Source organism: Ctenopharyngodon idella, chromosome 10 (assembly GCF_019924925.1).
Source record: "Ctenopharyngodon idella isolate HZGC_01 chromosome 10, HZGC01, whole genome shotgun sequence".
NCBI classification, from domain to species: Eukaryota; Metazoa; Chordata; class Actinopteri; order Cypriniformes; family Xenocyprididae; genus Ctenopharyngodon; species Ctenopharyngodon idella.
In genome coordinates this window covers 33,819,303-34,022,500 of record NC_067229.1, presented here as the reverse complement: position 1 = coordinate 34,022,500, position 203,198 = coordinate 33,819,303, and the positions used below count along the sequence as shown (strand labels likewise).

The 203,198-nt window shown below is 37.4% G+C and overlaps 6 protein-coding genes, 1 long non-coding RNA gene and 1 other non-coding gene across 13 annotated transcripts; 5 read left to right on the top strand and 3 right to left on the bottom strand.

Annotated features, from left to right (window-relative positions):
* The first annotated feature begins 1,857 nt into the window (after positions 1-1,857).
* LOC127520397 (uncharacterized) lies at positions 1,858-8,311 on the top strand. Its single transcript, XR_007932102.1, has 2 exons — positions 1,858-5,624; positions 5,953-8,311. It is a non-coding gene; the product is annotated as an uncharacterized LOC127520397 (long non-coding RNA).
* Positions 8,312-8,742: 431 nt separating this feature from the next.
* efnb3a (ephrin-B3a) lies at positions 8,743-51,524 on the bottom strand. 2 transcript variants are annotated; one of them, XM_051908432.1, is made up of 6 exons: positions 51,125-51,524; positions 49,295-49,472; positions 35,218-35,513; positions 11,920-12,012; positions 11,672-11,734; positions 8,743-10,745 (listed from the first exon to the last, which is right to left on the bottom strand). In XM_051908432.1, exons 2-6 carry the CDS (start codon positions 49,441-49,443, stop codon positions 10,315-10,317), a joined length of 1,032 nt encoding a protein of 343 aa, XP_051764392.1. In that variant the 5' UTR covers positions 49,444-49,472; positions 51,125-51,524; the 3' UTR covers positions 8,743-10,314. The 2 variants fall into 2 exon arrangements, with proteins under 2 accessions (XP_051764392.1, XP_051764391.1); XM_051908431.1 differs by lacking the exon at positions 51,125-51,524 and having other exon boundaries at positions 49,295-50,402.
* A 217-nt stretch (positions 51,525-51,741) lies between these two features.
* gigyf1b (GRB10 interacting GYF protein 1b) lies at positions 51,742-69,039 on the bottom strand. Of its 2 annotated transcripts, none has more exons than XM_051908430.1 (26): positions 68,760-69,039; positions 66,104-66,581; positions 65,927-65,990; positions 65,104-65,233; positions 64,871-64,966; positions 64,353-64,467; positions 62,084-62,186; positions 61,689-61,882; positions 60,458-60,675; positions 60,213-60,318; positions 59,878-60,033; positions 59,637-59,764; positions 59,325-59,556; positions 59,070-59,236; positions 58,522-58,619; positions 58,335-58,432; positions 58,158-58,231; positions 56,941-57,072; positions 56,657-56,857; positions 56,370-56,545; positions 56,122-56,279; positions 55,865-56,028; positions 55,728-55,772; positions 55,465-55,576; positions 52,622-55,112; positions 51,742-52,544 (listed from the first exon to the last, which is right to left on the bottom strand). In XM_051908430.1, the coding sequence occupies exons 3-25, from the start codon at positions 65,959-65,961 to the stop codon at positions 55,063-55,065; spliced, it is 2,988 nt and encodes a 995-aa protein (XP_051764390.1). In that variant the 5' UTR covers positions 65,962-65,990; positions 66,104-66,581; positions 68,760-69,039; the 3' UTR covers positions 51,742-52,544; positions 52,622-55,062. The 2 variants fall into 2 exon arrangements, with proteins under 2 accessions (XP_051764390.1, XP_051764389.1); XM_051908429.1 differs by having other exon boundaries at positions 56,657-56,860; positions 68,760-69,038.
* A 498-nt stretch (positions 69,040-69,537) lies between these two features.
* zgc:172339 (uncharacterized protein LOC564384 homolog) lies at positions 69,538-72,541 on the top strand. The gene is made up of 2 exons (XM_051909468.1): positions 69,538-70,123; positions 70,699-72,541. Exons 1-2 carry the CDS (start codon positions 69,806-69,808, stop codon positions 71,293-71,295), a joined length of 915 nt encoding a protein of 304 aa, XP_051765428.1. The 5' UTR covers positions 69,538-69,805; the 3' UTR covers positions 71,296-72,541.
* Positions 72,542-75,252: 2,711 nt separating this feature from the next.
* LOC127520950 (endonuclease domain-containing 1 protein) lies at positions 75,253-77,803 on the top strand. Its single transcript, XM_051909710.1, has 2 exons — positions 75,253-75,677; positions 76,507-77,803. Exons 1-2 carry the CDS (start codon positions 75,372-75,374, stop codon positions 77,113-77,115), a joined length of 915 nt encoding a protein of 304 aa, XP_051765670.1. The 5' UTR covers positions 75,253-75,371; the 3' UTR covers positions 77,116-77,803.
* A 1,650-nt stretch (positions 77,804-79,453) lies between these two features.
* On the top strand, positions 79,454-85,421 carry epob (erythropoietin b). 2 transcript variants are annotated; one of them, XM_051910634.1, is made up of 5 exons: positions 79,454-79,643; positions 81,116-81,243; positions 81,318-81,404; positions 81,700-81,864; positions 84,571-85,421. In XM_051910634.1, the coding sequence occupies exons 1-5, from the start codon at positions 79,628-79,630 to the stop codon at positions 84,730-84,732; spliced, it is 558 nt and encodes a 185-aa protein (XP_051766594.1). In that variant the 5' UTR covers positions 79,454-79,627; the 3' UTR covers positions 84,733-85,421. The 2 variants fall into 2 exon arrangements, with proteins under 2 accessions (XP_051766594.1, XP_051766593.1); XM_051910633.1 differs by having other exon boundaries at positions 84,568-85,421.
* On the top strand, positions 80,855-80,936 carry trnal-uag (transfer RNA leucine (anticodon UAG)). Its single transcript has one exon. It is a non-coding gene; the product is annotated as a tRNA-Leu (tRNA).
* Positions 85,422-85,481: 60 nt separating the features above from the next.
* Positions 85,482-172,406, bottom strand: nlgn2b (neuroligin 2b). 3 transcript variants are annotated; one of them, XM_051910629.1, is made up of 9 exons: positions 171,650-172,406; positions 146,232-146,948; positions 124,602-124,655; positions 112,068-112,217; positions 95,862-96,047; positions 91,388-91,665; positions 91,121-91,274; positions 89,717-90,083; positions 85,482-89,601 (listed from the first exon to the last, which is right to left on the bottom strand). In XM_051910629.1, exons 2-9 carry the CDS (start codon positions 146,716-146,718, stop codon positions 88,680-88,682), a joined length of 2,598 nt encoding a protein of 865 aa, XP_051766589.1. In that variant the 5' UTR covers positions 146,719-146,948; positions 171,650-172,406; the 3' UTR covers positions 85,482-88,679. The 3 variants fall into 3 exon arrangements, with proteins under 3 accessions (XP_051766589.1, XP_051766590.1, XP_051766591.1); XM_051910630.1 differs by having other exon boundaries at positions 91,388-91,653; XM_051910631.1 differs by lacking the exons at positions 146,232-146,948; positions 171,650-172,406 and adding an exon at positions 135,867-136,567.
* Between the last annotated feature and the right edge of the window lie 30,792 nt (positions 172,407-203,198).

Genomic DNA, 203,198 nt, shown 5'->3' with positions numbered 1-203,198 from the left:
ATTTCCAGGGCTAAAATGTTTTACAGTGGAAAAAGCTCTAAAATTATTATTTTTTAGGCATCAGGCGTCGTGTTCATATGTGCAATCTTTGAGAGTAATATAGTGAAAATTTGGTTTGTTGTCTAAAATGGACGAACTCATGCACACGACTCATTGGGAATATAGTCACGGGTGAGACTTCACAATATAGCACCTCTCAAACCTTAAATAAGAAATAGCTGTGCTATATATGTGGAGGTGATGAACACACTGCAGAGAGGCAAGAACTTCAAAAAAGACTGCGAAAACAGACGCAGGGCATGTTGAGGAGACGGCAGACTGCAGAAAGACAGGGGAAGCAGAGACACAAGAGACAACACAGAGATAGGGAACTCCAGAGGGACATTCAGCCTGGACCAATAATACATGCAAACAGGGTTAATGTCACACAGGGCATGATTGGTACTCTGTGCTTATGGGAAACACTGACCTTTTAGAGAGAATGAGAGAAAGAAACGAGGGAAAGAGAAAGAGTGTGTGTGTGGAACTCTGAAGTCAGTCAATGACAGCTGGGGTTCCTTTGAACAGCTCAGATTCAAGAGTCAGCAAATATGCGAGTCTATGTGTCCAATGAGTATGTCTAGAGGGTTTGAATTACACCACATCTCTTTTGCTGGGTGGGGAAGGGTGAGTGTGTTTAGGGTATCTGCCCTAGTGTGCTATTGCTGTTTGTGCCACATTGCAAACCTCCCAACCTTTAAATGAGTAGTTTCCCCAAAAATTTAAATTCTTTCATCAGTTATTTATCATCATAACAATCCAAACCAAAATGAGTTGCTTTGTTTCTTTGAACATATAATGAGATGTTAGGCACTGGGCAGAATATTTATACAATTGTGAGTAAAAGAGGACATACTTATGGAAGCTTGTTTCTGCCACTAAATAAAAAATAAAAAAGGTAATTGCAACTTATCTCACAATTCTGACTTTTTCTCACAATTGCAAGTTTACATCTCGCAATTCTGACTTCTCAGAATTCCATGATATAAACTTGCAATTGCATGTTATAAAGTCTGACTTTTTTCCTCAGAATTGGACTTTATAAATCGCAATTGCTAGTTTATATCTCACAATTCTGAGAAAAGAAGCAAGAAAAAAAGAATTTGGGGGTATAAACTCGCAATTGCAAGAAAAAAAGTCAGAATTGTCAGAATTTTTATCTCGCAATTCTGACTTTATTTCTCGCAATTCTGAAAAGTCAGAATTGTGAGATTAAAATAAATAAATAAATAAAAAATCGAAATGATCTTTTACTTATTTTTTATTCCATGGCGGAAACAAGCTTCCGCACATCCTGCAGGTAAATGTACATATGCTGTCAAAAAGTTACATGTGTCCAAAAAAGGAGAAAAAAAAGCATCATAAAAGTATTTAATGACACATGCATGTTCAAAATCTTTTGAAGCAATATGATAACTTTTGTGATGAACAGACCAAAATTAAAATTGTTATTCGCTGAAAAAGTCTCAACTTTATTATTTATTTTATTTTTATTTATTTATAAAATAATCGACCAATAACTGTTATGATAACTGATATGGTTAATATCGACCATTAACTGTTATGATACCAATATATTGTGTATTTTAGTAATTTTATGATAAAACTGGTACTTTTTTTGTCATATTTAAAGCTTGACACCCCTTTCGCTGTCATTGGATGGAAAAGAGCATAAGCATTCAGCCTAACATCTTTTGTTTTCTAAGAACGAAAGAAAGTTATATGGGTTTGGAATGATGGTAAGTAATGGTTTTCATTTCTGGGTGAAATAACCCTTTAACCAGATCTACATTTAAATCCTAATCCACTTTTCAACTTCAGCTGCCCTCAGCGACATTTTATAATCCTAAGTTTACGTTCCTACTCAGGCTTCAGAAAACACGGGGCGTGAGACACTAAGGAAGTCAGAGTCTGTGTTTTTATGTGTGCGAGGAGAGAGTTATGCAAGTTCATTGGTCATTAACAGTTTCTTCACCTCCAAAAGCCTCTCTACACTCCTCCAAATCTAAACACGCACAACTATTACCTTCATAAATCCCTGCTCTTTCTGCCACAAACCCTCTTTCAAAAACAAATGTTCTCTCTCACTGTCACACACACACACATGGCCATGGTTCACTGGCTCTGTGCACAGTCTTCCCTGTATCTTTTTGTCTGTGGGCCACAAGGCTTTGTTTTGTGAAGAGAAATAACAAAAAGCGACCCCCTATTCCCTGACCCGCACCGCCTCTCGGCTGCTCTAAACCCCTCACACACATTCCACACAGTGCCCGGGTCAAAGGCCACGACAAGCACAATAACGAGTTAAAAAGGAAAGGGACGGACCGGGTGAAGTTCATTCACATCTCAAATCCAGCTCAGAAGAGAAAGAGGGATAGAGAGAGAGAGAGTTTGAGGAAAAAATGCGCTTTAGGGACTGTATTCTTTGTCTAAGTGAGCTGAGGGTATACTAATCACATGTATATGAGGAGAATTCACCCGACCTTTGGAGTTGAGCATCTACAACAATGGTATCAGCAAAAGCTGATTGTGAGGCTGCCTGGTTCTGGAAGTATTTTTCAACATTTAAAAAACCTTGAACCAAATCACCCACTATCAAGTTTGTGTGCTTAACAGGGAACAGATGCAAATTATCAAACCCTATTTTACCAAGATGTGGGAGTATCATGCAAACATCATGCAAACATGGTGACATTCAAAAAAACACAAAATTATCTTCTCTATCTTCTTTATATAGCGCTTTTTACAATGTAGATTGTGTCAAAGCAGCTTTACATTGATAACTGGTACATTGTTTGGCTGCACAGCAGCTCTTAAAGAATAGTGTCAATGCAGGCAGATCAAAGCACTGTTGAATATCAAATGTCAAGTCAAGTGTCCCCAACTAAGCAAGCCAGAGGCGACAGCGGCAAGGAACCCAAACTCCATCAGGTGACATTAGGTGGCAGACAAGTGGCAAATTGGTGTTAAAATGGAGAAAAAAACCTTGGGAGAAACCAGGCTTAGTCGGGGTGCCAGTTCTCCTCTGGCCAACAGTGTTGACAAATCTGGTCAAGTATGAAAAATGACAAATGTTAAATTAGTGTACAACTTACCATGTTTTGAACATGGCTCCTCTAAAGACTGAAATGATGTCACTTCCTCTTGATCATATATTTTAAAGAGACAGTTCACTTTTATTTTGAGATTGGTGTTTTTGAAGTTTATTTTGAGTAATTGGTGTTGTGGACATAAATGTTATATAAATGTTATTGATCTAGCGTACACATTTTATCAGTAATGTTTTTTGTCCTTCATTGTTTCTTAACAGTCAACATTACTTAACTAGCCTGCAACTCACCACAAATCTTCTTGCTGCAATTCTCATTTCCAAGCTAACAGCAACTTCTTTGACTTGTAGATCACTCTTCAGCTATGTGGGTACTGAAGTACTTCACTGGGAATTCAGCACCAGGATTTTAAAGTTGAAATTGCACGGCCTGTTGGCTTTACAGAAGCATATATCATCCAACGACCTCTCTGTGCTCATTGTAGGTCTGTTTTGAAAAGTTTTTACGTTAAATCAATTTCGCTATGGAGACTTTAAATGGGATTTTTACCTCCGGAAGCAGTCTGTTGTGCTCTATTGTTTGTATTGTGTGTGAGGGCACAATCATAAGGGCACTTGTGTGAGAGACAGTGTGTACTTGTTGAAATGAGTGTGTGGGAGAAAGTAAGATAATTAAAAGCTGTTGTGGTCTCTGCACAGAGCGTGTCTCTAGAGGAAGATGCTAATCTTTACGAGCGTGTGTGTGACCTGTGTCTCTTAGGGAGGATGTCTGTTCTGATGGAATGCTGACCTAGAAACCAGAGCATGGATAATCCTGACAAGATCACAAATCTCATTCTGTCACCAAATGGATGATGTGTGTGAGCATATTTGCGGTTGTGTGGAACGATAATGAAAATTACATTTTATTGCTCTGTTCCAAAAACTAGAGAGCCATCTATGGGGACAGCATTTTTACATAGTTACACTCCTGACAGGAATGCTCTAGGTAACTTAGTTATACTGCCTTGTAAAATATTCCTAAAACGTACCTTTATTCTAAAGCAGCACTGCATGTCTTCTTTGTGAAGGCAATCACAGAATGCACTATGGCAAGCTGAATGGTAAAAAAAAAAAAATCAAGATGGCAGATGATGTTGATTATAAATAAACATAATTAAATTCAATACTTAAGAGAAAAAATAGCTAAAATATCAAATCGTTGAACATTGAAGAATGTTGGTCCCTAGAATGTTCTTGGAACACATACATATAGGCTAAAAAAAGTGTTTTTTTTTTTTTTTTTTTTTTTTTTAAAGAAAATAAAACAATCACATTAAATGTTTTAAAAAAATGTTCTGGGAACATTAAGTGGTTCCCAACAAAAAATAACCAAATGAGAACCATACACTAGTTTACGGAGCCCCTAAAGGAACATGGTGATAGAAAAAATATGAGATGGGAGGGAAAAATAATAAGTCAATGCTTTTGCATTCTCACGCAAATGTTTTGCGTTCCCCCGAGAAACTTTGCATTCACTCGCAAAACCTTTTGCGTTCCCCCGCAAAACTTTGCGTTCACTCGGAAAAACCTTTTGAGTTCTTTGCAAGCGAATGCAAAGTTTATCAGTGGAACGCAAAGTTTCTTTGAGGAACGCAAAACATTGTGAGAGAACTCAAAAGTATTGACAAATAAATTTTTCTCAAAGGGACATGGTGGTGGAAATAAATGAGATGGGAAGGAAAATAATAAGTCAGTGCTTTTGTGTTCTCTCGCAAATGTTTTGCGTTCCCGCGAGAAACTTGAGCTCCTTGCGAGCGAATGCAAAGTTTCTCAGGGGAATGCAAAAGCATTGAAATAATTTTCCCCCTCCCATTTCATATTTTTCTTTAGGGGCTCCTAGCTATTTGTATGGTGTACAAAGTTGCTGCACATGTAAAGCATTTTTAATATCACTCACTTAGTGATGAGGTTTCATGACGGCTAGAATGTTGCCTTAAAAAAAGCAGTTGCCTATGTTGGCAGCAGTCTGCAAGGAAACTTACTATATTTAGGATCAGAGTTTGTGTTGCAAAATCACCCCCCATTGCCCAGTATTATGAACAATATTAAGTGTATGCTAGCATATGCACACGTGTGTATGTGATGCATTGATGATACACAGATGGTGTGAAATCTGTTCATGTGTTTAAAAAAAACAGATACTCCTGGTATGTGTCAGAATATCAATAGAACTTTACAGCAATGTGCGTGTTGACGGTTATGCAAATGTTGATAGGGAGCCTCGTGTGTAACATTCGAGTTAGTGATTAATGTAAGACTAGCTCCAGTGTATGTAAGGGTCAATAAACAGAAGAATTTGAAGGGCGCACACCATACATGCACACGAAAAGATTCAATACTAACCTCTAGCCTCTAGCCAACCCCCTTTAATTCACTGGCGAGCTCTCCGCACACACAAACAGACGAATGAAAACAAACACGGGTGCACACAGTTTCGCTATCTATGAGGCCCAGACGGACCTTCTCCCCTCAGGCGGCCATTAGCAGAGTGAAGGTGAGTTTCAGAGGAAGAGGAGTACACACCGTATGATATGACCTGTCAATCATGCACACACACACAGCCTCAGAGAAGTATGCGAAACATTTTCTGCATTTAAATTTGAGTATAATGTCATATTGTGCGGGTACTGCTTTAATAACGCAGCGGTTTTGGGCCAAAGTGTCTGTCGGTGGAGACAGGTATGGCTTTTGATTAAATATTTGAATCGAAGGAATACTTTTAATCTCCGAGTGAATGAACCCAAAGAAAATGAATGATATCGAAACTGATAAAATGTTACAATATCTTGAATCAAAGCATGTGTGTCCATCTGTCTTAACAGCTTCATCTCTGACAGCCTGTCAATGGCCTTCTGGCGTGGATATTATTGGACTGAAAAACAACTCTATCACACTCTGCTAGAGTCTGTTTCAAGAACAAACAGACGCTCAAACGCAGCAGCCGTCGGTCCTTATGACTGTACTGTGAAGGGTCATGCGAGGTTTTGGTAGTGAGGGGTTTTTACGGCGCCTGTCAAAGTGCCTATTTGATTTAGTGCCCTGACTTGACGGGGGCAACACATCAAACACTGATATAGAGATGAACCAAGAAGGAACTTAAAGGAAGACAGAATGAACGAAACCAGGAGGGGAAGGGAGTGATTGTGCCATTAAAATGCCAGTGATGTCATCCAGCACTTATTACAAGCCAGCAGCAAACCACATCGACTCAATGGACAAACAGAGTAACAACAGAGGTGGAATGTGGGAAGATATTACGAGATCAAGTGAGCGAGATGGAATAAGTAAAGAGGGAAATCTAACAATGCAAGGTCAAAAACTGCATAAAACAACAAAAAGTGTTAAAAACGCCCTCTGGGAGATTTGAGACCATACTAAAGGTGAATGATAGCCATGATAAACTAGCAACTTTTCAGTTTTATCATTGAGTTTTACTGCATGGAATGCAATCTTTATTTGATATAGGGTTGGAAAGAGAGAGAAAAGGGAGTTAAAAGAGAGGTCTGGTAAAGGAACAGGTGCACACACTGTTTCCCCAATGTCTTATCTCAACATCTTTTTAAACATTAACATTTATTTAACATTGCCTCAATGTTTTTATAACATCTCAACAAATCCAAACATCAAGTCCCGTCCAGTCCAACTGGACTTCTAAAACACTGAAAGTCTTCTTGCCTCCTGAAATCAGCATTGTTTATAGAAATACTGTTAAGAGTTAAACAGTCTTTCACTTTCAAGGCATTTCAAGTTATATTAAGTTAGTTGATAATATTTCAGTGTAAACAAATAAATCTAACAGCCATTATTAAATGAGTGTGTAAAATGCTGAAACAGGGTTTGGTGTTCTTGTGTGGTCGCTATTGGAATTTTTTGGTTAGGTTTTGAAATGCTTTGGGTGGCTTATAGGTCAATGCTAATCAGGCCAGATGGCTTGCCTTCGCTCAACAGAGAAGCTGGACAAAGAAAAAAAAAATCCTGCCTAACCCGTGGCATGGCTATCCGAGGAAGTGCTTTACGTCTTAGGATTCAGGCAGTCGAGTATATCACATAATGCTGGTTTAAAGGAGAATTTATACATGGCTAAAGACACTAAAAGAAGTATGCATAGGCTTGACAATGGTTCCTCCAGGTCTGTAGGGGGCAGTAGTAGGAAATACATCCCTATTGAATACCACAATAATAGACTTCTGTATGAAAACTGCTTTAAATAATGACAACAGTCTCTGTGAATGGCTGTACATCAGAAAACTTTGTAAAAATAAAATAATAATAATAAAAAATCTTAAAATCTTCTGCCCATTCAAATAAGTACTGATTTCGAAGACATAACTCAAAAAACAAAGCAGAATAAAGTTCTGCTTCTAGATATTTAGTTTACTTGCTAATAAGTGTCTTAAATAAAACTTTATATCTTTTTTAAAGATTTTATGTCTTTAGTGATTTAAACACAGCGTAGTCTGATTCCCAAACAAATGACTCTGAATGTTCCCTATTAGTGAATAATAATAATAAAAAAAGAGACTCACTTACTGAAAAGTTATTATTTTCATCATAAGGCTTGTGGGGCTTAAATCAGTGTATTTCCTGGCTTAACGTTCATATGACAATGTGCAGATAAAGATACACATTTTTTTTTGTTTGTAATGTGTCATTTTATAAAAATGAATTAATGTTAATATGAAAATAGGAAATCTTACCAATTTTTTGACTTTAGTCTTTTTATTTAATACATAGTTAGGATTAATTATTGGATTGCATTTATGCCACCATTAAAAAGTCTGTGAAAAGTCAAACTCCATTTAGCATTAGACTGATGAGGATAGTAAATGCAATAAAAAAAAATTGCATTTCTTTTTCCCCCCAAATATATTTTCCTCTGAAGCACTAAAAAAAAAATCATCAATGGAACTGTTAAGGGGAATCAGAACCACAATTGTTAAATTCTTTATGGTTCCCATTGCTAGTTACCATGGCCACGAGTAGGGTAGGTTCCTTCATTTAGACTATTCTCATTTGCTCAATCTACAAATGAATCAACACTGTGGAAAGCAAAAAATTGTGAAAGAACAAAAACATGAAAAACATCCCATAGCAAAAAAAATCCCATAGCAAAATGATAAAGGTGCCATTTCTGGTTTCTAGCCATTTGACAACAAGAAATCCAATAAATCAACACACAGAGAGAAGTCTGAACCAGGAAGCTCAGGTCACTCCGGCCTGTAACATACGGTCTCTTCTTACATCTCCTGATGATGTCATGTCTCTTCCAATGAAATAACTCAGGTGAACTGTGGACCTGAAGCCTCAAGCTGGCACAGGGTGATGTCAGAGATGGCCTGAAAAACATCACCCGAAATGTGAAAATGAGAGTCGAAACGAGATTGTAACCAAGCAACGGGTATGTGTAACACTCAAGAGGATGTGGAGAGTTTGTGACTGAGTTAATTTAGACGCACAGTTGCGTTGTCCGTCTTAGTCCTGCTGTTTTCAGTCTGAATCACAATCACAAAGCTTTGAAAAACATACAAATGCACAGCTGGAGTCCATCTGTGGGGGTTAACACATGAAACTGCTGTAATGTGAATGTGCGTGTTAAGTGTGTATAAGTTTAGTATTGTGTGTCTACGGTAAGCAAGCAGTTCATCATGGCATACACAGTACTTCAAAAGCCCGGGCAGAAAACGAGAAGCCCTCAAATCATCATATAGTGACGGACTCCCGCACAGCTCTGAGGGTTTTTTCTTCGAACGCTTAACTTTGACCTCCAACCTCTCGGAAATCTCAGAAGAGTCTCCATCTGAAGTAGTCGATCATCCATCTACACCTCCTCCACATGCGATTCCTGCTCCTCACATAAAAATGTTTAAAAAACCTCAAAAACAAACACCCAGGCGCTGAGGAGTTGTGATAGGAAGCTGATGAAGTGGAAGGAATGAAAAACTGCTTCTTTGATGCACAATAAATAAATCAGACAGAGGTCTGAGTTCAGAAAAGACAAACATTTACAATCAGATGAAATGAGAAAAGGAAAATAAAGAGGGGTGAATTCACTAAACGGTTGCGTGCGGAACACTCTGCGTCTCATTCACTAATCATCCACAATCCAGTTTAACAAGCCACAATCTGCACTGGAATAGTATTTAAAATATTTCGATACGTTTTTTTTTTCACTTTTTTTTTTTCTTTTTAGCACAAACATGCCTCCTTTTTATGCAAATTAGCCTTATTGTAGAATGCACAAAAACATTTTGTAATACTGTAGATCCTGCCGACTACGCCAAAAATGTTAAATCCTTCCAAAGCGCAAGGAAAACTGGATCCAGTTTCTTCACCAGATCCCATCAGGATGACATCTGATTTGAGTGGTATCGAAAACTGACAAAAAATGCAATTAGCATTGTGCTAATATTTAGATGTTTTGTACATTTTCTAGTGATAATGGCAGCAGAAATTCATCAAATGATTATCAAGTTATGGAGAAACTGAACCATATTAAGATGCACAATGGAGTGTGAAAATATTTTTGGCATTTTAAAAAGTCTGGATCTTAGTGATGGTGTACAGTCTTAGCAAAGTATGGCAGATTGTGCTAGGCTGCAATTCAGCCTGCAAGATAGGGAACTACTGTGGTGTAAAAATTGTGTTCAGATCTCTTGCTTTAGTGAATGGGGTGCTAAAACAATGCAGACAGCATGTGCAAATAAACCACACAATCAATGCAACGCAATTAGTGGATTTCCCCCCAAAGTTTAAAACCGTATTAAGTGTTTATATTATTTATACAGGTATTTTTTTTCTAAAAGTATGAATCACTTAAAAGTCTCACTCTCTACTGTTTGGTTTTCAGGATAAGCACAATAATTCAGTTCCGACCATCAGAACGGACGTATAAACTCGTCTCAAACAGGCATGTGAAGTACATTCACTTGCACCTGAGCCCATGTGAAATCCGTGATCTGCCCGCCTCACGTCGCACACAGAAACACACACGTGTAAATAACCGCAAACACGCTGCTATGACATAAAAGCTGTATTTACCGCTTTTCTAGACGGTACGATCAACTCAACTTCAGGTCCACGTTCTAGTAACGCATATAGGCTCTTACATATAGAGTCACTTGAACATAGCGAACGTGTGTGAGGTTCGATAAAGTCAGGATGGGTTGTCTTTGTGTTCGCTGATCTCATACTTTATAGTAAATATTGGCTGGACTCTGAGGGGGCATCTCTTGAACGATGTAAACGGGGTGTCCGTAATCGCCGCTGACTTTTTCGTAATGGGGGCAGTATGCAGAGTCAGAGGTCCGCAGGGGAATGATGATATCACTAGGCTCGGAGCCGTTATTGTTGCCCCCGCCAGCCCCAGTTGCCGCCCCGCAGGAGCTGCCTCTCTTTGGGGTAAGAGAGGACAGTGTAAGGGCAGGGTGGTGAGTTTCAGAGTGCTTGGCCTTCCGTCGGCGGTAACACACCACAGCAATCACTACAGCAATCAGGAGGACAAAGGCTCCCCCTGCACCACCGGCGATTAGGGCGATGTTAGAGACGGATACGGCGCCGCTGTCTCCCCTCTCACCAGCCTCACCTCCATCACCCCCTTTAGATCCACTTTCTGTATCTGAAATAGAAAAGATCAGATAAATCAATGCTCGCATGGACCAGACATCCACGTGCAGGACTTTTGAAGTTCACTTCCTATTCGGCTTTATCTTCTACAACAAACATCCTGATAGTATTTAGATTAGATTCGATTTAATCCATAACTAGCTTTGATTTCAGCCGGCTTGAGTTCAAAAATGCCTCATGTTTGGCTTCAACACTGCTGGTTTCTTAAATGTTTACCTTATGGAGATCAACCAGTGCAGTCTAAGCCTCTAAGAAATTAAAAAAAGCAATTCAAAGAACACTAGACAGTGTGTTAACATGACAACAGATGCATATGCAGATGGTATCAAGGTTAATACATAAATGTAGTTGAAAGCAGATTTCAGTGGGATTTTCACCATTAAAATTGTTTACTTGACATCTTTCTGAGCTCTGGGATAGCGTAATCCTGGGTTAATGTTGCTCCATGTTTCACACTGTACATTTTTAAACCCGGGTTAACATTCTATGTCAGGGGTTTTAGTATTATTTATATGCTATAGTATTTATTAATATTTTGAATTAGCAATTATTTTTATATTTTTAATTTTAGTTTTAGTAATTTTATGTGCTTTTGCTTTCATTTTTTAGTTTTTGCTTTTTAAAAATACTTCAGTTTAGCTTTAATTTACAACTTGAACTTGAACTATTTCAGTTAGGCCCCAAGGCAAGATTTCTTATTTTTGTTAAAGTTTTTCCATCTAATATTTATATTTTATTTTACATTTATTTAACTTAACAAACACGATTTTCAATAGTTTTAGTTAACACTAACAACACTGTTCATATTTGCCTATTTATGAGATTTAAACATCAATAGAAACACCAACACATAAATCCACCACAGTTGTCAAAATTCACCTAAAATAAAATACTACAAAAATAAAGACAAAAAATTACCTGGGGTTCTGCTGTTAGGTCGGCCCGGATCAGGTTTGGGCTTTGGGGGAAGGCCATATGCAGCTATGAAAGCAAAAAAATTACATGATGTGAAACAAGCACATTTTGATGCATGGTTCAATCACTTCAATTATGTGAGCGAGTGTGCTGGTATCGACACAACATTTATTGAATTTTGTCTGGAACTCTCCCTCAGTGCATACTGTAGGTTGATTCATTGATGTGCTTTTGGAGGTGATGATACTCACTCTGTCCCACTTTGAGAATCAACTTCATCCCTCGTGTCACGCAGACGCCTCCTCTCATGCTGTCGATCCCTTCTTTTGTACCGTCAGAGGTAGCTTTGGGAAGAGGTTGAAAAAACCAGAACAATATTAACGTCAAGGATTTTATTTTATTTTTTCAGCATTTCAGATGTTGTGCAACGAAGGCTGACTGGAACCCTGTGGCTTAGCAATAAAACACTGGTTTATGACTCTCCATTACTTCACAGCAATGTGCAGCCACTCGCTCATGTAAAGCAGTGTTTCTCAACTGGTGGGTCGCAACTCAAAAGTGGGTTCCGAGTGGGTCGCTGAGTATGCAGTCAAAGAAACAACTTTTATTTTTAAAGAAGTGCGTGAAAGCTGTTGAATCTTCTGTCAGACTCAGTTTAAGTAAAGAGTGTTGAGAAATTGTTCAGATGAGATGTTTTCAGGTAATATGTCAGTGTCATTATTATGTTATTTTTGTAATTTGTTATGAAATAAAAAAAGTTTCCCACCCCAGAAAAATGAACTTTCCTGCCCTGTCAGAAGGAGACGCACACTGTATATCACTTCTCTATATATAAAGAGCAAAATAAATTACGAGCATATAACGTCGTAGTTACATAGTTAATTTACATAGTTAATAGTAAATTATGAAATTATCAAAAAGTACCAATAAATTATATAACTTGTACTTCGTATTTTAGCTGGGAAGGATTTGCATGCACGTATGATGCACATTCTATTCATCAGAAGCAGATTCCATGTTTTATTAACAGTTTATGTTAGTATTGTGTATTTACCATGGTAACAGTTGTTTAAAATTTATAAAAAAATTGGCTCACGGCCTAATGACCATGGGAAAATGTGATGTAAATGACTAACAAGCATAACTGGCACTTTCTACGAATACAGTACAATTTGGTGTAGAAATACTTTTTTTTATTTTTCTATTAATCATCAGAGGCACAAATCATGTTTTTTGTTGATAACAATGAGATATGTTTAATAAACTAACATAAACTAGCATTAAAAGTAGCAGGTTTTAAACAAATCACGTCTGTATCCCCCTTTAAAACTGTGAATTTGGCCTGTTTTAAATAGCAAACAATTAAGTTGATATAACCTGTTGAATTGACATTTTATTCATTGTAGTTGTTATTTGTTATTTGTACAGCGATTTAAACAATACACAGTTTCAAATCAGCTTTTCAGACTGGATTGCTACGTATATTGTGATATGTATCATTATTGTGATAGAAAATTACCTTCAAATAACCCACCATTCTGCTAGAAAGTTACTCCAGTCCATAATTTTTAATAAAAATCATTTTAATAACTAAAAACAACATTTATCTAGGTTCCATATTTTGCACCCAATCCTGATAACACAAGGTTTTCCCTCATTACAACTCTAATTTTAATGTTTATTTAATGCCTAAATAAATAAATTCTTACAAAACAGTAAGGTCACATTTTTTTTTTGTAAGAGTGTTTCGCCAAATTCACAAACCTCATAAAACGAACTAAAATAAACAACTCATGTAATATTTAGTTTGACCTCCTGAGGAGTTCAGCATTGTTTTCACTGACAATTTGATGGAATTTGAAAAAGGAAAAAAGAAAAGAAAAAAAAAACAACAACAACAACTTCATGAAATTAATGTCATGCCCTATTTTGTATTGAGTTGTTTATTTTCCAATTAATGTCAGTTTAATGAAGTTCAAATTAATGAGTTTAATTTAGTCAATATCAAGCCATACAGAATACATATAAACATTATTGCTGTCAATTAATTAAAAAGTGTTGACAATTTATTGCATGAAATGCTGATGAATAAATCAAATCATTCAAGTAAATTAAGTTAAAAATCAACTGATGAAATCAAATCAACATATCAATGTTTGCTGACATAAATGTTGCTTTAGAAGTCAATATGTTTGTTTTATTTCCATGTAATTAAACATATTGATTTAAATTTGCCATAGTGACTGTGGTGGCCATCCACATGTGATGTGTTCCTGTATGCCAGCGTGCTTGGTGGGTTTCTTAGTTGCTTCTTGCCTATTTAGTACTTGCTTGTCTCCAGGCTGCTTTGTATATAGGAAACTGTCTCTCAGGAATAACAGAGACTCGACCGCAACTATGTTGCCTTTTAACCATGTATACAATCATCCCTCAACACACACACACTCACACAGTCTCTAAAACACACAGTCATCGCATCTTCCAGCCTTCACATTACTAAATATTTCATAGGTGAGGCGCCTCTCTGAAAAACTTGGTACTTTATCCATGTAAGTCTGAGTAACTCAGCATCCAGGCACTGAATACTGCATTCAAACAATGTTCAAGCTCCCTCCCCATGGTACAAAGAGCTTCATCTTCAAACTTATTTTCCTTTCCAAATATAAAGCCTGCTCATGAGGGCGATATTGAATTCTTCATTGCACAAACACTTTGCATTTGAACCATTCAATATTTTATTGAACCTCCGAATGACACACGGTAGCTAATCTGCAGCGCTCGAAAACCACGGTGCTTGTGTACAAAGACTCTTCCCATCCAAAATATCTCTTCATTATTATGCTCTTAGAAAAAAATTACAGCAGGCGGTCGAGGAGCACATGCCGACGAGGAGTGCCAGTAAACATTCAATAGCTTTTCTGCTTGAGGGTAACAGTTTTGTTATAAAGGAACCGAGACTAAGGTGGCCTCTGTATTTGCCGGTTGACAAATTAATTTGAAGTTTGTTTTTTAAGGCACTTGCGTCAGATTTAGGATTTGTGAGGAATGGTCTGGATTCAATACAAATTAAACAGCATCTGTGACATGCTTTCAATCACTACAGAAATTCATTCCGACAATTCGACAATGCACATGGGAAGTCTAAGGCATTCGAGAGGGTTTATTAGCAGAAAGCTCATATTTGTGTTAAAACAATTAATTCTTCTGAACAAAAATGTGTTTTATTTGAGTAATAAAGTGTCTAAATTACTATTTTCATTGGAAGGACAACCGTTCAAGGCAGATGAATTTCTGGTTATGTGTGACACACTACTATTCAATAGTCAAATGTACAAAAGGGGTCAGTAAGATTTTTAAAAATGTATTTTATGCTCAGCAAGGCTGCATTTATTTGAAAATACAGTAAAAACAGTAATATATATTACAACAAAACATTACATTCTTAGATAAAAGAACAGCATTTACTCGAAATAGAATTCTTTTGTAACATCACAAATGTTATTACCGTCAGTTTGGACCAATTTAATGTGTCGCTGCTGAATAGAAGTATTAATTTAAACATGAATAAATAAATAATTACTGGCCCTAAACTTTTGAATGGTAATGTACTTCTCGTCTATGTATACACTGCCTTTATGGTATCATTGTGTATACAAGTATACAAAAGAGGAACATTTTTATTTAACTTGAACAGACACAGTCCCCCAGTTTCACAGAAGAGGTTTAAGCTAGTCCTGGACTAAAATGCATGTTTGAGCTGTTTTAACTGAAAGCAACTTGTACTGACATATCTTAATATATGTCAGTGCTATTGTTTTGTCTTAAGATGCACACTGGTAAAGTTTTTTTTTTCTAGGGTACGTTTATAAAAGCTACTTAAATACCCTAATTGAACTAAGGCCTAATCCTGGCTTAGTCTATGGCTAAGCCCTGTCTGTGAAACCGGGCCAGTAAGTATTTAACATATATAAATGATCAAATCTTGTGGATATATGATCAAAATTGTGCATTTTAACTTTATAAAAATATAATCTATTCTAGTAGAATGTTTTGAATCACAGACCTCCATTATAAGTGCACTACTGTAAACACAATGATTTTCTGTGGTAATCGACAGCATGTCACAGGTGCGGTCCATGGAGCTCAACTTGAATTAAACCCAGAAAATTTCTTTAAAATTCATGAACTCCAAAACTTCTCAATTCGCCCCCAAAAGGTCAAAAACATTACAAAAATGTACGTGTCAAAATCAAGAACAACAAAAACCCTTGGATTTCATCCAAAGAGCCTCTTAGTATAAAGCCAAATATTACATTCACCCAAAACTGACTTAAATAAAGAATAATCTTTAGAGAATAGACACAATGTATAAAAGATTCACCCCCTCACATGTAAACACACAGAAATGCACACAAACACACACTCATGGATTGAATCCAAAAACATGACCTTTTTTGTGCTCATGGCAGTCATTAGTCAACACACTGGAGGTGTAGAAAAAAAAGTGATTCATCACCTAATGGCTCTCATTGTGTTCTTCAACTCTCTCGCTCTCTCTTTTCTCCCTGTGGGGATGCAGAGATGCTCAGTAAAGGTGTAAATGCTGAACTTGATCAGCAGATAGAGGAACAGAGTTAAAGAACCTTGTCACAGTACCAAAATGTCAGTAATAGCAATACCACTGAATTTTCTTAATGCCAATTTTGATACCACATAAAAAACTAATATGCTAATGAACCAAACTTTATTTAGAAAAACAAATATATAACATTAAAATATTAACAACTAAACAAGGGCATGCAAAAATTAGGTAAACACTGATTCATTTTCTCAAGCAATTATTCAAGAAAAATAAACTGAACAAAGAAACAAATTACAAGTATTATCAGCAGTGTCAAGTTTAAATATCTAGAAATGACTAAAATATATTTTAAAAAAAGTACTAAAAATGAAAATAAAAATGATTGGCATAGTCTTCACTGCATTAGATATTAGGAATAGCCCACAATGGTCAAACAACTAGTTTAAGTCAACTAGTTTATCTCTCTCTTTCTACAAACAGACAGAGCACACCTTGATCCACCGGTAACCCATTAGTGTCCTTTTTGTAGATAACAAATAACTGTCTTTTATTTTAAATTCTGAAAGATTGTTCCCACTTTTTAATAAAGATTGTGTCAGACTAGGACAAATGTTTACACCAATGGTTTAATTTTCAATCTAAAAAAAAAACAAAAAAACTTTTTCTTATTAATTTGTTCAAATGAAATCTCCAATATTGTCACGAAAAAGAAAACTGAATCAAATGATGGTATCACGATTTTAACCAGAATAATTAAATCTTGCGTAAAGATTGAGTTTACATATTATATTGTAAATGACTGATTGGTGGATATAGAGATGTTTACATTTAAGTGGGGGATTAATTGTATTTGTGAGGTTACTTTCATGATCCCAGCGTGTGTTCCCCTGTCTTGTGTGGGGACATTTGTGTTACTTCCTGTTTCTAGTGCCATGTTGTAGTCACTTTGTAGTACTATTGTTGGTCCCCTTGATTGCATTCTCAGGTATGTCTTGTTACCTTGATAGCATCTCTGTGTATAAATAGCCCAGTGTTTTAGTCAGTGGTTGTCTCTGTGAGGATGTAGTGTATGTTTCGCATTAGACCACCCCTTTAAGGCTTTGTTGGATCTGTTGTCTTTTATTTTTTAAGAAAAATGTTTCTCTTCATGATTCAATACATTATTTATTGCTAATTAAAGAAAAACTTAAGTCAAAAAACTCTCTCTCTATATATATTTAATAAATGTATAAATTTTCTCAGTGCTTTATTTCACAAAAACGTGAGCATTTGAAAGCAGCTGCCTGCCGCAGTCTATGAAAACACTGAGTCTGTAGATTATCATTGAGTTGTTACCGAAGTACCTGTACTTTTGACATTGCTACAAGGAACTATAAGAAGAAATAGGAAGAGGGTGAGCGGAAAGGTGAGTGGGCGTAGAAAAACAGTAGTCTGGAAGGTTCTGATGATGGTTGTGGAAGACAAGAGGCCGTGGGTTTAAACAGAAGATGAAAAGCAGACATGACACACACTGCAGTGCAGACTTTACAGTCTACATGTTCTCTCGAGCAGTCTAAAAATCATAGACAAGAAAGAACAACGGATGAGTTTGGTAATTGAGATGATGATCTGCGGTGATGTAGAGAAAGGCATGTCTGGAACTGAAATGAAAAAAAAAAAAAAAAAAAAAACTGGCCAAAGAACATTTTGAAACGACCCACATACTGACCCACTCCACCCTCTCCCAAAATTCCCCTGCCCCCTACACAACCCCCACTTGAGAAATGGGGATTGACCCATGATGACCAGCGATTGGAGCAACAACAGCTCGAAAAGATGGTTTTTACCCCCGACAAATAAGGCTAACGGCCAAGTCAACCTTTTCAGCCCACTAGGAATTAGCACAATCTGTTTGGGCTGCACAAACCCAGAGTAATTTTCCCTAAGTAAGCCCAAGTTCCTGCTGGCAAGAGGGCCTCCATGACCTCATTATCTTGCAGCTGTGCCAGGGCAGGCCTAAAGGGGGCAGCACGCAATATGAGACACATTGTGTGTGTGTGTGTGTGAGAGATTATCTGAGAATACATTCCAACATACAGAACAGGCCTTTCACTGAAAGAAAATATCTCTGATAAAAACACACTAAGATGGGATTGTCCAGCGACACCTCAGGAAATGTCTTAAAGGGTGTGTTCACACTTGTAAGAGAACTTAAGTTCTCTTGGTACTTTTGGACTGGGCGAAAAAAGAAAATCCTACACTTAGCCCTGCTTCGCTTAGCATTCACACTGTCATTTTTAACACCCCGAACCCAAAGATACAAAACAAAAGGCACAAGGAAAAGGTCACAACCTGATTGGAAGCTTTCATGAGGTATATTTAGCGACAGAACTTACCGAACATCCAAAACAATGCTGTGTGCTGGGCTAAATGTGCTCGTTTTATGCATTTACATATGGTGGTATTTTTACCAGCTGAGAACTCATGTAGAGCTTATAAAATGTGTAAAGAAGTCAAAACAGCAGCAGGAATTCCTCCGTCGCACACACAAACAAAGATCTGCTGCAAGAAGAAGCAGTTCCGAAGCCTGTACTGAACTGTAATGGAACACTGTAACCTTGATGGAACATAAGAAAAGTACTGTAAAGTACTAAAAAGTTTGGGAATCTCATTATGAACAGCTTGGATTAAGAATATTAATTAGGTGATGTAATATTCGCCTTATTTGCTGAAAGGCAGGTAAGTGAACACTACATATATTACCACTTACTGCTTGTTCGTCAAACAGCTTTTAGTGTGTCCTGAAGCTGGAAGATGTGAACTTAAACACTTTTCCAGAAGTCAATCCCTTATTGAACCTAAAACAACACCTTTTGACTGTGGGAATGCAATGAACTTTGCAATAGCGTTCAGATGTTTTGGTTTTTGTGCCTGCTGCTGTGATCTGTAACACATAAAGTCTTGTCATGCAGTGGATTGTGGTTAAACAAGTCTCTTTCATCTGCTGCTACGCAGATGTGATGCACTAAGTGAGCGTGTTTATGAGGAACAGTTGTTCTGCTGCTTCACTCAGCTGTGTAGTGATTGGATGAATGGCTTCAAGAGATGGTACACCCAAAATGGAGATTCTGTCATCATTTTCTCACCCTCATGTTGTTCCAAACCTTTCTTTCTTCTGTGGAACACAAAAGAAGATATTTTGATATATAAAAGAATCACTTTTGCCCATAAAATAAAAGTCTAAAGTACAAAATAACACTGAACCCTATTGACTTTTTATTGAGAAGAAAAAATACATTTTTTACACTTTTGTATTCTGCAGAAGAAATAAAGTCAAACAGGTTTGAAACAACATGAGGGTGAATAAATGAGGACAATTTTCATTTTCCAATTTTTTTTGTCAAATCACATGCCCCGTAGAAAGAGAACTATCCTTCTCCTAATACCACAGACAAGCAAATATGATAAAGATATTGGATATTTCTTAAATATGTCCCACCCCAACTTCCTTTTTGAATAGGGAATGTCAAAAACAAAAACAAATCAAACCAAAACAAACAAACTGCACTTGTCAAGCAATTTCATGGGCTATTTAATTATGACCAATACCAATTTTCTTCTTCTGTGATTCTTTAATTAGCGCCTTTAATTCTGAAAGTCTAAGCTCAAAGAAAATCCCAAGTATCTCCAATGGTAATAACAACATTGTGACAACATCCATCTCGTAAATACAATCATTCTGCAGCATGTGACTGCCTGACACAGAGTGAGTGACAGGAGGACCAATCCCTATGGAAACAGGGCTGAAATCCTACAGCCGTAATCTTAAATGTCATCTTTGGTGAGCAATTGACAGGTATTAACCGCTAATCCTGTCTGACATCCTCTCCACTTAGACACACACACACACACGCACACACACACACTGGGTTTTCCTGTTTTAATGACTGACCCGTCCAGCAGCTCAGTAGAGAAACGTCCAGACAGCGCACAAAGATGTGACCCCTGCAGTGCACAGAATGGCAACATAGGCATAATTCAGACACTTCTACGAACAACAACATACCAAACTATTACTTTAACAAGGTCATAAATTCACAGCCAGAGTAATAAGTCCAGCCACAACTAATGAAACAAGACATTACTCCTTCCTAGTTAACTGGGCTGTCCAGGCCTCCTGCTCCCTGCAGCTCAAACAAAAGTCTCTTATGTGGCAGAGATTCTGAAAAGGGTCTTGTAAGCATGGTTAAATAATTACAGGAACTAGTCAAATATTCAAGTGAATCCCTGTGTTTTGTACTTTCGGGGCTGCTTTTAATGGACATTTTCATGAGGGCAACATTAAGAATTAATGATCTAAATCGGGCACGGATAATAAGAGAGAAAGGGCATGAGATGAGATGAGTAAAAGATAGAACAGCATGGGGGAGTGAAGGACAGGGGATGAGAAAGGTGAGAGGCCACAGTCTAATTTAAGAGAGTTTAATATAAGGCAAAAGAAGAGAGAGAGAGACCGAGAGAGAGAGACAGGTGGGTGAAACATGTCCTGGTCATAATTCACCCTAATAATAAAAAGAAAAAAGTGGGAAAAAAAGAAGAAAAGAAATTACATTCTGAATAAAGAAATTGAAGTCTGTTTTTAGGAATATTAAGATTCCCAAATTCTCATCACCATAATCAGTGTTGGGGTAATGCATTACAAGTAACAAGTTACTTTGTTTTCCCATGTATTGACTGACAGCTCTCCTGTTGCCATGTTGAGAGAAATTGAGATTAAGTGCAGAGGCATTGTGTGTAAACATGACGGTTACTGTAGTTCTAGACTAAATGTGAGAATTTACTGCACAAACCTGCAATAATCAAATATATTAAATTAAACAAATACAGTGGCATGCGAAAGTTTGGGAACCCCTTGCAGAATCTGTGAAAATGTGAATAATTTTAACAAAATAAGAGAAATCATACAAAATGCATGTTATTTTTTATTTAGTACTGTCCTGAGTAAGATATTTTACATAAAAGATGTTTACCCGGGGGTGAAAACTTTTTGAATTTAAAGATCAAGGTAAATTGTACTTAATGTGTCTTCCGGGAAACATGCAAGTATCTTCTGTTGCTTCCGAAGGGCAGTACTAAATGAAAAAAAAGAAAAAAAAAAAAAAAAGATATTTCAACAAGATAAGAAAAATTTGGATGACATCATCCTGTTCAAAAGCTTTCACCCCCCGGGGCTCTTAATGCATCGTGTTTCCTTCTGGAGCATCAGTGAATGTTTGAACCTTTTTTAATCGTTGTGTTTGAGTCCCTCAATTGTCCTCAATGTGAAAAGACGGATCTCAAAATCATACAGTCACTGCTAGAAAGTGTTCAAATATGCAAAAGATGCTGGCAAACTGAAGAATCTGCAGGACCTGGAGGATTTTTCTGAAGAACAGAGCTCAGTTTAACTGCTCAGAACAAACAAGGGACTCAAGAACAACCACAAAACAAAAAACAGTCGTAGATCATCCAGGTAACCACACACAGTATTAAGAATCAGTGGTTCCCAAACTTTTGAACAGGGTTATTTTAATAAATTCAGCAATTTTTTTTTGTCTTGTGGACTACATGTAAACATCTTTTATGTAAAATATCTTACTCAGGACAGTACTAAATAAAAAACAACATGCATTTTGTATGATCTCTCTTATTTTGTTAAAATGATTCACATTTTCTGCAAGTGGTTCCCAAACTTTCTCATGCCACTGTACATACTTTATGTATTTAATCTCACTTTATTAACCAATGTCTTTGCTGCTGACCTTCGATGATCCAATTCAACCATACTAATAAGCAAAAATTACTTTGTGATAAACATCACTTTTTTCGGGAGTAACGCAATATTGTAATGCATTACTTTTAAAAGTAACTTTCCCCAACACTGACCATAATGCATCCAGATGTTTTATGCTTTTTTTAAAAGGAGGATTATTCTGATTAAATTGTCATTACAATAACACAGATTTTTGAGCCATCTTCAATGCAATAAAGTGGGAAGCAATAAAACATACATCTCTTGTATGTTAATATTAATTAATGCTAATATTAATATGTATTTAATAAATAATAATAATAATAATAATAATAAAGAAATCAATACAAAAAAAATAATAAATCGAATTACTTTCTTGGGTGATTCTCACTAAATGTGTTGCAAAAATCTGAGCAAATTTCATTCAAATAAAAATAAGAAACTACATTTTTTCTTTAAAAAAAAACAAACAAAAAAAGCCTATTTTTCTTTTTTTTTGGATTATGACATTTTCATGATAATTAAGCATAAAGTCTTGTTACACACACAAAATAGTAAAAAATAAATAGATAATTAATTAATTAATAATAAATAAATAAAGATTCTTGTTCTCAGATTCTCATTGTAACAAGAAAAAATATTGTTTACATTTTGAAGTATTTACTGAATTCATTTCTCATTTTCATTTTTTTTTCCACAATGCAAAATATCTTACTGGTCTAAAATGTAGCATTTTTATGCAAAATATATTCCTTACAACTTTCTGTTTTATTTCGGGGTGGCCTGACATGACCTGGACATATTCTTGACAAGTTTCATAAGATTCACCCAGGTAGAGAGAAGTGGAGCGCGAGCAGGAATGACTCCGAGGAACAATCTGAGCGAAACAAGAGTGAGATTGTAAAGGTTTTTCACTAGGTCATGTTCATGTCAGTAATGTTTGGAGGAGATGGAGAGACGAGGACGAGGAGAGTAAAGCCTACTGTTGCACTTTTAACAGCTTTTAAAGAGCAAGCGCACCTGTCAATCAGACGACAACAGCAGAAACCCACACACACCACCTGCCTAACATGAATACAGCATTTACACACACACACATACCCTCACAATTTAAAAAAAAAAAAACAAACAAAAAAAAACCACACAGCAAATCCAAACTGCACATTCAGCACTGTGAAATATCTGTCCTCATGTTAAAGGTGAGTATATGATGCATGTTTGAAGAGGTGTGGAAAGGCATTAACAAAACGAGAACACATTATTGCTTGGCGATGCCTCCTCCCTCATCCGAATCCCAAAGCGGCCTCACCACCAAAACCCCGTGCCACAAAGAGCCCAGATAAAGACACATTATTGAGAATCAGCCTGCTGAAATAACGCGCTCTGACATCTGAGTCAGCCCGCAGCCAGCAGCGTGGAGGTGGGGACGCAGGGGAACAGTTAAAGAGGAGAGAGATAGAGATGGGAGAAGGAGAGAGAGAAACTCTATGAACTCTGTGCTGATGAGGTACCGCAGTAGACATCGCAGATCTCCATGGATCTGCTCACAGCTTGATGCGGACTAAAGTGCTATACATTAACGTCATGAAATATGCATATTTTAGACAGCAGCAGTCCTAATTCATCAGCAACTGTCAGAAAACATGGTTCTGAAAGTGTATTCATAATTAATGAAAGCATCATCCCTATTGGCAAAAACCTTTTTTCAAGGTTGATCTTTCCTCTAGATCTGGCTGATGTGTGGAAATTATTTTAAGCATCACAAACCTGAGGAAAACCTCTAATCTCCTTGGGGAAAAAAAGTGATTATGGTGATAATTTATTCCATTTTTTAGGCATTCAACTCAATTTGTGCATTATAAAATATGTAATATGAGGCATTTCAAAGACAAACCTTGAAACTTTTCCATGTGCACAATAAAACAACCCGTGACAGTGTTCATACTTTACTTTGTTTAGAAAAGTGTGAGCGTGTCTATGTCCAATCAGATCATTAAGCACTTCAGCTCTGAATTAATTACAGTGCTTCCCCACAAACATCTGAGATCAATTCAGCTTAAATCTGCTTAAAAAATAAAAAGTTGGAATGGAGCTAGTATGTTATTTATTATTTTTTTAATTTTAGCTTTGGGTATGTCTTCTATTTTTGGGTCAAATATTAAAAGGAAGAAATTAATACTTTTATTTTGCAAGGATGCATTAAATTGATCAAAAGTGACAGTAAGGACTTTTACATTGCTACTAAAAGATTTCTGTTTCAAATAAATGCTCTTTTGAACTTTCTATTCATCAAACAATCCTGAAAAAAAAAAAATGTATTAAACATATGATTAATATGAAGCAGCACAACGGTTTTCAACATTGATAAGAAATATTTCTTGAGCATCAAATCAGCATATTAGAATGATTTCTGAAGGATCATGTGACACTGAAGACCTAAGCAATTCAATTTAATTCAAGTTTATTTGTATAGCGCTTTTCACAGTACATCAAAGCAGCTTATTTGTATAGCGCTTTTCAAAGCAGCTTTACAAAAATGCTTGTTTCAGTGTTACAATTTAGGAAGTATTCTGTTATCATTGTGTATAAGTAATGTCCATATGGCAGTAATATACTCTATCCAGCTATAATATAATATGATATGCATTTAAGTAATGGCTGCTGAAAATTCAGCTTTGCATCACAGGAAAAAAATTATATATTCAAATACAAAACAGCTATTTTAAATTGTAATCATATTTCCTAATATTACTGTTTTACTGTATGTTTAATAATAAACAAATGGAGACTTGGTAAACAAACATAAGACACTTCTTTCTTGACATTTAAAATTCCTACCAAACCAAAACGGTAGTGTACATAATTTACATCATTTGCAGAAGGATTGCACCAACTAGTTGAGTAGTTTGGCTACGGGTTTTTGTCAACTAGTATAACTTGTATCACTGAGGCAGACACTGGCCTCCAAACAAGGATATTTTCAGAGTAAAAAAAAAAAATATATATAGTAAGAAAGTTCAAAAAACACAATTTTAAGATACACACTTGCATATACCAGAAAAACTCACAATTGTAAAAAAGAAAACAGTTACAACTGTGACATGTAAAGTCACAATAAGAATATGAAGTCATATTGATATAAAATTCAATTAGAAGAAATAAAAGATGCAAATGTGAGAAAAAAAGAGTCACAATTAGGAGATATAAAGTTGCAATTGTGAGATAAAGTCACATTGTGAGAAATAAAGAGTCATTTAGATCAGGTAAACAATGACCTGCCAACCAGCTGACTACTTTTCTGAGAGACTAGTCGAATAATAAAAATAACAGACTTCACTGAAGTTTTTGCATAATGAATTGCTATTGGTCTTCTTTGTTGTATCTATAGATGCCTTAACACTCTGCAATACATGCATTTTATTGATTCCTTGTGCACAAAAAAACATTCTGAATGCCAAAGCAGCTCTGATGTGGAATTAAATTTATGCCTTGAAAGCACTGTTATTTCCTTCTGGAAATGCAAACCTAGTTATTTTAATGTCACATTGTTGTATAATACAAAAAGTCTTAAAAAGAAACAATGGAGATATCTTTATTTGCATACATACTCCATCTTCCCATATCAAGATTACATAGAGCCTCCATCTCGAAGCATACGTTTTTCAGCACCGACTCAGGTTCACCTGCAGTGTTTTCCTGTATTTTGGCACAATGCGGTCTTCACTCCATTTTAACAAGATGCCCAATCCCTGCTGGTCAAAAATGGCCCACAGCATGATGCTACACAAGCATACTTCACTGCAGGTATGGTGTTTTAAGGTGTAGGCAGCGTGAGATATGCACCTTTGAATTCTGTTCAAAAGCTCTACCTTGGTCTCATCTGACCACACAATCTTTTCTAGGTCTGCATTATGCTTTCCCCCCCACATGGTTCTTTCGAAGTAATGGCTTCTTTTGTATCACCACCCCATGTAGGCCAGAGCTCTTGATATGACTGACCTTACATTTTATTCTCAGCTACTGAACTCAAAGTGATTGTTGGCCTCTCGCAAGTCTCCTTCTTCAGAGTTTCGAAGAACAAGCTTTCTACTCAGTGTCTTGTTGGTTTGATGTAGCTTGTACTTTTTGATAACTGAACGAAAAATGCCTACTGGGATATCCAAATACCCAGACATTGTTTTGTACAATTTGTTATTCAGTATGATGTGAATTTGGATAATATAGTAGTGGCCCAACTTGTGCACTATATGCAAAGAATTCTTCTACCTTACAAACCATTATATGGCTTCGGAAGACTTTGAACATAGTGCATAAATCATATGTACTACATTTATGATGGTATTTGGAGCACTGGCCACTGTCTATCATTATCCATTTCATTTTGATTTCAATAAAGAATAAAATTTAAATGGATTGGATCCACGAATACAAATACAAATGCGCTGTATGTCGAAGGAAGGCTGTCTCTTACTCTGTCTCATTTCCTCTGAGGTAATTATCTTAATAGGTTGACTAATAGCACCTCTCAGAAGTGTGTCAATGGTCTGGGAGGGATGAAGCAGATGGGATGTGGTAACAGAAACTGACAACACACAGGACCCTGCAAACCACAGAACCTACATCAAGCAACAGTCCAGATAAGGTCAAAATGCTAATGCTAACGCTAATAATGTAATTCAATTTCACCTTGTGTTAAGACCACAACAAAATATCCTAAAGACTAACCTTGTATTTGCATAATACATTGCATGAAAGCAAGACGATTCAAAGTCTGGAAATAATGCTTCTCGAGGGCTGTTCCAGTCATTTTTTTTAAGTAGGTGGTGAAAATAATGCTGAGTTTCAAGCTGTGTGGAACGTAGCTATAAACATGTTTAAATCATCTGCCAGTGCAGTACATTTTCTAGAAAAACAAGTCTTAATATCCTATTCACTGTTGCTTTTGAAGTAAATTTATCTTGTTTTAACTTTGTAAATTTTAGAGCTGCCCCAGACTAAAGATTTATGATAGTTTATGATATTAATTTAATTATATTAATTATATTACTTATATTAATTACTTAATATATACTGGGGGGTGGCGTCGGTAAATGGTTTGAGTTTCAGGGGTGAGAAAGAATATTATATGTGTAACATTGCTAGCATTGTTCTACGTTACAGAGAAATACCAAACCATAATATAAAATATAAATTAAGCACTGTCAGAACATTTTAATAATTTATTAATACACCAGTGATTTCTGAGTCAGTGTCGGCTGCAAAGACATATGACAATGCTGACTCGTCATCTTTGCAGTATAGTGGGCGCACCTGTAGAGAGAAATGCATGTTTCATATACAGTAGATTACATAATCAGAGAATATTTGTTTTCGACTTGAATTGGTTAATTTATAAGTAGACAATTCAATATTTCTTTAGGCATATTTCTCATGTCTGTAAGGTAAGTACACACTTGACATTTGACTTGACATTTGATATTCAACAGTGCTTTGATCTGCCTGCATTGACACTATTCTTTTAAGAGCTGCTGTGCAGCCAAATAATGTACCAGTTATCAATGTAAAGCTGCTTTGAAACAATCTACATTGTAAAAAGCGCTATATAAATAAAGGTGACTTGACATGACACTGAGTTTCAGTTCATTTTTATGATGCACACCAGAACATGGAGACCGAGACAGCAGAAAGAGTTGAACCCTGTTTGTTTTCTTTATTTTACAAAAGCACAAACATTTGTGAGTTTACACAAATGAAAGCAGCCCTTTACAGTTTTGAATGTTGTCTTACTCTTATCTGTATGATCAAAAATGATGAACTTAAAGGAACACTCCACTTTTTTTGAAAATAGGCTCATTTTCCAACTCCCCAACTACCACTTTTAGCATAGCTTAGCATAGTTTATTGAATCTGATCAGACCGTTAGCATCTCGTTAAAAAATGACCAAAGAGTTTCAGTATTTTTCCTATTTAAAACTTGACTCTTCTGTAGTTACATCGTGTACTAAGACCGACGGAAAATGAAAAGTTGGAATTTTCTAGGCCGATATGGCTAGGAACTATACTGTCATTCCGGCGTAATAATCAAGGAACTTTGCTGCCGTACCATGGCTGCAGCAGGCGCAATGATATTACGCAGCGCCTGTGACCCCCTGCTTGCACAGGGAGCGTGCCTTGCAACCATGGAGACATTTGTGAGAGACGCTGTGTAATATCACATGCGCCTGCTGCAGCCATGGTACGGCAGCAAAGTTCCTTGATCATTACGCCGGAATGACAGTATAGGTCCTAGTCATATTGGCCTAGAAAATTGCAACTTTTAATTTTAACTACAGAAGAGTCAAGTTTTAAATAGGAAAAATATTGAAACTCTTTGGTCATTTTTTAACAAGATGCTAACGGTCTAATCAGATTCAATGAACTATGCTAAGCTATGCTAAAAGTGCTACCGCCAGACCCGGAGATCGGCTGAATGGATTCGAAAACGGTAAAACTTAACTGTTTAACTCTAGGGGAGTTGGAAAATGAGCCTATTTTCAAAAAAGTGGAGTGTTCCTTTAAGTATTTTAAGTTCTTTTTTACTGTTATCAGGAAAAAATGCAAGTGATTGCGCTGACGCCGTTAGTGTGCACAAACACTTGGATATGCACCAATAATAGGGCACATAGAGCGAGCAGCCATGTAAAGTGGCAAACGTTAGGCTACTACTTACATGTTTCAAATGTTAAGCCATAGTTAGGTTGATAAATGATAGGAGAACATTTGGATTTCCTGCCGACATACTGTAATTACCACATGGACCAGCCATGTTACGTCACATACTGCATGACTTCGCCACTTCCTGTGGAGTTTTTTTTTTCTGCAACTAACCGACTAATTAAAATGACTAATCTTCTCATCAACTAACATTTGTCAACTATTAGGGGGCAGCTCTAGTAAATACGTTTATATTTATACTGTTTTGTACTGACAAAATGTACTTACTAATAGGTGTGACTCTAAATTAACCTGTTAATTTAACACAACATCTTACAAAAGTGAATTTAATACTCTCTGTATGAACAAATAACCGATGTCAATATTTTCTGTTTCCATCTCTAATGATTGATGTAAATTGCTTGTAACCATAGTGACTGAAGTAAATATCAAAGATGGCGACTTGTAAACCATTTTTTTTTTTTGTAACCATTTAGTTACATAATCTTGTTTTTACTAATTTGTCAAAATAGTGTGAATGTACACTGATGTTCAAAAGTATGGGTTAGTCCATTTTTAAAAGAATTCATTTTTTTCAGCAAGGAAACATTAAATTTATCAAAAAATAAATAAAAAAAATTGACATTGTTATAAAAGATTTTGGTTTTAAATAAATGTTGTTCTTTTGAACTTTCTATTCATCAAAGAATGCTTAAAAAACTATATCACTGTTTCCATAAAATATGAAGCATCACAACTGTTGTCAACATTGATAATAATAAGAAATGTTTCTTGAGCACCAAATCACAGAATCACAGAGAAACGATGCTGAAAATTCAGCTTTGCCATCACAGGAATAAATTAAACATCTTACAATCAATTAAATTTCAAACAGTAATTAATATTTCTCAATATTTAATGTTTTTAGTGTATTTTTGATTAAATAAATGCAGCCTTGATGACCATAAGAGACTTTCAAAAACATTTAAAAAAAAAAATCTCACTGACCTAAAACTTTAGAACGATAGTATAACTTCATTTTAAACAGGACTGACAACTGCATGCTGCAGCTGAGTGTAGCCAATGTGTATGTGTGTGTGTTTGTGTGTGTTTATGTTCAATAATATTTCCATTTCTACTCCTCAGAGCCTTCACCTACATAACCATCCGAATTCTCTATTCTCTTTCCCTCACACCATTCTCTCCATCCATCATTCTATCCCTTCATCTTCCTTCACCCTGTCTCTAGTGAACAGCTGGTGAGGAGAATTCCCACAATCCCTCACACCGTAATCTCCCTCCCTCTGCTCACACGTCCATCCATCAAAAGAGCCTTTATTCACCCCTGCTGCTGCTGCATGTGTGTGTGTGTGCTGGGTTATGTCTGATGTCACTGTGAGCATTATAGTTAGCTGTGCGGAAAGTTTAGTAACGTACAATCAAATTAAATCTTCATGTGATGAAATAAACACACCAGCCACAGCGTCCGTAATGCATTTATGAAGATCATATGTTAGCAAGACTCGCTTTGAATGGTTCTACATTTACACAAGGCCAGGTGTGTGTATGTTTGTGTGTTTTTATGTATACGTGTGTGTTTTTGTGTGCTTAATGACTTTAAGCGCAGTTGCGGATGCCAGGAGGTTAATGAATCACTGTGTTAAACCGTCTATATCCCATTAACCTGAGACCTACAGGATGATTTTTATCAGGAGAATATAAGCACACACACAAACACGCACAAAGATCTCTCAGATCAAACCGACACATGCAGAAATCGAAATAGAGCTGGAAATTCAAACGGACATATTCATAGGGATAAACACAGACTTTACGCTGTGACACACAGTACACACACACACACACACACGCACGTTTACACACCAACCATAGTGTGGTGTGGGGCTCTGATTGCTGACCTAGTTTGGGAGGGACCTGTCACTACTCATAGCCATCAGATGGCAAACTCACTGGCTCAGCATGGCAGACACACACAAACATGCACACAAACACACATCCACAAACGCTGAACTTTGGAACTCAGAGAGAAGTGCGGCATCTGTGTGAAATTAAATAGTACGGTTTTAATTTTGACATGGCTTCAAACTGTGCAGCAAGGTATGCTAAACGTTACCGCTAAAATACATAAATGAAATGGCATGCTATAAAGTGTGTGGTCGAGCTGGAAAAACCTCTCACGTTTCTACACTGCAAGCAAGTACGGGGTTCCAAATGTGAAATAGAGTGTTGCAAAAAGGTGACCCAGTTTTAACAAAAACTGCCTAATTTTACCACACTGAAAAAACATTGATGTAGACAATTTCCACTCAGAAACTGCAAGTTAATTTAACAAATAATTACAAAGACATGGCAAGTAACACATTGAATTAAACCTGAAATTTTGAAGTAGAGAAAGACTGAATTTTCTTATAAAACATACTCCAATAATCTTTGTTTTATTTTTTTTACAGTGCAGTTTAAACAAAAAATAATTTTCAATGGTAAAAAATTGTGAATCATTTTATATTAAAATGATTATATCACTATAAATTGTAATTTTATTATCAAAACATATTATTAAATATTAATGAAATACATTTAAGTGGTGAAACCACAAAAAGACTTTAGAAAAATATTAATCTAAATCTTAAATTAAAAGTAAACTAAATGTAATCTAAATCTTAAAAATAAATCTAAATCATAAATTTAAATGCAAATTTTAAATCTAAATCTTAAATCAGTATCTTGTGTTAAATCTAAATTTAACATATTAAATCTAAATCTTAAATAAGTACAAATCTAAGCGAAATCCAAGTCTTAATAAGAAATCTAAATCATAAAACTAAATGCAATTTTAAAATGTGAATCTTAAAATCAAAATTTGTCAAAAAAAGTGTTAAATCTAAATGTAAAATATTAAAATGCAAGTTCAAATCTAAATGTAATTTAAATCTTAAAAAAAAAAAAAAAAAATCAAATTTAAATGTAAAGTTTAAATTGGAATCTCAAATAAAAATCATGTTAAATCTAAATGTAAAATTTTAAATCTTGAAAAAAAAAAAAAAAAGTACTAAATCTTCAGTTAAAAAAACCCCTCTAAAATCTAAATCTAAATGACGTCGCTTACTTGCAGACAATGTAGTTTCATTTATTATAACTCATTTTGCTGTATCGCATCACTCGCTCACACTGGGAGGTTATATATTTGTGTACACACACCGGGTAGGGTCGGAGTAGGGTTCATCTCTAATATTTCAGCTTAACCTTGATAAATAAACCAACAAGACCTTTTCAATAATTAACAACCCCTCACCACAAGTCTAATCCAGTGTGACAAAAACAAACACACACACACACACACACACACACACAGATTCTCCAGAGCTGAAATCTCAACGAGTAGCTGTAGGATGGGCAAACAAAGCCGTACATGTAAGACCACAGTAATACACTTTTTAATCTAATACCGTTAACATGGTCAGCAATGCAACTAGTGTGAATTATCGACTATGTGATTATGTGCTTGGCAGAACAGGATGGTAAAGGGGAGGTTTTGGAGAGGGATTCTAATGCATTGGGTTTTTTGAATGCTTTTTTAGGGTAAAGTGCTCCCCTGGGAACTCGGTTAGCGTCCAGTGATCAAAGTTTTGACAAAAGAGCTCGGAGCGTTTGATACACTCTGATACACACTCAGCAGGGAGAAGATCTCAGCTTCAAACAGTGCAGATCACAGGGGAAACAAGCACCAGCTAAAAGCATCACTCGCAGCCACACACACCAGGACGGAACCGCAAAAACCTACACTAATAAGCCGTGCTTTTATCTTATATTAAAACACAAATAGTTTACATCCGTGATTTATAACAGCACAGACACCAAACATGGTGAAACACACAGTGCGTGTGTGTTTTACCATTGGTCGGGCTGATGTGTCTAGCTGCTCTTAAATGCCCTTGAGTCTCACAGGCCCATTACAGCCAATTAAGATCCACATAATCACAAGCGTGTGCAAAACCGCAGCACCCGACGCTCTGTCTTTCTCTTTCTCATTATGGGCATATTGTAGAAATTAACAACTGCCAACATAGGTTAATTAAAAGTGATTTCCTTAGGGAACAAACAGTAACACGCACACATTTTCTGTGTTTTATCGATGAATTCATCTATTGGTGGAGCAACTATGAGGTAAATTTGACGGGACAGAACCCCTGCGGCTGATGCGTGTTACTATTGCACTTGGGTAATTAGCAAATATTCCCTAAAATGTTTGTCCATTCAAATTATTATTATTATTTTTTTTTTTTAATAGAAGAAATGATTTGAAAATCTTGTTTCTGGGCTTTAACCTTTTTTATATTTAATTTTAAATCAGGGCTCTCAAATTCATATTAAATGGCAGTCAACTAGAATCATTTGAGTAGCTGCAACAAATGCAAGTGTTTATACCTTGAATTTTAACTATAAAAGAACAGTTATCATACAGCTAAGCACACAACCATCACAAAACTTTTTTTAATGGATGTGAATAATAAATAAATAATAAAAATAAATAAATAAATATTTACATCCACTGAAAATGTTTGAGAAAGATTGTGTGCTAAAAAACCTACAAAACTACAAGATAACATGACGTGGAAGAAAAAAAATTATATATATATATTTTTTTTATAATATTATTGTGGCCACAAATTAAGAATTTTTTCACATGACTTATTAATGGCCATGTCTTATTTATTCCTTCCCTCGTTTTAGTTAATTTGTGACCACATTGTACGATTTCCTTGTGGCTACATTGTAGTAATTTGTTCTCTTATTTTAATTTTGTTAAATCATGGCCACAATTTAACTAAAATGAGGGAATGAATTAAGTAGTGGAAACGAATTCTTAATTCGTGACCATGATATCTTGTTATTTTCTCCCTGCATGTTATGTGTAGGATTCTAAACATTAAAGGCGCAATAGGTGATTCTTTTTGTGAACATGGTGAACATTTGTTGTTATACTTGTTGTAAGTCTCTTCATATCCTGATAGCAATCATTATGTTAAATGGTATAAATGTATTTTTATAAATATATGTCATCTGTGGAAGGCGTAGGACCATAAAAGGTTCATCCAATTATTATATTCAGTCCAAATGAAATAATACAATGTCCTACCTGCCTGTCAACGCATGTTTTTACATACCCTCGCGCAGACATCATCAGCGCGTTTCATGCTATGCAGAGTTTATACAGACAGACCTCAGTCACGGAGCACCGCAAACAAACAGCAGCCACCTTTAACAGTTCCTACCGAATCAAAACAACAGGCTTATTCTTCGTTCACGCCATAACTACCGTATGCAACCAGTGACGTTCTAACTGGAGCTGTTCAGTCAGACTCGGAATTATGCGGATCCATGTCAACAGTATCAACACCAAAATGAATCTGCAGCAGTCAGGTACAAGCTCTCTAAGTTGTTTACATTCATTATTATTGTAATGTTATGTGCTTTGAGACATGAGGTAGTTTAATGTCATCTCTTGTGACACTTTGCAGAGAGCAGCTGTGTGAGTGTGCTTTCATGTGTTTTGGAGGAGGCGTGGCTTTGGACGGCAATTTGCAGGGAGGGTGGGATCGTATTCTTTCAATGCTAGCAGGCTAACGTTAGCATTTCCCAGATCACCTACTGCACCTTTAGAACCAAAATGCAGTTAAAAATTGATTTGTAGGTCAGATGAGAGAATAAATTACTCCTAACATTTGAGGAGGGCACAAGATGATTTGATATGTGGGCCTAATTTGGATTGTAGGCTGATAGTTTAATAAAAGTTACAATAGAGGGTGACAAAAGAAAATTACATGACAAGACAAACTGTGATACCAACACCAAGGAACGATATGCCTGGAATACGTGTGCCTAATTACTGCACTGCAACCTCAAAATAAATGATGGCTAAATGAAAAAAAATAAAATAAAATGGAGGCACAGTATCTCACAGTATCTTTTACAAATGCTTAATCCCCTTCTGTACACACATCATATGTATGGTTATGGATGGTGCTTCTGACTTCTGCAAGTAAATGTAGCTGTCACTCCCAAAACTGCACTCTTGGTTTCTTGTCATTACGATATTAACACACACACACACACACACACACACACACACACACACACACACACACACACACACACACACACACACACACACACACACACACACACACACACGCGTATATGTGGTTTACGGGGACTCTCCATAGACGTAATGGTTTTTATACTGTACAAACTGTACATTCGATCCCCCCACACTACCCCTACCCCTAAAACTACCCATCACAGAAAACTGTCTGCATTTTTGGAATTTCAAAAAAACAGTTTAGTATGTTTTTTAAGCCATTTGGTTTACGAGGACACAGGAAGTGTCTTCGTAAACCATGTTTACGTTGTAATACCCATGTTATTATACACATTTGTGTCCTCATAAACCATGTATACAAGAACACACACACACACACTTACCTATAATGTAGTAGTCTCGTAAGTTTTTGAACTCGTGACCCCACAGGTTGGGCGAATACTCCTGGAACTTGATGGTAAACCTCATATCGCTGTTGGGTTTGTCGCAGGTAAGCAACAGGTTGGGGGCGCCCATCACCTCACACCTGTCGGCCTGCTCTCGTGACGACACCAGGTACAGTTTATAATACTCATACTCAGGGGGAGAGTTTGGCCCCAAGGGACTTGTGGCAGGACACACAAGGTCCAAACGATCCCCTATTTGAGGGTAGATTATATAGCCCCTCTCATCTCCAAACCTGCAGAAAGAGAGAGAGATAAAAAGTGAGTGACAGACAAATAAGTAATGATCATCTCCATGGAAACTGAGATTGACAGTCTGATATTTGCTTGCATGTACGTGCATGTGAAACTGCAAGGCCTGTTTGATGCCGGAACTGCCCTTTTGTTCATACATTTTTTTACTCAAAATGTAAACATACATGCCCTTTGCTTCTGGAGAGTGTGTGAGAGGGCATATGTGTGGCTTTGCTTGCCAATGTGATGAAAATGAGCATGTGTAGAGGTCACGTTTGCCTACAAAGATAAAACCTGAAATCACTTAGATTGTGAGGAGCAGCCAATGGCTTAAAGGGAAAGTTTAAACAAAAATGAATATTTTGGTCATCATTTACTAACCCTCATGTCTTTGCAAACCTGTATGACTTTCGTCTGTGGAACATAAAGATATTTTGAAGAATTGTACTGGTCGCTCTTTTCAATGCAATTATGAAGAAATGGGGACTTCCAAGCTTCAAAAAGGATTTAAAAGCACCATAAAAGCATTATAAAAGTAGTCCATAAAACTTGTGCGAGAAACAGAATTTAATTTAGCTATTATTTAGCAATTATCTTCCCCTTCCCCGGAGATGTTGACTGCTGTATCCGGATCACTGAGTAAATGAGTTAACAGAGAACTCGATCAGTTTGATTCCTGAATGAATCATTTAGACCAGGGGGTGGATTCACTATTTTTTTTTTAAGAAGTTCATAAAAATGTTCCTAAGTGCATATCTAAACAAATTCTTACAAGGGATAGTTCACCCAAAAATGAAAATTTGATGTTTATCTGCTTACCCCCAGGGCATCCAAGATGTAGGTGACTTTGTTTCTTCAGTAGAACACAAATGATGATTTTTAACTCCAACAGACCGTCTGTCAGTCGTATAATGCTTGTCAATGGTAATTCCATTTATAAGAGTCATCCGGTTGGTGAGGTCTGAAAACACGTTCGGATGACGGAAGTGATGTCTCGCACTTATACTTCAATGAGTGCGAGACATCACTTCCGTTGTCAGAGCACGTTCAGACCTCACCAACCGGATGCGCAAGGCAGTTGGACATAGTGGTGTTTTAGAGGTAAAAAATTATATAAATACTGTTCGGTTTCTCGCACAAACTGATCGTTTCATGTCTTAGGACATCAGTGTGTCGTCACGAGCCGCAGGGTTTAATTTGGATTTGTCTGTGCATGTTTTTTTTACTCTTATAGATGGAGTTCCCATTGACGAGCATTATACGACTGACAGACCGCAACGGTTGGAGACAAAAATCATCATTTGTGTTCTACTGAAGAAACAAAGTCACCTACATCTTGGATGCCCTGGGGGTAAGCAGATAAACATCAAATTTTCATTTTTGGGTGAACTATCCCTATAAGTTTTCAGATATTTTCCTCAGAACATTTTTTTTTTCTTAAAGGGGACCTATTACGCCTTTGTTTTTGGGGTCTACCAGAACACATTTTTATGCTTGAATGTTCAAAACCATTATTTTTCACATATTTTACATTATTGCAGCACCTCTCTTCCCAGTCTGTTTAGTTCCTGTCTCAATGAAGTCCCTCCTTATGAAAAGCGCAGTTTGCTCTGATTGGTCGGCTAGACCAGTGATTGCGATTGGTCAACCGCTAAGAGCGTTCTTCTGAAAAGTCACGGCCCTTATCATCAACACAGTACCAACTCAACTCCCCCCCCAGTGACTGTGTTTGTAACTTTGCATACCTTTTTTATACGCAAAACAGCAAGCATAAGACCCCTTTAAGAAGAAAATTACAGGCTTTGGGGTGTTTTTCTTTTAGTTGTTCAGTGTGTCTTCGGCATAAACCACCATACATTCAGATAACACCAAAGGCTGTATTTTTGTGCTGCCTGCATTACAGTAATAATCGTAATAAACGTGCACACTACTTTTTGTTGCAACTGGCATGTTAGGAACTCAGTGCTATGTGTCACTTTTTAAATGAGCCATGTATTTTAAAGTTATTTTTAAAGAACCTGTCTCAAGATAAAGACCGTCGCAAGATGGCCCGGATGCTGCCGAAAAATTATATTTAATTTTATAATTACTACATAAGACCTCTATTTGGTCCCTATAGAGTTGTTACTGAATTTCCCTGTAGAGTTGTTACCGAATTATGTGCGATGTCACATGAAGAAAACTCAAAAGAACAATGCCACTTCTCTCATGAACATAGCAAAGACAGTTGTGGAGAATGTTTATGGTACTTTATTATTTTGGAGCTTGACAACCCCAGTCCTCATGTTATGAAAGAGTGTTAATTTTTGGGTGTACTAAAGGGTTTGAGAATTCATTAGCTTGGCATAAAAATGATATAGAGTCTATCAATGAAATGAAAAAAAGTGTGTATATGACAAGATCATATCCAAATATATGAACACTGTCATAAAAACAGCTTTGAGCACAACAAACAATTATTCATTATTTTATAGTACATTCTCAGTCAAACCAAGGCCAAAAGCTGAGACACAGCACTTAAAAGCTCCTATACTTCCATTCTATTGAGGAAAAACTGTGGCATTTACCAGACTGACATTTTTGCTCTATTCAGAGACTGAGTCTTGTTCTGAAGTTGAAAATTTACCTCACAAATAACCCCACTGCAGATAAAGGCATTTTGCAGGCCCCTCACTCCTCGCGCTAAGTGTATAAAGCTTGACATTTCCATCAGGCTGAGACATCCAAGCAAAACTCCAATTAACCACACCGCAGTTTAAAGACACCATTGCACAGAGAGACAGATAGATCCAAAAAAAAAATAAAAAAATGCTCCTAGTCAGCCAGATGAGGGGAAAAAAGTTAAAATCATGTGAAAGCAAAGCACCTGATCTGTGTATCAACACATATCCATTAACACACAGAGTTTTGGCCTCAATCAGTGGTCTGTCACACCAAATAGACGTGACCAAGATGCAACGAAAGCCATTGTGATCTTGGTCTATTCATTAGCTACTAACATAAGGGATCAGACAGAGGGCAAAATCATTATCTAATAATCAGACGCTTTATATTATCAAATGAAAACTCAGAACACCACTGTTTGGAGCAAAACACGCACTAGGATTTCAGTGTTTACATTGTGCTGCTCATTGAACCAAGAAATTTACCAAAGGCTTTGAATTATGATGACTACACTCACAAACACTCTGACCATTTAAGATGAACTGGGTTCATTTGACTGTCTGTATGTTTAGTTATTTATAGAGACTTGTTTAATCCTTTTGTCTGTGTGATATATTTACCTAATTGAGTGCGATAGAAGACACAGGGGAGCAACCTGGCATTCTTTACTGGTTAACTAGATTGCGATTGGTTAGTGAACTCACCCCACACTGTTTAGATAAAGGTTAAAGGTGGTTGGCCTGATTACATGCTGTCACTTTTGGGAGGCGTTGTGGGTTTCTGTGCTGGTTTGATGCTTCTCATTGGAATGTTTGAATCCCAGGGCTCCTTTACACTTGCACTGAAGAGATGGAGTGACTTTGGGCCGCCCTTGAGTTTCTAAGGCCGTCGGAAGCTTTGAATCCAGACTCTGTTTTTCCCCTTTCACTCATAAACAAACCTTCACTTCACTCACACCAACACAACATTTTCCCATGAGCCAATGCTGGACTTCCCAAAGATTGCTTTCAGCAAGATAATGCGACAGAATGAAAAGGAAGTGAAAATCATAATTGTAATAATTCCAAATTCATGCATAATCTTTGTTGTTTGACAAAAGCAGGTGGGGGCATTCACCGTATATAATCATCAAAATTAGGTTTCTAGCTGCTGCAAACCACGGTCAGTGTTAAAAGGGTCAGAGAGAGGGTAGAAAATTATTACAAAATACTAAATTAGGACATTCTATGTAGTCAAAAGTGTAGAGTATGGCTCCTTTAATTTCGCAACAGAGGACAATGGCGCATTTCATCTTTCTTGTGTTTTCCTTACGCTCAAGCAAATGGATACGTTAACCTCAAATCCTGCCACCCTGCAGATCCCAACTGTTTTCCTTCAGTCCAAACGGAAGACATTTCTATCAGAGAGCTGTCAGACCCCTGCTGAGGCATACGAAGCACGGCGACCATTACCAAGACCACCCCAGAATAACAAAGGACAAAAATCAAATCTCAGCATAATACACTTTACTGATGGAGGCAAATGTAACATGCTGCATCTGTTTCTGACTACACTACACTGATTTTTCAAAGGCTTTTAAACATGTCAAAATTTCTCTGTGATGTGATCACCAGTTGACGAGCTGAATGCATTTCTCTTCCCTCTACACAGGAAAAAACAGCTTTGCTTGTTGAAGAAACTGACAGTCTTTGTCTGTTCACGGTTCAAGCGAATTGCAGAAATATTGTGCGTTCTTTGCAGTGGTTATCAGGCCTGATGATGCAAAATTTTCTCTAGGGTTGGTTGATTTTGCAAACATATTTATTCATGGAAAAGGTGATTTTTGGTGTAAATCTGAGTTGAATCAAACCTTCTTTTGCACTGAAGTAAACAGACAATCAAAGTGATAAATGACTACATATGTATTGGAAACACTCCTTCTGTGATCTCCATGAACTCTCCATGATTTTAATATAATGCCATCTGAGACTGATCTTTTTATGTATGAAATATGCAGCATGAAATGTCAATGTTTATCTTCATTTACATGGAAATTTAAGAAACACATTCTTACATAGGAAAAATAACTCTTCAGCATTGAAAAAAACCCTCTCAAATCAGTGATTAAGTACTTGTCAATGGATCAGAATTTGCAAAGTTTATACTCATTATCGATTCACCACTGCAGAATCACAAATACAAAAGTTTCCTCATGCCACACAAGGCAACAAAAGGTTGATGGAGCTGAAACTCAAACAAACCCATGTAGTAAACCACTGATTACACTTCACCTCACTGCAGCAATGTGGAAAATTACCTCTATTTTGAGTTTATATAATGACACTATTTTATAATTTTTGTAATTGCACAAAACTAGGGATATTTCCCTTCCTCTGGTTCTCTAAGAATGTGTTTGTGTGCGCGTAGATCCCCTGATGTCACAAACCAGATTGTCTTTAAAAGTAAAACTTATAAATAATGCAGTAAATAAAGTAAACTTTTTTCCACCATTTTAAAAATGCAGAAAGTTTTTTTTTTTTTTTTTTTTAGGGTTAGGATTAGTCTATACCAAGACCAGACTGACTCTCAGAACTTTATTATTTTCTCCACTGATTTTGCGGTAAAATTGTGCAAATGTGAACATATTTAAATATGGTAAATGGTGTTCAGGATTTGGACCCACCCCCATGTCATCCAAGATGTTTATGTCTTTCTTTCTTCAGTCGAAAAGAAATTAAGGTTTTTGAGGAAAACATTCCAGGATTTTTTTCCATATAGTGGTCTTCACTGGGTTACAATGGTTTGAAAGTCCAAATTGCAGTTTCAGTGCAGCTTCAAAAGGCTCTACACGATCCCAGCCAAGGAATAAGGGATTTATCTAGTTAAACCAGTGTTTCTCAAACTTTTTCTGCCATTCCCCACTTTGGAGGTAGGGAAGGGTTCCGAGGCTCACCTGTCCCCAATCACCCCAACAAAATGTTAATAAACTAGGCTTTAAGTTTAACTGTCAAAATGTATTAAAATTTATTTTAACATAACATTTTAAAAACATAAAATCAAATAACAGCATTAAAATCTTTCAAATAGAGAAAATAAAAGTGCAATTATAATCACTTTGCATTATAATTATATATATAAATTATAAATTAAATATTTTTCTGAGTTTTTTTTTTTTTTTTACGCGACCATTTTAGAATGTTTCCCCTTGTTTCCATGGCGACGCGTCATGCTCACGTCACGTCACACACCGCAGCCACAATAACACTGTATGACAGATGTAACTCTTTTATTTCGTTTCTCCTTATTTTATTCAAATATTCACAAACTTGCTTACCATGTCATCAACTGATCTGATATTCCAATTCTCAAATATGTGTAAGTGAGTGTGTTTTGTCGTTTAAAAAAACGTAATAAATTATCTTGATCTATAACGCGAGATGCATGGGCGCCGCCATGTTTGTTTGCGCAGCTGTTCAGAGAGTCCTGTCAGTCGGATTTACAGTGAGTCCGAAATCCATGTAAGTGGCCGGTGATTTGGGAGAAAAATAGAGTAAACTTTATAGTTACTTACACTATGTATCTGATATGAATAAAACACATCAGCAAATTATATTTGAATTGATTGTTATTGCTGCTTCCATAGACATCATTGTGTATTTTTATACAAACTCTAAATGTATTGTTTTACTAGTACTTATGTATATTTAAATGTCTGAAACCTAAAATAAACATTATGTTCTTGAAAACACTGCATAGTTGTGAGATAGCCAGCCAAAGCGTGAAAGCACAGTTTGAATCTGGCAGTTAAGTGACGTCACTGAACGTTCTAAATCCCATATTTGGGACCGTACCGCTCAAAAGGTTAATAGAGATGGGCACAAAAATGACCAAATCTGCTCTCGTTTGTCACGCCCCACTTGTCATGTCTCTATTCCCCACCAGTTTGAGAAACGCTGAGTTAAACGATTGGTTATTTTCTAAAAAAAAAAAAAAAAAAAATGACTGCGATCCGTCACGCATTACGTAATCACGTTGGAAAGGTCACGCATGAGTACAAATAAAGGTGGCCATTACAAAAAAAGGTAAAACTACTATGTCGGACGATTTTGAAGTTGGAGGAGAAAATGAGATGGAGTTTTTCGCCCTACCGCGGTACTTCTCACTATGCAATTTTGACCTTCAACCCATTGTACCCCAGTAAAGTCCACTATATGGTGAAAAATCCTGGAATATTTTCCTCAAAAACCTTGATTTCTTTTCAACTGAAGAAAGAAAGACATGAACATCTTGGATGACATGGGGGTGAGTAAACTATCAGGTAATTTTAATTCTGAAGTGAACTAATCCTTTACACTGAACTAGGAGTAAACTTATCAGTAGCTGAAGCAAAGAGTAAGAATAAAATATTGAATAAACTAACACAAAACAAATCTGATTCCATGTGGGTCTAGACTGCAGTAACTCATATTGAGCTTTGTTAAAAAAAAAAAAAAAAGGTATGTAGTCATTTAAACGCGCACACACGTGTGCTTGTGGGTGGGTGTGGAGTTAATGGTCGTCAAGACCTGTTGAGTGCACCCAGATTATCTCAAGGGCTCGGAGAGTGTTGTTTCATGTTCTTATCAGTGCTATTTAATTAGCTAAGGGCTGGAGATAACTTACACATTCCTGAACTCTGACGGACTGAAACTCACTTACCACGTGGTTGAGAACCACATGCCACAAACGCAAAGTGACTCACATTTGCAAAAACAAACACAAAAGTCTAAAACTAGGGATGCAAAGATATGGAACTTCTGGGCACGATAACGGTAATCAATCAACAGCCTGCTGTGACCGATGCGATAACCGTCATTTTACTTTTCGCATTTTAACCCATTCAACTGTAGCATCTACCTAAAAACAAACAAACAAACAAAAAAAACTTGAAAGCTTCTGATCTGCATTAATGCAATCCGGACGACTCTTAAACACTGCTTTTTAATGTGCTACAGGTGTTATGTTTCATAATAAATAAAATATGATCAAATCACAGGAATCTGTAAAATATCACACAGATTAGTTAGTTACACGTCTTACTGTTGGAAAGGTCTTAGTAGAATGCAAGTATACAATACTGAGCATTTGTACACCAGCGTTTTTGAAAAGTTACTAGGCTGTGTTTATTTGATCAAAAATACAATAAAAACAGTAATATTGTCAATTATTAATTACATTATCAATGTTAAAAACACTTCTTTATTATTTTTGTAGAAACCGTAATACATTCTTTGATGAATATAAAGTTTAAAGCAACAGCATTTAGCATCCTTGCTGAATAAAATCTAACTTTTGAAGAGTGGTGTAAATGAAAGCCCTCAGATGCACATGTAAAGAGATGCACATGTGATCTTTGTGATCAAATATAGCTAGACAGTTCAAGATAGTTCAACAAAATAGTATCAAATAAATTGTAGAGCTTACAAGACCCCATTTTACAAAACTGAACTACTTTTCACTGATGCATATTACAACAAAAAAATGGTGCAATACTGAAAATAATAATGTAATATTGCAGTTTATTGGCAAATAATACGATTGGCCAACAACATATTGCGCACCTCTACACAAAACATATCTGGGTGGTCTTCTGTTCTGGTCAGGTTGAGGAGCTTCAAGGAGCTGACGGGCCCAGAGGCCGCTGACTCCTCAGCCCAACATGAAAAGACTCATCAAGCTCCAAACACTCAGATGATTAAAAATGAACGTCACTAAAAATAACCTTCCCTTTGTTTGGAAGAGAGGGAGGGGAGGGCACAGGGAGAGAGGATAACTCCCAACTCACTTTTCATCTGTTCTCTCGCTTTCTCTCAACTCTCCGTTTTCATGTTCGAAACCGAGCCATGGGGGAATTAACCAAATCTGATTCTTTTTAAAGATTGTGGATAAAATGTTCAGCGGCCTGTTTAGTATACCGACATCTTTGCAGACTGGAAGTGTGTGGGTCCACCGTTTTCACATTAAATCCATTCCGCAGAATTCCACAGAGGAAGTCTGAAGACTCCGTCTGGGCCTACTAATGAGACATCAGCTAAAAACATGATGACCATGATGCATCTAGTCTATAAAAACAAATGCATGTTCTCATTGCTGTCTGTTTACTTTTCTTCATTGAGTTTCTAGACAATTTATTGTTCACGATTCACTTATAAGGCTAGCCAATTACCTACATTTTTCCTTTACAAACAATAAATGTTCATCCGACCTTCATAAGAATGGCAAACAAGGGGAAAAAAAAGAGAGGAAAAGAGGAGGAGGAACGAGTTTTTCCAATAAATTGGATAACATCAGAACTCAATCCTGTGTACTCTCAATCCACAGATGACATACAGCAAAAGTGAACAACAGCGAAAGATACAATCACTGTCATCATCATAAACGTTGTGTTTTACAAGGGGTGCCGATGTTAACAGATGACGTGTAGTGCAATTCTTGTGTCTGCAAGTCCACTGTAATACCACCCCCACCCCCCTCGGTTCAGAACCATCATCGGGGTAATCTTAAAACTGTAATTACGCTTTCCACACACAGCGCAGTATCATGCCAGGGCTTTGAAGGCATGCCAGAGACGCACCTTTGAAACCGAAAATTAAATATGAGTGAAACAAGAGAGGGAGGTTTTCATCGCGAAGATGGCAGGTCCAGCTAAATGACACTGAAATTGAGCGCTCAAAAAGTCAAACTATAAAGTTTCAAGGGTTGCTGGTATAAATCAAATGCCTTTATGAGAAACAATGGGGGGGGGGGGATTCTTCAATAAAAAAAATAAAAAAAATAATAATAAATACATAACGTAAACAGAAAATTCTACTTAAATCTCGTTTGTCAAATGCTTATCCTGCGAAAATGATTCAAGGATTGTTAAGCGTTTATAGCGTTTCACCAAAGATCTCAACAAGGTCTCCAACTGTGCTCAGATTCCACCTGATCACATTAACATAATTGTAGGTGTTCATACATAATGTTTTGTATGGATATAGAGAGAAACGCACAATATGTACTGACAGCATCTACACTGTAAACCCTAATGCTCAAAATACTTAAAAAGAGAGAGATGATTCTAAAATTAAGTGTTATATAATGTTTTTTTGCACAAGATTAATGGTAAGGTAGATTTAGCAGTGATTAATGTTTTGTTATGCTAATTTAGAGTTTCTGTTAATGTGGGTTTTTGGAGAGTTACCATCATGTTGACAAGTAGTGCATGCGGCTTGTTTTGAGAGCAGGTAAGTTACATGTTTTAAGTTGCTGTACTCATTCAGTAAGCACTATACCATGCAATTGTTAACATGTTAGCAAATTAGCAAGTTGGCATTTTCTGTATTTTCTTAGTGTTTACAGTGAAGTAAATAACTCATTTGATTTGCAAGAAATCCGAACACTTTAAATTATAAATGTATTTGTATAGTTACATTTTACTATTATGATTCAATGATAATCATTTTCATTGATTTTACCATTTTAATGGGAAAAGTGATGGAACTCTTCAAGTTGAAAATGGCACATAAAGCCATTATAATGTCTAATTAGTCAAATGCATTAAATAAATGAGATTGAACCATTTAACTATTTAAAAATCAATGTATTAAATCCATCAATTCAATAATCTAGGAACCTAAAATGATTTATAAACATTTGTATGTCTCTAAAGTTGTTTAAACATAGAATTCTTACTGTCTACTACATGCTGTCAATATGTTAATGTATGTTTCAGGGTCTATGCAAATGTATGTGCGCTAGACTTTGTGAGCGAATACCTATGATTACTAATGAGACTCAAGTTGTCAGATTTGCCTACCCACAAGTCTGGAGGTTTCAGAACATTTCAAAATATCTTGACTAAGCGATCCATATTAATCTCCTTGCTGTACACCAATAATGATCTAATTTGGATTTCCCCAAAGAAATTGTAGAAGAAATATCTGAGATAAAGTTGATACTATGAGCTATGAAAGAGCAACCTCTGAGCAATAAAATTATCCTTTGGGAAAGAGAGAGCGAGCGCATTGACACAAAAGAATGAGGTAATGAATGAGGAGCGAAAAAAATAAGAAGATGAATAGGTGAAGGGAATGTGACAGAAAGGGAGAAAGACATTAACCCCGGAAAGAAAAAGTGCAAGAGAGAAAGTGTGTATAGAGGTAGTAATCCCTTCACAGATGGCTTTGTTGCCTGTCTGATGATGGAGCAGTCCATATGATGAACTAATGGAGGGGTGTAGTGTAGAGGATTATCCTCCCACTCTCACACCCCTGGAAACTGAGGTCAAGTGGTACAATTCCATTTTCAGTCCATTTAATGCCACAATCACAATCTCTCTTTTAACAATGTAACATTTTCCATGAGGTCTTATCTCTTCTAAAAAACACTCTCTCACACACAAATGGCTAGGAGATGTGGGAGGGACTTGCACCGTGAAGCACATTTATGAATCCTAAAACCATTCTTTCACTAACAATGTTTAATCTCGCTCTGCTCTCGGTCCCTAGAAAGGCTCTATACAAGATCTTTCAGCAAAGGAGAAGCAATCAATCACAGATTTGCCAGAGAAAAAAAACTACTGCACCACAGTAGAACGGTCAAAAGTCTGAAGATCTGATGTAGGCTCGGTGTGCTCTGCCTGTCAGTTTTCTAAAGTATCTTTTCCTACACTTAAAATGTTTTAATTTGAAACGCTTAACCCAGTTAAGAAAGCTTTTATCTGGCTCCAATTAGCAGCTGATTCATTAAATATTGAGGGAGCTATGAAGGATTAAATTTTTAATGTTCATTTTAGGCAGAGAGTTGTACAACAACTTCCCCTGGAGCGATGCATGGAGACAGTCTGTGCTCACCATTGATTACACTCATTGAGGGGCCGAAATCCACTCCTCTCCTCCCACGCACCCCTCCATCCCATAACCTGTCTGACCTGTTTTAACGTCATTTTTTCTATCAGCATAGACTCTATGGAGATACTATAATGGTTTTCTCCAGACATCAGGTGCATGACTCATGACCTTTTAGAGTTTGCTGTCAGGTTAAAATTAACACTGTTAAGTTAAAATTGACCCCATTTACATTTTAATGCACATTTGTGGTCTTGCTGTGAATTATGCATCTTTGCAAGTTATTCCAAAAACTGTAGGTCTTTGTAATCTTTAATAAAATTACTAAGTTGGTTTTCCTCTGAAATAAATCTTTTTTGCTGACATGACTTTTTTTTCAAAACCCAAAATATAACAATATCATCTTCCTAAAATATAACAGCAGCTAGGCTATATTTATGTACAAAAGACCCATTTATACTGTTTATGACATTATGAAAAAAAATATTGCTTGCAAAATTAAATTGGATTTTATATTACTAACTGTACTTTACGTTACTGTACTGGTCAAAGCAAATGATAAAAAATATCTGGAAAATATTTACTTTGTATTAAGTTCAGTGTACTTTTGTTTTTCATTTCAAATTTATTTGTAAAGCACTTTTTAAAATAAATATTGTATTTTTTTTTATTTTATTTTGTTAAATATATTTAATAAATATTTCAAGTCAACATTAACAGCCCTAAAAAAAAATTAAAATGGTATGCACCCCCCTGCATGGACCCCCGTTTGAAAACTCCCGACTTGTGGTCTATTAGGTAATATTAACCGATTACCAAATTGTTTCAGCAAACTTGCATTCAGTCTTGTTCTCCAATCATGTCATGATCCAATCAATCAATAAATCAATAAAATAAACCAAGTCCCACAATACCTTTTTGCCTATTCAGTTTCAAGTGAGAAATGTCACATTACGAAAGCAAAATATGCTATTCATGATAAAAAAAAAAAATTATATTATTAATATTCTGGACTGGTGTGACTGTGTCTTGTGTGCATACATGTTAATAAATGTGTGAGAGAGAGAGAATGAGGAGAGAGGAGGAGTGAAAGAAAAGAGAGCGAGATGACCTGAGAGGGATGTGACTGGTGGGGTGTGAGTAAACACGTTGACCTTTTCAGATATCAGAGGAACATTTCTTTCATATGGATGAGTGACTTTCTCCATCTCTTTTTATATATGACTTTATCTGCCCAAACCCTCAATTTCCTTCTCTTTACACAAATTGGAAGTTTTTTTTTGCTCAACCTTATTTTTTCCTCTCTTTTAGTTTATCTTTTCTGTCTCTCTGATCTGTTTGTCTTCTCTAATTATATTTCTCGACCATCTGTCTGTCAGAGTGAAGCTCAATGTATGGATCTCTCTGTTCTCAAAGGTTCTCTGTTATGGTGTACTAACCAGAACTTTTTCTTCCACTTATTTAATCATCTCCTTCTCAGGGTTGAGGGAATCCCTGATTCTGCCTCTCACTCAAGATATACACTCTTCTTAATGTGGCTTCTCCTTTCCTCTTGTCTAGAGAGCAACCTCAGCACGGACAAAATTTAGAGGATCTTTGCGTGGGTTTGCAGATTGTGTCACTTTGGGTGAAGCATGACTGCCTTATCTAGGGAGGGCATGCACGCGACCCATAATCGGGAAGCAGCCAGCCGGAAAATGCCCCCTGTCTCTCTAAGTCGATGGTGTCTGTCTAAACCGTTTACTAGACTGGCCAAATTCACCCCTGTCCCAACTAGGGTTAAATTTTTGTGTACAAATTTCTCACTTTCTGACTTATATCCATGAGTTTTCCATCACTTTTCAAAGTCGACTGAATAATGACTCTAAAAAAAAAAATAATTTTATAGAAATCGCATTCAGAAAAAAAAATCTATCCAAAGAAAAACTTCAGAACATGGAGCACAAAAGTATATTGACTATAGAACTTTTGAAATTCCCCGACATTTTTTGGTTTTCCAGGACCCCTGTATGTGGTTTACAATTAACTAAAATATCCTTTAATGATAAAAAAAAAAAAAAGTACATTAATAAAATGGCAAGAATCATCTTTCTATGGTACAACATTCTGTTCCAACTAGAAATATGCGCATGAATGTGAATTGACAAATATTGCAATTTATTTTGAATTGTATTTTTCATACTATAGAGGCATTTGACTCTCAAATCCATAGTCTGAGCTTGTTGCAAAACTTGTATCTGGGTGCATGAGTTTTCAATCAACGACCAACGTACCTTCGGTTTAAAGAGTTCCAGTAGACTGGCTCCAAGTTGGTCGCATCCACTGCTAAACTCATCATCAGGAAGATTAAGAGAAATCCCAATCCACTGACCCAGTCCGAGAACGCCATAGCCACCCAGGCTCCCCTCGTCTGGACTCCCATGTTCCTCCTACAAGACAAATGAACGGGACCTAACAGAGACAAAAGACTGGTGGGGGGCTGAACTTCACTAGATCCCCCTGTACTTGAGGAGATGGTGTGACCGCAACATCCACATCTGAAAGACTCGGAGCACAAATCTCTGAATGTTTGTATGAAAAAAGCAGATTCAGAAACATCAACCTCCTTTTGTTCCATTCAAAGGAGGCAATGACCTCAACTGAAAGTCTTAAGTATTGTCAGATTTGAGAAGGCAAAGCCATATGGTCAATTTATGAATCTGATTTGGGATGAATTTACAACAATATTATGATTGTGGTGAAGTTAAATGATTTGAAGTGCAGGCAGATTGATGCGGGGCGCCAGGTCCACTGCGGGCGCTTTTTTTTTTTATTTATTTTTTTTTTTAGAAATGGTTCTCCATAAACCGCAACATTAGTATTTGTCAATGTATTTAAGTTGTATTTTTACTCATGCTGAAAAAATGAACATCCACCCGGTACAAATAATTCAGTCCTTCGGCAGACAAAAGTCGTGTTGTACTTCCCCGCTGGAGCAGAAAACCCTTCTGCAGGTTCAAAACGTAACTTTTCGCTCATCTAACATCCAAGATATTATGATGTCCAGTCCTGAAACAACGGTGATGATGTCCGCCAACACTTAACTTGCCCAATGAATTACAGTCCGACAAGAAAAACAAGAGGCAAAACCGGTTTAGGGCATTAAAAGGAACTAAAGTGGCAGTAATCGGTAAGGGTCGATTGCAACAAACGTAGAAACGAAGGGAACAAGAAACGAGATATTCCTGTAGTCCATGGAAACAACGCGTGTTGTTCGCTCCGTCCGATTCACTGCTGCTCTGCAAAGTCTCGCGCTTTGACTCGCGCGCCGGCGGCATTGTTGCCAGATCTCAGGAGAAACAGGCAACATGCTCTGATAAATAAGCCTAACCAAAATAGATTACCCCTGTTTTTCGTTTATAAAGGTTTAGGGGTTATGAATTATGGGGAAAGTATTACTGCTTTTTCATTGATCATGACAGAAACACATTAAATAAAGTCTAGATTAAGGACAGCTAAATTACAAACTTTAGCAAAAATAATAATTTGTTAAATAGTAATTTTTAACTTTTAACTATTTCAATAATTTAGATAATAAAAGGTTATTTATTTACTTATAAAACACGGACATGGCAACATCTGCTGGAGGTGCGCGCGCGTGTTGGTGACTGACGGGGAGGAGAGTTTGTGTATGTGTCTTGAGAAGAGCACTGCTCTGAGGTATTTTTTAATACTATCAAATGTAAAAGTAACTACAGCTCGCCGACCAACAAATCAAACGAACTATACTATGAATTGTGAGGTTGGAAGGGCTCGAGTCGACTTCAATTAATTGTAAATCAATGAGACGTGCTGTTTTGTCCAACTGCCTCAACCTTAGTCAAATAGCTCGAGGCGTATCAGGAGAGGGGTTGTGTACTTAAACCTTATGCCCCGTGTCTGATCTAAAAACTGTCCTAAGCGGTACAAAAGGGTGATGCTGGGTTTCTTTGAATCAAATGGTGGAATTAGGTTTACGCGGTGTAAAGATTCAGAAGAACCTAGAATTTTCTCCCAAAGCTAACAAATGACTAAAAGTACGTTGATTTTTTTTTTTTTTTTTATCTTTTAACAATTTTATTTACCTTAAAATCAAACGTTTGAGACCCAATCATTACTGAATCTTCTGCAATGCAACTTATGATACTCTGTGAGGGTTTTGAAGCAGAAGTGTGATACTGCCTCATAGTGGAGAACAGCCGCAAAGCAGGAGTAAAATCTGACTAAATTTGTACAAGACCAAAAACAACTATGGTTTAAACCAGGGGTGTCAAATTCAGTTCCTGGAGGGCCACAGCTCTGCATAATTTAGCTTCAACTCTAATCGAACACACCTCATTCAGCTAATCAAGTATTTCAGGCTTATTTGAAAACCACAAATAAGTTTGTATTAGAGCAGGGTTGAAGCTCAAATCTGTAGGGCTGTGCCCCTCCAGGAATTGAGTTTGACAACCCTGGTCTAAACCATGGGCTTTCAACTCTGGCCCTCGAGGTCCACTTTCCTGCAGAGTTTAGCTCCAAACATGATCAAACGCACCTGCCTGCAACTTTCTAGTAAGCCTGAAGACCTTGATTAGCTTGTTCAGGTGTGTTAGATTAGAGTTAGGGAGCTAAACTCTGTAGGAATGTGGCCCTCAAGGGCCAGAGTTAAGAATCCCTGGTCTAAACTGACAGCAATGGCAAAATAATTACAGAAAACCAGTTCAACATTTAAAAATTTTATTTTCCGTTTAACATATTTTGATCTTCTCAAAGAAAAACTAACCTCCATGTTCTGTACGTACCCACCTAATTTAAAACAAAAAAAAATTCAATGCTGAATTGACAGAGGAAGGCAAACTACCTCTTTTTTTTTTTTCTTTTTTTTTTTACACTTTTACAATTATTTTTTCAGATTTCAGCATGTACCAATGTTCATCATCAACCTTTATCTGTACATGTCAATAATAGCAGTTATTCACTTGAACATTAACATACCAATAATACATAAACACTGTGGAAACATCCCACAGACTGGTATGATGAATAAAGTCAATGTGGGGGAAACATCCTCAGCCAGGCTCAGATTCCTTTAGATGACTGAGTGGTGTAGATATAGCCTGTGCTGTTTTTTCCTAATAAGTGTTACATTAATATCAACCAGGGCAGTTCTATTTTGTACAATTAAGGCATGTGAAACACTCAAAATGATGGACAGAACTCAAACAGGGACCAAAATCATTTACATTATTTACAGGGCATCCAGTCCACATCTCACCCGCGAGCAAGACGGAAGAATGTACGAGTGTCTTTCTACAGACACATAAAAAGTCTCTCCACACGCATGTACACACCTAGTCTGTCTGTGGGTCCCATTCTACGTTGTCAGGACGAAAGAGAGGAAGCTAAAGAGAATAAAGAAGAGAAAGAGTGGCAGTCTCTTGCTTAATTCCAGTTCGACGACATCAGAAGATGTGTACTGGTGCGTGTGATGGTCCAAGTAGGGTTACTTCCATCCTTGAAGAACTGAAAAACAAAAAGCAGGATTAAATCACAAGCACAACGAGTGGCATAGTTTGCAATCTCGGGCTGTCGCATCTCACCTGCTTCGCTGCAGTTCAGTTGTTTCAACTTGCATCCATGAACTCATCATGTCAACAATTGCTGTAATAGTCTCAATTTCTCATTGTATTAACAGGCAATCATGACAAGTCTGTGTCCTTGAGATTTAGTTCAAGTGAAGAAATGAGGAGAGTTTGCTTTCAGTCCGTCTCCTCCTCTCCAAACATTCATCACATCTAGACTCCTCAACCCTCAGCAGGGAAGGGAGTTTTTGAAGAAATGATTGATAGACGTGAGAATCTGCGGTTTCTCCGCACAGTAATCTTCTCAAAAAGGCATAAAGGCTTTTTTTTTTAAAATCAAACATTCAAAAATGAACACTTTTTTTTTTTTTCAAATGCTATAGGACTTTCCTTCATTTGATAGTGTTGCAGAGAGCAGTAGGGATTGCAGCTCAAAGGATGCAGAAAACTCCATTCCTTTGGTGTGTGGATAAAACGGATCCACACTTATTCCCTCTGTCTCGCTCTCCGAGTAGCACTAAATGCAGCTGGTTGCCACTCCTTTCCGTACTCCAGGATGGCATTTGAGTTAGTGCTGATATCCTCTCCGTGCTTGTTTTTAGTCTTTATCTTTTGCAATGTTTTTTTTTACAAAAATATAATCCAGTCAGAATAGAGTGAAATACGTTTAAAGCAGGAATCTTTTCTACAGATGAAGTACCACAATCTCCTCTGTTCTGATCCTCAAGTCTCTTCTTATTCAGGTGAATAAACATTTGATGCAAAACATCACATATTTCGATCCCAAAACCCATGTATTGGGGGAGGGGGGGGGGGGGGGAATAGATTTAGTCTTTTAAAGAAAAAAAAAAAATTACTGCTACACACTGCGGATCCTTGGCTCTCAATGGCCCTGTATCAAGAGCGCCAGTAACAAGACGGAAAACGACAGTTCCATCAAGATGTCGGGAGACAAACTTAATCTCCGGGTGATGTGAGAGTTCTGGAAGAGCACCAGCCGGAGACCGTAAGCTCAGTACAGGCCATGCGCTTTCCAGAATCTGACCTCAGATAATAGGCATATTCCGAATGGTGAGGCGTGTCCCATTTCGCTCCGAGACACTCAAGCCTTGTTGTTAGATGCACTGTTATACATAGTTTGTTTTGGAATACATTCATTCATAATACAACATCCTCATGAGGCAAATAAAAAAAAAAAAACCTAACAAATAAAAACATTATTCAAAAAATACAAGGTAGCAGCCTAGAAAGTGCTCCAACTGATAAAGTTCAAATACTTTGTATAGAATAAAAAAATAAATCATTCATCCTTTTTCAACAGCAACGAAAAAGTAACACAACTGACATACAGGATCACAGCGCCCTCATGACTGTGTCAAAACACCAGCCAGCAGAATCCACACACACACACACACACACACACACACACACACACACACACACTTTCTGGACAGAAGGCAATAGTTCACATCGTGGACAAAGAATGAGTGATGGGGGAAGAGATGTAATGTAAGTATAGTTTGTAGACAGACAACAGAGGAGCTACATTTATACACAAAACAAACCCAGAGACCACGGTTGCCCTCTTACAACAGAGCCAAACGGGCCAAACAGCACCTCAGTCACGCTTTGAAACACTGGAGGGTAAAAACGCAATGCTCAACTGTCCTATCGGTCTCTTTAAGAGCCTATGTACACAAAAAAAAAAAAAGCACAAATGTCTTCTGTCCGTCCACGCACACACACTTTAGCACACATGCTCAATGAAGTACAAAAATTGTGTTGAACAAAATAAAAGCATGGCATTTGTTTTATACAGGTTGGTAAGCAATAAAATTTGTGCAGACTTCATCTCTCTTAAGCTCGTGCACACACTCACAAAAAACCTCATAACCTATCCTAACTTTTTTTGTCTTTTTCTTTTTTGTTAAACAAGTGCAAATCTTCAAGTTTTCAAATTCATATTTTTATAGCTTTACCACGAACATAAAAATACAACAGTGTTTGTCTGTTAGGAGAGATGCTCGACTCTAATCTCCCCTAAGAACGTTTCTCAACCTCCGTGTTCGATGCGGCGGAAACCACTCCGTTCCTACCTCTCGTATGTATACTCATACAAATATTCTACACATAATATATGCAACAATATATTCACACATTTTGCATTGTAAAAAAAGGACAAAACTCCATTTCAAATATGAAAACATTAAAGTGCAATGGTTTAGGTAAGGTGCTTTACTAAAGGGAGGCAGAAGAGGAACTCCTCTTCACGTCAAACCTCCCAACGACCTCCTTCTGCTCCTCTCACAGTGCAGAATGAGAGAAAGAGGGAGAAAGAGAGAGAGAGAGGGAGCGTGGACAAATATTGCCCCACCCCTTCCCTCACTGAGCAGTGCACATTCCTCTGCTGATTTGCTCCAGGTTTAAGGCCTCAGGTAAACTCAAGTAGACGGGTTGGGTCAGTAATCCTCCACCTGCTCCAGCTCACCTCCCCCCAGGAATGAGTAGCCTGCGGAGGTGGGAAACATGGGAACAGAGGTTGAGAGGTCTGAGGGTTCACTTTCTACAAGAAATTTCCCATCTGGGAATATACTAATGACTAATTCATAAACATTCCTTGTACTTTTTTCCCTTGAAGCAGGGTAGAAAACGCTTTCAATAAGCACATCAGTAAACAGATCCTCTTCTCTAGATGAAGATCTCACTATGACCCAGACAGCAAGAATTTGACTAGGAGCCAGAGCGCAGATTAAAACAACAGTAGTTCCAAGGGTTATTCTGGGTAATGTATGCATGCTGATGGGTAAAGCTGAATGTAACCCAGCAGGGGTGCGTGAGTGTATGCGAGCATGCATGCTAACCGAGGATACTGGGGTCAGAGGGGAGCATCATGCTAGGCTTTTTCTTCGCTTTTCCTCCCTGAGTGTCATACACACTGCCGCCCTTATTAATGTGAGCTGCCTGGAACATTGACTGTAAGGAGAAAAACCAGAAGACTTTAAAATACAGCAATGGACACGCAAAAAAGGCAAGTTATACATACAGATGTATGAAAATTATTACTGATATCATATCATCTTAATATGGAAAATAATTTAATGCCATGTCTTTTTAAAAATTCTACCTGCAGGGGGAAGTTCATGTTCAATCCAGAGACTTCCTTGGACAGCTGTGGAAAGTTTCAGTACATTAAGATTGTGTCCATAAAAAAAAATGTATTCAAGAATGAGAGACACAAAAGAAAAATTGACATTCAAAAACCTGCTGCTGTTGTCTCTGGTGGTTTGCTTTCTGTTTGGCACGGCGCTCCAGGAACTGCTTGGCAAACTCTTTGGCTTCAATGGTGTCGCCCAGATAAATGCGGATAAAGTCATGAACTTCATACGGAGACTCCACCTCCTTCAGATATGCCACAATGGTGGGCACTACAGAGAGAAATATAAGCATCAGAACTCTAATTTGAGTTCCTTTTGGAGTAGAGAGCAGGAAGAGAAGTAAACAACAAATGTGACAGTTACCATCTAGTGAAGAGGAGTTATTTGCAGAGGTGTTGAGAGCGTGGAGCATCTGTTCACACCAAGTGGTGAAACCATCTTGAGGTTTCATGCCCTGAAGAAGCTTCAGAAGCCTCTCCTCATCATCAGTACGCTTGCGCCGATTCAGCATGTACTGATCACTGAGAACATAGACACTTTTGGGGTGAACACTGCGTGAAAAAACACTGGTTTAAAAGGAGAGGTAAAATTGTGTGTGTAAATTTGCGTACCTGAGAGAGGGACTGCTGCGGCTGTTCTTCAGGCCAATGTTGCGATGGCTGGCTTGGTTCTTCATGGCCTCGTCCCACATGCCCATAGCAGGGTTTCCGACTTTGCCTTCCATACTAGCTCCTGACCACATCCCAGCTGGCCCATCATTCCAATGGCCCATTGTCAAACCTCCATGCTGATCAAAACACACATGAAAAGTTAAAGTAGAAGAAACATAATTTCCTTCTAACTGCAAGTGGATAATGAATGATTTCAGCTTCTCATGTGGATGTCAAGATGTTTTTACCCTTTGCTGCTGCTGTGCTCTCTGCTGCTGCTGTTTGTGAAGTCTCTCTGCCTCCAGCTCCAGGAGTCCCATGCTCTTTCCGGTAGCTTTGCCCAGAGACAGAGCTCCTGCCTGGCTTCCGCTCCACCCTGCGCCCCCAGACACGCTCTGCTGCTGGCTCTGCTGCAGAAACTTCATGATCAACTCCTGCTGCTGACGGCACTGCTGTAAAACACAAACATGTTAGACATCTTAAACATTTCATAGTGCAACAGTCGTGGCCCAGCATGTGAGAGGGTGCTCACCTGTTTTCGTCTATAAAGCTCCTCCTCCTCTCTCCTCTTCTGTTCCTCCTGCTGCCGGCGCTTTTCCTCCCTCCGTTTCCTCTCCTCTTCTTCACGCTTCACCCTGAGTTCAGCTTCACGCCTCTCCTGGATCTAACACATGGGTGGCAAACGCTCAATTAACAAGAGAATTATGACTGAAGTTTACATATTCTACATGAAATGTATGTGATCACCTAGATGAGAGAGTAATGTGTGAAGTCACAGTCCTGCTTAAGCCCAAAGCATTCTTCGGGTTTTTATGTCAATGCTAGGGTATGTATACAGTAAGTTTTGAAGCATGAAAAAAAAAAAAAAAAAAAAAATTCCATCGATCATAAAAAATAATCCATATGGCTCCAGGGGGTTAATAAAGGCCTTCTGAAATGAAGCGACAGATTTTTATAAGAATAATATCCATATTTAAACTTTATGAAGTAAAATAACTAGCAAAACAGGCCCCCTGTTAACTACCATTATAAAGCTTGGTAGAGCCAGGATATTTTTAAATATATCTCCAATTGTGTTCGTCTGAAAGAAGATATACACCTAGGATGGCTTGAGGGTGAGTAAATCATGGAATAATTTTCATTTTTGTGTGAACTATCCCTTTACATTAAAAGTTGTTATATTTTTTAAAGCCTAACAAATGTTAAAATGGATGATAAATAAATTAAGCTATAATTAATGGCTAAAATTGAGAAAAAAACTAATTATTTCAGAGACATCAGTAGCAGTATTGGTATCAGTGATACTGGCCTTCATTCATAAAAAGATTCCATTAAATATTTAAAATATATTTTTATTTTATTTCTACAATAATTTAGAGATTAAATGTGAAATTATTACAATATAAAAATATATTAAAAAACATTAATGTTAGGTGCAATTAATCACAGAAAAATGCGATTGGTTAGTTAATTTTTTTTTTTTTTTTTTTTTTTTTTTTAAATTGACAGCACTAATACAAAGATATTTTATCAGTCATAACTTCTGAAGAGAAACAGACACTGGATAAGGTCCAGGCTATGTGCTTGGTTGTATGGACTTTCTAAGCGTTCAAAACTGAAGTAATACTTTGGGCTTTAGTCTCCATTGAACCTTTGATCAAGACAAGATCAGTAAGCTTTAGCAGGACTGTCTGCTTTACTATAGCATATGAATGGCAATTTAATTTGAAGATTACATAAGTTGCCTACTTTCTGCAAATGTTCAAGAGTTGGACCCTGAGCGGAGTTACTCATGGTTAAGTCCCACAGACTGGTCTCACCGCCTAAAAAAAACAAAACAAAACAAAACAAAAAAAAAAACGGTAAAGCCAGTGATATGAACAATAGGACTTCACAAAATAAAGTGGCTATTACAAAGCAAATTACCTGACTGCTGAGAGACTGAGGTAGGCATGTCCCACAAGGGCCCGGTGTCTGGCACTGACATGGACCTGTTCATCGCAGGCATCCCAGTCTCCCCACACCTGAGACGCAAACGCAAACACATCACTCACAAACCAAAACACAAGTATATACCTGGTCGGCTGATACATTAATCACAAGGGGTTGATACCTGTTTATGTGCTGAAATCTCATCTGAAGTTGTTGGTACAGGGCTGCAGTGGCAGCTTGTTCTAATTGTTTCTTCAACAGCTCCTGGTCCATGTTCCCCTAAAGCAACAGAAAACAGACTAAAAAGTTGTACTTCTATCCAACTTTACCATTTTAAACTATTTGTTTAGAATTAGATAGTGGAGAACAGTAAAGCATTGATGGAGAAGAACAGGAGGACATCATGATATGTCAGAGCACTGCCCACAAATATTGACATTGATAACTATAACTTCTGGACATTTTTACTCAATATGGATTATAATCTAACAGCCTATCATACAGTACATATCATAATTCAGCTTACTGTCTCATAATTAATACACAAATTTCTAGGGCAATAGATTATCAAATTATACATTTATGGCAAATAAAAGGGCTTTCAGTATTATTCTAAAAACCTTCAGGTATATGGTTAAAATTGTAAAATCTTTGTAACACAAAGCTTATTGCTAATACATGACACAAAGTTTCATGAAACCCTTTTCTGAATAATTCACTGTTCCTCACCAGAAGCGGAGGAGGGGAGGGGCCAGGAGAGAAAGGCACACGTCCCCACATCTTTATAACTTCACCCAAGGGCTGAAATCCCTCATCACAGCCACGTTTGACCAGCAGGTTCATGGTGAAATACCCAGCTTGAAACCACTCACACATCTCCACTGTAGTGAATGGACCTGAAAGAGAGACAACTCAACATTTTAGGCTGTAATGAAAAAATACAAAACCTCCACTTATGAACATTGTTGTGGTAGTGAGCATTACCTTGAATCTCCCCTTGAGGGTCTTTGTAGAACCACTTCATTGCAGACTCGTGGGAAAGGGGCAGGGCACTAGCGGAGTGTGGAAGAGTGTGTGGGGTGGAGTGAGAGAGTGTGTGCGTATTCGGGTGTGTGTGAGTGTGTGCCACGTTGATGTGGCTCTCCTGAAGAGCTTGAGTGAAACATTCCTCTTCAAGGGACGTGTCTTGCAGAGATGCCACCATCTTCTCAGCCTCCTTTAAAAGACAGATCTTTTTTACTTTGCGCTTCTATTATAAGAACGTAGAGCAACAAAAATAAGCAAACACACACTGACCTGCTGAAGGTGCTTCATGCCATCTTCCTCCTCAGTGTCTCCCCCTGCTGTTGGAAGGTCATTACCAGAGGTTGACGGAGGAGAGGAGCTCTGCGTCTGAAGTGTGGTGCCAACTGCTGGAGCTGAATCTATAAGAACAAATGCAGTCTTAATCTGGAGTGTGTTGCAATGCAAATTCTTGAAACAGATATGAAAAAGGCTTAAAGTGAAAAAGAGTGAAAGCAAGAGAAGGAAAGAGTACCTTCAGCTGGCTGGGGTACAGGTTTGGAGGGGGGAGGGACTATGGGTTTGGGAGTCTCTTGCTCTGAAGGGTGCACAGGAGCAGGAGCAGACACAGCATGAGGAGATGATGACTTCCTGTCTCCATCACACACAGCTGTTGCCTCACACTCTTCCACTAAAATAAGAAGAGATAAATTTAGAAAACTGTTTAAAAAAAAAAGTGAGAAAACATTTCAGCATGAGAAATAGAAGACGCTAATGGTTTAATGTTAAGGGCAACAGCCACTTCCTGTTAAATGTACCAGATAGAGAATCAAATCAAATGAGCTTCTGAAATACTACAAGTTCTCTTACATTTATCAGCAGGGCTGTCTGTCTTTTCCTGACCACCCTCCTCTTCCTCCTCCAGAGCCTCAAATTCCAGTTCCTGGTCTTCGGGGATTGCATCTCTGGAGCTTTTCTGAATAGTCACACAAACCTCATTTAATCTATTTGTTTTACTGATTTAACAGGAAGTTACTTTACAATCATGTGCAAAAATGCATCTTAAATTTAACTTAAAATAATATTTGAATAGTCGCCCTGAAACACAAGCGAACCTTGATGCACATGAAGGCTCCAGAAGAATCAAAGGTTCCCATCTCTCCCTCTTCTTCATCAGTGCACCATTCAGGCAGGCCATCTCGCTCTTCCTCTCCTCCCTCACTTCCAGCCCTTCTTCGTCCACCTTCTCCATCTCGGAAGTCAAAGTCAAACTTCCTTCGACGGCCTTCCCCACTGCTATGATCCCGCCAACCTGCTGAACGAGGACCCCCATCTAGATGAGAGAAAATACAAGTTTAAATATAGCTGCGAGCAGCAATTATCATGGTTCAAGCGCTTTAAGGCATTTATTTCTTCTATTCAGTAGGGGTCTAGGCCAACCCCACATAAAATAAAAAAGCCACAATGCGTAATGCACAGATGTAGGGCTAAAACAATAACATGTCCACAAAAACACGATGGCACCACATGGTGGTCGATTTCTTTCACATTTCTCATGGGCCTCTAGGGCAGTAAGTCAAACAGGCCGTGAGTTTTGTTCCGATCTGCATCCGTTAACCTTGTCCAATAGATGCTCAAACTTCATTGGCCGACGGCGGCAGTGTTTTTCAAGATACACGAATGTCCTAACAATCACGGCACCTTGGACCAAGACACTGCATGCCAGTTTTCAATCGGACTGACTGTTGCCTAGCTATAGCTGTTTTAGTGTTTTTGTTTGTTGCGCCACCAAGTGGCCAGTAGCAGCGTCTTTTTTCAGGTGACCACAGCGAGTTTGGTGAAATTCTCTCATTCCGTTCAAGACAGCAGTTTTAGTAAAACTGGCCACACCTACTTCGAGCGTCTTGGTGTCCCGTTGCGGACGTAAATTGAAATTTCAACTTTTTTAAATTATTATTAAAAATCATATTCCAGAGAATCTTTATGAACTGGTTTGGTTCTGATTTTTACCACTTGCTTGAGCCAAGGATTCCAATGATATGACACTTGAGCCTGCGACTAATGGTTTAGGAATTATGAGCAATTTTGTACTTTTGATCGCTGTAGCTTCACCATCTGGTCCATTGGGGTGACGTTGTAGACAGGGTGGGTACTACCATCCCTCAAAGTTTCAAGTCTCTACAACTTACAGTTTGGTCTGCCTGATCACTTTTAAAAATCCTAACAATTACAATAAGGTTTCAGCACTACATGCTTAAATCCCTAAAAAAAAAAAAAAAAAAAAAAAAATAATAATAATAATAATTTCAATATTTACATAAAAAGGAAAAAAACAAAGGAATGTACCCTCACGACGACTTCCAGCAATCCTCCAGCTTCCACCAGGTTCTGCCCCATCATCGTCCTCCTGCTCCTCTCTGAGCGTACGCCAGTTATCGCTGTCTGAGCGTGTATACTCTTTCCTCCCTCCTGCTCCGCCCTCCTCAAATCCACCACGCCCACCTTCACGCCTCAAGGGCTTCTCAAAGCGCCTCTCACCTCTGAAACAGCAAATATATTAATGATCAGCACAAGAGAACATGAACATCTCACACTTATACTTAAAGAGTTATTCTACATTCTGCACCAACATATTGATGGATTCAAATTACACAAATGCATGTTACAAGCATTCTGATATTCAAATAGATATGTGAATTGTATATTTTACTTACAAATGCACAAATTACTGTAAAACGCACCTGTCATCCCAGCTCTGGCTGCGGTGCATCTCTCGTCCTCGGCCAAACCCGACCTCTTCATCCACACTTCTTTGGTAGAATCCGCCTTCTCCTCTGCCTCTCCCTATAGACAGACAAACAAAGATTTATTTAAAAAGAATTTTTAATAAATAAAAAATATTTTTATTAATAATAATAATAATAATAATAATTGTTATTATTATATAATATAATATAATATATATACATATACACACACACACACATACATACATACAGGTGCTGGTCATATAATTAGATTATTATCAAAAAGTTGATTTATTTCACTAATTCCATTCAAAAAGTGAAACTTGTATATTATATTCATTCATTACACACAGACTGATATATTTCAAATGTTTATTTCTTTTAATTTTGATGATTATAACTGACAACTAAGGAAAATCCCAAATCCAGTATCTCAGAAAATTAGAATATTACTTAAGACCAATACAAAGAAAGGATTTTTAGAAATCTTGGCCAACTGAAAAGTATGAACATGAAAAGTATGAGCATGTACAGCACTCAATACTTAGTTGGGGCTCCTTTTGCCTGAATTACTGCAGCAATGCGGCGTGGCATGGAGTCGATCAGTCTGTGGCACTGCTCAGGTGTTATAAGAGCCCAGGTTGCTCTGATAGTGGCCTTCAGCTCTTCTGCATTGTTGGGTCTGGCATATCGCATCTTCCTCTTCACAATACACCATAGATTTTCTATGGGGTTAAGGTCAGGCGAGTTTGCTGGCCAATTAAGAACAGGGATACCATGGTCCTTAAACCAGGTACTGGTAGCTTTGGCACTGTGTGCAGGTGCCAAGTCCTGTTGGAAAATGAAATCTGCATCTCCATAAAGTTGGTCAGCAGCAGGAAGCATGAAGTGCTCTAAAACTTCCTGGTATACGGCTGCGTTGACCTTGGACCTCAGAAAACACAGTGGACCAACACCAGCAGATGACATGGCACCCCAAACCATCACTGACTGTGGAAACTTTACACTGGACCTCAAGCAACGTTGATTGTGTGCCTCTCCTCTCTTCCTCCAGACTCTGGGACCCTGATTTCCAAAGGAAATGCAAAATTTACTTTCATCGGAGAACATAACTTTGGACCACTCAGCAGCAGTCCAGTCCTTTTTGTCTTTAGCCCAGGCGAGACGCTTCTGACGCTGTCTGTTGTTCAAGAGTGGCTTGACACAAGGAATGCGACAGCTGAAACCCATGTCTTGCATACGTCTGTGCGTAGTGGTTCTTGAAGCACTGACTCCAGCTGCAGTCCACTCTTTGTGAATCTCCCCCACATTTTTGAATGGGTTTTGTTTCACAATCCTCTCCAGGGTGCGGTTATCCCTATTGCTTGTACACTTTTTTCTACCACATCTTTTCCTTCCCTTCGCCTCTCTATTAATGTGCTTGGACACAGAGCTCTGTGAACAGCCAGCCTCTTTTGCAATGACCTTTTGTGTCTTGCCCTACTTGTGCAAGGTGTCAATGGTCGTCTTTTGGACAACTGTCAAGTCAGCAGTCTTCTCCATGATTGTGTAGCCTACAGAACTAGACTGAGAGACCATTTAAAGGCCTTTGCAGGTGTTTTGAGTGTGGCACCAGGTGTCTTCAATATTGAACCTTTTCACAATATTCTAATTTTCTGAGATACTGAATTTGGGATTTTCCTTAGTTGTCAGTTATAATCATCAAAATTAAAAGAAAAACATCTGAAATATATCAGTCTGTGTGTAATGAATGAATATAATATACAAGTTTCACTTTTTGAATGGAATTAGTGAAATAAATCAACTTTTTGATGATATTCTAATTATATGACCAGCACCTGTATGTGTATGTGTATGTATGTGTGTGTGTATGTATGTGTATATATATATATATATATATATATATATATATATATATATATATATATATATATTTATTAAATATTATATAATTTTTTTGGGAAGAGATGGAATGTGACCTTGACATTTCTTTGTAATTCTTTAATTATTTAAAAAAAAAAGAAAAAAAAAAAAGATGAAACTTATGTAGCTGGAAAGACGATCTTCACTGTGGTCTCACACACACACACACACACACACACACACACACACACCTAATTCATTTCACACTCATGTCCGTACACTCATGTCCAGAATTGGAAAAACAATCACCATTTTCAACCAGGTTTTTCTAACCACTCACTCGCCCCATCAGCTAAACAGATAGTCCTGCTCCAAATCCACACCAATGGTCACAACCCACCTCGACCTCCTCGAGTGCTTCCACGCCCTCTAGCTACACCTGTTGGTACAGCACCACCTCCTTTACCCATAAGCCTTAGCACAGCCACACTGTTCACAGACATGGAGAAGTTTCTCTGAAAGGTGAGAGAAATTAAATGAAAAAGATGACTGATATGTTACAAATTTACAACAAACAACATTATAACTAATTATAACTCATTTTATCCAAAAAATCAAATGGATGAAATTAGAGTTGTCAAAATTACTGACTTCGGTACCAAAACTTTAAAAATGTGATACTTTGAGCGCTGTTGAGCGGATTCATAAATACCTCTGATTGGCCATTGTGTTGACACGCTCATTGGATATGTTTGTGATTGGCTATAATGATCAGCGCACGGAAGTGTTTGAATGTGAAAGCGGGACCGTTTGAAAGCAGGCGTCTATCAGCGGACTGGTTTTGACAACTCTAGATGAAATTAGCTTCTTGTGATCACTACAAGATGCATCAGGGAAGGCAGAGAAGTGAAGACTCACCTGCTCCTCCTCAGTCAGGGGCACCAAGGCCAACGGCTGTTGAGGTTCATCCTGCAGGATAGCAGCAAACTCCTTATCCTGCATGTCCTCAGGGATCTTAAACAAAAAATCTCAGTTAAGTATGTAATGGAGAAACACTTATTGACTCTTACTGACTACTATAATGAACAGAATAGGCGGCCTGTGCGGTTTAATTGATTTGACTTTTACTGCAGGTGCCGTGAATCCCTCACCTTGTTATCTTTGACATAAAGTGCTAACATCTCCTCGCGGCCATAGCGGTAGTCGGCCAACTTGGACTTTGGCATTGCAGGGGAAGGGGGAGGGGACGTCACACTCCCCCCTCTGGATAGTGCACGGAGCCTGAAGAAAGCAGACGCCATCGTGATTATTTACATCACGCATTTATAAAAATAATAATCATTCTGGATTTAATATTGTGTACAAGCAGAAAACAAGAGGAGAGATTGATCTTTTATTTAATAAAAAATTATTTAAATTAAAAAAAAAATAAAAATCACAAATTACACAAAAAGGGGAAACATCTGTTTCCTCCTGCTGACACTTATAGGGGAAGTAAGCCAGAAAAAAAATTTCACCCACAACAGAATGTGGCAGTTCATAAATTTATAGCACACTAAATAATCCTCACAAAGGATAACAATAAGAAGGCAAATCAGATTATCCAACATATTTTTAAATGTGTTTAACAGGGCAAAACAATTGTAACTTTATGTACCTCAGTAATGTTTTTAGCTGTACTGCTTTAGTTAGAAATCAGAGCAGATCAATGGAAGAAAAATGTGTTCCTCCAACATACTGCCAAAAAATCAAAATCCTTTATCTCTCAATCATCAAAGTGGATAAAAGTGCATATGTTTGAAGTGCAAAAACACTCTGCAAGTGCCAAATGCAAGTAAACATTGATTTTGGCGAGAGTTACTGGCCAGAGGGCTGATAACTGTTTCTTTAGGTAAGAGTTTATTTCCATAAATGGACACCTGCAAGATAAAGCACATTAATTTTAATTCATACCATCTGAAATACATATATTACCATTCTGGACCGAAGTTAAGTGTCTCAGCAGTCATATTCTGGGTGTCCAGAGGGCTCAAGGTTTCTGTTATTAAATGACAAGTCAAAGTCTCATTTATCAATCAGCATACACACATCGAAATATGAGACATTATTAATATAAAACAATACAACAAGAACATCATGGGGGTTGCTTACCTTGTCCAAAGAACAGGACCAGGATGAAAGGAGGGGGACAGGAATGAGGTGGTTCTGTCAGAGCCTGTACGGTGGTTCTGTGTGCTGAGGTGGACTTGGTAATTCTAAACTCTGTATGAATATTCTAATAGCTGCCAGTTTCAGGGAGATAAAGGCTGATGAATATCTAGCCAGATATAAGAGCTCCAAAAGATGGCACACCACCCTAATGTGCCAGTAACTTCAGATCTTTTAAAAAAGATTCAGTAAATTGAAAACACTTCAGAGAGAAAAACACACTATGATTAAGAATTTGTGGCAGCATAAATAACAGCAACTGCTGTTGGACAAAAACTTTCAGGGCAGTTTGCAATGCCGTAACTAACTATTGCTGGGTAACTCTCTTCTCGATTCTTCAGCTCTTTTATTTATATTCAGATTTTTTTTTTTTGTGAATTCTTTTTAAATAGACAAGCCTTCAGCTCCCAACTCCTCACACCTGCAGAGAAATAAAACAGAGTAAAACTGACTGCTAATAGAGAAAAATTTAAATCATGCAATGCATATTACATGCTTGCTTAAAAAGACAGATAGTTATATTCAAATTTATCAAATTAAGTTTTTGGTAGTTTACAGTTTACAGTGAACTGCTGTACATCATATTAAACCATTTTCAATAACATTTTTCATTTTTGTAATTGCTATACAAAGTTTTTATGGCCGCATGTTAATGAACAGACTACATGGAATATTTTTACATTTAAAAAGTAATTTAAATCACCACAGGCAGTGTTTAGTATTATGTTTACTAATACTATAATAGTACTTAACATTTTAAATTAGCATTTATTTTTTTAAAAATTCTTCTATTCATCTTTTTTTTTTTTTTTTTCAGTTTTAGTCAGTACTTATTTTCAGTTCAAAATTTTTAATTTTCATTTAAGTTTTTCCATCTAATATATTTAGATATTTCAGATTTATTTAAATTATTTTAATAGTTTTAGTTAAAATAACAACACTGATCACAGAATTAAAAATATACAGCAAAAACATTTTGTACACTTACTGGTTTTTAAAGAGATTTGAAAAATATATAGTGTGTATGTGTTGTGTATATAATTATATATAACTAATTATTAATTTTAAAATTTGAATTAAACCTACTGTATTTAACCACTTAATCCCAATTTTTCCCATCTAAAGGAGCACATATAAACAACAGCAGTTTCTCAAAAAGATTTACTAGTTGCAAACAATAAAGTAACAATTTAATAATTCACCGACAGGCAGTTTTGGGGGCAATGACACAAATGCATATTTTACTCTTCTTTTTTTTTTTTTTTTCCCAAAAACAAACAGTCTTTATTAACAAAACAAACACAGGGATTGAACAAAGGAAACCAAAGACACAGCTGAAGCTGATGGGTATAGAAACAAACAATGACAATCCATAGCCAAAGAAACTTTCCCATATAAAACTTGTATACTTAAATGTTTATCTCTTTATGAGATTTTTTTTTTATAAATGAATGGGTTAAAATGTTTCAAGAACCAAAGCCATTGAAAAAAGGAGTATGATGACTGTTGCTCTCTCTCTCTCTGTTTTTTTTTTTTTTTTTTTTTTATAAATTATTCTGCTAAACAAAATCTGATCTTATAGGGGATATATACTCAATTCAATCTTTCCATAGTACTGAAAACAAATGAGACTTAAGTCTTAAAGCATAGGTTAGCTTCTCCATTGTAAAAATATCATGTACTATGTCCACCCAGTCATCTAGAGTAGGCAAAGTTGGTTGCAACCACTTTCTTGTAATTGCTTTCTTACTTGCTATGGTTATATATTTTACTTTTTATTTAATTTAAAAGTACAAAATCTACAATATTAAAATGTGTATCAAAGAATTACTGATTTTTCCTCACAGATATGACCATTGACAAGTATTGTTACCATGACTTATTTGAACTTATTAGAAACTTTAGTAGTAGACACTACAAATATTATTATGCACCAAATAAGGTGGTTTTAGCTGTATTATGTGCATGCATTAATGGACACGTTTAAGAAAAGCAACAGGAATGAAACAGCTCTGGACGTGAAATTATTTAGACAAAACGTGTAAAAATGTGCACATCAAATCAAGTCAGTCTGCATTTCCATTATAGCTGAAAACTGTAAAAACGTCAAGAACTTTTACTGGTGGGATTAAATGAATTAAATAACATTTATTATAAGCCAAAAAAGGACTAAACAGAACGCATGTTATATCTTAACATCCAAAAACCTTTCGTGACAACTTTCCAAACTACATTCATAACTCCACAAGCAGCAGTCCAGCTCAACGCGAGAAAACACTCGCCGCGCCGTTATGCAACACGGTTGAGACCGAGATACGCTTTCTAATGAAGGTTAATAAGTAATCTAATTATAATCAGCGAAATAAGTCTGAGACGTTTTAAGACCAAGAGCAGGAAACGCAGCTGTAACGTCTCAAATATGCTCGCGTTGCGTCCTCGCTGCAGGCCTTCACTACTCCACTACAAGCCCTTGAAGCATCTGATACAGTGCGATTAGCTCTAACCACACAGATGTGCGATTACCACTAAAATGTGATTTCACCTACCAATGCACAAAGCACGCTACCCATTGATAATTTGAAAATGATTTGGCACGCACCTTTTCTGCAAGCCTGCTGGCCAGCTAGGCTAAACTAGCCAGCCACTGTTTTCTCCAGAGTTGGATCTTCTTTAAAGAACTCACTCCTTTTGCACGTACGTGCTGCGCAGTAACAGATAATTTGAACTGGTATGTCTCCGTTTTGATCACTTGTCTTGTGTGATTTTCGATGTTGTATTGAATATCTATTTTTTCCCGTATCTGCAACGGTCGCAATGAGTTTTTCTGTCTCGCTCGTCGTCTTGTTGTTTGTGTTTTACAAAAATGGCTGTTGGACATGAACCACATGAGAAATTCATCCAATGAACCGCGAAGCTCTTCTTCTTCTTTTTCATCGACGGAGGATAGAGAACTAAAGTAGTGCATTACTGCCATCCACTGCTAGCGGGCTGCAAAATCACTGGATTATATGTTCATTTTTTTCGTTTTGTTTACATAAAAATAATAATAATAATAATAATAATAAATGATTATTATTCATTTTTATTATTATTGCATTTTTATCATTAGTACTATTATTATTTTTGTCATGGCTTTTGCTGGTATGTTGTATGACTTTTTTTTTATTTGCAAAAAAAATTTTATTTGCAAGACTACGATTAGGATAAAAAAATACAACATTTGAGAACAACAAGTTGAGGATTATATAAAGGGAAATACATTAATTTAAAAAAAAAATGTGTGATGTTTTTAAAGCATTTTTAAGATTTTTTTTAAAGTGATGATAGAATTTAAATTTAAGCTGTTTTGCTGTATGGGACTTTTTAAATACCTGCTGAATTCGGAACTGCTTACTAGCATACTGCTCTTACAATTTTTTTCTATTTATTTATTTATTTTTTACCATATTTCTGCGGCTGCCATTTAATGAATATGGCAATTAGTTGCAAGATCTTTGAAGCAGCGCCACGCGCTGCTGAGAAAGTGCAACTGCATGAATGGAGAGTCAGTCAGGTGAGCGGCGAGCAGTTATTTGACTATCGTTGCAGTATGGAAAATGAGCACGACTGGACACTTTCTAAGGGGTTATTCAAAGTTTCGTTCTAATGAGAGCGGCGTTTCTTTTCAATGTAATGGATCACCGGACTATTTTGCAGGTGTTTCTCTACTTTCTGCTCGTGACTGTGCGCGCAGAAGTGCAGAAAGATTTTTCAGAAGAATGCCGTGAATTCATGTATATGGGCACTGCCCCACGGGGTCTGGAGAACCGGTCACTTAAAAAGATCTGTCAGCGTTATAACGGTAAGCCTCGGTATGTCACTCTGTACGATGTGGTGGATCACATCCCGGTGTATTCTGCGTACACTTTCAAACGCTCCGACGGCTTCAAGAAGGTTGACGTTCCATGGATGTACGAGCCTCAGGTAATCAACAGTTGGGTTCCCAACTTTTAGTTTTAATCTCATCTTCTTTAGTTCAAGTTTTAATCACTGCAATCAATAGCTTTGTAGTCTCTATGCATAAAAAAGGCACAATGTAGATTTTGAGCAATTCAACTTAACACCCTGCTGAAATAAACGTAAACCAGCCTAAACTGGTTCTTCTTATCTGGTCTCCCAGCCTGGTCTGTTGGCTGGTTTTAGAAGAGCTTTGGGTACTATTCCGGTGGTCAGACTGCCAAACAGCTAAATCGGCTGAATACCATCTTAGCCAAGGTGTAAGACCAATTTCAACCAGCCTTAGATGGTTACTAGTTTTAGCTGGTTTAAACTGGTCTCACTCACACCTCAGCTAAGATGGTTTTCAGCTGATTTAGCTGTTTGTACCAGTAGGATAAGATGATTCTTAGCTAGTTTAAGATGGTCTCCCAGCCTGACCATATGAAAAGTAACCAAAACTTCAAACACCAATCAAACAATCTTAGGCTGGTTGCAGATATTTTTAAATACATTATTTGTTCTTCTACATATATATTCACTTGTTTCTCTAACTCACACAGCTCTCCACAACAGCAGACTCTGGTGAGATGCAGCCATTCCCTCAAAATGTCCACGGCAGTTTTTCAGACGCCCAGGCTGTTCTGGAAGACTACTCGGACACTGTTGAATTCGAGCGAGGCCATTTGAACCCCGACGAGCACCAGGCTCACCCTGATGACAAGGCGGCCACATACACCCTCACCAATGTGGTCCCACAGGTTCGCGAGTTCAACATTGGCCACTGGAAACGGCACGAGCACGTCATCCGCCGTCGACTCAACAACTACTGCCGAGGTACGGCATACATAGTCACGGGTGTCACCACATCTGGTAGGATGATCCGTAGATACAACATCGACCGAGTGGCCGTTCCTACCTACCTGTGGTCGGCATACTGCTGCGTAGACTACGATCACAATGCCCCGTTTGACGAACGATCCAAATTCCCGGCGTTCGCATCCCATGGCCTCAACGAGAAAGAAGGAGCGGAGGTCATAGAGATGTCTGTGCAGCAACTGGAAGATTTTTTGAAGAGGAACACATTTGTGGACAAGAGGTTTCAGATTTTCTTTGAGAATTGTGAGCCTAACAATGTCATTATGAAAGGCCAGACTTAGGAGTCTTCATCTCACTTGTCTATCCTATTGATATCTAAATTCATAAACACATTTTCACGTCTTTCAACTGCTTGAATTGTGTTCTGTAGAATAAATATTCTGCCATACACTCTTAAATTAAAAATTCCAATTAGAATTAGAATAGCGGTTTTACAACCTAATTCCACAGAAAAACATTCTTAGTTCTTTAGAAAAGCACTGATGCATCTACAGTACAATACCATTCAAATGTTTGGGGTCAGTAAGATTTTTGAAAGAAGTCTATTATGTGCACCAAGGCTGCATTTATTTGATCAAAAATACAGTAAACACCGGTACACAGTACCGTCATTTCTATATTTTAATCTATAGCGTACCCTCACTTTTTCTTGTGTACCACCACATCTCACATGTTGCCAGTACTCTGACCCCAAACTTTTGGATGGTAGTGTTTGTGCTAGAAACCAATACACTGATATGAAGGACCCATAATGTAGCTTGAAGAAATCTGGTGTTTCAAAGAACGACTGAAGAACCTTAAGTCTGTCCTATAGAAAACTTAAGCATCAAGCCCTGAAAAATATGGTCTTAGATGCATTTTACTTAACTGTGTATGATTGCAGGCAAAAAAAAAAAAAAAAAAAACATTGGATATAACACTACTTTTCATCCTTTTTTTTTTTTTTTTCATTTAAAGGGTAAAATCTGTATCCATTTCTTTTAGCCTTGACTGGTAGAATCAAGAATTCAGTTTCATAAATATTTTCAAACTAAGAATATTTATCCACGAGAGGACAGAAAACACATGATAAAATAAGTGAGATTTAATGACTATAATCATCTGAGTCCTCAGGAGTTTTATTAGGTCCATTAACTTCTTTATGAAACTGTAACAACTAATCTTTTCTCACTTGGTAAGCATATTTATGGCAATTTATCTGAATACTGTAACTCTTCTAAAATAAAAATCGACCACTTAATCTTCTCTCTGTGCCTGCAGTCTGTCAATAACCAATATAAAAACATGAAAAACATGAGTCCACAACATAAAAGGCTCTAGGTGTTCTGGATAATTATTTTCAAAATCAAACAACAAATAAAGCTGATATCAAACTCCTATTGCTTGATCAATTTAATATGTACACTGTCTACTGATTCTATTCAAAGTAAAAAGTTGCTTTTGTGTGTGCATGTAAGATAAACAATGGTATGAATATGAGATATCTTGTGTAATATCAGATAAACAAATAAAAGGAGGTGAACAGAGCCCTATTTCTTCCTAATTCCTTGTTCACACAGGACAGAGACTCCATACAGACAGGCTTATCTCTATTCCTTTTTCTTTCATCACCTCTTCACACTTTATTGAGGACTGTTTGTTCTCTCACGATGGGGACTGTAAAAGAACCTGATTTACATTTTATAAGACAGTCATACAAGTCAACCATAAAGACGATTAGCTCTACAGAAAAGAGGACCTGGCTATATATTGTTCTGGGAATATGTGATAAGGTTTTTGCACAGTATTTGCCTGAACCATCATGTCTATCCCTTTTTTAATGATTACTCCTTCCAAAGAAAGCTGCTGGTTAATAAAAGAGGATGACTATTACTTTTACAATTACTATTACAGGTGCTATAGTAATTTATAGTAAATAATATAGTGTTTTTGAACCATACTATAGTAAATTGTAGTACACTGTATATATTATAGTATTTACAACACTTTATTAATGAATGCTACAGCATACTGTAGTACTATTAACTATAGTGAACTGATAAACTGTAATAAATACTGTAGTATACTTTAGTTTTTACTACAGTAAACTGTAGTTTATTGTAGTATAACATACTCTATCGTTGTAGAAAACTTAGTACAGTATTGGGTAAAGTAATTTGTTTATATTACTATAGTTGCTACATTACCACAGCAATTATAGAATTACCACAACAAATTAATTCAGGTACTTTACTATAGTACAGTTCAAAAACACTATAGTATTTCCTACTATGAATTACTTTAGTATTTTAAAGCTAAGGAAGTACACTTTAAAAAATTTAATGATATTTACCCATCCATATTGGTCACAATAGCTGCACTTTCTGTGATTCTGAAATTGAAGCAACAGTACATTTGTTTTTTGACTGTTTAGAGAGGTTTAGTCTGACATATACGAGTGGCTTAAATTGACAATTAATTAGATTTCTTCATTTTCTAAAAATGACAACTTTTGGTAAATTGAAGATGTATACATTCAATTTCTACTGAACAATATTTTTATTTTGGGAAAATATTATATTCATAACTATAAGTGCCTTAAAACAAAGCCATTGTTTTCTGTTTTTCAGAAAGAATTTTGGATTTACTCTAAATCTTTAAAAATGTTCAAATTAAAAAGTGGAAGAAGACCACTTGGTTCATTGAAGTAATTTAAACCATTAGAAGACCCAGTTGTATAATTTTTTCCCCCTATATTTTTGTTTCCTTTCTATAAAGTTGCGCTCGGTTATTTAGTGAGTTTATGTGATTTTTGTTTATATTATAAAAATAAAAACCACAAGACATAATAATAACTGAACTTACACAAAAGATCCCGTTCAAAGTTTACATATGCTTGATTATTAATTCTTAATAGTGTGTGTTGTCACCTGGATGAGCAACAGCTGCAAACATTCACTGATGCCTAAGGCAACACAACACATTAAGAGAGCCAGTGGCTGTAAATCTTTGAACAGCATGATTGGAAATTGTTATTATTTTATTTAAAGATGTATATATATTTTTAGTACTGCCCTACAAAAGCTACATAAAATACTTCCCAGAAGACAAAATAAATGATGGATGATGGAGGGGCACAAGAAGAATCTTATATAGAATCTTATTATAATATTCAAATTATTAATGGATTATATTTAGCCAAGAAAGCATGCAAAGAGCTCTCCCCTTATAATCACTAAAAACTCACTTCAGTTCATCGCAATCTCACAAAGTTACATTATAATCAGTTACACTCTCTACATTGCACAGTGAATCTCTTATTTACATTGTGTCTACGCTTTGTTTATTATAATGAGAGGGTTCACGAGCATGCAGAACTGAAAAAAAAAAAAAAACTGTGAGCAGCGAGTGGATTCTGACTAAATTAAACACCTCTGATTGGCCATTGCGTTCAAGAAATCAACAGACATGTCTGTGATTGGCTACATCTCTCAGCGCTGCAAAAACATGCTGAAATAGAAACTTTGACGCTCTTCAGAGTGCAAATACGCACTGGAGCGTTCGCCAAATATGTTTCTGCAAAATCAGATGGGGCCCCATGATTGCTTACCTCGTTTATTGGTTAAGTCCGCCTATGTGGAAGAGTGGGGGAACATCTCACAGCAAGAACTGCCAAATCTGGCTCAGTTCATGAGGATGAGATGAACTGCTAGTACTTAAAGGGGTGGTCACTTTTTCAACTTTAGTTAGTGTGTAATGTTGCTGTTAGAGCATAAGCAACATCTGCAAAGTTATGACACTCAAAGTTCAATGCAAAGGGAGATATTTTCTTTTAAAAGGATTCGCTGTTTAAGGACTACAACAAAGGGGCATTTTTGGTCCCCTTTAAAGCAGCTGGTGCCACACCAGATACTGACTGCTGCTTACTGACAGCTACTTTTGATTTTTTTGTTTAGGGACTCATTATTCTATTTCTGTTTGTCAAATGTCTGTGAAATTTGTATAGTTTATGTCTCAGTTGTGAAATCTTTTTGTGTTCATACAAATATTTACACATTAAGACACTTGCTGGGGAAAAAACAGTTGAAAGTGAGAGGATGTTTATATTATTTTATTGAGTTTTTATTATTTTCCTTGAGCTGAAAAAAAAAAAAGCAACATGAAACTGGGTCAAAATGTTACAATGTTGTATACTAGATCCTGTACAACTTCACCTGGAAGACAGGCGTGAAGCTTCTCTCTTAGGCAAAGTCTCACCAGTTCTGTTTTGCTTATCTAATCAAAGATATTCAAAGGAACCAGCTTCAATTTCCTCTCACTTGCTCATTCTATCAAAGAAACACTCAAGTAAGACAGTCGAGAAGTTCCTTTGACTAAAATGCATCCCTCTGTCATCTTTCTGGGCCTTGCCATTACAATGTTGCTCTCCGAACACTGGGGAACTGCAACTGTGGTTGAAGACTTCAACCATGTTGAGAGATGCAAGGACTCACTGTATATGGGCACCCCTCCACGCGGCTTCAAAAGTGACAAGCTCAAGAAGATCTGCCAGCGCTACGCTGACAAACCCAGATACGTGACTCTGTACGACTCCCAAAACCGCATCCCAGTTTACTCTGCATACACCTTCAAGAAAACAGAGGGCGATCGGCGTGTGGACTACCCCTGGATGTATGAACCTCAGGTATGAAACTATTCACTTTCAGAAAAAAAAGGTCCACACAAAGCTGTCACTGGGGCAGTACTCTTTTGAAAGGTACTAATATGCAGTGCAGGGTAGATTACTTACAAATTGTAGTCCATTACAGAATAAAACTTGAAAATTGAAAAAGTTAGTAATGTAATCTATTGCATTACACATTAGGTAATATAATCAGACTACTTTTTAATTACTTTTGACTTAACTTGTTTATCACATTGATTTGAATAGGATAATCTTGTACCATATAGATATAAAAATACAAAAAACAATCAAAATAAAACACTTACTAAAAAGATGAAATATTTGATTTGTTTATCCTGTGTGGCCTCTTAATTTTCAGTGTAATTATAACCACCTGACTAGTGGCTGGTCTGTGTGTGCAATTCCACAAAAGTGGAAGTTTTTTTTCCGAACATATATAAGCAATAGGCTTTTTTAGAAAGGAACATTTAAAAGATAAAAAAGAATTAGGGAGAATCTATAAATTATGAATAATTTACTGCCATTTTGTGAATATTTTTTTACAAAATAATAATAATATATTCAAACTACAAGTATTTAATTTTTGGAATCTGATTACGTAATCCAGATTACATGTAATCGGTTACTAGCAGCATGTACCATTTAGGTATGTACATTTTAGTACTAATATGTTCCTTTATAGTATAATATGCACCCTTTAGGGGTAAATAAGGTACAAAGGTGTACCTTTTGAAAGGGTACTGTCCCAGTGACACCTTTTCATTCTTAAGAGTGTGAGGAATGGCTTTCTTTTTTTATGATTTTAATGATGTGGTGACCTACTTCCCAGCTTGCAGAGCTTGATGGGAATGGGAACATGTTGCCGTTCCCCACTGGATACTTACACATGAAGTTTGAGGACAGCCAGGCGGTTTTGGATGACTACTCCGACGTGGTTCTGTACGAGCGAGGCCATCTGAATCCAGACCAGCACCAGTCAGACCCCCAGGACCGAGCGGCTACCTACACGCTCACCAACGTCGTGCCAGAAATCCGCGAGTTCAACATCGGTCCATGGCGCCAACATGAAGAGCGCATCCGCGTGCGCCTCAACAACTTCTGCCGGGGCACAGCCTACATCGTAACTGGGGTTACCACTACCGGAAACATGATCCGACGCAACAACCAGGACCGCGTTGCCATTCCCGAAGATGTGTGGTCTGCCTACTGCTGCACCGAGTACGACCGGAACGCGCCACACAACGTGCGAATCCGTTTCCCTACCCAAGCGGCCCTCGCCAAGAACGCGAAGGAGGGGAACACAGTCCAAGAGCTCTCAGTGCTGGATCTGGAGAGCTACCTGACAAATAGAATGGCCGTAGACAAGAACTTCCAGCTGTTCTATGATAACTGCGTCTCACCTTCACCTCTTCCTCCCTACCTTCATCATGCCAAATGATCCGACCTGCCTTCTGCTTATAGCTGTTTCTTTTTTCTTGCTTTCTACTTTCCTGTAGCTTCTCTGTGTATTTCTTTATAGAAAATGATTTGAAATAGCAACTAAATGTAACAATCTGCAGAATGTTTGGTTCGCATTATTATACACTACCGTTCAAAAGTAAGATTTTTTTTTTTTTTTTTTTAAGAAATTAATAAGGATGCGTTAAATTGGTCAAAAGTGTCAGTAAATACATTTGATTTATTTATGATATATATATATATATATATATATATATATATATATATATATATATACCAGCCCCTAACTTTTGAACGGTATAGTGTATAGGCCTATAAAATATTTGTAATCATATTTCTGAGAATACTTAAGGAAAATTAGTCATGTTATGGTGTGAAATGATTGTGTAACATTTTTTTTTCTCCTGTCAGCTCTCTGCTTTAACTATTTTATTGCTTTTATCTTAACATTAATCATTCTATATGCACAGAGTAATTGTGACAAAGTACCTCAGTTTGCATATACATGCTACATAGTTCACTGACACCACCTGAAGTTCTAGTTTGTCTTTATGGGTGATTTAAGATAATGTGTAAAAACAAAAAAGCTGACATGTCACATTTTTCCAACCTTGTTGTTTCAATATATCATGACTGATACAAACCAATAAAACCTAAGGACAATTCTAGTTGAGTTTCATCATTACCCCCACTTGATCACAATTTTATATGATTAACAGGAATAATTTTCAGTAACAGACACTGTATCAAATCAATATAACATTGTGAGAAACACAGGGAGAGAAAGAGTTATGAACAGAATTAAAGTCTCATTATGATCTCTTTAAATCAGATATTCAAAACACTGAGTGTCTCTGTTTCTCCTTCAGCAAGTTTCAGTTGATCAGTTTATCATTTTAGGACTAAAAAACTGCATTTTGTCAGTTCTAGACAGTCCAAACTTTTGGTCATCATTCTAAGGACGAAAAGAAAAAAATGGCATGGTAAAAGATGTGAAAAATAGATGAATTTGGAAGATACAGTTGTTGCAGTGACAGTGGCCTTGAAACCTAGAAATGGTCATACAAGAACATCTGCCCACATCTTGCTGTTATTCTATATGACCTAACAATTCCACGGTGATATATTCTGCCTAAAAAACTCTCTATGAACCATCCAAATTTTCCCTTTAAAGTAGCATAAACGACTTCTTAAAGAAATGGGACTGTAAGGAATACAGCTATGAAAGTGCACATTAATTCATACTGCAGGTCACAAATAGGACAAGTCTTCAATGATTGACCACTGAAAACCGATACCATATGAGTGAGATTAGCAAATTTGTGGGATATTCCTTTCATTTCTTAAGGCTGTAATCTAATCTCAGAGAGACACAAATGAGGAAGGATATGCAAATGAAGCAAATAAGGCTGAAAAAGCCTTAACTCTCTCTCTCTCTCTAACACATATTCTCCATTGTATTCCCTTCTGTAAATTGTCTTTGGTTAATATTATTACTGGCAGTTGTAATTTTGCGTCTATTCATAGTGCCAGCAATGGTGAATGAACTCAAGGGAATAAAAAATATGATTATTTCTTTCTTTGCTGCTGGTTTCTGTGCACGATGGAAGTACTATGGAGTCTTTTCCTGTTCTGGAAGCACATGTGGCCCAATGTAAATAATCAATTAGTCCCCTGATCCCAGGTCAGCAAAAACACTGACAAATCAGATGCCTTCTATCTCCCTAACTATTACAGAGCCTCCGGCCAGGGAGTTTAACACGTCCCTCAGTCTAAAATCAACACGGGGTCCAAATATACAACATCCAAGCTGCAATAAGGTGTTCAGAAGGCACTAGTGTTAAGGAGGGCCCCAGGGCCCGACCCATAATCTATGCGAGCAACCTGAGCAGGGTAACTCTACAGCTGTGACCAAACGATGCATGGCTGGTTTTAATTCAGTAGCCTATTTATACACTAGATGGTGCTGCTGTCAAAAAAACAAAAACCTAATCTTGACATTCTTCCAGTTAGAAGAAGCACTCCTGAATAAATCTTGGATTATAAGAGTTTTGATACGTACATACATTTGAAAACCCCAAAACATATTAAATAATCGTACAGAGTAGCTGGTTTAAGCTGGTCTGCAGCTTTTTGCCTCTTAACAATACGTATGATGTAATATTTGTTTATAATTTTATTTATTTATACAGTCACCAAATATAAGTGCTTCTGGGAAAGTTTAACAAGTTTGCCCTCAAACGTGAGTCCACTGTCGTCACAGGACTGTACACTGAAAGTTTATTGAGCAACACAGTGACTGCCAAACAGCGTAGACAGAACACGCTGGAATACTATCAAGGACGCACGAGGAACGGGGTCATGAAGGAGTCATATATAGCGCACTACGTGTTGTGCTGAAATCTGCACACATTGCAGTCTGCAGATTGTGTAAAAAGGAACATAAAAGTCGGATTTAAGAACATTATGCATCTTAAAAATGCAGCTTGCGGATGCAAACGTTTTCAGGTAAGATTTTTTTTTATTTTTTATATAGGCTATATCTAAGGTGGAGCTAAATTAAAACAAAAAACTTATGTGATGTATATCACGTTTGTATCCGTGCAATTCTCTTTGCATTTAAGTATTAGTCCCCTGTTGTAGGCTAGTTAAGAATTATTTTAGCCTATTTAATAGCTAGATTATAATAGGCCTATAAACTATTTTATTTTATATTTTTGCTTATTTTTTTGTGGAAACGTGATACTTTAAAAGTTTGGGGTATGTATGATTTTAAATGAGAGAAATTCATATTTTTATTCAACAAAAGGTTCCTTTTCATGTAAATGCTGTTCTTTTGACCTTCCTATTCAACAAAAAAACTTGAAAAAATGTATCACTGTTTCCACAAAAATATTAAGCAGCAGCAAAAATTGTTTTCCACACTTATAATAATGGGGCTGTGAATGAACTGGTTGAACCTACTGGTTGAACGATTCCATTCCCTGAGTCAGTGTTTTGAGTCTGTCTGAACTGTAAATTAAACGAACAAGGCATCTTTTGTTTGTGAAAGATCTGAACGTGCTGCTGACTGACCATCATATTCACTTAAAATGTCATATCACACAAAGTAATTAGGTGTGTTCGACTTGATGCGGCGCAGCGCAAACCGATCATTATGACATCAAAGTACCGCGAGAGCGATTCGAAAACATACGTCTCCTTCTGCTCTCGCGGTACTTTGCGCAGTACACAGACCGGTCTGCGCAGTTTCACTTAAAGTCGAACACACCTATTCACTTGCCAGTTGCCACCACCTACTGTAACCAACCACGCAATCCGGAAGGAAGTAATTCAATGAATGAATCTTTTTAGCAGGCCTATACCGATTCTAAAGATTAAAGTTACTGGGGTGAATTAAAACCTATCAACACTACACTGGACAGCATTCCCCATGCAGCTATAATGCTTAAAAAGTAGCTGCGTCATGCTATTTTAGAGCTGTGACCCCAGTATTAACAGTGTCAGTAGTGACACAGAATGATGAATCAGATAACTACATTCAGAAGATTTTATCCTGGAGATAAAGAAACGAAGACTAGACAAAGGTGCTACAATACACTAATGAATCCTGGGAAATGTAGTATTTGACCTGAACTGTGTGAAACGGTGTAACGTATTTGGCTTCGTCAATTTATTAATTATATGAATAAGTCACTTGTTTCGAAGGGATTTCCGTGGGTAGCGTGGCCGAGCGGTCTAAGGCGCTGGATTTAGGCTCCAGTCTCTCTGGAGGCGTGGGTTCGAATCCCACCGCTGCCATAACTTTAAAATTCTGATGTTTCACAAAAGTCTCTTTAGCATTAAATATTGTGCTGTATGTGAATGAATACCAGTTACAAATTAAGAATGAAATTGTGAAGTTGCTTTGAATATGGGTCCATTTTTCATCTAGTCTAGTTGGTCTGGTTGCAGTAACAGTGTCCCTCTTGTTTGTTCAGGTCTGGTGTCAGTTTTGATAGTGTTTGTGTGGCTGGGTGGAAACCAGGTCTCGCCCCTCCGACCCATCTGCGACCTGAGGGTTCTGGACCACTTTGTTCAAGAAGCTCGAGATTCTGAAATCATCATGGTGAGGTTTCTGTGATTCACACAGAATGACGTTATTTTCAGAAACATCACTTCATCTGTCTCTTGTTCTATCAGCGAGGTTGCAGAGGAGGCTGTGGAGTGATGAAATCCTACTTTGTTCCTCTGACTAGAGTAGACTTCGCTGTTTGGGAACATATAGACGTGAGTCATAATGTCTATGTTTAAAATGACCAAATACAGTGGTGTAAAAGCAATATTATATTATATTATATATTTATTTATTTTTCATTTTTGTAATTTTTATATATTATTGTGATAAAGCAGCATAAAACTAACATTATGCAAAACAATAATACAACATAATACACAAACATCAATATCCATTCTGCACAAACTCATACATTGATCAGTTAAAGGTGCTTTAACTCTATTTTAAAGACTATTAAAGCAAGTGTTTTCTATTGAAAGCATTGACAGTGTAAATCTATGTGTCCAGGTTCAGAGTCAGGCTGTGGAAGTCCAGACTGGACTGTCTCTGCTGGTTCAAGCCCTGAGTACAGCGAAGAAAACAGTGAGCAACTCTCCTCTGGCCAGCACTCTGGATAACAACATCAGCAACATCCACAGCCTCGGCCAGATCCTGCACAGTCTTGATTTACAGGTATAGTAACCGCTGATGTCTGTCAGAAGTCTTGTTTCTTCTTTATGATTCTGACATCAACATCCAGCATGAACCTCTTTACTAATTTGGCATTCTAGGAAATTGTGTAAACGTGCAGGTTTAATCAGGCTGCCCTTTAATTCCTCTCTCTCATGTTGGCTGCAGTCAAAGTGGCGGCGTGATTCTGGGAAGTGTGTTTTGTTTCCCCAAAGCTTGATAGTTCAGTGACTGTGAGGTGAAGTGTAGTGCTGTGCTGTGGAGCTGCATGTCTGTGTGTTTGCAGGCATGTCATAATAGCTGTCCGTGAGTGGAGGATGTTGCAATAGTAGGATACTAACCTTTTAGGGAACTTCATATTTTAACCTACTTCTGTCATGAAAGTGCAAAATGATTTTTAGACATGACTCTAAACTGCAGCGATAGCAATATATTAATGCTCAGGCAAAAGTTTGGAATAATTAAGATTTTTTAAAATCTTAGACACGATCCTTCAGAAATTTTTTTCTAAAATGCTGATTTGGTGCTCAAGAATAATTTCTTACTATCAATGTTGAAAACTGCTTTGCTACTTAATTTTTTTTGCGGAAAACTTGATACATTTTTTTCAGGATTATTGAATAAAAAGCTAAAAATAACAGTTTTTATTTGAAATAGAAAACTTTTATATATTTTTTTTTATAATTATTATTTTAATCTTACTTACCCCAAACGTTTAAAAATGGTTTTTAACACTGACAATAAGAAATGTGTTTTGGGCACCAAATCGGCTGAAAATTCAGCTTTGCCATCACAGGAATAAATTACATATATATATGTGTGTGTGTGTGTGTACAAAAACATTTTTTTTTTGGCTTTTTTTGGGTCATTCAATTTATATATATAGTATCATTGACGAATAAGGTTTTTAAAAGTGTAAAAAAAAACATAATGGAGATATAAAGAATGGAGAATTAATTTTGATGTTTCATTAAGTGTTAACAATGAGATTATGTGGTTTTTATAATCAATTAACACTGCTTTTGTCATTTTTTACAAGATGGACAAAATTTGTCACCAAAAAAGTCATTCGGTTTAACCAAAATTTTGGTTTTACCAAATGACACTTGGTTATACCGAATGACGATATTTTCAAACAGTGCTAACAGTCTGATATCTAGCTATATATTATAGGACAATCAAACATTAGGACAATGTTTGATTGTCCTAACTTGCTAGCTAGCTAGATATCAGACTGTTAGCATTGTTTGAAAATATCGTCATTCGGTATAACCAAAATTTCGGTTTTACCAAATGACACTTTTGGTTATACCGAATGACGATATTTTCACATCAAACATTTTAAATTTAGTTTTGAAGTTTTCAAAATATTACAACATTTTCCATGTTTTATAGCGGTTGTACCGAATGACCTGATGTTTCAGGACATGCGTATGAACAAGTGAAAACCTGAATTTTTCAAATAGTTAAGAGAGAGTTAGTTACTTTGCTTCATGACCATGTGGTCCTTTGCAGGTGTCTGAAAGATGTCACATCCTGTCACATGATACTGACCACATGACTTGATCCAAAATGGTCCCTTTTTACTGGTTACTCCGAATGACATCAATGAAATTCATTTTTTCAGGCATTCTTTCTCATAACAAAGCACAACTTCTACACATAATTTTAATACCATTTTGCACTATGTTGATGTATGATGTTATAAAATTATGCCAGAAAAAAAAAAAAAAAAACATTTATTACATTTTAAGATATTTTAATCACAAATGAAATGGCTGCATTGGCCTCAAACCAAATGACCTTTTGACACTTCAAAATCTTTAAAATACCTTGTGTAGCAAAATATAATTAAGGTCAAGGTCAAGGTGACCTTGATAATTAAAACATTTTGGATTCAATAAAAGAGATCTAGTTGTACTACCTTGCATACTTTGGATTGACCCATATATATATATATATATATATATACACACACACTGTCACTTTGATCAATTTAATAATCAATTTAATACAGTATGTGTGTGTGTGTGTGTGTGTGTATATATATATATATATAAATATATATATATATATATATATATATATATATATATATATATATATATATATATTTATTGCTTTTTCTGAATTGGCTTTTTTTTTGGGGGGGTCATGTGCATATATATATATATATATATATATATAAATTGAATGACCAAAAAAAAAAAGCAGATTCAGAAAAAGCAATAAATAAATAAATAAATAAAACGATTGAATAGACAATAGAGATGCATAAATAATTGTATGTCTGGAGCTGACTTTGCTGATTTTATTGCAGTTAAAATAAGTAATTCAGTCTAATGGGATTTGCACCATAGTAAACACAGCCCCAATATATGATTCATTGCTGCCTGTAACTATGAGAATGAATTAAAGGCTGCATCAAAATATATCAATCATCATCAGTGAACCATTCACACAGTGCTAAAATATAATCAATCACGCTTAAAATATAACACTAGAGTACAAAACATGAAATGGGATGGGTAACTAGCTTAGTAGCCAAAGCCATTACTAGCAGTCGATTTAACAGTAGAAAACTGTCTTGGTTTGTTTTACTTGTTGTGACTATTTTACAAGGCTGATTTTAGAGCTGCAGTCTATCCATTTTATAAATTTTTGGGATGATCAATTTTCCCTAATGAGTCCGTTCTGTTTCCGCAGCAGGCCAGGTCCACAGTTCTTCCAGATGATTCAGCTCCTGCCAGCTCACAGATGCAGGAGGTCTCCTCTCTCCCAGAACTTCTGCAGGTGCAGAGCAGTTTCCTGCGAGGGAAAGTCAGACTCCTGCTTTCAGCTGCACCAGCCTGCCAACGGCAAAACAGCTGATTCGGGCTCGGAGGAGCTCAGGAACTGTTTACAACAGTCAAGCACACACACACACAAACCCGGACAAAAACGCTTGATTGTGACTCGTTCCTCAATCTTAAAGAGCTTATACTGTCCGGGTGTCGCTCTTTAAATGATCTATTGCATTCAAAAGCCTGCAGTCATGTTTCTAGAGTATGCATCGTGTGCAGAGTGAAGCAAAACGGTAGTGACACCTTGACTTATTCAACAAGGTGAACATGGCAGAAGAACCTGCGGAGGAACAGATCAGAGCCCACGAGTGGACTCGTTGCAGGACTCATAGCGGTTTGGCGAACAGCTTGTCTGGATGTATAAGGCCACCTGGACTATAGTACACATGAGACACTTTTATTTAATTATCTTTGTATGTTCAGTTTTTCTACACATCCATGAAATGTGCTGCTATTTGTTTGTTTTTTTAGTAAGCAATGTCACTTCTGGGTATGCATACTACAGGACACGTTCCTCTTTGTGAGATGTGTACATTTAACGGCAGGACCAAAGGTCTGTTTAGGGTTCAGCAGGGTTTGCCATATGGACACAACACTGCGAGGCTGCATAATGTGGTATGAAGTATGCTTCCACCTAGAGGACAAAATAACAAGTTTAAATGAAACTGTACAGTAAGTATACATAAATAAAACAAGCAAATAAAATGGTTCATATTACTTTTGAACGTAAACATAATTTAGGACAACAACATACAAAGAAGGAGACAGGCCTGTCTGTATGTTTAATAACCTTTTTAATGTTGTCCAGTTCAGATACACAACATACAGTGTGTAGTAGCCTGTATAGGAAATAGAAATATGAATTTCATTCTTTAGACCCGTTGCGGTCATACAGTCCCCTCATCAAGCCTTTTTTTTTTTACGTTGCTGTAATTCAACAAAATGAAACTCAACAGGTGCAAGTCTTTTTTTTTTTTTCTTTTTTTTTGGCGACCAAGCATTAATACTCAACAGTTGTGTTTTTTTTCTTTTTCTTTAAATCCTCTATAATACATAGGCAACCCAGACAAAAAGTATCACCATGTATGTCTGGTGAAAGTGTGCTTTATATGTCTGTCAGTTGCCAGTAGAATCATCTCTATCCCTTTATTTTGTAGAAAAATATGAACTGTTTAAATTCTCTACTTTGAAATATATGCAGCTCAAATTCACAACAAAGAGATAAGCCAGAACTCTGTGAAATCCCACCCTTACTCCAACAAATCTCCAATGGTTTGGGTAACATTAAATTTCTAAGAACTTACAACCAGGTAAGAGAAAACAAACACCCCACAGTGTCATTTAGTCCACTGAAGCGTAATGAAGAACACCCAGGAGAATGACTCAAACAGCAGGCCTCCCGCAAAAAAAAAAAAAAAAAAAAAAAAAAAAAAAAACAGGGCTGACTCGAGCGTTTTGCATCCTACGGCCATGTACGAGGAAATAAAACGAGCTTCTCCATATAAACTTTCTCATTTAACTCTCTCCAACAAAATATTCTGATTAGGGCCTGATCGGTTCCACCCTCTGTTTTTCAAACGAAACAGAATCAGATGCAGCCAGCGATTCTTTTGTCCGCCGCATTGTCGGGTCTTGCAGCAAATTTGAATTCCAAATGCAATTATTCTCATCAAATGCGCTCATTCTTGACTCAATATATCCTCTAATGTGGATTCGCTTCATTCCCGCTTCCCTCAACATTCATTACGATTTAATGTCTTTTGTCAAAAAGAAGCTTTAATATCTGTAAACCTTCAAATGAAAATCTAATAAGGGTCTTCAGAATCGTGGGTGGAGGGATGTGATTGGCTGAATGAGCTTGCACCTGTTTTTACAGTGGATACGATAGGCCGTGAACCCAACAATAAACAAAATATTTACAAAGACCATGTCATCTCTTACACTTATAAAAATGTACAGTTTGCATCTTGTGTTTTTCGTCATGGCATGACAGAAAGTGGTCTTGTGTGTTTTTCATCCACCCACCGACAAGAAACTCCAAAAACAAGACGACGAGAGAACAAAAAAATGGATGGAGATGAGATCGGTGTGCACAGTTGCTTGTGTTATGGATCATAAAAGTATATTTAAGTGGCGTGAGGGGTGATGCCTCGTCCACTGTAGTGTAGTATGCCTCTTCAGGCTGCGTTACGGTAGTGCATTTAGTTTCTGACCGCCACCGTGGCTCAAACCTGATGTACGAAGCTTCTAGAGTCAGTATCCAGAGCTCATTTAGAGGCCACATCCGTCCTGTTCCTCATACACACGCACTTACACGCGCACACGCGAATGCAAACGGCCCGTCTCCCACTTCCTCTCGGCCAGATCGTTCTCGGCACCCTGAAAGAGAGATTTCGGAAAAACGCATTGAGAAGTGAGAGGTTGAATCAAAAGGTCTTATGGGGACTTGTGACAGGGCATATAACAAGATGTCCGCCTGATGACAAGTGAGCTCAAACTGAGATAATCACTCAAAGGTCAGTGTCAGTGAGGGGGAAGAATGTTCGGGACACGTCATGAGCTCTCTTGGGCTCTGGATAAAAGAGAGAGACGGAGAGACTCCAGCTGTGCGGGGACAGGCGCAGGTGTTGATCCCGTCGCTCTGGACGTCCAACTCAGCAGAGTCCGAGTCTTTACGGAGAAACGGAGAGAAAGAGCGTGAATGTTCCTTAACTCAATGTGGCGTAATGCGCGGGTTACTACAGAGGACTATACGAGCGGAGAGAGATAAAAGGGATAAAAAAGGAGAGGATCGTGGATCTGATCAGTCCTTCTCTCTGAGATGAGCTTTGTCGTACAGCTTCCGTAATTATAAATGAAAAAAGAAGGGAACTATTTATCCTCTTTATTATCGTCAAGAATCAGTTTCATTTCCGGATATGACCATGTATCTACAGAGGGAAAAGAATCTCCAAATGAAGTGCACAAAATATAGCTGATGTAAAAAAAGAAAAAAAAAAGAAAAAAGAGAGAGACAGAGAAAGGAAGAGAGAGAAGACTATTGCAGAAAAAGACAACAACAATAAAAAGACAAATAATGAAGAGTCTTGAATCTCAAAACGCGGAACAAATTCTCCTCAAGATGTCCATTTTCCTCATAAAAAATAAATCATGCAAATTTCCCAAAGCGCAATCAAGGTATAAATTTAATTATTCTATATCTTTACTTTTTGTATAGATATTTGTAGTAGTTGTATCTAGTTGTTCATTTCTCCCCATAGGCAAATAACAGTGACAGTGCAAAACAAAAAGCAAAAACAAACATAAAAACGAGAAAGATACCAAAGAAAACAAAAACAAATTTGGCACTTTTTTTCTCAATTCTGCAAATTCCTTGAATAAATCCAGTTCAGGCGATTCTCTCCACGTCCGTCCACAAGACTGCGTCTGATTGGACGATGATCACAGTACTTGGCACAAGAATGCTGGTAAAAATTAGATAGTAGAATCTTTTTTTTCATTCATAGCCTTATAAGGTTATCAATAATACATATTTTACACGTATGTTTTCTTGATTTATAAAACAGTCCGAAGTAGGAAAAACTGTTCTTTTTTGGGGGACTAGAAACAGCTACAGAAGAGCAGAAGAAGACTGTCGGGGAGAAGAAAAGAAAAAAAGAAAGAGAAAGACGGCAATGGAACGTGAGTAAAAAAAAAATCAGGAGAAAAATAAAACAGGAGGGGATAGCTGCTGTACTGAGTGGGGAAAATGGCTGACGTTTCTCCACCCAAAACCTTCTCCGCTACTCAATCCAAGAACAAAAGGAGCAGGAAGAGTAAAACAAGAAAGAACGAGAGAGAAATAGTGTGTGCTGGGAGTGGATTTAAAAAGGAGAGGAGCGGTGGGTTGGACAGTATCCGTGTAGAGCACCACTCTTAGTACCGGAGGTCTGTGTTCCTATGCGTTTGGGGGGCCTGGTCCCCTCCGAGGGGTTACTATACTCGCGTGGTGGAGTGCTGGTGGGGCAGGGCGTTGTTACTGTGCCCAGCACTTGGTGCAGGGGCAGGGGGGTAAGTGTTGAAGGCATGGAGGGGCTGCATGCCAGTGATGGTGCTGGGGATCATGGAAAGTGTGTTAGACGTCATGAGTGGCACGTCCTCGGGGGCCCGCCGTAGCGCCAGAGTGTAGTCTGGCGGGCACACGGGTGGTCTCAGGGGCTCCAGGTCGCCGTGGAGACCACGTGGCGGAAGGGGCGTGCCGTGGTCGAGCTCCACCCTCTGCTGCTTCATCTGCAAGGACATTAGCTCCTCCTCCTGGCTCAGTGCCAGGTCGTTATGGGGCGGAGCACCCACAATGCCGACACCCGGCCCCGCCCCACGTTGGGGCGAGAGGCGGCGATGGCGCCGTTGCAGCAGCTCGTGCCTTTTGTCACGCTTGTAGTACAATGCAGCAAAGGCCAGTACGTTGAGGAAGAGCAGCGACGCACCCACTGCTACCGTCACACTGAGCTCCGTCGAATAGTCCCTCGTGTCGCTCGGGAACGGGAAGCGTTCAGGAGGGTGTTCGGAACCTTCGAGGTCCGGGTCGGGCGGGTAAGTCGAAACCGTCGGGTGGCGAGTAGAGCGTGTGCCTGGACTCTGGGGCGTGCCCTTCCAGCCAGGCCGGTGCGGGCCACCAGGCGGCAGTCGTGTGGTTATGGAGCTGATGATCTCCTCATGCAGGGTGTGGAGATGAGGAACCAGCTCAAGCCAGAAGGCAACTTTGTTGGCACGGTAATTGTCCCGGATGCGAGGCTTCAACCCGATGTGGAGGTACTGCTTGTCTTTAGAGCTGAACTTGGTCCAGATAACTTCTTCAAAGCGATTGGGCTTAGTATGGATGAACTTGGTATCCTGCGGCACTGGAATGTTCGGATCACTGGAAAAAAAAAGTTGAAACAAAGTCAGAAGAAAATAAAAGGACAGAAGAAGAAAATGGCATTTGTATTCTGGTCTCATTGAATGAACAATTTTTCAACAGATCGAACTCTCACCCCGTCTTGGCAAAGTTGGTCCAGTACGTCATCACTACAGCACTGAGCATGACATCATTCTTGGAAAAGTTGCAGGGAAATAGATCTGTGGCACCCACCATGGGAACACCGAACACATAGGGGATCTCATCACCGTGTGCTGCGTCTGCCCACTCGGGTCGTGCCTCCGTCTGGCAGTGGTGGTGGAAGGTATAAAAATAAACGGGGGACTGGAACTCGGCATGCAGCTTAGCTGTGGCCACTGCTGGCGCCACCCACTGGTGGTCGGTGAAAAGTGCAAGTAGAGTTTTACGCCGCATGTCACCGTTGTCACGGTCAGCCCAATCTGTGTACATGAACTTTATAGTCTCCCGCAATATGTCTTTACCTAAGAAGGGACAGAGAGAGACAAAGAGAGAAAAAGATGGATGTTGGGTGTTGAAAGACAGAGTTGGTTGTCACACAAAGCAGGGCACCTTGACCCAATATAGGAGACAATGAGACAGAAGCACCCAAGGTGAGGGGTAAAATTAGACTGATTACCTTGAACAACCGCAAAAAGAATGTGTAGACATGTATGTCAGTGTTTTCTGCAGAAATCTGTGGGACCGTCCTGAATGGCACATTTGATGTGCATGTATTATGTGTTCTCAAAATTTTTGCTGAAGACATGTGCAAGATTGTTTTCATCCTGCATAATCTTCTTTCGACCACAAAGCAAATATTTTAACTGAAATAACTTTTAATAGATACTCACTTCAGTGCCTGATTAAAAATCCTCCAAAATCATTTTATTTACATTTTATTAGCAATAAATGGTCCTGCAAGTTTAGCATACAACTAACAGATGAGCCAGCTAAATTAGCATACCGTCCTCTAATTAGCTTTCAGTGCTGGATAGTAACTGATTATGTAATCTGGATTATGTAATCATATTTCAAAAAATAGGGGGCAGTCGAGGCCTAATTGTTAGAGAGTCAGACTGTAACCAGGAGGTTGTGGGTTCGAGTCTCAATACCAGCAGGAAATGACTGAGGTGGCCTTGAGCAAGGCACCTAACCCCCAATCGCTCCCTGGGTGCCACAGCAAAAATAGCTGCCCACTGCTCTGGGTGTGTGTGTGTGTGTGTGTGTGTGTGTTCACTACTCACTTCCCTTAATGTGTGTGCACTAACTGGATGGGTTAAATATAGAGGACAAATTCTGAGTTTGGGTTATTATTACTTTGCAGGTTCTCTTAAATCATCAAATTATTACATTTATTTTTAAAATAATTTTTTTTAATTCTGCATACATACAATAGTGAATCAATAGTATAATTTCTTTTGCTGTTGCACTGTTGATCCAGTGGCGTCAATGACACTGCAAACACTGGTCTACAGTATGTTACAGTGCAAATGTGTATGCTTGTGTCAGTGAAACTCACCATCTGGGTATCCATATAGGTTGTCCACAAAGTTGGATATGGTGTAGTCAAAGGAAGCAGCTGAAATTCCATCCTCACCTTCACTGTCATCTACAAATTTCAGCCCTTCACCCTGGTTCACCCCCAATAGGATGTCGTAGTTCAGGAACTCCCCCTGAGGACATTACACAAATGTCACCCACAGTACCCACTTTCGCTAATTAACTGTCATGATTAGACTCTGGGATCATTCTAAACTCTGGGACCTCGCAGTGTCCAAAATCACACCTGCTGCATGAGGATCTCAGGGTCATCGGGTACCACATCGCCGTCCACCACTGGTCCGAATGCGATGTGGTAACGGGCAGGCTGGATATCCTGATCCACCAGCTCCCTGAAGCTCTTCCTTCGCAGACAATCCACCAGATCTGCAGTGTCACTGTAGCTGCAGCCCACCTTTTTGGCCAGGATCTTGGTGTACATCAGGGGCCGGTAGTTCACTGACCAGCTGGATATGGCGGAGCCACTCTGAGCAATGGCCCTCTGGAACAAACCTGAAACCAGGGCTAGATATAAGCAATGACTAAGAAAAGTCAGAGAGCAGATTATAATGTGAGTGAGTCAATGTGGACACTGAGTGTCCCATGACCATGAGCAAGAAAAAGCCACTGAATATCTTTATCATCACACAAGGACAGCCAGTGGAACTTGTTTCCATCACAATAAATGTACAGTTAAATTTTTTTGCACTTGAGTGAAATCGATATAAAAAAAAAATACAATTTCCGTACTTTCTTCTCTTAGGTGAATATATCTGTTGTGTTTGTTGCAAAAAGAAGTTATCACATTCACATCTCTCAACTGTCATTCTGACTGTCATCTGACAACTGGAGTTCTTGTTCGGAGATATTTAACTCAGTGAAGAAAGTACATGGATACTTTTTTGGGAGTTGTATTACATGTCACGTTTTTATTAATCTTGATTTCTCACAACCTGTGTGCTTTTTCTGGGTGAGTTGGAAAAAACTCAGGCACAAAAGACCAAAGGCCAAGGTCAGGATTTTTTTTGTTAAATAATGCATTAAACTTTAGTTTGTTTTTCACTAAACACTATTGTATACCCCCAGAACACTTGGAATATATGACACGTGTTGCATGGGACCATTCTGTGATACTTCTGCATCTTTTTTAAAAGCTTGATGCTGGTCGCTATTCACTGCCATTATATGGATGAGCGCAAGCGAGACATTTTTTTTTAGTAAATAATGACTTAATTTTCATTTTAAGGTGAACTACCCCTTTAACTTCAGAAGAGAATAGAACAGATTCTTAGACTAACAGACCTGTAGCTGTCAAGTATGTATAAATGTTAATCAGATTACAATTGGCCTCTGCGTTAGGAAGGAAGATGCCATGTGATGTGTATTTAATTATTTAATCCTTCAAAATATTTGATTTCACAATGTCTCATGCAGATTTACATTTTTTGGAACTGTGCTACTGTGCTATATGAACTGTGCTACAAATCTAAATTTAAACTCCTGAACCTAGTTTTAATGGTCAGAGAAATAAGCTGAAGCGCTAACATGGTCTTCAACAGGGTGTAACCAATAGCTACAGAAAAACGAGAATTAAGGGGCTTGTTTTAATGTGATGTAAATAGGGCAGGTAGAAACTCTGATTCATTACTTGAGTGAAAGTGAGACAAAGTGAACTCAGCAGTGTTCGAAAACGCTCTGGATAAGCATGAGGAAACCATCTTGGATTTCAGAACCCTGCTGCACCGTTATGTAAAGTGTCCCACAGTTTTCATCTGCAGATTCTGTTATTAATTATTAAAATGTTTCCCCCACCCCCCAGTCACACACACACACACACACACACACACACACACACACACACACACACACACACACACACACACACACACACACACACACAATACTCTATTGCAAGACCCCCCAGCTCCAGTTCCCTATGAAATCAATTAAGAATCAGCTCAGCTGCAGTCCAACACTTCTGCATCACACACACACACACATAGTTGTACATGCTGCTCATTATAAATTTGTCTCACATCTCTCCATTTTTATCACACAGCACTCATTATAAACTGGCATCAAATGCAGATGCACGTGTGATCTTGAGATAACAGTATAAATCAGTCTCACACACACAAACTCACACATACACAACCGCAAGGCAGTGCCAAAAATCAGTCTCACTTTCACACAGCCGCACAATATATCAGTGTATTAAAAAATTCAGAATATAGAATAGCATATTATAAAAACATATAGCATAAAAAAGGTTTAAAGACTTTAAAGGGTTAGATCACCCAAAAATGAAAATTTTGTCATTATTTACTCATCCTCATGTCGTTCCAAACCCGTAAGACTTTTGTTCATCTTCGGAACACAAATGAAGATATTTTTAATGAACTCTGAGAGATTTCTGTCACTCCATTGATAAGCTACGCAAATACCATTTAAAATTTAATATAGAAATCAAAAAATCATAGAAGAGGTGTATTCTAAACTTTATACACTACCATTCAAAAGTTTGGGGTCAGTAAGATTTTTAATGTTTTTGTTCAACACGACTGCATTTAGTTGATGAAAAAATATAGTAAAAACATATTATTACAATTTAAGAGAAATGTTTTCAATTTAAATAAATTTAAAATATAATTTATTTCAGTGATGGCAAAGCTGAATTTTCAGCATCATTAGTTACAAATTCAGTGTCACATGATCCTTCAGAAATCATTATAATATGTGACCCTGGACCACAAAATCATACGTCGCACTAGTATATTTGTAGCAATAGCCAACAATATATTGTTTGGATCAAAATGATCAATTTTTCTTTTATGCCAAAAATCATTAGGATATTAAGTAAAGATCATGTTCCATGAAGATATTTTGTAAATTTCTTACCCTAAAATTATCAAAAATGTATTTTTGTGAGTGGATATTAATTGCTAATGACTTCATTTGGACAACTTTAAAGGTGATTTTCTCAATATTTTGATTTTTTTGCACCCTCAAATTCCAGATATTCAAATAGTTGTATCTTGGCCAAATATTGTCCTAACCTAACCCTAACCCTAACCAGTGTTGGTTAAGTTACTTCAAAAAAGTAATTAATTACTAATTACTAATTACATCATCAATGTTGTATTTAAAATACTTTTCTAATTACTCTGTCTGAAAAGTAATTTAATTACTCAATTAGTAACTTAATAATTACTTCTTAAAATCCCTATAAACCTTGAACGGATAGACAATAGAAAGGAAACTCTTTTAATAATTTAGTCAAACATGGAATAGTTTAGCCTTTTATAGTTTTTTTTTTTAAACATTTTAACTTTATTAAAACATATACTATAATACTTTTATTTACTTTATAATACTTACATTTTTTTTAGTAACAAATAGGGATGTCACTATACCAAAAATCTAGTAGTCGGTACCGATACCACCAAAAGTGCACAATACTCGATATCACAGTAAAAATACATAAAAATACAAATAAAACAATGCTATATATTTTTTCTAATAGTAGTAAGTAAAAATACCACAGAAATTGAATAATCAAATACAAAATAACTCTGCATAGTCATAACTGTATAAATTAAATATAGATTAATCCTTATTAAAGCTTTCCTTTTGTTGTTTGATTATCATTTATAATACAGACAGCCAATAGTAGACAGTAGCATGTTTTAAAGGCTGCTGTCACTAAGACCTAATGGACGGAGACAATAAGCTGTTACACATGCTGTTCACATTCACGACATAACCAACGCGAATATACGCCAAGACGGACATTTTGACATAACTGCGTGTATTTGAACGTTTATGTGTAATAAACTGCGAAAATCTGACACTCGCGAGAGGCGGTTATGTGTGTGCGCTTTGGCTGAGAGCACACTGACTGAAGACCGTCTCTCAGAGAGCGCGCACAGTTTTTTTCTCTCTAGGACATAGCTTACATTTTACCGTAATGTTCTTGCCTACCTGTGTCAAAAAAGTGAAGTAATTAGAATATTTTCATTCTGCAAAACAGCCACTCACTTCTGCCGACATCTTCAGACAATGACTACGCAGCCAACTGGTGCGAAGTTGCGGACTCACGCGCAACTGCACTATAGCTAACGATTTTAAAGAGGCAGCGTTCACTTTTACCTTTAGACGACAAATTTAGATTTTAAATTCAATATTGATTTAAACAGAACTGTTGAACTAATTTACAGTATGTAACGTAAGTACATTATAAGTAACTGTAATTAACTAGTACTTAGTAACGCGTTACACCCAACACTGACTCTAACAAACCATACATCAATGGAAAGCTTATTTATTCAGCTTTCATATGATGTATAAATATCAATTTCAAAAAAATTACCTTTATGACTGGTTTTGTGGTCCATGGCCACATATGATTTTTTGAAACATTATAAATGCGTTGAACGTTATAATGTTATAAATGTCGTTATAAAATGTCAGTCACTTCTGAGTCCTTACTGAATAAAAGTATTAATTTCTTTCAAAAAAACAAACAAAAAACAAACAAAAAAAAAAAAACACTTACCGACCCCAAACTTTTGAATGGTAGTGTATGTATGAACTACATTTTATATGCATTATTGAATAAATTAATAGATCCAGGCACAAATGAGCATCCTAAAATAAGTAAATAATGAGTAATTTTTTGGGTGACCTTTATTGATGATAATCACAGCAATAGAGGTTCAAACCTTCAGAATGATGGGACAAGATGAGAAGGTTGACGCAGGAGGCTCCAGCCCCGGAGCCAAATATGGTGATTCTCTCTGGGTCTCCTCCAAAGTGTCCGATGTTCTCATTGAGCCAACGTAGAGCCTGAATCTGGTCCAGTAGCCCATAATTCCCCTTTGCGGACTGATCTCCGGTGCTCAAAAAACCTGCGGAGAGCGAGAGAGTTAGATAACAGACAGTGTGGACCAAAGGTATAAAAAGACCATGATCAATACATGTTGATCAAGATCAAGCATTCTGAGCCTGAGAAGAGCAAAGTGCATTGGTAAAATGAAAGAATGAAATAAGGCAGAGGACTAAAGCTTTAATTCGACATGCTCATTTAGAACTTCCTGTTCCTATTTGGAATGATTCCTATTAATGTTTACAATAGACTTGAATTGGTCATGAATAACATAGGCTATGTTTGGAATTGCACACTATAATATACTTATACAATGTCCTGTACCTTGCATGTTACTGAGAATTCTCTGTGTTAACAGATGACCTACAGGATGAGCTGGTTACTGTATCCCACAGTGCAATGTGCTCAAACTCATCATTTGAATATCAAGATTAAGAGCAGTTTTTTCTCATAAGTTTTGAGAAATTTTCTTGTAAAATTGAGCATGTTTATCAATGCATAACGAAAAAAAAAAATAGTAGCCACTGTTCAATATACTGCACAGTATACAGTACGTTGAAGTTTTTGAAAGAACCTTTTAAGTGAATGATTCAATGACTGAATCCTTCGGGCCACTCAGTGGTCGCCAACTTGTGATGTCGCCTACAGGAACAGTGACTAAACAAATGAGCAAACAAATCAGAACTTATTCAAAAGACTCAAATCACCCCATTAGGGTGACCACCATCAAACAAACCTAATGTGGGACCATTACTATTACCCATTAGCGTGGGGCAATGTGGGACATGTTACCAACACTAAAACACAACCTGAAGCTGTTATATAATGTCTATCTAACTTAATAAAAACATTTGTATTCTGCCTTTCAGCTGATAAAAATACTTTATTCTTTAGTCCCTTCCAGAAAACACCATTACATCACAATGTAACATAACATGTCTTTATTTTACATGTCATTTAAATTCAACATCACTGAGCCCAAAGGCAGCAGGCATCATGCAGATAACTATTTTTTTTAAACAGTTCTGACCAAGACCAACTCCGCTCCACATTTCGATTGACAGCCATCACAACCTACTAGTGACCATGTTTACTCCTTTCTTTTCAACCATTGGATAGGATTTAAAAACAGCTGTTGTATTTGTGTAAGGCGGGATGTTACTTTTGTTGAAGCGCTGTTAAATAGGTGAAAAACTACAAAAATAATAAATAAAATGCTTTCTTAAAAAGGCAAAAGAACGCATGCACGTTTTCCTAGTATGATAATTAAAAACCAACAGACTGATGAAAATGCAGGACATTTTCTCAATATGCGACGTGCGGGACAAGGGGTGAAAATGCTGTGCGGTACAATGTAAAGCGGGACGGGTGGTCACCCTACACCCCATTGCCATTTCATAAATCTGTTTATAATAGCTCAAAAACACAGAATGCCTCTTCAATTACAGTACTATGAAAGCCTTAGCAGAACATATTATTTCAATGTCAAGATTTAGGACACTTTCCCACATAAGATTGGAGTAAATGTTTAGTAAAAATAAGCATGTTTATCGATGTATAGTAGTACATTGATAAACAGTAGGCATTATTTAGTGTACTGCACAGTATACAGTAAGCAGTACATTAGTTTTTTTAAAATAATCTTTTAAGTGAATGATTCAGTGATTGAATCCTTGGCTAGGTGAACATGAGTCACCCACTGGTGAAGTAGCCTACAGGGAACAGTGAATGTACAAATGATTTAAAAGATTCTAGGTCATAAATCTATTTATAATTGCTCAAAAACATATGTGTCTAAAATTACAGCGCTATGAAAGCTTTAGCAGAACATATTTTCATCTGCACCGCTCAGTACTGTGAACCTCTGGGGTGTTGGGGTGGGTTTGATGCATTAACTGTTATCATCGCTGGTGAGAGAAGCTTTATTATCATCTTGTCAAGCCCATCTTTATGATGGGTCTAGCCGATTAGCAAGTTTAGACATTTGGACCGTTGTTCTCTGGGTAGCAGAAGCTTAAGTGCTCACTGCTCACATACACATACAGTACCATTATGGACCTCTACAAATAATACATGCTACTGCTCATTAAAATGAGCTGTATGAGGCTCTTGAGTCACGGTGTAAATGAGAACTAAAGAGCTTATGTAAGACTGTCTATTTTACTGCTCTAACTGAACTGGTGATGCACTAAAAACATGAAAATGTGGAGAGAAAAAAGGGGAATTTCAAACATATTTCACATGTCTAAGAAAGCACTCTTCAGACTGTGAAAGATAGGCTTCCTCTGGAATATTAAAAGAAATGGGGAAAAGACATAAGAGGGGAAAAAGAGATAAAAATAGACATGTACATAAAAGCTACATGCCCTCAGACCCAATATAAGAGTCAGTGAGTGTGACTGTGTGTGTGTGTTTTAGAGAAAGAGAGCATGTCAAAGAAACTAAGAGGGATGAGTAGAGAAAAAGACAAACTGCCATGTTGTTTTCAGGAGTCAGGCCTGTGAGGAAGACGACAAGCGACAACATGCGGCACATCATATCACAAACAACACACAACAGATCACAAACACGGCACCTCTACATATAAAAGGCTGTCCCAGTGTGTCGTAGATGGAGGAATACACAGAAATAGAGTTCTTTTAAAATGTTCGTTACATATGTTAAAAAAAAAAAAAAAGCTTTTGACGTCTGAAAGTCCCACAGGATGATAATGACATTGTTTTAAAGGATACCTCTGCCTCTGCTACATTCGTTTACATGCTGTATAAAATAGTAACATGTATTCATGACCGAAGGCATCATTATTCTAAACTGTTGCACTTGTTTCAATGACAAAATACACCATTCGCAGTGATTTTGCATTTATGCATCACTATATTTTAAATAATATAGCCTATATTTTTGCTCCTTTCCTTGAAAAACCACTACCATTCAAAAGTTTGATTCAAAAATACAGTTAAACATTTATACTGTGAAATATTATTACAATTAAGCTGTTTTCTATTTTAATATATTTTAAAATGTAATTTATTATGCTAATTTTTAAGTAAACATTACTTCTGTCTTTTGTGTCGCATGATCTTTCAGAAATCATTCTAATATGCTGAATTGGTGCTCAATAAACTTTTCTTATAATCAATGTTGAAAACAGTTGTGCTGCTTAATATTTTTGTGGAAACCATGATACTTCTTTTTTCAAGATTCTTTGAAAGTTAAACAGCATTTATTTGAAATAGAAATTTTTTGCAACATTATGATCGATTTTTGATCAATGAATTGCATCCTTGCACAAATTCCACCCTGACTGTTCAAACTTAAGTTATATTGCAAAATATCAAACATTATATCTGAACAAAATATCTGTTTTATTTCAGCTTTGAATATTCAGGTGATTTTTGTTGGTCACACATCAAAAAAAAAAAAAAAAAAAAAAATGGGGGGAAAAGATCTGGGGGGAAAAACAAATATGGGCAACTTTCAGCTGTGGTGTGAACATAGCCGTATTGTCTAAATGACATTAATGGGGCAGGTAACTAAATGTGTGCTAACTCACATTCTAAGCACTGGCCTCACGAGTCAAGGACAACCCCTAGAAAATGAGACAAATTACGTATTCATCAAACTGCTAGATCAGGCCACCACAGGCGAGTCCCTAAAGATGAGTGAAGTCACTGAGTGCATTACAAATACAACTGTAGTGCAAATTAGTGGGGGAAGTGTGGACGTGAGGTCTTTTTTATAATAGTTTCATATTAGGTGAGTGTGAATCCTAGAGGTTGTGAATCTGTGGCTATATTCGGAAATGTGGCTATGTTTGAGTATGCATACTTTGTGCAGTATGCACATTTCTGTAGGCAATGGATACCTAGATGACCTACTTCTGGTATTGTATCCCACAATGCAAACTGCTCAACTTAACCTTCCATATGCAGTAATTAGTACGTTAGTATGTCATTTGGAACTGTTGCTATATATTCATATAACATAGCACTAGCCAGGTTTATTAAAGTAACCTGAAGTACTATTAAAAACATGTTATTTGAAATAAAGCTGAAATAAAATATAAATATATGATGAAAAACATAAATTAAATGAAAGTTAGAAATGCAGTCTTGGCTGAAAAACTGCACTTAAATCACTAAAATTACTATTTTTAACTGGAAATACATAAAAACATAACCAGAAAAAATCTAAAACTTAACCAAAATAAATTAAACCTAAATTACAAAAGCACATAAGAAGATGGCTAAAAATTAAACTAAAATTAAAATGAAAACTGAAATATAAAAATAAAAGCTTACACAAAATATTGATATCTATACTGGTATATAAATAATACAAAAATAACACAGGCACCCACATAGTCCTAACCACATCCTATGCAGTATGTACTGTATACTACATATAATACATGAAAAAAAAAAGTATATTGCAACAGCAAACAGTAGTATGCTGTACTGCTGTCAGTATGACCTTGCCACACTGCATGTTTAAATTAACAGTAGCTATTTTCAGGGTTCGCACATATTTCTACCAATAAATTTCCTTGACTTTTGAGGCAAATATTCATGACCACATTCCATGAAACATCTGTGTGTAAAATAAGAATAAAAATCCATGTTCAAATGTCAAAACACAAAATATCTTAACTAATTAATGACAAGCTATGTGGTTTAATACAAAAACATTTATTTAAATAACCTTGTAACTTTTCAAGGTGGCAGTGGCAGAGACAAACTTTTGGAATACAAAAAGATTTTAAAACAGCTTTGCCTCTTATTTACTATTAATCTCATTGGATAACCATCAATCATCAACAAGATAACGTCCCTATTTGAATTCCCCCCCTAAAACAGCTGAGCTTATTTTTTCATTTCTGCAATTTACACCTGAGTACAAACTGCAACTGCCAGACGCTACCCCATGCCAGGGTCACAAATGAACTATTCCATTAATTTCCAGGGACATTTTTTGAGTGCAATTTTTATGATTACCTGTGTTGTCTTTTATGTCAAATACTTAAATTTAACTTTTAAAATTTTACTTAAATTTATGTCAATTACTTAAATCAGTCAGAATACTATATAGACTGCTACAAATAAAATTTCATCATTAACAAAAGCCATCTTTACACTACAAAGGAGGAACACAAGCTGCATCTGAAAAAGCATAAATGTTTATTTACACAGACTGTTTAATGTTACACATAAATTATAAAATTAACAGGAACTCATTACAGGGTCATTATTGTCAATTAATGCTCTTGATATTGTAATAATTATTATTAATGTTGATTAATAGAATAAATGCTATTGTGTTTGTGGAAACTGCATGTCATATTCTGGCTACACAGATAAAACAATTTAAGAACCATTTATGAATTATTTTAATGCTTTTTACGCATTAGAAAATGAAAACTTCACAATCTTATCAGCACGATGGATACGTTATGTTAATTAGAATAAACTTTATACAGAAAGGGAGCAGAGAATGTGACAGATCGTGAAGCTGTCCATAACTTGGGTCTAGCGCGAGTTTAAGCACTCTCACAAACACTCCTGTTAAAATCACGGAAGCTGACTACACTGCGACATGAATCTCTTACATCAAATCTGCACTTTGTTGTTTATGATGGGAGAATTTGCGAGTTTCAGTCAGAATTCAGTCAGAGAGCTTGTGCACTGAACAAAACTCTTCATTTCAGCCATGACTAATCTGAACGCCTCTGATTGGCCATCGCGTTCATAAGCTCAACAGAAACGTGTGTAATTGGTTATAATGATCAACGCTGCAAAATGAAATGAAATGAAATTGCTATTTTAACATTCCATGAATTTTCCAGGTTTTTTATGACCGTACAAACCCTGCATTTTGGTTAAAAAATGTTTTACATTTAACTTTTGTCAAGTCTGATTAAATAAGTAGTCAAGCATGATACATTGTGGGACATTGTGTATTCCATACAGTTGCACACTGCACTTTATGGCAAATGTAAAAGGTCATGGGGGAATTCCATGCATACAGAAATATGGCATACTGTGCAAAATATACATACTATATGCATCAGATATAGTAACAGCAGTATAGAAGTATGCTATTCTGAACATAGCCAGTGTTGTCTAAACCTGCTGTTCAAAGGTAAATATGTAAACATTTGTGCACCTGGATGAGTGGGAACCCCTAGTGTGGTATATCAGATGACTGAAAGTCTATGTGTGCAGCACAGCTATTGGATAAAAGGCTGATAGATGGAAAAACGTTGTTCAGGAATTGGTTGCTGGGGGTCGGTGGGTTTGACTTCTCCAAATTAACCTCCTTCTGTTGAGCTGTTTTCTGTTGCCTGGCAACCAGCCACTTCTTCTTTCAGAGGGATGTGTTTTGCAAGTGTGCAGACACAATGTTGAATGTTGCAAAAATGCAGTGATTATCCTAAACAACGGGTTGCGTCCATATGTGTAACGAAATATCATATTACAATTTAGCAAAATGATCAGTCAAACGTCTAACCCCGTGCACCGCTCTGATTCGCTCGGTAAGTTTCACTGTGAGCTGAGTGCTGAGTTGAATCTCCTGCAGACTTTGGTGCTGAGAGCAGCAGTTTGGGGCTGGACTCATGCATATGCACCACTCCAGCGAACGGCAGATCGGAGAGAGAAAGAGAGAGTGTGTTGCATGCCAGAGTAAAAGAGGAATGAGGAGGTAAGAGGGCGACGCAGGGGAAAAGATAGCTAGGTAGATAGATAGACAGACAGACAGACACAAGGCAAGCGTACTGCATATTATGACGTTTTTAGCGGCATTAATTATGGGATTTGACGGTTTGATTTATTATATAATTATATAACACATCTTTAAGGGGTTTCTTACTTTAGACTAGTCGACTAGTCAGTTACGAAACTTCCATTTAAATGACAAATTAGTTGAAGCGTACATCCCCAGTTGTAGCTCTTTTGATGTTTGTTAGGGATGCACTATCGGTATTGGCCCGATACCAAGCTCATGTACTTGTACTCGTACTCGTAAAAATACCCCCGATACCAAAGACCGATACCTCGCGTGACGTAACTGACAGAATTTTCCGTGCACAGAGACACCGGCGGCAGCAGCAGAAACAATGTCAGCCTCAGGGGTGTGGAAATACTTCAAAATTAATGATGACAACCCATACATTGCGAACTGCATGTAAATCGCGCTGAATGACAGACCAGAAGCGTTCTCTCTCGCGCGCACGATCCCAGTTCTCTCAGACAGCGCGTGATCCCAGTTCTCTCAGACAGCACGCGATCCCAGTTCTCATCAGACAGCGCGCAATCAGTTCTCCTTGCTCCAGAATGGTCAAATGCACAAATAGTTGTCAAAATGTCCATCGTGTGGAGTATTTCACGTAAAATACAGTCGGTTATGGCCACCCACGGTAAAAAGGTGGGTGAAAAAAGGATATGTGTCAGTATATCACATCCATGGATTCTGTCTTAAAATGACAGTAGCCTAATTAAATATTTGTCTTTCATTAATGTTAGTAAAACAACAAAAGATGTTAAAATTTAATAACATTTCTCATATCATGGTCATATTGCCCACTCATCCTGTATTCCACCATGAGAAATCTGGTCACCCTAGGTTGTTTACATTGGTTCACAGTGTTATGTTATAAACATTTGTTCTGTAATATTTGTTTAGCACTTTTTGAAAGGCAGGTTAAAAAAAGACGATGTTTGTTTTTGTTTTTTATTATGACTTTGGTAATTATGCCCTTTGAAGGTTATTGGACACTGTGAAATTTGTGCTTTAAGTTTGTGACAAGCACATAAAAATGATTACTTTTTTCATTGGAGTAATAATAAAGAAGCTGTCCTACATTTATTAGTCTCACTGTGTTGTGGAAAACTGCCACATCACCAAAAAAAAAAAGAAAAAAAAAAGAAAGAAATTAATAAATGTATAGGCATCGATATCGGCGAGTACCAGAAAAAAAATATCGGTACTCATACTCGGTCCTTAAAAAATGGTATTGGTGCATCCCTAATGTCTGTATGAAATTTGCTTTGACGTTCATAACCCGTTTCATCTTTGAAGGTCTAGATTTAGCGAAATTTGGTTCGCTCCCCCGTATCCTAAGCTGAATGTCTTTTCCCATGTAACAAGTTAGTCATGGTCCCACATTAACTAAACACCCTCTGGCTCAGGGTTGCAAGGTTTTCACAACAAAACCCGCCCAATTGCTACTCAAAACTAGCCTAAAACTAGCCCAATTGCATTTCAGGGGGGTCCCCCGGTAAAAATCACGTTCCGGGGGGTAAACATCATGTTATTTGGGGTTGCTTCAACTTGCGGACATGAACAACAACCTGCGGCAACAGTGTTAAAGTAGCCCACTTCCACGGGAAAACCGCAGACTTGGCAACACTGCTCTGGCTCCGCCTGTAACAGTAGACACGTCCCAAGCTCACGCTATAGGTTGAGCTGGAATATCAGCGGATATCAGAGGAACGCATAATTACCCAGAATGCTTTAATTGACCTGTCCTTGGAGTTAAACAATATGAAGCAGAATGACAAGATGAAAACACCAAAGAAGTGACCCATTAGACCGAAGTCCACTGCTGTGTTCACTAAATTCCTCTTCTTGTCATTCTAATTCAATTCAAACTCCTGCTTGTGAATTAATTGAATTCTTAAATTACGATTTTTGTCTTGTCAAGCAGTAGTCAAGCAGAACCTCAGAACCCCATTTGTCCTCTCCATTCCTCACAGTAAAATGTGTTTCTCTCACTGAAATATCTGTATCTAAAACAAGCATATTGGTTGGTGAAGTATAGTAAAAGAGTTAATCAGCTGTGCTTCACAGGGCCCCGCTGTTAGGCTACATCAATATCCCACAAACATAAAAACAATATTCTGCGTTCTGCACGGCTGCACCTTACAACAGACAACAGACAACTAACCGCCTGTTTTACCAGAGGATGTACTGCTACTGAAAGAAGAATGATGGCGAAGAGATGAGATTTAGCTTTTGACAATATTAGCCACTGGATCTGGTATGTTTGAATGCAAACTCCCAATCTGACCTTGAGAAAACATAACTATGTGCCAATATTATATGATTTTGTACAATGTGATTTGTATGAAAACATACATTTAAAAAAAAAAAAAAAAAAGTAATCATGAAGCTTACCCCTAAATCTGCAGGGTGTAAGTAGATTGTATGAAAACGTACAAATGGGATAATACAATTTCAAACAAATTAGCTACAATTCATCAAAACATGAAATAGTAATAACTGTCATGAGATTATGTTGGAACTCCCGCCAAATAGCAGCACCGACGGCTCACTTCTTTAGTCTTTGTAATCATTTACTCTGAAATAGAAATAAACAAGTGAAGTTAATCATGCTAAATCTTGGCGCTGCTCACCTGCAGCGGGTATAAAAATATGAAAATGTGCCCTCTTCATTCTGAGATCTGAGGTGGCATTTACATTTGCAAAAATCATCTCCTCCACTTCTCAGATACCAACACTGCAAACATTCATTGTTTCCCTTTGAATTTATAATTACGCGATTAGCGTCCACATCAAAAAAATGAAAGGCGTATTTCAGAAACATAAATAGCTCAAAGCAAACATCCTCGAGAGGTGTACGGCAGCGAGTGAATCATAATTCGGGGATTCTGTGCTAGCTGGTGGCGAATGGTGGAAAGTGTAAAAACTGCTGAAATAAAGACTCATGTGGAATTAGGAACCTAATTAGGGTAATCTGTTTCTTCAAATAGGAAAGATTTGATGAAGAACTGGAAGATGCAGAGAAAGAAAGCGAGTGAGGTGAGGGGATAATGCGAACAGGGAAACGCTGGAAATGCCTAGGCCCTGGTAAGAAAACGGCGCAAACATGCAAGGCCCATTGACAGCGCATTCTTTCTTCCCCAGAGTTCATTAATTAGGTAATTAGTTAATTAGTCTGAGCAGATGGTTGTGGTACACAAATCAGCAGCTCAGAGGGGCAGCTGGGTGGAGGCAGAGATGGAAGGTGAGGGCGCCTCAGATCTGCAGAAATCTTGCACATTTGCAGAGCGCTAATGCTAATGCAGCTAGCCTGATGCAGTACACAGAGCACATGTGTACTAGCACTCGCAGCTCATACTGGCCTGCCACCCCCTCCTCAGAGTGTGTGCGAGGAATATCAGATATTTGTACTTCAGCTTCGAAAACACAAAATCCTGTGCAGGTCAGAATCCAGAAACAAATGCCATGTGTGTGTGTGTTTGTGTGTTGCATTAGCATGGGTTTGAATGAATTCTCTGCTTCACTGCAGATTTAAAAAGGCACTTCTGATGGTTATTTTTAGCTTGTTCACATATCTCCCTTCTGTCTCTACTCTTTCACTCGTTCTGTCTCCCCTTCCACCTCTTCCCCTTTCTCTGGCCCTTTTTCCTTTTATCTCTCTTTCGCTGTGTAAAGGTGCATGTGCATATAGCTCACACAGCTCTGACAGTGTCTGTGTGTATGGGAGCTGGATAAAGGGTCCGGTTTTGTGCTAAACCTGCTTTTATGATGCGGAACACTGTTCTGTCTCTTTTTTTCACTTCCTTTGTGCATTTTTTTTTCCTGTTTGAAAATGCTTCATCCAATCCAATCATCCAATGGGGCTGGAATGGCAAGACACAAACGCGTAATCCTCTTCACCGCTATAGAAAAACCTCTTTAAAGCAGAATAAAGAGAAAGACTGATAATACACTGAAAGGTTACTCTTATTCATCCATGTACCAAAATTCATCACCCATGCTAATAATCATACTTTTTGCATCCTTTTAGGAAGGCGTACATGTATTTTTGTTTCTAATGTGTTCATTTTATACAGTGTGGGCTATACAACATACTCATACTAACGCTGTGGCATACTGTGTGCATTATGCACATTTTCTGTATGCATGGATTTTTTGGATGTGCACTTGCCAAAATGTGCAGTACGCATCATAGTATGCATGGCATACTGTATCCCATGAGGCACTGCGCTCTATTTGCAATGTGATGAATGAAGCAAAAGTAATGATAGCCTTTATTATTGAAATTTTTTTTTTCAAACTTTTACACAAATATAACTAAAAATGATAGAGTTATAAAATTTGTAGAGGTATAAATGTAAGTAACACTGGATAGTGCAATGATTTTAGTACAGTTTTATTTATTTGCTACAGTATGAGAGTATGAGCTAAAGATTTCATTATCAAAAACAGCTTTAGAGTTAGCAATTTTGTATTTTTGTTTCATTTTTGTACATCAATTTAAATGGATTAAACATTTTTTTTTTTTTTTTGGCATTTTTAATGTAAAAAACATCAAAAAAAAAAAACATCCAATGGCTATTTGTAACAATCTTCCACTAAAGGAGAGTTGAATGTAGAATCCATGTGTAGTTTATTTGATAAATGATAAATATGAAACAAAAATAGACTAAAGCATAACATGAACATGAATACTTGAATGTGAGAACTAGACTTGTACAGAACTTGACTATGACCATAAACAGACTTCACAAACTCGCCAAACAGCAGGTCACACAAACAAAGCTAAACAAGAGACAAAGAAAACATGGGGGCTATACACAAAGCCTAATGACTAACAAGATACACTTGAGAGTAATCAAGACGATGAACCAATGACATAACAGAACTGAGAATAACCTGACAAGACAAACCAATGAAAACATAACACATGGAGTTACATGATATAAACAGGAACCAAAGCTGTTTGAAATCGCCCCCTATACTCACATTCACTATTCCCTACATTATTCCACTAATATAGTCCACTTGAAGGAGTGAAAACAAGTGAGTGAATTCGGACACTGTGCGCCGTTAAGAGCTGCCGCTTTTGCACAGTTTGTGTTTGCATTTTAATAATTATTTGAAACTTAGCAAACTGGCAGCTCCAGTAGTAATGAAAAGATTTATCTTGAACTCTGTCATGGAAACTATGTATAAACCTTAATTAAACAATGTAATAATCAATTAAAAAGGAATTTAGACCTGTGTGATGTTACGCTGCAGCCACATTAGACCAGCATTTGGAAATAGATGGATGATTCAGCTGCAGGTGCCATCTTATGGCGAAAGTCATTCAATACAACCCTGACAGTGCATTATGGGTATTCTCTAGATGTTGCATGTACATCAGTTGCACACTCGTTACAGTTAATGCACCCAATTGCGGTGTATTATGGGATTGAATGAGTTGACCCGATAATGTTGGCTGCATCCAAAATTGCATACTCTCTTGAGTAGGTACTTATTTTGAATAAGTACTTGCTTTGCGAGCGCTAAAAAGTATGTTCTATATAGTATGAATGTAATTCGCACTACATTCGCCATGTTGCCCTTATCACCAGCGTCAGTTGCGTCATGTCACCGCCATTCACAAATCCTCTACTGTGGCCTCATGGGATAGTAAAGTCAGAATTGTGTGTACTTCAGAATCTCGCCAAGTAGTAGGTCGTCCGGGGACATTCTGCCTACTCTTTTATGAGTATTGTGAATTCAGACATACTTCTTTTGTCACATACTGTTTTTCGCCAACTATATAGTAAGGAAGTATGTGATTTCAGATGCAGCCCTACACTATGGTTTCGGACATGATATTACGCAGCGCCTGAAAATAGTTCCCAGCTAGGTAACTTCCAAAGTGACCGGCACTAAGTGTGTGTATATACCTATATCTTCTGAATCGTCTCTCACAAATGTCTCCATGGTTGCAAGGCACGCTCCCTGTGCAAGCAGGTGGTCATGTTGGTTATGGTAACGGAAGTTAGCCTATTTTCAGGTGCTGCGTAATATCATTGCACCTGCTGCACCCATGGTATGGCAGCAAAGTTCCTTGATTATTACGCCGGAATGAGAGTATAGTTCCTAGCCATATCGGCCTAGAAAATAGAGTCAAGTTTTAAACAGGAAAAATATCGAAACTCTTTGGTCATTTTTGAGTGAGATGCTAACAGTCTAATCAGATTCAATGATGTATGCTAAGCTGCAGCTAAAAGTGCTACGGCCAGACCTGGAGATCGGCTGAATGGATTCGAAAACGGTAAAACTCAACTGTTTAACTCTAGGGGAGTTGGAAAATGAGCCAATTTTCAAAAATAGTGGCGTGTTCCTTTAAGCATTTTGAATGTACTGAGTTACAATGACTGTTTGGTTGAAATAATGCGTTTTCTGATTAGGAAAAATAATCCTTTTAAACCCTTTTAGAGCAAATACATAAACACTATAGACAAACAGTTTTTTTCCCAATCATACTTGATGCCACTTGACGAATTAAACATGCAAAATAGTTAAGGTCTTGTCACCAAAATGTTGCATAATTTATCCCATACTTTTTATATAAAAAATGGTAGACCATATTCAGCACAGTATTCATAGCACACAAATATCCTAAACATGGAACCTCTCTTCTCTATTCGCACCCCAGCCGATTTGAGAATCTTTTGATCATTGTATTAAATAAACACACTAGAGAACACACACAGGCCAAAACTACTCCACTTACAACTTTGACTGTGATTCCCTCAGATCACTTCATCTCCACGGGGAACTGTTTCATTTACCTTCTTAGTCTGTTTAGATTTATATTCAATCTGTCATTCTTGAAGGTAAACTCACTCTGGCCTTCTGCATTCATTATGCGTTCATGGAAAACGGGAGTCATCTCGACTCACAGAATGCTGTGCAGAAACGGCCCAAACACACAGGTCTCTCACACCATGTGTGAAACATTCCTCACAAAATCTTTGTTATGATACCTAAACCAAGCTTGAAACTTAAGCGTCATTACTAACAGCTTGGAAATGCAGGCATAATTGGGTCTTTTTTTTTTTTTTTACAGTTTAGTGCCACTGAAAGTGGAATATAGGCTTTTACTTCTCCCCGATTGGGTTACTGTAATTCTCATATCCTAAAAAAACACTTTTCAGTATCTTTAAATTGACAAAGAGCAGTACTCCACTTCTAGAGTTTCGGCCGTTTCTCCTTCCTGATTAAATTACTGTAACTCTTCTATTCCAGATGAGGTCACTTAATGTGTTAAAGTTGAAGTAGAGCAGAACATCACATCTAGATGCTAATGACTCAAAAATACTCTGACAACTCAAAATGAAGAGAATAAATCAATATTCTTCTAAACCTCTCTGATGGTTTCACATCATTCACAAAATAGATTTATAATTCAATAACCGAGCTCTAAACAGTCGAACCACCGCTCAGACACTCTTTACACTATAACCTTTTCAACATTCTTCAGTTCTCAGAAAAAAAAATGCCACGTTCACATGGAGTTTTGTGTTGTACGCATGACTCAAATGCTCCACTCTCCACCCAGATATAAAAGCTGCTGTCGGTTAATGAAGATTTGATGGATGAACTAGAGGCTCGATTAGACTCATCAAAAGTGATAAGACTTTTTAGTTTTATGGACGTCACCATCTTTGATATTACTTTGGTCACAATCATTACTATAGTTACTGGTGATAGAATGTGGGCTTGACTCCTGTTGCACATCCATACAGACAGTATTCGAGATGCTACTGTATGTTTTGTTTGAATGAGACATTTCGAGACTCACACCTCTAAGTACATGCAGTTGTCAATCCCAAAAACTGACAATGTGAATATAGCAAAAAGTCTCCTTTATAGTGAAAAACCAGTCCAATAATGCAGAAATGCAAATGAGAATAGTGTTCTTTCTAAAACATAAAATACAATTTTATAAGTTTTGACTTACCGTATTGTTTATTGAATGAGCTTAAAATTCAAATATGTGAAGTTAATATTATGTGAACTTAAACATTAAGTTTATATATTACAAATGTAAAAAAACTGCACAAACGTTTACACTAGGGGTGGGGGAAAAATTAGATTCTTAGATGCATTGCGTTGCGGACGATTCTGAATCGATTCACATATGTCAAAAATCGATTTTCTAAATGTTAATTGATAACGTAATGTTGACGGAAAGCAAAAGGCGGAACTTCTACGATCAAATTCAGCTTACGATGCTTTTTGGAAACACAACCCAAGCCAAAATATATGCAAGTTGTGTTATTGCTATATTATTAATATTATATAATATTGTTATATTGCTTATTGCACATAACAGGAGGATGTCACTTAGAAGTCTATTATTTTATGTTAGTGATTCAGAATATGCTTAAGTCTGTATTAATTTACTACAAGTATGCTGCTACAGGCACAAATTTCTTTTCCTGTTGGTTCTTTACAATGCTGGGGCATATGCTGGCAAATGTAACCTTCAGTTGACTTGCCAAATCACTTCCATTTGTTTTATTAATAAAATATATTAGAAGTAATTCATTATGGCTCATTACAAATACTTTGCTTTAAAAGTACCGAGTAGTCACACAGTGAGAAAAAAAAAAATCTGTATAGAAAAAAAAGATGCATCGATAATCGTTTTATCATTGCATCGCAGCCCTCTGAATCGGAATCGAATCGAATCATGAGGTGCCTAGAGATTCCCACCCCTAGTTTACACTGGAAATTTAAAAGGAATCATTCATCCACAAGCCTTCTGAAGCAACACTATATTGCTTAAATCTTATTTTCATTTACTTGCATTCAAAACTGGCATGTCAAGACATGTTGTGGAGGCTTTGGCATGAGAACCAATGACATTTGACTTTACTGATGTTAAATCTGGTGCAACATGACTTGACGTGCCATGTTTAAAATATATCAATGAGATTTGACAGTTATGATGGAGATTTTCAGAAAACGTTGGCATTTTTATGGGGCTTTTCATTTCATTTTTGGAGCTTGACAGTCCCTCTTGCCATTTAAAAAGAACAGCAAGACCATTCTCAAAAATGTGCCAAAGAAAAAGACCATCATACAACTTTGGAACAGTAAATGATGACTGAATTAAATTTTTTTTGGGTGAACTATACTTTAAATTACATAAAAAATAAATTAATAACAACTATCGCATGACAATAACAACAGCAATAATAATAATTAAAAAAAACAATGTTGTACTTACCCAGAACACCCAATCTGTAGTTCATAGTGACAACAATCACGTTTCCATAGGCAGCAAGAACGCTCGCATCAAACATGTTTCCTGTCCCCTCCATGTATGAACCACCATGGATAAACAACATCACAGGCTTCTTCCGACGATCCCTAATATCTGTGTAAAGCATAAACATGGATACATTTTTTTGAGCACAACATATATTCAATACAAATGTTGCAGCTTCATTGTAAAATAAACAGTAATGATCTGCTTAGTAGATAAACTGTGATAAAGCCTGATATTATGCACTTGATATATGTGTATATATATATATATATATATATATATATGTATAACATATTTGTTATTTTTTAACCATGCACATTAAATTGACAATTAAATTAATAAATATACAGTTCTTATACACTACCATTCAAAAGCTTGGGGTACAATGTTTTTATGTTTTTGAAAGACATCACCAAGGTTAATTTATTTAATCAAAAATACAGTAAAATTGTGAAATATTATTACAGTTTAAAATAACTGTTTTATATTGTAATATACGAATTTTTGTGTCATTTATTATGTCACAATCCTTCAGAAATCATTCTAATATGGTGATTTGGTGCTCAGGAAACATTTCCTCTCATTATCAATGTTGAAAATAGTTCCTTAATATTTCTGTGGAAAGTATGACTTTTTTTCAGGATTCTTTGATTAATAGAAATTTCAAAAGAACAGCATTTATTTAAAATAAAAATCTTTTCTACCATGATAAACATCTTTACTATCACTTTTTTATCAATTTAATCCATTCTGAATGGTAAGTGTATATAACATCACAGATATAGAACTATATATTAATGCATTCATTTCAATTGAAAAATACGGTTGGAATAATGTTTTGCAGCATTTTAAATCTGTATTTGGCAAATGAATAAGGTGCATTTTAGGCTTTATTTAGTGTGCAGTTGCTTTCTTTAGTCAGAGGATAGGTTATGAATTGAACACTAGTTGTATACTGTATACTGCAATCATGGAGCAGTATTAGTGGAATTAGTGATGTGTTCCCGTTTGACGGTCAGATGAAATAATGAGTCAAGAAGGAGATGGTAAAAATAGTAGTTGATATTGCTTCCAGTTCACTTGTCACTCTTAAAATAGAAAGTCAAGTTGAGCACAGTGCATTACAGTACACAGTGCAATATGTTCTGTTGTATACTGCATATAATGACAACTTTAGTAGGTCATCCGAGTATACAAATGCAAACACTGTACTGTATATTGCAGAAATAGTATATTAGTACATGATTCCGAACATATCCTCAATCGTATTCTCACACTCTGGGATCTTTTGGCACGGTCTGCCTCGGATTGGCTAATCATTTCTGCACTCTGCTGGCATAGTCTGTCTGTTTCTCTTCCAAAACTCTGTTGCTCTGATATTCAGATGTATCCCTCTATCAGTTAGTACAGTCTGTGTGCGTTCTCTCTCTCTCTCTCTCTCTCTCTCTCTTCTCTGTAAATTTGGAATACAAAAGCTCTGATAGGTCAGACTGGTTCTGACAGAGCTTTGACTCTCTCAACAATTCCAGCATCTCATGTCTTGGATCCCCCTCTAGATGCTGCATTGGTACCTTTTGCGCTCCCTTGTGTGCTTCATTGGTACCTTCTCTGTCCTTCGACCCTTCTAAATTCCCCCATCTCAAGTCTCCAGATTGGTTTATTCTGTCTCTTTTAGATTCACATCTATATGTGCTGCTTATTGGTACAGGTTTTTTCCCCTTCGCTTTTCTCTTGCAGTGTGTTTGAGCCGCACATGCTCATGCATATATACATATGTTCTTGAGAAGCTTGTGTGTGTGTGTGTGTGTTTAAATGGAGTGTGTGAGGGCAGTCAGAGATGTCCAGTTAGCCAGTGCTTCTGCGGTGTGCAAGCGCTGTAGATAATTCATATGAAAACCAGACCATGCAGAAACATAAATAACTACCACGACATCTGTTTACCCCGAGAGAGAAGGAGGGGGGTCTGAGAGAAAGAAAGAGTGTGGGTGAGAGAGATGGGAGAAATCATAAAAGCGAGAGTGAGACAGATTAAGAGAGAGAGAGAGAGAGAGAGAGGGAGAGACGGCTGGAGTGGCAGTGAGAGAAAGAGAGAGAGACAGGAAGAGATCGAGATGTGAAAAGGAAATGGCACACAAAAGAGAATAAAATAAAAGTTACACAGACCAAGGTCCTTTCACGGACACACAAAATCACACACACACGGGCAGCTGTGATGCTGAGTCGCTATGGAAACTGCCTCATCTCTCTCTCTCTCTCTGTCTAATAGAAGCTCACCAGCACTGACTCACTCATGCCTGTTGCCACGGAAACAAATTCTACGCACGTATTTGCACGCCCGCCTGCATCACCACCTGAATCTCGGGTTACAAACGCATTACAGCGACTGCACACTCACACACACACACTTTTTCTTCTTAATATTTGCACACACACAAACACCTTTGCTTGTAGACAAACACACCTCTTTATAAAAACACACACATATATAATACAATGAGCACATCTGTTTGTTCAGCACACACACACCTATGTGCGATCACGCATGAACATGCTCACATACTCGTGCACAAGTACGGGCACTTGTATAAACACATTGCTGGGGTCTCTTGAATACCGAGACCACTGATTTTCCAATGGATATATAAACAAGTTCAATTATCCCAGAGGATCTGTTTTAGATGCACAGATATACACAAGACTAATATTAGACTGTTAGATTTTCTTCCTGGCTTTCATATGTGTTGTTTCACACTCTCAGTGCAAGAGTTACTTGGTAAACGTCTGTGTTTCATTGGTGCCACTGAAGCAATGACACCAATGATTCGGCCAATCAGATAGGACTGTGTGGATCAGGTGTGCTGTTATGGCAGTGTGCTGTGAACAGTCAATCAGCTGATGGGAAATCTTTATCAGGATGGAACCGCTTTTTGTGTCACTATGAGGCGACTTGGATGCCCAAAGGAAAGAGGTTTTATTTATTTATTTTTGAAAAAAATTATTATTTTTATTCAGTAAGGATGCATTAAATTGATCAAAAGACTTCTAGTTCTAAAAGTCGCCGTAATCTTTACTGACATTGTCCATAATTATTACTGAGATGACACATTCGGACGGGACTAAAATCACTGAGAAGCTCTGGTAATAATTACTTTACCCCACCTCTCCATGTAAAACTAGTCCCATCCGAATAGGGCTTTAGACTGATTTCTGAAGGATCATGTGATACTGAAGACTGGAGTAATGAGGCTGAAAATTCAGCTTTTCATCGCAGGAATAAATTACATTTTAACATATATTCAAATAGAAAAGAGTTACAGTTTTACAGTATTTTTGATAAATAAATGCAGAATTGGTGGGTATAAGAGGCTTCTTTCAAAAACATTTAAAAAAATCTTATCGACTTCCAAGGTTTGAATGGTAGTGTATTTCTTCTGAAGTTTCAGAAGAAATCTTAAAGATGTCTCAAACTAAACTCAGATCTTCCAAGATGCAAAAGCTGCAATTGATTTCAATATGAACCTTTCTCATCAGATTATTTGAAGACCAAATAATATAGTTGTTATTCACATTAATTTTATTGGTTTATGTCAACTATTGTTTCATTTTAATTTCCTTAAAGGATATTTAGGAGAAGCAAAGGTGATATGTATTTAAAGCATAACAGAGAACTCTAATGGCGCTTTTCCACTGCATTGTACGGAGAGCCATACCGATACTAAAATGTGACGTGTAAACACTGCAGACCGCTGATTGGTCACAGAGAATCTTCACTACCAGCGTCATTGGATTTGAAACACAAGACACCAAACCGCTAGATTTAAATAGCCAGTAACAGCCACTGCAGTATCATTTGTTCGCATGACTTTTTTAAATGACTTGCTTTAAAGGACCGTCACATGCAACTTGAAAAAAGAAACTGCTGTTTCGTGGTCAGTGCAGACGCTCCTCTCGTTGGTAGCTGAGGAGCGGATCCATGGCAGTAGAGGCGGCGCAACTATAATGATCAGTCTATAATCCCACCTATTTTGAAGCGGTACTAAACTGCAGTGGAAAAGCAAACCGAAAGTAAAGCGAGCCAATCCGAGTAAAGTCGTACCACACAATGGAAAAGCGCTATTGTCTATGTTTTCTAAACATTTTTTTGACTGGGTGGGTCTGATATTACCAATTTTTAATTGGTAAAAAACCCGTAAGTCAATGTTTAATCAGGAAAAATGCAGATGTAATTTGATTGTACTGGCATATATGCAAAAATGTTATATTTTTGGTGTTCTTTATGCCTTTATTGGATAGGACAGTATAGAGGGTAGACAGGAAAGCACAGGATGGAGAGAGGGGAACGGTATCGGCAAAGGACCTCAAGCCAGGAACCGAATTCTGTTCGCCAGAGGCGCAGTTGGCTAGATGGCGGAGCGCTGCCCACGAGGCTATCGGCTCTGACGCATCTATGTAAATATTAAATATTTCACTCAATCTCATGTCATTCATAAGGAACATAAAAGGAATCAATTAGCAGAATGTCCAAGCAATTATTTGCGATACATTGAAAGTGAACGGTGACCAAGACTTGTCATACAAGATGCTAAGGGCAAGTTTTCAGCAAATTTAAATTTGGTTCTGGTTGACTTCAGAAGACATGGAATATAGCAAACGGGTCATGTGGACTGCTTTTATGAAGCCTATTTGAAGCTTTAACAGACTCTGATCCGCAATTCACTTTCATTATATGGAGCAGCTTGGACGTTCAGCTAAACATATGCTTTTATTCTAAGGAAGAAAAAAAACAAGTTTGGATCTACATGAGAGTGAGTAAATAATGACCGAATATTCATTTTTTTGGTGAACGATCCCTTCAATGTCAATAATAATGAATAAGTGTTGAATCAGATGCTGTAAAAGCAGATTTCTCCAAGCTGAGTTTTTTTTTTTTTTTTGCTGCAGTATTGAGATATTTTTTTGTGCGATGCATCACAGAGAAGCACATAGAATCCACAAACATCTTATCTGGGACAACCCTGCTTACGAATCCATGAGTATAATCTTTGTGTGTGTGTGTGTGTGTGTGTGTGTAAGAGCAATGGAAGAATGGGGAGACACAGGAAGAGAGAGAGACCGTATGCAATGCGTTAGCCTCAATATGGGATGGAAAGAGTCCGAAATAGAGAGAGAGAGAGCAAGCACAACACTCAGATCCTTTCAACAGAGGCCTTAGTATCCTATTCGCTTCAAAACATCCTCAAAATACAAGAACGCTATTCTGTCTCTCCTCCTCCAAGCCTGCATCTCTCTCTTCCTCTCCTATGCCGCACCTCCCCCTCCATTTCTCTCTGATCTCCTGCTTTTCCTTCTTCTCTCCCCCTCTCCTCAACTCTTTGCCTTCATCTTTGTCTCTCTGCTCTCGTTATGGGACTTCACTCTCCATCTTTTGTTCTTTTCTGTCTGGGCATTTCTTGACGTTATTTACAGGAAAATTAAAGCAGAGAGACGGTGGAATGGGAACGGGATCATGACACGACGGATACAAACCCGGGTCTAGCCAACGATACAAGCCAACGGCTCTCATGTGTCGTGAGCAAGCGCACTACCTTTTGCACCACGACCATCCCTCCCTTCTTGTTCCTGTCTCCCACCCACACATCCTCTCTCACTTTCAAAGCTCCATGAATCTTATTTCATCATATACTCGTCTTTATCATGACAGTTTTTTTAGCGATCTCTCCCCCTCCATGCTCTTAAATTGGGGATCTGAGTGTTCCCCCTCTCCTCCTCTTTTTCATCTCTCCTCTCTGTCATTCTCCTTCTTTCCTCCATCTCTGCTGTGCGTTTCCTCTCCTCTTCTCTCCCGTGTTCAGAGACGCAAAATTGGATTAGCTGGCAGTGTCTCTATTTAAACCTCTGCAATTAGAGACGCCCGAAATCCGAGAACTCAACGCAATGAGTGCGAGCCCTGCACATGCAGAGGCATGTATGCTGTAAAGAATGATAGTCATTTTAAATGGAAACAGCATGAAAATAACGATACTGTAAAACCCTGTTAATTGTTTATTTGATGAAACAAAAGCTATAATTTTACTAAAATGCGGTTTAAATGATGTTTTTTGAAAGTAGTAAGTAGTAATTACTGTTGAAAAGCTATATACATATATATATATATATATATATATATATATATATATACAGTGCTTCCCACACATAGACTTTACTTGGGCGGGCTGCCCAGGTATACTAACGGACGCCCAAGTATATTTGGAGACACATTTATGCTTTTATTATTTTTATCCTCTTATACTTTTGTATCCACCCAAGATAATGAAACCATCCGTGATCGATTAACTAGTGAAAAATCTCCCCTCGCCCTACGTGTTTCGTACCTGCTTGTTACGTGTGCGTCAGAACTGTTTACTCCCACTGACATTTCCACGTGCGCTGCAGAGATGCGGTGGATATTTCACAAAGAGCGTTGCATGTTACAAAGTCACAAGGCGGCGTTGTTGCACGTTCTACAGGCTCGCGCAACAGCACTTCAGACTGCTTTTAAGAGATTCTCAATCAATGAAAAGTGCAGATTTATGGCAAGCGATTGCTAATGAACTCAAGTTGATGAATTATTACAATGTTTACTTTATGGCCTTTATATAAAATGTTTTAGACGATTGTAAGAATCTGAAGGATCAGCCCGCAATTGTGTAGACATTTCAAAATAAGAGTCCCGGTGTGTTTCGGGCTTGTTTATAATTAAAAGTCACACGCTAAGTTTTTTTTTTTTTTTTTCTGGGGATTATTGGTATTTTGGTTACACAATAAATTGTATTTAATTTTGCATAATTTACGATGCATAATAATGCATACTATTAGTATGTAATTAAATGTAATAGTATGCTATGTAATTAAAATTAATTTCAATAAATAAAAATACTGTTAAAAATCACACATTATTTGTTTGTCACATGTAGTAGACCATTTTTGTGCCGTGGGCCATTTTTTGTGCCACCGCAAGTATATTTCAAACCTGTGGGAAGCACTGATATATATATATATATATATAAATAAGGACTGTCAACGTCAATGCGTTAATGTATGCGATTAATGATTAATTCAAAATCCTTAACACGGTAAAATAATTTAATGAAAATAACGCAAATAAATTACTGGAGCACGTGAAATTGTGTCATTAACGTAATTTACGTTACACAGATAATCTCACGAGTTTATCACACTAAGCATCTACAATGGAGCAAGCACCTCTAACCCTGGAAACACTATTTAGCTTCTCTGTTTGCGATCGGATCATTTTAAGCTAATAACTCAGCGAAAGGTTTCAGTCCAATGATCCAGTAACAAATTTATTCAAATAATCAGTCCAAAACAGCACTAATGTAAAGAAAACTGATTACATCAGAGATGGAAGACAGAATAGAGACTCGCGTTGCGTTTTCAGTGAATTATTCTGTCTAGTGTGTGTTTCGCTTTAAAACACGAGTTCTGTCATATTCTGTGATTGTTTCTGAAGAGCGTGAGCCTGCACGCATCGCGCTGTGTGAAATACAGACTGAAAGGAACGTCAAAACACCCACTGCTGTATGGTCAGATGATACGCAAACTACGTTTCTCGACTGGAAAGAGCAAAGCGGTGTCTCTCTAGTAAAGTTTTGATGGATGAGGACTGCAATCAAGGTAAAGACGATTGCGGTGACGTACAGGTATCGTACAGTATATAGTGATGCGCAAACAAACCGTGTATGTGCACTCTCGACGCAAGGATCACACACTGGATTTATGCACAGACACATTTCAGTACATTCACGTTTTTTCCACAGGCATTCAGAATAATGTTTGACTTGTCATGTGTATGTTGCTGTGTTTAGTAATTCTGAATGGATCTGTGTACTGTAGTAGGTAGCCATGTGCAGTCAGGTCAAGGCAGTTGGTTTAGTTTATTTTTTTTTTTTTTTTGTCCAAAAATCCATGTGGTCATGTTCTGTATCGCAACTTGTCTTGTCTAAAATGTATACAAACTCTTTGCTGTTCCACTGTAAATTCTGAAAAAAAAAAAAAAAAAAAATGTGTACATTTTTTTTAATGGGTGCTTTGGTGTGCATAAATATATATATAATATGGACTTCTTATATCATTTGGTTATTTGGTGTCCTTTTGGAGTCTCCAAATGTCCTTTTTGGGAAGACACCTCAATTTACCTTGAAAAAAGCTTGCAGAAAATACAGTTTTGTGAGAATCACACTTCAATCTAATGGTTTACTTTGCTGGATATAGCAAATTATGTCAAAATGAATGTGTTAAACAAGATAAATGGTGTATGCTTAATTTCAAAATAAGCATGCTACAATGTAAAGTAGTGAGTGTACAGCTTGTATAACAGTGTAAATTTGCTGTCCCCTCAAAATAACTCAACACACAGCCATTAATGTCTAAACCACTGGCCACAAAACTGAGTACAAGGCAAGGCAGTGGTCGTCTTGGAGGTGTGTTTGGGGTTGTTATCATGTTGGAATACTGCCCTGCTCTGCTTCAGTATGTCACAGTACATGTTGGCATTCATGGTCCCCTCAATGAACTGTAGCTCCCCAGTGATGGCAGCACTCATGCAGCCCCAGACCATGACACTCCCACCACCATTCTTGACTGTAGGCAAGACACACTTGTCTTTGTACTTCTCACCTGGTTGCCGCCACACACGCTTGACACCATTTGAACCAAAAAAGTTTATCTTAGTCTCATCAGACCACAGGACATGGTTCCAGTAATCCATGTCCTTAATCTGCTTGTCTTCAGCAAACTGTTTGCGGGCTTTCTTGTGCATCATCTTTAGAAGAGGCTTCTTCTGGGACGACAGCCATACAGACCAATTTGATGCAGTGTGCGGCATACGGTCTGAGCGCTGACAGGCTGACTCCCACACCCCTTCAACCTCTGCAGCAATGCTGGCAGCACTCATACGTCTATTTCCCAAACACAACCTCTGGATATGTCGCTGAGCACGTGCACTCAACTTCTTTGGTCGAACATGGCGAGGCCTATTCTGAGTGGAACCTGTCCTGTTAAACCGCTGTATGGTCTTGGCCACCGTGCTGCAGCTCAGTTTCAGGGTCTTGGCAATCTTCTTATAGCCTACGCCATCTTTATGTAGAGCAACAATTCTTTTTTTCAGATCCTCAGAGAGTTCTTTGCCATGAGGTGCCATGTTGAACTTCCAGTGACCAGTATGAGAGAGTGAGAGCGATAACACCAAATTTAACACACCTGCTCCCCATTCACACCTGAGACCTTGTAACACTAACGAGTCACATGACACCGGGGAGAGAAAATGGCTAATTTGGCCCAATTTGGACATTTTCACTTAGGGGTGTACTCACTTTTGTGGCCAGCGGTTTAGACATTAATGGCTGTGTGTTGAGTTATTTTGAGGGGACAGCAAATTTACACTGTTATACAAGCTGTACACTCACTACTTTACATTGTAGCAAAGTGTCATTTCTTCAGTGTTGTCACATGAAAAGATATAAAATATTTACAAAAATGAGAGGGGTGTACTCACTTCTGTGAGATACTGTATATATATATATATATATATATATATATATATATATATATATATACACACTCAAAATTAAAGTTAGTTTTTTAATTAATTAGTTTTTAATTACCCTTATGTTTGACTTTCTTTCTTTCTTCAGTGGAACACAAAAGGAAGAACTTGTGTGCACTGAACTTGTGAACAATTTATTCAGAAAGGTTTCTGAATCAACTGATTCATTGTAAACTAAGAGTCAAAACACTTATGATATGCTTATGAAATGGATGTTGTTACTTCTATGAACTCTCTTGTGAGAAAAGATAAGAATGTCAGAACCTGGGCAGATATCAAGATTGTCAATGAATCAACTTACAATATGGGTCTTTGGATTGGATTCTTTTTTGTTCCTCAGATAAATGAAAGTCATATACAGGTCTGGAACATCATGACAGTGAGTAAATGATTATTGGATGAACTATCCCTTTAAAAAGACAATTCATTTTAGAATTTATTTATATTTATTTATATATTCTTTAACAATTAAAGAATTTAATTATAAAATATTTGTATTCTTCCCACTTAAATAAAAAGAAATTACTTTTTTTAGTCGTTACATGTACACAGTAGCGTAACTTAGTAATGACGGGCCCCTAGTGCAGGCTATTACGATGGGCCCCCTGGGCTGTACAGTTATGAAGCACATACAAACACACACATTGTGCTCGTGTCTAGAAAGGAACCCTATATAAGCAAATTTGTGTGTTTATCCTAATTAATTGAGACCAACTAAAATCAGTATCTTATCTGTTTCTTATATTAAATTGAACAGTTCTCTTTGCGTGCGGCTCTCCCCAACACACATGCTACTGAGGCTGTGCTGTGTGCGCCCGGCCGCAGCAGCCAGAACCAAATTAATCGTGTTGGATTTTACAGTCGGCATGTGTTACCTATTGTATTTGCAAAGCACAGAGGGCAAGGTTATCAGAAGCATGGAGTGTTTCAGCACTGTGGTGCTGAAACTACCACAGACTTTTTTGGTATTTTTAGCCTAGTAACCCCAGGAATCGTGGCAACAGCATTCCTCTCTGAGAGGCAAGAGACATCTCCATTTGATTAGCTATTTGTTCGTTTGTGTTAAATAAGTGGTGATATATTGCTGGTACATGTTTTTGAAATCGTGGTGAGTGCTCGTTGCCGCTGTTATCAGTTCTCTTCGCGCTCGTGCACACTGCGCGGTCTTCACACAGATCAGCGGCGAGTATAAACCAAGCTTAAAGGGATAATTCACCCAAAAATGAAAATTCTGTTATCATTTGCTCACCCTCAAGTAGTTCCAAACCTGTATGAATTTCTTTGTTCCGCTGAACACAAAGAAAGATATTTGGAAGAATATCTGAGGAATGTTTGAGGAAAAATAAATACTATGGTAGTCAATGGGGGGCGAGATCTGTTTGGTTACTGACATTCTTCCAAATATCTTCCTTTGTGTTCAGCAGAACAAAGACATTCATACAGGTTTGGAACTACTTGAGGGCGAGTAAAGTATTGTATGATATTTTTTAAATACTTTTGCTTGCTACTGACTTTTTTCAATAAAACTGCTGACACCAAGGCAAAGGTGGATATGCACATTTAGGGGTATATATACGAAATGGTCAACAGTTAGTGGTAAAGCGTGAATGACGTGTAATTTCGAATCTCAAACCAGTGCATTTCATCTGAAATGTGAGTAACGCAAGTATCCTGCAGAGTCACTTCATCACCAGGGGCCCACTTGCGATGTGCGTGGGCCCCCCTCCTGCACAAGCCCCAGTGCGGCTGCACTGCCTGCACCGTCTGTAGTTACGGCCCTGCATGTACATATTCTCCTCTCTATTGTATTTAGTTGTTTTAATAATGTATAATGTCTACATGTTTATGTTTCATGTTAAATTCATGTTATGTTTCATTGCCATCATGTGACTTTCTACTTTTATTACTTGTATTATTATACTTTAAAATACAAAGCAGATTTAAGTACTTCCTATAGGTAAAAGATATACAGCCTGCCATAAGTGCAAAATATACAGGCACCAAATGTTGTCACTGTATTTTTATAGTGAATTTTTGGCAACCACAGCTGCCAGCTTTTTTTTTTTTTTTTTTAAACACAACAGAAACACAAATTTTGTGAAAGAGTGTTACATGGAATGATCTACATGCACACACACATTTGCAAGGACACCCACATACACAAACACAAATGTGTTCAGACACACAGTATATGCTGTAAACACACATATACACAACAAGAGCTTGTCTGCAACTTCCTTCTTATTATCAAAAATGAAGTAATACAATCAGTGCAATTATTTTGACATTTCTATTCATATAATCTGGGGTATATTAAGATATAAGATTAATATTAAGTAACTTTAAAAACTATTAGAACATTCAGGATCTAGAATCAATGTCACTCTGCTACTGAAAGCAATAAATCCAGCCTGTTGTCTTTTACAGACTTACTGCATTAGCTACTCTATTGCATTCTCAGCTGGATGCATGTCAGCCAATGAAATTGCACTAAATCACAGGGGGCTGATGGGATTTGTAGTTTATTGATTTCTGGCTAATCCTTTGCAATTCATCAAAAAGGACACAAAATGTATAATGAAATCTTAATAACCGTTGACGGGACATTATTCCTAAAATAATAGCCTGTTATAATGACATGATGCAAGAATCATTTGTTTGAAGAACAGATTAAAAATATATGCAGCACAAATAACCACATCAGCAGTGTATGAATTAGTGCATATATGCTTGAGCATATCTATGTGTGTGTCTGTGACTTTTTGAGCTAAAAGCAAAATGCAAAAACATACAAGACAAAATAAAGAAATAATGGCACATATTACAACCGCCCCCCAAAAAGAGTCTTAAAAACAAGACAAAAAGGGAAAAACATGCAAGAAAAATACCTTCGTCCCTCGGTCTGTTCATCGAAGACTCATCATGTTTTTTTGTGAGCGGACCTGGGGTTAAGACAAAAAGGGGGGGAAAGAGAAAAGACAAAATTCAAAAAGATTTTACTGCGCTTAAACAAAAAGAGCAAAAAATTCCAAAACAGCAAAACAAGAAAAATGACAAACTAGCAAGAGATCATGTGTCCCAATTTAAAAGAAGAATCAAAAACAGCAGCCAAAGCAAAAGAACAAAACAGACAACAAACTCATAGAAAGAGAAAGAGAGAGAAACTGATGGTGGTGTGACACTTGCTAACATCTCAACTAGCAGCTGCGATGTTGTTGTCTCTTTTCTTCCTCAGTTTTCCCTTCCACACTCACTCATTCGCTACATGCCAGACTTTCAATGACAAATGTCCAGCCATCTTTCTTTGTGCCCAAAGAGAGAAAGTGATGAGACATGTGGAAACACTGTAGCAAAGCTGCGTTTAGTGCAATGGCCCTCAGGAGTCCTCTGTCTTAATGTCCTGTGGGACTCTAACTCCCCCTCACAGGATAAGACTGCTGAAACTGTGATCTCTCTTTTCCTGTCTTACAAACAAACAAACCAACCAACCAATCAACAAGTTGTGTAATTTTCTTAAGATAGCATCTGCAAAGGACATACATTTATAGCTATAAATGAACATTTGCTATAATTATAAAATATACAGCAATAAATTAACTATTCAAACTTCCAAACAATATAAGCATCTGGTACAAAGTGAAATTTGAAGTCAAAATTAAATTTACCGTTGTGCATTTCTGCACTGCAGAGCAACTGGTAAAAACAAAAAGTGTTCCAGTGTGACAAAATGAATGTGAAAAATTACAACAAATTTGACCTTGACTCTTCTCTATCCTTATTTTTCAGCAAAATACCACATGATACTACCTGTTACCATCAGTGTTGTTATTGTTAAGTAAAATTAAAACTATTTAAAATAATTTTCAGTAATTGAAAAATATAATAATCCTATAATATATATTATATAAAAAATATAATAATCCAAAAATATTTGTGTTGGAATCTAAAACTTGTTTAAAACTAAAAAATGTATTGTCATTTATTAATCAAATAACAAACTGAAACATCTAAATAGTTTTTATTCACACATAATAACAAGTATATATAATAGAAAGCTTCTGTAACATTATCACTACTGTTCAAAAGTTTGGGGTCAGTAAGAGGTTTTATTTTTTTTGGGGAAAGAAATTAATACTTTTATTCAGCAAGGATACATTAAATTGATCAAAAGTGACATTATAGACATTTATAATGTTCTTCTGAACTTTCTATTCATCAAATAATCCTGAAAAAAAAAATTGTACACAACTGTTTTCAACATTGATAATAATAATAAATGTTTCTTGAGCAGCAAATCAGTATATTAGAATGATTTCTGAAGGATCATGTGACACTGAAGACTGGAGTAATGATGCTGACAATTCAGCTTTGCCAACACAGAAATAAACTGCATTTTAAAATATATTCAAATAGAAACTTTTTTTAATATATATATAAATAAATATATCACAATATTGCTGTTTTTGCCATATTTTGGATCAAATAAATGAAGCCTTGGTGAGCGGAAAAGAATTCTTCTTTTTTTTAACATTAAAAAATCTTACCGTTCAAAAACTTTTGACTGGTAGTATATACAGTATATATATATATATATATATACACACACACTACCGGTCAAAAGTTTTTGTTATCAAGCCACTGGCCTTGATAACAGCTTGCAATGCACTTTTCCACACTTTTTGTTGTTATTGGCTCTTATAAACACTAATAAAAATAAGAACATATAAAATCAATCATATCATATTAAACTACAAATTATATTATGTATTAAATTAATCAGAATATAAATAATAATATATAAATAATACTATTAACAGGTTACCATGGTAATTCCATGTTTTTTAGATGTTTACCATGGTATTACCATGGTATTCTTTGTAGCACTTTAGATTACCATATTAATACTAATACATGTTACATGCTATTCTAATCACACCCTCCTACCCCCACAGTATCTAAAGCTAATATTACCTTGAAAGTCAGGTGCTAAATGATGCAAGTTAAATTCTATTTTTCTTCTCGTTTAATTAGTGCATTCTTACTGGCTTCTTCAGGACTGGATCTGGTGCTGCGAGACACATTAGCATCTGTCGCTAACTCAGGTTAAATGCTAAATGTTTGTGTGGCGACAGCCATTAAGGGGTATTATCAGCATGACCCCCTACCCCCTTCCTCAGTACTGGCGGTGGGCCTGTAAGAGACGAGATAGAAATCGTCTCCATTTATTTACCGTTTATCTGCTACACAGGCTCTCCACACCAATAGACCACACACACACACACAAACCCCATTTGTCATTGCTGTGTGTGTAATCCTCACCCAGACTGTCTAACAAACATATATACAGCACAACTGTGTTCTCATAAAACACTCCCTTTCAAATGCTCACCACCTGATTTTTCTTAAAGCACATATACACATATTAACAATTCTATTTAAAGTGAAAATGTCATGTTTTCAATGAAAGTAATACTTTCTCTTATCCCAAGTGCAGAGACAACAAGCCATTAGTAGGTTGATATCCTATTATAATCTGAATACAACTCCTTCCATTCAGTATAGTATGCAAAAAGCAGATTTTCAAATGTGTAGTATGCCCAAATACACAGTATTCATAAAATCAAAAGCAAAAAATACCTGGATGACGCATTCTTTGAGCTGAAATTCTGAAGCGTGAGGTCACAGGAGAGTCATTATATTTGTAAATAGCCAGGAACAGTGACTTAGCTAATGAAACAGGTCACAATGCCAACACGACAGTAATTTTTTTATACTATTATTCATTTCACACTACTATTCATACTGTCTGCACACATACTTATAGAACATACTTAATTAATGTCCAATAAGCTAGCTCTTTATCAAATGTAGCACATACTTTAACACCGCTGGAATTTGGATGCAGTTTGCTAAAGTATCCAGACCAGTCCAACACAGCAACACTTGCTCAACAAATAGATTGAAACAGTCAGGTTTCAGAAAAAAAGAATCCCAATCATTCTTCAAAAATATAAAATAAAAATAAAAAAATAAATAAAGTAAAGATAAATTTTATAGCATTATTTCTTTTCTCATGCTTTCTATCGATTTGGTGAGTGTGATTTCACCAAGTACGACATGTTCCTGGATCAACATTCCAATCAACCAATCATATTTGAGGGACTAGTTTACTGTTTATGTCAAGTTTAGGCTTACAACCAGGGTTAGGTGCTTGTACATCAATGTTATTCACCTATCTTTCCCCTCGGATTTTAGGGATAAGTTATGGGAAGGATTAGGTTTAGGGGTAGGAATAGGGTTAAGACTAAATTTTTGGACAGGAATGTTGCTCCAGGATCAACAAAATATGTTGATCCAGGAACATGTCTTACTTGGCAAAATCACGGTGACCCTATAGATATTGTGACTGTGAATTCTTTTGGCCACAATAATCATGTGGTGAAAAATCTGATATTGTGACAGCTCTAATCAGTAGTTTTGAATTTATCTATCGCTTTTAATTCGCAATGCTTAATTTGACTGTAGTTTCCCTCAAGTACTTAGTGCTGTGCCTTTGACTTTGTCTGATTTTCAAATACTTTTTTGCTCCAAATCAAAGTTTGTAAAGTTGTGATTCACCTCATAGCTGGTTGGTTTGGTTCATGGCTTATCTATATTATCTATATTATTAACTCTAATAATTTAGTGCCTCTAATGGCACTAAACAGAAATGACATATTTCACCTTTAAGCATGCACGCTAAAATGAATGAAACATATGCTTATTCCTTATGTTGTCGAGTGTGTGCGCCTTCTTGCATGTTCATCTGAGCTGAATCTCCTCCTGAAATGCACTTAAGCTTCGAGACTCGATCAATGCTGACGTGATTTTCAGTTCAATTCACCATCTCAGGTCAGTTCTTCCAGTAAAGGCTGGAGAGCAGGAGACAGGTTGATGGGAGTATGGAGCGAGCGCGTGTGTGTGATTAAGTCTCAACAACGTCAGCACTTTATCGACGCTTAAAGCATTTGGAGATCAAGCTTTCACTACTTTACTGGTTACTGCTTCCGTCTATATGGTCTACAGCCTCCATTAGAGCTCAGGCTTTTCCAGAAACCTAATCCTGCTGGCCTTTGAAGACGATGAACCAGCTTTAAAACGAAGGCCCGAATTCACCTCTAAGTGCAAGAGAAGACATGGGATATACCGTCGGCATGGAAGAAAAGCAGAAAGCATGATAATGAAGACTTAAAATTGAGGGAAAGATCATTTACGTGGGATGAGTCTTGGGTGGTACGTGGGCTGGTGAGCGCCTGGTGCGGTGACAGTCGGAAGGGAAAACCAGACTCCGTGAACGTGGCGTTACTCCCAGCCTGAGAGATGGCAGTGGGTTTCGAGTGTGCATGTTGAGCCGCCGAACAGTTTGTGCAGTAAACACTTTCTTTCTGTGAAAGTTTGTGTGTGAGCGAGTGTGTATTTGGTACTTTTTGACAGTAGTGTGTGACAGGAAACCCGGCAGTAAGCCATCCCAGTGTAACCAGCAGGTTTGTCCTCCCTGACAGGCTTGCCGTGTAGAGATGTCTTCAGTATATTCTCTCCGTCTCTCTTTTTGCTTTTTTATCTCTCTGTCTCACTCTCACTGTCTGCAAGGGGAGCAGACCAAGAAAAAACAATACATGAAAGCAATCTGCTTTGAAGGGCTGAAGTCATGTGCTCAATATATATCTCCCCTCCATTAAAGACTCTAGATGAGCCATTAAACAACAGCTACAGTAGTTTCTTTCTTTCTGTTTTGTATTAACTCTAACGCTATGTCCTAACCAGACATGATGTGTCCAGTTTCCAGCGACTGTATATTGTCTGTCCACTCTGAAAGCAAAAAATACTGCACAATCTTGATCAATCAGAGAATATTTGATGTTTAAAATGCAGTTATGTGGAGTGAAATTTGACCAATGAGATTATGGTGTGGGCGGGGCTAACCAGCACAACACTACAGAATTAGAAACCACACGACAAATGAAATGCCTTATTGCAGGCTGGATAGAATACAGTGCAACTGTGGAGGTTCGTACGGTAACTAACACCATGTCCTGACCAGGCGTGACATGTGAAACCTCCGAGAGGTAATTTGTCTGGACACATTGAAAGTGAAATTGATGCGTGACATGCTAATTGCGTGATCCCCTCAGCCAAACCAGTTTAGCGCAAACTGCATCCTGCAGCCAATTCTAAAAATTTCATTGGTCATGTCAATCGCAATGCTGATTACCTACACAACGCTGAAACAAATATTAACCCCTAACTCTAACCTCAACCCTAGCATATATTTGGTAGCACAATTTTATGGATAGCATTAATATTTGTCACGATCAGATCCATTTATTATATTTATGAACTCTGAACTGAATCCATGAAGTTTAAAAATAAATGGGGAAAAAAAAACATGATGCTGATGCTAATCACAGCCAATCAGAAAAAATGATGTTTAATATGTAGCTATGTGGAGTGGAAAGTTGAACCAATCAGGTCTGTGGTTAATACAAACTCAAGATATTTTTATGCTTTATTCTACAACATCACATTATAAACTCAATATTCAAACTCAAACTTTATAACTTGTAGATTTTAAAGACTGAAAGAGCTGTCGGAAGCAAAGCGATGGTGACGTTAAAGTCATGCAATTAAGGTTTAGTTCGTTTATAGCCAAACTTTAGCTTTTTACTTCTGGCTATTAGGCTTCAAAGTTCATAAAAGTTGTGTCGATTTGTGAAAATTATCTTGATGAACAAAATGTTTAAGAATCAATATTGAATCAATGTTGGTCATGGAGCTTATTTTCTGTGATAATACAAAAAAATCCAATTGGCTTTTTGTCAAGGGAACCAGGGTGATGCTCTATTGATGGCTATTTAAAAGTAGCTGTGTATTAGAACTGTGCGATTAATCGTACTTGATTTTCAGTTTTGGCTTCCAACAATTTTGAAAGCAATATAATCAAGGTAAAAAGATTATTGTGCCGCTGCCGCATTCTGTCCAGCACACCTTCCTTTCCTTCACAGCGGTGCGCTTTCATTACTCCCTAAAAGCCCAAACTTAACATCCAAATCCCCCAAATGAGTGAGTGTTGTATAATGTAGTGTACTTGCCAAACTGCGGGACGTGTTTGATATTAAATAGTGTTATTAAAAGCATATTAAGCCACAAAAGAGACACTGTTTTCCTATTCTATGCACCTAAACGTGTACACAAAAATGTCAATATGTCTTTTGGAGAGTATTCATGTAAACACAGTGGGTTATGTCTTAAGTAAACGCACACAGTTGAGAAAGAAAATGTGTAACAGTATATTGGATCCGTGCATTAGCTCTTAAAGTGTCAGTAGCCTAATATACCTGCTGCAGTGTCATTAATGATAATCAAACAAATGAAAAAGGAAAATAACTCACTGATTTTGACTGAATAACTTAAGTAGATTAAATAAGACTTTGATCATATCACCCACCAATAAAACTTAAAATGTAATTTATTCCTGTGATGGCAAAGCTGAATTTTCAGTGTCACATGATCCTTCAGAAATCATTCTAATATGCTGATTTACTGCTCAAGTAACATTTCTTACTATTATCAATGTTCAAAACAGTTAATATTTTTGTGTAAACTATAATACTTTTTTTTCAGAATTCTTGGATAAACAGAAAGTTCAAGAGAACAGCATTTATTTTATATAGATTTTTTTGTAACATTATAAATGTTTTTACTGTCACTTGCTAAAGACTAGCTTTCTCCAGGTATTATGATACAGACCATGGACATAAACAAGACCGCTTGAGCATGGAAAATAATATTAGCCGTAACATAATAGCCCACTTTTCAGCATCCAATCAAATTCTGATAGATACAGTCAAGCCCCACCTTACATCAACATTCCAGCTAAATATTCTGTTTCACTCAAAAATGTCACATTACGGGAGCTAAATGGGTTGCGAATACCATTTCATGTTGTTTTTAAAAGTCACCCAGCAAGGAGGTGAGCGCAGCCTCAAGTGACATGATGTAATGGCCAGTTTTTCAGTGAAATTTCAGGAGAGGGACGAATCACCGTTGTAATCGTCTCCAAGAGCTCTGTGAAAATGAGGTCATCGGGCACGCGTGTGCGTATGAGTGTGCTGAGCTGTGTTTCTTTGCCGTTCAGCGCCTGTGGGCAAGTGAGAAGAAGACTGTCCATGTCTCCATGACATAAACCTTCAGTTACTGCTAGCAATCTCCCAGCTGCTCCCACTCAAACAAGTGTCATCCTTCTCTTCCTCTTTCTCTCTCTCTCCTGTCGTGCTCTATCTATCTCTTATTCACTCTTTCTCTAGCTGGTGTGCTGTCTGCGTCTGCTGCATCATGCTGTGCTCTGAAATATAGCTTTTAATAAAGCGTATGGATGGTAAACGCTCGTCGAACCGGTAATAAAAATGGAGGATTCTGGGTGTTTGGCGGAGGCAGAACTGTGGCAGGGGCTAACACAGTCGGCTAGACGAGAACACAGCTGCCTTCCCACACAGAGCACAGCTGGAGTTAAAAGATGTGTGTGCGTTTATGTAGAGCTGTTGGTTCTAATAGACCTTTCACAGTAAAGGAGGGTCTGCCATCTTGTTAGTGGTGCGTGCTACGGCAAACATCACTGCTACTTTTGCTCATACTTAGGGCTGAATTCAAAACAAAGCCCTAACACTAAGTACTAAGCTTAGGTATGCTGTTAGGTATGCATTATGCTGCAGACATAATTGATACCTCAAGTCATATGGTTTAGTGAGATGAGACGATATTACAATACTAAGTTATCAGACATGTTTGCCTGGCGCACTCTCTGAAGGAGATAACCAAGCCATATCTAGGGGCAAGAATATCATAGGGGTAAAATGTCTAGGTCATAATAATGAAAGTGAGAGGAAGTTGAAGGTTGCTATAGTATTTGGAATAAAAATGTCAAGATACGAATACGATTTTTTTTGCATTTGAGATTATCTACATGACAAATAAAAACCACATTTCCCCCAGTTACAGTATTATTACTTGAAATATATTTTAAAGCAACTTCTACATATAATATAATTTAAAATATAAGTAAACAAACCAAACTACAAGCAATAGCAAAAATAAACAATAATAGAACAAAGATGCAAATTAAATAAACAGTGTTTTTCAGTTTTTTTCAGGTAGATCTAACAGTAGTTAGATAAAAATTAGGTACAGAAATTGAATGAAGTAATAAAATGTAAAACAACACTGCATAGTCTTCACTTTATAAATTAAATATAAAGTTACAAAAGTTATTCAGTCAAGAGCATTGAGTGATTTTTTGCAGTGAGTCTGTTGTTTGATTAAAATTAAAAACACAGGCAGCAGCAGGAATATTAGGCTGCTGTCACTTTAAGAGCTAATGCACTGATCCAATATACTGATCCAATTACACATGCATTACCTTTCTCGTGTTTACATTCACTTAAGACATAACCAACTATATAGGATACTCAGACAAGAAGTGCATTTTGACATAATTGTGTGTGAAATTGTTGGTTCAAGAAGACGTGAAAGAGAGCTCAATTTAGTAATCACGTGCTGTCAGACGCGGCTTCTCTTTCGCCTGAATGTTTAAATTGGCAAGGCTTAAATACACCTGCAAATGATAAACTTGAGACCAAGACAAGACCAAGGCAAGGCGACAATGAGTCAAGACCAAGACGAGACCAGCACTCCTCAAAATCATCTGAAAGATCCACATTTACTGCCTGAGAAATGTCTTATATTTAATCAATAAATACGGTTAGAATAATAAAACACTATATAGAGCTGTTACCAATCAAACAAAATCACTAACAACAAAATTCATCTTTCCACTGCAAATGTGGCACAGAAGTTGAATCTGAATTGGTATAATTACAACTGCATAAATAATGTTGAGATTAATGTTTTAAAAATAAAATTTTGAATATGATGGAAAAATAAAATTATACTTTTAAATATGAAACTAAAACCGCTAGTAGGTGGCAGCAAATCAATTAATGAGTGAGCCACAGAATCGTTTATTCAATCGATTCATACAAAGCAGCTGATTTATTCAACAAGGAAACAAGATCGAGTACAAATGCAGTCGATACCAAGACAAGACCGAGACCTCAAAAAAATAAGACCAGCCTTGAGTATTACCAGAAAAATAAATTCATTAAAGGGTTAGTTCACCCAAAAATTAAATTTCTGTCATGTACTCACCCTCATGTCGTTCCAAACTTGCAAGACCGTCGTTCATCTTCAGAACACAAATCCGAGAGGTTTTTATCTCCCATAGAAAGCAACAAAATTACCACATTCAAGGTACAGAGAAGAAGTAAAGACACTGTTAAAATAGTCAATGTGGCTACAGTGGTTCAACCTTAATGTTATGAAGTTATGAGAATACTTTTTGTGCGCAAAAACAAAACAAAAATACAATTAAGGTTGAACCACTGTAGTCACATGGACTATTTTAACAATGTATTTAGTACCTTTCTGGACCTTGAATGACGTTGCTTTGTATGAGGGATAAAAAAAACCTTGGATTTCATCAAAAATTTCTTAATTTGTGTTACGAAGATGAACGAAGGTCTTGCGGGTTTGGAACGACAAGAAGGATGAGAACTTAATGACAGAATTTCATTTTTGGGTGAACTAACCCTTTAATTTTGTATTTTATATATATATATATATATATATATATATACACACACCTTTATTGCTTTAAATGACAAATCATTGTGATAAAGTAATTTGTATTGTATTTGTATTATATTATTGTAATTTAAAATACTGTTTCATAATAATAAAAAATAAAGAAAATCACCCTTGAATATAACGAGAAATACAAAATTCTAATGAAAACACCTAGTTACATTCTAGTAATGACAATTTGGACAGAGATATGATTAATTCTTTAAAGAAAAAAATAAATAAATAATATATATATATATATATATATTTTTTTTTTTTTTTAAAGATTATATATTCTTCTTTTGATTTTGAGGTGAAAGTTGAACCACACATGCTTATTTGAGATTTGCCCAAAGACACTTGGGGGTTTCTGTAGATTTGGGCCAGTAAACAACCACCTAGCAACCACTCAGAACTTCTTGTCAACCACAAAGCATTTTGCACAAACATGGCACTATTCTTGTAGCCTGCTGCATTCTCCGCAACCAACACATCAGAACCGACCCACAAAAGTGGAAACTTCATAATGCAAAAATGCATTCAGCACAGATTTTGATACACATTTGTGCTGTAACCAGATTTACGTAACTCATTCTGGTAGTGAAATAACACAAAAAGAGCATAAGTGCTGCATAAGAAATAAGTGCCAGTATCAGTGGCCACAATTAATTTTTACTGAATTGCCCCTAGTTGTTTAGAGTGATTCGATACACATTTTCTTATGCAGCTGAACTGTACTGTACTTAGGGAAAAGAAAAATATGGGAGAGAAAGAGAGAGGGAAACAGTATAATGGGAGATTTGCCTGCAGGGGATTGTCATGATCCACAGCATTGGTTACAACCCTTGTCCCAGTAAGAAATGACTGTTTACACTATGTGTGTGTGCATGTCACCCCACATGATATGATTGCGGCAAAGTGGCTTTAGGCACATATGTATGCCTGTGATTGGGTTTACAGGGGTGTTTGTGCTGTGATGCAGATGTGTATACCATGTATTCCAGCACTATGGGGAGGAGGACGGTGTCACAGCTCTTAAACCACCACACACAACACGGTTGCGGCCAAACAAATCAATGTAACTGATATTTGATCTGCCCTAGGCTTGGGTTCAAAAGATTCCACTGACTAGACAAATACAAACACATTTGATCCTGTCACACTGTATGAATGCACACACACACACACACACACACTCACACTCAGAAGCTGCATGAATGCAGTGTTCTGGATTCAGATGTGTTTAGCTGTATGTTCTGCTTTTCTGAACAGCTGGATGGTTGTGAAACTGTGTTTGTTGGTGAACAGCATGAGTTCAGAGTTCACTGCAGATGTGAAACAGGCCGATCCACAGCTATCATAACATGCAAATTTAAACATTCACATTTAACACAAAAGATTTTTGCTCTTCTTAATGGAGCTCGCCGTTACGGATTTACTTTTTTTCAGATGTTTCTCCTAAAATCCCTTTGGAGTAGAAGTCCCTGTAAGGCAAAGTCAGTTCACTCGGCGGCCATCTTGATAACAGCCCCAGGCAGCTATTTTCTAGTAGTTGTACAATATAGAAAGACCGAAATCTCCAAAAGATTTTGTCAAGATTATGTTTCAATAATCATCAAAATCTGACAACAATGTAACAATAAATATAGCCTATTTAGCTTAAATTAGGCTAAAAACTTTTTTTTTTTTTTTACAGCATTCTAAAATAATTCTAAAGCATTCTAGAGTAAACTGACCAAAAAGCCATTAGGCCTATCTCATTTATATAAAAGGCAGGACTTCAATTTTTATAACCACCATGATGAAAGTTACCAGTTTCATTAATTTCTAAACAAGAATCCATCTTTTCCTTAATAATGTCACTGAGAGAAAATAAAAATAGAAGCAAATGAGACAACTGTACAGTAATGGCATAAAATTAAAATTGAAGTGAATGGAATATGTTAATTTTAGATTTGTGTCTTTACTGTACAATAGTTTGGTTTTGGAATAATTAGATGAGAAAGATTTAGTTAGCATTAAAATAAACATGAAATGGAAGTTGCAATAGACTTTTATTTCCTGAGTAAAACTGGCTTCTCGAACAAGAAAAAATGTAGGGCGATACTTGATTTTGTCCATCAGGAAATTGATTGGACGGTTGTGGTTTGCTATTGCTGTGATGTCATGTGAGTGACAGGTTGTCCCGCCCTCACGCCAGTAAACACGTCAGCAGAGAAGAGAAGAGATGTCGCTGCAAGAGGGAGGGGAAGTTATTTGATTAAAGATTATGAGGGCACATGAATTTAATGAAAAAAAATAATGATGTGCACGGAAAAATTATAATAAATACTGCAATATTGATTTCATGCTGACTTGAGAATCGTTTCAATAGTCAAATGACTATTTAACCATTATAATAATTTTTGATTAAAGTCATTGTTGCAGGGTCCAAAATTTACTGTTAAAAAGGTGTCAACGGTGGGTGAATTAAGCAAATTTACCGTTAATAAATATTATAAATATTTTATATAAATATCAACCATAAGAATATATTTTGCATCATTTAAAAAAAAAAAAAAAAGCCCTTTTAACCACTGAATTTATGATCGTGCACATTATTTTACTTGAACATTTGAATGAGAAAAAAAATACTGAGTTAAAGAGATCTAATTTGCAGTTTTTCCATCTTTCCTAGATTGTTTTACAATTGAACCCTGATCAAAACTGTAGACACAACAGATTTCTTGATATTATATCAGAACCTTTGTCTCTTGAAAATTGTTGTGTGATTCTGCCAATTTCCTCACTTTTATTGGGCTATACTTTGAAGACATTTTGTACATTCTGGGCTCATTCTTTTCAAAAACTCTGCATTAGAATGGTGATGAGGGGTGTGAGGAGCATGCCCAAAGTGTGTATGCATGTGTCATGGCCGGGTCATCAATCACCAGCATCATTGATTGAATATTGATCAGCGCAGGCTATAATTCAGCATCTCTATCACACGCAGCCACACCATCAGACCCACAGCAGCATAAAAAACCTCTCCTTTCAAAAAAAACAATAGAGCAAATCTTGTATATTTGTGCCAATTAGAAGAGAATGAGAAGACAATAGGCAAAGGAGTGTATGTACACACACTCTCCCTTACTGCCTCTCCATTTTTTTCTCCATCTCTCTTTCCCCCTGCAGAAGAATCCTGATCCAATTTTCACCTGATCAAGAGCTGCTACGACGGCAGAAATAGCAGCATTTGTTTGAGGTTTGTTCTTGCATCAAAAGCAGTTGACTCCATAGTTCTTCCGCAGCGTCGACCAACTGGTTATTTATTTATTTACCTACCTTCGCCGACATCACTACTCCCCCCAAACGCAACATTCTCCCAACCTGCAGTGCCACTAACTGAATCTACATTTATATAATGCTGCCAAGCTTCAATTGACTATTGGACTGTTACCATCCTTTTGTTTAGCTGCGCACCTTATTGATTGTATTAAAGGGATTTTTTATTTGGAGCGCAGCCCTGAATGAAGAGAAGTGAGCGATACGCTCTAATCTGCTTGACGAAACACGTCTGGATAAAATCAAATTTCCCCCGACGTGACCGAGAAACGGCTCCACCTCTGCCTCTGAAGCACAGTCGTACATTAACTTTTTTTTTCAGAGTCAAATGCCACATGCCTGAAGGAAATACCAGTGCTTGTACAGCAGAGAATGAGTAGAGTTACATTTTAGGTGAATTTAGGTTTATGCTTTGGTTCTGCGTAAATGAAATGCCACATTGCAAAAGCTCCTTAAACTTTGGCTTTGTCATGACACTCAGTCTTGTTTTCTGCCAGCTGCACATTAGAATCAACACACATAATGTGACTTCTGTGCAGTTTTTGCAGTGTAAAAGAAGAAAAGGCCAAACACAATTATTAATTATTTAAATCCACTGCAAATTTTTTTTTAATGAAGTCTATACATAGAGCTAAAATTGCAGAAACTTGAAGAGATGGATAAAAGTAGATTGCCAAACTAAACAGTGCAAATAGAATGTGCAAATAAACAATGCTATCAGCAGACAATTCATTATTTGAGAATTCCCTTCTAAATATTTAGGAATATCAATTTATTGCAGCCTTGCAAGCACTGTAATAAAAATGAAACTATATTGCCAGTTAAACTCTGCACGTAACATAGAATTAACATTTCCAATTAAGAATTAATCACATAAAATGACTGAGCTAACTGTGGCTGATTTGTTCAATTAGCTAAACTTCTAATTCAAAAAGAGAATGATCACCTTTATGTTGTAATACAGGAGAAGATTAAAGGTGAGAAGATGCTTGTCAGTGGAATCCTCTGATTAGCTTCAATAAATTTTATAAATTTATTTATAACTATTTATAACCCCATTTCCAGAAAAGTTAGGGCATTTTGTATCTGTTGTTTGTTAATTCTCTTTAACCTATTTTTAACTGACAAAAGTACAAAGTACAAAAAAGATTTCAAATGTTTTAAAAGGACCAACTTAAATGTATTTTGTAAATATAAACAATTTTTGATTTTGATGACTGCAGCATACTCAAAAAAAAGTTGTCACGTTACACTTTTTTTTTTTTTTCTTTTTTTTTTATAAATTGTTCAGGAATGGAGGATACTAACTTTTGCCCAATCTCGCCTGATACAAGACCGCTGCTCAACAGTCCATGGTCGTTGCTGTCTGATTCTTTTTCAGGAGGGCCATTCATTTTCAATAGGAGACAGATCTGGACTGCAGGCAGGCAGTCAAGCACACCCACTCTAAGGTGTAGAGTGTCTACAAAACCACTCTGTTGTAGCATGTGCAGAATGAGGGCTGGCATTGTCTCGCTTCTCAGGAAAGATGTCATCTTGATGGCTGTATAAGTCTCTGTCTGTACAATCCCAATACATGTCCACGTCAATGGTATCTTCACACATATGCAAGTCCCCCATACCATGACAGATGTTTGCTTTTGCACCTGTCGCTGATGCAATTCCAGTTGGTCCCTTTCGTCTTAGGGACTGAGGACTCAATGTCCACTTTTTCCAAATGTGGACTTATCTGACCACAGCACACATTTCCACTGTCTTTTGGACCATCTCAGATGAGCTCGGGCCCAGAGAACTCTGCAGCATCTCTGCATATATTTGATGTATAGCTTAACAGAGATTCAAGTTGCATTTAGTTGATGCAGCAGCAAAATGTGTTAAGTGACAACGGTTTTCCAAAGTACTCCAGAGCCCATGAGGCTATATTTAACACAGTAACATGATGGTTTCTCATGCAATGCCATCTGAGGGCTCGAAGGTCACACACATTCAACAGAGGTTTCCTGCCTTGCCCTAAATGGCCTGATATTTCTCTGCACCTTATACCCAATCACGATACCCTCACCTATTGCCAATTTACCTACTTATTGTGGGATGTTTCCAAACAGCTTAACTTGGATTTTCTTTAATCTTTCCACTTTTATTTTGCCTGTCCCAACTTGGTGTGTGTGTTGCAGCCATTAAAATCTAAATTTGTTTATATATACAAAATACAATTTATTTGGTCAGTGAAGACATTGGAAATCTTTTCTTTGTACTTTTGCCAATTATCTACTGACAGTTATCTACCTACCAGGCCCCATGGTTTGGCACACATGATTCGCAGATTAATTGCAAAGTTTATCCATCACAGTTTATCATCTGCATGTGTTTTGTCTGGCCAATATACACATTCAGGTCATTTTAAACCATTCAAGAGCAAGAAGAGGCGAAAGAGAACACACACTTTTATCTGTATGCGCAGCCACACGCACACAGAGAGGCGTTTGAGTCCTTGTCTCCTTGCACTTGAATGGACACACACAAACTGTCAAAATACCCAACTCAGCATGTATTCTAGTAAACACAGTTGGTTATGACTTAAGTGAAAGTAAACAGTTAAGAAAGAAATCGGATGTGCATCAGTATACTGGATCCGTGCATTAGGTCTGTCATTGTTAATCAAACAACAAAAGCTTTAACAAAGATTAATCTATATTCAATTTATACAGTGAACACCATAGTGTTATTTTACACGTATTACATTTCTGCACCAGAATACTACTGTTAGACCTTACTTTAATTTATCTTTGTGATAATCTTCTTTTATCTATGCTTGTAATTAGTATATTTGTTTTTATTTTATTACTGACTGTTCACTTGTCTTTAATAACATTTGAACTTTATTAGTTAGGCTAGTAGTTTTTGCTGTGGTACCAAAGTACTTAAAGTGTGCTTTAAAGGCCCCCTGTGGTGAAAATCAAGTTTTTAATGTTGTTTATATGTCTCTGTGGTGTTTTTAACATGCTTTAAGATAAACCATGTGCAAATTCACAAGTCAACACCATTGCTGAGTATTTTCTCTTTAAAACTTCAGTAAACAAAGACAGTCTCAAACCCTGGGTTTTTGACGTCACAAACTACCTCGTAACCAATCACGTCAATGTGTCGGTGGGCTTTAGCATATCATTAACTGACCACGAAAGGTAGTCTCAAAAAAAGGTTATCCCGGTACATATTTCTGTTGATATGAAAAATCTGGTAGATTTAGCTATATGGCGGGTGTATGATGTATATTACAATGTAATGATGTACTATATGCCTTTCTCCACTGACGTTGTTCAAAGTGTTTCTAAGGATATTGATTGTTAGAAGGCAGCTGTCTGACTCACGAATGTGAACATGGTTTGTGTAACATTAGCAACACATTATTAGCTGTTTAATAATGTAGTCAAGCAAAATGCTAATCATATTAATTACCGTTATGTGTCCGACTTTGTAAAAAGCGATACTGTTGTGCAGCGTTTACCTCAGTAAGTTGACCGAGTGGATCTCGTCTGAGCTCGTGCGAGTGAGTGGAGGCGGGGCTAATTATCATATTTATAGATCCATGTATATTAAATGAGGCAAGGGTGTAGAGTTACATTCAAGCCATTTTAAGGCATTGAGATTTTGGTAACACTTTACAATAAGGTTCATTAGTTAACTTAGTTGACTACATTAGTTAACATGAACTAATAATGAATTGCACTTCTACAGCATTTATTAATCTTAAATTACAGTAACAAGTACGTACAGTAAAAAGTAAATACAGTAACAAATGTATTGCTCATGGTTAGTTCATGTTAGTTAATACATTAACTAATGTTTAAATAATGATCCTTATTGTAAAGTGTTACCAAGATTTTTTTTTTTTTTTTCACAGGAAAAAAATGTTTAAATATGTAATTTTGGTGATCAAAGATGAGTTTTAAGTAATAAAATTATAGACTACAGTGATAAAATTATTGACTAAGTAATAAACGGAAAACAAATTCTCAGGTGTCCCCAAAATATGTCTGTGAAGTTTCAGCTCAAAATACCCCACAGATCATTTATTATACCATGCTGTAAATGCCCATTTTTGAGTGGAAGGAAAATCATGCTGTTTTGTGCATGTATCTTTAAATGCAAATGAGCTGCTGCTCCCCACCCCGCTTTCTAGAAGAGGGCGGAGCCTGTACAGCTTACGCCTCGAATACTCTGCCAAAAATAAAACAAAACATCTGTTTGGTTTTGATTATCATCTCTATCACCTGCTCAGTTTAAACTTCTGAAATATGGTTTTGTGAGCGCACACATCCGAAGCACGTGCACAGAAAGCAGTTGGTTACGTCTGTGAGCGTAAACAGCAGGGAAAGACATCACATGTGTATATTAGATCTGTGTATTAAAGTGAAAGCAGCATATTTTACAGTAACTACTGCAAACAACAAAAGAAAAACAGAAAATCCCTTACTGCTCTTGATTAAATAACTTTAGTAGCTTTAATAAGAATACATTTCTTACTTGAATGCTCTATTAAATGCTCTGGCGAGGAGATAAACATGGCGGACTGTGTACAGCTCACTCAGGGGAGGAGCTAAGCTAATAGGGAAGATTCCCTTGCCAGTCATGGAACTGCTTGTTTAGAGAAGGTGGATTTTTACCATTATAGGCTGGTTGTTTACACACACTGTGGAAACACATGTGTTCAAACACCTTATGAAAGAGAATTTTGCATAATAGGTCCCCTTTAATTTTAGTTTTTTTTTTTTAAATATCCTGCTAAGTGAATAAAGTAAATATTTTCTACATATTATTTTAATAAATTGCAGTAATATTTAGTAGAATGTTGAATAAAAGGCAATCATTTTTCTTTATAAAATCATGCTTACTAATTTTTAACACTCAGCATAAAAGGATTTAGGAAGGAGAACCCAAGAGGATAATCATATTTGTGGGTTTTTCAGAAAGTTTGAAAATGCCTGAGAAAGAGAGAGTGAACAAGCGAGAAGGGGAGATAGATGAGATAATTACAGTTTCTTCTAATTCTTTGGCTGTAAACTACACTCACATCCCCACTAACATGCCCAAAAGTCCCACACTAAACACCCACCAAATGTTAAACTGAAATGCAGTGAAGGTGCCAAGTCCAGATCCATTAAATCCCTCCCAAACCTGTGAATGATTCTCAGTGCGGTGACTGTGTAGGAATCCCCGTCAGTGAGTGTGTACTGGATGATTTTCTGATAAGACTCACTAGCAACGCAGCGGCGCTTGGCACACATAAACATGGGAAGCGATGAGTGTGGAGAGTGTGTACACCTCCACAACACTGTCAGATGCATTAATCACCTACTGTGGAGGCACTGTTTCTCTGTGTTGTTGTGAACAAATTTCTTTTAATGTTGTAGACCCATTTTAACACTGCAAAGACAGCATAGATGTCCCATCTAAAGCGTTTAAAACATTTAATGTCATATGTCTGCATGCATACTGCAGATCCTCTGCACTGCTGTCTTTGAGAATATTCCACAGTATGTGTACAACTGTATACACATGAAACAAATGCTTACATATTCCCCTGTGAGTAAATGCAATTCATCTTCATAATTATGAAAAATAATTATGATCTTCTCGTTATATGGCCCCAGATTTGCTTATTATCTCTTATTAGGGAAGAAATATTTCTGTACACAGAAGCTGTTTCTTTCAACTCATGTGTGCAAATAACACATGGACTTTTAGATGTTTCTAAGTTTAATGTGTGCAGATTCTCTTAGATTCAGATTTAGAATCACTAATTATATATCTCATTCATTCTTATTTATGATTTTTATATGTGGAATAACGTATGGAAAGAATAAGCACAAATGATATATTTTAAAGTGCCCCTGTTATGCTTTTTTAAATATTACCTTTAATGCAATGTGTAATGTAACTGTCTGTGAATGTAAACGATCTGCAAAGTTGTGGAGCCGAAAGTGCGCGATAAATAAGGTTATTGTCTCTCAAAAGAAATAATCAACTCTGAACAGCTTAAAGGAGTCTTTAGGAATTAGAATCCCACTTCCGTGACGGCCACACGTCACAAAGTAACACATTTGTCTAATGCCCGCCTATGGTCTTCACTGGCTGCCCACGAAGAACATCTACTTTGACCCACCCTTAAACACTGTAGCTGGTTCGTGTTGTATACATGTCGAGAAGATGCTGTTTTCTGGTCAGCAAAAGCAAATTCTCTTTGTACACTTCCACTTGAACACTTCCAAAGGATGAGGACTTGAAGAGTCAGTGGTTAAAATTACCACAGCGATACAACACCCGAATAACATTTTCACAATTGCTTCTCAAATCTCTGTGAGGTCTAAATGGTATTTACAAAACGTCTTTAAAGATAGGACAATAGCCACTTTATTTGGACCAACTTGCTCCTCAGAATCACAGCCTGTAAGTATGATTAATTATTGATGTATATATTTTCTACTGGGTGTTCAAAATATGTAGTATATGTTGTTTTTCTATATTGTGCTAGGTCTCCACCTAACCGGCTAACTCATATTCACTGTCTTACCGAAATACTTTTGCAAATCAGCTGTGGCTCACTATTACCTAAAATTGTGTCCATTAATGCAGACTGTCTGTTGTTCTTACTACTCTGAGTAATGATAAAGGATGGAGCATGATTTGTTTTTCAAACTTTGTTACATCAGTCATTCACGTTAGTGCTTGGCTAACGTTAGCACTATTATTGATACAGTTAATGATACAGTTCCCACATGTGCACCGGAATAAATTAAAAAATACACACATCGGTTTGTTGATGGACATACACATCGGTGTAGAGGAATTACAGTTCCAACATCTCAAGATGAATGTCAAACGGAGTAGTGTATCACTGAGAAATGTCCTGCTCAAGTTGTTCTTGCGATGGAGGCTCGGGTTGAATAACTAGTTCTTCCAATGTTTCATCAACGGACTTACGCTCTGTTATTAATATGGTCTTTACAGTGTGTACAATTGCTGAGCTCCGGAAGCCTCTGGAGCTGAATCAGTTATGGTAATGGGTGTTTGTTTCCACATGCGGTGTAAGCGGTAGACCAATCACAACAGACTGGGCCGTCTGGCCAATCAGAGCAGAGCAGGCTCACGGAAAGGGGGGATTTAGAGAGATTGAAGCATCGGACAAGTCGTTTGAGAATCATTGAAAAATGTGGTGATGTGCAATGTATATTATGAGAAAATGAAAGCGTTTTTTGACCTTTGATGCATGTAAACCTATTGTAGGAGACTTCCAAAACAAAATTAACAACCTTTAAAATAGCATAATAGGGGCACTTTAATGTCGCAATTTTTTCTCCTAGACAGCAATGAGTTTAAATGGAGAGCAAATGGAGACTTATGCTTCACCTTAGAAAAGAGTATTGTAAATGAATCTCAAAATTGACAAAAGATATTTCAAAATATTTCATATCAAACATCTCTGTTACAGTGAAATCACAAAAAAAATAAAAGATAATTAGCATATTATTGTGTGATTTGGGTATACTAGACAACCTATTTGAAGCCACAGCAAGACTTGCAATCACTCTCTGAGCCACATCAATTGAGCTGCTTGAAGACTGAAATCCTAGAATCGTTCATGCAATGGATGCATCATCCAACTGCAATCTACAGCACTTAGTGAATGTATATCTACAAATTAAGGAAGACTGATTTACTGACTCACTGTAATGGACAGGCACATTAACACACTCAAAGAGTACACAGAGTTGCTAAAACGCAAAAGTGCTATTAGCATTAGGAGACCTCCTGTGTATATGGTTTCATTGTTGAAGAGCTTTCATCTCTCGAACAAACACACATTGCCTGCCACACTCCCATGTCTATGACAACCCATTTTGAGAGCTGGCACAGTGAGACATTACCCAGCAGTCTCTGCACAACCCATTTACAAACTGCAGTGAGGCCCATTTATCAGAGACTTTAGCACATGCTCAGATTGTTGCCTGTGCAGTTTCAGTAACAATCACTGACTGGAGCATGTTAAATATCCGTTGCGCTCGCAGGAGTTCTTGCTCTCTTTAGCTCTGGCAACTACCATTTTGTATGCGCTAAATTCAACTAATCTAACTTAAACCCTGCATGTGATCATGAGCAACAGATTAGCTTTTACAGGAGAACAAAAAGAGAAGGATCCCAAGGTTATCCGGAAAACAGGTTATATGAAAAGAGTGTCTTATTTGGAAGTATAATGGTTGTAAATAAGTTTGAATCCTTTGTTTTACGTTCCATAAACTCTCTGTAACACGCTGCTACAGAAAAGGACAGAATCGCACAAGTTGATTAGTTTCCCTATCACACTGAGAAAGGGTGAGTATGCGGATGTACATTTTTGTGTGGGTGAAAATATGTTTATAGTGAGTGAGAATGAACATGAATGAAACATTCCACAGATCAACGTATGTTTCTATGAAACTTACCATCCTCTGTGGGAACGTAGACGTTAAGGTAAAGGCAGTCCTCGCTCTGGTTCTGTACATACGCCGCGGCTGCATCCAGGTTGTCGGTGAACCATACGGGAAGCATGATCTCTGGCAGCACCCCGTGGATGTTCTGCGGGCACACTGGTGCAAACTGGGTAGCGTTACGGATCTCCTGCCAGGAGCCTGGTGCCTCCGGGGGCTGGAAGCGCCTCTCGCCCACTGGCGGGGTGGCATAGGGGACGCCCAAGTACTGCTCGACCGGGCCCAGAATCTCATTGTTCAGCTCCTTGCGTACGCCCCGAAGCTTCCCGTAGCCTGTGGTGACCATAGGGTGCTTGGCGGCGGTGAGGTCTGCCCGCTGGCAGGAGGACAGTGCCAGGCGCAGCGCCAAGCCCAGCAGCCACACCAGGCAAGTGTCAGATATGCGGCGCGGGCAGGAGCGGGCCGTCTCCCGCCGCAATCGCGCCACGCCCACCAATGACATGCTTCGGCTGGGGTGAGTGGTGCCCCAGTGATGGGTAACTATATATGAAATGGACAAGGGGGAAGAGTTTCAGGCCCCTCCAGTGATTTTGAAGTTAGGGAATTTGCGGGAGTGAGGGTGTGTGTATCCTCAGTGGAGCACAGAAGAGGACTGCTGACACTGAGCGGTGAAGAACTTCATCCTGATGTTAGTGCAACATGAGCTTCTATTGCGATTTGCTCATTAGTTCCCTACAGGGAGAGAGAGACAGAAGCAGAAAGACAGATATCATTAACTGCAGACAGTAAAACATGCATACCAACACTATCAAACACAATAAAAGGTAATTACAGTATTGCCTGAGGTTTAAAAATCATATCAACCATAAACATGTGAAACATGAATCTAATTAAATATCATTTGTTCCACTGCATATAATCTTTCTCTTAATGTTTGTTTAATATCTTGGTTGAAATATCTTCTTCTTTTTCTGGAGTATTCTCTAAGGCGCATAATTACAGATGCATATCTGGACCATGGGCCGTTCTCTCCAGCGCACTTGTCACATCGTTGAGAGGTGCACAACAGCGACACATATTCACACTCGGGTACCGGGGGGTGTGAAATACTGAGTGTGCTGCTTAATTGACTTCCTCGGAGGAGATGACAGCACCAAGTGTGTTCATTTTAAGTTCCCCCCGACGTGCTGTTGCTCTAGATTCTTGGTTCCTGCCTCCCCTCCGTTCCACTTGACTTAGCCGTGCTAGTTTCAATCTCGCTAGAGTAGATGGGGGCATTTGGGCGTAATAACTGTCTGCCGCTGACAGTCTATGACACAATCACCTTCCCCCCTCTCTTAAGCTAAAGACATACATCTACAGGGGGGAATTAACCACATGACATAATGATCTACGAGGAACGCAAGGAGAAGTGTTTACCGCCATTTTGGCATAAAGAGACGTTATGAACAGGGACTGGGTGTACAGAGACAGACCAATTTAAAATCGACCTATAACGAGACACTTAATTCTGGAGTCATACGGGTAACAGGAATCAGTGATTCAAGAACGATGATATCATACGCGATTGGTCCTGGAAACTGCTTCCAGAATGAATAATCTACAGTGGACAGCATGTATCTGGGCTTAAAAAATGTATGCATACTAGAAGCATCCATTAGCAAGCAGTGTTATTTTAGTATAATTTATATACTATTATAGTTTTTTTTAATATTTTGAATTAGCTTATATATTTTTAGTTTTCAATTGTAGTTTAAGTTTTACTAAAATTCTTAGGGCTTTAATTTATTTTTGTTTTAGTCATTTTAGTACTTCAACTTAAACTTATTTCAGATAGGTGTCAAAGCAACAATAACAATAACAATACTGTTATGAAGAGCTAAAACTACAATCTATACACACGCAACATGTAGTAGATCATGAGTAAGCTCATGAGTAAACCTTTTTCATACAAGATTTTATACACTGATTGTGGGGGGAAATCTGTGGCATGGATGTAAATATGGTATTGCTGAGAGTATTAAATGCCATGAACTGTGTTCTTTTATCAGGTAGCCTAAAGTTTATAAATGGTTTAAGCACAACCCAATTAGCACATTATCCCTATGCCACTCTGCATTTTGATGCCTTTACTGGCTTATTAAATGTCTGTTTACATTTTGACATCCAAACTGGAGGAAAACCTGACAATTTCAGTTTCTGAATTCTGTAAAAGTCTGTGGAATAAAAACAAGATAGCTGCAAGTTTTTTTTTTTTTTTTTAAAGAGACTGTCAGATGGGGCTTAAGGACCAGAAAAAAAAAGTTTGACTGCCAACAGACACAACTCTTTGTAAAGATGTAGGCTGACTTCTCAACAGCAGAATGCCAATCTGTGTGGGAGTTGTGAGTGTAGTTTGGACACCACGAGGGCTGTAGAACCATTTTAAAGTGACAACCGTTGTCCCAGGATCTACATCGACAAAATCAAGAATGAAGTAAATGTCTCCTCACAGGCCCTGAGCAAACTGCTCCATTCTGCTGATCAAAGCTTGGAGACTTTATAGAGAAGTAAATGTATGCTAAAGTAAATGTGTGCACAGCCACAAAGAACACACAGCCAATCTGAACAGCTGAGGAAAAACATGTACATTTGCACAGGCAAAACAGAAACCATCTTAGTGAAACATCTGGGCATCATCCTCGCAAGAGATAGAAGATTCTACAAAGAAATCAAGAGTCAAGAGCAAAGACAGAATCATCCAGCGTATGCTGTTCTTCAAGCACTCTGCATCGCCATGGCAACCAAAGCACAGCTAATCAACCTAGCAGCACTAAACCTGGACACAAAACACCTGGAGTAGAAAATCACCAACTGCAGGAGAACCTGACTAAGGAAAAGGTGAAGGAAGAGGAAGATTGTGAAACACTGGGTTTGACGCAACACCAGACATGTCGTAAACATTCTCACGACCTCATGTGTCAAAATCCAGAGCTCAAAACCAAATGTTTCTGTACTAAAAGATAAAAACAATTTCAATTACAACATACAGTGACAGCATCTAATACCATAAGATTTAGAGACACCTGAGACATGTAACAATGATTTCAGCTCAAAATACTTCAAGAAATTCATGGATAAATGTAGATATCTGATATCAACAACCCCGAAGTCACTGATGACACTTAAAACCATCAGCAAGGAGTAAATGCATTTATGTAAGAAGTAGTGTGTACTGTAAGTAGCCACTTAACAGACTCTTTCATCCAAGAAACTTACAATTAAGCTATTAAGAAGTTGCTGTCTTGTTGGTTCCGAGGAGTTTTTCCTACTTGAGTGCAGCATCCAACTGTTTCAGAAGGCAATTCACTGTCTCCACTCCTATTGGTAGTCATCGCTCATGTGCATATAATTACATTCTGTTAAAGGCACAATATGTAAATTTTGCTGCTTATTCAAAACAAAGGCGTAGCTTGATGATGCCTTGATTTCGCGGAATAATGGGAGGTGTTGTCTTCACGTCTACAGCCGGTGGAAAGAATCCGATGGGACTCGGGCAGAAATCATATTCATGGATGAGCTAATGTATTAAAGACTTATTAATATTACATAGTATGAAGCAGGGTGTGGCTGAAAGCTGTTGGAGCGGAACGAGTGGACTGCTTACGCTTTTTCTGGTCAAGCATATGCAGAGTAACGCAGTGCTGTTTTATCATATTAGATACATTTGTGTGTTAAAAGTTGTTATAATGCTACTCTGTGCTTTCACTCGGTGGCTACTATGAGACACTTGTTGCACACTGCAGTAAGCCAGATTGATGATAGGCATGGTAAAACATGGTCCTTGAGGTAAATCAAGATATTTTAAAATATATTTTAATCCAAAAATTGTACATATTGTGCCTTTAATTGTTGTTGCAATATCAACAGCTGCTGTCACTAATATCACCATGAAAATCACATTGAAAACGAGAGATTTCCAATCCAATTCCCAACCCCCTCCCCCCTTTTAACACACACATTTTGAATACATTTTAATACTTTAAAACTTCCCAGCAAAAGAAACCTGACCGAACATCAGAAGAGATAATATCTGTAAGCTACATTTGAGGAATTTTCAGTATTAAGAGGATCCTATTTTTGCTTGTGTGTAGATGAGTGTGTTGGAACACCAAAATATCCTAATCTATCAATATTTATGAGACACAATTAAGGCCAAAGATTCACCCTCGCCTGGTGGGGCTGCAATTGAACTTCATAAATATGCAGTTTTTAGTTGACCCCCCACCTTCAAACACACAGCCACACAAATACGTGTATAACCTGCTGAGGCGCTGTTACATCACCGCCAGCGTGTGGTAATAAATCAAGAGTGTATGAAGACAGCAAGAAAAAGACAGCATGCTCTCTCAGCTCCCCAGGTAAAAGGTTTCCGAGCTCATCAAGATCAGGTCCTTGTTATGATATACGCTCAGTAAGCTAGTGAAAATGTCTCCCAGTCATGTGATCAAGATCTCTGACATGACAAAATGCACCCTTCAGATATTAAATGGTATGTCAAATTGTGCTAACGGGCAATTGACATGACATGTCAGAAAGTGACAGCAGTGTGACATGTGATATACTCAGTCTTAAACAGTGATAAAAAACAAAACAAAAACACTTTTCTAATTCTTTTATTATTATCACTATCATCACACAGATTTTATTATGTTAATCATTTTACTATCTCATATTAATCGAGACACTATGTGGAACTTTGCACATAGTTTGTACTTTTACTACATTTTATTTTAATAAAATAAAACAAAATTTCCAGAACAAACTGTGCAAAGCACCACATGGTATCTATATTGTATAAGTATATTATATTATGGGGTCCCTCATTATAAGACCGCAGGACAATGATTTTTAGAGTATATTGAGAGACAAACTGTTCAAATGAGATGTGTTGATGGCAATTAAGCCGTCATTACAGTAACAGCTAAATGTTTTGATATATTTAATTCACTGTTGTCTACCCTTGCAGAACACCAAAGACTAAATGCTCTTGATCAATTGGTTAGGACATGCACATATTTCATTTCCTGTAAGGACACCAGGGAACTTCCTAATGCTATGGGGGCTGCATGCAATCGGTGATCCAAAAGTGTTACACAAACACTGTTTCTCTGAGGGAGAGCTTTATTGATAAAACTAGATATGGTCAGTTCATAAATCACTCACAGACAATTTCTTGTGTGTTTGTGTATGTGAAATGGCCTAGCTGAGTGTAAGAAGCCCACGCAAAGCCCTTGTTGATTAGCTGCGTGTGGGCTAGGTTAGGCCCTCAGGGGCAGCAGTAAGTCTGTGAGTAAAACAACGTACGCCCCTCTTTCTGCTTCTTGTTGATGGATGCCTTAGTAGTAGCAGAATTTTTTAGCGTGCATTTGAAGGAAATGCAGTCCTACTGGACCTGCCAATAAAGCACTCACTGCTAGAAGGACATGCAAAAGGATCCTAATTGAGAGGGCTGTGTGTTTGTGCGCTGAAATAACACACCACTCATTCTCCGTCTACTACAGTAAGTGACTGTGATGCACACTTCCCGTTCTGCTAGGGTCCTTATGCTGGATGCATTCAGCAGCGGGCTTGGGCTCGGATCCATTTTAGTTCAGCAGATTCAAGAGATTAATGCAACTCTTGAGGTGAGTTCGATAAAAACCTGCGAGGGCACGTACAGATGATTTGAATTGCAAGCAGAATTTTAGCATTTGCTCAGTCGATATGAAAGTGACCCTGAACTGGCTCAAAGGGCGAAGTCACTAATCCAAGGCAATGAGATATAGAGATTCATTCATCTCTCTCCAAAATAATTCTTCTCTCACAACATCATAATGCTCTTTTACTGCTGTTTGCCAAGTATTAAACTTCAGGATGAAACTCATCCTTGCTAAGACTAACATTACTATTAGGGTAAGATGTGGGAAGATGCCTCCTTAAGAACTGTGTATTTAATGCTAAACTGTAGCATGACTTTAACATGCACAAGGTAATGATGTATTATCCTACATATTATTAAAGGAAATAAATCAAAACATTTGCTAATTTACAAAATTGAAAATCAGGAAAGGGGGGCTATCTTGCCTCACTACTGGAGTAAAATGACCCCCTGTCTGGAGCAAAGTAAACTTATCCCAGTTGATTTTGCTGAATACAAAAAAATACAGCTGTACTTTAATGATTCATATTTTTGAAAATATGTCATTAATGTAAAAAAGAAAAAAAATCAAATATTCTATGTAAATAGAATAAGAATTATATGTAAATGTAATAGAATACATTTTTACAATTTAGTTGAAAAATAGCATAACGACGGAACACAAAGTCAAAGAGATTCAACTGAGATTTAACTGTAATTCTATACAGACGTCTGTTTTTCAATTGAAGGTATTTCAATAATTGCAAACTATGAAAAATGACTAAATGATTGGGTTATGATGAATAAGGATGTTTGAAATGTACATCTGGATATATCCATGAAATGTTACAATTTAAATAAATAATAAAATAAAATACAATTAATTAAATAATAAATTCACCAGCAACAACATGCCAAGCAATAACAAAAAAAATCTAAATTAATGTGTCCACAAAAATCCCCCAAAAAATAAATGTAATCACTTTATCTCGAGCACGCACTACTCATGGTTTCTTCATAAAATGTCAAAATCTATTTATATGATGTTCGTTCTTATAATATAATCAACATCCCCATTTAAATAGCATTTATCTTTTCAATCCGTTATCTAAACATTATCCATTTACCAGCTGTAAAATCCAAACTAGGTCCGACCTCTGTCATCTACAAACAGCATCGGATAACAACCGCTGTCTCAGTCTTCACAATTTAGCACCGCTTCACTACGTGATCCTGTAACGGCTCCAACCTTCTCCATCAGTCTAAAGTCGTTACTATCACCTCCAGGTGTGACCGCCTGCCCTGAGCCATCAGCCGCTGCTGTACATCATCTACAATCTCCTGCCGAGGATCTGGCACCGCCTAAACCAAACAATACCCTGGAGGGAACAGCACGATTCTGACAACTGCAGGGGGACAGTCAAGTGCCAATTAGTGACATGGGGTGAATATGGAAAATGCTTTTTTAGCTACATGTAAAATTCTTAATAGTGAAAGGCTCCATTAGCTATTATGACACAAATCGACCAGTCAGCACACCATATCAAATACATTCATCATAAACTAAACAAGCTAATGGTCATTACCAAAGGTTGCTTGGTTCAAGTTCGCTTTTGATAACAGACGGAAGGGTATCGATGTGAAGTCTGGTGCATTTCCATGAACTGGTTGAAAGAAATTATTCTTTTCATGTCTTTCAGTTTTGGCATCCCCAGAACTGCTCATGCTGCATTTTACATGTAGTGGAAAAAAAGGTGATATATTTAGTTAATAGTTCTGTTTGTCACCATTTCTTTGAATATATTATGGGTGGTTGACTCATAATGTGTAATCTGCATCAAGCTTTTTGCCTTCGCTAGTTCATTTTAAATGGTCCTGCAGAATCATTACGTAAAAGTATTCGATATAAACTTATAATAATAATAAAAAAAGTATTTCACATCAAATTACACAGATTTTATCAAATGTTGAATTATGTTGAGTTCTAACTGGAGCTGTCACGACATCAGATTTTTTAACACAGTTATTTTGGCCAAAATAATTCATGATACCAAGATCACAGGTAACAGTCAAATTAATTTTTAACTTTATTATTTTATTTTTTTAGCCATGTCTGTGATCTTGTCTGACATGAATTAAAGTCCCCCTGTAGTCAAAAATTGTATCCCTTAAAACTCATCTTTGATCTTCATGCCTTAAAATAGCTTGAATATAACTCTACACCCTTGCTTCATTTAGTATACGCGGATCTATGAATATGCTAATGAGCCCCGTTTCTACTCCTTCGCTCCAGCTCAGAGATCCACTCGGTCAACTTACTGACATAAAAGCTGCACAATGATATCACTTTTTACTATGTCAGACACATGACGGCAATTAATATGATTAGCCTTTTGCTTGACTACGTTATCAAACAGTTGCTAATAATGTGTTGCTAATGTTACACAAACCATGTTTCCGTTAGTCAGACAGCTGCCTTCTAAAAATCAATATCCTTAGAAAAGCTTTAAACAACTCAGAATGTCAGTGGAGAAAGGCATATAGTACCGCTATATTTCTAAATCTACCCAATATCAACAGAAATATATACCGGGATAGCCTGGCTTCTCTTGAGACTCCCCTGCTTCAGAGTGGTTATAGTTAATGATATGCTAAAGCTTGCTGGCACGTTGACGTGATTGGTTACAAGGTAGTTTGTGACGTCACAAACACCAGCGATTTCAAACCACGTTTTTGAAACTGCCTTTAGATCAATGCAGTTTTAAAGAGAAAATACTCAGCAATGGTGTCGACTTTGAATTTGCAAATGGTTTGTCTTAAAGCATATTAAAAACACCACATAGACATGTAAACAACATTAAAAACTTGATTTTCACCACAGGGGGACTTTAATAACATGATATCAAAACTGCATTTTTTTGGCCTTTCATAGTTATCGTCACTACCGGTAGGGCCTAAATTGCACCCCTAACATGTCACCCACCTCGGACACAGATAAACATCATAGTCATTCAGAATGAAAAGTGAGAGGCCTTGAGTCAGAGCACTAAAGGGCTGAGATGAAGTCTCTAATAAAGACATGAAGCTCTCATGGCCTGTACATTAGTAGCCAATAACACAGCCTGACTCCTGTCTGGCGAGGCGGGGGTCTAAATGCCCTTAAGCGCAGCAATGACCACACACGTGATCTCAATCACATATGGATTGTTCTGGAGCATTTTTTAATAATGAGCCATTCCTCTTGCATGAATGTGATATCTGGCATTAATTCATCTGTGCTGGGAAACTCGGCGTGAACGGCGCTGAGCTGGGCCAGGTCCATCTGTGCACACGGTGCCCACAGCCTTGTCTAACTTTGTGTCAGCAACGAGTGCCCACAGCACCTTCTGTCCTGCTGTCACAGCAGAGAGGAGGGTTGTTTGATGGAGTAACGGCCCTCTGGACAGACGCGGGGGTGCGTTCAGCCGGACGAATGGTCAGAGCCAAGTGTGAAAAGGCACATCGGAGCGGTGGCATTTGAACAAATGGGCCACCACGAGACCCTGACGTCCCGCCACTGGCGCTGTAGACATGACTTCTGGCCAGGCTGTCAGACTCAGCCGGGCCACCAGGGTATGTCGGCGGTTAACTAAGCTCAGAACATACTACAAGACGACACATGGGATTATTTGTGCAATGTTAGCTGTCATGTCAACATGGGAAAAAATAGCTCAGAAAAAGCACCCAAACATATGTCCAAACATAATGTACAGTAAGTAAATATCCAGCACAATTCTCAAGTAAAACGAACTGCTAACAGCAGTGTTGGGGAGTAGCTAAATAAAGGCTAATTTACACTGCACAGACAAATCACCAAATCACAGTACATCACTTCTAAAACATTCCATGATCCAACAAACGACAACTGATGTTGATTCTGCGAAAATAAGCACCGACCAATGCCAACGATTGTGAATTAGCCTTAAAGTCCCAGTTAACCGGAAGTTGCAACCGACTTCCCTTTAGCGTTGTGACGTTTTCAAGTGAAACAGAATATTGAATAGAGGGCAGGGTTTTATTTTAGCTCACCTCCTCTCCATCCCTCACTCACAGCAGACTGACGGTTGGGGGGCACTGGTTAAGGATATTCAACCCAAGCCAAAGATGTTCGACCCAAACTGACGTCATCATCAGAGAAGGAACACCATTCCAGAGCGGAAGCAAATTTTCAGAGTTTGATTAAAGCTGCAGTCCGTAACTTTTTTGGTTAAAATTATCCAAAATCAAATTTTGAGCAAGTACATAACCAGCCAGTGTTCAAAACTATCTTCTTACCTTAGCCCGTTTCCCAGAGGTAAGCTTGTAATAAGGTTATATGGCATGTGGAGGATGCTGCAACATTTGTACCCTTTTCTCACAGCAGCTGCAATAATTAAACTTATCATTTTGATGGCGGATTGTAATCCAAAAAGGTCCAAATGACAATCATCAGTGAAAACTGGAGATTAACCCGTAGTTAAAAGCAAAAGACTTCGGACTGCGGAGTGGCTACAGAAATTGAAATCTACAGGTAACGTTAATACACACTAAATACACCTAGTCACGCAATGCTGATGTTGTTAACATTAACAATTTGAGAACAAAGTATAACAACAATAATAATTTGCACGGTTTGATGTCATATGAGCTAAGCGATCGTTAGATTTAATCACCATTGGCAGCGCGATTTACTGTAATACTTTTTTTTCTCAGTTGGTTGGAACAAAAGTGGTAGACGTTACTTGTTCAGATGACATTTTCCAGTGAAAATTCTATTTTGGTCATACTTCCAAGACGTAGAATCTGTGATTCCGAAGTACAGTATCCACACCGGTGTGGTGCCTGATAGAAAACAATAGATTCATCCGCGCTGAGCTGTACCGATGCACAACCCACGTAAAGATGATCATTCTGTAAATAACTGCAATTGCAGGTTTCAAACAGAGATGGCAACAAAGAGGCAAAACTTTACGGACTGCAGCTTTAAAGATTAGCACAACAAACTATTTTTTTCTGTGTATTAACTTGCACGGATTAATTGTTCACCACAAGACTGGTAATGTGCGCTAACAAAGTAAATAGAGTACATTTCGATTTCATGACGACTTTTTAAAGTATCACTGCTACTAACTTAGCTCAGATGTCATCAAAACAGAACAGTAATGTACACTAACAAAGAAAATAAGTTCAATTGTGATTTTGTGTGTACTTTAACATGTTACTTATGGTGTAGCGGGACTGCATGCTACCTTTTTAATGTATACCATTTTTAACATGACATCGTATTGCACATGCGGGTTTTGAGTTTTTCACTGATTGAGTAAATTGATTAGAGGTCGACCAATATGTGTTTTTCAGGGCCGATGCCGATATCGATTATTACAGATCAAGTAGACCGATAACCGATATTTTGAACCGATATATGTCTAGTGTAAAAATGAAAATTAATGTCAAAATTAAGAATAACAAGTGCTCTGACAAAAACTTTCAAATGCTTTTAAACATATCTTTAATTCTGAGAACTGTTAATAATAATATTAATATTAATAATAATCCATTATAAAATAACTCTACATAGCTTTAACTGTATAAATTAATGTATAACTGTATAGATTAATCCTTATTAAAGATTTTTTTTTGTTGTTTGATTGTGACAGGCAATAGTTGACAGTAGCAGGTTTAAAGGCTGCTCTCTCTTTAAGACATAAAGGAATATACTGTTACATGCTGTTCACATTCACTGAAGACAACCAATGTGCTCACGTGTATATTCGGCAGGTCGGTCATTTTAACATAACTGTGTGTAACTGAACATTTATGTGTAATAAGTCGCGAAAAATAACTCAATCTGACATTTGTTGCGAGCAGTTTGAGAGGCAGCTGTGTCCTGTGTGCGCGTGCATTGGCTGAGAGCGCGCTGACTGAAGACCGCCAGGCCGATAATCGGTCGACCCCTAGAATTGATTATAGCAGAATACTTGATGCTAAATGATGCAGGTCATCATGTTTTCAACTCAATTGTAAATTTTATTTATTCAAAACCCCTCTTTGTTTGTGAGTCAAAATGTGGCTGATCAAGTTAGAAATAGTCACCATGAGTTAAATGTTTAAAAAGATATTGCCCCCTTAAGTAGCTTCAGTGTTGTTAGCTACTGTTTATTAGCAGCTTGTAGTGTAGTGTATCTCCTTTTTCAAAAAGGCAGCTTGACTCTAGTTTAGATCCTTTAAAATTATGAGCAGCATGTAGCTTGGCAAGCTAGATTCAAATTAGCTTCCCCGACGCTGGCTTACAGTAATATCTAGTATGGGGTAATTCAACTTTTTTAATGATATTCTTTATTAATCTATTCCTAGTTAATCCACTCCAAACTGTAATACCCTGACTGAGGGAAGTCTGGAATGATTTGCGGCTAAATCTATTCTTAGCTGATCTGTTCTTGACAGCGCCATTGGAGCTGGAGGTTAAGCTGTCCGTGAGAACAATCATTTTAGAATGGGAGTTCATGTTTCTGTGTTAATTTCAGGGTGACCCCATAATTACTCTGAGACATTGCACTGTCATCATCTGTGAGTTCAGAGCCTTATCCCACAATTCCCTCTGTTCATCCTGCTAAAGTAGTTTTGAAAAAGTATGTGTGCGAGTATTTTTGTATGTGCGAGACAGAACTATTCATAGGGGTCTGGCAGAGTCCAGCTTAACTGTGATAACACTAAACTGTTTCCATACACCCTAAATAACACGAGAGCAAGTTTCCGGTCAGAAAGAACATAAACGAAGATGGATAAGGCTGTGTTCGAAACTGCATACTACCATAGTGCTCATACTCTCTATACAGTATGTGCAGTATGAATTCATTATGACCTAATACGTTTACAAAAAGTGAAGTGTTCAGAGAATACTAGCGGTGCAATGTATCCCACAATGCACCTATGTAACGGCACTAATGTAACAGGATTCAAATTATTACAATATATTTTTACTGAAAAGGGCAGCTTGACTGTAGTTTATTATGTGTATATGTGAGCAGCATATATATTAACATAAATATAAATACTCAATACAGTATTTAGAATTTACTGTGTAGTAACCAGTATGCTAGCATTCCATTCTACACAAAGCCTGTTTGAACACTTTTGGTTTATTTCCCAAAATGCACCCCCCAGGTCACAGCATGATAAAAAACAATCAACTAAACAAACTCATGAATAATCAAATAAAAGTCATTAAAGAAGGCTTTAACGAAGCAGGAGGAGAAGCTATTGATGAATGAATGAAGGAGACTCAGGACACAACTCAGCGGGAAGATAGATAGGTGTGAAAAACAAAAAGATAAAAAAAACACAACAACAACACACATCTCAACCTCTGTTTGGTCAGACAATCAATATATCACCATGGAAACCAGCCTCCTTTTATTTAGAGAAAAACATACAGATAAATATAAAGCAGATTATGTTTACGGGTTCTACTAATACATTTCGTAATTTGCTAATTTTAATTTCACCTTTGAATTTTACCTAATGTGCTAAAAAAGGTCAGTGAGGACGTTAAGTTAATAAAACTGTATGTTTTCCATTAGTCAGTCTGGTCTGTAACGCCTACCCTACAGCTGACTGCCGTGACTCATGGCTTATTCACAGCACTGCCTTTTAGTTTATTAAGTCCTTTTACACCAATTTGTTTCAATCCCACCTTTTTACACCACATGAGGACAAACTGTCCTGTTTCGTTGTGTGGGTTGTGTGTGAGCGTGTGTGTGTGTGTGTGTGTGTGAGAGAGAGAGAGAATAGATGTCTCTTTCATTCTCCGAAATAGCCTCTGCTTTCGTAGTACTGCGCATGTATATGTCTGAGTGTTCGTAAAATGTGTCAAACATAAATACGTTAACAATTTACATAAATAGAAATGACAAAATAAAAATGGAAGGGAACCCCTTCTATATTCAGAACCTAGCAAAAATAATTTTGGAAATTGTGCCTAAAAAATGTATACATATACAGCGCCCTCCACTAATATTGGCACCCTTGGTAAAAATGAGCAAAAGCGGCTGTGAAAATAAATCTGCATTGTTTATCCTTTTGATCTTTCATTAAAAAATTTTTACAAAATTCTACCCTTTCTTTAAAGTAAAACAAATGAAAATAGGGGAAAAATCTCATTATGAAATACATTTTTATTCCAAGGCATGTTGGCCACAATTATTGGAACCCCTAGAAAATCTCATGAGTAAAATATCTATGAAGTATATTCATATTTACATTTTTTTTTTTTTTAGCACACCAGGGTGACTAGGTGCATGAAATTGTCCAGCCATGACTTTCTGTTCCACAGGAGTACAAATATGTGGAAACACAAAGGCCAAATTCCCTTCATCATTCATCACAATGAGTAAAACCAAAGAATATAGTTCTGATGTGATAGATTGTTGAGCTTCACAAAATAGAAAGTGGATGTAAGAAAATAGCTAAAGCATTGAAAATTCCCATTTTCACCATTAGGGCAATAATTAAGAAGTTCCAATCAACTAAAGATGTTACAAATCTGCCGGGAAGAGGATGTGTGTCTAAATCGTCCTAATGCACAGTAAGGAGGAGGGTTCGAGTGGCCAAAGACTCTCCAAGGATCACAGCTGGAGAACTGCAGAGATTAGTTGAATCTTGGGGTAAGAAAGTCTAAAAAGAAAAAAATTATCAAACAGCACCTACATCACCACAGGTTGTTTGGGAGGGTTTCAAGAAAAATCCTTCGCTCATCCAAAAACAAAATCCAGTATATTCAGTTGTCAGACACGACTGGAACTTCAAAAGGGACCTGGTTCTATGATCAGATGAAACTAAAAAAAATATTTTTTTGGCAGCAAAATCCACCAGATGGGATTGGTGCACACAGGGATAAAAAGTACCCCATGCCCACAGTTAAATATACTGCTGTATCTTTAATGTTGTGGGCCTATTTTTTTTTGCTGGAGGTCCTGGACATCTTGTTCAGATACATGGTATCATGGATTCTAGCAAATACCAACAGATAAAAAATCAAAACCTGACCACTTCTGCTTGAAATCTTATAATGGGCCGTGGTTGGATCTTCCATCAGGACAATGATGCAAAACAAACATCAAAATCAACACAAAAATGTGTCATTGAGCACAAAATGAAGCTTCTGCCATGACCGTCCCAGTCCCCTGACCTGAACCCTATAGAAAATGAGTGGAGTGAACTGAAGACGAGAATCACCAACATGGATCTGGGAATCTGAAGGATCTGGAGAGATTCTGTATGAAGGAATGGTCTCTGATCTCTTGTCAGGTATTCTCCAAACTCATCAGGTATTAGAAGACTTAGAGCTGTTCTCTTGGGAAAAGGACGTTGCAATAATTGGGTGCCAATAATTGTGGCCAACGTGAACTAGAGAAAAACATTTATTTCATAATGAGATTTTCCACCCACTTTGTTTGTGGTACTTTGTTTTACTTCAATGAAAGGTTAGAATTTTGTGAATTTTTTTTAATGAAAGATCAAAAGGATAAACAATGCAGATTTATTTTCACAGCCGCCTTTGCTCATCGGTAGAAATCGCGTTCCGGGGGGTGGGAGAAATGGGAATGCGGGGGCACCGCGATGCAACCGCAAAGGGCACTTTCACGATCAAAGGGGCAGGGGCTCAAACCCCCCCGGCACCCCCCCCTGTACACACCACTGAGGATAGAGGCCATATTTAATTCATTTTCTTTCATAATGAATGAAAATGAGGCTATGAACATATCTACTTATTTAACTTAAGTTTTCCAGAGTTATTTTGTCCTAATAATAAATGTATTTTCAAATTTTGTGGTGACTGACAACAGCATAACCCACTGCACAGCCTCGATTTTATTTTTATTCAATTAAATGCTGTCTACCTCGAGTAAGGTCCATAAGGCATTAGCATTAGACTACATTATACATTCAGGCTTCAAGTAAAGCATTTTCTTTGTGGATGCTGGTTGCATCAGAGTTGACTGTCTATGCACCAAGATACACAGATTTTCCTCTTTTTCTCTCTTTTGTATCAAATTCTCTCTCTGGCATCATTAAATCCAGCCCCTGTACAGTATAGGCCTGCCAAACTACATGCAGACAGTCATGCCAAATTCCCAAGCAGACCCCACACACATCCACGGCTTAAAAAGCAGCTCCAGCTCTCGCCAACACCCCTCGCCGATCCTCCCACCTCAGCAAGTTAACCCACACATGAAAGCGAGTGAGACGGGAGAGGAGAGCCAGGCTGCAGTCTCCTGAGGCCACTCTCTTCTGTTTAGAGGCACCCACAGCTTTCTGAGGGAGGGATTAAACCTTCACTGCTAGCCAAGCTAACTGGCCCTAACCGAGGAGCTCAGAAGACAGAGCTTTGGCTAAAAAGACCAAATTCCCTAGAGGAACATGCTTGCATCTGTGTGCACTTCCGTATGAATGAGTACAGTGCTTATATGCAGGTTTAAAAATTGAAGAGTATGTGCAGTTAGAGAGGTGATGTTTACAAAATGTACCATGGTGTTTTTGTATGATGTCCCTGAAGCTAAACTGGTAGAACATGGCGCTGTCATGACAAAGATACATAGATACTGATCAAATGTACACGTCACTCTGAATAGAACTTAAAACTTAACACTACTTGCTTTAGATACTACAATGTTTGAGGTACCTTACAGCAGGGGCTTTTAAACAAGAATCCAGGAACACCCCCAAAAAATTGTGAGGAAATTATTTTTTACACTTCCGTTCCCCAAATTTGATACTTTTTTTTTTTTTTTCTAAAAAAATTATATACAGCCTGTTATGCTGCTTGATTTTGCAAACTGGTATTATCATATCACATTATTTTAATGCATTGTCATATTCATAAAGACACTGGTTTGAGTGAAAATTGTTTTACCATTTACTGCACTTTGTTATTCTTCTAGTTATTTACCTAAAGCAGCTAATGAGTCTAAAGTCTCAGACATTCACAGAAAATAGATTACTTCCACATTGCAAATAAGGTGGATGGTACTATTTAAAGTCCCTGTAAAGTCAATTCTGAGAATTGTTTCTAAACACATTATAAATGTTAAAATGTATTGCTGAAACACATTACAAAGACTGTGAACTATGTAGTATACTGAATTGTGGAGTTAAGACCGTTAAACAGTTTTTCACCAATTCTGTGTTCAGGATTTTTTGGGCGGGGCTAAAACAGCCCCTAACACTATAATAAGTACAGCGTATTAGCATAAGTGGCTTGCCCGCTCAATCGTGAGTTACTGTCATTTCCGTTAGTTACTACAGCCTATATTTTTCTAGCTAGCTATGCCTTTGTCACACAAATGCATATTACCTGGTTGCGATAATATACAAAACAGCTCGGTCTCCTTATTTAAATTTCCTAAAAACGATGATATGAAGACAGTCACCACCAACACCGCCTCTGCAGTGATCATTTAACACCGGATAGTTTTACAAACTTTAATCAGAGACAACTGGGATTCACTGATAATCCGCTGTTATTGGTGAATGGGGCTAAACAGACTACGTATCTCCCACCTCGGCCTTCATCCTCCCATCCCGCCAACAACCGATGATATGGGGCCGGACCATCTCCCATGCCAGCCTTCATCCTCTCGTCTCGCGGCGCTGACATCTGGTGCCACAGTCAGCAGTATGTGCCCACCAATGAGTGTAAGTTGCCTTGTGTGCTTATGTTATAATTAGTAGGTAGTCCACAGTAACTCTACTAAATGTTGCAACCCTTTAACGTTATTCTTTTGTTTATATGCATCAGTATGTTTGACTCATTAGACAAGTAAGTTGAAAGAGACGGCATCAGTGCCGACAGTGGACACGCCCCCAGCATTTGAGAGCAGAGAGTACTGCTTATTTTTTCAAGATTTTTGATAACTTATTTCCTTTACTTGTTTTTTTTTTTAATCATTCAAATTTGACTGGGTGGTCAATTACACATTTTTCTGTGGCGAGACAAACTGAGAACACATATTTTAATATTGCTTTACAGGGACTTTAAAGGCCATGATATATGAATGTGGTAATCAAATGGCAATAGCATGATATTCTCTTAAGTATGTTTTTGGTTAGGGAAGTTGTACTTTATAATCATTAATTGACTCTTTGCACATTTGAGGTTGTCGCAGTCAACTGGGGAGTGCTAAATTCGTCCAAAATTATGTCTACGCATCACTTCCATAGGCTCTATCTTCTGCACCTACTTCACATTTAATTCAATTCTCTCTCCCTCTCTCTTTCGCCCTCAGAGGGGAAATGAACCTGATCTCTGGCATCTGGTCTTGTTAGATGGATGTAAGGCGCATGAGGAGAAGGTGTATGAGCGAGAACCAATAGAAACGGGTGAAACAGAGCCATGCTCGTTGCTGAGACGTTGGCCGTTCCTGTGAGTGTATGTGAACCCTGAGGAAAGGGGGGGCTGTGATTTAACTCAGGGTCTGGGACAGCCTGGATGGGCCCCATCCATCTTCCAAAGTAATTACGCATTGACGCTCCCCATTGGAGGGGGACGTCGGCCTCTCCATGGCTTTATAAATCACCACTCGCTACAAGTAGCAGGCCAGAGGGAGAGAGATGAGCACTTTAACAGTAACATTGTGTTTTTAAGCTTAAGGTAAAAAAAAAAAAAATCAGCAACCACTGACATGCAATATAGAACATGTCTTTTTCGTTGCTTAGCCTTTTAGTTTATGGATGTACAATAGAGATACATTTTAAAGGGAAAGAGAAATTCAACTCACTGTACATGAGCATCACTCAGTGAACTGTAACGGTGTACTTTTCTGCCTTTAACATCACACTCCTGTCCTCAGGGGATGTTTGGATGTTTCTCAGCCATGTTGTCTTTCAACACAGTTACCACTAAACACAGCACGAGTCAAGTTCTCGGGCATCCTGTCTGTCTCCGTCCCTCTCCAGACAGAGTGATTGGTGGCACTGGTCCCAGCTGGGCTGGCATATTGATTGGGGGTCGAGAGGCTGGCCTGGCCCGATTTGTTTCCCTCAGAGACAGGGCTGTCAGTCAGCCATGCTGTACGCCTGGTTTAATGGCAGTAGCTATGAGAGTGATTGAAGTACATGGGTGATCCCTCTGCTAACATGGTGATATGCTATCAGCCTTTTGGGACTTCAGCTATTCTGTCTTTCCTTTTCAAAATAATGGGTTGTGAGAGAGAGTGAAGAAAAGGATGGGGAAAAAAAACCCTCCTTTGGTAAAAGGCGGATTCTGGTCATGTAATCAAGAAATAGAGACATAATTCCTAGCAAAGATATTAGGGACTGAAAAGCCAAGAGTCTGTCTAGACTTATTCTTTATTGTCAAAGTGAAGAGCCAAAAACTACATCATCTTACACCGAGAAATATTTCACATTTTAAACCATACTGTTCATGAAAAAAATTAATGCTGTACTCTAAGTGATGACTTGTTGTGCAGCAATCAAATGCAATTTTGGCAGCAAGAGAAACTAGGCAGCTTCATTTAATTTCTGGAGCTGGCCCATCAACATGCCTGCTCTAAATCTGTCGCTGTCCACGAGGAGAAGGTGCTGAAACGTCTACGAGCCGTGCTGGCCAGCTTTGAGAGCAGTTATGAAATCTTTTTTTTTTTTCATGTTGTTTCTGCCACCAAACATTCTTCATTACTTGTATACAGTGGGCTATAATTTCCGCAACATTTAGATGCACTGGCGTGAGACATAAAACGTTGCTGTGTGTGTAGCAATTTTTCTCATCACTTAACCTTTCTCGCATTATACAATGGTCATTTTAATGATTCTTGCACACGACTGAACGATGTTCAGGTACTGGACAATTACACATGGAATTTTAGCTGCCTGTTGAAAATAAAAACAAATACTACAAGGCACATTAACACTTTACTGAATACAAATTTATAGAGCCATTAGTTCTATAACTCGACTTAAAGGTCAAACGAGAAGCAATGCAGTTAAATTTCAAATTGCTCCGCATCAACACCAGAGCATGCTCGAGAGCTCTTTTGTAGATTAAATTTCTCTAATCAGTTTAAATTGATCATTTTAGCATATAATATAATCCGAGGGAATGCATAAATAATACTGCACAGCAAATTTTAACACATGCAAAAAAAAAAAAAACAAACAAACTAAAAAAAACCCCACTGCATTCTCTGCTGGATTTGAATGTCAATGCACAAGTTGTTGATGAGCTCTCAGTCAGTAACTGATCAATTGATGCATTCTGAGTATGGATGACTCAACCAGCAAGATAATCAATAGTCAGTATTCATTATTAATTCAGGTTTATAATGCCACTATTCTTCATTCTCACATTAACACAAGAGGCATGCTGCGTGATGACACACATGATCAGAAGTAGTTGTTCAAGCTTATCTGGAAGTGAAACACTACTATATTTTCGCACACCATCCAATGCACCTGTCATTACTGCCGGGTTTCTCAAAAAAAAAGTTGCCAGAGCAGCTTGTGTTCACTCCATCTGTAGCATAAATGGAAAAGCCAACATATTGAGATTGACACAAAATAACAGCATTACAAAACAATGAAAGGAACACTGGCCTTAATTTTTTACAAGCTTTTAATCCTCATAGAAAGGCGACAGCTGCACATAGCACTCGTTGATAGCGATATATAGCAAAACGAGGACAACTGAACACTTAAAAAAGGCTATATTTCGCATTTTTGGTGTCGATTTCCTCCTAAAATGCCACAGGACCTACACAAATAGAATTGAAGGATCACATCAAAAGTCTCTTAAAGGGTTAGTTCACCCAAAAATGAAAATTACCTAATAATTTACTCACCCTCAAGCCATCCTAGATGTATATGACTTTCTTCTTTCAGCCAAATACAATCAGAGTTATATTAAAATGTCCAAGCTTTATTTAATGGGACTGATTGGAGGATGAGTTTTTGAAGTCCAAAAAAGTGCATCCATCGATCATAAAACGTACTCCACACGGCTTCAGGGGGGTTAATAAAGGCCTTCTGAAGCGAATCGATGCATTTGTGTAAGACAAATATCCTTATTTAAAAATGTATAAAGTAAAATAACGAGCTTCCGGCGCAACAGCCATACGCATTCAACGTACGTCCAAAAAACGTTAACTTCTGCAATGTAGTACACAATGACATTATGTGCTATGCGTTATAATGTGCGACATAGCGTAGAACGTCATGGCATTGCGAAAGTGAACACTTTTTGGACGTTGTCGTGCCTGAAGCTTTTAAAAACTTTATAAAGTTTTAAATAAGGATATTTGTCTTACACAAACGCATCAATTCACTTCAGAAGGCCTTTATTAACCCCCCAGAGCCGCATGGAGAACATTTTATGATCGATGGATGCACTTTTTTGGACTTCAAAAACTCCAATCAGTCCCATTATAAAGCTTGGACAAGCCAGGATATTTTTAATATAGCTCTGATTGTGTTTGGCTGAAAGAAGAAAGTCATATACACCTAGGATGGCTTGAGGGTGAGTAAATTATGGGGTAATTTTCATTTTTGGGTGAACGATCCCTTTAAAACTCTCAAAGCTTGGTGCGCAAGGTTCTGGGAACTTTCGACCATTTAAGACGTGGGGTGAGGGGAAACGGATATTGTTGCAGAGAGACTATAAGACAATCAACATTCAGAATGAAGAGAGGAAGCGTGAGGAGGAATCTTGGGGAGGTTTCTTGATGTGATTACGCTGGGCAGCACTCGACTATGTTTAACACTCAAGGGCGGGAGGGTCCACACTAAAACCCAAGATCAATACGCAATTTTACAATCATCACCTCGTCCATAATTGGCTTGAAATGAACCTGCAGAATGTCAATATCAGTTCGAGAGTGTCACCGTTCACTTGAGTCTTCTTGTACCGGCGGATGAGTCATTAAACATACACCCTTGACAAACTCCTACTATTCAATATAATTTTTTGGTGCAGTTTCCACTCTTAAAACACACTGCAACAAAGCCAGATGCTCACCTTCAGGGCAACTTACTGTGCCTGAAATAGGACACATTTTACATTCTGTAATTAATTCGTAACGCTGGATTTATGCCATTAGGGTAAGATAATGAAAGAAGGCAGCACACTTAAAGTGCACAGAAGCTTTACTAAACCTGAGCTTAACAGAACGAATTCTGACTAAATCAAGGAATACTGGGTGGAAAATGACCGTCCATTTGTCTGTCTGATCCTGTCACTGCTGGGCTTGTTTGGAGTTTTTCCACGACTAATGAACCTCCATCACTCCTCTAAAGCTGCAACGTAGCCCCAGCTGTGATTTGGGTTTCCAAACAAATGAATAATTAAATACAGTTTTCAGAACAGCAGGGAAAAACTGCATCAGTCTTTTTTTCCAAGTGACATGAATCTGTTTTCCCACCAAAATGTTCATTAAACATGTCATTTAAAAAAAATAGTTATTTCCCGAAAACCACAGGCTGAACCACTGACTTCACTTGTGTGTTTCTCCTTTTACTCCGGTCCTTTTTCTACATCTCCCAGTTCCTTTCAGATTCAGGCTGTGCACCGAAGAGCGAGGGAGCGCCATGTTCTAGGCAACTTTAAAGCTCAGCACCATCCTAAAAAATATCTTACTGACGGATTACAGGTTCTTTCAGACCTGAGCAAAACTCAAGATGAGTGGACACTCTGGCCTTTTCATTGCTATCCAAGATAGAACTCAGATGTGGCATTTAGCATGTCTATCTGTGGATTCCAGACTTCTAAAGGACAGGGATTATTTGAGAGAGCTGTAAAGTCAGTCCAGAGCTTCCCTAACAAAATGTCTCTGCATCAGTCACATAGGACAGGCAGGAAAGCTGACTCAGCACTCTTCAGAAAGGTACGCTAGGTGCTCCCTTCTTGCAGGTACCCTTCCGCTTCAGGTAAAGTTATGAGAGAAGATTCCTGTAGCACGGAAGCTTTATTAGTGCATTTACAGCTCAGAACAACGACAGGACTCTGTTGGGCAACGGCACCACATATCATGTGTGGAGGCTGAAATATAGATCTAGACGGGAGGAGGCTGTCAGGTTCAGCCGATGATTCATTGCTTGTGGCGATGCTGTCTACAGTGAGTGGATCATGCTGGGACAGAGATAATGGCACACAGATGTCTGAGCACATCAGGCCACACAATCCAACAACCGCAACTTTACTACAACACATTGAAGTTCAGAAAGCTTGTACCGCGATCAGACACTGCTGCAGAAAATCAACTGCTACCAACTCATAGGTCATGGCTGCTTTGAAAGATGTAAAAGAAGGGTTGTGTGACACTTCAAGGAGACCGATGGTTTATAACACTCGCTTTTGCAATGCATAAACATTCAGAAATGCTTATCTGGACAATTGCATGCTCAAATGCTGTGTCCTAGGACAAAGAGATAAATGTTGAATAAAAACTGTATTTTAGCACAACTTTACTGACATTGAGTTTACAAGACTAGGCAGAGGTCGGTCTTTTGTGGGAGATGAAAGCTTTCGAATAAATTCCGCATGGACACAGAATACTGTCTGACAAATACTGTTGTGCATGTGTGAATGAACAAAAAAAAAAAAAAAGTGCTGACCTTGGGTGTTCCTTGGAGCGAAAATAGGGAAACATTGTTACCATCATCATGAATTCTTAATATAATTATCTCTCTTTTGCATAAGTGAATTACAACTGTCCATCATGGACCAGACAGTGACACCAAACAATAAGGATGTTTCTGATTTATTCACAAACCCCCTTTTAAAGGGACCAAGTCTAAAACCCATCTCTTTCAGCTTTGCCCAGCGCTCAGAGAATTTTAAAGTTTTATAAGGCTGCAGTGCATGTGAGTGCTTCCCAAGACGACATACACACACTAACGACAGGCAGCACAGAGGGCACACGGAGGGGGTTACATCAAGCTAACACTGCACTTTTCTTCATTATTTACCTGTTCTGAGGCCTGGGCCAGCCTGAAACACAAGCTTTTCTCCATCCTTCTTACATCACAAGTTCTCCAGCCCTGGTTACAGTATATAGCACTCTACGTTGTTCTGCTCATAATAACAAAGGCCATTTGCCCTGACTTCAGGGCATTCCGGCTGTGCTTCATCCATCTATCAACATATTGTAAGACTCATTAAAAATCATGTTTGTTGTGGGCATTCAGTTGAGCACAGTAGAAAGATGATTAAATGGAGGCATGGGTGTTTAGAAGGATGATGGTACACTTGTAGCAATAGAGCAAACAATGCAAGACCCTAAAGTTAAAGCAGAGGTTGTGCAACAAATTATCATTATCTGTCAATCTGACTGAAATGGTATTTTGATGTGACGGTAATAGATCAAGGGTTCCATTAGTCTTAGCAAGTGCTTTGTTGTGGCTTCTTGACATTTTCTTTGTATTCTGCGCTTGCAATGTAAAAAACACAATGGTCGGTGAAATAAATGTACAATATGATCGTAAATATTTTATTGAAATACTTGTTTTCCTCCAAAATCATCACTTACATTTTCCTGGTCTGAAACATTTTAAAACTTTTTTAATCTTTTTTTTAATCTTTTCTTTCTGTTAAGTTATTAGCTTATTTTTATCTGTCAAAATGATCAACGGCATTTTGAATTAGCGAATGTTACTAAAATTCCGCAAATGACAGAATACATTCCAAAAGATCGGCTCCATCCTTAAATACTTCCTCTTGCCAGCTATAATTCCATAGATATTTTGTCCTCTTTTGAGTGGGTCACCAACCAGAGGGGGTTTTGTCTTTTTATCTCATGTAAGACAGTATGATGGATGTGCACAGTAGCTCACATGAAGGCTCAAGGCCGAACGCTCCACATAGACACATGCACTGAAATCAACTACTAGTTTTTCCTCAATCCACGTGAGGGACTGCAGCAGAACTCCAGCAAAGAACGGAAAGCTTTGAGCAACACTCACCTCTGCTACATCATACAAGGACAGATTTAGAACCAATAAATGATCTACACCAGGTCACATTAGACATTAGACCGATCACCCAGCACTTGGGCTGAGGAACGGGCATATCCTCAGCCTTTAGGAGAACAGAGGACTCCTTGTCTGTGCTGAATTCTGCCATTGACAGAGCACTGCCCAACCACCACAGCATATAAATGTGCCCCTCTATGAGAACCAAGGCTTCCTAATACACCTCCATACCTATGTGTGCATGGGCGTCGTGAGTGTGCAGTTGGGTTAGGTGGGTTGTCTTTGCTCCTTCCTATCTCACACTTACGTAAATGCCATTAAACATTTAACAGGCGATGGGAAGTCTGTGGGTTGCGGATGTTTGCCATCATTCAGGGCGCATTACCATTATCTATCAAGTGCAAAAATAAATCAATCCCCACGTTGCCAGAGGGACGAGCGATGGATGCAATTAGAGGCGCAAATGGCCGGTAAAGGCCACGCGACAGCGTCGCGTCGAGATCATTTGATCTAGATCTGATGAACGCGTCGTTTTTCTTTGAAGCAGACGAGACATGCCAGAATAAAATAGTAGGATATGCGGATATTGGCCAAGTGTGTCAATCATAAAATCTCTATTTCTTATAAACAGGCCATGACAGTCGGTATTGCCTGACCAAAGCGCACCTATTCAATACTTCTAATTAGATATCTCATTCGTGAGCGGTGCGCCAAACAGATAGAGACGAGTTACTCGCAAATGTCGTGCAAATATACATATATGTAACATAACAAGAGACATCAGAAATCCGCTTACCGCGATGAAAGGGTTGTTGTCGATGCGTCTCCGGTTCTTTCCCGGTGATTATTCGTACTTCAGTGCTGAAGCCGGTGTTTATGCCATCGGTATTTTTTTCTGAGGTAATTCGTCATGAATGTGTCGCAGGCTCTCGCACATCAATTTACCTTCTTCGCGTCAGTCCGTGTCCCCAAAACAATAAAAGAAAAACGGAAAGAAAGAAAAGAAGACATAAAAGGAAGGAGCGCAGTGAAAAATAAGAAACGAAAAAAGAGAAAGGGGAATAAACACCTCTTAACACCTCCTCCTCCTTTTTCTTTCTTTTTATCTGACAACACCCGTGTCTTTTGACAGCGAGGTTACCACATATTTTATTACTATAAAGGAGGTAGGGAAATGATAAAATAAAACAATAACAGAAACAAATGCGTATAACGCATTAGCGGCTAACTCAGCGCTCTGTCGTCATGGCGACCCATTTCAGAGTCCGTTCGTGCATCAAAAGACACCAAATAATAAAAACCATCCGGTGGCACGACTTCTCATCTGCTCTCAGTCTGTCTCACTCACAAACTCCTCTTCTTGTGTGAGCAAGTGATCAAACAATTATGATTCTTTTTCGTTTCTCTCACTGGTGTCTAATAATGGAGATAATAATAATTATTATTCCCACTCGCGAACAATGACGATGTATATGCTTCTCAGATATCCATTCCGTACTTCACGCACAGCTGTCAAGATTCGGGAGTCCTGAATCCCGATGTCCGCCTCTCTCTCTTTCTCCCTCTCTCTCCCTCACACACGCACACGCTATGGCAAGCCGTTTTAACATTTAGTCTTCTAAACCAACTAGTCTCAGGCAGTTTCTAATTAGTCTCCTAAATAATCTAATATTGACTAAGTACCTTTTTCAGTTTTACTAGTCATTAGGCCTACTTGTTAAATTGCTATTAGTCATTATCCCAACAGTAGGCAAGTTTCCATCCACTTTTTGTGCTGTTTTGTGATCGCCAAAGTGAATGCGAAAAAAAACGCATTGTCGCATAAGTTGCCATCCTAGGTGTATATGACTTTATTCTTTCTGATGAACACAATCGGAGTTGTATTAATAAATATCCTGACTCAATCCAATGGCAGTGAACGGGACCAATGAGTATGAAGTTTAAGAAAGTGCATCCACCCATCATAAACATACTCCACACGGCTCCAGGGGGTTAATAAATGCCTGTTGAAGTGAAGTGTTGCATTTGTGTAAGAAAAATATACATATTTAACAAGTTATAAAGTAAAATATCTAGCTTCCGCCAGACCGCCTTCCGTATTCAACTTATGAAGAAAGTGTAATGCCTTGCAGTTCAAAACTACATCCTACGCCTTCCGTATTCAACTTACTTTTTTAAATTCGTTATAAAGACTCTTTAAACTTGATCATCAAGCAATATTCATAAAGTTGTATTATTTTTTTTAAAGCAGTTGTATTATTTTTCTGATTAACTTTTAGATTGTAGACTGAAAAAAATGCTTGGTAATAGGCTTATCATTTTTAAAATGGTAGCTACAACTATCTATTCTGAATTTATACACTGTAGTGTATATATATATATATACAGTTAGTTCCTGTCTTTGAGTCTGATTGGTCAATAGCTGTGTTTTATTCACGATAAAACACGGCTATGACCGCTTCACCCAACGGTTCTGTGTATCACTACACAACACTCTTATCAACGTAAACTGTATGTCCTCAATTGATATTGTTCATTGAAGCTTACTGTATTATGTAGAAGAGCGTTGTGAGAAAAAGATCAAGAGAGCGAGTTTATTACCTGCATTCAGATTTGACATTTTCCTTCAGGTCAGTCCTATGTTCATAATAAAAAAATCGGTTTAAATGTCCGATGTATCATCTTGTCCTTTTAACAGTTAAGGGGTTTTCACGTGACTGACAGCGCTAGTCAAAGCATTTGTCAGTTGCGTCTTGTTCCGTTTTCAAAAGGATTCAGCCTTTTCAATATAAAAGTCTTCGCTACTGACTAACACACTCATACAGACAGTCTTTGCCGCCATCTAATGGTGTGAAAATGTAACTTCTGTTGCTGTTCATGGTCAGGGACTATTTTTTCCAGTGGAAGGAAGGCTTTTAGAAAAAGTTTACTTCATGAAAGTTGCATTGATACATATTTCTGGCTTTAATATTTGTATTGTGTGGCAACCGTTTTATAAAAGCAATAAAGGTACTCGAGGCTAGTGCTGTATTGTGAATAAGTATTGTGTATTGTGACTTATTCATGATACAGCACAGACTCTCGTACCTTATTACTTACACACACACACACACACACATATATATATATATATATATATATAAAATAGATTCAATGCGCCTTTGAACTACAGAGAAAAGGTGCTTTAACGGGAGCAACACCACGAACGTGGGTGCTGTATAGGCTTTTGCATTTTGTTTGCATTAAAGCCCTTTTTCTCAACAAAAAGTGTTGCAAAAAGTGCATTTCCATCAGCTATATCGGTAAACATTTTGATGTGCTAAACCTAAAAAAAAAAAAAAAATTTGTATCATTAAGTTGTATGGGTATCTGTGGTTCAAATATCAGTTCTTAACAGTCGCTGGTATTTATTCCAGCTTGAACTTTTTATTCTACTAGTAGCCAGTGTTGGGGTTGTTACTCAAAAATCATAATTTCTATTCATTTTCCACTGAATTATGTGATCTCATGAGCATATTAGTGGCTTCCAGCACAGTCTCCCTGTGTTTTCATGTCAGAGATTGCTGTTATTACTCAGAGGAAGATAGTTCGCTGCACATCACTCATATTACATGTTTATAACCCGCCCTGTCTCTTCTGACGACAAAGTTCCAAATTTCTGTGTTATTTTCTGTCCATAATAATCCAGAGAAATGTTTCTACACATGAAACATTAAGATAATAAACATACAAATATGACAGCATATGATTTGTATGTGATTTTTTTATGTGATTCGGGCTATTTTTTATAAAAATAAAGGATGTTTACATAAGAAATGTTGCATTGTTAAATTACAATTACAAATGTTACAATGTTAAATTATTACAAGCAGTCAATAGTGGTTTACAGTGAGTTCTGAGTAAAATCGAAGTAGCCTATATAAATTGTCATGTGCAGCCTGATGCTACTTGTAGCTATAATTCACCTGTTTCCCAGATATGATTATATTCCATGATGTATGTTGTCATAAGAAAATATTTTTTGTTTTTTAGAAAGAATTTTGATAATAGGTGGGTTGTATATATATATATTGGGATCAAAGGGATGTGGATGGGCAAGCCAAGTAATGCTAGAGTAAAGTAATGCCACAACTTACATTTGACAAAGGTGTTCTTGTCATCTTTTTGCCCGACAAGTAATGTCGATATTTCAAGCTGCTGAATGTAAACTTTTTTTAAATTGTAAAATGTAAAATTGCAACAAAAAAAAAAAAAAAAAAAGAAAGAAAAAAATTACCAGTAAACAACAAAATGACTACTTGCACAGTCAGTCTTTGCCCCTTTGAGGTTGTTTCATTAACTAGCTAAAATGCTTTGTTCCTGTTTAACTTAGAGACTTTGTGTTTGCTTTGACATTATGTTTTCAGGGTGATTTGAGAGCAAGGTCAGCCCTTTTTTGTTGCATGATAAAACTGGTACCTGTTATCTAATTAATAGATTAAACTGAAAAAGAAAGATACAAGGCATTATTAGATTATTTACTAATAATTAGGCAATAAGTACTAGTAATGTAAAAACAGACGCTAGTAAGTTTTAAGGCAGGGTGTCAAACTCCTTGAGGGCCACTGTCCTTGCAGAGTTTAGCTCCAACTTTAATTAAACAAATCTGAACCAGATAATCAAGGTCTTCAGGATAACAAGAAACTTCCAGGCAGGTGATTTAGAGCTTGTTAGAGCTACACTCTGCAGGACAGTGGCCCTCCAGGAGCAGAGTTAGACACATGTTTTAAGGAATAAATGTTTAAATAGCTTGCCACACTCACACACATTTAACAGCTACTGCAGATTGATTGCAATTCTTAGCACTACCTCCGGTGGCTGTAGCATCCCTTATGTTCACGTTTTCACATACTGACGCTTTGTCTGTACTGAATTTACATTCCGTGCTGCTGCTTTAAGTACTCTCATCCAGCTCTAATTAATTAATCAACGTGATTGGGACATGAATTCACATGAACGCTCCAAATGCGCCTCTATGGTAAAACATTTCTCCCGCCTTGAGGATCTGCATCGGCATGACGTCAGGAAAAACGTCAAAGTGAAACAGTCCTCTTTTCATCTTGCATCATGAGCTCACTGTGACGTGACAGATGCACTGTTGCTACATGTAAGATACTGGTCAGGACTCGATCAAATGGTATCTAGGTCAATTCAGAAAGGTGGTACCACAATGTATTGTAGTATACCATAGTAATGTAATATCAGTTATATAGGCTATACTATGGGAATGAATTATAACCAAATTCATGCACCTTAGTATGTACATGGTTCTCTAAAACACTAACAAATATCATGATACACGTCTATGATATTACTATGCTGCACTTAATCAAAAATCATGGTTATATCATATTTGTCATATTTTTAAATGACAGAACAACAACTGTAGAGTTTAAATCTACCATAGCCTAGAGTAGAAATATGATTTATACTTTATAAATTAGGGTATAATTAAATTATTTATTTACACACACAGAGAAAAAAAAAAATTGACTTACAGGCTCCAGTGCTGAAAGCAATAATAAAATACCCAGATCAACTAATTATAATGTCTGTTTCTTTCATTCCCCACTCCACCCCCACACATATACATGCTCTAACACGCACAACTGATAAAATATTTACAAATATTTATTAGAAATGCACCTGTGTGCATGAGTTTTTTTGCAGATGAAGGTTAAAATTCTGTACTTGTAAAACTTCATCTTAGCTTGGATTACAAACTAGTCCTAACAGAGGTGATATGAAACCCATTTGGACAACAAAACTAGAACGCATATGATTAAATGTCGCCCTCTAGTGAATATTACAGGCTATCATAATACTGATGTGTGGTTCAAAGTTGACAGGAATCTAACTATATATTAATAAAATTATATTTGAAAACATGGTCTCAAATATCAAACGGAAGGAACAGCTATATTTACTCATGCTCGTTTTAAACCTGTATTACTTTCTTTGAACTGTGGAACAAAAAAAAAAAAAAAAAAAAAAAAGATAATATAGGCTAAAATATAATAATATAAATACTCATAATTCTAATCAGTTGTTAATGAACAAATAATGAATAACCAGTTATTCCAGAAAATAATATAGTTATTGCTGTCTGGAATACAATTGTGGACAATTGTGACATTGACCAGTCAAATATTCTTGAATACAGACTAAGCGCAATACTTCACTATTTTCACCTCTTTCACATCAATGCATGTTAGAATAACTCATTGTCGCCATCTTGTGACTCAAAGCAGTTGCTATGACTACTGCCTGTAGAAGAAAATAGACCATATTAATTTATTACAAAGCACCTTAAAACATTTGATAGATGCTAGAACCTTAGGAGTTGTAATTAAAGCAATGAAATAAAAAAAACATTGGAAGAACAACAAACTGGCAAGAGACACATGAGAGAGCTGTATTAGAGAAAATTTAAAAGATGACGTTACATTGGATCTAAATATATATTATCAAACTAATCTATACAAAAATAAATAAAACTTTAGATTATTAATATATACTGTAAGTAAATATTGTAATAAGTGATTGCCTATAAGCTAATCATTTGCAACACTAATGGGCTATTCTTTCTTAGTCTATGTATTTATTTAATTAGTAATAAGCAAATAATGTAGCCAGCTGGTTATCATCGCAAAATAAACCCCTTCAGGTTGACACAAAACTCTTCTCTTCTTGTTTTGCCAGTTTATCGCTTGCCTTTAAATTATCTTATGGCCAGAGAGAAGAACATAGTTTAATTGATTTGGGATTACTACTCATCATTATCACAAAACAGATACAATTGATACCTAATGCTTTTAGAATCAATTCTACACCCACACAAGCATTTGTTAGTTGCTTAAACCACTACAGACAGGCCTACTGTTTGTTTACACAAGATACAAACAAAGGCATAGATCCTATTTCTTCAGTCACTATCTATACACACACGCACAAAATGTCTCTAAATCGCTAGAATTCCAATTATGAACCCAGTGCTCTTCATGACTTTGAATGTGACACCAGACAGGGTGCGAGATATACTTATATACATATATGCGTGACAGATAAGAGAAAAGCACTGTCATCTTTATGGCCTCATACCCAAAGAAAAAGAAAAGTTCAAAGAGACTTAAGAGGGGTAGAATGATGGCAAAACATACTAGCTTAACAACAGCCCAGAAAATGAAAAATATAATCATTTATAATGAATGAGAAAGTTGTTTATCTGCCCTCCCTCGCTCATTACATTTAATATATGTGCCAGATTGATTTTTTAGTCAATTGAAGGTCTTGCTCCACATCACACCATAGGGGGCTCAGTGTGTGTGTGTGTGTGTGTGTGTGTGTGTGTGTGTGTGTGTGTGTTTTCCGGAGCTTGGGGTTATTAGAGAAGAGTGAGTCAAACAACAAGCAATCACTGTATAATTTAAAGGAACTGTACACTACAAAATATAATTTCATTACTCACCAGCATGTCATTCCAAATTTGTTGATTTTTTCCCCCTGCTCTTTCGCAAACATGGGTGATGGCCAGGGGCTGTGAAGCTCAAAAAAAAAAAAAAAAAAAACTATATTTGAGGTCTTCTGAAACTATGCTTTTTATTGTATGAAAAAGAGCAGTGTGAACATTTTGATAAATATCGTCTTTTGTGTTACACATTAGAAGGCAAGCCATTTATGTTTGAAACGTGAGAGTAAACGGAAGAATTTCATTTTTGCTGAACTATACCTGAGGGTGGCGCTGTTTCGCAGATCTTGCCGAGTGCTCCACTTCTCAGATCTTTCCCTCCCACGCAAATTCTCTTGCCCCTTTTTTTTCCCACTGTCTTCAAACTCGTCATCCCCCTCTCTCTGTGTCTAATTCCCTTTTTCTCTCAATATCACTTGAATGACAGCTGTAAGCCTCTTAGGATCTTTTCCTGCAAATGGTGGGGCTTTTTTCTCAAAGGGGAGAAAAAGGAGATTCACTCAGTGGGGACATTCACCTCATTTCCCATTCTGCCTTTTCTTTCCTTTTCTCACTCACTCTCACCCTCTCTCTCCTCTATCACTTTGCAGTTTAATTGCCATAACAAATATGAGAGAGGATTTATCAGAGGCTGTGAAAGCCCAGGTCAGTGGATATATACAAACCCTGGTGATTATTTGTTGTAAATAAATAAGGTTCTTGCATAGAAATAATATGATTGAAACAACAATTTGTGTAAAAGTATAATTAAAGTATATTAAGTCAAATAAAACACATGAGAGAATGAAAATAAATGAAACTCTAAAACTAAATCAGAGGAATGTATGCTGCACACACATGCCGGAATCAAATCATTAATGCATTATGAATCCTAATGCATACGCACACATACTCACAGACACACAAGCATGATCAAACACTTTCCATAACCAAGACAGTAACCAGATAAGAGAAATCTCGTTAAAGGATTTAAATCCAAGCTGAGAAACCCTGTAGGGCTTACACTTTCTCTTCTCTTTCTTCATTCACTTAAATAGATGGTCTTTTAAACAGTATTGAAACTCTGATTCTGCATCAGTTTCAGATATTCATGTCCCTCTGGACATGAAAAGTCTGTCAATGCCAGAAACAATGTAATGGCAAAAACACAATGCAATGCCACATAAAAACTCTCAAACAGCAGCTGAGTTGCTCTTGGTCTGCTACACTTTTGTGTTGAAATTGGTAACTGTCAATGAATGCTAAGACTGTTTACTGTATCAGATCTGAAATTTAAAATGAACACAAATTGAAACTCCTTTTTGGTTTAACTTTTGCCAACTCAGTTATTTACAACTACTGTAACACCTACAGACATAAATAAACATTCTTTTATAGTAGATTATATATATATATATATATATATATATATATATATATATATATATATATATACACACACATACATACAGTCAAACCAAAAATTATTCAGACATTTTTGATATATCTGTACTAGTGGGTGCAGGACACACCATTTCTCATTTATGTAAGTGAGGATAGCAAATAAAGTAAACTGTCACATATTATACCCCAAAATTCTTCATACAGTGGACTACCAGTAAAATTGATAAAAATTTGGAACCAAAAATTATTCAGACACTTTGACCTGACCATGTTTTGCTTAAGTATTATCTGACATAATTAAGATTATTTTTTTCTGACACAGTTTAACTCGGAGATCTTGTCATATTTTATTACCATTTTTTAAACTATAGTGAATAAACTGTATTAATTAATGAAATGTTCAAGGTGTCTGAATAAATTTTGGTTTGACTGTATATTTATATATATATTTACATGACCAAAGTTCTGATTAATAATTTTATTCAGAATACTAGAAGCCAACATTTTGGCATAGTCCAGTTATTCCAGTTGGTTTAATGGGTTAACATGACATACTGGACATAATCAGAATATAAACACAGTCTGATAATAAATGGGATATTCTTGAGCTTTGTAAATGCAGTCAGTGAGAATCCCTCTTTAGCAGCTCTGAAGGGGAACTGATGGCTTTGCAGCTGAGGGCACTAACTATATGTCTTAGTATGTGACAGAGATGAAACAGTTTAGGCACAAATCAGGTCAAGCTTTAAAACGATTAACAGCAGAGCTAAACGATCGAAATGCAGAGCACGCTGGAAATATTAGAGGAAAATGATGATACTGCAGTCTTTCCTTGAGTCAATAATTTTGTTACTGACAACCACACCATACAACAGCTGTATCTTAATTTGTGAGGCTCTGCTGGGAACCCTAGTCAGATTTTTAAAAACAGAATTCATTTGTTGTGAAATGAGGGAGTACATGTGACCTCAATCTGAGTTTGGACAGACAGCAAGGTCTTTCTAATGGGCTGGCAGGAGACAGAATGTCTTTTTTTTTAATAACAAGGTTTTAATTAGGAGCCTCAGGCTCTGGTAAAGAAAGACTGGGTGTGGAATGAACTGCAGTTTCACAACATTTTCATTCGGCAATTAATTATCACATTCATTTTGATTAGAGGAAACTCCTTTCAGCAAATCTCCTTTACATACAGGTGCAACTTTATTATGACAGTCGGTAACACACGCACACGCACACACACTACCAGATTTACACAAATTCCAGAAAGTCGCTTTCCCTCGTTTCTTGATTAGTGTCCCCGAGGCCTGTCATTCTTTCCCACCTCAGTGGCAGCAGCATAAAGTGAGGGAATACAAACGCTGATGGAACTCGCAGGAGAAATCACAGGCTTTCTAATTACTGCACATCAGTGCCATCTCCTTAGATAGTGCACCAGATGCCCGTCACACCTGCCAAATCAACCAATTCGGAACCCATCAGAGAATCTGTCGGCCCCAAGAGTCCCGATGATTAGAGTCACTGATGAATCATTAAAAAAAGGAATAATCTAAATCAAATGAACGACACTTTGAGTCATCCATCTCGTTGATTTATGCAGATACAGCTCAGCTGTGATGCTGTAATAAGAGTCACCAGAGGGCAGCAGCAGCATGTTGCATTTCAAAGCGCCCTGTACATCTATACCTCTCGTTTACTTTCTCTGTTATTCTGTCTCTCTCTCTCTCTCTCTGTCCTAATCCATTGGAAGCTCTGTTTGCCGGAGATAGTCACGCTTTGAGTAAAACTATCAGGAGTGAGGCTGAGAGAAGGGAGAGTAAGGAAGTGGAGAGCGAGAGAGCGTGTGAGAAAGATTGGGGACGGAGTTGCTCTCCTTAAGGACATGGTTGAGACTGTGTGTCTGCGCTGTGGTTCTGATGGCTCTGGAAGCTTTGATCTGGTCTGGACTGGCCTTTCCATCCCATCCTCTCTCTCTCTCCCTTTCTAATATGTGTGGATGTGGGATGTTATTTCACACAATCAGCACAAACCAGGCCCTGCTCACTCCACCTCGGGGCCAGATGCATACCATTCGACACCTCCTGTATTCCATTCTTCCATCTCCCCTAACACTCCCTCTCTTGCTTCTCTCATTGACCATGTTTACATGCACATCATTTTTGTGATTGTCCATATTCTGGTAAAGCCTCTATTCCAAAAAAGAGGTTTACATGTTCCACAATCATTGGAACATTCTTGTAAATTCATGTATCAGAATATTCCAAATAAACTTTTTTACTACTATTCTCTTGTGGAAATACTGAAGAAGCCTACTCCTGTCATTATTAAATAGTTTTTAGTAGTTATACACATTAATCAACTAATTGTCCTTGACAAGAGCACATAATAAAAACAGTAAAATGCAAAAAGTATGCTATGAGGTGCTTTCACTCATTTCTTGTTTTCAATACCCTCAATATGTGCAAATTTTGTACCTGTAGGGGTACAACGTCTTGTCACATGGGGCAGTATTCTCAAAGAAACATCTTTGTACCTTATTTATCTCTAAAAGGTTCATAGGTTCCTACTCTAAGGAACTAAAGCCACGGTCACACTAGACTAAACTCACTACGGATTCTGCAAAGGTTGTTATATGACCTCACCCTCTGCTGTGTCTTTTTTATATTCTTTGACTTTTTTTTTATATTCTTTTTTATATTCTTTGACAACATCTACTACTCTACCTCAAACACTAGTTGTAGCTGAGGCCTGGAAGAGTCTGATTCATGTTGCTGACATATCGTGAAGACACTGTTTTCAGCACTGCAAATCCACTTTGTGTGCACTTCAAAAGGATGAGGACTCGCACTGGAATTGATAACGGGAAAAAAACAACGCCATTGTTACTGTTTGTATCACTGTGGATTAAGCACTGGGGAAGCCTCCGGAGCTGAAATTCAGATATGGTAATAGGTGTTTTGTTTCTGAAAAGTGCTGGAAGCGGTGACCAATCACATCAGACTGGGCCAGAGCAGAATCAGAGCAGAGTAGGCTAACGGAAAGGGGTTTAGAGACAGTGAATCTTCAAAAGAACTATTTTCAGACTCTGAGAAATTAGGTGATGTGCAATGTAGGGCTGTGTGATTAATCAGAATTGATTTTCGATTTTGGTTTCCAATGACTATGAAAACAAGATATCATCCAAATCTGCCATGTGTCTTGTAAAATGCAGTCTAACTGCAGGATGTGCTTTGTATTAAACAGTGTTATTAAAAGCGCATTAAGCCGTGAAAGAGATACTGTTCCCCAGGCAGCTTTCTGACCATGCGCTTAGAGACGGGACGGACTGTGGGCTTTGGATACGTCCCTAAACGGTCAAATAGCCTACACACAAAAAATGCAGAAATGCCGTTTTGGCGAGTATCCTCATAAACCCAGTCGGTTATGTCTTTAGTGAATGTAAACAGTTGAGAAAGAAAACATGTGTTACAGTACATTGGATCCATGCAGCTCTTAAAGTGACAGCAGCCTAATAAACCTACTGCAGTCTGTCATTAATGTCAATCAAACAACAAAAGACAAAGCTAAAATCATTTACTGCTCTTGAATGGAAAACTTTTGTAGTTGTAATAAGGATTAGTCTATATTTAATGTATACAGCAGTGTTATTTTACATTTGTTTCTATTCTGTTGTAGGCTTCTCCTTATCTGAATACCACTGTTAGTACATCTTCCTGAAAAACCTAAAGCACCGTTTTATTTAATTTGTATTTTTGTTCTGTTGTATTTATTTGTCAGTTTTATTTGTAATTTGTTTCTTTGTTTTTATTGTATTGCTGACTGTTTACTTACTTACATTTACTTACATTAACCAAGTATTAGTTTTTGATAATTAGATATAATTAGTTATCGATAACTGTGAAATTTAACTGATACCTAAAATTACACATATCATAAAATAAGACTTTAATCATATCACCCACCAATAAACGTGTTAAATAATCATGATTTCAATATTGACCAAAATAATCAGTTTAAAGTCTTTTAATTCACTTTAATTCAGCCAAGAGGTCGCACTGTGATATCAGTCTTCAATTAGTCACACACCTTCACTTGATACGAATTCTAATTAATTAGAGTCCACCAAACTCAAACTTTGGAATGCGGCAAAATGCAAAACTTCTTCACATGAGCTTGCGTTTCCGGTGTGCAGCATTCATATACGTATAAATGAAGGTCAATGGAACGAAAAGTGTAGTGTGACCGCCCCTTAATACGCACATTTTAGGGGTAAAGAAAGAATAAAGTGGTCCCCAAAGCCGTTTACAAGTTGTTGTTTATTTACAGTGTAACTTGACTTAGCACCCAGAATTACTTGTGTATGAACATGCAAACATATAAATGAATATTGTTATAGAGTCCATTCTAAATAAGGTGTTTACATGGCCATACATTTTTATTAATACATGCATATGTCAGTTTTCAAGAAAATCAAAATATTGGCATAATCTAGTTATGGCAGTTGATTTAAAATGCTTACATGACACATCATGCATAATTAGAATGTGACCATATTCCAATATTATTTAGCAATTATTCTGGTGCATTTAAATGCAGCCAGCAGTTCTGGAGGAAGGTCAGTGGTATTAACACAACTAAAAAAATTTAAAATAATTAACAGCAGGGCTAAATGATCTGTACACAGTGCATACTGGAAATATTTAAAGATGCAAAACAAAGAAAATTGGAGGGCCAAGAGTTTATGAGTTGATTTTTTATAAAGATTTAACATTAAAGAGATGAGAGAATTGACAGGATAGAGGAAGGATGTTGACAGTTTGGAGGAATGGCTAGGACAAACATGATGCACTCACACACAGAAGCACATGGCACAAATCTGCTGAGGATAAGCAGATTAAATACACAGGGTTTCCTGGAATGTGATGGGAGTGGTCCCCACTGACATCCCAGATCCACCAGCCTGTCCTGGTTATGTAACCAGCCAATGTTTCAGTTACCATGCTGTCAAAACATTAAGTGTCACCACAGTCCCAAAACACCACTAGAGAGTCAGCCTAGTCTCTAATTCTGCCTCAACTTAAGTCTGGTTTCATCACTTTAGTTTTGCAGTGTAATTGCAGCAATACTACTAATTTCAAATTAAAATGCATTACAACCCGAATTCCAGAAATGTTGGGACGTTTTTAAATTTGAATAAAATGAAAACTAAAAGATTTTCGAATCACATGAGCCAATATTTTATTCACAATAGAACATAGATAACATAACAAATGTTTAAACTGAGAAAGTTTACAATTGTATGCACAAAATGAGCTCAGTTCAAATTTGATGCCTGCTACAGGTCTCAAAATAGTTGGGATGGGGGCATGTTTACCATGGTGTAGCATCTCCTCTTCTTTTCAAAAGAGTGTGAAGACGTCTGGGCATCAAGGTTATGAGTATCTGGAGTTTTGGTGTTGGAATTTGGTCAAATTCTTGCCTGATATAGGTTTTCAGCTGCTGAAGAGTTTGTGGTTGTCGTATTTTTTTCTATAGGTGAAAGATCTGGACTGCAGGCAGGCCAATTCAGCACCTGGACTCTTCTACGACAAAGTCATGCTGTTGTAATAGCTGCAGTATGTGGTTTTGCATTGTCCTGCTGAAATACACAAGGCCTTCCCTGAAATAGACATCATCTGGAGGGGAGCATATGTTGCTCTAAAATCTTTTTATACCTTTCAGCATTCATAGTGCCTTCCAAAACATGCAAGCTCCCCATACCGTATGCACTTATGCACCCCCATACCATCAGAGATGCTGGCTTTTGAACTGGATGCTGATAACACGCTGGAAGGTCTCCCTCCTCTTTAGCCCGGAGGACACGGCGTCCGTGATTTCCAACGAGAATGTCAAATTTGGACTCGTCTGACCATAGAACACTTTTCCACTTTGAAACAGTCCATTTTAAATGAACCTTGGCCCACAGGACAGCGGCATTTCTGGACCATGTTCACATATGGCTTCCTTTTTGCATGATAGAGCTTTAGTTGGCATCTGCAGATGGCATGGCGGACTGTGTTTACCAACAGTGGTTTCTGGAAGTATTCCTGGGCCCATTTAGTAATGTCATTGACACAATCATGCCGATGAGTGATGCAGTGTCGTCTGAGGGCCCGAAGACCACGGGCATCCAATAAAGGTCTTTAGCCTTGTCTCTTACGCACAGAGATTTCTCCAGTTTCTCTGAATCTTTTGATGATGTTATGCACTGTAGATGATGAGATTTGCAAAGCCTTTGTAATTTGACATTGAGGAAAATTGTTTTTAAAGTATTCCACAATCTTTTAAGCACTCTTTCACAGCTCTGCTCATCTTTACTTCTGAGAGACTCTGCCTCTCTAAGACATCCCTTTTATAGCTAATCATGTTACAGACCTGATATCAGTTAACTTATTTAGTTGCTAGATGTTCTCCCAGCTGAATCTTTTCAAAATGTCTTGCTTTTTCAGCCATTTGTTGCCCCCGTGCCAACTTTTTTGAGACCTTTAGCAGGCATCAAATTTGAAATGAGCTCATTTTGTGCATACAATTGTAAATTTTCTCAGTTTAAACATTTGTTATGTTATCTATGTTCTACTGTGAATAAAATATTGGCTCATGTGATTTGAAAGTCTTTTAGCTTTCATTTTATTCAAATGTAAAAAACCTCCCAACATTTCCGGAATTCAGGTTGTACAATAATTTAGATTTCATCAAATCATTAACATTCCCTTGCTTTAAAAGTTAAATAAATTCAGCTCAGTTAGAATTAACACAACTCAAAAAACTTAACTCACTGTCACCATGCCATTTTTGGTGCTCCTAGTCTCCAGTGTGGGGAATTGCTTCCACCTCTCTCTTTTTACAATCACACCATGCCTGATGTTTAAAATGGCCTCCACATATTTGGTGCAGAGTGATAAAAATTCCCAAAGAGAATTCAGAACGGCCATCAATCCTCAAAGACAGGATGGAATAAACAGTCAAAACGGATAGTCTCTCAGACACTCACTTGATATATGTGAGTTTCTCTCAAGATGTATAGATATAATGCAAGATACGTTTTTCTGTCACTCTCTATATAAACCATGTTTATAGGCAAAATATTTATTGATTCTTGCCAAAGCAAGTACTTCTACTATTGCTCATACTTAGGGTTAGCAATTTGGTGCATAACTCCTGTGAATGACACCTAAAATCATGCGGCTTGTTGAGAAGAGGCATTCAATTACTTTTCTGAGTAATCAGAGTTAAAAGGATAGTCCCAAACCTCTCTTACTTCCCTCTTGTGCAGAACACAATATTGGAACTGTTTTTATAATGCAGTGAAAGTCAATTGGGCCCAAAACCACACTGGACTCTTTGACATTCATTGCATGGACAAAACAAACCCTCACAACAGTGTAGGCTTATGGTAAACACTGCTCACATTTGCTTCAGAAAATTTATAAAAAAAAAAAACAAAAAAAAAACATTTGATGGCCTTAAAGGTATAGTTCACCCAAAAATGAAAATTATGCCATGATTTACTCACCCGCAAGCCATCCTAGGTGTAAATGACAATCTTCTTTCAGACAAACACAATCGGAGATATATTCAAAAATATCCTTGCTCTCCAAAGATTTATATTGGTAGTGAATTGGGGGCCTGTTTCTAAGCCAAAAATAAATGCATCCATCCATCATAAATATAATTCATACAACACCGGGGGTTAATAAAGGCCTTCTGAAGCGAGGTTTTTCTAAGAAAAATATCCATATTTAAAACATTATAATCTAAAATAACTAGCTCCCGCCAGACGACCGTACGCATACTGCGCAAGTCGACTTGTGCCACTTCTGTCGACTTGTACTCTTCTGCCACAAATCGAAGCGTACGGCCATCTGCCAGAAGTTATTTTACTTTAAAAAGCTTTAAATATGGATATTTTTCTTACAAAACCCATCGCTTCATTTCATGGTTAGGGCTCCCTAACCCTAGGGTTCCCCCTTCACTACCATCATAAATCTTTGGAGAGCCAGAATATTTTTAAATACATCTCCGATTGTGTTTGTCTGAAAGAAGATAGTCATATACAGGATATACTAGGATGGCTTGAGGGTGAGTAAATCATAGGATAATATTTATTTTTGGGTGAACTAACCCTTTAAGGTAACCATAGCTTTTGTTTTCTAAAATGGTAAACTGATAATTATTTTTAAATAAATAAATAAATAACTTACAGTGTAGCCTGTTCAGATCCTTTTCATGAAATATGCACCTTCAAAATTATTTTAGCCTCTTTTGAGCAGCAAAAACAGGTGCATGTTTATTGTGACCCAGCAGATAACCAGACGCCCAGCCTAATGCTCTCAATAAAAGCAGCAGTGCTCTTTACTAAACATTTCACCCATAAAGTCTTCATTCAAGCTTTAGTCTGTTACACCATTCTGACAAAAAATAAATAAATAATTTAAAATATTACAATAAAATGCCATGTTTTTATTGAATAGGTATAGTGGGTGTTTTACAGCAAGGCAAAACCCTGTGCTGTGCGGCTTTCTCTCTGCGCACCAGCTGCAGTGGTGCGTAAGTATGACTCAGGTTCTCTCAGCAGGTGCAGGATGGGAATCGTTAGGAGGACACCTTGCTGGGGGGTGGGGGTGTTCGCAGCCTGTATATCAAGGTGTTTTTCACAGAGCCAGCCAGTGTTCCCCCTTCTGCTTCTAATGTAATTCATCTATCTTTCACTCCGTCCTTGTTTTCTATCCACCCTAATTTGCCCCTCTCTTTCTCTCCTCTCTTTTTTGCAACTATCATGCTGTCTCTCTCCCTCTCTCTTTGGAGCATTGTTAGTCTTGTGCATTTATCTTCATTAACAGAGTAAAAGTATTAATAGTTTCTGGGGCAACACATGAAGGATGTTGCAGCTACTGTACATATTGGAGGGAAGAAGGGTGATGGGGATTTACTGAGCAAATAAATGCTATAATCGAGTGGGGTAGGGGAAACCAGTGAGTGTGGTGACATTGTTTCAACGTCTGTTGTCTGCTTTCTGTTTTTGTAAAACGTGTCGCAAACTTTCATATGACATTACCATATTTTTATGCCACAATTAAAGTAATTTATAAAACGGTTAGTTCCTGTCCTTGATTCTGATCAATAGCTGTGTTTTATTCACGATAAAACACGGCTATGACCGTTTCACCCAACGGTTCTGTGTATCACTACACAACACTCTTATCAACGTAAACTGTATGTTCTCAATTGATATTGTTCATTGAAGCTTACTGTATTATGTAGAAGAGTGTTGTGAGAAAAAGATCGAGTGAGCGAGTTTATTACCTGCATTCAGATTTGACATTTTCCGTCAGGTCAGTCCTATGTTCATAATAAAAAAATCGGTTTAAATGTCCGATGTATCATCTAGTCCTTTTAACAGGTAAGGGGTTTTCACGTGACTGACAGCGCTAGTCAAAGCATTTGTCAGTTGTGTCTTGTTCCGTTTTCAGAAGAATTCAGTCTTTTCAATATAAAAGTCTTTGCTACTGACTAACACACTCATAAAGACAGTCTTTGCCGCCATCTAATGGTGTGAAAATGTAACTTCTGTTGCTGTTCATGGTCAGGGACTATTTTATCCCCGCGGGCGGAAGGCTTTTAGTAAAAGTTTACTTCATGAAAGTTGCATTGATACATATTTCTGGCTTTAATATTTGTATTGTGTAGTAACCGTTTTATAAAAGCAATAAGGTACTCGAGGCTAGTGCTGTATCGTGAATAAGTCGCATGCTGAAGGGGTTGCAGGCACACTTTCAGCCGTGACTTATTCACGATACAGCACAGCCTCTCGTACCTTATTGCTTACTTAGACAACTCACCACTACACTGTTTAAATTAATGTCAACTACAAACAGTATTCCTCCAATATTGGAATTTGTTGTAACACACAAAGAGTTGGATTTTCAAATTTGTTTATTAATTTTTTGTGATCAAATTTACTAAATAAAATATATATTTTTTTTAAATAATTCAAAATAATTTCCATCTTCCATCACCACACCCAGCATCAAGTCATTTTAAACATTTAAATTTAGCATTTTAGAGATTTCACCCCTGTATGTAGTTCATTTATAATTGGTCAAACCAATGTTGTTACAACACTCCCAAAACTCTCTCTTTGCTTCTCTTGTTTTCTCTCTCTTACCTCATCTTTCATTTAGGACTCTGTTAGTGTCGCCTTTTCTGTTCCTTCAGCCTTATATTCGTTTTACTGAAAGGGTTTGGCTTGAATTCAGAGACTTCAGCCCTTCTGTAATTGGCCTAAAAAATGAAGGAGCACTTGTGTGTGTGAGATATACTGTGTCTTAAAGCTGGGCAGAAGTGTCTGGCATTTATTCTCCTCCTTGCCTTCATAAGCAGATGAGAGATGTTAATTAAAATTTCTTAAATTATATATTTCTCTCACATCCAAAGGAAACGCAGGGATATGCAGTAATTGGCCAGCCCTCTAAAGCTTTGAAGTAAAATTGCTTGGGCAACGTTGGATGAAACTGGATTATGATTTGTCAGGATATTCCTGTCTCTTTCTTTTCTCCTTTCTTCCACTTGCTCTCTTTAAGATGGCACTTGTCCCTCAGCCATCCTTTCCCTTTCTCTACTTTCCCTTAGTGCTTCACAGCATGAGATGAAGAATTCACTATTCTGGCAGAAGCAGAAAAATCTATTTCCCATCACTCTAGTTCAGTGGTCTCTCCTCTATGGCTCTGAGACATTGAGTTTGGCATGATGTGTTCCCCTTGGAGGGTACACTTGCCGCACTGGTGTGAGAACTCACACAGCTGTGCCACTGGGTACAGATAAATATGGGCAGCAGAGCTTATATATGGGCTTTAGAGTATGCTGTGTGAGATTGCGTTGAAGGAAGCGGAAAATATTTAGCCAACAACTGCAAAAGTAGCTTTTTTGGAAGTACCAAAATACTATAAAAAAATTATTTAGATAGAAAATCTCTTGTTAAACAAAAATGGCTCTTTAAAGCATTACAATTATCAAAATTACCATTAATAGCATTACCTAGTCTCACAATAGTAAACATTAACACTTCATTAGTTAACACTACCACACACACACACACACAAATGGTGGCACCATAGTGGCACCAGGGTAATTTCATGACACTTTGGAAAAACAATTGATTCTCAAATTTTTGTACTATGGTTTCTGCATGATACTCCAAAGCGTCGCAAAAATACCATGATACTACCATAGTATGTCTAAAAAAATTATTACTGAACATGCATACAAGCTTTTAGAAATTGTCATGGAACTTGGATTTAATATTCATACTTAAATGACCATTCAAATAGTGTTTGTTAAATTTATATTTCACCCAAAATCTATTATCACTTAGATGCTGTTCCAAACTGATGACTTTTTCTTCTGTGGAGCATGAAATGTAAAGTTTTGAAGAATGTTCAAAGTCTTCTCCTACCTAAAATGAAAGTGAAAAGTTGGGTGAGTGTGGGGAACACAATAAAGCTTCATAACATCACTATATTCCAGGTCTTCTGAAGCCATACAATAGCTTTGTTTAATGAAAAGACTGAAATTTAAGTCATCATTCATAATATTAATAAATTCTAGTCAACAAGCTTTTTTCCCCATGACTAAGATGAGATGTAAGGTGGAGTTTAGCGATTTCCATTGAGATATTCTGCTAAATAAAAGTGTCATTCAGCAAGTCTGGGTTTCTTCACGAGCCGCTTGCACTGTTTGCTGCAACTACATCTGCGATCAAGTGATGAACTGTAATAAATCCAAACATGGATCTCGACTATATTGTTTGCAATTGTGGTTGCTGAATAAATGCACTTACGCAACATCTGTGTGGCAATACAAATCTTTTTTGCTGTTTTAGTAGAAAAACATTAATATAATTTGGAATTATTGGAATTGCTATTAGGAATTTCACTTCTTTAATTTTTAAGAGAGGTTTCTTGTTTTACCCGTTTTCATAATGTAGACAAGGAGTATGTTAAATTATTTGATAATTAGCCTACAATAAATCAGGAAAGTAGATCAAATAAAATAAACCATGCATATGAGTTGACATTCTCTTGATTTGTGCTTATAGGTGAAAGTGCAATATTTCTGATGAAATGTAAATTAAATTTCTCAAATGACAACAATCATTGTGTAATGAATGGGAGCGTAACAGCAGAGTTGTGGATCCACGTGCAAGCTTTATTAAAAAAAAGAGCGTAGTCGAACAGGCAGTAGGTCAAACACCAGCGAACAGTAACAGGAAAGGCAAGGCAAAGAGTAATCCAAAAAACACAGGCAATGGTCAAGGCAGGCAGCAAACGATCATAAAACAAGGAATCAGTCCAGGGTCAAAAAAACAGGCTAGGCAAGGCAGAACAAGGATCAAACGGAATGCGAACAAAAGGCTAAACAATACTCAGCAATGTGTGTGTGTTTGAGTGCAGCTTATAGACCTTATGTAGCCCCGCCCGTTTTCAGCACTGCACTCGTTGTCTTTTGACTTCCGGTTTGTATTTCCACAGCGATCTTATGTATTTATGAATGAACTGCTCATTTTAAAATCTTCTCGGTCTACTGACATTTGTTAAGACATCTGCTTTAAACATTACAATGCTCATGATAACTTTCATTAACTCTACAAGTAAATCCAGTTCACCAGCTAGTTATTCTTTGACAGCAATGACATAGAAATATACAGAGCTACCGCAAAAACAGAAGTTCAAAGACCATATTATAAAGATGGTGGCGCACTTGTTTCTCTGGCGCATAAGGTCTATAAAGTGTCACTGATTGGAAACAGGTGTGAGTGTGTGATTAGTTCCTAGATGGGGAATTGTGGGAAATGGAGTCCATATAACAAAATTGATGAACACAGACCCAGAGCACGTTACACATTGTAATCATAATTTTAACAAAATAATCATTATTACCAGTTTAATCATTATGCAGCATGAAGAAAATAAGTTTTCACTGACTAAAACTAGACTAAAATGGACATTTATTCGACTAAAACTTGACTAAACGAAAACAAAACAAGGTTGACTAAATATGATAAAAACTATATTTAACAGGACTAAGAATAAATTTAAAAATAGCTGTTAAAATTAACACTAATTCACTGAAAATCATGCTTGACAACTGTGTTCACCTTTCGCTTTCATTATATGAAAGAGAATTTTGGAAATTACGCTGAAAATCAATTTTGTGTTCCATGGAAGTCAACAAGTTTTTTGAAAGAGTAAATGACAATTTTCAGTTTGGGATGAAGTATTCTTTTAAAGGCCTAAATTACAATTCTTATTACCTATTCGGACGGAAATAACATCTCTGTGTTAATTACAGAAGTGGAAGTGTGTGATATTTTAAGTTATAATTAAAACCTTATTTAACTAAACTTTACATAATTTTATATAAGTGTCTGCTTATAATAAACTCATGTAACTAAGCAGAGAAATCTATATGTGTCTTACCTGATGTTGAAATTAAAATGGCCAGTCTTAGAAGTTTCAACATTTCTCCTAAATTTTATATTTATAATACTTTTTATATTTATATTACTTACATTTATATTACTCCATTCATATTGAAAGGTGCAGCATATGGAAGATTAGTATGCAAACAGTAAGTCAGGTTATTCAAAAACACATGAAGAGAATCACTGGGATCACAGTATGTCTGTGAAACATGATTTTCTCTAACATTCTATGAGAAAACGAAAGTAATCAGTGAGCAAAAATAACCAGTTATAAAGTCTGACATGTCTCATACACACATAGGCCGAACCAATGGGTACTTTGAGGACACAGACAGAAATGTGTCCTCAGCACGTGTCCATGTCTGGCTTTGGATGTGAAGTATTGTAATGATTTATACACACTTTGGCTGGTGGTGAGCAGATGAGACAGGAGATTGTGGGGGGTTGACAGCCTGAATCACCTAATCATGTCTATAAGGGCTTCATACACAGGTAACAGGAAGTGACTTAGACAGGGGGAGGATGGAGAACCATCCTATAAAAGCCCTTGAGAAAATCTCTTTCTCTCTCTCGGTTACCGCAGTGTGGCAGCTATCTCTCACCCACGCACTCTTGTGGAGCTCTAAGTATCTGGGGACTTATTTGCATTTTTTCAATCGAATCTGAATATCTCGTATTAGAATCTATATTCACAGGCCCTGCTGGTACGTCTGTTTGGCAATGGCTTTCCTGATGTGTATGAGGGTTGTTCTTTCTTTCACAGACTGTGACAGAGGGAGGTGGGTGTTCTCTAATGGATCTGAGAGGTGATCAGATATCAGGCACAACATGTGAAGGGCAAAAGGAGCAATTAAGGAAAGCATCTAGCCTTAAGGAGAAACTCCAGCTGAAAATGGACATTCTGCCTTTGTTCTGTAATCTTGAGTGATCTTTTGACAGAGAATTGGCATATTTCTTTCTGTACCAATCTCTGAACTTAAGCATTGGACCTTATCATGTAAAATACCTTGATTTCCATAATATAAGTCACAAGTAAATTGCCTTCTAAACTGGAAATCTGAGCCCACAGGAGCAAAAAGATGAGGCAGCTGTCAAATGTTGTGCAACGCAAGATTAATTTCTCAAACTTAAAATTATTTAATAGCCTTTACGCTTGCAGAGTAAACGACAGTATTAAATTCCAGGGTCTTGGCAAATGTTTCTGCACCGGATCTGTACCATCATGGCGACCTCGCAGGATACTCACTGTTCCTGTTTTGTGACTGACTTGGACACTCTATTCACATTACGTTTATGGCAGGTTATGTAATAGTCCTGTTAACAAGGAGATGGAAGGGATATTGTTTATGAAACGCAGGGCTTTCTGCAAACAGTTTAATAGACAGCTCAGATCAGCCTAGACACTTACACAGATTACAAAGTCTGCAAACTGACTGTTAGTCTGTCTGGAATTAATTTCACCTCTGCACCCAGGATCAAAGGTGAATCATTACAACACTTGAGAGCCTCATAATCCAGGCACCACGAGCAACAGAATCCCACTGAAGCTGAATGAGGGATTATAGGATGTTGTACCCATCTGATGTTGGGCAGCATCTGTTGGACCCAGCATGCTAGGCATTGGGTTTAATTTGAACCCTATTAAAACCCTATTGGTGTTTTATTTCACTGCTATCCTTACAAATGTAACCATAAATACACATTGGAGATTTACTTTGAAACAGTTTTCACTCAGACATCGCTAGTAAATTTCAGAAATAATTAAAGAAATGAAAAGTAACACATTACAGCTTTTCACACTTGAAATAGTTAACCCTGGGTCATTCTAAACCCTGGGTAAACGGAATCCTGGGTCAATCCTGCTTCACGTTTCACATTATTCATAATTTATCCGGGGGTAACGATTAATCCTGGGTATTCATAAGCTGATGTTTCACACTGTACATTCCTAAACCCTGGGTTAATGTCCTTATTTGCATAATTGCAGTGTCAGTGTCATTGATTGGATGAACACTGCACATGACCTGTGTACATAAAAGCTCTAGCATTGCGCGTCCTCATATGCGACTGGCTGTTGGTTGCTAAGCATCTAGCCTTAACATTCTAACACTGCATAGTTTCACACTGTACATGTTTGGCACCACAATGTGGGGTTAACACCGCCAAAGCAGCGCTAACCCTGCTCTGGAGCAAGGTTTCATAACCTCGGATAAAACACGGTGTTAACCCCACTTCTAGTTACAGGTGTGTTAATTACAAGTGTGAAACGATCCTTTTCACGGGTTCTTTCAAGTCTAATGCTGACCCAGGTGGGCACTCCATATACCTCTACCTCCACATCAAAACAATGCCGCATAAAGAGGTGAACAATAAAAAGTGAAGCACTAAGGGAAACTGATTAAAAGAAGCATTGAAACGCTTTATTTTAATCTGGTATATTTATTTGTTAAAGGATTAGTTCACCCAAAAATAAAATTTCTGTCATTAATTACACACATGTTGTTCCAAACAAGTAAGACCTTTGTTCATCTTTGAAACACACACACACACAAAAAACTGTTTTTGATGAAATCCGTTAGCTTTCTGGCCTCAAATAAACTGCAATGTTATTACCACTTTCAAGGCCCAGAAAGATAGTAAAGACATTGTTACAATAGTCCATGTGACTACAGTGGTTCAACCTTAATGTTATGAAGCAACGAGAATACTTTTTGTGCACAAAAAACAAACAAAAATAACGACTTCATTCAACAATTTCTGCTCTTCCATGTCAGTCTCCTACGCTGTTGATGCAGTAAACACAGTGCAGCACTTCCGGGTTGTACATCAGAATTGCGGATCATTATTGGCCAGTTCCTGCGTCAGCATCAAACGCATGCATCATGGTGCTCACGTGAACAGCATCGGCCAATACTGAGCCGTGATTCTGACGTAGAACCCAGAAGCGCTGCACTGTGTTTACTGCATCAACTGAGTAGGAGACTAACATGGAAGAGAAGAAATTGTTGAATAAAGTCGTTATTTTTGTTTGTTTTTTGCGCACAAAAAGTATTCTCGTCGCTTCATAACATTAAGGTTATGGTATATATGAATATTTAAGTGATTAAAGGTTTAGTTCACCCAAAAATGAAATTTCCATTATTAAGTACTCACCCTCATGTCGTCCCAAACCAGTAAGACATTCATTCATCTTCAGAACACAAATTAAGACATTTTTGATGAAATCCAAGGGTTTCTGAACCACACATTAGCAGCAACGTCATTGCAGCTTTTGAGGTCCAGAAAGGTAGTAAAGACATTGTTAAAACAGTCAACGTGAATACAGTGGTTCAACCTTGATGTTATGAAGCGACGAGAATACTTTTTGTAAAAGTCTTGCGGTCCTCGCGGTCAATTACAACAGTTAGCGCGGTAAAACGCTCTCCAAGATCATTAATGTTTCCATTATTATTATACACTTGATTCGTAGATTGAGTCGTTTATTGCTGTTTCTAAATCATGTTACTTGTTACCGGGTGTCTGTTATATCACAACACTGGACTATGAATTGTTCTTCACATGCACAGTAACTGAAATTTAAAACAGTTAAAAGAAAAGGATCAATAAACTGTTGCATAGATATAATAAACTACGCATCATTATATCTTTTCTTTTTGTTTTGAACTTATTTAACAGATAAAAGAGTGATTATCACTTCCACACAGAGGTAGAGAAATTCTACATTGATTAAAAAACAGTGCTGGTATCTGATTGGGATTGGCCGATACTAAAACCAAAACTCATTACAAAGTAAAACTTAAAGAAAGTGTTGCAAAAGAATTGCTGCCACAAATCTGTTGGAAACAAAAAAAAGCATCACAATTCTTGGGTTTCATTTACAACATGCATTGTTTTTGCAATTAACTACAGATTTTGCAACTGTGTCATCATTTTGACTACATTAAGATCCTCCTTGTGTTTGTGCCAGATAAAACTCCTCCGAAGGTAAATTACATAATCCGAAAGTTATATTTTCAAAATTATATTGCTCCCTAAATAGCTGCAATGCAGTTAGCTGTATTGTATTAGATGCTTGAAGCCTAACTGTTTTTAAATTACTAGTATCAGCTTTGAAAGCTGCATTTTCAAAGAAGCTTCCACAGCACCGATAAATACTGAATGTGACATTTTCACAGGCACTGTAGCAACTATTCTATTGCAAAACTCTTACTCTGCACAAATGCTAATTACCAGTAATTGACTTTTTTTCCTGGTGTTTAACCTTAAGTAAATAATAATAAAAAAAGCTTCAGAAGAGCTTTTAAATTATTTAAAAGCATTGAAGTTATACATTATTGTCAAACTATTGTTTTCAGACATCAAGCAATGTTCTGTTTCATTGTTCTGAACAGGTACTGTACGTCTGTAGTTTATTCTGTGTTGTGGCTGTTTATTTTTCACCTTTGAGTTTCAGAGTGTCTGCAGAGTGCTGGTGTGGGCGTCCAGAGATGCGTGGGATGACTGGGAAAAAGAGACCAGACGCTGAAGCTGTCAGAGTTTAAATAGACGAGAAAGTGAAGTACTGCTTATCTTGTACTGACTCACAGATGACTGAGGTAGCTTGGGATGATATGAGAGGGTCAGGGAACAATGATGACTGAATCACCCCACAAGAAGCAGTGGTAGAGAAAGCAAGAGCAGTGGTTAAGCAGAAAAGATGCCAGAGGAAAAACATAAGTGATAATTGAGACGGCAGGTGAATTTGCCCAGTCATTTTGAATTATTCATGCTTGAGTCAGAGTAAAAAAAAAAAAAAACTGCCAGGAGTGAGAGAGACAGAGATGGAGAGAGAGACTGCAGAATCAAAGAAAACGGGCAAATAAATGAATGTCGGAGAGAATAAATGAGTATCAGGTTTTCTAACCTCACTCTGGGAATTCAGGTCTGAGCTTCCTGTGAATTTACAAAACATTGGGCATACAAGTCCCTTCCTCATTACGGGTCTTCTTTTAACTTTCCGTCTGTTGTCATGGGAAAAAAAAAAAATTGTATTTCCTCTGTATTTATGTCTAATTTTCAAACAAAGTGTGATGATGCAAAGCTTCTTTATTATGAGATGCTCCAGAGCACACAATACTCAACATAATCTCAAAACACCCACTTCATAGCAAACACAAAACAAAGAATTCAGTGTCCAACTACTTATCAGCTAACCTTGAGGCTAATAGACACTCCAGCAGAGAAAGTCTCCCTATGCCATGGGAAATTAATGAAACTTTATGACAAGAGACATCACTATTCACTACAGTAAAGAATGTACTCATAGTGAAATAAATAAGAATTTAAAAAATGAATACAAAACATGCACGATATTGTTTGAGCAAATAAGAATATAACAGGATGATTAAACAAGCATTTAAAAGTGATAAAATGATTTACACACAAACACAGATCATTTTACAAAACCATTACAGATTCACAAATCTTTCACTTTCAGCTACAGAACTTAAAAGATGAATCATTAGTCAACCATATGAGAAGAGTGCAACTATAGGGCTTCTCACAGTTTAAATAGTTAACCCAGGGTTATTCTAAACCCCAGATAAATGGAATCCTGGGTTATCTTGCTTCACGGCACGCTTCACACTGCTCATAATTTATCAGGGGTTAACAATTAATCCTGGGTATTTGTAAGCTGACGTTTCACACTGTACATTCCTAAACCCTGGGTTAACATTCTTATTTGCATATTTGCCATTGATTGGATGAACGCAGGATGCAATCTGTTTACATAAAAACTCTAGCATTGTGCATCCTTGTATCGCAAACTGTATCGAGTTTATACTGAATGGACATTTCGGACTATAAAGGTAAGAATTACCTTCTTCACTCAAATTGTTGCGTTTTCTCTCAGCATTTGGCATATTTCCTTTCAAACGCTGAATTTACTGTTTATTTACAATGCGAGGAATTTCCGTGACTGACCAAAGCATGTGAATATGAGGCATGCGATTGGTTGTCTTTTGCTAAGCATCTAGGCAAAATCAGACCAAAATGAACTTCATTTGGAGTTCAAAACTACGGAGCCCCGGACATGACATGCAGGAAAAAAATAGTAGGCTAAATCGTGCGCACGATTTATTAATTCGTTCCCTCGATATACTAAAACGTGCGCACGATTTATATTTCGTTCCCTCGATTTACTAAAACGTGCGCACGATTTACTATTTCGTTCCTTCGATTTATAAATCATGCGCATGATTTATAAATCGAGGGAGCGAAATAGTAAATCGTTCACACGTTTTAGTAAATCGTCCGCACAATTTAGTAAATCGAGCTAACGAATTAGTAAATCGTGCGGACGTTTTAGTAAAAAAATTTTCTTGCATGTCATGTGCAGGGCTCCGTACGAAACAGCTTGCGAAAATGAACTTTCTGGAAAAGTATACTTCGGCTGGTAAACACCTATACCATTGGTGCATGGTGGTTACGTAATAGGTAGGTGTGCGCGGAGGCACGTGAAAATCTTTTCCGCTTCATTTCTCCTGTTCAATACATGGAGGTCAGTAGTGATCCACGAGTGAAAACATCAACACACTGGAGAGCTGCTTTATAGTAGAAAATGAAGTTGTACTTTTGATGAAACAAGACACACTGTTTTTCATGTTTAATATGGTAAAGCTGTTTGATTTTAAGCAATCTACTGTATAAAATGTTATATAAATAAACATGACGTGACTTTACTAGAGTGCCGAATTGCAGAGCTCGTGCAAACAAACATATCCACATTGCTATGATCAGATGTTTTTTTTTTCTGCTTTATTAAAATGCTTGCTGTTTCCTCAATTTTGTTGTGTGTTTTTTTTGTTATTGACAAGAAAGTGTGCAGCACATATTTACATATTCATCTAAACGTTGCTCAGAAGTGTGAGCGGCGTCAGATGTTCGATAACAGTATATCGCTGCTCATGTATTTCGATCTTCGTTTTACCCCTAAACGAAGAATGAAAAAGAACTTTGCCGTAAGTATATCAGGGCCCTTAACACCGCATCGTTTCACAAAACTGGTGCTAACCCTGATCCGGAGCAGGGTTTCATAACCCCGGGTAAAAAGTAAAGCTAACCCTGCTTCTAAATTACAAGTGTGAAGCGTTCCTTTACCCGGGGTTAAAAGTAGTGTTTAGAACAAAGATAACCAGGGCTTAAGCGCAGTGTGAAAAGCCCTATAATAAAGAGTTTATATTCTGCTTTTTCACTAGAATCAGCTTTAAAAAATATCCGCACAGTGCTGTCACAGTCTGTACAGAATAATTTTTCCTCACACTGTCTCTGTCATAATGCTTTGTCCTTTAGAATTTCCATTACAACTTTCTTTTTACTGTCTGTATAGACCTTGTATTGCTATGACATCATTTGCTTCTGAACAATCTAACATAAAAATGGCTTTGCATCCTGCCAGGCTAATGCCTTTACATAATGCCCTTCAAATATTTTAATTAAACAAAAAATAAAGCATAAATTGGGGGTGGTTGACATTCAGCAAATGGCGGATAGTTTTAGACTGTTTGAGAACATCCTACGTCTATTAATAGCTGAGCACCATGGCAGTGTTTACAAGTGGCATTTAGTCATGCTTGTACTCGATTAGACAGATGTGAACTTCTCGTCTAAAACCACATTACAGCTAAGGCCCTGCACAATCACGACAAATTACATCCGCACTCCCATGAACAATCTGATGCGCCGCGCTATTGTAAAGATTAATCTCCTTTGGTAATGCTGACCAGACTCGCAATAGTCTGGATTTCCCGCCACTTTCACATTCTTCACTCCAGCTTGTGTCATGCTTGAGTGTGCGTGTTGTTAATGCTTTTAAACAAAGATGTTCTGTCACCTTTTTTTTTCATCCCTAGCTTAGTGTTCTAGGGGGAGGGGGATCTAAGAAACACATTTATATAACTGCCTGTCTCCATTCACCTTAATTTACATTCAAGCATTTGGCAGACGTTTTTATCCAAAGTGACTTCTAGTGCATTCAAGGTATACATTTTATCAATACGAGCGTTAACTGGGAATTGAAACAGTGACCTTGGCATTGCTAGCCTCATGCTCTACCAGTTGAGCTATAGGAACACATTTCACAAGAACAGGAAGACTATAATTTCAAGGGGAATCTGTAATATATATCAAGGTATATCAATATTCTTCACTCTTAAAGAATTAGTTCACTTTTCAAATGAAAATTAGCCCAAGCTTTACTCACCCTCAAGCCATCCTAGGTGTATATGACTCTCTTCTTTCTGATGAAAACAATCTGAAAAATATTAATAAATACCCTGACGCATCCGAGCTTTATAATGGCAGTGAAAAGGGGTCACTATATGAACTGAGGAAAGTACTTCCATCTACATCCATCCATCATAAACATACTCCACACAGCTCCGGGGGGTTAATAAAGGCCTTCTGAAGCGATGCATTTGTGTAAAAAAATATCCATATTTAACAAGTTATGAAGTAAAATATCTAGCTTTCGCCAGACCACCTTCCGTAATCAACGTACGAAGAAAGTGTAAAACTCTTGAAGTTCAAAAAGCTTACGCTACGTCCTACACCTTCCCTTTTCAACTTACGGAAAAAGTGTAACTGATGCGATGAAAGTTTACACTTTCTTCGTAACTTGAATACGGAAGGTGGTCTGGCGGAAACTAGATATTTTACTTCATAACTTCCTAAATATAGGTATTTTTTTTACACAGACGCATCGTTTCGCTTCAGAAGGCCTTTATTAACCCCCCGGAGCCGTGTGGAGTACGTTTATGATGGATGGACGTAGACGGAAGCACTTTCTGACCCCTGTTCACTGTCATTATAAAGCTCGGATGCACCAGGATATTTATTAAAATATCTTCGACTGTGTTCATCAGAAAGAAGAAAGTCATATACACCTAGGATGGCTTGAGGGTGAGTAAAGCTTGGGCTAATATTCATTTGAAAGTGAACTAATCCTTTAATAGTTAATTAAAACGCAAGAAGAAAGAAATCACTAAAATAAATGAATGCAGATGACTTAATGTGAAAACAATCTGAAGAGACTGACAAGTGACAAAGAATCAATGTTTTTGTTGGCTAGGATCAATTGAGCAAACTTCAGACAGGAAGAGACTGCCTGACCGATATGTAAAGCAACTAAACAATTTGCTCTTCTTTTATTTCTTCTTCTTTTTGTTTTTTAGAAGATACCTAGTTTACATGCTACTAAGTTCAATGTCAAGATCTAAGTCTATATTGTTGAAACACAAAACAGAAATTCTTACTGTTTTCCATTATAAGTCTTTATATTACAATTGAAGCAACCCAGTAGGCCTGTTCATCATAGCAGACTCTGAGCAAACAGAAGAGAGAGTAGAAGAATGACTTTAAGAGAAGCCTCAGCTCTTTTTACTGAGGAGGAAACTGATTTATTGGACGTCTGATTGAACCATTTCTACAGACAAGCAATAAACGTATCATAAACATAACAGCTGTCATAATGCCCAATATAGCAAGTGTCTGTTTTGTCATCTGATGCTCTCTGATGACAAATTACAGATATTTTTCAAAGACACTTTGATACTGATGATGAATTATTGGACAACCATAGGAAGATGCCACAAAACTTTTACTTGCTGTTACAATTGTAAATTGTTCTGTGATGACTAAAGGTTTCTAAAACACTATGCAGCCTGCATGCCTACACTTTAAGCCAAACATGACAAATTCAAATTATCTAGGGTCCACGGGCCAGTCAAAATCAATCAATTGATCGAAGAGAGTAACCATGTCAACAAAAAAAAAACAAAACAAAAAAAACTTGAATTTGAAAAAAATTGAATTTTAATATTAATTTTTTAAATATTATTTTTTATGAACTTGAGCATCATTGAGCCAAACCAGTATGTCACAGAATGCATAGTCTAAGAG

Bases quoted from the DNA above. Each gene is read 5' to 3' on its own strand.
- efnb3a (XM_051908431.1), bottom strand. From the start codon at position 49,638: ATGGAACAAAAGGAGGTTGATGTTTCTGAATCTGCTTTTTTCATACAA. The intron at 11,735-11,919 runs GTGAGTATCATC...TTGCTTTCATAG, and splicing joins GATTCTCAAAGTGGGACAGA to CTGCATATGGCCTTCCCCCA. The intron at 10,746-11,671 runs GTAATTTTTTGT...TTTCTATTTCAG, and splicing joins ACCTAACAGCAGAACCCCAG to ATACAGAAAGTGGATCTAAA.
- gigyf1b (XM_051908429.1), bottom strand. From the start codon at position 65,961: ATGACTGCTGAGACACTTAACTTCGGTCCAGAATG. The intron at 64,468-64,870 runs GTGAGTCTTCAC...CTCACCTTTCAG, and splicing joins CCCTGACTGAGGAGGAGCAG to AGAAACTTCTCCATGTCTGT. The intron at 59,237-59,324 runs GTAATGCTCACT...TCTCTCTTTCAG, and splicing joins CCCTCAAGGGGAGATTCAAG to GTCCATTCACTACAGTGGAG.
- zgc:172339 (XM_051909468.1), top strand. From the start codon at position 69,806: ATGAGAGCGGCGTTTCTTTTCAATGTAATGGATCACCGGACTATTTTG. The intron at 70,124-70,698 runs GTAATCAACAGT...TAACTCACACAG, and splicing joins CATGGATGTACGAGCCTCAG to CTCTCCACAACAGCAGACTC.
- LOC127520950 (XM_051909710.1), top strand. From the start codon at position 75,372: ATGCATCCCTCTGTCATCTTTCTGGGCCTTGCCATTACAATGTTGCTC. The intron at 75,678-76,506 runs GTATGAAACTAT...CCTACTTCCCAG, and splicing joins CCTGGATGTATGAACCTCAG to CTTGCAGAGCTTGATGGGAA.
- epob (XM_051910633.1), top strand. The intron at 81,244-81,317 runs GTGAGGTTTCTG...TTGTTCTATCAG, and splicing joins GAGATTCTGAAATCATCATG to CGAGGTTGCAGAGGAGGCTG. The intron at 81,405-81,699 runs GTGAGTCATAAT...CTATGTGTCCAG, and splicing joins CTGTTTGGGAACATATAGAC to GTTCAGAGTCAGGCTGTGGA.
- nlgn2b (XM_051910629.1), bottom strand. From the start codon at position 146,718: ATGTCATTGGTGGGCGTGGCGCGATTGCGGCGGGAGACGGCCCGCTCC. The intron at 112,218-124,601 runs GTATTTTTCTTG...TGCTTTACACAG, and splicing joins GAACAGACCGAGGGACGAAG to ATATTAGGGATCGTCGGAAG. The intron at 90,084-91,120 runs GTGAGTTTCACT...GTCCCTTCTTAG, and splicing joins CCTATATGGATACCCAGATG to GTAAAGACATATTGCGGGAG.